Source organism: Platichthys flesus, chromosome 13 (assembly GCF_949316205.1).
Source record: "Platichthys flesus chromosome 13, fPlaFle2.1, whole genome shotgun sequence".
In the NCBI taxonomy this organism is placed as follows: domain Eukaryota; kingdom Metazoa; phylum Chordata; class Actinopteri; order Pleuronectiformes; family Pleuronectidae; genus Platichthys; species Platichthys flesus.
The window spans coordinates 8740747-8984539 of NC_084957.1; the positions used below are offsets into that span (position 1 = coordinate 8740747).

Here is a 243793-nt window from a genome sequence, read left to right on the forward strand (position 1 = left end):
ATTGCAGTAATATATGTGAAGGATGCAAATGAAAGCAAGTCAGAACACACACACACACACACACACACACACACACACAGCCAGAGTAGAATTTTGTATGTATCACTGCCCTAATGCGTTTATTACCCAGTACAAATTTGTTCAGACTTTATGAAGCTGTAAAAGTTGGAATGCATGAGTAAATGTTCACTGACCAAACCGTCTCTTGTGAGGAGGCGTCACATAAGTGGGTTGTAAAGCCTGTTAAGTTGTTGGACCACGACAACCCATTCTTTCTTTTGTTTTAGACGATACTACTCTAATAAAACATCCACTGGGGGAAAAAACTATGCAAGGTTTTCATCAACCTTTACACACTCCATGACCTTGGGATCAAGATGGAGAAAGTACCAAAACCCTGATCGACACCTTTGAGCCACTGACTTTATATATCCTGCATACCCTCCATTATGGAAGTCCAGACCACAACTTATGGCTGGCCTTTTTTAAAAGAACTGCATGCATAGAGTTTGCATAATTTGGCCTTTGCTGGAATGAGCCTGTGGGCTTCACCCACCTTAATCCGATTCCCGTGGCCTATCGATCGTAGGACGGCCACAATTCTACAATAGTTCTGCATGGGGAAGTGTATTGACTGCAGGAGGCTGCTGTGTGTTGCAACATTAGGGAGAAAAGATGAGCGTGTCTGTCCCGTTATGATGGATGGCTGTGGGCTGCAGAGGAGCTAATTGGCTCTTGATGAGGCTGGTGTTGCATAGAGAAAGCATACCAGGGTAGATTAGCACATTAGCAGGGTTAATCAATGAGGAAATTAAGGTGTGCTGTTTCCCTTTTTAGGGTTTCTGTTTGCTGCTCTCCCACTAGTTTGCCTTTCTACAACTCTGCTGTTGTCAAATACACCACGAGATGCTTATGTCTTAAGGTTATTACCCATTAAAATACAAGATACAAATTTTTGCTAAGCGTGTTTCTATCACAAACTAGACTAGTTTTTATGAAGATGTATGCTGTGCTATACAATTCCTAGACAGTTCTTTCGTTCCCTCTGAAACAGCCTCAGTTCTTCATGGCTTGGATTCCCCAAGGTGTCGTGAACCATCCTTTTCTCAGGCTACAAATCTCTGTTCTGCCACATCCCAAAGGTGTTATATTGGATTCACATCTGGCGACTGGGGGGGGGGGGGGGGGGCATTGAAGTACACTGAACTCATCGTCATGTTTGACATTCGCCACACAACTACACCACCAGCAGCTTGGACTGTTGACACAAGGCAGGTTGGGTCCATTGATTTAAGTTGTTAACACCAAATTCTGGCCACAGCAGATTTTCCACCTTTTTCAGACCAGGTTAGATTTATTAGAGAGTCTGATCCCATTGTAGGTCAAATTTCAAATTTCTTATTCTCATCAGACAGGCATTACCAGTTATTGTAGATATGAATTGGTACAGTAACAATAAAACTCGATTCACAAACGGTAACCCCCAACTGACAATCCATACCGGGAAGAAACAAAGCACTTTAGCCTCGGAGGCAGTAAAACCGCTTTCAGAAAAACTCATTTGATGTCTCAAATTACAACCAATAGGCTTCAAAAGAGTGAATAAAAGATGCTTGTCAATATAATCTGATAAAATGGAAGAACTGTATGTGGGAAATGTTTTTCCAAGCAGACATGCAACAAACGTGAAAACTAGGAATAACGATTAAACGATTAAAATATTTTCACAATCCAAAAATAAAAGCGAATTTGAAGTCTGAGACCTTTGGACATCAACCACGATGCAAACCAAATCAGGAGATTAAGAAACAAATAGAGGCAAATTATTCCGAGGTTGACTATTCACTTGAGCACAATGCAATTTAGCAACTCAATTGTGATAATAGTCTTCTATTACTTATATAAAAAAATTATAACCGGGGTACACCCAATAATGAGTTTTAATGCCTGGATCAATAACTGAAGAAACAAGTGTTTCAGGATTTATTTCAGTTTGAAGAACAACATATCTTAACTCAAGTATTTAATCCATTGTGTCATATCATGGCCGGTAAAGATAGATGATAAACTGAGCAATGGCTAAACACAAGTATATCAAACATCGACAAAAAAACTCAATCAGACTGGATAGAGAATGTTTTCCTTCTTATACTACAACTACTGATTTCAAAGTGTGATATCAACAACACTGATTGGTTAGTTGTGTTCATGTTGAGAAGGGAAATCTTGAAAAATAAAAACATTTGTCCAAATAAATAAAAGCAGCTGTGTCGCTCAGGGAAAGGCTGTCACATTGACTGAATACAGATTTAAGAAAATATCAATACCGTGGTGGTTAATTGCGTGAAAATACTACCTCATGTACTTCCTACAAGCTTTCTGTCCGAAATGCTTTCTGACGGCTTCTTCCACTACGAGCAGAGTCGTGCCAAAGAAGAGTCATGCAGCCTGTGATCTAGGTCCTAAAGCCCATTTACGTGCTCACTTCTTATAAATCACTTAAAATAACAGCACTGATTCATAAATGATGTACACATTAATTAAACAAATAATAAATGGCATCATAACAGAATCACTCTCTGGAGGGGACATTTTTTTATTTCAAGTGTCTCAAATATGAATAGTAAGTGTGTGCACTTGCTTTGCATTTCACACCAGCATCTACTGAGCAGAGCAAGAGTGAGATGAGCAGTTCCGCAGTATTCTAATTTCAACTCTGGCTGAACTCTGCATTTGAATTCTTTTGAAATCCTCACACAGCCCAGTCATGCAATTTTAAACACGTCTATACAATAGTTTCCGCCTTTCATGTCTATGAGCGTATCCTCTTTTTCTACCAACTGTAGCACATTTCAAAAATAGATTTTGCTGAAATGTTCATCTGGTCTTGTCCTCCTAATGTTCTTTTTTAAACTTTGGTACCTTTTACATATTCATCCAACACCTTCTTGTGCCTCAATGCCCCCGCACTCTGTCACGCTGGTTCTCTGATTCTAGCACTGCTCTCCTCCTCCCCCACACAGTATGCATCCATCACTTTGTATGTAGCACTTTTTTTTTTTTCTTCAGACTCATAAAATTCTACATCTTGCCAATCAGCTAAATAGATTGGGAAAGCATGTGTGTGTGTAATACACGTGTGATCGACGGGCAGAGTGCCTGCATATGTGTCTTCATGTTTATGTAAATGAACATTTAGCACCATCACACATGTTGTTTTTTGCAAATTTCCACAAAACGCTTCATAGATTGCAGGGTTACACAAGCTTTCTTAAAACTATGAAATGGAGACACTGATGTCTTTTCGAGCCTTAAAGCGAACACTCCAGATGTTGTCTCCTTTAATGAGAGAACAGGCAGCTGTGCTTTAGTTTACAGCCTCAAGTAGACATCACTTTCTAAGTTTGCAAAGAACCATTACTTTGCTGATTCCCACATCTCGGAAACCCCTGCTTTTGTTTAAAAGACAAAGAGGTGCGAGAGCCACCTGTATATTTACAGATTGTCCAGTCTTCCTTTATCCATTTCCAATGAAACACCCCCAGGTGAGCATCCATATGGAACACATATTAAACAGGTTGAAATACACAATAAGAAGAAGGACTAAAGGATAGTGTGATCACAGACTAGAATTACAGGAGGACAAAAACAAAATACAAATCAGATCAGTGATGGATTTTAGAGGTGTGTTCAAGGTGAAAGTCAAGTGGAACAGGTTAGTAAAGCTTTTTCTATTTATGTTAATTGACAATAATCAGGATAAAAGCTGACTATTGATATTTATCATCTGATGACGTTAGGACAGGTATCAATACCAACATCATATACCCTCATTGAAGAGCTGATACAATATACTGTGCTGTGTTTAACAGCACAGTGAGGGGGGGTTACAGCACGGAATAGCCTTGAAAATTAGCATGAACCCAACAGTGCCCGTTAGAGCTGGAGCTCTCGGCTTCACAGGGATGGACTCGCATGCACTTGGACACATTTGCACATGCACTTACATGAACGCGCGCCTAAATGGGCAATCTGAATTCATGTCTATTCACAGCTGCAGATCAATTAAACAGATCAGACGGACCTTCAAGAACCATGGCGGGGCCTCGGGGAGTCAACCGAGAATAAGGGTGGAAGGGCAGACTAGGGCATCCTGAAGGCTCACTCCTGCAGGAGAGACAGTGGAAATCAAAGGTGAACACTACAGAGATGCCTCTCATTTATTTTATATTCCTTCTTGGTTGAAGTTTAAGCCCCTTGAGAGGGAATAGACACGTCACTTGCTACTGGAAACCTGCATATTGTTTGTGTGCAATGAGGTAAAGCTAATGAACAGTGCGTTTGATTGATCAGTTTACAGTCTGATCACATTTATTTGTCTTTAAATGTAAAAGAAAAACTACAAGACAAAATGGATGTATTCCAAAATATGTCATAAATGTGTCATTGGAAGGGAAGAAGAAATCAAACTTTTCAGATTATCGCACGTCTTTCCAAAAACCTTGTCTCTGGTGGACTGGCTGTCTCTGCGCCGACAGCCTGCACCGTCGTGATTGGCTGCTGCTGTACTGGCCTCTTCTCTAGTTGACCCTTGTGGCAACCAGCTGCTTTTCATTTGCATAATACTAAGATGACAGCTCATCAGCACACCAGGTTCACAGGCTCCCTCTTTCCCCCAGCTCACACAACCGGTCCTTTCCTGTGTCCTCCTGCCACTCTCAGTGAAGTGGTCTAATGGCTGGATCGAATGACTTTCCTGCTACTGAAGTAATAGGATTCTGTTGTGGTTTCAGTCTCTTTAATATCTTAGCTGTGCTTTCTAGGGATTTATTAAAATCCCAGGTCATATTTTGGTCATTCGGACACATTAACCATTTGATCCAAACCCTGACTTTACTCCGAGCTCTGCGTCAGAGGACTGTGCCGTGCCTATGGTGGCTAAACTGCAGAGCTTTAAAGTTAGGTCATACCTGACATGTGACATAATTAACAATGTCAGTGCTTAGGGCATCAACTGGGATGTGGAACAGCATCAGTTGTGAGTGGCTGCTTATTTCCCCCTTACTTCCTGATGCTGAGGGAGTTTGGTGATAACAGTTGTCATTATGGGAGGTTCTCAATCGTTGTCTCCTTTCAGTAACGGCAATCTAATAAAGCAATTTCCCTGTAAACCTTCCCCTCACCCCGATCGCTGCTCTGCATGCATATATAAATATAGACACTAGGATAGAGGTGTCTTACGTTCAGGAAACAAAATATTGTTATATGCGTTACCGGGATGTAACTTTGGTTCTATAAATCTGTGGAGCTCCCCGTTGCTCGGTATCACAAGACAGGTGGAGGAACATAAACGTTGTTTGGGACATAAAGTAGTGTACAGCCTGATCATGTACAACACATACATCTAACGTTGCTGTCTGGCTCTCAACTATAAATCAAAAACTACAGCGCATTGGTACCTACACAATTCCTCCAATAACCTCTCCATCAGCTATAAATCCAGCTTTACTGTGTTTAATTTGGTGGAAACTGCAGTGGAGAAAACCAGCAACAGGGAATGTGCTCGGAAACGTACTACACCCTTAACTCGCAACACATGATCAATGCATGTGCTGTGTCCTTGGCTACAGAAAAACGGTTGACCTCTGGTGTTGCAGCAGTTTTATTTTCGATATAAAACTATAAGGTCAGATTGTTTTTTTTGACATAGAGCTCTAACACATTGTCTGACCAGAAGTGTTTCAGTTTTTAGTCATTTACAGTTTAAACTCCATCTGACTTAACATCTTTATACAATGCAGCCTTCTTCACTGTAATGACTTGTGCGTCGCAATTTCTGTTCCTTTTGTTGTTTTTTTCCTCTATTTATACTTTTTTTTTTTTTTTCATCTACGACAATATGCTTCCTTGTTGGTGAAATTTTTTATTTTTCTGATCAATCTAGTCACTGTACAATGCACGTGGTTCAGCAACCCTAACCTGGATAAGTAAAGGTTATAGAATGAGTAATGCAGCCGTAACATAAAGGTTAGAGGCAGCCCTGTGATGGCAAGATCGATCTCCAGATGAGCGCAGAAGTGAACGACTGCTCTGTTGCTGATACATCAGACTTTGGTTGCACTACAGGCAGCTTGTTTGTGTCTCAGTCCATACAGCAGGGGTTTCCAAGTAAAGAGCACTGGGGCTCAAAATGTCCTCCTATACAGCCTGCATGGAGCTTAAAGGTCCAGTGTGTAAGATTTGAAAGGGATCTAATCGCAGGAAGTGAATATAAAATAAACCTAGCAATGTTTTCACCAGTGTGTTTCATCTAAGTTGTGCTAATTGTTGTTTGATTATCCCTAGAATGGACCCTTTGTATTTATAAACTGTATAGGTACATCAGGAGCGGGTCCTCTCCAGAGAGGCTGCCATGTTTTTTACAGTAGTCTACCACAGGTTATCTTTCATGTTTGGAAGGGGACGGTGCGGTGAGGGGATTCAGCTGCAACATGTAACTTCACCACTAGATGTCACTACATTTTTCACACTGAGCCTTTAAACAGTCTCGACATTCACCATCAATATTTATCAAAATATAAAGTATAGAATTAGGTTTCTCTTAGTTTACAAATTATTTTCCTATACTCTGTACCTTCCACTTTTTCTCTCATTCCAGTCTTTTTTTCCTCTTTCCCATTACATCTAATGGGCTTTACAATCTCCCATGACTCATGGCTGATTGACAGGTGGCAATTAGCCATGTGTAAACACCTCGCATCTATTTGCATCCCATCGTCTCTGGCATCGCTGATCTCAAACACCCTCCACCTCCATAGGTCCTTCACACAGGTTCACACGTTGCCTTTTCTGCAAATTCCTGCTGTTTTGTACAGGAGCGAGAGTAAGTGTCCTTCTCTTTTTTTTTACTATAAAAAGAGAGAAGGAAATTGATGGTCTAATGGAAGCCTCTTTGAAAGTCTTTACATAAAACCAAATGTGTATTTTATATACGGAAAATAAAAACAATAATATTGATATTAATGAACAAAAAGTTGAAGAATTGCAGGGATAAAGGTTTACATGCTCACCTTCAGTATTAAGGGTGTTGAACAAATCGTGGTTAGGAGCCCTTGTAAACAGAAGGCGGAACTAAAACAAACAAAACCTAAAAACTGACTTCCGCTAGTTATTATATATATTTCATTGTTAGTATTAACATTTTTTTGGGGGGATATAAATTGTTTGACATTTAATGTGTGGTTGAAATATTGTTTGTCTTTGTGCTTTGTTTGTTGAAGAGAAAATTAGGAGGATAAAACCAAATAAAACCACACAGGGAGAAATCTTTCCTCCACGGAAGTCCATTAAAACATTCATAATGATTTTAGTGTCTTTTGCAGGTAGAAAGGATTCCACATTAACTCCTACTGCAACAGTTCTGCAGGGCTGTTGTGCCCCGAACAGTTGACCAGCCCCTTTTGTTAAATATTGACAAATCACCTACTGACCACATGGGTCCATGATTGAACACTGTCGAAAAAACAGTTTGAGGGCAACGTACAGATCAGTCGTAAACGGAAACCACACATTTCTTAAATATTTCAAGCTCCCTGTCATAGAACCTGCATGTAAACAGTGGCTCCTTTGACACATTTTTGTATTGTAGAGTGTTGCTCTATCCATCTACTTCTACTTTGTCTCTCAACAGGAGATGCAATCATACTGGTTGAATCCATGAAACAGTGTTATCGATCTGCAATCATTTTACACCCCAAGCTCAAAGTTATTGATTAGAGCGCAGAAGGTTGTTCGCACAGCAAGGGGTAACTCTGAATCCTGGGAGCAAAAAAATACAGTAATAAGAAAATATCTGCAAGGTTGGATAAATGCTTTCATTCCCAGTACAGTACCATCAATTTTTTTTCACAAGGGAACAATTCATAGATGAACAACAATCATTACTGACCCATACATGCACACTCATCTCGCTGGTGCATGCTCACGTGCATTAAAAAATAAAGGAGCAGATCACAATTAAATGTCTTTAAACAGATCTTATATTTTTGTATACATGTTTCTTGAATATAATAAGTTTGTGAAATCCTGTCTCTGTGTGTTTTAAGAGGCTGAACTCATGCATGTGATAAGAAGAGGGAGCCCAGGATTTTATAGCCTTCACTCTAATATGAACAAACCATTACTCTCACCAGCCCTGACACTAATGCCCAAATGAGCAATAATTAACTCTGATACTAAACCTGATGCATGAGCAGCTTCACAGAAACACACACGCCGACGCACGCACACACCGACGCACGCACACAAGTATATATTCTTTTAACTAATTAGACTGAAGTTTAATTCCTTTTTGTGCCTGATTTTCGTCAGCTCTTTTCATCAGTGCTCATCCATGCAAAAGGCAGTAAAATGTTATGGAGATGAGTAAGGAATGTGCAGAGATAAATGATATGCACAAATTAGCGCCTTTACTTTAGCTTGGACGAACTTGCACATTGTGTATTTCTCATAAACAAGTGAAAATGAAAATGTCCACTTGAGCGAGTTTTGTGGCCATACAAGCAGTGCGGTCTTGTTTTGTATTGTATTGCATCATGGTGAGGCTGTTCCAGCCTTATCACTGTGCGGTACAGCCTTATGTATAAATCAAACCATGGCACACAAGCTGCGCTCCCAGTCTTTCTCTGATGCACCAGCGTGTGTGCGCTCCCTTGTCGGGAGCCTGTTTCAGCTGCTGGGATCCGTGAGTTTGAGCACGTCCTAATGACTGACAAGCAAGCAGCAGCTCATGCAAATCAGGCAGTGGTACCAGAGTTGAACCCCTGCATCTGTCTTTCTGAATTCACATCTGCACTGCTCACAGTATCAATTATAACTGTGTGTGTGTTTGCGTGTGTGAGTTACATTGTTTTCTGAAGTTTGAGTACATCTGTCCTATTGCCAGTTATTAGCTAAAAACTCAAACTACTTGTGTAATAATATGTTTGTATTGTCAGCTCAAAAAACATCAAAATCAGTATGACATGCGTATTTTAATGAGACAAGAGAGATGTGTCAGAGTATTGTGAAAGTAGTGTGTCTCTGTATGTGCGTGTGTGCGCGTGCGTGAGTGTCATTTCTCTGACAGCGGAGAGGGAGGACTGGAATAAAATAAGTCGAGTTGCAAATTTGAGGACTTTGTGACTTGCTTGAAAAACATGAAGGACTTGCCTTAACTTTGACTTCATTCCTAACTTCCAGAGCAATGTGTGCCTGCTATTAGGAGACAGCAGAAGAAAAGGTCAACGCATGAGGCAGCCATCATGGGGGCTTATGCAAAAATAAAAAAATCTGGATTCAAGGATTATGTGGTCAATGACAGCAGTGAGAAGGAGAGGTCTGAAGCTCCAAACAATTCACATGACTAATACAAGAGTCCACTTTATTCATCAATACAACACCTCCCCCCTCCCCAAAAAATAATAATTATGATGTAATATATTACTTATTGCCATTTAATTAGCAACAATTAATTCAGAAACATATAACAACATAAACCACACCACAGGGTTTCTGCCAAGTTGGCTTTTATTCTTTGATTAAAATGTATAAAGAGGACATGGCATACTTAAGATGCCATTTACTTTTGTTTTGGGCTCATTTCAATTATTAATATTACATTTGTCAACTTGGGCATGTGTGCGCACTTAACCATGCATGGCCTTCCATACATTCCAGAATAAAACACATGCTGGGCACCATCGAGGCTGTACTTATGTGCCACTCGATGAAAATAGCTCTCCGCTCTAACAATGTAAACCCCAGGAAGGCACGACGGCAGCGAGCAAGGCGTCCTCTCGTCTGTCTCGTGTAATCTCAAGGTGCCATCTTATTCTCAACAGATGGCACACAACACCAAGACTGACTGAATACCAATTTAGCTTCCCCATCTGTTTTCTCCTGATTACTTTTGATAACAGACACTTGACAGAGTGTTAGGATGTTCCTTTATCTTCCAGTCCTTTTGTGTTATTTCTAGGCATGTTGAGAGTGATTTCCAAATGTGATTATTTTATCGTGTCAACCTTGTTGTAGTTGTGTTGTGCTTGACTGCGGCCAGATAACTCTACATGCTAAGGCATTCGGTTGCATTTTGTTCATCTTCATATTCTTAAGCCAACATGGGCTTTTGAGTGTATATAATAGCTAGTCATGAATGTACAGTATATGTATGAGTGCCGATAAGTTTCAATAAGGTCAAGAATTTGAGAATATGACCGCAACAAAGAGGGAGGGGTAAACGTTGCCTCTCAACTCCCGCATGTGTCTTCATTCATCCAAACTCTCTCGCCTTTCCTCCCCCATCATTTACCCTCCATTCATCTCATTCCCATTTTACAAATCAGCATTTCATTGCCACCATTTACCCGCTTACATCACTTTTACCTGCATAACAATGACCTAACGCTGTGAAATGGAGAGGCTGTGTCTAAGCAAGGCCTTGGGAGTAATATAGGATGTACTGACTGAATGGGAAGCCGAGAGTTGGGTCAAAGGGGCAAAGACATACTGCTGTGCTGGCCGTTTTAATGGCCAACACACCCCTACACGTACAGTAAACAGAAATATACCTGTACAGACACAAATCAATATCACCATTATTTCAAACTTTTACTTTTTATTCCCTGCCCCCCCCCCTCTCATTAACTCTGGAGAATCAAACAAAGACAAAGTAAACTTCAGTCTTGTACGTGTCCTAATAACTTCTGATGAGTGATGGTGTTTAATGTTAACCCGTAAAGTGAGCGCAGGTCAGCGAGGGACGGAGGAGGGAGGACATCCGGGCCGAACCTAGCGAAAACCCTACAGTTTGTGAATGCACATATCGGGGGAAACTATTAATTTAAAATGGGAAATAACATATTATGTTGAATACATTTCTATACAAAAACATCTTGGTCATATAAATTCAGGAACAGGCGCATGAGCACAAGGGAACCCATTCGAGGAGAGTGTCCCCACTGAGTCTTAATGAGGGGTCATAAACCCGGAAAAGCGTCACCTCCCGGAGTCCAAGGTCAGCGCGGCCATAGTCTTAAACTGCTGAATTAAACATCAGTCTATCTGTCCGGAAGTTATAAATATTTCTCTTCCATTCTGACGGGAGCAGTGTGACACATGGCGAACGAGCGTCCACAGAATCCCCGACACAGTTTGACATGGGGGGTTGAGACGGTGATTCCCGGTGTAATGGGATTCAGGGTGAAGCGTGGTTGTAGAGTAGGTTTCATATTAGGTCCGTGAAATGATGTCTTACTGCAGAGGAGGGATTGGAGAAGGAGGTCTGTGTGTATATGTGTGTGTGTGTGTGTGTGTGTGTGTGTGTGTGTGTGTGTGTGTGTGTGTGTGTGTGTGTGTGAATGTTTGGAGTTTGTTGCTGCTATGAACTGGACTCACGACGGCTTCTCAGCGTGACAGTGTTTAGTTTGGACAGAGATGCAGCATGTTGGCATAGAAGAGACATTGTGGTGCAACTTTACGAACTTTAAAACTCATGGTAGTCTTTTTTCACGTACAAAATTTGCTTTTATGTTTGCTCTCTTCTTCTATTGCACATCACATGTCTGTGTAGTGTGGAATAATCCAAACAATGTTGCGTTACCAGACAGAACAAATCAAAGTGTATTGGGAAATAAAAACGCTTGGATCCAGTGATGCAATGAAGCAATCATAACAGCATGTCTCAACCTCCACGTCTTACTGGGCACAAAGCAAGAGCATTGTGCCATTGTTATTTATTTGAAACATGCAGTAAATGTGCTTGAGAAACCACGTTGCAGAGGGCAGGGTGAATAAGAGTGCAAGTCAGAGAGCATGGAATATTGAACTGGAACCTCCATGGAGTTATAACCTGCAATCAGGTTTATACAGGAAGGCACATGGAACACATGTCAGGACCTTTCTCAAGTTGTTGTATTTGGTCATTTTGTGAGAATAGAGAATGTTTCTTTTAAGGCGACAGCTCCAAGACACCAAACAACTATCAAATACTTAACCATTGTTAAACTGTTTCCAGTAGCAGGTTAATGTTTTTACCTGTATGTACAAAGTAACCTTGAAACCCTTGGATGAATTTTCAACAAACTTGTCGGGAGTATTAGTGGGGAGGGTATCTCCATTGGTCAGTGGGAGCACACACCCAGTACGCTAACTGTTAAGTCAAGATCAAGGATGCTACACTGATGTGCACAGCGAAAGCCATATCTATCTTTACTTTACCTTCTCTTTGTACAGTACATGAAGTAGAAGTAGGGCTGACACATTGCAATAAGAAAAGACAGTTGAGAAAACAACAGCATCCAAGAGGGAGGTGGTAGGCGTACAGTCCCTCATCTCCCAGAAGTGTCCTCACTAATCAAATCTCTTTCCACCCTCCATCCCCATCATTTATCTTCCATATATCTCATTTTACAAATCAGCATTTCATTCCTAGCATTAGCAACATCTCTTTTACCTGCGTACCGATGACTTAATGTTGTTTAATGATGAGCGTTGTGTTGAAGCAGGGTCTAGGGAGTAATATAGGATGTACCGTCTGTACTGGATTCCAACCGCTCGGTCAAAGGGGCAAAGACATACTGCTGTGGTGGCTGTTTCTATGGCCGGCACACCCTTACACAAACAGTCAACAGACAATTACCTGTACAGGCACATGAAACAGCTGGGGAAATAAAAATAACATGTAATATGAAATGAATTTCTCAAACAAATGTGTCATACAAACTCACAAACACATGCAACAAATCGAACAGACTTAAAGGGAAACTCTTTGCAAAGTATTGTTCTGTATTTTGTTGCCATTTTGTTTATTAACTAACAACTCCAGAATATAGCAGGTATCAAAAGTAGCAGGTGACCAATGAGAAAACATCACCTTTTGCACCAGGTTAGAGGAAACATATGTAAATGGAGGACAACCTAAGCAGCTATTGTACGTATGAATGCAGACTGGTTTATGTAGTTTTTATTGAACTATTGGTTGGCTGAGCACAGAGATCTCATAGAGGTGTTGTCTGACCTTTACCACTAAAACCTATTAAAATTGGAATTTAACAAGGGAGAGGCAGCAAGTGTGTAAATTGGCTTAATTTGTTCATTCACCATCTTGTTTAATGTTCTAAAATGTAATGTGTAAAAATCCTTTTAGCACAACATTGTGAATCCAAGCCTAAAGGGTTGACGGTTAATCAAGGGAAATTGTGAGACATTATGATACAAAAAAATGACATATTGTCAGCATAATCAGGTCTAATGCATATTTTAATGAACTAGTGCACGTGCCATTTCAATATATGGCTGTGAGTCAGGGCTGATTACTTGGCCGATGTGAGTCCAGCTCCTGGTGACCATCCTAACACCTTCACACTCAACACTACACTTTCTTGTGGTGTTTTTGAGTTTTACACCTTACTTCTCTATTTGTTTTGGGCGGGATTTATGTGGGCCTTACACATATGTATTGCACTTGGTGATGAGTTTGACCGACACTTGGTGCCGGTGCAATCATCACACAACAACAACAATCACAGTTTGACGCTCAATGTGTTATGCTAGCTGTCAATGCAATGCTTAAAATAAGTGCATGGTAGATAGATAACCAGATGAACACATATCGGGTTCACCAGCTGTCTCTGCCTCATCTTTCCTAGGCTCTTTCTGATGGTTGAAGTCAGAAAAGACCTGTATTTGAATTACCATGAATTATTTGGCCAACGCCTGTACTTGAGTATATAGTATATACGTAAATAGGTGCTGCAGTAGAGAGAACCCTGGCTTGAGCGCACAGTAAATTGTCCGGAAGATGCACTGCCCCTGTTCTGTGGTTCTGACCCTTTATTCAGAAATAAAAGCAATGTTTGAAAGTTTGCTCAGAACTTTGTATTTAAAAAATCCTAAAGTAGACACAGTCTCCACCAAATACACCTGTGTATTTTAAAGTTGATCAGATGAACGACGAGATTCATGTAGATGGGTTGAATATTTTGTCTGACAGCTTCTTCCATCCCCGTTTACCCTCTAAATTAAGCCTACCCATCTCTTCTTGTCTTCAATTTTGAGTTTGTAGTCGTTTGGTTCTTTCCTGAGGCCTGAGCAAGAGAACAAAGGCCTTTGTTTCAAATCATGAGGTCGAATGGAGGTCAAGCCAATAGAGGATCAAAAGCATGTGTTCCGAGGCACTGAGGAGAAACCACTGCCTTTGATCTCCACCTGTCTGTGGACAGGGGAGTGAACTGCTGGTCACAGCTTTTGGTCTGTGTTTACTTTACCTCAAGGGCTCTTTTCTGCAAGAGAATTTTATATAATCTGAGTTAGGAAAGAGAACAAGCACAAGCACAGGGACTTGGTAAAGTACAGACAAAAATTGAATCAGAACAACTTTAATGCTCTGAGATACACTTCAGAATGATAATATTCACCAAGCTTTGAGGAACAGACATTTTAGAGCTGAGTAGCCTCTTCACAATCTGATACAGCCTGTAATAATCGTACTTGGGCCAAGATAATTAATTTGCTGCATATGTAATACTTGAGTTGAAATGTGGTTGATCGGAAGAGTTATAACTATAGCTCTAACTGGTGAATTTAATATATGACTGCTATGGCTGACCAGACACAGTTATTGCAGAAATAGAAAGTGGAACAATACAACAAAGGATGAGAAGGAGGTATAGACTGCCCTGGTTCATCACTCAGACTGTCTGAATATCTACTTCCTCTGTCTGCCTGTATTTCACATTGTGGAGACTGAGGTCAAAGCCTGTGGAGTTCCCAAGTGCCATCTGCCTTTTCTCTTTCGTTTAAAATAACATTACTTAGTAAAGATGATGGTTTCATTTGACCATAGCTCAACAATGGGTGCTGGCAAAATAAAAGTTGGAGTTAAAGCGTGGAAATTGATTTTACATAATCTCCACTGCGAGATATGCAATTTGAAGATATCTGTTGAATTTGCAGCTACTGTAAACAAAACAGCTTTGCTTCTCAAAGCTGACATCAGAACACAATGTCCAGGCTTTCAGAGGTAAATGTTTTTGAGGTGGTACAGGATAAAAACAAATCACGTTGCTTTCCATTCTAGCCCTGACAATATGTTAATTTCAGCACATTTTTATTTTTCATTGGTAAAAACAAATTTAGAGAAAAGCCCTTAGTTGTTACAAAGTCGTATTTATATAATCCTGCTCATGTCAGGATGGCACTTACTTTTGCTTGGTGGCATCGGACAGCGACTGGCTTAGTCCCAGTCTGCACCTGGGCCATTGTGTTCAAGCTCTTCAAATCTAACATTGACTTGCTTCTAGAGATGAATGAACACTGATAGAGGTTATGCCAGATATTAAACAATTTTTGCTGATCTCTGATGAGACGCTTATCAACGTTCTGAAAAACTCCATTGCTAATTTTAAGAATCCAAACTCCCTCCCATGCATCTTTTGAAGCATCCAGCTCTTTGTCTCTTGCGGCTGCTGTAACTTTCTACCTTATGGATCTTGAACCAGGAGATTTGTCTTTTCTCTACCTTTAACAAATGTTTGCAGCATAATGCCATTTACAGAATACTGACTATGTGACAACTTAAATACCTTTTCTTTTTTTTTTTATGTGTAGGGAAAAAGTGGAGCCGGGATTATAAATATTAACCACTGTGTTGTGTGGTTATTAACTCGTATGCACCTCTCTGTGGCTGTAGAGGGATTCTAGTCTGTTCATTTGAGAACCCATTGCAATAATGTCCAGTTGAAGAACAAATTTTAATAACACTTCCATAACTATATCATCATGCTGTGATGCTATCAACACATTACAACAGAGGAGTCCGGAGACAGCAGCAGAGGATGCTCTCTGTCTTAATAGAGCACAGCCTGACCTGAAGACTTCTAACAGTGTGTGATGGTGTGTGTTGCTGAAAAGCTCCTTCCTGCTCCCCCCCCCTCCCCCCCTTGCTCTGGTCGCTACGAGATTCACACCAAATTCATTTAACGTTTGTCTCGCACACTCCAGCAATTTCTGTCACCATCACAAACGGAGACATTTGAGGAGGAGTGAGGCCAGAGCACTCACACCCCCCACCTCCCCCCACCTCCCCTCCCCTCACAAACCAGAGGAAAGAGAGAGCTTGTTAAATCACTTCTGGTCACGCAAGCCTCCACTTTTTTTATTTATTTATGACTTTGTTCCCTAGTCTTTGTCATCGGGTTATTTAATATACAGCTCTGGATCTCACTGCAATCTATGCAGTATTTTGTGAGGATGTATTGACAGCACATGTACGCTCTGCAGCAGCACTATTTATTCATGAGGCGTTGCAAGCTTCGAACAGAAAATAGACAAACTAGAAAATTTGTTTATATGTCAAACTGTGAAAAAAAATTGCTTTACAAAACAAAAATAAAAAATCTATAATTTTGACTCACCAGGGTTTAAAGAATTCCATCAGCCCCAGTGTCCACCGGCTGTATCTGTGCTTTTAATTTGTGAAGACGCTGGAGCATAACACAGCTAAGTGGTCATTGAAATTTGGATTCTGTGTGAGACCCCAGTACTTGCAGATGCTCTGTGATATCCCACTATGCGCTTCTCATACAGTAAAACATTTCAAGCTCTCTATATTATGCCCTATGGTCTTGTAATTCATAATATTACAGTCAAATTCAAATGTGATATCCACATTAAAGTTTCCTTTAAATATAAATTTACAGCTCATGAAACAATCACTATCTGTGTTTTGTTCAATATTTTACATTTGTTCTTTCCTATTATTTTGTATTGCCCTCTAACTGTCTGTAAATCACTGTCAGGCCTTTTTTGCTTTGCCTCGTTGCCTCTTCTTCAGTCACCATCTCTTCTTTCATTGGTTTTTCTCTCTGATTTCAATATTTAATTAATTATTGCATGAGAATACATCCGACATATATGTGATTTTAATGAAATACAATATTTTCAAATAATACTTTACAGTCTCCACTGTAGCGACTAAGATATACTATGACTACGCAATTGAAAGTGGTATTGGGTATCACAATATTTGCTGTAATATGAAAAGACATCTAGAATATTTCACAAAAGGGCAACAGGTATACCCTATTTTTATTTGTTTATTTTATTTATTCTGTTTTGTTAGAGAAAAGGGAATTTTCTTGTTTGAGATTGTAAATTACCTACAGCTCTTATTGTATGACTGTATATGCATGTGCTGTGGTGACAGTGGTAAATAAGCTGTAGAACTAACCACAACTGACAAGTTCAATCTAATCATGAATGACGACCACTAAATGGTGCTGTTGACAGCTCGCTGCTGGGGAAGGTTGAGCTAATTTGAATTTATCAGAATGGGATGAATCAGAATTTCTATAAGCCTTTAAAAGTATTAAATGATATTTATAAACGGAATAATTGGGTATTATTTTAAGCCTGATTGTTTCAGTAGAGAAAAGCTCATCACTGTGCAGATTAATGTTCCTGTAGTCAACATAGAATTAGATTAAAACAATGGGTCAAAATGTACTTTTCATTTAAAAAATATAACAAAATGTTATCGGCACTGAGAGCGAATCTGACTGAATGTTTTTCACTTTCTCGCTCTTTCTGCCCTTCTGCACTCATCTGTCTCTCTGCCTGCATGTGAGACAGGTGCAAATTATCCTCTCAGCATGCCCTTGCCCTTGTAGCCTTGTGTTGATTCCTCTGTCCTCCCACCCCTCTGACTTTCCCTCCCTTCCTTCTCCCTCCCTCTTCCTTCTTTTAATTTCTCACTTCACAGTGTGCTGGACAGGCTCTGTCTTTATCACAGGCATCATTTAATCTGCTTTGGAAAACACATTGTACACAATCGGAGGTCCCTAATTGATTTATACAATGTAATTACTCTGTTCTCGCACGTCTCATAAACGACAAACCTGGTCCCAGAGCCACTAATTAGAAGGGAACAGGATTTGCGGCTAATATAATTCATTATTTCCAAATTAGAGCCAGATAAGTTGTCACAATATAATGATCGTGGAAATGAACGCAGTTGTTTTCTGCTGTTGGGGCTCTTGTTTTTGTTATGAAAAGAATTCAGAGCGCTGGTTGCAGTGTTTACCTCTCACGCTGCGGTAATATCAGGTCCCTGAGGGCCGCACACTCTGGGTTCACTGGCAAGGAACAACAAGGACATGAATCTCTCTTTTTTTTTTGGGACCCCATGTATAATTTCAGGGTGAACTCTTCATCACTTTTTCTTCTGAGTGATTTAAAAGGTTTAGACTCCTTTTTAAAAATGACAAAGTGGGGATAAATAGTGTCTTTTCATTGGATGTGTCACCTATTATTCAGACTTCCACTTTGACTGAAAAATATTGAATCTCACTAAACTGTAATGGCAGTGTTGAGAGTTGGTTCATTGTGTTGTTTCTTTAAATCAGATCCAGAGTTGCTTTTGCAAAACAACATAAAACAATATAGAAAAAAATACCACACAAAATCCTAAATATGTATATAGGACACTGGTCTCCTCTTCCTCCCACGATCCAGAAATGAAGCCAAATTATCCAGGATATGAACGCTGCCATCTTGTAGGGTTTATGACCAACACTGCAGTCAGCCACCAGGGGGAGATCAAGGTGCTTTGCTTTGACTTTTGAAGAGCAGTCATGTTGTCCGTGCTCTTTTACAAGCTAGGGTACCAAACCAGCTGAATGTGCTAATGCAGGAAGCATTTTGGATTAAGCACCAATGGGGGAAACTTTGTGGACATCTGTTTGACGAAATTGGTTCATTCAGGATTTATTGCACTGCAATGGCGGCAGCAAGCAAGGCAAAACTTTATAAAAATACATTCTTAAACTTGAGTATCGGCTTCAGCTTTGCCGAACAGCTAGCGGTACACCTTGAATTTTTTTTTTCTTTTAATGAACCCAAGAATTGTCTCGTAGCCCTGTTCCTAGGCGTCAGCCTGTGAAGGCAGGACAAGCTCAGTGACGCATAAGAAGACCAAAAGCTCTTCTTCCTGTTCAACTGAGGGGGGGGGGGGGGGGTCGAACCAACATCGGCTGCATGGGACGCGTCCTCCGAGGGGAAGCTTTCTCCTGAATTGAGGCCCAGCTTCCAAAAACACAGAGAACTTTCCCAGTTGAATCGTCCTCAAGCAGACGGCTGTGGTTACACTGGGTGAGAGTGACTGTAACTGCGTGAACATAATCCTGTTGCCAAAGAGACGGCATGTTCAGTCAACCCACCCTGGATAAGGAGGAATGCTGGAATTGTGCACATTCATCTATTTGTTGCAATAATTACTGCAGCGTGTCTGCTCGTGTGTGTGTGTGTCTGTGTGTGTTTGTGAGAATGTGTGCGAAAAGAAACACTAATTCATTCAGATTCATTCTGGGCCCGATGTTTAGGCTATTAGAACAAACAGCCATGGGGGTGTGGCTGTCAACACTCATTAGCGCTGCTGTCACCGTCGCCATTCCGATAATTACTGCCACTGTAAACTCACTAGTGTCACCGCGCCCGGCTCACGGCTACCTGCGATGGCGTTGGCCCACTGCAGCCCAGCCTCTCTGGCCCGTCAATTAACATGAGTCACAACAGATCTACTCACACACCCGCAGTGAATGTCCACTTTTAGCGTCCTGCTGAGAGACGGGCTGTTTCACAGAAGCAGGGGGTCTTCAGCGGCCCTGGTAATGATTTTTTTTATTTGCCTGTCGTCTTGAATGAAGGTGCTAATTGGTCGCTATGTATTGTGTTTGCTCAAGATGTTTTTCTATTGACAGAATGGATTTTTAAAGATATGGCAATGACCTAACACTAAGTTAACACAACACATTTATGTGCTGACCCAAAATATTACACTTAAACTTAAACAACATGTATGACACTAAAACAAACAGATAAACAAAAACAGCAACAAGCCAATCAAGGGACAGCTGGATAACTACACTTGATATTAATAATACTTGGTTTATTGGTTGTCCATTTTGTAATTGTATTGATTTTTCCCCAAAATTAATATTGATTGTGACACAAAATATTGTATTAATTAGAATATTATTATTTTATAGATGTATACAATTTTACAAACTTTTGTCTTTTGTTTATCGGGCTTAATTTGATTAATCACAACTTTAAGTAATATTAAGAGTAAATATAAGTAACCAAAGAATGGCATTCCCACTGTTTGTTAAACACTTCTGATTAATCAAGAATGGCCTTAATCATTGATGTGTCATTTTCTCTGTGAACACTTCATTTTACTGGTTTTCCTATAATAAGCTGTCATGTAACTACAGATCTCTTTAAGGATTTACTGAATTTGAATAGGAAGAAAACAGTAACATTTTCTTTTTTCTCTAATTTATTCTATTTACTATCTACTTAAATAGACAAAGGGGATATAGTTGGAAAGACAGCTGAATATATTACCTCTCTGTATGAACCTCTTTGAGTCATATCCTCTACCTCAACAGGTTTCCTGTTCTCCTTCCGTCCTGTTTGCTGCACCAAGACATTGTATTATCTCTTCTCTAAGGTTACTGTGTTTGGTTTGGCTTTGACCATCCTGCATAACACATGATACATACTGTATATATTTATATATGTACATGTATATATATATATGCTTTATGTTTCCTAGTGGGAAACAGCATTTGACTTTGGCAAAGCTGCGTGGTCCTGTTTACCATGTTATTGTTTGCAAGGCGTGCACTTAGCACATTTAGTTTTTGTAATTTGACATTTCTAATATGCATGTTCTCAATTGTTATGGAATAATTGGTTGGCTGTAATGCGCTGGCTGCTCCAACTGCAGCACACCAGGAATACCAATGTGCCAGCATGAGGAGGCTTGCAGACATATTGCTGCTGTGAGGTGCGAAACATGATGTTTTCAGGGGGAAATTCAATAGATTTAGAGGGAGACTGATGAAGTTTTGTTATTAGACAAGTAAGTGCTGCTGGTAGTAACCTGTAATTTAAAATACGATTTGGGCCAGTAAGTGTGACCGCGTGTGGATGCAGCTTGAGCTTATGAAAAAGTAGTGATTAGATGAAATGGGTGACTTCCCTGCATTAGCCAAGAGTCTCTGGAGTAAAAATCACAGCATCACCATCAGGCTACGTGACAGACAGTAAGTGGGATGAGACCAGACGCATGTGTCCTCCTCCCTGGAACGGTGTGTTATTTACCTGACCGCATTAGAACCCTGAATTTACTAAATCGAGGATAAGTGATTTTTATTATACAGTATCTCTTTTTTTTTAAATGTTACATAATGTGGGCTTGCTTTTTAGCCGGCTGGATGTGCAGTGACATTGTTAGTGACTGAGAGAGAGAGAGAGAAGGAGGGAGAAAAAATTGAATGGGAGAGAAAGAGAGTGTAAAAGAGGGAAATGTGGCTGGAAGAGGAGAACCAAGGAGAGGTCGATCCAGGGTCGGTGAAGGCCCGGGGGCCATGGATCCTTCTCTACGAGGACCGGGACTGATAAGGCCCAGGTAGCTCACACAGTGCTGGGGTTTAAGAGGGCACCAAGATAACAGCCGACTCCGCTGGACTGCAGATAAGAGGCAAGGACTTGTTGCCCTCAACAGGAACAACACAACTAATTTTACAGGACTTATATTTCTGCTCTGTGGTGCAATCATCACTGTCTCTAGTGAATCCACTTATGAACAGGAAGACTGGTTTGTAAAAATGCACATAGACTGTAGGTCAGGAAAATGTGGTGCCTGAAACCTGCATACTTTCAAATGACCAGCAGAGGGCAACTCCAGTGGTTGCAAAACTATGTCAGTTTGTTTAGATAATGAATATGTTCAAACTTAATTTATTATGTCAGTAAACATTTACCATAGAGGTTAAGAGTCTCCCTCGGTAGTTTCATGTTTTCTTTAATACAGCACAAGTTTCACTTTGTAAATAATGGTCCTATTTAGAGTCAAGTAGACGATAAAGCTTGGTACACAACTGGGCGAGGTCACTGTGTGATTGGCAGCTACTACTGTCCAATGGGTGCAGGTCACGGGTGTAGGTGGGCGTGCAGTGTCCTTCACCCCCCCCCCCCCCCACTCCTCCATATGTGGTTGACGACAGAAGTTCAGAAAGCAACTGGTGATGTTACGGACGGTTGCCACTCGGTATAAACCTAAAAACTTGACTTCATCTCTTACTTGTTTGCAGTTTTGTCTTAACAGTTAACAAAAAAAAAATATAGTCAGAATTAAAAGGGGACTTATATGGTAATTAATATGTCTACTCTCCTTTTTATTGGCTTAAAATGACTTAGTGAACAAATACTTCAAAACTGGTAAATCAATTACTCGTTCCGCGCAGTCACGAGAGAATCGTTGGGTTGGCAGAATGAACGATTCCGTTTATTTTGGCTCCGTTGTTTGAGAAATATTGGCGCTGGTGTTGGTGTGTTAAAACCCTCAGTGTATCAGTCAAAGCCTCATTTCTGCTGCTCCATTACTGCGTGTATTATTCATGACAGACAGCTGTGTGTGGTGTACACATCTACCCGGCGGCGTGATGAGCCTGAGATGTGCTCTTTTACCTTCCCCTTTTATTGTGCATCAGCTATAACACAGTTGTCAAACCTCCATATGGAGCCCCAAGGACAAACCACATTAGGAAGGAAATGTTTCATTTCGGAAGAAATACTCTCAGACTTTGCTCGTTTCCCATTTAGCATTTGTCTCACTTTGTGCGCTCCTCCCACAAACTCTGCTGCCTTCGTTTGAAGTTGTTATCAAATAGTGTGGATGTGCAATTTCAGAACGATTTGTCATCAGCTTCTGAAACCGGCTTCTCATGGGCTGGAGCTGCAGAGGTTCATGTTTAACTTGATCAATACTCCCTGCAGGTAACTTACACTGTAGGCTCTTTACATTGTGATATCTGTTGGTACACTTTCTTATTCCAGTTTGTGTCAGCTAATTTATAACACAGCAGATTTACACTTAAGATGAAAGGTTGAGATGAATTGTTTCGTAAAGGCACAATTAAACGAGAACAACAACACTTTTAAAGGGCTCAACTCCAACAGTCCCCTTGTGAAACATCCTTTCAATCCACAAAGTCTGGATTCATATTTGAATCTGCAACAAATTGCAGATACACTCCAAATTATCAGTCCCTTGAATATGTCAGATTTGTTTAGACAATATTTATGAGTTATTCTCTAAGATGTCAATGAAAAATGTAAAAATAAAACCTCCTTGGCTGCGGCAACAAACAAACAATTAAAATCAGAAAGACTTTATTCCTTTCAAACAGTCAAACTAGAAGTACTGCTCCTCTTTGGTGGATTAAAAAATAAACATCAATACATTACAAAGAATGCCTGATTAAATATATAAGACACTAAACCTAAATATAATGCGAAATGGGAATAAATGGCATCGATTGTATCACACATCGATTATGCTAGGAATATTCCACACACAAAAAACAATGGTAATTTAAAATTGGTCAGTAAAGGAATCGGATGCTCAAATATCTTCTTGTGGTCATGTATATATATACGTTTATATAGCATAGAGTCTACACACACACACACACACAAACACACACACACACACACAAGAGAAGAGGGATAATTGGTTTGACTAAATCTCCCAGTGAAGCTTCGAACTCCATGACGGTGGAGGTCATCGAGAGCAGTTTGCTTTCTCGAGACAAAGACATTATCACGTGCGTGTGTTCCTGCACACGTCTGTATCGCTGAATCCATTATGTATTTACAAGGGATGAATTATGTAGAATAAAAATTTGTTTTACAGGAATAGTTACATCTGCTTCATAATTTACTGTGGGCAAAGGTGTTCTGGGAAGCCAGTCACGCAATGGGCGGAGTATTCCAACCCAGCACAGTTTCTTTTAGTCAGCCAACATCTGACAGCACCAAAGTTAACTCCCCAACTTGACAATATCATCATCCAGGCTGTTGGGGGGGGAATTATCTGTGTCTTATTAAAGTGTCCGGTGGGGGATGTGCATGAAGTTTTGAGAAAAGTTATTTGTACCCAGTTCACTGTTAAAGATAAGTAATGGTTCTGTTAGGAGTGACTGTGAGGAAACGATGGTGTCCCTGTATAGGAGCCACGCAATTCTATTATGTGTGTGTCCCTTTCCTGAATAAAGTACACTTATATAAGACGCCACACTATCCTCCGAGATTTTGATTCATTGTGTGTTTGCACGTCCGCTGGTTAAACTTCACACATTTCTTTACTTTTCTCTTTTAATTAAATTTTCAGAACTCATCACAGCTTCCACCCGTTCAACCACACATATGTTTTCACACACAAAGGAACAAGTCAGGCATGCAATGCTCCATCTGCCCAGGGGGGTGACAGTGGCTTGTTAATCAATCACGGTGTGTAAAGTAGACAAAGATTTGTCTTAGTGTGTATGAAGTCCGTGCGTTTGCTTGTTGTGTATATTTTATCTGTAATTTTTGCACCTATGTGTATTAACAAAGATAGGTGTGTGTGTGTGTGTGTTTGTGAGTGTGAGATACAAGACTACTCCTTCAGCAATCTCCCTCTGTTCACTCCATGGCTCCTCCCCCGCTGTTTCTGCACCAGGAACAACTGCGGGTTTGGAAGAAAAAGTGATATCACCGCGGGTACGTCCCATACCCTCCATTATTAATAACAGCGTGCGCCAACCTTCCAACAATGTTTTACAGCAAGATGTGCCGGTGTACATTCTGGTGGCAAGAGCTTTTAGTTATATTTGAGAAGTTCACGCAGGTAGGCAGGAACAGTGAGTGTGAGCATGTGTGTTTTTTGTGAGAGTAGATGGTGATACAATCGCTTGAAAGATGCAAAGAAGCACAAAGAGGGACGGTTCTGCAGAAACTGTGTGTAACCATCAAATATCTGGCTCTTTCACTTTTTCTTTTCACAGTTTGATTTAACTTCAATAAATCAATAAGAAACCTCAACAAGCAAATGATGAAAACCGGCTAACTCTAGTGTATAAGTGTCAATTAAGTTCTGGTGGAGAAATGTTTTGAATCTGCCTCCAGCGGTAGAATGTTCCTACAAAAGTAGGTTTACCAAATTGCTGTACTTAAGTTCTCATTTGAGTATTTCTATTTAAAGCCATATTTTACGTGAAATCCACTACAAATATTACTCCACCATTTTTTTTATGTTCGATCTTTAACTACCCAGCAACAATATACAATTCAAATAATTAGTACATCGAAAAAAAGTTAATCTGCAAATATTTGATGATTTTCACAATCTTCAGCTTAAGGTTTTTGTGCTTTAATCATTTTAACTCAATTTATTTTGAAGGTGTTCCTTTGGGATCTAGTAATAAATGATCCAGTCACTTTTTGAGGTTTTCAAGCAATCGATTGATGGATCGACTAAATAACGTGAAATATGCCCTTATTTAAAATAATCAGTTGCAGCCTTATACCAAATTTTTTAAACAACTTCAACCAACTACAACAGTACATTTCTACTTATAAATAAAGTAATACAAATTATATAATATATACATTAAGATAAGTCCGATTTTAGTACTTTTACTGTTTATACTTCAAGTTGCCGACGTCCTCCTGATTTTACTCATGAGTTATGTGATTGAAGGAGCTTTTTTTGCAGATAAGTATTTTTAAAGTATGGTATCAGTAAAGTAAAACATTACTGAAGGATCTAAATACTTGTTGCCCCATGTCCGCCTGTGGTTGACAATATGTGGGATTTCCTTACTGATGTGAAAGTGTGTCACATGTAACGGGAACACAGGCCCAATAAAACAGTGCTTTTCCACGGCTCGGAGCCGTGTTGAAAATGTCTATAGATTACTGTCGGACTCGTGCGCTGTCTTGAAGCAATTAAACTTCACTTAAACATTCTCCTGCTGAGTCGCTGGCGTGCCTCCCTCAGCGTTCTGTCATTTCTCTCCAGTTTGTCTCGACCATTCTTTCTCCTTTTTCTCACATCTTTCACGCCGCACTCTATTTATCCTTTCCCTTCGCCAGCTCTCTCTCACCCTCTGCCTCGTCCTCTCCTGAGTCACCTTCACTCCCCCTCCTCCTCCTCCTCCCCCCCCCTGCTTCTCTCTGCTGTGTTTTATGGCTAAAAGCTGTTATTCCGCTCGGCTGCAGCCCGACTCCTCTCTGTAATATTTCATTCATCAGAACAATTAAAGCGGAACATTGGTTTCCAGGGTGATAATTAGGGCTTGATGAGTGAACCTGAACACCACCAGGACAAGACAGCTTGATTACTCTCATTTGCCGGTGTCTGTGCTATTCCAGGGTTATTATCCATTGTCTTGTCAAGCAAATAGAGGAAGAAAACAGCCATGAAATGGAGAGAGGTGAGACCTAGGGAGATGGAGAGAGAGAGAGTGGCAGAAGTGCGGAGGTAGGTAGAGTCATGGGAGAGTTTGTTGGAGATGAGTGGCTTGTAATAGGAGCAGGTCTTTTGGATAGTGATACACCACATTAACTTCATCTCCCGCTACTTTACAATAAAACACCCGTGGCATCTCTAACCCAGAGCCCTGGAGCAGCAAACTTCCCCCCAACTACAGAGCACTGCTTCAGATTCTATTCTCAGCTTTTTGGAATCCGTTTGCTTTTATTCAGAACTTTTTATTTTTAAAGCCCACATAGGAGTTTTATTCATGAGACGGGTCACCTCCACCTCCAAAGTGATGAGAGGCAAGTGGGCACATGAGAGTTAAGCACCAGGATGAATATTTATATAATATAGTGTTCTTCGTCATTAGAGGAAGAAAACACAACATGTTTAGTTTATAAACCGATAAACAACTATATTAAATACCCAAATTAAATTAAATATTTTATAAAGAGCGTTTCTTGTCATAACAACCACTCACAGCGTTTTATACCACAAATCCCATTCACCCACTCACACACAGTCATACAGAAATAGGTTGTGCTTCTCTCTCACAAATCCTTCTCACAAAGAAAACTCTTACAGTTTAACTGGAGGGGAAGAGGATCGAACCCCGAAGCCCAATAACAGTGTGTGGACTTGAGGAGCTGGGGATCGAACCATCGAGCTTCTGATTAGTGGATGACCTGCTCTAAGCCAAACTCACACACAAACGTATATAATATCAATTTCACTCCTATGTTTACCCGTATACCAATTCAATTATCAAATTAGCACCTACACAAAGAAATTACTTTTATTCGTAAAATCAATATAACATTTTTGTAGCACTCTACATTTATGCTGCTGACAGATTCGGCCCCAAAAGATTCCTTGGTGCAGCAAATACTTTCATTAAGAATCAGACGTGCCTGAATTAACTTGCTTTGGTGTTGTTTGATATGCTGCAACGTGGCTGTGTTGTTCTGCACCACCTCTAAAACATTCGCCTCAATGGCAAACTTGTAAAGGGCACTTTCCCTGTGTGTGTAGGGACACGGGGATACGCAGTGTGCACCAGCGTGTGAACGGGCCCATAAGAATGTTCCACCTCTCTTGAATTCACTGCGTATATTCCTTCAGAAGTACCAACCAGTCAATCAATCTGTCATTACCAATTCAAAGTCGTTCCCCGCATGGATCAACCAGTGAAAGAACCGTTTAATCTTGACCCCCTGAATACCAAGCAGCGCTGTTCAGCTGTCAATAAATCAACACCCAAGCACGACCGCAGGAGTCTGGGGGTTAATGTCCATTGGCAAGAGAAAATAAGGGACGTCCATCTTGATGTTAAGCATTAATTCAAATCTGATGGGATCTTCGTCTTGTTAATTGATGAACTTGTAACTCTAGACTTAATAAAATGGAACAAACAATGACAACATGTTGTAAATTGTAACATCAGGTGTCACATTTTGCACATTTCCTGTTTTAATGTCTAGTAAATAAACCTTTAATTTCAGTTCCTTTCCTCATATTTTCCTGCCTGCATATGAAACTTCCTCTGTGCTAAGCAGTTGTAATGTGGACACTATTAGAAACTTGACATTAAGAAAGGGTTAGAAATGTAACATTTCATCCACCAATTTATTATCTTTATTTTTGTATTACATTTATGAAAATGTCACAACTGGTCAACTCTGAGCTTTCAGTAAATTCAGAGGTCAGGGGTAATAATTAACACAAGAGAGGGACCTGTCTTCTGATGAACATGGAAAACACGACCCGATTTGAAGGCACCGTTACTGATAATTCCACATTTTGCTTTCGTAGTCATCTTGGCTGGACGTCCGCTTCTATGGAGAGTACCTACAAAACTAGTTTTTCTCCATTTACACACAAATTAACATTTCTGGATTTCTCTAGAAATCTCTCTAAATAGTGAGACATGGCTCATGTCAGCAGCTGCTCAACCAACTCTATCTTACTTTCAAATAAGTACAGCTTTACTGGTGTATTTACCGAAGGGTTAACATACTTTTTCCAAAGTATGCTTTGATTCCTTGACATGACAATAACTGCAATATTCAATATGGACAAAAAGTTAAAAAAATATTCCTTGTGCATTATTGGAACTTAGAAGATCTGGCTTAAATTTAAAAAAACTACCTTAAACGTAACTGTAGATCACTTACTTCTTCTTGGCACTTCGAAACTTGTGAAAGGACTTTGCATTAGCTGGACGGTTGTGACAGCTGTCAGCCCCTTGTTTTGTGTGTGTGTGTCTGAATGTAAATGCTGTCGACCTTCTGGTGAAGCAGTTTCTCACAGTGTGCAGCCCCAGAATAATGGCTGTGCCTGTAGCTGGGAGTGACCTCTCCGCCTGCACACAAAACATCTTTCCCAAGTGGAAGTAAATTGCTTCCAGTCCGTCTTCCCTCTTTTTTTTTTCTTAAATTCCAGGGCAACTGAGTGACATTTCATAGGTCCGTGACACTTACATCTCAATAGTAATCACTTCAGACTCGTGACGCGCCATTTACCTAACGATTAAGCACAGAGAGGAGGCTGAAAGAATTTTGCTGCTAATTTGACGCTTTAATGAGCCTGGCAATTAGCGCTAAATGTTAATGAACAGTAGGTACGGCAATTCAGTGGCCGGGCAGGGGTTTCCAGCTCAAACCCAATGAGAGAGGATGTCTCTGAACAGCTATGATGGCTATAAGAGAAACATGATACTCCTCTGCACACATGGCTGAACCAAAAATGACTAGAATATCCAGTTGCACTAATAAAATAGATGACGGGGATGGGGGAGATGCATTTTGGGGATTTTTTTTTTTTAAATGATTTGCTGGAAAGGTTGCAAAGAAAAATGCGATGTGAATATTAGCCTCCACTGTCAGTAAGTGCAGAGCACACTATCCACATTAAAGGGTCACAAATCTGTCTCCGGGGGAAAAGGAAACGGATGGAAGAGTGGGAAAAGTGGCTTAAATAAAGAGATGAGAGGAAAAACTGGGTGGGGGTGGGGGGAGGGATACAAATGCTGATGTGGAGGCGAGGATGCGGCGTCTTCTGTGTGTGTGTGCGAGCGTGAGAGCAGGAGAGCAGGAGAGAGGAAGTGGTGTTCCCCCCCTGCAGCAGTCTGTCTGCTCTGCGTTCACGGTGGCTGAGCAGACTGGAAGGCACAGCCGCCCCGGAGGGAGCACTTGGCACGCCATCAGCTCTGCACCAGGCACGCTCACCGCCCAGCCAGCACAGCCCCAACACACAAGCACTGGCGATCAAAACAACGCCAAACAAACACACACCAAACCCAGGGAGGGATGAAGGGGGGGGGGGGGGGGGGGGGGGGGCTGCGTCTGGCTAGCCGCCCGGGGCCTCATCCTGCTCTGCCATATACATACAGGCTAAAGTGTAAGGGTTGGGTAGCTCTGCTGGTGGAATTAAAATAAAACAAAATAAAAATTCAACCTAAAAATTATTTTTAAAACAAATAAAATCAGTAATGAAGATAAAAGAATGTTTTCACATTTCAGATTACATCCGATAAAACATTTATTAACAGTTTACACATGAACCATTTAGAGCTCTGTATTGATGGGGGATTAGACCTATGGGCATATCAATGGAGATCTGTTGAGTGATATATAGTGTATGTTTAAACACATTTAAACCTCACAACTTAAATGATATTGTATTTTAAATACGTATTTCAAATGTTCTATGTGCTTGTGTGTATTTGCGCAGGAGCATCTGGTCTGAACCCACACCTGACGAGGAGAAGAGGTGACCTCATGTTGGCGGTCTGCTTCTGGAGTTCTATAGTTACTGATCAAAACGGCTCAGTAGATTGACCTGGCAGGAGAGAACAGCAAGTGAGCTTCATATAGGAAAGGTGTGATGACAGTGGCTGTCAACATCTCATCAAAGTATCCCCTGGCCTCCTCCTGGATCCTGGAGGAATGGTCCAGCTCGACTCTGGATGTTGTCGTGAACGGGCCCATTGTTATGAATGTGCCGTTGTCGTGATCAATTTCTCTTATACGTTTTAGCCCCAGCCGCTGATTCAGAGTGCTGGTTGCCTAATAATCAATATCTAGTCTAGATGTGTGTGTGTTCAAATTGCACATAATTCGACACTGCACTTCCGTGGGACCCTAACAATTCACATGCCAGTTGTGCAGGTGATAAGATGGACGGTTCCATCCGAGCCACATCCAGACAGACTGGCAGAACTGGCACTGAAATATTAGATATTGATTGGGATCAGCCCATTATTAACATTATTGATCCTGCGAAACACAGGATTGTGATCAGTGCTCTGTGCTTTTGGTATACCTTGTATTTCAGATTTTTTTTTTTATATGCTCGGCAAACAAAGTGTGGTTGTATCATGGAAAGGCAAAGAAAGTTGCGGCTAGGTTTACATAACTGAACATGATAAGCTTACTGTTCATGCACCTCCACAACCCCCCTTCACTAAATTAGGCATAAACCATAAGAATCATCCACATGTACATGCAGGACATGGAATCATTTAAATATTCATCTGACGCCTCCTATCGGGATAATACATGTTTAAAATAGATACCACCTCCAATTTCATATTTCTGAACACTACATCAGTTTCACATCCTGGGCTGTGGTATCCAGTGTGGAAATCCCCTTCTCCTCCCTGCTCTCCTTGTGAAGGAGCGCCTCGGCTGTGGCCCTCCTTTTACCCAGTGCCAGTTGTCTATGGGCCATTGAAGCAAAATAAAAGGAGACGTGAATGGCAGCACCATCTGGAGTTTGCCCCGCTGAAGAGCGAACAGAGAGGTGGAGGGGGTTGATTTCCAGTTGATTTCAATCAGCTCCTTTACAGCACAGGAGCCACTCTATCAGCAGCCCCCAGGCAGCGGCTCGTGCCTGAATATGCCAACACTAATGCCAATGGGAACCGAGTCCCAGGTTCCGGGTTCCCCTCGGGGCGGGTGATGGACACAACAGGCCTATTTATTGCCCGTGTTGCCGCAGGTTTTCAGAGTGGAAAGAGCAGTTATTTCAAGGCTCAGTTTGCAGCCTGCAGCACGAGACAGAAACACTTCAGCACGGGAGGAGAGGGGCTGATTCAACACAATTAGCACTTTGGGCTTTTAATTAGAAATTTGGAAACACTGAATTCGGACCAAATGGTGATAGTAGCTGTTTTTTCTGACTTAGTAACATGTGCGGTCCTCTAAAGACAACACTCGGCAACACAGAAGAGCTGAGTTTTTGTCTACTCATACACATTCTGTTTTGTAAATCAATTATCTAAGGGTAAAGGTTATGTTTTTTATGTATATTTCTCTCGTGTGCTGTAAATTGAGAGAATTGTTTTATCATTCAACGTTTTTAGAGCCTGATTTTGGCTGAACTTGGGCGCCACAGTGGTAGAGTGGGTCGTCTCTTCACAGCTGTTCCGTTTGTGTTTGTGTAAGATTTTGCTGGTTAGTCCGGTTTCCTACCAAAGTCCAGCCAGGAAGTGAACCTGTGACTTACAGGGAGTATAGATAATGAATGAATGGAGGGATATTGGTGGAGTGGATTATACATTGAACCGAGAGTGCAGAGTTTGTCCCCCACCGTTAAAGAGCCATCACTTCATGGCCAGTACGAAAAGTAGAAATCAATACAGCAATTTATTTTAAGCAAACTAAGTTGTTTCCTGTCAGTATTGTCAAATCTCAATGGGAGTGTCTGTGTTGCCCTATACTTTATCAAAGGTAAATTATCAAAATACCTATAATGTACAAAATACAATTTAGTTATCTGCTATCTTGATATTGTCACATTCTATATTTATTTCACCTGTCAATCCGAAGAATATCGTGAAGCCAGTTGCAGGGATTTTTCGGCATCAAGGAGTAAAAGCATCTCTCAGATCACAGTAGAGCACAAAAGAAAGGTACAAAACTGTCCCCGGATCAGCACCAAAGATCCCATGGGTCTCACTGAACCATACGCTATCCATTCACCGTATGTTGTGAAAATCTGCTCAGTTGTCTTTGTGTGATCTTACTTATAAAAAACAAACAAACGACAGGAGCGAAAAAACATAACCTCTTCTGCGGAGGTAAAAATGTTATTGACCTTGTAAGACTTTCAGTGTTTCTTATTTCCTCATCGCAGCTCGTCAACTCACCCACCAACTCAGGCCATAAAGGAGCCAGTACCAGTCAACCATGATATACTAATTAATTAACAACTTCCTATTTAATCCAATTAAACAGGTTGTCAGCGCAGGAGTCCAGCCCTGAGACTTTCATCACTCACCTTTTCTTGGATCCAACCCCACACAGTTTGACTTGTATATAATTAGACAGGTGTAGCCATTCTGATTGCTTTTTCCTCCCATTAATTAGCTGTGGATAATTAAGTAAGATGAGCACTAATCTGGGTGCTACAGGTCTTTATCCTCCAGAGCCGAGGAAAGTTCAAATGCTTCAGGCATTCTTTTTTAATAGGAGTCAGCAAAACGGCCACCTTGTTTTACGTTATGACTTTAAGTCATTTTCGTCCATTTAAAGTTTGATGATCATTATTATAAGTATCAGCAACATACATATAAAATAGTGGAGATCATAAAATATAGCCTTCAAAACAATTTAATGTCAAAAATGTTCTTCACTGCAAAGGTTCAATATGAATTCTTCTCCCCATCATGCCTCGAGTGTGAAATTGAAAGAATGGGAACATAATGAGGGTTTCCCGCAGGAGATGAGACGTCTCAGGTGGTAATGAATCCACAACAAATCAGATTTCACTTCCATTTTTCAAACCAAGCAATTGATTTTGCAACAGATATTAAAAGTATTCCGTAAAAGACTAAAAGGCACCAGTTGCTTTAGAAGAAGTCAGACAAGAAGCATCGGTTACGATCATGGTCTTCATCAATGTCACACTTCACTGTCATAAATAGATACAATCCTCTTATTCATCTGAAGGAGAACAAATAACCAAAAGGATACTCACCTTTTAGCCACAAGATTCATTTTCTTTTATCACAGGAGCTGAACGTTTCTCCACATAAAACACAACAAGTGATTCTGTGGTGTTTTACGTCCAGACGAATGTTTTGGCTTATCTCTCTGTATCTGTATCTGAATGTAGATGCATTAAAAAGGCTTTAGTTGATGCATTTCAGTGTTCACACAGACTGTTGACCCGCAGCCAACCAAAAGCCTGATCACACATGATTGGTCAAACTAGAAACAAACCAGATGAAAAAGAAAATCTTGTCCCTTGCCTTCAGATTCCTCATAATCACTGTTTATATGGACTGATAACAGGTATGTGTGAAGATTACTGATTCCTACACACTGTTAACATCCACAGGAATTTGTAATAAGCTCATCTGCTCCCATATAAATAGCTGATACTGATGTTACTGTGATTTCTCCACATGCGTTCCTAAATGCAGGTTGAACGTGAGGCATCTTCAGAAGTCACATCCTGCAACTGATCTCTCCAATACAAAATGGCCACTGTATTAGCGCTTATGAATTATATATCACTTTTTGTCTCCGGTGAAGTCTATCGAAGGGGGTGAAGAGAAAATTCTTCTTTCCACCATTAATAAATAACCATCTGAACTAACACACAGAGGGACTGCACAATGGAATGGTGACTGCACAGCACAGTATGTTATCGGTAATACAGTTAACAAATGGCCTATTTCCTAAGCAATTGTTTTACCACTGATAAAATACTGATTGCACAATAGCGAACACACTGCAGCTTTTGTTAATTACTTGTATGACTAATAGCAATCAACACAACCAACTCAAGCAGAGATAATTTAAGAAAGTGTTATTGCCATTAAAGGACATTTTAATATTCTCCAGGCTTTATTTTGATTGTCACATTTATTTAAAATAACAATTATGGTACGTGTGATGCACATATATGTAATACATCTATAATTAGGATGTGATTTAGTACATCACATACAGGCTTTAGATAACAGCATGTCAGTATTTGTCTGAGCCTTCAAACTCTCCATCAGTCAAATGGGCTTTTTTCTAAAAGCCTGGCTGAACATACCAGCACAGGGGAGGTAAGAATTAAATCATTTCATTGCCGCTGTGTGAGGGCACTGCAAATTGGACTGTCATTGGTTACCATTACAACCTCAGCTTAAATGGGCCTTTTCCCACCCAGTAAGACCCAGTCTGTCTCCATGGCACAGAGCCTGCATGGCCACAGTGCTCGTTGTCTACAGTGGAGGTTAAAGAGAAACTTGGCGGGAGGGTGGGGGGAGAATTGTGTTTGTGTGTGTGTGAGTGAGAGGGGGGGTTGTTGGCTGAAGCTACACACATATGTGAGACCTGGCATGCCCCAACTCAGCCTGGCATACTTGCGGCCTCTCTGCTGTGTCAGAATTAGTTAAACGCTCACAGTAGGCTCTGAAAGAAACCCAAATAAAAGTGTGTGCGTGTGTTTATAAGCGTATATGTGTCTGTGGTTTTATTGTATATCACTGAGTCTCCAGATTAATCTACAGATATTTCACAACTCTCCTCCACCTATAAAAATTCCCGATCAAGTCCAAACTGAGTCCACTTCTGAGTGTCTGCGAGGTGGGAGTGTTAAGGGTCCCATCTCCAGGCGTGCTGTCAGTTATTATGTGGCCGGGGCGAGCCATCAGTCAAAATTAACAGCCTCATCGAGCATTCAGGACAGGCATCAATTAAAACCAGTGGAGCTCAATATTGTTTTATGGTATATTTACATTTTAAAGCTTGATTTAATTATCCTTGGAGCAGAGAGCCTCCACAGTGGCCCTCCCACGCTCGACACCCCCACACATGACTTCCTTTCATTAAAATGAGGATGGGACATAAAGGTCAGACTAGTGCAAGTGCTGAGCTGGCCGCATTAACTCTCTGGTACGTGATGGGAGTTGAGGCAAAACTTTACGTTTTAGTGTAAATTGGTTTACTTATCAACACAAAATGGACCCACCACTGTCCAGACTGGTTAGGTTAAGGTTGAGATAAAGATGCAGTGCTCAGAACGAGCACTCTGGGGGACACAGAGTTAGAGTTAGGTCAAAATCCATCACAAAAAACATTGCACACTGTATATTACATTTACATAGAGGATAAACTATATATGAAGGAAATAACCAAAGTTTTGACATATTGTTATATTTTCAAGTTTCTAAGAATTGTGAAAATACATCAGCGTCATATCGATTCGATTTGTGTCATCTAAGGTCATACTATTTTTCTACTCAGGTTTTCACAACCAACTCTTGTAAAAATGCATTTTTTGTTTAGTTATTGTTTTTGTAGGTTGTTAAAATAAGTAATTTGGCCCAAAAACAAATGATAACATGTTTTATATTTGGCTGCGTGTCATTGGGATATCTTCCCATCCACCCATTATCTATACTGCGTGTTTTGAAGACTATAGGGGGTGGGAGCCAATAGTATATGTTATGTATAGGATTAACTGGTATAACATATAAGCAAATGAGCCTGACTCTATTGATTAATTGATATTACTCTGATTATTGCTGGAGAGGCGGCCGCTCCAGTGCCTCTTGTTTTCTGTTCCCTGCTGACGCGGTGGTTTAGTAATAAGCACTGCCACTGGGCAGGAGCTGTCCATGGTGCTGAAACAGCACTGCAGCATGTTTCCTCAGTGCACTGGTTTCGTTCTGTTAGAAAACAGGAGAACCTGTCCGGGTCACTGGTTTTTCCTTTGCCCTCATTTATCGAAATGAACGGTCTTTCCAAGGCGCTCCATGTCAGTGTCGTAGCAGATTAATACTTTTAAAACAGCACAATTAAACCATTATATTCGTACAATTCAAATTCAGTACAACTTGCTCACGTAACATTCCTATTTAAAAAAACTTTATTCTGTCTTTTGCTAACATTCAGGAGGCTTCTTTGTTATTTGGGAAAGAGATGTGGGAGCACCTTTCTAAATCTTTTGTCCTGGTGTCACCTTGACTCAACGGTGAGCAGCGTCTCCCTCTTGACAATCCCTCCTCCTGTCTGAAGGTGGGACACACACTCTGAGCTCTCTTTGATGAAGCCATTAGCGCACAGTGCTTGGTCTTGTCTGCCCAGACTGTAGGAACTCTTTTTCTCTCTTATTGGTGCAGTGTTATAATGTTCAAAAGGGCTTGAGTAAGGCAGACATAGAAGATTCCAAAGTTGGATGGAAGCTCTTGGAAATACTAAAAGTCTTAGTTTCCCTTTTCCAGTTCATTTCTTTTTTTTTTTTTGCAGCAAAAGGATTTTTACATGAAATCTACATAATAACCGTTATACACAGCTGCTAACTGAGGATTACAACAACATTGTACTTTGTAAAAACTACTTTTGTGAGAGCATTGAGCTGCTACATTCACTGTATTAGGTTATATCACATATCACAGCAGGTTGTTTTGAGCCGTTTCTGTTAATTTCATACGTACATTGCACTTATCTGATGATGTGACATAAAATACTTTTCTTCAAAGTTATTTATTTATAACTTTCAGCTCTGTTTTATAATTGCAGCATATTTTATGTAAAGAATAAGGAGTACTGCACGTCAACATGAAAATATCTTACGCTCGAGTGCAGTGGAGTGAGTCTCATAATTAAAGGCTCTTTTTCTGCCCCTGGGCCTGGACAGCTCGCCATCATCAAGGGAAAAATTAATTTCCCTGTTGATCAAGGTATCTCGCAGGATAATGTCACGGTGGCTTTCTGCCAGCTGGAGTTCAGGAAAAGTTGGCTGAGGCAATGACCCTAAGTGTCAAAATAAATCTGCAACAGAGTGTCTTCAAACAACGAAATCTGCCTTGGCCTCGGAGTTGCCCATTGAGAGCAAGTCTGTGAGACAGCTGGTCCAAAGAAGATTGTGCAGGTTTCATCTGCTGCTACCAGAAGGTCTAGTTGTAGGTGTTTTGCTGCCAAAGCATGTAAGATCCAAGGGTTCACATTCTTTTTCCACTAAGATTGAATATTGCATATTGATTTCATAGATCTTCCACTGCTTGTTATTTATCTCTCCATGTTTTTTTTTACTGGTGTGTGTGTGTGTGTGTGTGTGTGTGTGTGTCTGTGTGTGTGTGTGTGTGTGTGTGTGTGTGTGTGTGTGTTAATGTGGGCCATGAAAACTTCCCTCCAATGCAGAGCAATTCAGATGTCTTATGTCTTATAGATGGTAATTAAGACTCAGGGGTGAAAATACTGCTCTGGCAGTGAAACTCACGATGCCAAGACAAAGCAAAGGTCTCTTTCCTCAGACTGGGATTTGATTTTTGTTTTTAGGGCCATTAAATTGTCTCAAGTGGAAAAGGGAGGAGTTGGCACACACAGGCAGGACTGCAGCAGCGACAACAGAGAAGGTGCAGGGAGGGAATGACAAAGGAGGGGGATAATATGAAAGAAGAGGCGCTCGATGTGGAGACGGATGGAGAGCACTAAAAGTGAAAGAATCTGGAGGGGGGGTAGAAATGGCAGAAAATTGAAAACGGGTAGATGGACGAAGTGATGGGAAAGGAGGATTAACAGATGAAAAGCTATAGGACTATTGTGGGTGGTACAGCGCCGGTGAATTGAGGGAACTAACAGATGGATCTACGGGCAGATGTGCACGGAAGTAGATGGAAGTGGTGGAGAAGGAGAGCGAGGGAGAGAGAGAGAGAGGAAGAAAAGAGAGGCCGGTGCTGATGGACGAGGGAGGCAAGCAGAGGTAGAGGGAAAACCATGTATTAAGTCAATGGGATAATGATGTGTCAAAGCGTGACCAGGCTGTGAAAATGGGAAAATGTCTTTCATCATCACTAAAGTGTCCTCTCTCTGACCCCTTCAGGTGAAAATTAAAATGGTGGGGACTTGATGGAAAAACAGTTTCAATTTACTTTTAAGTGGAGTAACATTGATTCTGGGTTGAAAGCAAGGCCTGGAGGCTTTCAGACACAAGAGGCCTCTCTCTCTCTCTCTCTCTCTCTCTCTCTCATTCTCTCTCTCTCTCTCTCTCTCTCTCTCTCTCTCTCTCTCTCTCTCTCACTTTCTCTGTCAGTCTGTCTGTCTCTCTCTCTTTGATAGCTGAATACTGCCAAACAGATTTCCTGATTCATAATCCTCTAACCTCAGCAGCTGCTTTCATAACAAATCCTATACACGTTTATTGTTATATACGTCTGTTAATAATAAATCTCTGGGTTTAGGTATGTACAGAAAAATATCACCTAGGTTTCTGTTATCGAGACAGAATTGGAATCAGCTCCTGCAATTTTTGCAACATGTTAAAATCAGCTGCATTTCGTTTGTCCTGCACAAAGTAGATATACATAATACACAATTAATCAATCAATTGTATTTGTATAGGCCATATTAACATATCACATTTACCCTCATAAGGATTAACAATCTGTACAGGTTGTCACATCCTCTGTCCTCGCCTCGGCGGAAGAAAAACGTCCCCCAATGAAACGGGTGGTTTAGACTTTTAAGAAGAACATCACAAAATACCACTACACACACTTGAGTGCCTCTCCACTCATACCCCTGTGGGGGGTGCAGCTCAGGAACACTGGTGTATACATACCCTCCCAATGTCTGCCTACAATTTATGCTTTTCCTCATTATGGCCCCACTGGCCTGGAAATACACATTTGCTCGTCAGTAATTTGAGGACAAGTATTGCACTTTGCTCATTGGTCTCAGTTTAAAACCCCAAGAAACATCTGTTTGCCGTTCAGGACGAGTAAAATCTCTCCCCGAGGCAAAAGGCCATGCATTTACACATCCATGCATTGTTTAAAGATGTTCACTAATTGGGCTTGACGAATATCTTGCATGCATAATCACTTGTAATTGGATATTTTGCAGACTATGAGCTCTCACGGTATACGCTGGGTTTTAGGGGCTGATGCACAGTGGCCACGAGGCTCCTGGGAGACTCTGTTTGGTCCCAGATCCCCATGGCGTGTTGTGGGTGCTGTAACCCAGCGTGGAGTTTTTAGCCCATAGCGTGACCAAGCAGTGCCCTTAGAGCAAGGGTGAGAAGGGAAGCAAAAAGACAGCCCCGGGGAATTTACACACACACACACACACACACACACACACACACACACACACACACACACACACACACAAACACACACACACACACACACACACACTCTCTCTTCACAGACATGAACAAAATCGCAAGTGAACGCACACACAGTAACACTCACATTCATGTGCTGCCTCCAAAGAGATATTCAAGTAAATCATCAAGCCCTCCAACCAAAAGGAGGGCATCTATCTGCTCTCTGTAATGACCCAAAGCAGAAGAAGATATGTCACCAATGAAAATGTTTACATCTGAAGTCGATTATAAGGTGATGGTGCTGTTGTAAAGGTTTGGTTAGATTTAGATACGAGAACAAAACAGAAAATGATCTTGGAAAGGTGGGGCAACATGGTTAGAGTACCTCAGTATGAATTTAATGGATAAAACAAACTGGTTTTACTCAAGAAACGAACATCAGTCTCCTCTATCCAGGAAACATATTATTCTTTCTCAGTGATCTTTCCTTTAGTGTGTTATAGTTATTATGTAATGTAAAGTTAAATAGTTAAAAAGCCCAAATTACGTATGGTGAAGGAAGCGCCTCACAGAAAACACTGCTTCTGAAGCTCCTGAATCATGTGACATCCCAATGCCTCACATTTACTTAATGCGACTTATTCTAGTTCTTATGTGGCGAGCTAACAGTGCTGAAGTGAGAGTAGAGACAAACACTTGATCAATCCCAACAGAGTCAGCCAATCGGCAAATCGGCCAATCCGGGAAGCGGACCAAGAGTTTCAGAGCAGCACCAATGGTATGAGGCAAAGTGATGGGTTTTCTGAAAACAAGAGAATGGAGCAACCTTTTCAAGTAATAACACACGATCAGATTATGAATCTTAATATGTGCAGAAAGTGTTTCTATCAAAGTCACATGTTTGTCCGCCCATGCGTCCAACGTGACCTCCTGACGCTCTACAACAACGTCACCGGACTTCTGTTCTTGGAATGATTACCACTGGACGTCTCTGTCACAATAAAGTGTTGGATCATTTGGGACATTTGCTGGAAAAGACAAATGCTGTCTCACACAAGCCACAAGAGGTCTCTTACCAATAAAATGTAACTACGGCTCATAATAAGTTGCTGGTAACCACGGGGTCGTATCCATGGGTGGATGGTCTTAGGTAAATTAATGGCAATGGGAGGGAAAATTTAGAAATCCCCAGTCATACATTACAGAGATTTTAACGTGTCCCCGTTCCAGAGGTTCAAGGATACGGGACTAAAGTTTAAAACTGAAACAGGACTGTAAAAAAATTCACGCCAATAAAATATAACCTTTGAGAAAAAGACCAGCAAATTGTCCACATGTTTCATCCGTGTGAGAATGGGTCTAACATTAAAGGCGCTGTGACACATATTGACTCGTGCTGGGCGGGAAACAGAATTGATTTCCCAGTCAGAGCTGCAAAGAGAGAGACATACAGCAGGGGAGAAAGAGGGCATATTCACTCACCAGCTGTGCTGACGGCCACATTACTAACTCACCAAACTACTTTATAAAACAAATACTAAACCTTGTTTCTTTTTGAAATATCGAGGCTTCAAAGATCATAGGAACTATGCCTGCACAGGAAGTTTATTAAAATTCATGCATTTGGGTTGAAAAGGTTTTTATTGTAGCTGTTCTTTACATTTTCAAGCAGGACAAACACCTTTACCTAATTTACTGTATCTCTTGTTTTTGAGCATTCACCTTTATGTCGAGTCTATCGGGACAAACCTGATTTGTGCGCTCGGGCCCATTGATGGCATGTTTGACATAAGTTGTGCGGTGTTCACCTTGGTCAAGCGCAGCGAGGTTAATGGCGGCCACATCAGCAGGTGACTTAAAAAGCATTTAGCGGACATAATTGATGATGCAATTACTGTCGGGATAAAGCTGAAGTCTGTTTCCCCTCCAGCTTTGTGCCCTGAGAGCCGTTCATCTCTCTGCTGCTCGCTCCTCCTCATCCCTCCGCTCTGTCAGCACCTCGGAAATCATTTTATCTCCGGAGAGGTTTGGGTTCAGTTTAAGTTGGTTAATAGATTTGCTCGGCATTGTGTCTCCGTCGGAATCATTACTTTTCCTCTATTCGTCATACTTACTGAATTAGATTTATTTGCATTTCATTTTTTCTCTCTAGTCCTACAAAACAAAGATGGACCATTTTCTCTTTGGTTTCATGTCACCTCACTGAAAACCATGTTAAATTCTCAGTTTCTTACTTTTATGATGTTTTTCAACTTTCAACTGTTTAAAAGGCTAAAAAAAGCAAAAGTGGGTTATAATCTTTATTTTTGGTTTTCACTTTATTTGTTTGTCTGATACTTGGCTGATTTACAAATATAACCTACTGCATGGATTACCACAAAACATGGAGGAAGGATTCAGAATAGTTAAGGAAAGAACTAATTACATTTTAGTGCAGGCCCAAATAAATAGGTTGGTCTGGGATTTTCTTTCTCTGCAGTTTCCCACCCGTCTCATTCAATCTATGGCAGCAGAGGAAGTGAACTTGTAGGAACTTCATTCTTAAGCACAAGAGATTCTGAGTGACAGGCACACAGACGAAAGAGTGAAAGACAAGTTCTCAAACGAGAGAGGGAACTGCCGGATAATTTAAGGATTTAACTTTATGGATAATTGCGCTGTGAGCTTGTGGCAAATAGCCCTGCACAAAGCTGTACACTGAACAAAACACCAAGTTGGTGGAAACATGTGTCCTCAGAGCGCCCTTTATTCTTAGTTCTAAGTTGAAATAGTGAGAACTGAATTATCAATTTAAAGCCTCATCTTCTCACAGACTGCAATGACGAGCCAAACATAGTGACTGTGGGATTAAAATGACTGGAAGGGCCAGAAGGTTCACCGGAAACCTGAATTAAACATGTCACCCTGACAAAATACTCAATACACATCAGAGTTATTATTGACGAGGCCAATGCATGACTTTATTATTCTGGTCACATGAGGGTAATTGCCCCACTGCTCCGGGTTTACCTCCAGGTGAACAAGTCCGATAATGGGTCAAACCAAAACTCAGTCCAGTCACTAGGTGGGTTGATTTGGGTTTGGATAGCCCACCCTTCACCTAATTAGAGCCTTGTGAGACCTCCTGGGGGGGCTGGTGGTGGTAACCTGCAATATAAACACAACCTGTGTGTGTGTGTGTGTGTGTGTGTGTGTGTGTGTGTATGTGTGTGTGTGTGTGTGTGGGGGTGGGTGGGTGTGTGTGTGCTTGAGTGAGTGAGTGAGTGGTGCTGAGTTCATTTCACACAGCAGGGTGGGGGGCTTTTACTGTTATTACCTGAGGGCTATTATGCAGACAGATGCCTTCACAGCAGGAGGCATTCAAGTGAGCAACACACACTTGTGTATGCCAGGGTGCACACCCACAGTCACCTAGCTTCATTTGTATCTACTCACATAAACTGCCAATGTGAGTTTGGTGAACATTTCAAACTCTAAAAAAACAACACAAAGATCTTGAATCTTGACTTGAGGAGCTGAAACTGAGATGGGGGAGTTGAGGACGCATATTATTCACATGGAATTTGAAATTGTTGAACTGGTTCCCACTGTCAGAAGAATCAATCCATATATATTTGTTGCTGATTCCCAAATTCTTGTGTCTTTCAATCTAGCTAAGTGGATAACAGGTGTAAAAAATTGAGTGGTTTGTGTGAGGGTGGCCTAGAGTTGAGTTAAATCCCAAGCCTGAATTAGTTTTCTGGTACGAATTCCCTGTTGTTCAAAACAGTGTTGCTAAATGTGTTTATTCTGTATCAGAAATATATTGAAGCACTGAACTGAATACTATGAGAAAAGTTGGGGAAACAGGTCAATCTACCGCTCAATCGTGTGTTTTAGTAATTAAATTGACCCTTTTTTTATAACAAAAATATTTTGGTAACCACTGGTGGAAAATAACTACACAAGCACTGGATGCAATATGTGTCCACTCAATAAATAACACACTAAATATATAAATAACTCTTAAAGCTGTGCACTCAATCCTTCTATATGTGACTGTCCTATATGGCTGTAGCAATAAAGAAGAGTGTAGCTCAACAGTCTAGTATAATATAACTTAATAAAGTAACATTTAGTTCTTCTTTGTAAGGCAATAACGACACACTTGTCCTCTGGATAACTAATTCATAAAATGTGTGTTTTGAAAAACAAGGAACACCTATTTCCTTTTTAATACCGGTGTCAGTGCACCATATGTTTCATTCTCAGCTTTTAATTGTCTGTTTGTTGAGCTGTGAAGTCGCCCATGGGCTGACGACGATAGTATATGTGTGTTATTGAAATGCCCTCACTTGTTAGATGGTGCCTGTGGATCCGTGTGCAGGTGGTTGGCTTTACGTGGCGCGTATTTGTGATTCTGTGTGTGCACATGCATCAGTGGCTTGGAATGTACGTGCGCTCTGCACGCTGAGTGATGGCCGGATGCATGGGCGCCCATATCTATCTTTTTTAAAGGAAAATATACTGGAAGGGGAATTAAAGTTCTGGGTTGTTAAAAACTTGTTTACTTGAGAAACTGCTGCAAAAGCCCCCAAATCTGTGACACTGCAATTGGTTGTTTTTCTCTGAATATGCCAGTGAGATGTCAAGCCGCTTAATGCATGTAAGTTATTGGTCATTTGAATACTGTAAAAGACACTTTTCTCCATCTGGAGTTGAACTGAGGCCAAACTAAAAGGAGCAAAGCTGTGTTTTAATTTCTCTTCTGCGCTCAGCTCAGGTGCTTCTTGCCCACTGAGCTCTCCTTTACTTGCTCAGTGTGCTCCGAGGGCGGTCGGCCTTTTAGACTCTCACGCATCAGATATCACACCCTCATCGGACAATGCAGCAGCTTCTGATTTGCATCCGGTATCAACATTCATTGTCACTACAAGAAGTTGTGTGCCTTTTTATTTGCAGGACATAAAGTGACTTTACTGCAGGGTACAAAAGTTTGGGTCCTGTCGCAGACCAGAAATTAAAACTGTGTTTTTTATTGACTATTGAAGTTTTATCGACCTCGCGCTGCCTTAACCACAACCTGACCATTGCATACAAAATGAGATTTTACTGAGCTAATGCCCCCGTCAGCAAGTAAACAATGTGTGCCTTCCAAATCTGTAATGAATTATTTGCTTTAAATGAAGTCCTTTGTTAAAGACAAACATTTAAATGCATTTTTCAGCTGCAAACTAAACTCTTCTTTGATTAAATTAGTGAATGCTGGACCCTTCAGGACCAATAGAGTCGACCATTTGTGACATCACTACGTCATGACCTTCCCCTCCTCTAATAAGCGACATTTCCTCTCGTAAGAGGAAACCCGGAAATCTGCTCTCATCATCCCTAAACCACGAGTCTTCTCTCGTTTAGACACGGCCCCGAGGCAGGGGGCCACGTCTCAGCTTGTTTCCCCAGCGCTGAGCTTTAAAGGCTTATTAATATTTTCTTTCCAGAGAGACGCACTTCAGCAAAATCTTCTGGGTGAAGTTTCACTCTAAAGGATTTGTTGACCTCTCCAAAGTGAGATGCCCTATTACGATCTTTACCTCATTTCCTCTTTTACTTGCGTCATACTGAGTTTTGCCACTGGAGGGATTCGTAACGCGTCATTTTCGGGGCACAGTGCAACATTTTCTTGCGCTACACAACCTGACCCTGTAAAGGCGTATCCAGTTCTGACATCCTGGGGGCCGATCATTTTAACTTAGAGAATATGAGGATTCACCTGTCAGTGGCACAACAATGCATCATCCCTCATGTGATGATATGATATACAGAGACAACTCAACGGATAAATTGGAAAGGCATTTGACTTGTATCTAAATATGGCCCTTTGTAACAGATCCAATATCATAACATATCGAGACCCAACAGCTGAATAGAGCCCTCTGGCATCTCCCATAAAGGCCTGAATTCTGTGGCATGAACAATAACGTCCCCTCCTTGTCAGGAGATCAAAACCTGCTGGGAAAATTATGATGGATTCCCGATTCCCACATGGAAACATAATCAAGATAAAGAGACCAATTCTTCATATCAAAATCCCCCCCCCTCCCTCTCCTTCTCTGCAATGCTCTCCTTGTCTCTCTCTCCTCCCATCGCTCTCTCATTACGCACATAATTCTGTTACCTAGCACCAAGATGAGACATCAATTCCTCTGCCACTGATAAGTGCAAATTAGCTTTGAGTTAGCCTTTGAGGAAATGGGAGGAGACAGGAGTGGGAGGCGGAGAAGAGATGAGCTGATGAGCATGTACGAATTAGCGCCGCGCTCGCAGTGGGAGAGAGAAAACAATGTTTGGAAATTTGAGACACATTCGGTGACAACTTGGGGTGTCGTGAGTGACCATTTGCATCACAGCCGCCGCGCTGTGGGAGCTTCTCTTACTGTGGGGCTCCTGGCGAGCAGGTTCCAGAGAGGCAGAAATCAATGTGCCCATGAACTTCAGACTGGCTTCTCAAGGTCAGTTAATGAGCAGAATTATAGACCAACCATTTTGTTAAAGAGAAAAATGGAGGCGTGTTTTGAATGTCTCCAAAGGAAAATCAGACAGACTCATTAAAAATGACACATTTGCACTAAGTCATTTAAATATTAAACATACAAACGTTTTGGCATAAGACGTCTCTCAATCAAAACTAAACCAAACAAAAAATAACAGCCGACTGGCTAAGCAGCTAGCTAACCGGCTGGCTAGCCGCCTAGCCGTGTTGTTATCCTTCAACAAAGGTTATTTGTCTCGGGACTTATAGCAAAGAAGTTCAAAGCCAGGAGAGAGAAACAGATATAATGCAGTTAAAAGACAACCAAAATAAAACTGTGTATTTCTCTGGGTTTGAATATTTTGGACAATATAAGTACTCTTAGAGTCAATTTTCCAAATGTTTTCTTTATTTGGGAAATAAAGAAAAACAATCAAAGCACCGCGCCTGTTTTTGTCAAACATGGCGTCCTCTTGATATTTGGCCATTTTCCTTCATTCTCTCCCACTAAAGCAGAGGCAGGGACAGATTAAATTTCAAGCATAAATAAATATTGTGAAAAGGTCACCTCTCCGTGTGTTATTTGTGCAACCTCTAAAAGTAATTACATCCAGAACGGTGTTCGGCAAAGCTGTTTGTGTGCTTTCGTTTTTTAAACAGCGGAGCTCATTCCATATCCACCAGAGGACTGTGGTGGTAATGGTAAACAGTGCAGTAAACAAGAGCAAATACGCATCCAATGCGATTACCTGCACGGACATGCAGAATCATTTGAAGGTATTAATTATAAATCAGTCTGCTACAGTTTTGCTGACTTTGTGATGAGACACAATGAAAAAGGAAGTAAGTCTTATAGTCACATTTGATCCTTTCTAATTGAGAGACATTTTTTCGTTTTTTTACAGATCCGGCTGTAAAAATCTAGATAGACTACTCTATAAATTTGTGGTGTTTAACACCGTAAAATCAAAACCTGTACTGTTGGAGTCAGACCTCATGAACGCCGAGGCGATACTGCATGCATTATGAATGACATAATAGGCCGAGTCTTCCCCGCAGCGCAGGATCGCGTGCTTGCCTCCTTTTAGAGGAGGCACCAGAAAGAGGTCAAACATGACATCAGGACGAGGCAAGTGATGGCACTGAAGCTCCACGCTGCACTTTGAAGGGAGAGACAACTTTCTCCTGGGACGAATTTTAAAGGCCAGCCGGTTTCTCTTCTGTGTCTATCTTTAGGTTCGGGCTACACTGGCTGGATTGACCGAGCACTTTCGATTTTCTAAAACCGTATTTGGGGATTTTTTTTCTGAATGCAATAGAATGTTATGTCATCAGCAGTGGCTCAGAGATATTTACTTTTGGTTTGATTAAGAAGTCATTAGAGGTTCTGTCTTTTGCACGTCTGTCATATTGGAGACTGAATACTGAGTGGTAGATTTAAACAAGCCCTGAAATAGTTGTTGTGAAGGATTAAGACTTTCTAAGATAAATTGAATCTGTCCTCACCGTAGGAATAAACATTCCCACACCACTCTTTAGCTTTGTCTTATATTTGTTTGAATTACTCCTAATTAAGACATATTTAATTCATTCATTCATTCAAGTTTTTCGTCTGTATTTGTGTACAGGACCCAACGAAGAACCTATTAAAGTTTGGTGCTGATCTGGATCATGAGGCGGATCCAGGAATAATTTTTCTCTTTCTTTAACATTTTTGTAGATTTTTCTGAGAATGATTCACGGATCTTGATGAAAGAAAAATCTGGTTTATTTAGGGAACAGATATTTATGAGTGTGTTAAATTAATTGTAGATCCAGATTTAAATATAGATTTTTTTTAATGTGGTTCATAACTGTGGGGCCTTGGCAGAAGCATCCGCTCTCCTGAGTCCGCTCTTCTATTGTTTTGGGAAAGTCTTGACTGGAAAACCACATTAAACGCTTGGATTATTTCACTTTCCATTAAACACTAAAGTTCCAAGCATGAAGAGCATCTTCTGCATGAGCCATTTTTTATAAATTCAAATTCAAGCCATGATTTTTTACCAAGCACAATTTTCCACAACAAGGCATCATCCACCCTGAGCCCCATTTTCTTAACTGTTCCGATGCCAAATGTGCTTCAGTTGATTGCTGTAGTAGCAATCAACAGGATCATTTGAAAGCTTAACATGACGCCCTGAGTGTGTTCATAGTCAACTATGAATTCACAAATTGAGAAACTGAGAATTGAGTTGCAGGAATGTTGCTTGAATGCGTCATACAAGGCAGGAGGATATTTAGAGATGACATTAAGGCGTCATGGATTGGAAGCAAACCGGGGTGAGCAGATGTAGGTCTGCCCCAGGCCGCACGCACCCGAATGAAATGAAATGATGAAACACGATGGAAATATTTTAACTCCAGCAGTTATGGGCCCGTACACAGTTTTATGGTTTCAATTTCCTTCTTGTAATCAGGAGTACAATGCAACTGCAGGTAAACAAAGTCGGACGATAATTAGCTTCAATAGTTTGTAAACACTGCTGAGGAGCCATGCAAATGTTAAATTACACAAATCACCCGGAAACAAACAGGGCTCGTGACTTTTATTGGTCTCCGATGGTAATCAAGAAATGATAAACTGACAGATTTACTTTTAGAATCCTGTAATTTACGAAAATAATAGCGCCCACATTTCCATAAAATACAAAGTTATGGCAGATTTTGATGTAGAAAACAAGGTGGACAGTGGCAGTTCAAAACACAGGAGACGTTAACAAAGACTTATTGGAAATGGATCACTCCGATAAGGCGACACTGACATTTCCCTGAGGTACACCAAAAGACTTGCTTACTGCTGCCGATGGCCCATAGCTCAGTTCAATCAGGAGAGACTTCTACATGAAGGAATTAAAATAAGTAAATTAGCATGAAATATAATTTATTCTGAACGAGAGGTTTAGACTATGACAAGAAGTCTTCCTCATGACTGAACTTTTCCTTGACTTGATTTCTCTTGTCTGATTCAAAATATGAAAACTGGAGTCATATAAGCTAGTTACCGAATGATGTGTGTCGACCTCCTGCATTGCTGTGTTTAGGCATGAATATATACAAATAAATTTAAATTTGGAAATATATATGTAAAAATGTATACATATATATTTTTTTAATAAATGCTGACTGGGCAGCTTTTATTGTAATGAATAAATACAATTTTGGAGTCTGGTTCCCACCTCTCATACATGGTATTCATCTGTATGCAGATTTATCTTTCACACTTTCCTGTTTGTGTTCTTGCAGCTGCTCCATCCATCCCCTCCATTTTTGTTTTTGTTTAGTTTTTTGGCGTCTTAAAATAAACTCTCTCTTTAATATTGATGTAAATTTCCTGGATTGTACTTTCTTTGTTTTCCTACGTTTTTTGAGTTTCATCTTTACTAAACTATCGGATCTGCGATCGCCTGCCTGTCTGCAGACTCCAACGAATTGAAGATCTTATCGGATTGTTAAAGTGTTTGGTCTAAAGGGTTTTGACACGGCGACAGGAAACTGTGCAGACTGTGTATTAACTGGGGCTGTTAGCATGTTATTTTTCTTGCAGACTAATGCTCTGTTTCTGCTTTTCTTCTTGATTCACTCTGAGATAAACCTGCTGGCGTTGGAGCAATTAAGCCGTAGCAATACTGGGCGGAGATGGAGGAAGCTTCCAGTAATGGATCTGTGGGACTGGGCCAACATTTTCTCAGTGTTGACTCCAATTAGATGAGAATTGTCCATATAGTTCTACATATGCACACAGCAAATGCAAAACAGGTAGAATTGCATTGAAATAATATTGTGCTCAAACGATAGCACCTAACAAACTGGTGTAGCATCTCCGTGAAACACCAAGAAATATAAATATTAGTATTACAACTAACATTTAAAGGACCACACGTCTCACACACTTCCTGGCAACTTTGAAAAGGTGCATCACGTATCCACCGGGGCGCAGTGGTGTTTTGACACTCCAGCATTGCAGTTTTAAAAGGCAGCGCCTGCTGTGCCAAGGTCTTATGTGAAACAGCTTGTCGTAAACTCTTTGTTGGCCTCCCAGCCCGGGAACCATGAGGCTAATAACATCACTGTTTGTTAAAATTTACTGTGTTTCTACTTGGCGGAGTCGTATCCGTCATTGATCAGTGTAAATCAACTCGCACCAAACCATAAAACATCATCTCGGAGTGATGCTGCTAATGATCTGCCCCAGCAGATTACACCCGCTGTCTGAAGGGCTGCTGCTGTATCGAAGCCACGCTGTCTGTCTCCTCTCCCTCCACGGCTTCCTCACACTTCATCTAATAATGGGAATTTACTGCAGGTTTTTTTTTTGTCCTCTCTCTCTCTCTCTCTCTCTCTCTCTCTCTCTCTCTCTCTCTCTCTCTCTCTCTTTGCTTGCTTGGTGAGATAAACAGGCGATTGATGAATCAGGCGTAATGCACAGGCTTACGGGCACAGACAGCACGCGGCCCACAGTAAATATGTGCAGACAGGATCGGATTTCGGCATTAGCACTGAGGAGATGCATTTATTTGCCTCTCACCCAGACTCATAACGGCACTGAGCCTCAATTACCACGTCTGAGAGGTGCAGATAATACATGCAAACGGCACCACTCCCGACCATTACCAGCACGTAAATACAGTTTGCTTTTCACACTGTCTGTCTGGACCTTCTTCATGGAACAACGTTTTGTTCCATTGACGGCAGAGCGATGACGGTCTGAGGGATGTGTGAGTTTGTGGTGTGTTGCATGCGTTTGAACATTTTCTACTTCTATGTGCGACACCACCCAGCAAACACATGGAGGATTAACACAATGTTCTCTGGCCTTTTCTATTCAAAGCCCACATCCTTCAAACAGCTCCACCACAGGCGACACTCCATCTGTAATAAAGTTACACGCTTCAACTTCACTTTTTCAAGTCACGTTTACCTTTTTTTTGTCAATTATAGTAATTTACGACTACTAATAAGCTGCAGGCCAATGTGTCATCTGAACAGCAGAAGAAATAAAAAAAAATGTAAATGTCTTAATTTGGCCTTGGGACTCTTTGTGTGCTGGGTTAACGCAACAAACCTACTCTACCAGTGTAGACTGTGGTCACAAAAGAAAAATGGAAACGTTGTAAAAAGGATAAATCAGGCAAGTTGTGCATGTGAAAGAAACATCAACTTAAACTCTTTAGACAATGTATATTTTTCTCAGCAGTGTTTTCTCTACCATTTCCATGAGGTGGGCAAACCACCTTACCCAATGGGACCTCTGCTCCACAGATAAACTGCAGAAAATAACTTAAATATGTAAAATGTATTTTATTCATGTCATTTACCTAATTTATGTGCACATATTTCATTCCAGCTCAGTGTGAGAATCCCGGCTGTGTTTTGCTGTCATCCCCCCGCAGAGCAGCTCCTTATGTTAAGTGACATAAAATACAAAATCCAATGTTACAAATCTGTCGAAAAAAACAAAGATGGACAGTGATCGACTCTAAACATAAAAATATCGCCCTTTTTTCAATTGCACTCAATCTGCCGACAGTGGTGGGAGAGAAATATCATCTCTGTAGCTAATGGCAGTGAAGCTGTAGTTTTGACCACTTGCAGCTCTCCTGCTGTTAAATCTACTTGGACCTTGCAGGCCACTGCTTACAGAGTCAACCATGTCTCTGCATCATGATATTCATATATATTTAAACAAAATTAAACAATCATTGATCGAAGTGGGGCGCTGGGGTCCTAGACAACTTACATAACTTAACTTAAGCAAGCGAAGTTCTATGATGTATGTGTTTGTGTGTTCAATGTCTGTGTGTGGGAAATATAACTTTGAGAAAATAAAAGTACACACTTAATTAAACACCATAACCCCGATCAAAGTTTCCTGTTTCCCTATAAAACAACAAAAAAATGAATGCTCCCCCACCAACCTGGGATTTTCAAGATTTACCAGCTAGAAATAGAAATAGAGAAACCTTAAAAAGGTTCCTCATCTCCACTGAGTTTGTATTCCTCGGACGCTCACAGTCCCTCCTCGCTGAGCCCTCGGAGAAGGCCCCGCTCAGGCAGCAGCTCAGCCGCAGTGCAGTGCTCGCCGCCTGGGTAAGCCGCCCTCCCCCTCCCCTCCCCTCTGCCCACTGGATGTCAGCCCTGAATTGTGTTTTGATGTTTCTTCAGACCTACAATTGAGCTCCATTCTCAGCAGCCAAAACAGACATTTGTCAATTCATATGCATCAGGGCACTTTTTTTCTTTCACCCCCTCCCACTCATCCGCCGCCACTTTCTCTCTCAGCTGCGCTCACCCCCCTGGTTTTAAGTCTCCCGCTGCACCCGGCAGCATCAATCCAGCGCGAGGATACGAGCCCCCCTGCTGAGAGTGGTGTCACATGTGATTACCATTATTTATAAAGCTCACTCAGGCTCGGTTGCGCAGTCGGCCTCTCCCGGCCCTCGGCCCTGCACACTACAGTCAATATTTGCACGCAATCCTGAACTGTTGAGAGTTTCCATGGTGGTGAGAGCCTCCATTACATGAAATATTCAGGGCGCGCGGAGACTCCCGTGAGGCCCAGCACTGGGTTTTTACTCCGATTTGATTATACGACATGATTTTTTCATGAGCTATGACAGTCCTGTTGAATTAGAGTCAGCCCTGAATCCTTGTGATAGTCACGGAAGCCAGCGAAGGAGGAGGAGCAGGCTGTCCCCTTCCATGACTCTGTCTTTACATCGCTCTGTCGGAATAAGGGGGCGGAGGGATTTTTACCAGATAAACATAGGGCGGCCATATAAAACACACAAGCTATACATCATGTGGACACGTGCAGATTAGTACATAATCATAGTCATCATGTCATAGATAATAGATCGTAATCCTTGTCTTGTCCCATGGCACCTGATAACAAACCCCTTTCGCTCTGTGTCCTTTAAAAGGTAGTTAGGTATGGATGGGTTTTTTTATCTATATTTTAAATAACTCATATTCATGATTTTATGAAGCAATCAACAATATTTTGTGGTAAAGAGTCGGCTCTAAGAGCCCGACCTCTGTTTCTGCTGCACCCCTTCACAATTTTTAATTCAAAATATGCCTCCACACATGGTAATTATCTGCAACTTTCTAATCTATGACTTGCTTTCATGAAGTAGTGAGGCAGTAATTTACTCTAGACCATTAAAGACAACAGTAATTACTAATAAGCTGCGCGGGATATCGAGGACTAAGTGTTTTGCTGGAATGGTCAGCCCAAACACCTCGCCTGCATGAATGCATCAGGCAGTAAGTGTGTATGTGGGTGTGTGTGTCTGTGTGTGTGTGTGTGTGTGTGTGTGTGTGTGTGTGTGTGTGTGTCTGAGTGAGAGAGAGACAGTGAGGGAAGAAGGAGTAATGCATAATGAAGTATTTGACGATAACAGTGGTGCCACAGACAGTTATGGTATTACGAGCGTAAAATGATCATTAGGGGCTTCTAATGGCAAAATCAGTCATGCTACCGCACACAAAAGCAGCCGCTGCTAAGGGAAGTTAACAATATTGTGTTGTGTGCTGTGTGATGATGTTATGCCCCATAAAAATATGATTTATTTGACTGTGATCGTCAAGATCAGGACCAAACCTGAATTAAACATCCTGCTCCGGCTAAATGGAAGAACGACCCTCGACAACAGAAACACACACACACACACACACACACACACACACACACACACATACACACACACACACACACAAATTAATGTAATTAAACTTATTTTTTTGTGAGAGAGGTAAATGTTTATTCACTCATTTACACAAGCTACAAGTCATGCACCATTTGAATGCTTTGATAAACGCAACCAGTTATAGACACAGACACACAGATCACAATGTAATAGAAATTAACAACATGTGATTCAAAAAGACTAAAATGGTTGTAAAGGCTAATTCTACATATTTGATTGTGGATTTTACCCATAAAAATAATATTGTGATCTATGATGTTGAATGACACTGACTGGAAATAAACTTGCAGCAATCCACGGTGCACAAATGGTTAATTTACCAATTTAACAACAACTCCAAACAATTACCAGTTTTTCCAACGTGAACATTTGCTTGTTCTCTCCATTTATACACTGGATATCTTTTGGTGTTGGGCTGTTGCAGATACAATGAAATTCAATATGAAGACGTTACCCTGAGTTACACTCTTACACCTTCAGAGGATTCAATTCAGAATGAGTGAGGAACACGTTGTCTCATCTGCTGGTGTGGAAAATAAATGTGTTTTTAAAGAACACATGGGATCATCTGATGGATGACAAAACTGTTTGTTTTAAAAAAGGCTATACAAATAAATTATTATTTATTATATCGAACTTAATTTATGTATCACTTTATATATTTTCTTATTTTAGATAAACTGAAGGACTAAGTTTTATTTTGTGGTTTAAGGAAATTCCCCGACATAAATTTTGTTAATGTAATTAAAAATAATTGCTATGCTATACAAAATGCCTACAATAACAAGAATGGAATTTTTGTTTTTCATTTTAATACCTTTCCCAAGGAGGGAATGTTTTTTATTCCTGTCCATTTGTTTGTTTGTTTGTTTGTAAGCAAGATCACTCAAAAACTACTGAACTGATTCCCACAAAAGTTGGTGGAAGGATCCGTTACAGGTCAATGAAGAACTCATCAACTTTTGGTGCAGATGCGTATCAAGGGGCAAATCCAGGAATTTTATTAAATATTTTTTAACATGGCATTTTTCAATATTTTCACTGTTTTTCCAGGAGAAAATTCAAGAATCATAATCAAAACATCCGACACATTTAGGGAACTGATCTATATGAGTGTGTGACATGTGGTGCAGCTTGATTTAATGGAAATTGTCTGTCGGGCCTTGGCGGAGGTAGACACTCTTTGTTTTTTTCCTTTTGACACATACTTGTTACTTCAGACTATGTGTGTTGTTTCATGTCTTGTCATCTCTACCTCTGCTGGTGCTCTGAACGAACACATAATTTGGGATGAAAGCAGCTTACCAAGTTCATCCTGGTTGGTGGCCTGTGTAAAGTGGGAGGCCTTGACTCATGTGCCCCAGCTGCTCTACACAAATGCAATGTGGGTAGTGGCTTCCTCAGAGAAGCTCCAGCTGTTCACTCAACTACTCTGGTTTGATTCCAGCTAAAGACATAAAATGTGTCAAAAACTCAAGTCCAATACGTCTCTCCTAACTCCCCCCGTTCTCTAATGCACTGGTATTCAATATTGTGTCTTTGATTCGTGGCATCCGCAGCCGTGAAGGTGATCGTGTTGTGTTGTTAATGTGATTGCAGTGTATCCGATTCATTTCATCATTGAATCAGATCTCTTGAGGTTGTTTTTTCGATTGTGTTGCTCTGTGATGAAGAGGTGCTGTGATATTTCCAGACAGTGTGTGAGTCGGCTGCTTCCCCTCGGACGGTCAAGGTCGTTCTCAACACCTGCCTTTGGTCCACTGCACCAGATGATTGTCAGCTGAGTCCAACATTGTCGATTTGGCCTTTTTGATACGCACGCGCCCACCCGCGAGAACACACACACACACACACACACACACACACACACACGGTGAGAGTGAGAGATTATTGGCTCCTGGCTTTAACAGACTGAATCCTGGTTTTCCCAAACACAGACCTGTTTATGTGTGGCCCAGCTTGCAGCGATTTGATTGGTCAGAGGCCCACCAGTGCACAAGAAATTACAGACACACAGACACACACACACACACACACACACACACACACACATCGGATGGCAGTCTGAGTTGAATACAGATGGCAGGACGTGATCCTTTCATGGCCAGGCTAATTGCTTTCCTTAGCCCGACGCTGTTACAGGAGCTTAGCACAGTTTTCTAATAACAGGATCCATTAATGCAGGAGAAAAACTACATTATGATTTCACACATCTGTAACAGGAAGCCGACTCCACTGTACTGTATTCCAGAATCTGACTGTTAGTAGAGTTGACCTTTGTCATTGCCTTATTTTAAAATGAATCTACAGTTTAAAAACCACATTGTCTTTGTCTCTTGTGTGGATTAGACGTCGGAGTTCCAACTGGGATCCACTCTGCCAGAAGTGGATCACACTCATTGGAAATAATTGTTGTGGAATAAACAGCTTTGTGACTAATCATGTTTATCTTTCCGTCCTGTTGGACTCTAACGTGTGATGAGTGTGGTTGGGCTCAGTTGTTGGACAGGAAAGAAAGACACTCGACAGAAGATCAGCGGTTCGATCCCCCTCAACCCCATTCCGCCTGCCGAAGTGTCCTTGGGCAAGATACTGAACGCCAACTGGCTCCCGACGGCTGGCGGTGTTTGGTTGGTGTGTGATTGGGAAAGTGCTGCACATAGATGCACTGTATGGATGTGTGTGTGAATGGGTGAATGGCAAGAAAAGCACTAAATAAATACAGATCTTTTACATATCAGGGAACAAAGGTCAGAGATAGGTCTGAATTTTTGTAGGATCTTCACCAAATTGTGCACATTCATAAATTTGATTCCCCTAAATATAATAGATTTTTTTTCTGATCAAGATCTTTTATTTATCTCTGAGAAATCAACAAGATGTCGGAAAACCCTAACCCTTTTCACAATTTTTAGAAAAGAGAAAAATTATTCCTAGATCCAGATTTACACTCACATGACTGGGTTCCTACCTCACCCATACAATCCTTCACCAGGTTTTATTGTAATCAGCATTTGCATAATCCAATTTCATGCTTTTTTTTCATTAAATTACTACTTCATTCTTGCAATATCATGACTTTATTCTGAAATGTTGTACTCAATATGGCCCTAATGCGCCATTATACTTATTTCCTGAATAACTGGGAAGAGATTTACATTAGTTTTAAGAAGTTTTCTCTAAGTGTTTAAATTAACACTGCATCTAATTGACAGATTTAAAAATGCGTCATATCAAGCTCCAGTCTCTTGACAGCTGACATATGTTTGACGAGAGTGAAATCGTTTAGTAGTGTCTGTTGCTATAATTTGTATAATTTATAATGTGATTTTTTTTGGCTGTTAAATTGAAAATAATTATACATCTGTATGTAGCTTAAAAACCAAAGAATGATAGAATGAGCTCACTTAAATAAAAACACATTAGACAACATTAGACAACTAAAATAGATGACCCAATATGTAAGATAATAATAATCATAATAACATGATTATTATTTATTCTGCTATTTGAGATTTTTTTTATAAACTGACAGCCGACTGTTGATGGAGAGATGTCTTATCTACAGCAGCAGCAGCAGCTTCCCTTCCGGATCCAGTTGAGCAGCAGAGGCCTCTTTGGATCAACAGACTGGAAAGATGTGGTTTTTCAAACTGCTGTTCTTCATGTATCACTTGTCGAACCAGAGTCAAATACTATTATGCCGTCTCTTCAGGATCACATCCCCACACAGCTTCGGTTTGTCTGTGAGGAAACTGTTTCCATCCAGGCTCCGTCCCCGGCTCAGCAACTTCCTGGGCCTCCAACACCTCCAGATGGAGTTATCTGATAACTGGGATGGGCAACATTTCACACACAAACACATTTAAAACAATTCAACGCATATTTTGTTGCATAAATGCATCATACAAATAATTTGATAACAGTTACAGACATTTTTAATTGATGACAGATTAATACATTTTACCATTAATCTCATTTTACTGACCTTGTCATGCAATTCCAAGGGGGAGCTGCTGATTGACACCTGCCCCGCCCCTTTATGTGACACCACCCCCATGAAGTCATGGGATTTCAGTCACATGATGTCCATGCTACCTTATAGTAAAAGCCCTGTTGACTAGATTTCGTTGGATAATGAAATAAGATAGCCCAAGTCTTTGGAAACCTAATTCGCTCTAGTTGAATTGACAAGTTGCTAAATGCTTAGTGTAGTATAATATATTGGAGTCTTTAGTAATAAGCAGCCTGCCACTGAATCATTTTATCATAATAATTATATTTCAAGCAGTGAAGTGACATGGTGTTAATTCCTTCCATGACCTCTTCATGTTGGTTGCTGTCTGACTTTCATCATTTCCTTCTTGTTATATTTTTTGCCGAATATGTTAATTAAATGTCATGAGACACTTTCATTCGGGACACTGACACATTCAACTTTGAAAGCCTGGCACCGCTTTTCAAACAAAATGCCGGCCATCACAGACCTGTGGTTCTCTTTGGCTGCTGTCGTCGAACTCATCCATGCAGACCTCCAATTAATCAATTTTGTCAGGAGGAAAAGGTCAAGTTTGCATATTTGCTCTTCTTAAGGAGCTACACAGCGTTTTATCCAAACACAGAGCTGAAAACGCAGCTGCTCTGAAACAAATCAAACCCATCAGTCGGGAAGTCGCCGCTCTGCCTGATTCTCTGGTGGAGCGACTGCATATATGGCAGACGGACTCATACAAGTCACGTGGCCTCTATTGCACTTCTGTCCGTCCTGGGAGAGGGATCCCTCACATGTGTCTCTCTCTGGGGTTTCTACCTTCTTCTTGCCCTGTTAAAAGGGTTTTTAGTAGGTTTTCCTTGTTTAGGGTTAAGAGCACCGGATGTCACGCCTTGTTAAAGCCCTATGAGACAAATTGTGATTTGTGAATATGGCCTATACAAATATAGTTTGACTGATTGATTGACAAGGAGTGATTGTCTTTCCTCACTCTGGAGTTACTCTGCATCCTGGTGTGGGGGGAAATGCCACTTTGGCTCCAAATTGATTGTTAAATGTCAATTAACCAACTAATCATTGGAGGCACTGTGCTCGACGCTGTGTTAAAATACCAACATTTATAACATATTGATCCTCGATAAACTCATTGCACACACTTTACAGTTTCCCTCATAAAGCAGCACAGTGTAGTTTGAAAAATCACTGGTCTGACTGAAGTTGTAACAGCGTCATGGCTGCAGCCGTAGGGTGCAGAGTAATGAGGAGTACAGACGGTAGTTATCTATTATGGCGCTAATTATAGGAACACGCCTTCGGCTAAGCAACTGTCCCTGGTACTATGCTATCTGTGATCTATTCCCAAACTTGAGATCTGCTTTACAAGGTTGGAAATTGGGTGAAATGGATGACACGGTGCTTGTAGCTGATGTTGTATTATCTGATGGTGTTATCGCCAAACAAAAGCCACAAAATTGGCTTTCAAATTAGAGAGAAAAGTTTGATTGGGACTATTATTTGGTTGCAAATAGATTTGTTTGTGCTCGTGTCTATGTGTGTGTGTGTGTGTGTGTGTGTGTGTGTGTGTGTGTGTGTGTGTGTCTGTGCGCAGCTGTGTGAGGGTGATTATGGTTTGACAGCTGCTGACAGAGAGCCCAACTTGAGGCGAGTGAAGAGGTCTTAAATACGGCAGTAGCTTTCTGAGTAGCTACACTCTTCTCCGCACACTTTCCCACTCTAAGAAAGGATGCAATTACCATGTCAGCTGCTGTGCTGCTCACATGGAGAAAATAGCTCCGGCTAATTATTCACCCTCTTGTTCAGCCGGTATGAGAACGGTGCAATTGAGAAAAGGAAGCTCAGAAATGGACCAAAGTGTGCTAACGACTGAAGACACATTAAATGCACTGTTTATCCTCTCGTGTTAACTTTCCTTCAGCTTTGTGAAAACACCATTATCCCTTTTGCCTGGTAGAAAGAGAGACACTTTCAGGGTTACTGGCAAGATTTAAAGATAAGAGGAAATGAGACTGCATAGTCATATGTACTCTAACCACCAGGGGGACGCAGTGACGCATATACACTTAAATTCGACTTCTATGTGAAGTTTGCATGTTCCTCCTGTGTCTACAGGCGTGTTCCACGTATGCTCTGACGCTGTTCATCCAGTTGTACAGACCACTGCTCTGTTTCCATGGTTCCGCTGCTGCCTATGCATCACTCACAGAGGCTGATGGGAAATGAAGACCTCATGAGAATAGGTTTAGTTTAGAACTTTAAGACAAAACTTTTTCTTGCTTGGTCTTACATTGTCAAAGATACGAAAGACATACATACACATATTACATGTGGACTCAATTCAATCCTAGTTTTGTTTATACTCTATTGTTGCTATATTAGACGCAATTATTGTAGTTTTCTTTATGATGGTTGCTCCTCCCAATTCTCAACGGCCAAACCGTTAACATAAACATTTTATTTGTCACATGCAGTTTACCACAGCTGGATAGACAACAATTATAAATGTGTATGGTGTTTTTCTTCATCATATTTTCTTTGTTTAGTTTTTTATCTCGCTTAGAGTGATACCTTGTTGCTCTAACATAAACATGTCCCAGTTTGGAGAATCCATTCACCCATTGTTTTGTGTAGGCTATACACTGCTAGGACAACCACAGGACTATATTCATATGGAAATGTCATAGATTTGACTCTTTTTAATAGCTCTATATCTGATATCTTCTTTGGTTTGACTCAACCCGTGAACTCGTGTTTCTTTGACATTGAAAACGTATGTAGCACCGAAATATCTAAAGTTAACTCCCACTGACATGGATGGTGAAGCTGTGGATGTGATATTCATGAGTTGTAGTTGTGTAGTCGCTGTTGTGCATTTTATATAGATGTTTTCCTACTGTGATTATCGTCTCTGATCTCACAACAATCCTCCATTGCGTTATCTCAAATCTTATATTGAATACCATTTCCGATACTTCATTCAGCTCAGCTCTCATATCCTCAACTCACCTCGGAGAACAGTAGTTCTCTTTTTTTTTATTCCTCTACCATGGAAACTCTCATACTTTTTGGAGTGCAATTGTGATGAGATATATGCTAAATTATATTTCATGCTGGTTTCTTTAGTTTGCAGTCCGTTAGAACGTGTTTTTATTTCCTGAATATGTTTCTGAGAAGCCTGTATCTGTGCCCTTTGCAAGTGTTTGAAGTTTAAATAGTCTATGTAGAATAAAAATAATCTGAGGAGTGTGTGCTTCCTACTTTTTTCCCGAGAGTTTTGTGGATGTGACTTCTGAACTTGTTCTTTTATCGTCTCTTCTTTTTTTTTTGCGTTTTTGCAGAAACACTCCGCTAATCAAAAGGTAAGAGCCGTAACTCCGCTGCATGGATTTGTTTTTTCATGTTTTCCGTAATAAATTGAATCAATTGAGTTTTTAAACTTTTCTTTGAGGACAAAACTTCCGAAAGATTTAATAGGTCCAGTAACAACTTCTGATCTAACTCAGTCCCGCAGGTCAGCCACAAGTTCTGCCACTGCTTGCAATAAGCGGTCCTCCTGGTGAGAGGTGTGTTTAAGTGCCTTAAAAGATTTCATGGGGTCTGATGTTGAGCTTCCTCCTCGGTGAAGTTACACCTACAAGTACCTTGTTTACCTCGCGCATGAAACATGAGGCTAATGAGACACCTCTCCAAGTTTGACTGTGTCTGTCAAGCCTGCAAAATAATCCATTTTACACGTCATAAAAAGTGGGTTATACTCTGAGAAATGTCATTCATGATGTTCAAGTTAGTGAATAGTTTAATTTGAATACACATGTTTAATGTAACGATCATGCAATGTCACGATCATGCATTCTCGAATATAATATTTATCAATGGAAATTTAATTGCCTGCACACACATAAATATCATTCATCAAGATTGATGAGTGATCCTCCGAGAAATTAAAGGTTCAGTCAGTGTGTAATATTTAGCAGCTGAATACCCCTCACCTCATCCTCGCCTTCCAAAGAGAACCTTTGGTAGCTTCAGTTGTCATAAAAACCCATAGATCCCTTTCACTTGAATCTCACACATTGATCCACTAAGTAAAATGTTTCAAAATTCACTAAATTGCAATGTTAAAGAAAGTGAAAAAAAAAATGAAAGGCTCCGTACCAAACTTTTAATTTTAGTTCCTCCTTGACCCGTACGACATCCTTCCATCAAATCCTGTGGAAATCCATCCAGTAGCTTTTGCATAATCCTGCAAACTAACAAAGGCAGCTGAGGACAGAACCTCCTCGGCGGACGTAACGAGTGCTTTCCTCAGATCAAGGCTCTGTATATATTACTTCATGTTCATTTCACTTTACATGAGCTTACTTCTGTTTCACTGTGAATGATTGTGTGATGTTTAGATGTGTACCAACCACAGCTCGTATGGTTCCTGCGGGGGGGAGAGGTAAGAAGCAGCAGCAGCAGCAGCACAGACACAGTGTTATCAGGCTGCATTATTTATCAGCCTGCAGCTCTAAAGTATTAGCGAAGTCGTCACACACACACACAAACCATCACACACACACACACACGTATGTTGGCACCACTATGGTCATGGTTGGCCCGTCACACACACATTTGCACCTGTATAGGCTCGACTGGAGATTTCCCTTGTCATTGTTTATCTGCCTGACGCCATTGATTTAATTGAGTTGGATGGGTCCCTCCTAATCCCCCGGGTAATTGGAATTTTGCTAAAGAAAGGAAAGGGAGAGTGTGTGTTTGTGTAGGTGTTTGCGTATGTCTGTGTGTGTGTGTGTGTGGGGAGGTGCTTACTGGAATGGTCAGACATTTTAAAGAGACACAAAACTCCCCAAGAATCCATCAAATCTCAGTGGAAACAGTGCTGACGTGGCAGTATTGAGGTTTTCCCTTTGTCTCTCTGTGTTTAGTAATTGTATCTCACGGACTGAACAGTATTAGGTAAAACAGCAGTGGCAGGTTCCAACAAATACAATAGAAACGCTGTTATAAGGCGTCAACACATTGAACAGGTGACAAGCATTTGCATAACTGAATTTAGCTTTCACTATAATCCGAGGTCATACATACAGTATACAGTGTGGCTAGGAGTTTCTAAAGTAGTACCATGAATCGGAGGTGTGCTAAAGGACTCTTACTCCATTATATTAGTACATGTACTAATATAATGTAATTTATAATGTAAAAAAAGTGCAGATTTTGACAATTTACCATAAATTATTGTTCCATCTCTTTTTTATTTTGGTTTTCCTTTTTGCTTTCAAGTCAGAAAGAACATATTACCAGCCGACACTTAGCCAAAACTGTACTTACTCAGCACTTTCTTGTTGCAGAGTGCTCAGCATCAGAAGAAAATCTAAAATAATATGCACTAGAAGAGGGGGTAGTGGGGATAAGCAGTAAGAACGACTAAAATGTAAAAGCATACTAATAATAAATGCAAATCCAACATTCCCAAAAGCTTTATTTATTGTTCGCCTAGATTGTAAAATATATTTCTCATTTCAGTGTTGTTTATTCCAATTAACTTACAGTTTTAACAGTTGACACATTTAAAAAACACTTTTATAACAAATAAAATAAAGGCAAACACTCCTGTCTCCTGTTACACAGAGGTCAGAGGAACCTGGCTCCAAAAAGGCAGATCTGACAGTGTGGTGCTCTCTCTTATCCCATTTAGCCCCTATGATGGATGGGCCATTTTATACACCATTAATCCATCCATTTGTCAATTACTAATGGGAATTTTGGGGTTGAGGACATGGTTGGGAGCCAGGTCTCAGGGAACTGTCAAGTCGCTGAATGCCACATTACCTCAGTGTTGACTGTAATTACAGAGTCTGTCTGAGACGCAGTAGAATCCCCAGAAAGGTGCAAAGGGTGATAATGAGGTTTATTATGCTTCATGATTGTTATCGACACTATGATTTTCATTTGTAACTCAATGTTTGTTTGAAGTGTGAACGTTCCTGGCTGTTGTGTTGTTTATTAAGCATTCACGGCGAAACAAGTGCCGTCCTGATGACACACACTCTCTGCTGAGTGAGAAAATTATACTCAATCTGTGCTGGAGAACACACCTCATTTAGAGGCAATACAGAGCCGAGATGGATTTGTTCCCAGACACCTTTCACAACTCGATGAAAGTAAATATGCAACTATCCAGAAAAAAGCTCATATATCCCAGGTAAAGATGCTGCCATCTTGGGCATTTGGAGTTTGAATTTGCAGTACTGTCAATACATATATTCCACCAATCGGACGTCTCAGCTGTTAATTGACACTTGTGTGATATGTTATACTTAAGATGAAAGAAATCAACTTTGAAAATGTATTTAACATATATCTTGAGTTTTCAGGTTGGTCCATGTCCCATTGATTAACAAAGTGGAGGCGGGATTGAACAATCGCAAATCTGTATAGCATCGAATAACTAACTAAAATCATACATACTGGAACAGATTGACATTAGAACAGATCTGTGTTATAAGAACTACCTAATATAACAGAAACCATATTAGAGTAAAACGTGTTTGAGTTTTTATTTTGGTCCATGCCCCACTGGCTAACATGGAGGAGGTGGAATTATGCCCTTTACTGCTCGCAGCCCCAGGGGTGTGATCAAGACACTTAAGCTTCTCTTTTGGGGAGCGGGCATGTCGTCCATCTTGTTATACAGTCTATGATTTATCCTGACATGATGTACATATCCCGTTCATGTATGGAGGTTGGCGAGGAAAAAAGGTTAACGAGAAGCTATCTGCTATAAATCGAAGGAAATTACCACTGCAGGTGAGGGCGTCCCGTTTTCTCCCTTCATCTCTGAACGATAGGAGGATGTCTCTTTAACAGCGGGGTTAGGGACACACCAGCTCTCAGGCCTGATGAGCTGCTCCCTCTATTTGCTCTTCTCATTCTCCCGAGCGCCGTGGCCATCCAGATTAGAGCCTATGGCCCATTAGGCAGCCAGGGAGGTGGGCAACCTCAAAAGTGTAGCACAAGTGTGTTATGAGTGTGTGAATGTCCGTGTGTAGCAAGATACACACTACAAGTCAACTGAGTGGGAACAAAAATTGTCTCGGAGAGTTTGCTCTTGAGCTCCTGTTCTTTTTATTCTTTACGAGGGCAGAATGTACTAACAAGGACAGAGCCTTGAAGAAAATATCCTTCACTTAGGCACGTTCAACACTCACAAGGAGAATATTCTCACAGGTACAGGTTAATATTAATATTTATTTAAGATTAGACTAAGTGTCCACGTCAACTAAACGAACAAAATGTAACTTTATTTTATTTAATTTTTTGTTTATTTTTCTGCTTTTAAATTAATTTGAAATGTGTAAACTGTTTTCATTATCTCTCATCCTGACTATGGAGTTCTTGTTCCTTATTCCAAATTAAATGGGATTCTGTTTTGGGAAGCTCACAAACTGGATTGAAATAATAAGGATTTTTCAAAAAGGTTTCAAAAAAATTCAAAATCATTTAATATCTATGTACATAACAATATCCAACATCCTATTTTCATCCCAGTCTCTGTACCGTGCTCCTTTTGAAAATATTTCATATATCCCACTGGAAATGAATTTCAGTTGTAAAAGATCAAATGAAAAAATATCTGAAATGATTTGAGTCAGTATGAAATCATAGCAAGTTGTATAGATTTGGCTCAAGCAATATACAGATAAAAGAATTAGCTTGGAGAGCTCCCAGTATCTTGCTGTAGCACCAGTCTCTGCAAATCATTGGCTTTTGTTTTCCCCAAAATCAGAGACACACTCACGCGGTTGCATATTGATACAAGCTCATAAATCAGCACTGCCTCTCTCGCACAAACACAGTGGTGCGCACAGTGGGAGGACAGGGGGGCAACCATAACAGGTACATTGTAGTGTCTGGCATACTGTGGTGGCACCCAGTAGGAATTTCACATGTTTGCCAGTGTTGACGGCTCCCGACCAGTACTGCCCTTTTGTGGTCTCCACCCCTAACCACTCCTACCAGTCCGGCCCTGCTTGTTTTACTGTCACTATTGTGTCATTTATTGGCTGCAAAAGAAGCTTTGCTCAGCACCAAACAGCAGACAAAGTTAGTGACCGGCTGGTGAACAGGGCTGAGCATCTAGCAGACACGTCAGATAATGCTCAAAGGATTAGGAGGAGACCAAATACAGAGCTAAAATGAGATGAACTATTGGACTTGAATTCACCTGGGGCCACAAACGTGATTCCAAATTAATGATCATTTAAATACATCGCTCCTGGATGATTAAACACAACATTCTTTGCTAATAGGTGTGCTAAAACCTATTGGAAAATAATAATATACCAGTTTTGTGTTTCTGGTATTTCTGGTAACCCCCTTTTGAGCTCTGAGAGGCTGTACTCCAGATGTTAAGCCTTCTATAATCTATTCGGAGGCAACCTGCATTTGGAAATAGGTTAATAATTATGTGATGTAAATTAGGCATTACCAATCCAGCTGAAAGATCTCAAGTTCAGCATCAAACTTCATTTGTCTACTTGCAAACAGCTCACTCCAGCTGTGGGAAGCAAAAGTCATTTTTAACTCCAACACTTTCTTTGCTCGTATCGAAGTTATCATGATAACCAGCTAGCCCTAGGCTGGGCTGGCCCATCTTGTCATTTTCCAACAATGACTGTAGTTCTTGTAAGCGACCATCACCACGACCAATAGTGGGGAGTTCCCACGTAAAGCACCTTTAACATTGTGCCTGGAAGAGGTCCCTGGAGTCAGTGCTCAGTATTGCATGCACCCATGGCTGTACACCCATGTGTAGGCTGATGTTCTGCTCGGTGCTCCACCCTAAGGGGCCTGTGTCTAGAGGCCAGGCAGCTCCATACAAACACGTCATGTATGTCAAAAGCAGAGCTTGAGTTTAAAAACAAATCAGAGGCAGACTGTGAATTGCTTCAGGCAATTTTGATCATGGTTTGTTTTGAGCAACAGTTTTTTTTTTTCCTTATGTTTTACTATTTGAAATTATTCTGTGAAAGCCTCGCCCTGGGCAACAGAATGAAGCTTCTCAGAGAGTGGTCCCTCAGGGCTAATGCACAATGCAATGCAATAATCAAGAATAGGAAAAAATGAGTTTACTGTTACACTGCAAATCCTTTGAGTGACAAAAGTACATTAAGGATAAGGTGCAACGTAAACCCTGCCATGGGAAGGATGTGCTCAAATGTCCTTAAATCACTGCAAAGTGATTTAATCAGCCAAACTGGGTTTGTGTTGTATTGTGTTAGCAGTAGCTGATTAACATAGAGATTTATTGGTTGAAATTTGTCGTGCCAACCCAGAAAACACAATGTTTAACAGTCCTTACACAGCACAGCTTCACAGCCAGTTTATTTACTTCCTTTACTTGGCAGAGCTGGATCAAGTTGGACTGAATTGAGTTAACTATAATACTTATTATTCATCTGTTGTAGAGTTATATTTCTATTCTGGGCATAAATGTATACTATAAATGTATGTATAGTGGCGTGGGCCAAAAGTCCAGTTTGAGCTCCGTGTCAATCCTTCTTACAGAAGTATGAATCGGGCTTAAGGCAACTTAAACAATGATAAAACCGCTCCCCAAATGTGAATAATCTTTATCGCCCCCTGTACTGTATATTTATACTCCATTATAATTTTTATCTCACAGTTATTTTGCTGGATAAGAAAAGAAGTATAATCAGAAAATGGATTTGTTGTAATATTACATGTTAAGATGAGACAAATCCCTGGGGAAATTTACAAGCTAACCTTTACTAGCCCGTATATAATAAAATGACACTCACCTTTACCAGCCGTGATATCGGAGGGATGTAGACATCAATGCACTATAATTATAATCCAGTTATTTAATTTTCTTTTTTCTCAAAGGGACTATTCTGAGTAATGACTACTTTGACTTTTTTTACATTGAGTATTTATGTTTCTACACAGTGTGAATGCCACTTTTACTGACGTGCTTCTTCCACCACGTCCTACAACTTTCTACATAAAGTTTGTCAGAGTAGTTTCTAAATAAAGCCTGACAACCTCTTACTGAAAATGATGCTTGTGTTAATAATGATAACAATGGGACACAACCGCCACAACCAGATAGGATGCCCTGCTTTATGAGAGGTCTCGTTGTTACATCGGCTCATTTAAAGGAATCACAAAAACACACCAGCAAACAACAATGGTAATTATGAATACCAGAATAACACAGTGCTTTGCAGTTGCGGTGTTTAATGGACTTTGGGTGGCGTTTTCCTTTCAGCCCTAAGTTTTTTTTGTTTTGTTTCATCAGTTTGGATTCAGTCCATGAGTGGGGCAGTTCTGTACGGGCTGGCACTTCATTGTGAACAGGACATTAGTGAACCCATTAGCGTTATAAAGTCTCATTGTCTCTGTCAGTTGTGCTGATGCGGTCTCGTTCCGGCTCTTTGCTCGTGATGAGTACAGATGGACGGAGCTTGTTCTCTCTGGACAAGGGGGGGGGGGGGGGGGGGGCGGAACATAGCTAACAGTTAGGCCCCCTATACACTACAGTCACACCTCATTGACCACTATTACAGCAAAGGAAACCAAATCATCGCAGGGGGGGGGGGGGGGGGGGGCAGCAGAGGACCAACTCTCGACAGTTTGCCCTCTTGGATCATCAGTCCAAGTCATCACCAGCATCACTGTCTCTGCACAGGGATGAGAGCTGATTTAAGTCACCTGCAATGTTTTTATCTGTAGTATTAGTAGTAATAGCATAAGCATATAATAGGAAATGCACAGTGAAAACTGCATTTCAGCCAAACGTCTGCTCATATATAGATTGTTTTTAGTTATTACAGCAGTGACTTCAACAATAAATTCGGTGTCCCCATCACTCACAAATCCACAGTCCACACATGTTGTAACCTCCGGTCCAACCCTTCCGAAATCACCTCTTTAACCGAAAGGCACCACAACGTTATCCGACTTTTCATAGTGCATCTGCAATGTGACGTTAAGGACCTGATCCGTTTTCTGTAGAATGTGCGGCCTTCCTCAAGCTCAACCGGCCGCGGCGGTCAATGTATTCTGCGCCCATCCTCCGATATGTTTGCACATTGTGCCGCACAAAGTCAGCAGTCGGGTTGGCAGCCGCTCTGCATTGTTTGGTGATTGGCCGCGAGCTAAGTGGCGGTGACGGATTGTGATGTTGATGTATTTACCTCGTCTGTGCTGACAGGAAGCTGCTCCTCTGTTCTGATTGACTGGGTCTCATCACGGCAGCCGGCGTGGCTTTGTTTAACCCGGTCAGGCTGGGGAGGGTTTGCTTACTCACTCGATGAGACGTCCATGAAGATGAGAGGAAGACCTTCCCTAATCTTGGCTGACATTGGTGGCTTGGCAAGCGGGGGCGGCTCACTTCTAGGGCTGCAAAAGGATGGAAATGAAGCCACACTTCGTCTGGGATAAGGCCTTATGGTCGGCACTGACATGACGAACATAAGGCCGCTATTCCACATCAGTGCTGATGTAATAATAATTTGTATTTGTTCATATATATTTAACTCTATATGTGTAGTTTAAGTTCCCTCAACACCTAAAAGAGGTGAAAACAAAACCACTATAAATTTGATCTAAAGGAGCAAATGAGGTCATCACAGTAATACATGGATTCTTTTTCAGATGCCAAGTTTTTCATTTTTTTTTTTTTTTTTCATTATTGACTTCACATGGAGCGACCCCAGGATTTGTCTGCAGATTGTATCATCACCAGACAGTCTGTCTGCTCCTCAACGCAAGAGGAGCAGACGCACTGGTTAAAACTGCACATGCTGTATTTTTCTACTAACTTCTTTTAAAGGGTCCGAGAACATGATATGACAACATGTCCACATGCTGAAGCAGCTTGTCTTGTCATTGTATTCAACTGTACTTGAAGAGATGGATTGATACTGGGGCAAAATCAAATCTTAAAACAAAAGTGAGATCACATTTGTCATTGTTCAGCTTTCAAATGGATCCCCACATACTTTAGAGTTAAACTCAACAAACCATGTGCAAGACATTTTTCACAAGCTTCATCTTTTACCACCCATTTAACATGACATATACTAAACATTAATGTGGCACAAGTATATTTTACCTTTTTTATTGTGGAAAGAAACTGTGAAACCCTGCACTTGAGCCATGATAACACAGACATAAAGACACACGGCCACACGGCCACACGGCCACACACACACACTTTCTCTCTCTCACACACACACACACCTTTGCCTTGTCAGCTAACCCCCTCTAGTGCCGAGCATCCGGCACAGATGCGCACAGTCTCTCTCCTCAGCCGCCGCTTCATCTGCTCCTCCGCTGCATCCCAATCATTCCTCCGTTCGCCGCGCACACATCTCGCCGCTGCCGCTGCGTACCGCACTGGACGCGGGGAACCGGAGCGGGCAGTCCGCGGCACGACCGGGGATTGCCGAAGTCTGCCTAGAAATCCGTGCGCCACCGCCACGGGGACGCATACGGAGCAATTTAGCGCGTCTTTGAAACAATGCGATAGCGCCGAGTGAAGTCCACGGGAGATCCCCAAAGTTGTTCGGAGCCAAGTGTTTGTCATTGCGCGCAAAAAAAAGAATTGATTTCACTTTAGACAGATTGATTTTCATCAAAATTCTTTGCGCTCCGCGTCGCCGCACCGCAGGGCGAGGGATGGATCTCTTGCCCCGTCTTCCAGCAGCTCTCCCCGGCCAGGACCAAATGTAAGGACCGGCACCGGCGGATCGGTCTCTTGCGGAGGATCAGTTTTACCTGTCGGCCAGAAGAACCCGAGAACAAGGCGCTGATAGATGCCGCAGGAGACATGAGTTGTGGAAAGAGATTCGGGCTTGTTTCTGCCTTTCTGGGAATTGTGCTCGCGCGCCTCAGCCAGTGCAACCAAGGTGAGCAACCACCACGGAGTTAAACGAGCCGCACGCATCCACAGCACTTTGTTTAGATACAGGGACTGTGCTGTTTGCCCCCCTCCCCTGAAACATCGTGAAGGTGGAGGGTGTGTGGGATGTGCACGGTGATGCTTTTACTTTAACAGTTTGGTGATCGCACTAATGACAATCTGACAAGTCACCTCTGAGGAAAGGTCTCAGTTGTGCGAGAGGCGACATGGATTCATTCAATGACAGTGAAATAAAAAATGTGGCACAGATTATGTAGAGAACCTATCCCTTATGTTAAAATACAGTGCAGTGGTTTTTTAATTTAATTCCCATGCCATTACTGTTAATTCTCCTAATAATCTCTGATGTTGCCACATACACGCAGCATGAATTAGAAGTCAGATTAGAAGTTTATTATTTTCTTTGTAGACTTCAAAGTATTGCCTTAGCTCAGTTTTTATTAAAAAAGAAGAAAAAAAAGAGAAAACATGTTTTATGGAAATCAGCTGCGGAAGTGACAACCCTGAGGCTTCTTTAATTACACTTTCTCGCACCCACCCACCCACACACACACACACACACACACACTTACACACACACACACTGTAGAGCAACCGAAGATTGAATCATTTTGAGGGTGACAGTGTGAGATCGAGCAGACTCGCAGATCTGTTTTGTGCCGGAGCTGTTGCAGTGTTTTAGATACAGTACATGTTCCTGAGCTGCCAGTGATGACTTTATTCAATCTCTTTTTCTCTCTGAGTGTGTGTGTGTGTGAGAGAGACAGAGAGAGAGGGAGAGAGATATAGAGAGAGCAGTGAAAATGTACTCGCATCCACTATATGCTTTTGCTTAAGTGCACATTACTGCATGTAGCGTAGTGTGAAACTCTCTGTGTGCATGGATGTGTGTGATTGTGTAGTACACAGGGCAACACTTGAACTGGTGCACAAGCGTATAATCCACCTGCCTATAGGATCTTTGCATGTGTATGTGTGTGTGTGTGTGTGTATGTGAGAACATAGAAGTGTGTGACCACGTTTACACACACACACACAAACCATCAGAGAGGTTTTAAAATAGTCTTATTGATTGTGTGGGGAACCAGCAGGACCCCCCCCCCCCCCCCCCCCCCTCCCCGGTTATATTTTATTGTTCTCTGAGTTCAATAAGAGTGATGCTTCTTGCTGTTCTCCTGGACAGCTGCTACACAACAGCCTCACTCTGTGTTTTTCTCTGCCACGGATTGAATGATTGAGCTGAGTTCTGCTTTCTATTGTGATCCAGTCCCTCATATCGACTGGTCTGGGACCGCGGCAGCACACTCACAGTCGTTGGCTGCGGGAAAAACTGATAATAACTCCGATGTAAGAGAAAAGTCACTGGTTAACGTTTCTCCACCTTGTCACAACACACTGGTCTCTCAATGTGTCGCTTTTCCCGATTGGTCAAACTAATGCCACAGGGTTTGTCTCAGTGGATTCACACTTCACTGCTGGTTTCAGGGTTGGGATGTAACTAAGTACATTCACTTTATCAGAGTACATTTCTCGTTTACCTTTACTTTACTTAAGTAGATTTATTTTCAGGTACTGTTCTCTTGTACCTCACTATAAATATCAGAACATATCAGTTCTTTACTGTACTTATTTTTTAAAGGAACCAATTATATGAGAGGAATCTGTCTACTGATCCAATCAGATCAGGTAGGTAACATTGGACTCCGCCTCCTCCCACAGCACCAGTATCATTTATGTAGTGGAGCGTTACATTAAGGAATACGAGACACTTGATATGTACTTCTCTTGTACATATTGTCTATTTACTGGTACTTTTACTTGAGTAAAATGTTTGAGTATTTCCTCCACCACTGCCTGGGTTTGCATTATTATTGGAACGAGCCTTAAAAAAAATATTTCACTCAGTTTTTATACAAAATTGACATTGATATCCGTCCACCTAACGACTGACAACATGAAACACATGTATTTTGTGTGTTTCCTGCTCAACAACAGTCAACACAGTGTGTGTCGACTGAGGAACACAACTCAACACTGCTCCACAGAGGCGTTTCGGTGTCGACTGATGCTTCTGGACACAGACAAACAGGATTCCAAAGATTGGGGGATTTCACACACAAAATTGGAAGATGTCCTCTATTTGGAAAACAATAAAAAACAATCACTTCTTTTTTTGTGCCTGTCCTCTGTGTGTGCCCTCACACACAAACACACACACACACACATACACACACACATAAACTCAGCTGGGATTGCAGACAAAGCTCCGCTCACTCACTGCCACGTTTGAAGGAGCCTTTTGCTTCCCCCATCACTTCATCTCCTCCCTTAATCTTTGCTGTTATTAATTTCCCCCCCTTTTACCATAAAGAAGTGATATTTATCACAGTGAACATCCGCAGATCTCATTAACTAACCTGAATTCTCGAGCCCTTGTAATTTTCCTCGAGCAGGAGATTGCTCGGACCCAGTGAATCAAGAGATTGTGTCTTTGTTCCTCACTTCTGACGTTTGCCCGGGTCGTTATTTTTCCCTGACTGCACGATTCATGCATGAAAAATCAAGAGAGGAATCAATCCTTGGAAAATGAAGGAGTCACATGAAAGCGCCACGTATGAATGTTTTATTTTATATTGCAGCAAATGCATCTGATTGAGGCTCTGCTGGCTCTTGGCTTGCAGGAAACTGTTCTAGATGAGGAGGAGCTTACGGATGTTCAGTGCAAGACTAAATAAAAGATTCAGCCATAAAAATTATCAGGGAAATTATAATTCAACCTCTTCACACTGATTTGTGTGGACGGCTGATTAAAGCGTGTGATCTCCCCGGCACCACCCACAGAGGCCTGATCGCACCGTCGCTGCTGCAGATGAAGGAGATATTCAGCAGCCGTGTGCTGTCAGGGAAAATCAATCAGGCAGTCAAACCCAGAGCAGCCACAGAAGTGTTAACTCTGCACCTTTGACTCACACCGTGGATGTGTGTGTGTGTTGTGTGCATGTTACACAGGAGCATTATCGCAGTGTCTATTTGCAGTTTTTATGATTCAGTGAATGTTTCTGTGGCAAATTGAAACCACACCACAGGTTTGCACAGCTGTCCTTATTAGGGCTTTGCATCCATTCATTGTGGACTGCCTAACAGTTTTGCATCTTGCATGATACAAAGTGGCTGCTACACATTGTTCCCAAGATGTACAAATCAATAAAAGCCCAAATTCAAGAAGATTTATAGTCGTTCTAAAACATGAGGTACCTGAGAGGGAACTAAACTAATCCCTGACGAAGCAGAAGCAGCAATAAAAATGAAATTAAAACAATAGAATCTCAAACTAGACACGGGATAAAAACAAATGAGTATTGATAAATGTGAGCAGAGATATTCAAGTAGTATTGCCCCATGAAAGAGTGTCTGGTGTGTGGGTGGTATTACTCATGAACGACTCTCAAGTGAGTGGCAGAGTTTGTGAGTCTGACAGTCTGGCAATGTTTGTTGCTATTTACGCTCCAACGGCCGGAAGCTCAATGCGTCAAAACGTGCAGCGTTAGCATCTCGGCTGCCAAAATAAAGCAGTAAAAGAACAAATTAGCAGGTTCACCGAGGTGTCATGTTGCCGTCATTGCCGATTAGATCCCGATTGGATAAAAGCCTGTGTCGGCTGCAGAGTCATTCGACCCGCGAGCGAATGCTGATTACGATCCGTTCCCATTGCAGGTTAAAGCTAGATGTTAGTTTGGGTTCTCTCTTTTTGGACCAGTGGAAAAGAGGCTTGATTCATGTCCAACCCAAATGTTAACACAATCAGAAATCACATCATATCCACAACCTTACCCAGGACATCCGGAATTATGTTTTGCCTCATTAGGACCGGGCTCATTTAAAGTAGTTTTTGTGACACTCACTAGAGATGCATTATGTTCTTCATATACGTCCACAGCTGTACATACACACACAAACACTCAGGTAACAACGTGAGGACTACATGCTGCTACATGTAATGAAAGGTCTTCCCTGTAGGCCCCCTGCAGGGAGAGACGAATATAACTCGGACTGTTCATTTTGTCGAGGCTCGGCTTCCTCAAAGTCTTTCCTCGATTAAGATAATGATTGTTGAGTTGCACTGCGTGAGAAGGTAATGGCGCCCAAGTGAACAAGATTAACAAATGGGATGAGTAAATATGAATGACTGCTGTTTAATTTTCTGTTGTTTGTATGAATAGAGAAGCCACGCTGTCTGCTGCTTTCAGAACAAAGGGTTTCAGACTGCTAAGATGTTCCAGTACTTTGTGAGAGTAAATCTGAAATGTGTATTAGTTCAGTGCATTACTCAAACTTGGTACAACCACACAGGTGTTTTTGCCTAAATTATAATTTTGAAAAATAAGCAGCTTTAAAAAACATTTTTTTTAACATTTTTATAAATGAGATTATGTTTTCAATTAAGTTTTTCTGTAACCTGAAAATGCAAAAACTTCCAAACTTATTTTCTTGATAAATCTTGATAAAAAAAAAGCATATTTAAGGTACTGCTGTCTATGATTGTGTGTCATTTGATGATGCTTTATTGACTTGAAAGGGACTGTTGGGCCTTGTTGGAGGTGGGCCACCATTCACTGCCAGTCTAGTTTACTTAATGCTTTGACAATGGGTTACTAATCCTATGAGTGTTGTTAAATATCTGCAAGATTTAGTAAATGGGGTAAAATTACATGTTCATGGGTCTGTTGCCATGAGAGCTGTAATTGTGTGATTTTCTCCGTATTCCTGCTGTAACGTATAATTAAAAGCGTATAGCTCATAGAGCACTGTTGCACTTTGTGGTTAGGTGTAGCTTCAGTCTCATGAGTAAAGTCTCTTTGCCTCTGAAGCCAAATGAAAGAATAACACCTGTTGTGACAGAAAGGCAACATGTCACACTCAGTGTGCAGCAGCAGCACTTGACCTTGTGCTTTACTGCTAATTCCCTTTTCACAAATCCCTCATATAAAAACCACTTAGGGCTGATATCACATCTAATCATGCACATTCAAAGATTTCCCTTTGCTGTCAGTTAGCACGTTGTCGACATGGCGTGCGGAGATGTGTGGAAAATGCTGTCATGCCTGTCAGGATTGTTTCTGCCACAGATAATGTCACAGCATATTATGCCCTCATCTGCCCGGCACTTTGTTTACACCGTTAAGTGACAATGTGCGCTCATCACTTAAACACTCGCCAAAATCAATGTTCATCAAGTGCTATTGTTGGTGTTTTAACAAGACAGTTTGCCGGACTAGGTGTTTGCTTCAAATTAAAAGGGGTTTGTTTTTGTTGTAACAAAAAAATAATAGAAAAACAGATATTAACGTGTATAAAACCTGAATTATGTATGATCCAGACTGTGATCTCAACTCTTAAAACTTTTTATAGTGCAACAAATCAGAGGATCCAATGATTCAGGACTGATCTCTTTAGACCTCTTACCCTAACCAAACTAAAAAACAGCCCCCTGGTGAGCATACCCTCATGCAAGGTTTACACCCATGTGAGATGACTCCATTAAGACCTTGTCATTTCCAGTCACAAAAATATTTGTTCAGGCTCAGGCAACAAAAGTTACTGGTTTGATCTAAAATTGGCAGGTTTACCCCCACATAGAAAACAGTCATTGAATCCCACTGGAATAGCTCTGTATGGACATCGCAAAGAAGCAATGTTGCTTCCGTCTGAATACTCAAACTGCTCCAGATCAAAACTTACATGAGCCAACAGTGAAGGAGACCAGCTCCGGGTTGTGTTGTGAGCGCGGTAGTTATTTTGGGGTGTTTGCGTGGCCTGCGAGGGCTGTAGGCCAGACAAGAGATGTCTACTTGTGCTCCACATATTTATGAGTTGGTCGCCTCATGTTCTATTTATATCGAACCAGTGGACGTCCCAGAGGACCCTCAGCTCCAGGCAGGGTCTGTGGGTGCCTGGCTGAGAGATGGCTTTATGGAGGGATAGAGAGAGAGCGAGAGAGAGAGAGAGAGAGAAAGAAAGGGAGAGAAGATGGATGGATGTGTATCCTACGCAGGCAGTTTTAGAGTTTATGCGTAGGCAATGCTAAAAGCAAAGCAAAACTCACAGACGTGTAATAAAAGTGTACACACATGAAAACATGTCTTACATGTGCATACAAAGTGTAACATTTGTACTGCCATTTATTTGACCTAATTAATCTTAACCTTGATGTCCTTCACTGACCTCTTTGATTGTTGACCTGTGCTTTTTGGCACATATCCCATGATGTTGTTTGTGTGATCGTGAACGGGCCGAGCTGCAAAACGAATCGCCCTGTTTGGGATCAATAAAGATGCCTGAATCTGGATCTGAAAACACACATGAAGACATGAACAAATGAACGAAAACAAGCCGTTGTGAAATATCACCACACGGAAGCAGGAACCTTGTGGTTGAGGGACGACCTCCTGTGCACCGCTGCAGGTGTCAGGTCACACCCGTAATTTGTGTAATGTCAGTGTCAGGCTGCCGGAGGTGTTTCATTGCAAAGCAGCTGTCATCCTCCACGAGCACAGCCTTCGTGATGTTGGGCATTTTTCTTACAGTATGGTGCAAAGTTTTGAAAAAGGTCGATTCAACATCTGCGTGAAACTTTTCCATCTAGATCAGACTATTTTTCTTAGCTCCTACTAAGTTCTGACCCGCTGCTGTTGTGTCCCCTGCTAGATTGCCTCCTCGCTGCCTACTAATGTACATCAGCTGTTCTTTATTTATGGCAAAGCGAGGTGTGAAACTGCTCGCTGCAGTGAGCAGCACCGCCAACTCTCAGCAATTAGGCCAATCTCCAGGGACCGGGCTGTCTACCTGCCCACAGTAGCCTAAAGGTGTCCATTAACACTGGTGGCAGTGCCAGCACGTCCTCCAGCCTGGCTCTGGCACAGACGAGGCACAGACGAGGCACAGACCCCGGTCACGGGTTGAAAAAAGACACACAGGGCGCTGGAATTGATCCAACATGGAGGAAATATCAGGCCAACCTATAGCCAAGTAGAGAGGACAGGATGAGGAGATAGAAAGATCAGCATGGAGCCTTTTCTTGTGTGTGAGTGAGAGAGAACGGTCAATCGATAGAATAATCTGCTACATTTCCATAAATCAATGTTCATTTTCTGCATCTTTTCTCACATTGATGTAACACAACAGGAGTTATTAGGCGCTGTACATGTTCAAGGCTCAAAGATTTTTGTTAAGTCTTTGCTATGAAATATGATCCGGTGCTCATGATTCTGAGTCCTTGTCAAGATGGGCAGCACTGAAGTAAAAAAGCTTGGAACTTTTTGATATATATATATATATATTTTATATATATATATATATATATATATTTTTTTATATTTGTTTCCGCCCGTCTCTTCCTCTCGCTCCCCCTACAACTGTGTATGCTAATTTTTGCTGAGTCAGATTTGACCTCTCCTCGGCTGTCTGTCATGTGCAGCATACAGATTTTTTTTAAAGATGACATTTCCATAACCCTGAAGTAAAGACTATTTTTCTCATTCATTGAAACCTCACTAATGATCCAGGTTTCAGGTTGTTTTTAAATTTAAACACTGAGACACGAGTTCCACCTTTATGTCTTCCTTTATACGTGAATGGACTTTTGCTCGGTGAGATGATGAGTGCGGGTGTGTTTGTCGTTTCATCATTTGAAGATTCCATTTTTTTTTTTTTTTGCCAACCTAGTCCTCATTAACCATCTTCTAGACTAGACGCTGCAGAGGGATGTCTTACGCAAAAACAAATCTCCTTGTACGCTGTCTGACAAAGTTAGTGAATAGATCCTGAAGAGCATTGAGCAGCTGAAGGGACAGATTTGTCTGTTGGGTGTCAGTGGAAAACAAAAGGCAGAGTGTGAATGCTTCATTCCTTGAAACGAGTGCTCATGTTGCTCTGCACCCTCGTGGAAACAAAGTTAGCTCAGAACCTCCCTGTGTCCGTTTAAAGCAACACCATGTGATCTCTGTCAATATGCAAGTGTTGTGTTTACAGCTTGTTTTGCTGCCCCCAAGTGGTTATGATGGCCAATGCTGCTTTCATTCATTCCTTAATTAATCTCCTCTTCTTTATATATATATATATATTTCGTTAGCAAGAATATAGAGTCAGTAATTCAGAATCAGAATCAGAATCAGAAAGGATTTATTGCCAAGTAGGTTTACTCCTACCTGGAATTTTCTTTGGTAAAAAAGATGCATACATTGAACATAAAACATAAAAACACAATAAGTACTTCAAAAACACAATAAGTACTTCACATAAGAAAGAAATAACTTTATATAAGAGGGTAAGTTGGAGTATCATGTTCTCCGAAGTATACAGTAACTTAATGCTGCCCTAACATAGAGTTTCAATATTTGTAGTTCAGTCTAAAAAGGATGTTTATTTTTATATAAACACTATATTATGACTTTGACTGAGTACTTCTGTTTCCATTGTGTAGATTCAATATACATGTGTCTGCTGTACAACCACACCGACATGATTTTACTTTGCCTGCGTTGTACTTGTTTACTCCGACAACGCTGCGGTTTCATTTTCCTGGATTACTTCCCTTTAACTCTCGGATGTTGTGATACACGTGTCGTTTTTCTGCTTGATCCAAAACGTTGCGGTGTAACATTGTGTCTCTGCAGCGCGTCTTACACTGAGGCCGTTCCCTAGGAGATGAGTCGGGAAGTCGAGGAGCGTTTGTGTTGTTGTGTATTCAGGAATACAATGAGAACCCCAGTGAGCTGTTAGAGCACCATCTCCATCTGACGTGCACCAGGTCATAAACGGAGAAAAGGTGTCCCCTCTTCCTCTCTACTTGTCTTGTTCTCATCAGACCATATTCACAAGAATATAAATATAAATTTTCTTTTTTCTTTGACATTGTATTTTACAAATTGTAATATCACGGAGTTGAATCTCCCTCCTCTGGTGTACATTGGCCTGTGTTAAGAAGCCTTTCCACGGCAATGATGGTAAAGGAGATTTATTCAGGAAAGACTGCCACTGATGGAGATATGTGTAGGTCTAATGAGACCCCCGAGGACCACTTGCAGAGCCCCGGATGGACCTTCACGACCGACCCACACTGAGATCCCTGTCCTTATCTAAGTAGAAAATATGATTTGTGAGAAATCAGAGTTGGTATTAAACACACAAATGTGTGATTTTCAGCGTGAAATACAAGATCAGTCGAGGACGAGTTTAAAGATGAAACAGTTCTGCCTTCTGATGAGCCGATTCTACGTTTCACAGCACGAGAAAGCAAATGATTGGCTTTAAACAAGTCTCCAGAGTCTCTAGTGTTGTTTTTATGTGCCAGCCACCTGAATACCTCTCTGCCTGAATACCAATGGTTCCCTAACACCAGCTCCACCAGGTAGTGCATATACATAGAAGTGGGATGACACTATATCGTTACACACTTTGCTTTTGACACACAGTTGACAAGGTGACTGGATCGGCTCCATGTTATATTTATGGCTTTTTGAAAAATTCAACCTTGGTCTCCTGCATATTCCCTAATCTTGTCACAAGCTCAGGAAAATACATGTTTTCCACCCTAATTTAGAGATGTTATTCTGGAATCAGAGTGGAGGTAAATTCAAGAAGCCATTTCTGCTTCTCTTCACTGTAAATGGCTCAACGCCGGGAGAGACTCTCTCCTCCTGAATTATTAAATCTGCTGTCCTTGAGAGCAAGACAAGATATTGTCAAGGATGGCAGACTCTTCCAGGGTAAAATTACATTGTGTAGTTGTTTGCTTCCTAACACAACCTGCAAGGTTAGAGAGGTCTGACAAAACTATCAGGATATACCAAGATTAAAATCGCTGCACATTAAACTCTGGGGGATTTTAATGCCAAAGCTCTACTTTACATGAATTAATACTTGGCATATTGAAAAGGGTTAATCATCCCTGATTATATCTCATGAGCAGCCTCATTCAGAGGCAGCACAGCAGCATATTGTTACGAGGAAGACTCCAGTGAAACTGTGGCTGGGAGCACAGGATGTCAGGGAGGGGAATGGACTGTTGACAGCAATCTGACTGCAATCCGTCAGCCTCCGAATTCCGCCGCTCGCAGCAAAGAAAAAATGTTGCTCTCTGTGTAAACCCCACCACACTCACTCATACATATTCATCCCACAAACCAATTTCTGCATAGTTGATATAAAAATTGCCCAAATGAACATGTCTATGTCTGATGTTTCAATTTCCAAAGTGAAAATAGACGATTTTGAGTGTGTTGACAGTTTTCTAATGCTCCTTTCTCCCTTCTCTTCCTTTTCCCACCTCAGTTGTGCTGCTGGATACAACGTCTGTGCTCGGAGAGCTGGGATGGAAGACATATCCTATAAACGGGGTAAGAAGGACCATTCTTCACCTGATTGCATTTCTTTTGTCGCACTACTCAGAATGAATGGCATCACGCGGCATCAATGAGATCAATTATATCGATGAGAACAGGTCAGAGTGGGTAGTGATTGAAACTCTCCTGGGAAATACTGTGAGTCAGAGACAGATAATGAGCCTCGGTCTCTAAGGAAGCTCCCATTGTATCACTAACTTTTTTAACTTTAGCCAGAGTTCAGGCCAAACTTACAAAACCAAACACAACGTTGCATGTCAATATTTTGATCAAGTGTCCTGCACATATTTTTCCTTTTATTTATTATGATTCCCATAGGAGGTTGGCTTTAGGTTAGAGGTTAGACCCCAACTGGGCTAGGTCAGATCAGCCAGTGGTGGGCCTGATTGAGCAGAGGGTGTCCTGTGGTGCTGAAACACCTGATACCAGTAAGGAACACAATGGATGATGCATCTGTAACTTCCACTGGTGGTCACTAATATCTGCTGGTTGGCAAATTAACATTAAGCTAGTGTAGAAGACCTTCAAACATACAAGGGATTATCACCATCTATGTTGTAAAAAGACATCAAGGAAAATAGTGTACAACCCAATGTCACTAAGCGAGCAATACCCACCATCATGATCATCATCATAGCCGCAGAGAGAATAGAAGAGGGAGGGCTGCAGGCAGGAACAGCCAGATCTGTCGTATAAAATGTAAATACGAGAAGAGCAGATCATCACAGCTACAAACTGAGGCAAACAAGTTTATTTCTACATTTATAGATGATAATTTAGCTTTAGCGTGGCTTTATAAACAAATAATCCAATGACTGTTTCTCTTTGACTGTAAAGATGTCCATGCAACCAACTGATGGAACAATAATGAGTAAGATACAAGTGGCAAGATCACCATCTTAATAAGTCATGATGACAGTCAATTCCAATCCCTGTCAATCATATGCAATCCCTACTTTTTATTTTTATCCTTAGGAGGGAAAGAGTTAAAAAACTTATAGGGTGCAAAAAACCCAATGTTCCAGTTGCTAGAGAGGCTGCACGGGCTGTACCTTATGTTGCATTTTTGTCAGTCAGCGACCCAAAAGGGGGTATTTTCATTTTGTTGTGGCGGTAAGTGCCTCCAGCTCCAGTTTTCTGTCTGCCTGGAAAATCCGTGAAACAGCAGCGGGTGCCAAAGTCGAATGTATATTGGCGTCATAAAATATAGATGTGCTGACAAGGAGCCGTAACATCCTGGGATCGAAAAAACCTTCATGTTTTGATCTCTGTCCTGTCAGAATCCCTTCAGGACTGATTGAAAATGTCCTCTTGTTGTATGCGGTGAGCCACAAAAAGCTGAGTTGGCTGACTCGGGCTTCTTTGTTCACATGCACTGTTTCCATGCACGTTAAGTACAGCACAGCCCGGTTCAAGATGGAGACTTCGTATGGGGAAGAGGCAGAGAGGCTCCTTCACTCTGCTGACTGTGTTTGCTCCTTGTTTGTTCATAATAAAACGAGATTAAACAACAGTGGGTTCACAAACAACAGTAACCTTCTCTTATGCAGCACCTTTCAAAATGTCAACTCTTAAACGCTTTATTTATTTTAAACGCAAAAGTGTGATCCGTCCCATCGCTCATCAGTTGTGAGCTCTCATGACACAATTCGTTTATTTTGTGTCAGTGGTCCCTGACGTCTGATGAGGAAAAGAAAAATATCCATTTAGAATATGATTATAAATATTTCAAGATTCAATTTAAAGTGATGTAGACGCTTGTCATGAGCATCTCCGTAGTTACAGCGAGGGATTTCTAGAAACTAATGCGACATGACATTCAATGCTGAAGATTCTCCCACATGTGTAATGTAATGTCAATGTCAGATTAATAAATCAGGGTTGGGAAATAGCTACAATCGACTATACCTGAAAATATATAATATATTAATCTAACATGGATCTATGTGCTATAAACCTTTGGGTAAACAGACAAAATGCACTCAATGTATTTAAAATACCCCAAATATGCATAATACCATTAATGACTGTCAGGACGTCTAGGGGATATAACAAGCTTTCAATTAAGGATTTATCCTGAAGTATGATATCATGATGTAATAATTAAACAGTTCTTATGAGAAAGTAAAATGTGATTGACGGAATGGAGAGATAAGAACCAGGAAAAACCGAAGCAACCTGTGGTGTCTGTCTAAAAGTGGCTGCACTTGGACGGAGGCTGTGTTTAATTGAGCCGTGGCAGTAAACTTTTTTTCAGCTCTTCTCCGATGTCCATCCCTGATGTAGGATTTAACTTTAAATGATCCTAGCAGCAGGGTCCCCGAGGTCCACCTCCTCCTCTGTCTCTATCTCTCTCTGCAAGGCCCTTAGTGGCCCATACCAGGGTTATGGAGGTGATTACATCATGTAGGTCGTGGTGACAGCCGCCCACAGCGTTGAGGAAGAGGAGAGAGCGAGAGAGAGAGAGGTGCTGCTGCTGCCCCCATGATTAAGCTGTCATCCCTCTCCCCTCCTCACTCATCCACTATCCTCCGATTTACCATTAATATTTAAGGCATCGGGGTGAGAGAGCCGGAGGGAAGGTGTGAAGATCTGGGGAGGTAAAATAGTTTAAATCCCCCTCGCTACCTGGGAGCCAGCCAGAGGAAGTCAATCCGCACCATATTAGACACAGCCTGGTATCAGGCCGATACAGCAGTGCACCGTGTAGCTGCCTGTCAGAGTTACCCGCTGCAGCGTCCGGCTCTGGACACACTGTACGTCACTGCTTCCCAATGCGCACCTCAAAATAATTTTATGTGCTCCAACTCTATAACTTCCTGATGAAGAGGCTGGAAGCAGTTTGGCTGTTTATATGACATCAAATTGAAGTAACATCGGAAAACGGAGGTTTATGTAGCCGGTAAACATTGCTTGCAACTAGAGGAAGATGAGTGGTTGTGTAGAAGAGGAAGGTTAACCACAAGGAACCCGACATGCTTGTGTCCTGCCAGCGTGACAACACTGTGGCAGGACGCTACACATCCATGGGAAGCAGCACTGAATTTTGAAATGTCTACATGGCGTGTGTGTGTGTGTGTGTGTACAGAATTGTAAACCTTGCATAAGAAGTAAGATTACAATATGTACCTTTAATTTAGAACACCGGCGTGTACCCGTCACGCCCATACAGCGCTCCTGAGGCTCTTTTGTTCTGCACACACACGCACACAACACACCCACACACATACACACAAACACACACAACCTGGCTTACATTCTGCTGCAGTAACCCACACTTGTGAGATATAGTTGTTTTTCCTACAGTAACCAAATTTTGAAGCACAATATAAAATCTCTTGAAAGCCAGTAAAAACATAAAAGTTTACAGGCCTTTGCTTTACAACACTTCTTCGCTGAGCTTTTTTTTTTGGGGGGGGGGGGTTGCTTTCAAAAGGAATGCCTGGCCAAGAAGGTGGTGATAAAGTCTACATCAGCGAGCCATCAAATACCAGAACACAACGCTGTGTAGTCCAGATAATGTTGGGCAGAGCTGAGGCCAGGGAATTTTGGTTTAGTGATGTTAAATCATGCCACTAACTTGTAATTAGACATAGCAGAGTCAAAACCTAGAGATGTTGGTATGGTCCACCTCTGTTGTTGTGTGTACCGTACATGCTCATTACACAAAGCAACAGTAATAAAGCTGCAACATCATTATTTTCCAAACGCTCTGTTTCACATGTACACACAGATAAACAGAAACTTGTCACTGCACTTGCATTTGTACTTTGCAAATTTTTTTTTTACGACTTCAAATGTTGTTGTCGTGGACAAGAGGCTCAAAATATCCAGATGTGTGTGGACAGCTTCTCTTTGCCTTCTTGTTATGGTCAAAGTTACAGGTAAGATTTAGTTGTCAGGCATGATAGGATAATAGTTTATTTAGCAATGCTGACTTGTAAATTTCCCTCAATGGGAACACACTTACGAGTGATTATCACAGTTGCCTTGGCTGGGAATACTTTTAATTACAGTGAAAATTACCGGGAAGGCCTGAGACACTTTAATCAATTAATTAATTGTGCCGGGTCTCCTCCTTCCGTCGAACGTATTTCCCTGTAGGTCCACGTCTATGGCTTCTCCGGCACCGTGGAAAGCTGTAAACAGATGTTTACACACTGTGAACACGATCATGTGTCTTGGTCACGCTCAGTTCTCGCTGCAAGGTGCCCTCTGATTATATTCTACCTGCTCTGATTGGAAATTAAATTGAGCTGTTTCATTGGACCCAGACGGACGGGGAAACAATTCAAGAAGGACTGTTGCTATGTTTCTTAATGACTTTCCTGAATGTGGGAATATCCTCAGAGTCAGAAAACAGACTCACCCCCAGAGGTTTTAATCATTAGACTTATGCATATTGAACAGCAATTGATCTATCCTCTAGTTTATCATTGTGTTTGGGTGTGTGTGTGTGTGTGAATACCAAAGGCAAGCAGATACTTAAAAGAAAGAGGTGTAGAGACCTGGGTTTGAGGGGGGGCATGTATGTCTCAATTCTGTCTTCCCCCTGTTCTGAAATTCAGAATAGCGATCAAGAGCAGAGCGTTAGAGGGGTGAATAAGAGAGAGAGAGAGAGAGAGAGAGAGAGAGAGAGAGAGGGAAAAGAGGGTTGATTTGGCGTCTGCATGCAGCTCCACTCAGAATGGGCAGGCACTCTTCTGAAATATGCATGAGTCATTTCCCCAGTAGTGGGTGGGTGGTGTTGGAGCACTTGGGTGTGTGTGTTTGGAGCGGGTGGGGGGGCTGGTATTTATTGAATTACGTAAAACAGATTTGAGGGATTAAGAAGGCCTAGTGTTGCCTTTCGGGTTCACTCATTGAAGTTATAATGGCAGCCGAGCGTAAAGGCAGGTCTGACGACAAAGAGTGAAAGTTGTCCATCACAGAGGCAGCGAATAATCCTGTTTTGATCTGTTGTCAGAGATCCCAGGCAACAGATGAGTTACATGAGCCGGGGGGCAAACAAACGTAGCGCCAGCACATTGGTTTACTTATTTAACTGCTCAGTTAAACATGACGCTGTTCAACCTCCAAACCTCACGAGTGTTCAGCTCAGAGTGAGGCGTTTCTCTCATTATGTGTGTTGTGTTGCAGGTGAGTGTGATGGCAGATTTTATATTTAGATAACTTTTAATGAAAGAAATGACAAGTATATAATTACGATGGGGTTTCTGTGTTTAAAACTGCGAACATGTGGGGGTCAGCTTAGGAGACTCGGATATTCGTTGGAGTTTCCTCTGTGCCTCTGTTGAGACGAAAGGTTTTCACACCTAGAGTCTTTTATGGGTCAATCCAGCAGAGAAGGGGGTCTAAGAGAAACTTGGAGTCTAAGCAGATGCCTGATGTCATTGCATTGTGATACTTTCAAAGGGGTCCTCATTCAGATTGAAGGTGACCAAATGTAAGCCTGATTACAACAAAGCAGAGATCTGATTGGATGAACATTCGGCATCTCTGTGAGGAGGGGTCTGACTTGTATAAAAACATTTTGAGTTCATTGTTCATGTGCGCTTGCTCAGATCTTTCAGTGGTACAAGCAAGTTGCCCCCAGCCGCAGCTGGGTAACAATTAAACAACCAGAATTGATAATTGTCTGCTGTGAAATGTATTAAATATTCTATTACATGAGTTTGGGATGAGGTGTGTGTTTGTGTGGGAGGCTGAAATCCAAATGTGTAAAAATCTGCAAATAATACCAGCAAATTTATTGTTATCGGTTCTTCCTGTAGTGTCCCACTGTCTTCTATCTTCAAATGCAGACGAACAAAGCAGCAAATAAAGAAATTGTGAAAAAAAAATCAAAAAGTTTGATAGCACTGTCGCCTCACAACAAGAGGGGTCATGGTTTAAATCCCAGTTGGGTCGGGGCCCTTCCTCTGTGGACTGTGGATGTTCGGGTTCCCTGGCTCCCTCCACAGTCCAGAGACACTCAGACTGGAGTTAGATCGATTGGATACTTTTAACTGACCTGTCAAGTACGTACCCTGCCACTCCCCCCAAAGTCAGCTGGGATTCGCTCCAGTCCCCCCCGCTGCCATTATAAGATAAGCTGTACAGATAATGGATGGATGGTCCAGACTTTTAGAGCTCAGAGGTGAAGATCCTTTAATTAGCTTCAATGCTAAAAGTGTCATCCTTTAAAGACCATGTTGTGAGCCAGGCAGCCTCCTTTATTGAATGATGACATGATGCACAACAGTAATACCCATGCAGCATTCCAACCGAAAGTAAAAAAGAAACCAGTGTAAGCTCTGACAGCCGCTAATCGACATTAAGTCCCCAGAACAAATTGGTCTGTCGGTTTTAAGTGAAAAAAGTTTTCAGAGGATTGCCATGAGATTAAGTCTTTGAAGTTGGAGGATGGTCGGGGGGGCAGGAAGAGACAGAGCTGAAATGAGAGAGAAACACAAGAAAACAGACGTAACTAAGAGGCGGCGTCAGGGATTGATTGGACATGAATTGTGAATGTGAAATGAATAAAATGATGAACACACATAAATACAACATTCAAGTGCGCCCGCCCCCCAGGACATCGCCGGCACACCCTCTCAAGCCTCCCTTCTACCGCCGTCACCAATCCGTAATCTTTTTATTGCAATATTTAACCGCAGTAATTGATTGCAACATGACCGGAGGCTTATCTCGCAGCACTTCCTCCAGCCCTTATACTATTAGCCCTGACAGGGGAGACTGAGCAACAGAGAGGAGACCAGAGAGGGAAATCTGCATGTCAAGTGTCCTTCATAGTCCAGATAAACTCCTCTAAGGCGCTCGCTGCTGAGTGATGGCCGGCAGCTCCGCGAGAACAAAAAAGAAAAAAAAAAAAACGGAGGGGAATAATCCAGAATCACTCAACTTCTCCCCGCGGAGGCTCTAATATAAAAAAAAGGTATGATGATTTAGCGCACCAGTGTTCATCTCAGGGACCTCTGCCATAACCGGGCTTAAGCAGTGCCGGGGGATTCCATAATTGGCTTGTTTCTTGTCAGGGACACACCGAGGCTGATATCGAATGCGCTCCCACTCGGCATCTCGCTGACAGCCGCGCACATCCTGACAGCTTTTTTGGGCTAACCCTCGCCGTGTGAGGAATGCAGGGAAAGAAGAGAGAGGAGGAGAGAGGAGCGGGGGGGGGGGGGGGAGAAGCCGACCGGATGGATGTAGAATGGAATGGAGGAAGGGAAGGGGAGAGGAGGTTGTTAGCGGCTGGAGCTGAACACAGGTGCTGAATACATGAATATGGGAACTATTGGCAGCCAAGGAGGGGGAAACAGAATCTGTGGTGGAGGTAATAGCTTAGACGGAGACACATGAGTTCTGTTTCGTGAGTGAAAGGAAATCTTTGTAGAACATGATGTGCCAAATCCAAATAGGTCAATAGTTCAGTCTAAATAAAGAATGGCAGGAGGTAAAGTTTGCAGACAAAGAATATATTGATGAAAGAACACAACTCTGGCGCCATACAACATTCAATCTGTTATTGCGTTTTAATACCTCGTTTTTTATGAATTAAAAGTTGGGTGTGGATATTTCTAAGTGCCTTAATACAATAAAATGGATCGATATTTTTTTCATCATGTTTCTAATTGTGCTATACAATAAAGGAATGGAAGGCAAAATACAATTAAAATTACTGATGCAGAAAATTTGGCAAATCAATTGGGCATGTTCATCCCAGCGTCATGTGTGGCTTTATTGTTCAAGCTGTGTTCTGGTTGTGTTTCTGATGGATGGTCCCACAGCGGGACTCAGTTTACGACTGATAAAACCCCCTAATCATGCAATGAACAAACATTGCACCAAACAAGTAGCAGGTGTTTTGTTTTTTTGCATTCACTCGTCACTGAACGTCACCTCTGCCAACTGAAATGATATAAAGCAGATTATAGCGGGTGTTACTAGAATAAAACAAAGGCAGATGTGAAATGTGGCTCAGTTAGTGACTGTGATCGACTGTGAGCCAGAAGTTTGTCAGAAAGAGAAGCACTGCTCGAGCTTTTCATCAAGACCGACTTGTGAGCTTCTCTGGTGAAATGATCAGCTGATCACTTCAGCACGATTCCAATTAAAGTGAAGATAATGTTTTTCAAAAATCTCTTAATGCATTTGGAAACTCTCTCTCTGGTATATTACATTGTACTCACATTTTAAGCTTCTTGCCTTGTAGATCTAACTCAGGACCTCCAGTGTTTGGAGCAGTACCTATTTTACTTTGCAAATGAGATCATTAAAGTAAAGTCAATTTGCATTTTTATATGTTGCTAAATCATTATAATTTATAATCAGGTTTTGGTTTTGAAATTGTTAACGATCAATTGGTGGACGATCAGAAGTGTTATTATTTTGTTACTGTCCTGTGGAAAAGATAAACATAGCACATCTCAAGTGTCTGTTATTTTATTGACCAAGAAGTAGAAATGGAAAACATGTCTGTCTCCGTCTCTCGCACGATGTATTTCTCTCTCTCTCTCTCTCTCTCTCTCTCTCTCTCTCTCTCTCTCTCTCTCTCTCTCTCCTCTTTTTTTAGCACTTTTCCTCCTCGTGTCTCTCCTCCTCTTCTTTACTCTCCGTCTCCAAATCTGTCCTCACCCTGCCCTTCTCTGTCCACCCATTTCCTCCCCCTCACTCCCTTACCTTCCCTGCATATTGACGTCAAAGCACTGGAAAGGAAAAATCTGTGTGTGGGTAAAAAAGTCCAAATGCATAGCCAAAAGGAGACGGACAGAGAGAAAGAAAGAAAGGCAGAGAGACAGACAGTGATCATGTACGAGTGCAAACACACACACACACACACACACACACACACACACACACACACACACACACACACACAGAGATGCATGCATATTGCACACGTCCTTCATGTGCACACCAGAACAGTGCGCCGACCCAGTTAGAGAAAACCTGCCCAAGGTCACAGTGCTTTATCTCTAGTAGGATGTTTACGGCTGTCTGTTTCACTTGACTTGCATCAGAAAAATATATATGGGTGAAACTGATGCATGTAGTTTGAATCCAAACCTGAGCCCCAACTCTGCACTTTTCCACCAACGGATGTATTGCAGTGGCAGCAGAGGGATCATGGCTCCAAGTTCACATCATGCAGACAAAAGACTTTCCCAGAATCAAGGTAGAAACATGGCAGAGGTAGTCGTGGATGTGTTTATAGTATTGCTTTTAATCGTTTCTGAGAATTTGTCTTCATATCTAGATGCTAGATTATAAAGCAGTCGACGATGTACATTTGCAGAAGCATTCTTTCTGTTCTCCTTTGTGTCCCATTTACATTGCATAAAACCAATCTAAAATCTGTCATTTGTATCCAAAATGTTTGAATGCTGTTAAGCCCAGACAAGCTCTAAGTACATAATCCTGCTATATGCCATGCTACCTTTATTATACTGCTGGCATGTCAGACGTCTGAGTGGAGGAACCGTTTCAAGGTGACGATAAAAGACTCAGTAATCAGTAATATTAGCAGTGCCAGAAATACGTACTAAAACTTGCCCCATGTATCTTCAGACGTTGCCTTGTTTAAGTATTAAGCTTGTGTGATTTGATGTACTCGTTTGAATATAAGACGTTGGCAGTTCAATTCTGGGGAAAGCAGCCAAATTAAGCCATATTTTCTATCTTTAAAAGTCCTCATTTATTGCAAACATATAAACCGTGTATACAGCAAGACTCTTTATTTTATATTCTTTAAAGTCTGGTTGCTACATTAAGATGTACTTAAAGCCAAGGGGCTTTTATTTTGGTGAGTTATGACCCCCAGATAGGTCTAAGAAATCTGAATCCTATTCATAGTCAGTTGAGCCGTGCCCCAGATAACATTTCCAGGTCCTTCTTTATGTAACCAAATCGGATTTCAACTTCCCCAGATACTGATATATTTAAGTTCTGTATAAGAAAATGATCATCCGGCAGGAAGGTGCCACGGCTCTTTCTATCAACAGCAGAACATCTTTCTTTGTCTCCCAGATTATGTGTGGTTGATTGAAACAGGATTTTTCTTTGGAGCTGTCTATATTGTTTTGTAATAGCTTTGTGCCTAGCCGAGCTATCGCAGCGCTCCATCAAGCTCCGACACATCCATTTGTCACACTCTCTGTGGTCAGATAGAAAATCAGGGGAAGATGCACACGCACAGACACACACTCATACACACTCACACACACACACACACACACAAACGCAACTCCAGGAAATGTGTCCCAGTGCATGGTGTTAACATATTTTGATGACAAAACAGAACAAAGTGTGTCTTCACCTGTTTTATTGTTTGAATATGGACGTGTTGGTGATCTGTTGAAACAGCCACAGACGAGAATCCAATCCGACACTTGAAAATGGAAAAGAACACGTTTCCAAACGCAGACTGATCAACGCGAAGTTGGCATTTTGTGCTGCGTCTGATCGATGGACTCGGTGAAGTAGAGTGAAGTAACGAGCTAAAATGGAAAATGCATTATCAGCAGTGGACCCACAGGAGGGTAATGTTGATCAGGTGCCTTGTAAATGTTTGGCACATTGGACTGAAATGTTGCTTTTTGTTTTTGTGTTTTTGTGAACATTTGGTCACATAAGAGTGAAGACCATAGACAAAATTACATTACACAAGAATATATAGAATACAAATTACATTATTGCATATAATTTAACTTAATAAAGGGAAAAAAACAAGACAGTGATGTGGTTTGATTTAAATTTCAGATCTGCATAGGACTGCCTTGACTAATTTCCAGAAGGACTTCCATAAATGCCAAAAGCAGGGGCTGGAAAATGAGTTTATTTTTGCCCAGTTCTAACATCCAGTCCTACGCACTGAAAGCTCACAGACTCCTGCTGATGTCACCTGTGGGGCCAGTGAGTGCAGAGCAGTGGGGCAGCACTGTGTGAAATCACATTTCTGTGCCAGTAAAGGTGATTTTACATGCAAACTGTATGATGGTATGTGAAAGGCAGCAAGCAACAGAAGTTCAACACAAAACATCATTACTGTAACCTGAGCTGTTGGGGCTGTTTGAAAAAATTCAAACTCTCTGTGTTTGCCGGCTGCAGCCGTTGTGGAGTTTATTGTGTTTATACATTTCTGCCACTGCTGCTTTACTGTTAACTCTTTAAGGAGGGGACAGCTATTTGATTAACGCAGCTTAATAGTGCAACGTTAAGTCTATGGACACTGTGAAATGCCCATGGACTTCATGTAGTAATAAAAAGTTGAATGCTGCAAAGTGTCTGACTGGAATTCGTTAGTGGCTCTCGATGCAGTTCTCACCTGGGAATGTCCTTTAATAGTATTTAAATGCACAGTATTGTTTTATTCACTTGTTTTGTCATTTAAAACTAGAAGAGCCTTATCTCCCCAAAGTCTTATCGGACACTTTAATCAGCATATTGTTTATATACATGTATTAAACGATCTCTGCAAGTGGCGACGTGAAACAATGTGCAAAAACCCTCCTTTGTCCGGATCCACAACCAATTGTTAGGTTCTCTTCCCTTCCTCCAAAAGTGCGGTGACTTTTTGTTCAACATTTAAACATTCATTCAAATGTAGGGGGGGGGGGACAAGTGGCCTGTAGAAGTATTTTGTGTTTGTGCGTGTTAGGTCAAATTCCTTTGAACTCGATACTAAGAGAAAGTGACGGCCCTATATCCTCCAAGTTCAAGATAGCAATGTGCTTATTTTGAGCCCAACGTGACCATGGTGGCTGAGATCAGACGATCAGATGAAGTGCTTTTCCTATTTAAGAAACGTAGGTGGGACAGGACAATGACACCGCTGTCCGTCTGAAACCGGCGAGGACACTTCCCTCCCGCCCGGCGCAACTCTGCGCTGGGTCTCAGATGAGGTCCAAAGTATCACTTTCCTCTCTGAGACATAATAGCCTCATAATATGCCAAGCGTGTTGCACCTCCCTCCTCCCGCACTTCTCCATCAGTCGCCATCTCCTCCTCGCCGCTCAGTCTCCTCCTTCATGCCACATCGTTGCATCTCAGCAGGAGTTCACACGATAAAGATGACCACGATCCCTCTCTGTTACACTTCGATTACACCCCTTCACATCCGCTGCCGCTGCCACATCAGCGCAGGGCTGCAGATGGAGAAGGTCACGCATCCTGTCATGTTGAAAATTGAAACGGATCCCTTGCATATTCAAAAAGTCAAATGGTTTCAATGGGTTCAAGTGATTTGCATCCGTATTCCTAGTGTGATGGGAGGGAGACAGAGAGGGATGTGTCCCGCTTCGCAGGGTGGACTCTTGTTGTTGGAGCCTGTTTCTGTTTGCTGCTGGGATTGAGTTTCCTTGTTTCTATGGGAAACTGCTGGTGGCGCAGGCAGAAAACCATCAATTCCAGCTCATTCGATCTGAATACAAGTCGCTTCCAACATCCTCTCCGTCCCAATTCGAACTGAAGGGTGTGAATGGATTACAGTCCTGCTCCTGAAGCAGCACAATGCTCGGCTGAAAGATGAATCGCAGCACTGCAGTGGAAAACCTCCTCCTGCCCCTCTCCCCCCTTCCCCCATTGGTATCACTTTACCAAATCCCCACTGATGGCAGTGTCCCACGTCTAATATCAGTTTCAAAACCCACTCATAACCTTTAGATAAATTATAGAATGAAAGTCTCATGTGGGACAAGCTTTTACTGAATGATGCTCTAATAGTTTTGGGAGGAATTAAAGCTCAGGGAAGGTAGGATGATCCTGGTCATAGTTATGTAAATGTTCAGACCTATTATTCTGACCATTTGTGGTAATAGCCGCCATGTCAGCCTGTATCGTGTGGTCAAATGTTATATCATAATCCGTAGAATATTTCTCATTTGGTAAAGCAGCGTTTAGGTAGAAATCATTCAAAAGTTAGCATTCCCTGTGTGTGGGTTTTTTTCAATTTCCCCCTCCTCCTCAACACAATGGAGTTAGAGCCGTGATAGAAGAGAGACGGGGTCACTTGGCTGAGATTCATCCCCTGAAGCTCCACAGTTTATCCTCCCTGTCTCTTTTACCAGCGGAGACAGAGGGATGGGAGAGACAAACATCTTGTTTTCTTCTCACCTCGCGGGTATAGCTTCGATCTAAATCTCGGATCCTGGTTGAGAAGGTGGATGGGGCCGTCTGAGGTCAGGAGATGGTGCCCACGAGAGGGATACGGTTTCGCCGGAGATGAATGTTTCGTCTGGCAAGCCCTCTAAAATGCACTTAACATTTTATACAAGTTCTGGGCGCTGCTGAAAGCCGGGCCCCACCGCACGATTTCCCTGCCTCTTTGCTGCTTTCCCCCGTCCTAATTGATCGAGCCGGCCGGGCCATCCCGTACTGTCTGCACTCATTTCCAGTCAGGCTTGTTTAAGCATTACAGATTGGAGTCATATGGCTTTGCTAAAGGGGAAGCTGTCTCCTAGTGTTACCGGGGAGACAGGCGGGCAGACAGGCAGACATGGGTGAGAGACAGCAACATGCGGGCCTGAAAACCCAGTCGACAAACCTGGAGGCAGCTCCACAATGTTTGTGCTAATGCTGCATTTCGGGGTTAGGTGTAATGTGAGCCTTCATTAAGAGGTCAAAGAACTGCTGTTTTTCTAATTCTTCTACCAAGATGCATTGTGTGCACTTGCAAGGCTTTATACATATTCTGAATAAATGTTTTCCCTCGTCTCCCTGACCCCCAGTTGTAAGACAGAAGCAGTGCTTGAACAACTCCACAGGAATCCCATATATGGCACACCCTCTTTCTGCTTAACTCTACCAGTGCTATAGATTTCTAAATATCAATACAGGTAATTTTATGCATGACCCACCAATCCAACTATCCTGCAGAAAGCCTACAGCTAGTGACGGGGAGCCGGTAACGACCAGGTCACCTGCAGTAATTTGAGGCTCAATTCTGTAATGCATTTAAAAAGCTGTTTATTTCATTGAACGCGTTCGGTGATCCAATCCTGGTTGGCTATTACTTCATGTAACTTCCATCACATCACTTGCTCTGTCCCTTATTATTAGGGAATGGGCATAGAAAAAACAGCACCACGTTTCCCTCAGATTCATTCCAGTTTTGGTTTAACTGTTTAATTCAATAACAGGTGCAGGGTTCTGGTTTGAGTCTGCTTGGGGTTAGCCTGTTTAAAGTTGTGATCTCAGTGTCAGGTGTCCTGGCCTGTTTTTCAGGGGTTATAGTTCAGATAAATTCCACTGCAGCATAAAGTTATTCTTGATTGAGGATAAAAAGTGAACGTCAAACTCTCACTTAGAAGTCTTCCTCAACTGAGTAACGTCTTTATCTGTGCACTCGTGAGAGAATAGTTCGCCCTCAAGCGTAATGAAGTACTGCAACACACACACACACACACACGCACACGCACACACACACACACACACACACACACACACACACACACACACACACACACACACACACATACTGATGCATTGAGCTCAACAATCACCTCCCTCCCTTTTAACTCTCGTCTGCTCTGTCTTACACTGTCTCGTGCCTCCTTTTGCTGTCCATCCTCCGCCATCCTCTTGATATCTTTCTGTTTCCTCCCTCTCTCCTACCCCCCCCCCCTTTCTCACTGACAACCTCTTCTTAACAGAGAGCAGCAGACTGTGAAAACAGGCGAGAGGCAACGTGTCGGGGCTTGTGTTTGTGTCGTCTCATCCTGTACGTCTGCAGAGGGAGGACAGCATAATTAACTCAATGAAACGTCAGAATGGAAATGATATTAATTGCGTTAGTCGAGATAACACAGCTAGTACTTGTGTTTTATCATTTATCAATTCATCAATCTGGTGTTCCCATAATGCTGCCGGCTTCAGGTGCACTCGTTCAGGAGCTTTTAGTGGGAAATGGAAACCAAATGAGCTTTCAACGTGGCTTAGTTTTTACCTCATAATTGTTTTATTTAATGAAACAAGTGTGTAGAGGTGCTGCAATTACATCTCACAGGCAAACACACATATTAGATTAATTCATTTCTTCCGCCCATCAATTTTCTACAACACTTGTCCATTGGCCGATTTAATGAGTTTATTGCAAAATGTAAAAGGATTTCGAACAGATCAGGAAAAAAATAGAATGACAGACATTGAAGATGTAACGTGACCTTTACTTTGAATTGTTGTTTTGGTTTCCATCCTCTTTGCTTCGAGGATTTAATTGACTTTGTAGGTTCCCTCTCTGTGCCCTCAACAATGCTCGATGGAAACACGGCTTTACTGTACTTCAATCAATGCAATATTGTTTTTCAGGACAGGTTTCCTTGAGTGCCAGTCCAATAACGTGGACTCGGATTTAATTGAAAAGGGAGTGAGAGAAAGAGATAAGAGAGAATGAGATAGTAGTGACCTTTCCTGCAGTTTAAAATGCCACAGTTGTCTTTGTCGTTGACTCCAGTGTCTGGCTAAGTTTGATGGCAGTTAGGCTCCAGCTTTTGGAGAGCTCATCTAGAGATATACCCCTGAAACAATTTTGAAAAGGTCTGCTATGACCACTACCTATTTGTCTTTACCACAAGTATAACCTGGCATTGTCGTTCTGGTCTTGGTAGACTGAATTTGTGTGTTTGAGTGTGTGTGTGTGTAGAGGATGCTTTCTTCCACCTGGGCGACCTGCTCTTATCTAAGCTGTGGCTGCACCCTGCTGCCTTCGCCCACTGGCAAAGTCTGTGTGTGCGTGTGTGCGTTGGCCGTAACACTGTGTGCAGCCGTCACTGTGATCTCACATCACTCAGAGGCTGCTGAGCCATGCATTGACATTCCAGACGGCCTGCCTCTGTGGCAAAAAATAGATATGTAAAACGACAAGCCCCCTTTTTCTCCTCCGTTTTCCCACGCATAGTTTGTCTGAGCTGCTGGGTGAAAAAAAAAGAAAGGTCTCTGGTCTGTGTCAGCTCATATGAGAAGGAGTCAGCATGTGTGTAGGGGAGTGACATTTCACTGCTTAGGCAAATGAGATGGAGGAGAACAAGGTGAAAGGACACAAGGTCCATGCTTTAAACCAGTTTTTATTTCTGCAGGTAGAGGGGTTTTTATTGGTGTGTGTGTTGATTTCAAAACTGCTGATAAATCAGTTTTTTTCTGGCAACATACTGAAGACACTGTATTTTCACTTTAGCTCGAGATGGCACAGTCTGCACGTGCAAAAGTTTTAGTCGTAATTCGCTGTAAGGCAAACACTAGTTCCAGGGAGGGAGTGTAAATGGAAAAGCATTATCATCGGAGCAGTGGAACACTTTTAAGTATTGGAATATTATAATTCTGGTCACAACACTGAAGAAACCAAATTAATAACTTTCGAAACACATTATCATTCCCCACAATCAATTCAGCTTACATTTGTCATTGTTTTATACTGATATATGTCTCTATAGCTCCCCCAGTCGCCCTGTCATTGAGCCAAGTATCAAAGTGATGTATTTTTTTTTTTTTATGTGATGACCGTGATGCATTTATACTATCTTCAAAGTTACAGTTAACTGAAGTGAAATAGAAATTATTACACATATTTTATCTTGCAACGAACAGATGACTTTTCAACCTGATGATACTCCCAATGACAGCTTCAATCTTTATAAACAGCAACAAAAAACAAATCAACCTGCAACTGTGGAACGTGGTAAAGTTTGGGCACTATGCTAAGTTACTAAAGCTCCTAAGTACCATTACAATTCACCCAATAATCGTCAAGACCTTTCATTCAGGAATACAAATGTCAAACTGCTGTTGGTTAAAAAGCAAGAGGAAGATCAGGGTACTCTCCCTAAACCAGTGGCTTTCGGAGAGTTGAAAAATGAACATGAAACAGTCACGTATCTGAACCCATATCTGCAGTGATTGATATGTTTGAACTTGAGCATTCAGCGAATTCAGAGGTACGACTCCAAAGAAATGCAACATCAGCCTGTCTGGTCAAACTCCTCTGTATAGGCCCTGACTACTGAATTGATCCTGTCATGTATGGGATTGTTTTCATTAACACTGCGCTGAGGGGTTAGAGGTCTGGCTCAGCACATCAGCCCCAGAAGTGCTGGGACCCAGTGTCTTGCTCAGCAGGGCTGCGGTGCGGGTACCGGGGCATTTCTTTTCTGTAAGGGCGGCCTCTTTGATTCTCTGACTTGGCTCCTTTAGGCTCGTCAAAGCACAAGTTTGCATTTTCTTTCTCATCCAAATAAAACTGTTATACATCACTGCCAGCCTTGACTGATTGAGCAGAACAGCAGGGGGGAGCGATCTGTGGCTGCTGCACTCGATTGATAGATTGGGACCCTCCGCAGAAGCCATAAAAGTAATGGGCATTATACTGTGCTAAATGACAAATAAAACATTGTTGTAACAGCTGGTGGCAAATTAAATATAATGCACAACCTGGACATGTGGTGGTGACAGAGCCAATCATTGTGGACCTGGCTCTGGCAGTCTCCTGGCCGTATCTCCATATAAGGTGAGGCCGTTATTTTCCCTTAACGCGGTGGCATTTATCACCGGCCACTCCACTGTCTTCTTAAGGAAAACATGTGACTTTAAAAGGCCAATTCATTTTGCATAGATGAGCTGTGTTATGTGAGAATCAATAAAGCCCTTGATGGATGGCCCCGGTCATTGCACAGGGCTGGTGTAGTAGTTGTCACAAAGGAGACATTAATGCCTCGTTCTCTCCTAACCCCCCCCCCCTTCTGTTTCTCTTTTCTCTATTGTCTGCAGCAGCTCTGTAAATTTTAGAAATGAGAAATGGCTTTCTGTTCCTCCTTCTGTACACTCGATGTTTTACCATAACAGGCAGTTCATCTCTAAAAACACGGAGGCCACACAGGCACACTCCGCAAAGATCTGCCAACGTCACAATGGGTGAAAAGTGAAATAACTTAAGCTGCATAAGAAGTGAGTGGTTCTGTTTGCCTGTGTGTGTCTCCTCTCAGATCTGAGCAGTGTAATAGTTTACTCTGTGTCCTGCAGCCTCTCCGTGTTTGCTTCAGGAAGTATCGCTTGACCAAAGATTGTAAAAGTGGAGCTGTGTCAGTTTTTACAAGTTGAAATGTAAAATGTTTTCAAGTGTAGAAGCTAAGGGTTAGCCAATATGTGCCTCGATGGATGCTTTTGATTTAAATGACTTGCTAGTGAGACATCTACTGTATCTCTGATGATCATCGTGCACTACACAAGTTAAGAAAAATCCGGCCTTACCCAATCTCTGAGCGTTTGTTGTCTGATGATGAAAAAACCTCTGGGGACAGTGACCACTTTCTTGGGGCTCTTGCATTAGACAGCACATATCTGCGCCAAGACTGTGTCTTCTGTTTGAATTGCACTCTTTACACTTGGACTAGTTTATTTTTAATCAAATCAGTCAAATATTTTTCTTCACACAAAAAAATACTGCGATACATTAAAACACGACAGCTTGTGAATTTCTGTGAATGTGTTCCTCCAAACCCTAAACCGAAACAAGATGGCTTCCAGCCCCAAAAGCTTGTGCCTTTATATACAATTTATTAGGAGTTCCTTTGCTGACCACATGTTGTTATGAATAGCTGAAATAGTATTTTGCCATATCTGGCTAAAGAATTATTGTAAAGTTTGGGGATTTCACTCAACAGCCTCTTAAGGGTTATTAAACCCTGGCCAGAATATAATTCGGAGAGGAAACGCTCAACCTGTGTTATTTGACTGTATGTTGGTGACTTTTAAAAAGGCTCAGCTAAAAAAGATGCTGAATATTAGCTGCTAACATCAGACGAACGTCAGCTGGCTTCAAAACATCATAAAGCTTGAACACAATATTGGGAGGATGACTGAGGCCATGACCAACAGGGTGTCACTTTGTGAGAGAGCGCCACGGGGATGACGGATGGCTGCTCCGGCTCCACCCTGCTGGCTGCCCATCCATTGTGATAGATGCAGGAATGAGAGGAGCACAGGGTCTTTGGATTTCATTTGCTCAATGCTGTTCACTTGCTTCTATTGATTTTGTGGCAGTAAACTGTGTGTGTCTGTTTGTGTGTGTGGGTGTTGGTGTCTTTAATTGATGAATTGCTCTCAAAAGAACAGTGATAAACAACTACATAGCTGAGAAGATATAAACCCATGCTGAACATGAAAATGAAATATTTGTGATTTGTGAGACAAATCTAATGTTGTCATCATTCAAACAGACGCATTAACATTATTGGCTATACATGATTAATATGTCGACCACCAGGCTGCAAGAAATGGTGCTTTTCTTTCATTTTTCTCTGGTGTCATTATTAAAGATCTTCTGACATGTTCAGTATAATCATGCAGGATTCTGTTCTGTGTCAACGCTCCACATTGGCACACCGCTAGTAATTTAATTGGAAGACCTAAAGTACACCGTGAAAACCAATCTCCATAATTCTACAATCAAAGTATTGATTTTCTATTTGACACTCTGTTAAACACAGTGACTCAGCCAAGGTTGCCAGATATTGACGAAATCCCCTGAGTTAGGCCCCACTCGTCCCTAATGAGCCCTCAATAGACCAACATCTGACACACACACACAAACACACAAACACACACACCACTATTGTGACAAAACACAAATCACAAGGTAATCAATATATTTGAATATAGGTGTATGTTCAAGCACCATATAATGTGATGAGAGATTGTACTTCAGAATAACTAGAAGTTTGTGATCTGAGCTAGAGGAATACATCCTGTTTAGTCACTTTAAAATCATTAGGAATCATATTTTAGTTTTTTCAAATAAAAACAGGGATCAGAGAATTTTAAGTACAGCATATTTGTTTAAAGATCATTTGGATATTGACTTCAGAAATAATGAGGTGCTTTGAATGTAGAAAAATGAATGTATGAGATAAGAAAATATATCTGGAATTGAGATAGCTAGATACTTCATTGATCCACATGGATTTTTAGGAGTATATAGAGTTATAGTCCGTTACTGGCGTCACTGGTTTGTACTCAGGGTGCAGAGGATCGGCCACAATCCTACCTGCATGCTGGTTATTAACATTCAAGATATAGACATTTTGCATTACATGTGTTTTTCTCACATCCTCACACTATGTTTTTTCTTTCTTCTCAGTGTTTGTTCTTTCCTATATAAAGTCAAAGACCTGTCATCAAGTCCCCCAGTGAGCTCTTCATCCATCTCCCTAATACTTATTACTACCCTGTGTGTGTGTGTGTGTGTGTTTGTGTTTGTGTGTGTTGTTGGGAGGTAGCAGTGGCTGTTTTTCATCCATCCCTGACAGAGACTCTTGGATTAAATAAAAATATCTCAATCCCATTGACAGTGGGACAACACACACACACACACACACACACTAACTGACAGGACAGAGATAGAGAGTGCATCAGGTAGACAGATGAGACAAACAGAGGACGGACATGGGAATAGAGAGGAGAAGAGAGAAGAAGAAGAGAGAGAGAGAGAGCGAGAGCGAGAGAGAGAGAGAGAGAGCACAAGAAGAGTCAAGAAGAATCACACAAAGAGAGGATAGTGTTTGGAAACTTTGTGGGGAAATTCACAGTTTGTCTTATTACTCAATTGGCTGAAATGCAGTTCTAGTGCTGAAGAATGGAAACCGACAGGTTCTAAAAATGAAGGGGCCTCCAAAATAAAGACACAGGCATTTTGTCATTTTGAAAGTAGAACAAATTAATTTTTTCTCAAATTGACTGAACATAATTGAGTCAGAACCTTTAAATTAAGTTATCACTTCCTGCCACTCAGGCAGGAACAGCAGGAAGGAGTCAATCTAAATAGTTCTTAGACACAATGCATGTGTTAGCATGGCATAAATCATATATATAATATATTTTAATACGCTTTCTTTACCTAGAAATTGTGTGGTGTGATTAAACATTTGTTTAGTAATCTGATCATCACTTGGTGATGTGTGATGTTGCTAAGCAAAAAGAAATGATTGCACATGAGTGTATCTACCCCTCCACTGAGGGATGGGCTCCTAACTGTGGGCAGCATATCAGTCAATGTCTGTGCTTGTATTTTTTGGAATGGACAAGCAACTGGGTGAGCTCATACATTTCATAAAACATGTTTTGGGTGTTTTTGGTGGCCATTTTTTCCCAGAAAACACACCTGATCCCAAACTTTGCTGTCAAAGTGTGTGTGTGTGTGTGTGTGTGTGTGTTTGTGTGTGTTTGCTGCTGAATCATGTCTTGCCCTCAGTTAAGCGGGTGAAGGTACAGACCACTTTGCACAGTCCTGCAATCCCAGGTCAGGACAAAGGAAAATGATAAATATTCATTCAGATCTAGTCTCCTGTGGTGCAAGGTGCACCTGTGATTTTCAATGTATTCAGCTTTGCCACTAATATTATACAAGAGCATTGTCCTGTTTTTATCCCCAGGAGACATTTGTAATTCCTCCCTAAAACTGCTGTGGGACACTATATTTCACAGCATATTGTGTACCGTGCTTGTTTACTCGCATTAATTATCTCAACACACAATGGGGGACCGAGAAAAGTAAGAATCCTTATGTTTGATAATTTCCATACTTTTGAATACACTGTCAACAAAAAAACTGGTAACTGGTTTTAATGTCGTGGCTGAGCCATGTACTTTTAATCATCAGAAGACGGGATAGTCCAGATTGATTCAGGGTTGTATCAGTATTTGTCAAGGTCATAACAGTTATTGATAAAGCCAGTCACCATTGAGTCATCTGTAAACTTGATCATGGTGTTGTGATTAAGTACCTTTGTTCACTTGTAGGTGAAGAGGGAGTACAGAAGGGGGCTCAGCATACAGCCTTGTGGGATACCAGCGCTCAGGCTTGAGGAGATGTGGTTTTCTAACACACTGTTGTCTGTTGGGTGATAAGTTAGGTGGGGGCGTTGTTGAATGCTGAACTCTTTGTTGCCCGGGTAGTAAGAAGATTTTGATAAAAACCAAGACCAACCTCTCAAAGCACTTCATGATGGTTGAAGTCATGTAGGCACTTGCAGTAGGATATGGAATACTTGCATTACTTCTTCTCTATACAGCAAACCCCTTGATTGGGGAGACTATGTGGTAACAATGAGCCGTGTCCCAATTCAGACCATTTGCATCACGGCTGCACGACAAGGCCATCCCATTTTGAAAATAGACCCACAAAAGTGTCCTTTCATTCCCAAACAACGAAGGATCCAACTGGTGGAGCAAATCCGCCATTTTTCAGACCAGCATAAAGGATAGAACTAGTCCTTCAGAGGATGCAGCGCCTGAATTGCGTCACAGCCTTGGTTAAGGTAATAATCTTCAGGAAATTAATGTATGTCAAATAATAGAGACAGAGTCTGTGTGTGTGTGTGTGTGTTCGGCACAGAGATCACACATCTCCTGCCAGTCTGATAATAAACCACTTAAAGCACGCTCCTTAACCTGCCCAGCTATTTGCTGTCTATAATGTAATTATTAAGTAATTCTTTAATAGCTGGTCGTAACACACTCTCATTCACACAGAGGGACATTTGACTTTTAAATTGTGTTTAATTCTTTGTCTTTACAGCCTCAGACCTAGCCAGGTGCCAGGGCGGTTTTGGCTCACTAAATGTTTAATTTCGATTGAGGACAAGAGGAGCAGGTTATGACACAGTAGTTAAAAGTGCAGTTCTCAATAGGGCTCAAGGTTTCACAGTTTTAATAAAGGGCGCACACCTCTGGGAAAGTGGCCAGTAAAACGACTGGCTCTCTTTCTTGTGAGAGAGAGATGGACTTTAAGGGCCCACTTGGTCTCCGGCTGCAATCAATCAACCACTTTTTCTCAATTATGCGCGTTGAGATAGTGCGGTGGCCAGGTGAGGCTCTGCTTTAAGTTTTCTACTTTAGAAAAAAGAGATAGATTACCAATCAGCGGCTCACACAATACATTGATTACATATTTCATTGCTTGCAAGTCAGTTTGGAGAAAAAAAAAGAATTCCCATATTGTTGCCGAATAAAAAGCAGCAGTGCCGTCACCTGTTTGACTTTATCAGCTAGCAGACAGGATGGGGAACTCCGAAAGGCCTTTAGATCAGCTCTGAGTGGTGTTTAGTTGGGGATTTAAGTAGCAATGTGTTCCTATCACAGTGGAGTGTTTTCCCCCTTTGGGACAAATCACTCCGACACATCTGCCCCTCTCGCTTTGTCTCTAGCCACCCTTTATCTCCAATGGCACTTTAGCTCATTCCACTGCCTCCTAACTTTATTGTGGTTCCATTGTAACTGCTGATGAACACAAACGCTAACGTAAACCTCTCTTCATTCTTGACACCTCCTATTTGCTATCTCCGCTGTGTCAGTCTTTCTTCCTTCCTTGGTCTCGGATTCAATACTGTTCTATTTAAGATTGCAGTCTAATAGGAAGAATGTATTCACTTTTATACTGAGGTATAAGATTGTATCCTCCTCGATGGACTATAAAAATGTCCCGGGCAGAGAAAGACTGAGGGCTATGTCTGACCTTGGTGTGCGTGCAGATGTGTGTGTGTGTGGGGTGTGTGTGTAAAGGACATGTAGTAGTTCTGTTGTCCGTCTGTCTCACAGTAATACAGTCACATACATTCCAACTGTAGTTGTACTTCACCATGACAGCCCTTCTCTACAGATTTGTGATTGACTGGGGTTTCAATGACTTTGCTTCATTTCCCTTCAGTATCTTTAATAGGAGAATAAAGTTTAATTCGGATGCTTAATATCACTAAGTTTTACGACAGTGCAATATGTTGTCCTAAACTATACTGAGAGGAATTGACGGGACTCAAACTATTTCTTGTTGTTTGCTCTGGGAATCCACACAGAATTCACACAATCTGCAGCAATATTTATCACCAGGCTTATCAAACACAATTTGTCTGTATTGTGCTTAGAGCCATCGGTGTGGCTGTGCAATATTTTTCTCAGACAAACCTTATTTTAATCCCCAACCTCTTTTTGTTAGCTTCTTCAACAGAGACACGCTTGTTCTTTTTTTCCATACATTTCCATGTTGACCTTTTTCAAAAACTCTCAGGTCATGTCCCTGATGTGGAAATGTCAAACATCGTCTTTTAAACTTGGACACGGCTTCCTCGTGGAATATCAATTTCTTTAGTAAGTCTCCTAAGCTGTAGAGCTTACCATGCTTAAAAGAAAGTCTTTGAGCCCAAGGGTGCTGATGCATCTTTCCTCCACATACAAACACCCCTGCAGGTCAACAGCTGACTAAGTGGTCAAATCTGATTTGAAAAAGGCCTGAAGGGTGGATTGAATCAGCACATTTGAAATCTGCTGTGAGTTCCATGGCCAGGCCAAGATGAGCATCTGCACAGGGCCTTTTTTTCTTCCATTTACAGTTTGTCTGCCAACTCTATTTTTGTTTATTCATTTGGTTTTTGAATTACCTAATCTGTGCAAAACCCATCAAGTCTCAACTGCCTGTGTTGTGCGACCAGCTGTCCGATATGTAAAAGAATCTGTATTACTATCCCAATAAACTAAGAAACTCAGCAAATCCTCACAGAAGCTGGAAATGGTGATTGCGTGACATTTTTTTGCTGATCATTTGTATGTTGATGAAGTGAGTCATTGAATATTTGGAGCTCTCTACATGTGTCGAGAATAAAAGTGTCAGGAACTAAAAAATATCCTTTTTACATACATATGCTCATATCATAACATGGTGTGTTTATAGAGTACGTGAACGTCTGCGTGAAATGTTAAGTCTTAATACCAGATGGTAGGTTATGATGTTAATGTTTCATTGTGGGGCTGTGCAGATGCCAGACATTAATGTTTAAGGTAGGTGACTGCAGTTCATTTTTCCAAAATAATAATTAAGATACTGCAGTAAGAGATCTATTCTACCATGAATTGTTATTCTGCTGGGATGCTTGAACTAGTCACGTCCCAAATCCTTCAGACATTTCAAGAACAGAGTTGCAGAGTCAGTAAGAGTGAGTTTCTGATTAATGAGTTTCCAAAGCAGTTTAATTGTAAGAGTTTCATAGAAGCAGACTTTAAGAAAATGCCTGATAGAGATGAAGGGGGCAGCAATGGCAATTGAAATGGAGGCGTTATTTCCAGTAATGGCAGAACTTGTGAGGAGGCAGATTGTATATGAAGCAGTCTTGTTATAAACATAGTCCGTGATCAGCTGCCACCACCATCCACCATCACGATCCTCAATCCACCATCACCACAATCCACCATTATGATCCCGATCAGCTCCCACCATGGTCATTATCCATGGTCCACCATCACGATCATGGCTTGTGATCTACTGTCATGATCTATGGTCCAAGATCACAACCTACGATCCACCATCACGATCCACAACGTGGTCGCAGCAGTGATCCTGGTTTCCTGCTTCTTGCATCTTGTTTACTCTAAAGTTTAGACGGACTTTTTTCAGTTTACAGATGGTGTTTTTTTGTTTGTTTATTTTATGCAGTGATGGGCGTGCAGCGGGTGATGGGCAACATCCAAACTAATCAAAATCAATTTGCTCGACTGTAATGCTACAGGTGCACCTCCAGAGACGGGCAGATTAAAGCCTGACGCCTTCGGCTGATTGAATTAGAACATGTTATTAAAAACAGATAATGAGTGTGTGAAAGCAAACACTGGGCTTTGATTACTACTCTCATCAAGAGCTAATGTTTAGCTAAGTGCAAAACCACTTATTAAATGTGCAAGCTTATCAGGTAAATAGTATTGGTAAATGTTTCCAGCTCTAGCACACCTCTTGATAATGTGTTTGCATAGAAAGGAGGTTTTGGGTGATGTTGTCAATTCACATTAAAATACAGAGTGCTGGTCATGTAAATATTAGTTGGTTGTTAGTAGCGTTGCCCCTAACCTCCTACATGTTTGTCTTGCTTCTCCCTGTAGAGTGTAGCGCTTTGTTCACGGTTGGAATCAGTATCGGATTTCAGATATGAGGAAATTTTGGGCTTTTGATGGAGTAAGATGTATGAATAAGTTATAAGGGTGCATGTATCTCACATTTAAATTTCATTCTTTTGAAGTTCAATGAAAATCCATGCAACATTTTTTCATAGAAAGCTGCATACATGAAGTCATAGTACTGGTAGCAGAATGTGTACAATTACACATAGCCCAGCCATTGCTCTGTCACATACAGTTTAAGCAGCAGGGTCTGAAGTCTAAATATAAAAGGACACACACACACAGAAGCAAACTCTGCAGCCTACGGAAGGTCCAGTGCTGCATTCTAAGCGACGTGATTTGAGAGCCCCCCTTTTTCCCAGACAGGTAATTTGATTCTTGGAGGTCGATGTCAGGTGGTTTTGGGGTCGCCTGTGCAGCCAGTCCCCACTCTAATAAAACCAGAGACCAGTGCAGGACCAGGGGGCTAAAACCCCCCATTAACTTCTCTCGCACCAACACGGGGACAGGTAACTCATGACCCCGAAAAGCTGCCACACTCACTGATCATGTGACCCGGGCGCTGATGACAAGGCAGCTGGAGTGACACATTATACAGGGAGTCAGCCCACCAGGAAAGACCTGAACGATAGAATGGAAATAGAGATTGTTAGTTTGTTAAATCATTTTAATTCAACATTATTAGTTGTGCCATATGGGGCAATTCAAGCTTGTTGGTGTATGACAGCACAAATAATCACATTTGTACTTTTATCTACATCTAAATCTATCATCAAGCACAGCTCCCATGTATTTGTATCTCTGGATGATTTCAATGTTTGTGTTTTTCAGATTTAATCTTAGATTTGAGTCTGAAAAAAAAGACAGCACCTGTCGTCTGATTCTTAAGTTATGAGTAATGTGGTGTTCTAAAAACAACAACGCTCTCAGGAAATCTTGCAATATTGTGATAGTTACATGTTTTTTACTACAGCAGTCGTCTGAATACAAGATGGAAGTAATTCAGGTGCTAAAAGCATTTACATGTAGCATACTGTCTGAGTTCTATTTGGAAATGTTGAAGAGGAGAACTCACACACACAGGGAATATTTGACAAATACTGTAACAGATAACACGTTTTAAACACATGTTTGAAGTGCCGATTATTCAGTCACACAAGTGGTCACCCATCTTTAGGTTGGACACACTGGTGTTTACATATTAAATGTGTCATACGTTCCATAGTTTTACTGCTACAGCTTTTAGTTACAATGTCACCTCCATGTGTGGCTTATTAAATCTGAAAACCTAGTTTATTTCTGTTCTGAAATGAGGGATGGCTCAGGAGATGCAACTCCACCGGCACTGCACCCACAGACTGTGTGGGCACCGCACACCAAGCGAGACCTGAACCCGAATATTATTCATAACATTTTGTCTGAACCCGGCCCGGCATGTCCAAGGGGTCCTGTGAGGCTCAGGTCGAGTTCCCACAGATGCTCCAGCTCGCATATTTGTGTCCACTTTCCTTTTCTGGTTCCGTCTTCCCACCTCTCGGTTTGACAAAGAAATATTTGGACTTCAAATCTGAGATCAAATTTTTTTTTCTTCAGTTATGTGACTTTCTCCTGACACAGCTTTTTCTGCATATGTAACTGCATAATGTTTTTTTTTGTATGTGTGCTATTTTTTGACCACTGCTGACACTTCGATAACAGCTTTTATCACGGTTCGATTCCAGGATGGCGCCGTCTTTAAATTTATCTTCAATCATTCCCGACTTCTGAAAGGTTGTTTTCAGGTTCTGTGATTTCTGGGTCTGCACACAGAACTGCAGTCTCATGCCCTTATTTAGGCATTAGCGGCTCTTTAATCTATGCTAAGAAAAACTAGCGGGTGCTTTCAATTTACAAAGACTTGGCATTTCACAATCACAACAATTCTGCAGTTTAAGAACGCGCCATTAATCTGACACACAGTTTTGTTGGGAAACTTCTTACTAACGAATTTAAGAAGATTCTCAAGTAGATATTGGTGAATGAGGCCCAGAGTTCAATATCAATAAAGGTGCATTGTCAACCTCTCACAGACTGACAACCTGGTAAAACACCATCCACTGCTTCAAGTCGCCATTTGAGAAGCGTATGTGCATGTAAAGATATGTTCTCCATCTTGTCCAATATAATTTCAGACTTGTTTAATTTACTGTTGGTGGCACTTCACTACACGTCAACGTCATCCTTACATGCTCCCTCCCGTACCATTACAGCCTGGCACCGCTGTTGATTTATGTACAGGCAGGCACCACCCCCTTTCTGCTTATCAGTGTGTAGCCTTGTCCCTGTCAAGCTGGGTCGTGTTTTCAAGCCTTCAATATACTGTACAGATCCAAGTCTGAACCCCACTGTCAGGCTACGTCTCCATGAGGGCTGCGATACATGTGTTCCTGTGCTCCTGCTACTGGTGCTAGACAAAAACATGGAGTTTGTTCACTTTGTTATTCAATGAACGTACTGATGGTAGAGGTTTCCTTCTCATCCTGTTTTTCTGCCTGCCTGTCTTTCCCCTCGCCCTCTTAGTTTGTTTGTGTTAACCGCACGCTGTGTATTTCCACACGGTATCAATTATGGTGTATTTTACTCTGTATTGATGTGTTCAGTTCCACTATATTGCAAACTAATAAAAAAAAAAAAAAAAAGTCCCAATTTAATATCCCTGACTATGGAGTGGACCATTTTCCCATCCAGACAGTGGGTAAAGTGCAACCATCAGAGCAAGAAGTGGTTTGTCCATTGTGTCTGGTCTTAAACAGAACTATCTAGGTTGTATTATTCTATGCCATTGTGCAGCCATGGAGATAATGTCAATGACTCCATGGTGAATTCTTTACTGTCACAACAGGCTCAAAGTTTACAATTGTAAGCCCCACAAGCAAAATCCTCAGGATGATGTTCATTCTTCTCGTCAATCACTTTTATATTGAATACTGAATACCACCAGCGGGGCTTTAGACACAAGACTTATTGTTTAATTCTGTCTTTTTCCTCTTCTTCCCCACCACCCGACCCACCCTTTTATTTCCTCTTTAGTGGGATGCCATCACAGAGATGGATGAGCACAACCGGCCCATCCACACTTTCCAGGTTTGCAACGTGATGGAGCCCAACCAGAACAACTGGCTTCGCTCCAACTGGATCTCTCGGCAGGCGGCTCAGAAGATCTACGTGGAGCTTCGCTTCACCCTGCGCGACTGCAACTCCATCCCGTGGGTGTCGGGCACCTGCAAAGAGACGTTCAACCTCTTCTACCATGAGACTGACGAAGCTCACACTGTCAAATTCAAGCCTGTGCAGTACACCAAGATTGACACCATTGCTGCTGACGAGAGCTTCACTCAGATGGACCTCGGGGATCGCATCCTCAAGCTGAACACAGAGGTGCGCGAGGTGGGACCCATGACCAGGAAGGGCTTCTATTTGGCGTTCCAGGACATTGGCGCCTGCATCGCCTTGGTCTCAGTGAGGGTTTACTACAAGAAATGTCCGTTCACCCTGAGGAACCTGGCCTCTTTTCCAGACACAGTGCCTCGTGTGGACTCCTCCTCACTGGTGGAGGTGAGGGGAGCGTGTATTGACCATGCGGAAGAAAGAGACACACCCAAACTCTTCTGTGGAGCCGATGGTGATTGGTTGGTTCCATTGGGAAAATGCGTCTGCAGCGTTGGGTATGAGGAGATTGACGGCACATGTTTTGGTGAGTTTCCTAATCTTTACATCATACATTTAGCTCTTCATCAATTACTGTATCACCAAATGCTGCAATGCTGAGAATATAAACCTCTGACTTAAACATGAATTATTCATATCCCCCCCCCCCCCCTCCTCAAACCATCTATGATTCATAGGTTGTAACTTTCCACACAGCATTTAATCATTTCCCTGGAAGTCTTACTTTCTACTCAAATCTTTTCCTCACCTTTTACTCTCTCTCTCTCCTCCTTTTTCACTCTTTAATTTATTCATATAATGGCCTATAAACATAAACATTGGAGATAAAGTAGTATAACATTACAACCCTGCCTGCGAATCAATTTCTTATTGGGTCTATTCAACATAAAAATCGATGCATCAACCAGCCAGAAAGGTAAGAAATATGGATTAAATGAAGTGGGAGATATATTATGTGCAGAACTTTATTTCCATCTACTTCATGTATTTTCACAAAGCTACAAAAAAATTACTTATATGTCGGTGAATGTCCATTTTTGTCTACTCACTTCTCTCATTAATCAAAGATTTATTTATTCTTCACAATTTCGCCTCCCGTCTCCATCCCCTCTTTCCTTTTTACCTCTGCTCATCAAGTGTTATTGCGAGCTGTCTACTCCCTGGAGAATAAGATGGAATAATGTGAAGGGATGACACTGTTTAGGATTATTAGCTTCACAGCAGAGAGGTGTGTGTGTGTGCGTGTTTGTGTGTGTGTTAGTATTCTTTAAACCTAGGTCTGTCAGTTACTGGGCTTAAGCTGTGACAGTCATTTCATTTCTCTTATCCCTTTGTATTTTCTTAGTCTTTTAACGGCTGCAGGAATTCAAAAGAGGATATTTAGCAAATAACAGTACCTGCTAGATTAGTGAAATTAAGATAAAACAACAACATTAGTCCATCTTTAGCATTCGGATTGAGATTCAAACAATCTATGTATGTGATCAGGCATGCTCCATGTTGTATTGCGCACAGAGTAGGTGGTTTACAACCAATGTCCCATGGGTCTACCTGTGTGTGACAGATTACCTCAGATAGGGTTGTAGCAGTTTGATCCTCAACTCTCTGATATAAGCTTAGGGTTATTAATGGCACCTCACTGGGAATGCTGCGGAACAGATGAAGAACTTCCTCTAAAATCATGTTGAGTAATATGTACACGTGACTTTAATCTATAGAAGATTAATTCTACATGGTGTCCATTGTGCTTGGAGAGAAATCATCCACTCAATGTGTAGTATGAAGACAATTTGGTTTTGAAATTATACACTGTTGATTCACTGAGAAGTAATATACCACACGTGGTGCAACACTGGTTTTAAATTCCAATAGCTTATTTGAAACAGCAACAAAGACACTGGCTCGTAGCTGAAGGACGAAACCCCAAACATTCATCTGTGTCCAGCTGACTAGTTTGTAGCATTGCGACCAGTCAAGATAATATCTCTGAAGATTGAGCAAGAAGCGCAGCAGATAGAAGTACTGGCACACAGATTGGATGACAAAGTACTGCTTTTGTCCCTCTTCGAAAATCACCCATGTAGCCAACACCACTGTAAAACTACAGCTAGTGCCCTTTTAAACATTCCTTTCAAGACTGTACTCACTGCTCTCCTCCATTCGTTCACCATCGAGGACCAGATGTCCTCATACAGTTGATTACGATTCATCTTGTGAGTCGGGTCGGCGAAGGTTTCCCAGCTGCAGTCGCAGCTGCATCGCAATCAACAGGCCAGGGGTGAGACTGCAGCTGGGATTATAGCCAGACTATAGCAAAATTGGTTACTTCATTCATGTCTGTTCCTTTATTATCCCCCCACCTTCACTTATACATCCCATAATTGTTGTGTGACAAGCTTAGTTATGGTAGATAAACCTGCTCTTGTGGACGGAGGAAAACAGATGGTAAAGTGGGTTTGTTTTAGAGACTTGAATCCCTGCTGCCATTTTGCACGCATTGCCGGACTCACAAATAAGTGTTCACCGATGTAATGACCCAAAATCCAGGAGTTGTGATAAACACTACAAACAATGTAAGCTATGTACTCTGACAGTATGTGACCGCATGACACATTTAAGTAGTGAGAGCTTTGTGAAGTGTTTACCTGTTTGGCTTAAATCTGTCTTTGTGTTTGCAGTTCATAAAACCCCTTGCTCCGCATCGTGGTTTAAAGAGGCAAAAAGAAGCCGAAGTAGAAAAAGAGTGATTTCTGCTCTTTGCCATTTATAGCAATAAACAACCACAAAGGGGTCACCGATCAGCGTGCCTGTGGCCCAATAAACTAAAGTAATTTGTCTTCTTTCTTCCTTCTCCTTCACCGCTCACTCTCTGAGAAGCAGATTTCACACTTGGGTTAAGTTTAGCCTTTTGGGCAGTGTGATGGCATTTTACTGCAGTGTCAGCCCTGAAATGCAGCCGCTGCTCATTGTTCCGGGGGTTCAAACAAGCGCCGTTATTAAAAGCCTCCGCACTAGGTACCACTGCAGCGCCTTGGGCATTGAAGGAGAAAGAGTGAGGTGGCTGGCTAAGCTAATGCTTCAATCCCTAGTTTACAACCAACTGGTCCTTTAAACGCTACGGCTGAGTGACTAAGCTCGGAGGAAATTAAAAGTTTGAATGATTTGTGATTTGAGTAAAATACCATGATTGAAAAGTGTTGAGGAGCCGAGCGTTGACCTTTGTGTGCCCCCTCATCTCTGCACGCTTGTGTGCCATAAGAGGGAATTAGCCTTTTATGCAGCTCGTGCACTCACAGTCAATCAATGAGCTTAAGCGCCAGTTAAGCCTTATGTTAAATGCATGTTAAGTAAGAGAAAATCCTGTGGTCCATGCGGGAAACACTAAATGGAAGATTTTTTGCTAGTTTAGAGTATTTTTACTCTTAAGATGCAACAGATTTTTGCATGATTGTCTGGTTATGATCAGAGAGATGGAATGAAACTCCTCATGTGACATTATCCCATTCAGATCTCACAGAGAAGGAAGATTAGTTTTACTATGTTAATAATACTCAATCGAACTTACACAGCTTTAGATATGTGACACTTCTCCATTTCTGAAGTAAAAACCTTTGTTTATCGCATTAGAGAGGCTGCCTGAAGTCTGAATATAGGGTTTTAGTTCCAGTTAGATTTTAAAAGATGTGCATGCTTTCCAACCTCCCTTTCTGTCATTCTAACTAAATTTGGTTTCAATAGTACTTTAATCCCCTGTCTGTTCCCTGCATGACGTTTGTAGTGTACGTGTACCTGCACTGAGGCTGATGTTAATCAAATCTGAAAAACTCCTTTTGCCCTTCTTTCAAATGATGTGCTTGTTGTAAATTGGCATATTATTTTAGATCACATTTCCTTGTTTTATCTTTTTTCTCTCATAACTTATGCGCAAAATGTTTCCAGATTTCAAATTCTTATTGAATCTATAAGCAGCTGGTTAGGAGCCTTCATATAAAATATGATCCCGTTCCTCAATTGAAGCCGTAACATTTTTATAGCAAAATTACAGATCAGTTATTTGTTGTGCAAATGAGGACGGTATCCAGTGGATGACCACTAGAAGTGCTGTGGAGCAAAATAACCCTGCTCTTGGTTAGAAGGACAACAATCTATTTATCATTTTCATATATTAAAAACTTAATTTAATTGGCACAAAATGCAGCTTCATTGCAATGCATTAATTTTGAGTGTTCCTTTAATCGTTCCAATAACTTGAATATTGGTATTACTGATTTCATCAGGTTGCCTTAAATATATTTGAGCTCCTTGTTGCAAATTGTGGTTAATGTTGCGCAGCAAAGTAAAATGTAGCCTTACAAATGGAGTTTCCCGGGTGATGCACACTAGCACACACACACACACACACACAAAGACACACACACACACACACACACACATACACATACAGAGCTCATTTATTTCAAAGAGAGGCAGAGAGAAAACGATGAGGGAGGAGAGAAAGTGCCGCTTTGTCGAGGAAAGTGTTCCCGCACCATTTATCTCCATTATGCTTTTTTTTCTCTCAATACGTTTTCTTGTGTGCAGGTAGAGCAATGTGCTTTGAACCGTTAAACTATATTTGGTTTAATATAGTTTGCACTACAACACATTTAATTTGGTTTAACATACATGTGAGAATATGATGATCACTAAACTACCCTTTTTCTATTGTCAGATGAATTGTGTGTTTGGGGGGGGGGGATATCTATGAATGAACATTGATAAGTTGTTGATGTTTGTGTGTACCTGTTTGTATGTGCTACGCGTATGCTCCCAACACAATATTTGAATGCAGGTACGCAGTATCACCATCAAATTTAATGGTATCATTCATGACTTACTTTATGGGTACTTACGTTTTGCTCATAAGGAAGACAGGTCCCGCTAATGTCCAAACAGATATAGGTCCCCACAATGTATTATTCCTCGACCACACACACATACGCACACACTTTAGAAGTAAACATCAATAAGTGCAATCTGTGGTGTTAATGCAAGATGGCACCTTGCTTACCTAAATGACTGACGTACGCTCAGTCGATCTGGCTCTCTTTTATCTAGCTGTCTTTCTCTTATCGCTCCCCCTCTCCATCTTTCAGGGTAAGACAATATAGCCGGTGCTGTTACCGCTCGGTGTTTTACAGCGGGTCTTTGTGTTCATCGGTGTCTGTGTAAGAGCTCTCTGCAGTGCCATGAATAATGCAATCACAGTGCGCTTGGGTGTGTGTGTTTATTTATATGTATGTGCACCTGTAAATTGTGGTGTCGCTGAGTGTGCTGTGTGTTATTTGCCAAACCAAAGTGGTTCTTCACTGTGCTCGGCGTAAGCAAAGTAAGAGCAGTCCATTTGCATTCTAAACTAATGCTGTCCCGCACACACTGAGAATAACTGTACCAATCACATATTAAAGAATAACGGATACTGCTGAGGACTAAACATAACACGACACACTGGGACAATTTGTTATTTGATTGGCACTGTTTTTTTTTTTTTGTACAAACTTAAGTGAAGGAAAATGTAACCTAAAACCAGAACCAAATATTTAGTGCATTGGATTACTGAGGTAAAAGCATAATAGTATTTTTGATTATCCTTTTGTTTTGAGATCAAACTGTTCTCCTACAATGGAAATGTATTTCTAAACGTTAGCACCACAAGTTATTCGGACGGTTTTGTTGAGACTGTTCTTCTGAGATAACATTTAACACAATCCAACACAACAGTGGAACAACGTCAGGTGTCTGGGCTGGACTACACACAGGTAATTGGTCAGGTAACAGGAACGGCTGTGTTAATGTTAATTGGCATACGGGTACACACATCCCCGAGAAAAAGTTTCTCACAGTTTCAAGACATTTTCAATTACAGCATGAAGATAGTCAGACAACAATTATAGTACATATCCCTCAGCCTGTCAGCCCGCTAAATGAGATGTCACACGAGAGAGAGGCAATGCACAGGCAAAAACACACGCTTAATGACTCACACACACACACACACACACAGGACGGAGACACAACAGCATACACCATGCGCCAAATCTCCTGCCGTCACTCACAGACACACAAAAAGCCAAAGATGCACTAAAGCACCAACAACAAGTGCAAAGTGTCAGTGCCAGAGACATTTTGCTCTCACAAAACACGCTCTAACAAAAACACACACACGGGGAGACACACTCGTGGGGGCTCAGGCTGGCATCAGCAACGGAGCAGCTTACAGACGGGCCACACTGCAGGGAGACGCTGTGACATTTCAGAAGAGGATGGTTTTGGTTTAACAAGCATGGCCCTTCAGGCTTAATTGGGAGTTTTCTGGAGAGAGAAAGAGAGAAAGGGAGGGGGGAAGAGAGAGAGCGAGAGATAGAGAGTGTGCTAGAAGTGCATGGTAGATTTTAAAATAACAATCTTCTTCACTTCGTCCGGCATCAACACACGTTCGCGGTTCTGAAGGACTCGTCTCTCTGCCTCTTTGACGTATAACAAAGTGTCTGCGGCCATTTCCTAACATGATGTTTCTCATCAGACATGTAATTGTTTTTGAATTCCCCATCATTGAAGTGCATTAATGAATTCAAATCATACAGTATGGCTGCAGCTTTTTATTTGTTTATGCTGTCGTTCTATTAGCATTTTTTTCCGTTGCAGCTATCGAAAAGAATATCACTGAAAGCTCTTTGAACGCTGACAGTATGCTAATGCATATTTCCCCTGAGTTGCCATTAAGCCCAGTGTACCTCTGAAAGGAGCTTCCCCCGCCAAAGGCTTGATGTGGCTTGAGTTACGCCCGGTGCTTGTACTCTGCTGTCAATGCACTGCTCCGTTCAGTGTCACTACGAGCTGTCAACGAGCCACCGTGAATTATCACTGTAAGCAAAATCATTCATATGACATTGTTACATATTCAATTTAAGAGATGTCCAGAAAGAGGACATTGCCCCGAGCAAATGTATATAATGTCCAACTAAAGTTATGGCTCAGTGAAACATATTTTGAAAAATGTGATGTATCAACATCTCTGTGTAGTTAACCACTGACAGTAAAATAAAATTAAAAAAAATATGATCATATTTATAATTTTTCCCTTTTCTTAAAAATGATCTGGACTTAATTGTCTCAGCCAATTTTCTAACAATTTATCAATTTTAACAAATGAAAAACTTAACTTTCCCCACTTTTCTCTGACTTACTTATCCCCCTCTCTTCTTCCTCCTTCGTCCTTCCCTGGTGTTTGTAACTCACCCGTTTCCGGAATTTGCTTATTGCATTTCCCAGATTAGATTGGCTAAATCTGACATGATTTACAGCTCATGCAATTGTTCTGTGGGTTTCCTGGGCTTCTGAACCAGTGTTAAGAAGTGAAGAAAATCTCTTTCAGTTAGTAAAGAAACCTTCTGTCTGAACGGGATAATTCTCAATGATAAATCAGTTATAGGTTCATGTTAGAGTAAGATGGTGTCTGACCTCTTAGTGACCTCTTCCTCGAGTATGCCCTCTTTTTGAAGAGAAAATGTTGTTGATTATGATGACATGCATTGCGTGAGCATGTCATCATAGACACAACTTGCGATAGCGGAACAGCAAGGCTACATTTTTGGGGAAATCATATTGGACAGAATATTAATATATTTTAATAGCAGGATTTCTCCCTTGCAGATCTGCAATGCTCAGCATGAAGTAAACAAGTCAACAGCTTCTAATATGATGTTCTCTGGCTTGGTTCACGAACATTTATCTTTTGCAAAAGCGAAAAACCTTAGTCTCCCTGTGCTAGTTATGAGACAGGTGGCTTTACGACTCACATGAAACCTAAATGAGAAGTAGTGAAGTTAAGTTTACAATTTGTACCTTAACTAGAAATAGCTTAAACACAATGCGGTCGTCCAGTCTTCCTGACCTTGACTGTGTTCTTGACAGGTGAAACTTTTTTGTCCTGCTGATGGCTGTTGACCGTGCAGCAGAGATCAGCGGCCCCAGTCGTGAGGCCACTGCTAGTGAAAAATGAATGCCATCTGGAGGAGGCCAGGGAGGTCGTCGAGTGGGCATCAGCGAGCGGAGGGTGGCGGGGTCTTATTCATGCAGTCGCTGGCTGCGCTCACGGCTCCACAATAACTGCAAGTGACTCATTCAGTCACACTTAGCTGGTGTAGATGCGGGGAGTCACTGCTCTGTTCTGCAACACTGACAAGGTGCTAACAGGAAGGTTTGTTAATAGCAGAGCACGTGCAAAACCTGTGACTCCAAAACCTGTGACTCTATGTATTATCACTGGTTAATTTCTGTCTACAGTCAGACCGGAGAGATTAACTCCTCATCCTGTGATTTCTCGCAGTTAAACTCTGCATCTTTAATGAGTTCTATTCTTGCCAACATAGCAAGGCTTTGGTAAAGAAAATATTGAATTTGATAGAAGCTGCCATATTTAACTGTCCTCTGGAAGACAATGAAATTCCATCTGTGGATGACTTTCTAATGAAAATATTGCACAAGCCTGTGCTCTGTTCTTTCTGCTGTGTCGCAATGACCTCAAATCTGAGGGTGAAGAGGCTGTTTGAGGTCACATGTATCCGACCCGCTTTTGACAGCACATTGCTCTTGTGGTCAGGCTCATTTTGTGTGTTTTTTATTAAGGTGTCATGTTTAGAGATAATAAATCTTAGCGCACAACTTGGACTGAATTGAGGTTATTAAGTTAGAAATAAGGTCAAGTTTGGCTTTAGTGTTTAAGGTTATAATTTCAGGTCTAAACAGAATGTTAAGTCTATTGGGGATTGTTTGTGTGTGTGTAGAAAGAGTGTTAAAAAACAGCACCTAGCATTAATCCAGAAAAAGACAAGAACAACTCAAAATTAAAGAGATCACAAAAAAATATAACAAACCCAAGGACAAATATCGATAACAATCACAAGGAAGTTCAGTTGCTGTGGTGCAGGAATACATCGTCTTCTTTTAAGAGTCTGAAACGCTTCACAATGACGGAGCAGGAGAGAAGGCATTTTGATAAGAGTGTGCGTTCATATACGTGTCTCTGTTTTTTATCCACTCCCATTGAATTGACACTCTCTTTCCTCAGATCTCTGATGCTTTGCCGACTTCCACCACTGTCTCTCTTTAAATCAGCCATTTGATGAGCATTAGAGGCTCTTGTGTTGTCGCTCTTCAAACTGTAATTGAGAACAAATGTGGAGTGTTTAATTGGCGTTGTCAAGCAGGGGGGCGGGTGCTGTGGGCACCTAGAGATCTCCTCATCTCTCTGCATTTTCACAGTTTAAAGAATAAATTATGCAGATCGCATTTTTTTTTTTTTGCGAGAGCCCTAGTTGAGGCGTGAACTTGCGTTGACTTCTGCTTGGCTTCCCCCCCCCCTGTTCGCAGAGAGTTACTTCAAAGCCAGGGAGTGATCAAAGACAGCGGGGGGAAAAAAATAGATTCCCAAACGTACCGGCACCCTGCATACATACATGCAGCTTCTGCCTGTCTCGACGCCGCACACTCTCTCTCTCTCTCTCGCTCCGAAAAACAAAAGCAAGCGACGTCGTCTGATGTTTTTCTTTCTTCGTTTTTACCTCTTTTCTTTTCTTTTTTTATCGTCTCCGAGAGCAGAGTCCTGTCAGACACTGCAACATTTCAATTGATTCCCCTCTTCCCTCATACGTGTGTGTGTTCTATTTTGGTGCGTAAGCCGAGAGACAGAATTAGTCATTAAAAGGGGGGTATGTATAGCACGACATGGCCCAGATAACACATCACAGGCCTGGATTGAAGAGCGGGCTTGTCACAAATGAAAGTGAGTTTTGGCGGCTGGAGACAGCTCCGCCCCAGTAGGAAAGCATCGGGGTTACTGGGGGTTCAGCGTCAGTAATAACTCTGTTTTGTCTCTGAGGCAGTTTGTTTATCCTGCAGCCATAAAGTAAAAATACTTAACACTTGTGTTCCCAGTAATTTAATCATCCAAATGTTTCATCTGCCATGTAAAAGAGGAATGGTTTATGTGCAGCCCTCATTAGGGAGAGTGGGTGGAGACTGTTTCTTTGAAAGTTGGGCTAATGAAGATATCACCATCACTCTCTGGCTTTCGCTCATGCATACTGATGGACTGTATGCATCAGACAGAACTCCTTGACTCGCAGGCCCATCAACACATCTAATGCACTGAAGCTCTAGCTCAGCACCTGCATGCAGACACCTCTGGCCTGAGTCAGGCCCAGTACCAACCTCACAAATAGGGATTACGTTAGTGAAGCAGAGTAATTTTTACTTATTGCAAGGAACATTTATAAAAAAAATTAAGTGGTTTCTCTTGCATCTGGTTGATCAATATTTATGTCAACCCGAGTCAGTTTTATTTATTTAGCACCAAATCTTAACTTTTTTAGAACTTTTCCTATAGAGCAGGTAAAGATTGGTTTGGAAAAACGTAGAGCAACACCAGGCTCTCCTTTTTCTCAATTTTTCTAGAGGGGGCTGTTTGTAAGAATGTAAATATCCGATTCAGTTGCTTCGGTACAATTTCCTGAACTTATCCTGCCAGCTCTCTAGTTAAATATCCAGAAAATGTCATGAGGTAAAAGATACAAACTGGAAGAAGGTAAATATCTCAGGTTGAAGAGAGGAGCCATACACGTTGAAGATATGAACGAAGATGTCAACTTGGAAAGACAAGGAGGTCTGAGAGCTTTCTGCGATAAGGGCCGGTGCTGCTGTTATTGTACAACAATCAAAAGCCCTGTGCTTCCTGCAGCTGAATTTAAACATCATGGTCTGCCTCCTCTATGCTCCGGATGCCACCTCTCAACTTTGCATGGTGTTGTGACTGTTTCTGGCCTGGACCATCTCCTGCTGCGTACTTTATATGTTAAAATAAAACTTGGGAAACTGTCCAGACACAATTTCCCAAACATTTGCTGGAATTCATGTCAGAAAAGAAAACTATAGAGAGAGAGTGGAAGATAGCCGACAGAGCACAATGCAAGTTTTCGATAATGTGGAGTAATAAGAACAAGTTGGAGAAGACTAGCAATGAGAATTGAAGCAGCAGGTGTAGGAACACGGGGGCAGTAGGTGGCTTGCTATCACATCTCTACATCTCCGGAGGTGTTGTAGCTGCAGAGAGAAATAGGAGAGAAAAGAGATGAGAATATAAGACAAGACAGATAGAGAGAAAGAGGCATACAGCCGGGATACTTTTGCATTTGTGGGGAAAAAAAGAAGAAGCAGTGTTTGGATGATGCAATAGCTTTCACAAAGTTTACAGTAAGCTTGTTGCACCACATGGACTACACTGTATTATGCTGGGTAAAGCTGATTCATTGAGAGCGAGCTCAAACTGCTGGTGGTACAAAGATAACAGGGGCAAAGTCTGGAATAATATAAGAAGAAGGTGCGAACCGAAAAGCTTAAAGCTTGGATTGGACGGCCTCAGAGGAGTCAGACAGTCTGATGTCAGTGGTGAGGTGATTTTAGGAAGGGGTCCAGATTTGAAAAGGCCCTGCCGCCGGCAGACTTCTTTTTACCTGTGGGGACTGAGTAATGAAACAATAATGAATGTTCCACTTGGCTGTTGGTAGATTGTGTCCCAGAAAGCTGTCTTGTCCTTCAACTGTTCTTTTTACACTGGCACATACAGGCGTCAGTGCCAGTTTGGTAATGCTGTTGATTTCTTTGCACCTGCACATCTTTGCTGGCTACATGAAGACGCACACTTGTGCCAAGTGAGTTTGGAGTGGCTCGGATGAAGTTGTGTTATTTTTTTTGTGTTTTTTTACAGAACAGAAGGCACAGTGAAAATTTGGTAGTTATGTTGGCGTGAAGGTGTAAACACCTGCTCAGATAATTCATCTCTTATTATGTGGCTTTGTTGCAACACGGCTCTCAACAATCACAAAGCATTGTTCACGATTGCAATTTGAATCTTCCAACAAGCTGCCCCGGATGTAATGGCAATTAACCAGCTTGGCACCAAACTATTGCATATTGATCCGTACTTCACTCAGTGTTCTGTTAAAGCTGTCAGGATTCATTTCAGTAAAACTATAAACTGAATTTGCTTTAGTACATGTTTCTCTTTTCGGGTAACAACATCTAATCAGGTCTATTGTTGCTGCTTACATGCAGTTTTGTCAGTAATTGCAGTAGATGGCATTATTGTGAATTGCAAGAGCACTGTAACACTTTTACATATTATTTCCATTCACACGTCCTTTGTCTTACAAAATGTTCCCTACCAGAAGAAAAAAAAAGATATATGAAACTTAAACCAGCATCCTGGGCCAGTAGGTGGCGATAAAGTCTACGCATGTGAATGTAGAAAATGTTTTGCAGTGATGCTAAATTTAAAACTTGTAATTAGACTTAGCAGTGCTAACCAGACAGAAAAACCATAATAACAACCATGTTGGTGATATTTCTGAAAAATCTGCAGGAGCTATGACGTCATAGTCTCCCAAAACGTTTCATGTAAAGATGAATACACAGAAACCACAAGAGACATTAGTAAAAATTACCTAAAAGGCTGTTTGCATGTGGATGAGAGGTTCAAACTCAGTAAAATTTGTTTTCTAAAATATCAGCATTAGTGTTTTACAGTGTTTCCTAAACTATACTATATTTTTTCTACATTTCCTATCTGTACGTTTTTTATAAAATACTGTGTGTGTACCTATTTAAACTTTTATAAAAATGTTAGCACACTGACACTCTGTTTCACCTCTTTTGATGCTCCCTCGCCCTATCCCTCTATCATCTCATATATGAGCAGCAGCAGCGCATGAAGTGAGCCCATGACCCCAGGGTACGAAAGGCTTTAACTAGCAGTAGGTGTCTCTCAATCTGCCAGACTGCAACAGCCAAGCTTGTTAGTCACACCAGTGGAATTGGCCGCGCACACATGCACACACACGCACACACACACGCACAAATGTCCCGTGGATAGACTTAATCCAACCATTGAGTGCAGCGAGCAGCGATAGAAAAACTGGGTCAGTTCTAGAGAAGAGCGTGGTGTGAAACCGTCCCCCTCGGGGTGGATTGAGGTCTGAACTTTGGCTGACCCCCCCCCCCCCCAAAAAAAAAAGTTGTACAATGAAAACCTAAGAATTTGCCGGATGGAATCTGTTTGAATTAACGCTGACAACTTCATCGATCAGGCTAAAATGTGGGCTTAAGCCGTTACCAGGAGCATTTTGGACATGGATAAAATGGTTGAGCTGTAATTGGGTTTTCTTCATGCTGAGATTAACCAGACGAGGGAAAGTTGAAAGCTGTGGATCGGGGAATGATGGTGACTCTCTCCTCCCGTGGGTTTGCACTTCACATAGACCTTTAAGGTATTACTCTTCTAGATAGAAACGTTTCGGGTAGATTTAAAAAAAATCAATTGAAAGCCTGTTTCTCTGTGTCTGTCTTTTTTCACTTCTTCTTGAGAGGATCCACTTCAGTTTAGACCCTCTCATGTTTTCTTTAAATATAAAGTCTTCCAATTTAAATCAAATAAATAGTTGTCTGCATTCCCCCAGCAAAATAACAATATAATTTACATAATTCTGTCACTGCTGGAATGGCATTGCTACTGTTACAGTTTGGTTAGAAAAGACATATGGTTAAAGTCACATAAACTCATTGCAACAAATTTGATCATTACAACTTTCAATGATCTATTCAAACATTTTATAGATCATGAATAACAAAATGTTCCTGTAAGACTCGACTATATGCATGTGGAGCATATATGCGATGTCGCTCTGAAGCCACAGATGTATTAAATATAAACACTTGCATCCTTCAGTGAGCCGTGAATGTTGGCAGCCAGCGGTGCAATATTCATAATGTGTGTCTGTTCATCTTGCCAGGTAAGATGAATGATGGCAGAGCTGCCAGTGAGCAGACACAGCTAATCTCACTGGGTTAACCATCTTCCTCGGGGGTGACAATTCAGTCATCACTCTGTGTAACAATATTAATGTGTTAAATCCTGGGCCTGGAATAGTATGGCGACTGCAGAGCTACAGGTAAGATATTAAATTCTGCACCTTCTTGAATGTGCACTCGTCTCTTCTGGCACTTCTTGAACTTTTAACTTTTCTGGGTCTACAGTGTGAGGTTGTATTTTAAGCGGTGGAGCTTGACCACAAATCAGTTGAACGTGGGGATATTGCCTTTTGTGGAGCCATTTCGAACCGTCATTACTCTTTGTAATGGTAACACTGCACCATTAGACTTCAGTAACTAGTCAAATGGATGGCTCATGTGGAATTTGTATAAGCCCCCGAAAAAGGCAAAGTGGCTTTTTATACCGCAGCAAAGGCCAACAGTTACAGAGACAAAAGAGCTCTTTACAGTTGTGTATACATATTATATGACTGCAGGTGTGTGTGTGTGTGTGTATGTATGGTAGTGTCCTTTTGCCTTTTCTTAATTTGTGTAGGTGGATGTCCTTCTGTAGACTGAGTAAGTGTGTAAGCTTGTGCCCTCCATGTGTTCTGCATCGCCTCCCTCATATTGTGCCCTTCGTGCTCATGTGTGTACTTATCTATCAACAGCCGCAGCTATAGGCATCTCGTCCTACTCCTTACATTAAAGCTGATGGATGCTTATTGAGCAGCCAGAGGCTTAGACTGCAGACCTGATTTATAAACCAATACAGCTTGTTTTATGGGGGATTGATCTGCCTGTGTCTCTATCGGTGGAGCGTTCTCCTTGTCTTCATTCAGACTGACAGGGGGGTGATAAAGGGACGACAATGAAAGAGAACTATGAAAACGTTTACAATTATTCTGTTTAGTGTCATCACCCTTTCTGACGTTCATACTTTATTCTGCATTTCCAGACGTGTCAAGACGTTGGAAGCTCTTCCTTGTACCAAGAAAACCGGCATTTTAGGAATACTTGATATTTTTATGATATAATTAGGTATATAATTCCATATTGACAGAGCAAGAAGGTTCTTGGTTTGAATCCCGGTTCGGCCAGGGGTCTTTCTGTATGGAGTTTGCATGTTCTTCTTGTGTCTAAGTGTTTTTTTTCTGGGTACTCCAGCTCGATCCCACAATCCAAAGACATGCAGAGTGAGGTTAGGTAGAGTGATTCTGAATGGACCATAAGCATGAAAGTGAATGGTTGTTTGTTTTCGTATGTTGGCCCTGCAATATGTTGGCTATCTGTCCAGGGTGTACCCCGGCTCTAGCCAAATGTCTGTTGTGATATGCTCCAGCTTACCCTGCGACCATTACAGGAAGCTTGATGAATGGATGGATGGATGATAGCTGTAGTATCACCATGGTGCCGACTATTCTGCTTGTTTTTCTGGAGCCCTTCATCACATCACATGATCTTCATCAGCAGATGTAGTTTACCAAGTTGTCATGGAGTTTAACACTTTTCTTTAAAGACCTTCATTCTTGAACTTAGAAACAAGAGGAAGGTGGAATGGTAAACGTGAACTGATATTGATCTATCTTAATAAAAAACACACATCAGCATGAACAGCAGTGTCCATTATTACCCTTATAAGGTTGTGCAAGAACTTTACAGTCATGTTAATGAATGTGTCTCTGCACTGCTGCCAAATTCCTAAAGTATAATTTAGGTTATATTTGCACATTCATTATTTTCCCAATCATTCACACTCCAGTCTGGAATTGTTTCCTGAGTGTCTGCATGTTAATCCGTCATCACTGGTAACATTCTGATAGCAAGTCACTGTAGCTTCCACTATGCTAGCAATGCTCAAAGGGGACATTATTAACATGTTTGTCTTGTAAACACTGAAGCCCTTGTTAAGGGACCACCGACGCCACTCACATCAGTACTACTAATAAACAGCAGTGGTGGCAGAGAAAAGAGACGTATAGCGCCTTTAACTGACTCATAACAGTTGAGGCGTAGCGCCTGGCTGTAGCACATTATCATTTCACCACTTTCTGTTTCCGCTCCTCACTTCCCGGTGTAGTCTTTTCTGTGCATACACATAATTTATACGTCTGGCCCCGGGACTCATGTCTAACTGTGCGTGACTCCATGACTTTAAATAAGTGTGTTAAAGCAGCTCCTGGCTCCAGAGTGTTAACAGCAGCAGGACCTGATCATGGACAGTGATTAACATTAGATGTGTGGCAGGGCACCAGAAGACCCTAGAGTGTCAGACCCAGACCTCTGAACCTGACTGCCGTCTGCCTGCTGTCTCACACACACACACACACACAGACACACACACACACACACAAACAATGACGAAGCCACTTACTGGCTGCCTTGGTCCCCCTCTCAATGTTTCCCTATCTTTTTCTCCTTTCAGTCAACTGAAGTTAAGAAGAAATAACACTGAAAGTAAAAAAAAATCTTGCAGCTGCTGTGGTGCTCAGAGCATGAGATAAGAGAACAAACACACACACACGCACAGTCTGAGTTGCGGCTGTGGTGCAGAAGTAACTGGGGATCAGTGCCTGTGTGTGGATATGAAAGGGATCATTTTTGTTTCATCCAGGGTGTGTGTTGGTGTGTGTGTGTGTGTGTGTGTCTGCTTTAATCCAACTGATACTGATGTCTTTTTCAGAGACTAGGATGGGCAGTAGGTAGGAGAAGTAATTGAAGTTTCTTGTAAAAAAATGTAATCTTCATTTATCTGCGGGCATCATGTATCCTGATTTCCCTTCAACCAAAGTTTAGTCAAGCTTCATCATGAAGATCGAGAAATTAAAACAAATTTCTCTCATTTTACTTAATTGCCTATAACAAAACAGTTTAGATTCATTCAGTGGTGAAGTCTGTTGATAAAAAGTGAATCTGATTCCAGTCTGAATAACCTGATGGACAGATGGTTAACTCCAGTAATAGATGATAAGAAACACCTGAATATGAGTGGAAGGGTATCATAGTTTATCCTTTACTCATGAATTGCAGCGAAAAGAAGAACCTCTTAACCACTCGTCTTCTTTTTACCTGTTTGTGTCTAATACTGGTCGTATGAAAAGTCCATTGCTTCTGGACAATAGCTCATATTCCATCCCAGCATGCACCACGTAGCCCGATAACACTTTCCTAAAGGTGTGCTGAGTCATTTGAAAGAACATCAAACATTGGTGAGTGTTAGACACCTTTCTTTTTGTTCCTTCTCTAAATAAACCACAGAGACCTTAGTCATGTTGCAATAGAAAGATGATGCAGCCGCTACAACATAACTAAATGTCATCTAATTCACACCAAGAGGAAAGTAAACCATACGCTCTAATTAGTTATTAATGTGTAATGTAATATATCCCAGAGCAACTTACATTACATTGTAAGTTGCACGTTACATTAGCAAACTGCTTTACTGTGTAGATAAATGTTGTCTTTCTGATGGGGGTCGGGATCTGTTCACATTTGAACTGATGCAGTTTCAGTACCTGGGATTTAATACCTTATGTAACCTCTTTTCTTTATTTCTCTGTTGCTGTAACATTTGCATATTAGTTATATTGTTGTTATGCATACTGTCATATTTACCTGTACATATTATGCAAATTACAAACTACAGGTTTCAGACACATTAAAAATCGCATATATAGATTTAGCATAACGCGTTGGCTGATGCTTGAAAAAAATGCAGATGTAAAGACAACTACCTAAGTATGATAATGTGTTTGTGGACTCCTCATTATTGCTGCTGCTGTTCCCCGAACACACTTGACGATGTGAGAGGTATAACATGTATAGCTTTCCATGTGCTGTTCAACCACATTGTTGCACAGATTTAAAAATGGAGAAAGCTCAGAAAGATACCAGAGACAGAGAAATGAAGAGAGTTGGTGTACTTCTCTCATCTGCCGTTTCCTCGGCAGGAAGGAGGAAAGGCTTTCTGTCATAGGTCTGAGGAAACAGGAGGACACTCGGGGTCTGTAGCCTCTCTGTGGGATCCATTATGGCCTCTTTGTGAAATCCAGCAGGAGAAGAGAAGACAAACGAGAGAAGAGCACAATCGCTGCAGATGGTTTATTAGAAGGGGTTCTGCACCTCAGCTTGAAATGGCCTGCAGCTGTTTGAGTGCGAGGGAGGGTCACCTACTGGAAAATATGGGTTTGACGGAGTCACAGATGCCTGTTGTTTTGTACAAAAGCAATTACAGTTTATGGCGTTTCAGATAATGATAAACCACATGAGGTTCTGAAATTAGTGTCGCAAACATCTAAAGTCCGTCTGTGATCCTTTACAAAATGCAATATCGGAATATTTCATCCCATTCCACACAAGCTATCCTTCTAGCCCATATCTTCCGGAGCACTTTCCTCACTCTCCATCTCCATATTGCATTTTTTTTGTATATGATTGGATTGTCCACTTTTGAGCTCTTCTCCAGCAAACCGATAGAAAGAGCGAATTGCAGAACCTCAATCTGCCTTTCTCTTGTGTCTAAGTAATCACACAGATGCCTGGCTGTCCAGAGCCTGCCATGTTGAAGGCTGAGCATCCTCACACACACACACACACACACACACACACACACACACACACACAAAAAAAAACCCGCTCAGCGCTCTGATTTGTCTGTCTGATAGCGCTGTCAGTGAGACTGGATGTCAGAGAGAAGGAATCTATTACAGGATCGATTGGGCCACGCAATTAGGCAGCAATAGGAATTTCTCATTTCGCTTTTTCCCTCTGTACCAGTTGTCTCTCGGGAGCTTTGAAGGAGGGATGAAGTGAGACACTGTGATTGCTGCCAGAGGAACAGAAAAGTGGCAAGATTATGGGAGGAGTGTGTGTGTTGTTTTCCTTTGACAGATGTGGGAGGTGTCTAAGATATATATAGACGGACATGAGGAGATGGCCTTGTGTTTGTGTGTGTGTGTGTGTGTGTATGTGTGTGTGTGTGTGTGCGTGCGTGCGTGTGTGCGATGGCTTACTCCCTTCATAAATTGGCTATTACTCATCCTCCTCTTCAGACTGCTCTTCCTGCATCTCCAGCTCATCCTCGTTGCTCATCTCATTTTCTTAGGGAACCTGCTCACTAATTGGCCGTCATGACAAACTTATCAAGCGCATGAGGAACTTTTCTCTTACGCTCCCTTTTCATTTAGCATCTCTGGGGAATGAATAAATAAAAAGCTTTATGACAGATCCTCAAATTTTGGGACCGGGTTCAACACTTCCGCACGTCCATTTTACATCACAGACATTTTTGCGTGTGTGATGTGTAAATCTGTCTGTGGGTTTGAACTTGAAGGAAAGCCCTCTTATATCATCCGTTACCAATGCTCATTCATTTTAGCGGTATGCTCAAAGTGGCGTTCTTCCTCAGTATTGTTCAAATATAAGGCTCCTACCGTCAACTAATTTTAGAGTTTTGCTTAGAATTGTGGTGGTGAAACTTTTACTTTGAAATATATACACTGATTACTAGTGCTGATATATCAGTCATGGCTGAAATGTTTTCTATAAAACATTTACAAACAGAATGCTGCAGATGATTGCTCCCTGACAAATTTAAGTATCCTCTGTCCTTAACCCTCAACTAGGGTGAGGAAAAACTCTGCAAACAAGGAAACTTTTTGACAGGGAATAAAAGGGAGAAACCTCAGGGAGAGTCCCGAGTGAGGGTTGGAATGGAGAGAAGTGCAGTAGATGTGTAACTGAGCACATTAACGAAAATACAATATTTAATATATGAAAAGAAAAGACTGGGTGACAGATGTACGGCAGTGATGACAATTGTTTTGATAGAAGTATGGTCGGGAATAAAAGTAATATACACATATAAGTATGGAGGCAGGCACATCCAAACAATTGAGTTGTAATCTCTGCCCACACGATGCACCGTGAAGCCCCAGCTGCACTCCTGGATCTGCAAAGTCACACAATTATTAAAAATGTGGAATATAAATGATTTAAAATTCAGTCCCATATGCGATTTTTAAAGTAGCAGATTATATATGTTGAACTTGAAGTAAAGGTCCAGGTCACCAGGTCAGTATCGGTCACATTGACCTATTCATTTACAAGAATGAAAGCTACAGTAGATGCATCACAAAAAAACTAAATAAAACACCTGAAATAAATTCCCTATTTATTAGGTGCCTTATGTTTTAAGTCAAAAAATATCTGACTTATATCTATTTAAATATATTATTATGTTTCAATATATTTTCATATTTAAGCACAGATAAATTTTTTTAATCATATTATGGATGAAAACATGTTGTACAGCATCAGTACTCAATTAGCAGCATTGACAGTCTGATGATTTACATCTCCATATGCCAGCAAAATGGCAAAGCCATCAGCCACGTCAAGCTGAGCGCTAGATTTATCTGACTTCCCCCCGTCACTGTGCAGCGCTACCTGGCTGTGGGAGTTTTGTATCTGAACAGTGCCTGGCAGGACGGTGGAGGCCGGCGGAGAGATTTAATGAAGCTTCCTCTGCTGGCTAATTAAAATCTTCCTCTCTCTCTCACTGTGTCATCAAGCATGTTTTTAAACTAGAAGATTGGAGAGAGAAAGAGAGAGAGAGAGAGAGAGAGAGAAGAAGAAGATGGTCTGGCAGCTTTTTGTTTTGCATCTCACCTACACTATGAAGTGTTTCGTGTTTTGGTGAGGATTAACAGTAAAGTTGTCGGTAAAACGTGTGTCTCTGTTTAAGTATATAGTCTATATTCTCTATGTATAGCTGGTTGGATTTAAATGCCACTACTGGCCACAGGGTTCCTCCAAACTGTTACCTCTACAGGACCTTGCAGCATTAGCACTGACCTTGTCAGGACCAGTTAAAAAAGACACCATTTCTGAGGTCATGGTTAGTTTTCGGGGCAAGATGTAAATTGTGGTGAGGTCATGGTTTCGGTTTAGAATGAATTAGTCAAGGTTAAGGGAGAGGATAAGGTTTTATTGAGTTGTCCACAAGGAATGGAAGTCAATGCAGCGATCTTAGAAGGAATAGTTAGTGTGTGTGTGTGTGTGTGTGTGTGAGACAGCAGGCAGACGGCAGTCAGGTTCAGAGGTCTGGGTCTGACACTCTAGGGTCTTCTGGTGCCCTGCCACACATCTAATGTTAATCACTGTCCATGATCAGGTCCTGCTGCTGTTAACACTCTGGAGCCAGGAGCTGCTTTAACACACTTATTTAAAGTCATGGAGTCACGCACAGTTAGACAAGAGTCCCGGGGCCAGACGTATAAATGATGTGTATGCACAGAAAAGACTACACCGGGAAGTGAGGAGCGGAAACAGAAAGTGGTGATATGATAATGTGATACAGCCAGGCGCTACGCCTCAACTGTTATGAGTCTTATAAAAGTTTGACCTGCTGCTCATGTTGTGCTGTTATTGCTGATGTTTACTCAACTTCTAGGCAAAGACGTGTTTTAAGGTTGGGCTAAGGTTATAGGCAAGTAGTTGTTATGGTTAAGGTTAGAATAAGTCTTCATGAAGTGAATATAAATCAATATAATGTTCCCTGTGTGTGTGTATGTGTGTGTGTGTTTGTGCTTGCAGCCACAGCACTTCTTGAAACAGAGATAGAGTCGAACCAAAAAATGAATCCCTCTCCCCACCTTCTATGTGCCTGTGGATAGGCTAATGGGCTGCAGCATCAGCCTCTGACACGACAGTTTTTGTAATATGTTTGAACCGCTGGAGGACTCCACTGGGGTTTAATTGCAAGGGAAATTCACGGATATGTACTTAATTAAACCCCTTTACTGATGCATGTTGCCTTATATTTGCATTCCATTTAGAGGCGGAGCTACCCCGTTAACTATGTTGTGATTTACTGAAGAGCTTCTCAGTTCTTTGTGGGGAATATTACGTTTCTTTTCCCGCTCTCGCTCTGTATTCTTATGCAGCAGAGACAGGGGCCGGCTCAAGGGAGCCTATGGGCTCAATGAACTTGTGGGAGAGCTGCACATTCAACAACTTTGAAATGATTTCCATATGCTTATTCTTGATATACTGTATGTATGCTCGAGGGAGTACCCATCCCTGGAGGCTTGCTACTGTAATAAACTTTATTATGCAGCCGCTGAGCTGCATCACAGCTGCATTATGGCAAACGCACTAAACTCAGAGTGAATAGAAAGCAGTGCCCTGCAGTGGGAAAATAAAATATCTGGGTAATAAACAGTTTGAAAATGGGGGAATCTCATAGTTGGATCTTCATTTGTGCAGTTTGAAAACACTTCCAGCTGGAGCCTGATTGGAGATATTAACCAAATGCTCACAAAGACCGCAGGGTTACAATGGCCTAACAAGCTGAGGCACAAACCACGTGGCCTCCAACAAACACATGTCATCATATGATCTCCCACTGCTCGGCCAATAGCTTGTTCCTGTTTCCCAGTGTGTTTTCAGTATATTGTTTTCCAACATATAAACTAGAAATGTCAATATCCCAATTTTTCATTCATAGAAATCCCATGTTTTGTTTACCAGGATGATCTGTATATTCCTTCTCTCTGTACCTTCCACGCAGTCTCTGGCTTCTTTTCATTTCAGTGTAGTGTGACAATAATCTCGAAGACTTCCAGTGAATCTGCCTAAATCTGAATATATCAAAGTGGATTTCCTGTCTTCTTTTATTTTTATCAGTCCCACATATATTTTACATGGTGATGCTGTCAGTGAAGCCGGAAGGTCTTTTTTAGCTGGTTTTTGGAAAAGCAGAAAATTGGTTTGGAGCAATAATCCGCATTTCTTATTTCTATGTTTTTTTTTCTGGTCTGTGTGAGGTGATTAAAAGCTTCTGTCCACAATGTGTTGGTTCTGGGTTCTTAATTATATTATATAAACACTTTTTTTTTATTATTAACACAGGTTGCAATTTTCTTTGATTACAATACAGCCAATTAATATATTCATTGACTATGTGGTATTTCTATCCTTCTTTTATAAAAAGTTTAGTAAGCGTATTAATTGATCCTGAGAAAGAGGCGAAACACACTTAACTAACACTAACACAAATATAACCAACCTTCTGTGGTGAAAGTTCACATTAATCCTTTATTTAAAAAAGAAAAGAAATACAATTCCATTCACAAGGCCTTCGTGTGACAACAATACCTGTGTGACAGACCATGATAGGAACAGCCCCTTGTGGTGGATCCATTTAACCATTGGAAGCCTTGTTGATTGGACCAATGGTTTCCAGCGGCGTCGGCGACCGCTTTAATTTGGTAGCTTGCGGTCAACATTATTAGTGAACGGCAGGAGGCTTTAGCGAAGTGGACCGACTGTCTTAGCCACCCACGGTGTGGGAGGAGAGGAGCCTAGAGTAAGCAACCAGAAGATTGAACAGGGAGATTTCCTGAGGCTGGGGGGGGGGGGGGGGGGGGAATCATGTGTGATTCTGCTCTTAATGGGTGTTAACTATAATATTTCAGAAGACCACGAGAGGAAAGGTTCTTCTGTTTTATCTTAACACATTTAAATAGCACATAAACATATTTGACTTATTAAATTGTACAAGATGTAGGACATGTAATATCTCCACATATTGCTCACAGACAGATAAAGAATATTCGACGTGCACAAACAATTTCACACATCTTTTTTACATATGCAAGCGGGCGGCCGAGCTGCTACTTCATTTTCCAGTTGGCAGGGAGTTGATGTGTTCTGATGTGATTTATTGATCCTATTGAGCACATTAGTTTACCCACTGTGTTCAGTTAAAAAGCAATAACACATTTTACACCCTCTGTTCCATATGAATGCAATAACACTAAACTAATTACGCAAACTGTGGACAGCGGCGTGATTTGTAAAAGACGGAGCTGCGCGCCGATTTCGAGGCGGCCTCAGTGACAATATCCGAAGTAATACAGCGAGATTGGATTAATACACACACACACACACACACACACACACACACACACACACACACTCACCATCACACCTTATCTCGCTCCAGTCACTGATTTGTGGAAAAAGAGCTGTAGGGCAGAGACAGTGACTGTGTTTACAAGGCAGCTAATGGCTTTTGTTTCGGCTATTATTCACTTTCCAACGGCCCTGTTACATCCTGTTTGTGTCAATGAAACTTCCCCCTGAAAGTCCTCTTAATCACTTTTAATCATTCAAAATCAAGTTGTTCAGCATAATAAATTTGGGTTTCATCAGCAAACAAAGCATCCGAATTAATTAGTGAGGGTTTCTGGATGCATTGCCCCCGGCATTTTACACCAGTCGCCTCTCTCACTGGGTGAAACCCATAGTGGGTGAAACAGGGACACGCTCAGCACCTCGGCTTGTCTGATTGCAATGCAGCCCCGTGACGTACGGATGTGTAGCGGGTCCCGCCATCTTTTGGTCCACTGAGAATATTTTATTCTTTTCACAGTGTGCAAATGTGAGTGTGTCTGCATATAAAAGCTTTGCCTCCAGAACAGTGACATTGCATGAGGTCTCACAAACTTGAGCTACTATACTCAATGTGTCCCCATCGATACACTTGAAGTAAACAAAGTTGTGGGAGCACACACTGGTGGATGTTTGAGTTTTGTGTTCATTAAACACAGAACAAGAAAAAGGTGAAATCCTATGGCGCAAAGGACAAGAATGAAGATGTCAAGGTTCATCTTGGTTTAACTATAACTATAACATGTTTTTGTTGTTCAATTATCCCTTCAAATTATAATATAAATGAGTTTCCCTCTATCTTCCTCAAAACTGTACGAGTTGGTAGCAAGAGTTTGAGCCAAGAGTAGAAAAGAGGAAACAGTATTCCACCTCCACATTGGCATCATGCACATATTAGAAAATACTTTTCTTCTGTTTGTCACTATTCGCTCTCTCCACGGTGACAGACCTGAGCCACCAAGACCTCTCAGGTCATTTGGCACTGGTCTTTCCGTTGGCTCCAATCGTTTGAAACTTATTTTATACTCTTTCTCCGGTTACTAAAGCTGCTTTCAGACATGCACTAAACTCAGTTTGTTTTTTCTCCAAATGGGACAAAAATGTCCAATTCCGTTTTTGTGGAGATCCCCCCCCCGGTAAAAAACTGTGGTTAATGTCCGACTGAGCCCTTGTGAGAATACAGCAGGATTACACCTGGAGGATTCACCACAAGCGAGTCGGCGCGTTGATAACGTTTAAACACACAGCAGATGCAAAACATAGAAAATACATAGAATACCAATATCTCCGGGTCATAGCTCGGAGGTGCTCTTCATGTAGAAGACGAAAAAGTCAGCTTAGAAAGAAAACAAGATTCTAGAGCTCCCGGTGTTCAGGGTTGAAGCCGGTGTAGATGTCCTGCAAACCAAAACATGTGAATTCTGCAGCGGAACTAATGTCCTGCCTCCTGCCTGCCTACACAGCCACCCAGCATCTCGTCTGATAATTAAATGTAATGGAAATTACTCATAAATAACAAGAAGAGCTGTTCTGTCCACCCATAGGCACATACATGCACACACATTCCCCTGCACACACATTTTGAAGGAGCTGCATTTTTTGCAACTCCTACATCTCTCATTAGTCCAATAATTATTATTTTTTCTCATCATGTGCTGTTATCGCTCTATAATAAAAAAAATACACATATTAAACCAAAGTGAATTGCAAAGGATTCGAGGAAATGTCGCATCCGTCAGCTCCCCCCCCCCCCCCCCCCACCCCCCTTCAATCCCATCAGTGGTAATTGATATTTGAGGCTTCATTTTGCGCCCGGGCCTCCTTTTCTTGAAATGAGCTTTCGGAGCAGAGAGAAAACAGCTGAGGCGGGCGAAATGGAATTGGTTGTGTGTCGGTGCATGAGAGAGTGGGATTATCCCAGCATAATGTCAGCCTTATTAAACACTATTACACTCCACAGATCAGACTGGGATCTGAAGAGGATATGGTGCCCGCTCATCTGCACGTCTGTCTGTGTAAATTGGGATTATATGTTCATAAATGAGAGGGTTTCTTTAAATATCAGCGGCGATCCAGTGAATGTGGTCCACCTCTGACATGATTCAATGGTTTTCAGGATTTATTATGGTTATTATTAGTACTATATTTAATCAGCTACCTGAGTCAATTATTTGCAGCGTGTGGAGAATTCCGGGCGACGCCATTCATGTGAGCGCCCGGCTTTGCAGCGCCGCTTTCATTCAGTCCCTCTAACAAGCAATCATCACACACAAATGGAGAGGTGGGATGTACGGCTATCACAGGGTTACATTAGGGTTTCACTTTGATATTATAATCGAATGTATGGAAATTGCTTAACTGGACCCTGGGAAGCGTTGGTGTGAAAGAAGCGCTGGCTGTTGGGAGGTGGTCGTTGCCAGCCCTGCTCTGTCAAAGGGGGGGGGGGGGGGGGGGGGGTCACTGTGGCTCAGTGGCTAGAGCGGGTCGTTCACTTGCAGAGGGGTTCACTCCTTCGGTTCGCATGAAAGACACCGAACCCCAGTTTCCTGTTTGCAGATGAGTCGTCTGTGAATGGGATGGAATGCATGAAGAAGTGCTGAATGAATGTCAGTGTGAATGGGAGACTGTGAAGTGCTCTGAGTGTTCTTTAAGAAAAGCAATATATATCAAAAATAGGCCTATTACTAGAGTCAATTCATAAACCATGTCTTGTTCATGAAATCACCTTGAACCATATTAAAGTAGCTACATACAGGTATGTTTTTTTTAAAGTGTTCATGTCAGCTATTTATCAAACGTGGTAAAATCAAATAATTAATTAGAAAATGTTGAACGTGTTGAAGTATATTAACAGGCACTTTGGTCGTGGTCGAGCTTTTAATGGAGTTAAAAACAGGGATCATCAGAGATGCATTGCTGAAAAAATACAACTTTTATTGATTTCACAGCCTAATCAATGTTCATTTGAACGCAATTTATTTCTTTGATTTTTAATAAAGCTTTGACTTTCTTTGCAAAAGGGAATGTGGATTAATTTGAGAATGAAAACATTTCAGAGCAGCATCACCAAGTTCTTGACAAGAAACCAAAGTTTCTTTGTTTGTGCTGAACCCTGAAGGAATATCCATGATCTGAATATCAATACAAACAGTCAAGAGTGAGGTAAAGGAGCAACATAAAAGCATCTACAGCAAATAATGAATTCCTAAATCGTCAAGATAACATACATTATTAATACCGCTACAGCTAAAAACAGGATTTCCACTGCCTTTAACTATTTGGTGAATGCTGCTGTTCTGCACTAAAGCTGCAGCAGATGACGTCTGTCTTGAAAAACCTATTTCAGTCCAGTAATAGTCTTTCTACACGGTCTAATTGCTGTGTGCCATCCCATTAGGCTGAGGTGCACAGTAGGTGAATATTAGCCCGACTGTATAACACAAACATCAGCACTCGCGTCTTAGTCATCGCACCATGCATCAAATTGCTCGGGTGAAAATCGAGCTTGTACGGCGTCAGAAAGGCGGCGCAGGGCAGCGGCGTCCCGAGAGTCAAATTGTGTTACACTGCATGTCAAGTTCAAATCAACATTTGGCTTCTAATGCAGCAGAAGCAGGCCGGTGTTGGTTGACGTTGGTTTTCTGGGGATATAAGTGTTTTCTCGGAAGCAGGAAACGCGCACACACACACACACACACACACACAAACGGTCAGATGTACCAAGAGTAATCTGAGGACTCACATTAGTAAATGGTTCGGTTGGAGTCTATAGGACAATATTTGAAAACAACTGCACCTGAAAATCATTTGCAGAGTATAGACACATATTGGAACTGGCCGACTGGTCAGGATGGGTTAGAATCATCCGTCAGCCATTTTATAGATGAAATATTAGATGCAATCGATATTACAAACTAATCACTAAATAAAATTATCAACCCATTTTTATTTCCTAACAACAACAACTCCTAACAAAGTATAGTTGTTGAACTGGGTACGAGCAGGCAGAGCGCCCCCCCTCCCCCCCGGTGGATTTGTGGCAAACACTTCTTCTGTGAGTTAAATTCATGTCGATCAACATAAAGGTAAATGTGCTGCAGCCCACTGTGAAATGCCAGGAAAGATCTTCAGCATAACATGTCAGTGGTAAAAGCCAGAGAGATGGTGTTCAATTGGAGACTATATTTTGATAGATGGTCAGCAATGTGTGTCTGCGCACCTTTTTTTGTTTTGTTTCTAACAAAGATATTTCTTTGTGAGACTTTCAGTTTTAGGTCAATCACGCTTTCTATGTTTATGTGTTTAGTTTGTCCTTGTTTTTATTTTATTTTTAGAAACTAGACTGTAGTTAACAATGATTTACAAATGGGTTGTATGCCAAATAAAGAAATCATCGACTCTGCATTATTAGGTGTTAGATTATGAGCATTTCAGTCCCTTTTACTAGCAGTAAAACTGTTAAAAGGCCTTATGCCAAGAAGTAATGGCAGTTGCAGTCCCATTTCAGTTGTGACTGAAATGTTGTGTGTGCCTCTAAATGAGGTATGGGGACTTCAATATGTTTCAAGAATTGTTTTTCTTAAGATAACTGCTCCTTCCCATATTAAATCCTTTCTCGCTCCTTTTTATTCACAGTTTGCCGAGTGTATCTTGGTTTTCCCGTGGCGTTTGATAACTCTGCTAGTGTGCGTATGCGCGCCGAAACAAGGCGGAGGACACACAAAGTGTTATTATCTTTATGATTATGAGCAGCGTTCACAAACGCTGACTGCCTTTTCGCAGCGCCCGCTCATAAACGCCGGCTGGTGATATTAAAACATCGAACAGCAGGGAAAAGGAGACGAAATGATGAGATCTTTGGCTTTTCATAACACACGCCTATGCACATTACAGTTTTCTCAGCTAAACTAATCCTCCCCTGTGCCGGCTCGAATGGAGAAACTTCCTTCTCGCTCTTCATCAACACTCAGTGGCACTTTTGATTGCCAGCCATCGTGATAAACACACAGTTATGAACCTTTGAATGGTGCAGTGCTGTCACTTCAACAGCAGCAGCTAATTAGGCCGTACAGTCGCAGATGGAGACGTCTTCACCAGATTGAGAACACCACACCTCTTCCCTGTGCTTCCTGTGTTCTCTCGTTCACTGCATAGACAGGCAGCAGGTGAGCAAACAAGCAGAAGGCGTATCATGAACACCGTTAAAAGCCACCGACAGTATTTGATCCTAACTTTGCCGGGTTTTCTGTAGACTCCACACGGTTTGTACTTCATGTAGAGGACAGGGAGACGAATGGACGCTGTGCTGATGCAGGAGCGTTTCCAGGCTCTGCCTCATTGTTTCTTCCTACATGCTTAGGTCTGTCGATCGCTGTGCCGTGCAAAGGGAAGACGACTCAATCTGTTCCACTCATCAGCTGTCACTTCACTAAACTGCTAACACTGCAACGGCAGGAGACAACTTCTATAAGCGAGTTTGAAAGTGTGTGCGTTCTGTGGTTTCACTCAGCGTGCAGGGAGTGTGTGCGCGTGCGTGTGTTGCTCAGATCATTAACAAGAGAAGTCTGTGCTCCGATTGTGCTCATTCTCCCCTAATAAGAGGCAAATGCTTCCCACTGGTCCCATGAAGGCACACTCCATCATCCCAGATGATTCCAGTCCGAGTGCTTTCTGTCCTTAGTGAAGCAACCTCTCCTACGTCTCAAACTCCAACTGGGTCAGACGTGCTCCCAGTGTACAGTAGCACGCCAGCCATAAAGCAAACCAAGTACATTCCCTTTTTCTCAGGCTTCTAATGGCTGCATGTTGTCCGACTACTCGAGAAAGTTTACAACAAAAAGCTGTTTGCTGCTACGTAGCACAACGATCATTTACTTAAGCTTTCTTTACAAAATTATCCTGCCATCACTGAGGTATCATACATCATTGTGTAATAATCAGTAATACTGATATAATGTTAATGAAGGACAATATGCAATCAAGTCAGAATGAAGATAATCATAATTTTTGTAATTATTAAATTGTCTTTTATCGATCATCTAATGTTATTTATTTTCCGTCTTTGATTCTAACTTCAACCACCAATCTGATTCAACCCATTTAGACCACCAGATGCAACATATGCGGGATAGACTGGTTGCAAGTTTTGCCTGCTTCTCCGTTAAGAGCCTGATGACAGATAAATATTTGTGAGAAAGGCTAAATGCATTATGAGAAATATAAGTAGTTTGTTACAGTCCTTACCGCCCTTAAAAAGTATTTACGGTAGTGTTTCAGAGAGCATTGCTTCATTGAAAAAAACAACGATGAAAATGACAATGAAGAAGATCCAGACCCAGATGATGTCCCTGATAGCCTGCTAACCTCGACCCGGTTAGTTCAAACCTGCAGATTCGGATGCATCTGAGTCGATATGCATAACTTTTTTTTTTTTAATCTTGAGGTTCATGGGAAAAGCCATGATTGACAACAAAACCCAAAGGTTCAGGCTGCCGGATGTTTTTATCTCTATCTGCTTCAGAGGCTGAGAAATAAAGGTTTTAGTAAATGTGAGCAATTCTGTCTGCTCCTCAGAAAACCCTCAGGTTTTCGGGGGGTAATTTTCAAACCTTGCTCGGGCATGAGGGAGCAGTTTTATTAGGAGCTGTAGCTCTTAATGGGTTAATGTGTAAAAAGTACTTTGGTATTTTAGAGCGCAGTGAATGTGATCATCTTAAATTCATCTGGGCAGATAAGCCACTCCATTGATTTCCCTCTGTGCACTCTGCACATACCAAGTAGGTTTCTCAACTGATCCCAGAACTGTACCAAAGTTTCATAGGCAGTTTGCTGTGTAACGTCCTGAGTGTATTAATGTATTCTTAAAAAGGAGAAACAATAATTATTGGATATCATTTTCATTATTAGAAATAAAACAAAAGTTCAATACCTATCAATATATTTTTAATGAATTGTGCAAGCACTGTGAAGAGGTATAACACAATTAGTTTTTATGTCCACAACCTTCACTCAAGAGGAAGAAACTTAAAGGAAATAATAATTTGACATTTATCATAATAATAAACAATATATCCTCGAGCTCTAGGATGTCATACACTTTTCTTTTTAGCAGCTTTAGTGTGAATCTGTAAGGAGAAAAAACAAAGTAAAGTACAGTAAAAGTTATCACCATCAGCTATAATAAGACCCAGTGTTCTCACACGTCACAGTGGAAATGAAGAAGCACTCGCTCTTATCAGTTTTTGCAAATTGGTTTCTCAACCCAAACAGTGGGCCAGCAAGATGCTCTCTGCTCTGACAAACATCAACACTCGTGTTTACATCCTCGCAGCTGCTTCTTCGAAAAAAATACTCACAACACTTTTCACTAACACTTTGCTGTTTCTGTTACATTTCCACCATGATCACTGGTGTCTATTGCACCTTTTTTCTTGAGTGTGATCTTATTTGGAATATTGTTTTTGCAGAGTTTACCAGTTTTGGTAGAAAACTGTTTCAAATCCTGGTGTATAGGCTCATTTTATACCTAAAACTTTGTACTTGTTTGTATGTATATGTTTTTCTCTTCAAATATGTAAATCTAAGAGAGTGAGATCTACAAATTGAAAATAAAGAACGAGGAGAGAGAGGGAGCAGCAGCAAAAGGGCATTCAAATTGACGGATCCAGTTTAATTTCACTGCAGTTCCATTATGTTGTAGGATGTTGCTAAATAGCTGCCGTGTCATTATCTCCCTCCCTTGTTTGTGCTGTTTTTGAGAAGCCATTGCCGTTGTTTATTTTTCCTCAAGAAATCCTTTATGCTAATGCGACCTCTGCTAAGAATGATTTGCTGCCGATTTAACAGCGTGTTTAAAAGCTGCAGTCGGCGTCAATCACGCGGAGGGAATTGGGAAGTGAGGGAATAGTTTGGGGCCAAATCATGTTAATCTTATTCTGACCTTATCATGAATTGATTGAGCCTCTATAGACAAGACACATTGACACACACTGTCTCTTCCTCAAGAGGCAAGTCTAAAATGAAATGTAACAGTAAACACGATGGCATGCATCAGGATATAAGGCAAGCAGTGAACGGATGTTTGTTCTATGGAAGTGCACCTTGTTGTAGTTAGTAGGGTTTTGCTAAAACTACCGGAGGTTTACCAGAAAAGTTAAGGGAACCCAGTAAATTGCATTTCATTAAAAACAGGTTTTCACAACCTTTTTGTTGATTCCTCAGATAATAATTCATGGATCTTGATGGAAAGACTGAGACATGAGTATGTGCAGATAGAAATAAGAATCTAGGTCTAGTGAATTTAAATGTGGTTTGGCTTCTACTGAGTAGACTTCTACATATTAGTATCTTTACTGTCCTGTTCATCATTAAAACACACACAATGAGTACTTTTCTACTATTGCGGCTAAATCAAACTTAGTTTTGCTGCCCCTATACAAGATTTTACGTAGCACGATTCTCTGGCTTCTGATGACTAAGACAAAGCTTTTTCCGATGCCTTGACATTAAAGGTATCAGTGGTCTAAGGGAAATTCAGACCTGCAGCAGGAAAAATGTATTTCAAATTTCAACAATATGTTTAGACATGACAGTTGCATAAATCTACTAATGCAGCTTTCAGCAATATGGGGAAGAAGCCTATATCTCAAGGTGTAAAAGTGTTCATTGGTCTGGATCCACAGTTTGACTAGAACAAACAAGTGTTATCACCATCCATAAACTCCAGCGTTTGCAGGGCAACAAGTGTCACATTCCGCCGGTGGTTTACGGGGGTCGTCCCCCTCGCTAAGTGCTATTGAAGATTTACTATGGCGATCATGCATCTGAGATATCCTAATACAGGTCAGCGCTGCCCGGGAGCCAGCCAGGACATTATGTCAGCAGTCCGGCTCACTCTATAAAAACACTGCTTTACTGTCCATCCTAGAGCCTCCACCAGCCACCGGCTCGTCTCCGGAGCGAGATTTAGAGAGGAACTCTGCTCCCGCTCAGGAGTTAACGGATGTCTTTTGAGAGGTTTATAACTCTGTTAGTTCATTTGGCACAAGACTCGTTTCCATGCTGCTATAAACTTTGCCATAAAGGGCTCAGTAAGGCTAACCCCTGCAAAGTCCATAAAAAGATCTTTGTCTCTGATAATGTCAGTGATACGGTATATAAGCGATGGCGGCCGCTGAATGAGCCCCCGCGGCGCTGTCTCCTGTGAGAACCTGCTCTTACTCTCCAGCCTTTTCTGTGTGGTTCTTTATCTTCTTCTCATTGTTTGGTTGTCTCCCTTTGTTCCCGTCGCATCTTCCTTAAAAATATCCAAGTCCAATTTATCAGTAACTTTCACTCAGCGGGATGCCGTTGTTATTTGAGCTTTTAGTAAAACAGAGAAGACTTAGATTTCAGGTGTCTCGGTTCTTTTCTCCTTCAGCGAGAAGATGTCGAAGTTACAAAATTGTGTTGATACCTGCGTGTGAGGATTTCTTTTGCCTTTGCACCGGTGACAGCCAGTGGCCGAAGTCATTCTGTTTTCAGGTTCTCTGGCCTCACTGAACGGATGCCAAATTTCACAGGGACCTCGTATGTAGATTGAAACTGCGGTGATTGGAGGAGGCAGGGCCGCTAATTCTGGTTGAAACATTGATGGACTATTCATCCATCAATGTTTCGGGACTATTCATCCTAAAAATTAGGCTTTTATAAAAATTATAAAAGCTTTGTGAATCATCCACATCAAATTGCGGGAAAAATAAGTCCTCTAGCTGACAAAAAAATATATAACATTCAAAATGCTTGCAAAAAAATCAAATAAAAAATATCAAAGGCTTTGGAAATGTTTAATTAGGACGAAAAATGCTTGTTAGTCCACAGGGAAAGAATCTTTGTGCTTAGGCGAGTATCACGAAAAGTAAACAGAACTTTCCTTTATTGAAAATAATAGCAGCACAAGGCGCCTTTAATGAGAAACGGATTTTTGGTGTGATTTAAAAAGAAAATAATGAATAAACAAGGAACTCGTAGGAACTCTCCCTCTGACGGGCTCTGGGATCGGGCCTCACACAGAAAATGGAAGCCACCCAGGATACACCCTGATTGACAGTGTAACCCCCCCCCCCCCAACTGTGGTCCAAAAAAGCCTCACAGAGAAAACAGAAGTAGGAAGTGAGTTTTGAGTCTTGAGAGGGCAGAAGGGGAATGTGTCACCAAAGTGTTTTTTACACTCCCAGTCTATGTTGTTAATTAGCTCTGATTATCCTGGTTAATAGTATTGTTTTTCCCTCCCTAACAAAAATAGCCTCAGTTAAGGGAGCTTATTGCCTTCATTACATTATCTTCAATAATGAATCTCCGGTCATTCTATCTTATCAAAGCCTAATTCAGTCTAATAAACCCTCATGCTACAAAATACCAGCCTAATTAAACTGAAGAAATCAATGCAACAGATGAAATTCAAACAACCATGGCACAAGGGCAAACCAAGGAGCAAATTAAACAGCAATCGAAACTCAATCAGCGGAGACGCTCTTCTTTCTCTTCATCCCTGCGTCATGTTTGCTGTGTCCAAGTTAGCCTCGGCCTCAGTGCTCCGATCCGGCCGCTCCGCAGAGCCACCAGAACTGATGCCCTCTAAACGCCAGGAAGCAAGTCAAAGCAAGTGCAATTTCATGGAGCCACTGGTTTGGAATTTGTAAACATGCAGGGTGAGGTTATGCCAACACATGCACACGGTGTGAAAGACAAGGTGGACGGGTCATAGGATCAAATACAGGTCATGTCAATTTGAGGGGGAAGTACAGGCTTGACAAACACATCATAGATAATCTATTCTTACAGTGTAAATAAGGTTCCAATAAACGTGCCATGTGTACATTATCACAGTGGGAAATTGAAATATCACACAAGCGCAAATACAATCTAGAAGGTGAAATATTTCTTCTTCTATGTCTTTAACTTAGGGAAACGGTCTGCCACTGCATTAGTAAAATCACAAAATCTTCGCCTGTGGTTTTGTAAAGACTGAACTAGGTTCGGATGATTTGTAAAAAGTTTTTCAGTAAATCAGTCAAACTAATATGTGAACTGTAATAAAGCAAATTCATTTAGCATTTTATTAATATATTTAAAAAAGTAACATTGATGAATAATATAAAATCTAATATAAAATGTTCATTGCAGATAAACCAGGTGGGATGAACACAAACTTCACTCTGCACAATAGACGGATGGAAGAATGGCTTTATGAAAAGCAAAACAATAATAAGTATATTGTAGAACTTCTTGAGGAGGACTCACTTATGACAAGGAGGTATGTACTTTAGCAAAGTGAAAAAAAAAATGCATATATGTGGTTTGAGTACAAAGACTAGAAACTTGACTTTTGACGTTAGCATTAACTGTGATGATGACAATTATTATCCGACAGGGGTAAAGAAAAGAAGGCTCCCATATGTCATAGTTCTTATTATAACTTCCTGAGGCTCCCACGCCGACTGCTCTCCTCGCTAATTGAGCAAACACCGCTCTCAAGGCTACAGCAGACATTTGCTGGAGAGGCCGCACTAATCCTCAAGTGCAAATCAGAGATAGCGCTCGGAGCTTTCAGCTAATGAAGAGAGGAAGGAAGGCCGATGAGTGAGCGACTGAAAGCGAGAAGAGACGGACGGCTCCTCTTTACGAGTGTTTGAAAGTGTTGTTTTTCGATAACGTGATGCTATTTAAATGTCGGCTCCAGAGCAGAGGGCCACTGCTACCACTTTTTTTTTATTTGGCAGCGGATTAAGAGGCGTGAGTTAATCATCTTGAGTGTCAATAAATAATGCATATTGCATTACATTTAGAAGAAGTGCAGGTGTTTGTATGAACAGGGTTCACCAAGAGACATGAGCTAAATGGATATTACCTGTGTCATCTTCAGTGACATTGGAAGGCTCTTCTGTTGTGTTTGGAAGTGAACATGAATATCATGGTGCATAAGCAGAGGGAACAGGGTTATAATTCTCTCCTGGTGGAGTATGATAAAAGTTATTATCTATTCTATGCAGAAAGGAAAGGGGACCCGGCGCTGCTTTCTGCTAATATGCAGGATACGTGTGGACGAGATGGGTTCTGTGTCCCCACAGAGAAGGCAAAAAAAAGCAATAAGGGTTTCCATTTTTATTGTTTTATACTTTTTCATGGATGACAATTGTGTGGAATGGAACCGAACATAGGGCCCATCTTCCCATCTTTTATCATATGCATTAGTTTCAGGCTGCTTCTCGCGTAGAACGCCACCATCTCTGCAACGATCTCTCATCCTTTGCATCGCCTGCTCACCCCGCTGCCTTTGATTTCAAGAGCTGAACTATTCTGCAACATTTGTTGATGTGGTGTTGCAAGTAAATGCTGCAGAATTGTGCTCCTCCTGGAATTGTTCTTCTTCGCTGACAACCGGGAGAGGGACCCGCCATCATCGGCCACGCCACCGCAAAGAGCCAGAGAGATTCCATCGCTCATGCACACGGAACTGCAGACATGAAACAAACATAAGTTAAGAAGGATTTTGACTGATTAGCACAGATACAGTAGGTTCAAACTTCCACTGAGCAGGAATTGACAGAGCCTGACTGCATCATGCTCTCAAGTCATACTGAGTCTAATGAAGTATTCATTTTTGTATACATATGTATTTTGTATGACATGCAACAGATTAATGGGAACCAGGAAGTTGTGGTTGATGGTTGATATCTTCACTCTGTTACCGTCATGGTGCCGTCTTTAAAATGAAGCATGAATTTTTATCTCAACAATAGACTAATGTGATTTTTAGCACAAATATTAACCTATTTCTGTTTGAAAAGCAACTTTAAATAACCATTTCTATCAAGTCAGTGTTGATTGAAAGGGAAATGTATTTCAATGTCTATTGTATAGCCTTGTTAAAATCTCTCCTAAGTTAATATCTTTTATGAAGTTAGCAGTTCATAGGCCTTGCATTTAATTCAAAAAATAAAATATAGACAAATTTGACATTGCACACAATTTTTTTTAATCTTGAGCGTACGTACACACTCACAGACGAGGTTGAACAATTTATGTTTTACCCACAGAGCCGACACACTTCAGAGAAGGCGTCTGATGGGTACAAAGATGACATCAGCTTTACCTTTGTGTGTTTTCTTTGTTGTACAGTGTAGAAAACACTTCCACACGCTGCTTCTCAGATGCTATGGTGTCGTGATCGTCTGCTCAGCTCGGCTTTGCTTGCCATAGTGTCCTCCATGTTCATATCAAAATAACATGACATTACCGACTTACTTCCCTGGTCAACAGGGCATGTAGTAGGTCAAGCTGACAGTGGTCTGATTCACTTCTAGACTATAATTAAAGTTTAAATATGAATTTCGCAGACTGCTCTAGCCTTCCGCTTACCCTTCTTAAAGTCCTCTGAATATCTGCACATGGCAACAACAGGGAATGGGGGATTGTGGATGTGCCACCTAAAGCACATGTACGGTGTGGTTTGGTTTCTGTTCATATATCTTTAAAACAGTTAAAACTTGGGAGGTAGCACCAAACGGACACTTACTCACTTTACCACTATGCTTTTCTAACCAATGACCGACAAAAGTAGAAAAGTTCCAGCAGAGGGTCATAAAGTGAAGTCCTGTCAGTAGAGAGACAGGCAGGCGGACAGGTCTGCCACCCCCACCTAATCTGCCTGCCAGTTGCTCTGCTGCTCAGGTCCAGTGAGTATGAAGTAGCAGGCCTCACCAACCAATCTGCCGTGTCTGGGTCTCAGGGCCCGGCTTCAGGCCTCTGAGCCCCAGGCTGAAGAAGTTCTGGATGACTTCCAGATCTCATTAACCTTGGGCTGAGGGCCTAGAACTATGACCAGAGCCCCAAAGCCCCAAACCCCAACAAGCTCCCATCAAGAGGAATGAAATCCTCACTTCAAAAACTACTTTTTTATTTCTAACTTTGTAAATATATTTTTTTATTTGAGATCTCAAATGGGTAATATGTTAATTAAATCAGTTTACGTTAGTTTTAAGATATTTTTTATATTTTATACATAAAATATGGTAATAAATTTGTTTAATTCTGCCCATTTTGCATCTTAAGAAACTTTGCCGTCAACACTTAAACAACTTTTTTTCTAAAGTTTGCGTACTTTTTCTTTCTATAGTTGTTCCTGCTTCGAATATTTTGTAACAAATTTGTAATCTGTAGAATGCACATATTGTTATTGTACTTATTGTGCCTCCTAAATCGTTGTTCAATGTAACTTTTTGTGTAAGACAAATAAATCTCATACAAAAGGCATTTTGCAACAAGTAGAACATGTGTGTCCTTCACAGAAATCATTCTGATTCAGTGATTAATGGCACGTGTTGTCATTTATGTTGTTGTCTGATATGTCCGCTGACGACCTCTGTGGCTCCACACATTCACTCTAAACGTGTGTTTAGAGCTCTTGTGTCAGGATCGTCAACAACAGTATAAAGGATCATGTCACACTCGTGTCTGACCGACAAACACAGTGCGATATGTTTTATCACAATCAAAATAACACGGGACTTGATGCTGACAGGAGCTCTCAGGTCTTTGTCACACGAGACACCAACTGTTTTCAGATTTTGCCTTTCACATGTGAACAATGCGGCAGGATGTCCCTCGGTCAGAAGCGTTCGCCACAACAGAAAATAGCCGGAGGGTTTAGGGGGGGGGGGGGGGGGGGGACATCTCTCTGCATCGTGAATGTGCTGATGCTTCATGTATGTACACATGGTTCTGATATGGAGGTGACAGGAAACGGTTCACTAACTCTTTGATCATTCTACGTGTGTTTCTATGACCTTTTGACTTCTGCATAACTGTTACCAAAGGGATTAGATGTAGGAACACACTGCCGCTGTTGCCCTGCTGCCTCCTTCCACCGTACTCTTTTGTTTTGGCTGTCATGCTCACTAGTCACCGGACCATCAGCAGCCTCGTGTGCGAATCCACCCAGTGCCAAGTCCATTTCATCTGTACGGATCAGTAATCATGTTCACTGGGGAGCTAATACTGACTGCATAACACCTACAGTACCAGTGCTGGCATGCTTTTCATATGAGGGGGCAAATCGTTGTCCTTGATGGATCAACGCTGGTATTTGATTTGCAGACTTGGCTCGTCTCTGACCTGCTCACATTTCCCCGTCTTCATTCAGATATTGGCACGCTGTCTAGTCCAGTGCAATGTGCTGTTTGTCACCGCTGTTTCCGCGTTGTGTTGCACGCGGTCCGTGTGCAACACAACGCCTGCCTTCTCACCGCCATGTGTGTGTGTGTGTGTGTATGTGTGTGTCCGTTCCTGGATGATGCATGGTCAGCCATCGCACACAGCACCACTGTGGCCTTGGAACAGAGCCTGGTCAGACAGATTGCAGAAGGAGGCTGCAAGGCTTTCGAAAAGGAACATCCCCTCAGTTCAGTGAAGGTCGGACAGAGTCTTAAACGTTGTGTAGTGGTGTGTGTGTGTGTGTGTGTGTGTGTGTGTGTGTGTGCGTGTGTGTGCGTGTGTGCGGGGGGGGGAGTTGACTGACGGTTTTTGACTCAGGGACACGTCGGTATCAGAGGTTAATGACAGAGGCAACCTTGGTACGCTGCAGGGGATGTCACTTATAATGCTGATACAGTGTGTGTGTGTGTGTGTGTGTGTGTATCTGTTGGTGCGCGTGTGTGTGTCAAGTTTTTAGATACAATTTTAGACAATTATTGTCACAGGCTCTGATCCAAAAATACCACATTCAATTTTTTGGTTGGCTGTTTTCAACTGCATTAGTACAATGAACGTGTGATTTATCGAGCTTCAACAATCACTCCTCATCCGGCATCAAAACAAATAGGTTCTCACTGACCTGTTCATTGTGTGTGTGTGTGTGTGTGTCTGTGTCTGTGCGCGTGTGTTAGCCTCTTTGCCGCTGTCCTAATTGTTCCCGTTTGATCGGAGCGCTCGTGGTTTTGGGCACTTCCTTGTCCTCCTTACAGCTCCATTTATCACAGGCAGCAATGGAGACACACAAAGGCAACTCGGTGCTTCAAGGTGAATCCCTTCAAATTGCTCAGCTTGTGTTACCTTGTTAAATCGATGTGCTTGGTGACAACCGGCAGCAGTGGAAATCTCACCAGGCAGGAGAGTTTTGTGACGGGGAGGTGCCTTGGAGGTTAACGAAATATACTGAAAAAATAGTTGCTGTCCATTTTGCTAATAAGCGATGTCGCTTTTACTTGTTGTGTGTACGCCTGTTTGTTTGTGCTGCAGTATTGTTATTAGTCAAATTCTCATTGGAGCAGTAACTTTCTTTCTCTTCACTTTTTCCAAGAATTTTTTTTAGAGTTTGTTATTTGCTTATTATCTCCTTTAGCCTCGGAAAGGAGCCAGATTTGCATTAGGAAGATTCACAATGCCACCTTTTCTACTCAATAGGAACAATTTTAATAGAAGAAACTTTGATGCTAATACATGTGTGACTGTGTGAATGTGGAACCGGCAGAAAACCTCCTCATTACACGCTTTCATACACGGGGGCTTCTGCAGGAAGATAAGCAGTTTTGGCAAAACATTCCTTGCACCAAACTGAGGTGTTTAAATCTTCTCTCTCTGGCATCAAAGAACTCGCAGAGCTGCAGCTCCTTATGAGTTTTGCTGTAGAATGAAACCAATTTAGAATTTTTTTCTAAATTTGTTAGAAAAAAATCTCTTGCTAATTTCCAGCTCTGGCGTGACTGCTGTGCCAAACCACTGCTGCATAATTTTCTCTTTATTCCTGTATGTTAGTTATTATGTCGTGGCTCTAAAACGTGCACCGCAAGTTCATCAAATTTAATTCCGTGTACCAAGCAGTCTCTATAATTAAATTGCCTGGTGCCAAAGGAGGTGCACTTTGAATTTCATTTGAAAAGAAACCATATTGTAATGATGTTTTTTTTCTGTTATCACCACATCTGTGTTACACTTTTCAGTTTTCTGTGATATCATGATGTTTTTTTTATTATGGAAGGCATGAGAACCATAAAATACCTCCACCTATCAAACTGTTATTGATAATAATTTAATCAAATTAACCTTAATTTTGATTTCTATCTTGGACTATTAAAAACTAGCTCAATGTTCAACACCCTGAGACAAACAGTTGATATGTCCTGACGTTGTCTCTCAAAGGGACTCTCAGTCAATGCATTTGTCTCTGTTTTAATTATTCTTTGAGATTTTCACACCCACAATTCAGATGAATATGTCTTTAATACTTTGACAGTATCCTCAGGGTTAACTTGCCTTTTTCATTCAGGAAGCAACCGGAAAAAAATGTTTGTGTGTGTTTCTGCATTGCAAATGTTTGAAAACATATTGAAATGAATAAGGAGAAGAATTAGAATAATTGTCATGTAAAATGAAAATTAGAATTTATAATCCTTAGAGTAAAGGTTCCCGAAACCAACACAGATGGTCTCATTATATTTGAGTGAATCACGCTGCATCAATTTCCATGTTTGAAAAGATAACCTGAATTTCATTAATATGTTGAAATTATAATTTTAAATGATTATTGACAGCCGCACGACAGCTCCAGAGCCGTTTGTCCTTATTGATTCCGTAGCTCTGGCTGTTATGATAATATAATATCGATGGAAATGTAACAAAAATAGAGACATGATTTCTTTCAGCACACAACAGCTTCCCCTTTGGGTCCTTGAATATATGCAATGTGTTCACCCACATGTCCACAACATGGCCTGACTTTTGTGTTTCTGTCCCCCCCCCCTCCCCCAGCTTGCCACCCAGGCTTCTACAAGGCATATGCTGGAAACATCAAGTGTTCAAAGTGCCCTCCGCATAGCTACAGCTATGGAGAAGGGGCGACTATCTGTCGCTGTGAGAAGGGCTTCTTCAGGGCTGAGAAAGATCCCCCAACTATGGCATGCACACGTGAGTATACCACCAGCCAGGGCTTAAGACTGGGGGGGGGGGGGGTTCATACCTTACATGCTTGGTCCGAAATAACAGGGGCAAAACGGACCTCAGACCCAATTTAGTTGATATTCGATCATGTTTCCTGTGGTCATATTATCTTTTGTCACGCTCTCACTCCTGATGTACTGGTGTGCACGGCTGCAGTAACACAAACATTAGCACATGTGCTGCTGCCGGCTGCCACTCCTACGCTTAATGCTGTGTGCGTCAACCTATCCTGACGTGGTTGTAACTCTATTCCAGACACATGATTGGTTCGGCGCGGCGGAAATGAGTTCCTATCGACGTTGTCTTATATTTCTTAATTTCTAAAAGTTGTTTCTTTATCATTTTTTCCCCCAAGCCCTAGTTGGGACCAATTGCACAGACTATTCTGAAAGATAGCTCATGTTTGTTAACTCTTAATCCACCTTTGTGTATCTAAATCCTTGTGTATTATTACTTTGTCTATAGAGCAGGTGGATCCCTCCAGTGGTCTCTCAGAATTTGCTGTGGCCGTAAATCCAGTCTCGTCTCCAGCACTTATCCGGTGTGAAACTGTGCATTAGAGAGCCTCTGGATAAATTACATGGCTTTTGTTCAGCTGCGTCGTCCTCATCGATGATTCACCGACTGTCATAATGACTTTATATTTGCATTAAATTACAGTTTAACAAGACTAATTCTCCTTTAATTAAAAAGCCATTTAGCTGTCACCGAGATAGACGGGGGCCACGTCGGAGCGCTCTCCAGGGCGAAAGACTGTATTTGTCTTTTACTGCAAGACAAAGCCAAGTTATTGTGTGGGTGCTGTGGCTTCACAGTGCCCTGCAAGATGCACTTTCTTCTAAAAGAAGACTCAATTTTCTCTACGGTCTTCATACAGTTTTCATTTCTAAATTTAGACTCACATATCCAGTGACATAATAAGGGAAACTGTTTTCCATACAGTGATATTCATATTTCCGGATTTAACATGTGTTTCCAAGGCCACTTTTGCTCCCAATACAAACAAGAATCTCGTGAATAACGGTTTGCCTTTTAATCAGGAGCTCACTGGCCAGATCATAAACAGTCTGCTTGCCTAATGTCTACGAAAGAAATGAAAACGACCAGAGATTAAAAGCTGACGGCCTGAGAGGAAGACGAAGGTGGATAGCATAAGGGTGGGGGGGGTGTCATGGGAGGTGAGATAAAGGTGGAGAGAAGGAGTGAAGGCTGGATGGAGTAGACAGTGAAGAGAGAGAGAAAGGAAGGAGGGTGGTGATACCAATCTCCCGTGGAGGAGAATGGGAGCTGACTGATGGCAGTGGGGTGGCGCAGCAGGGGGGGAGCTGGGTGGATTCACCCTCGATGGAGAGAATGGAGGAGGTGAGATAATGGCCGATAGAGGCGGAAAGAGATAAAGAAAGAAAGAAAGGACATTCGCTGACAGAAGTGGAGGAGGGGTGGGAGGAGCCCTCCTCTCTGCTGAGGTTTTTGGCCGAGGCAGGGATGGAGGGACGCAGGTGGAAGGAGAGGGAAACATCCCATTGTCTAGGCAGACAGTGTGCTTGGCAGGATGGGAGTGTTCAAATCCCTCAGGCCTTTTAACTCCACCCTGTTGACAGCTGGGCGGCCTGCTGTAGCACAATGCTCATCCTGACACACAAACGCACACATCCCAACAGCACCTAAACACCTCGGCAAAGGGAAATGTGAGGGAGGTGAAGTTACTGAGACTGTTTACTGCACAGGAGTGAAATGTTTTATGTATAGAGTTGTTTTGTACGGCAATAATATGTGACAATGAACCTGAGAAAAAGCATATATTCATAATACTGTAGTGTACCTGTGTGAATTTAATAATACATATAAATATTTGTCTAAACACTTAGAATAATGTGTTAGCAGTGGTGTGCATCAGGGGTACATTTTTGGTCCTGGGCATTTCTCATCATATCTTGTCCCTGGCCACATACTGGGAGTGCCTCTCAACTATATGCAGATGATGTATAATGTTATCTTCCCTTCTGCATGGTAATTTGGGCTATCGATAAACAACCAGGTTTGAATTTTAACAATTGTCTTGGAATCAAGCTCAAAAGAGATTATGTGTTTTCATCTGAGGTCATTTAAATCCCACACTCTTTTATATCAGCAAATTTATATAATTATAAGACTGGAATTCACTTTTAACCAATAGAAACTATTATGTTATTTGCAACCATTTAACCCATGTAGGTGTAGATGCAAAACTTTAGCGAGATTAAAAAGCAGCTGTTAAACTATCGGAATTATGGGAAGACAAGACATGACCCCCACTATATTTCAAATCCATTTCAAGATCGTATTTATTTTATGTATGTAAGATTTACCACTTCCAAGTAATTAGATGGATTTTAACTCATTTGCATATCGGAATCCATCATCTTTTGTCACAAGGACGGCGGTACACCGGTGCGAGGGGGGGTCTGTAGCCCTGTCCCAAATCCATGCAGCCAAGTCAAGCCTCCTCCGGCATTTTAGTTTTTATAATAAATATATGAATAATAAAGAGTACTTTTAAGTTAATGACCATACAGCGACTCGCTTCCAACCTTACCCCAGGCTGCGTGCTCATGCTGAAATTTCACCATATGACACGCATGTGTATGTGGAGGGGGGGGGGGGGGGGGGCGTTGCCTGTGCATATTGGTCCAGCTTGTGATCCACGGACCGTCTTCTGATCAAAAGATAAGTGCAGGTAGAAAATGAAAGTCCAGACTTCATACATCTGTGAAAGGGGGGGGGGGGGGGGGGGGCATTCATTTGATGAAGAATGTCTTGTGTCAAACTATCAAGGAAAATGCAAAGAAAAACAGTAGTCTCAAAAGTTCTGCATATTGATACAACTCAAAGATTAACATGCACACCTTGAAAGGGAAATAAGAAAACGTGCATGCTGCAGTAATATGCTTACTTACAAATACCTTTGTTGATGCTTCCCCAGTCACGTCCATCTGAACCATCTAAAAGAGCCAGTTTGGGAAGGTGCACAGAAAATAGTAACACCATTAGCATAGCGTTGCCATCAGCAGAAGTGGATAGCACTCTGGATATTTTTGATTTACATCTGAGGCTGTGATAGACAGTCATCCAGAAACATGGGAACCAAGGCATCGCAGTGTGTCCTGTATGAAGTCAGCGGTGAAAGTTATTCTTGCTTGCAAAAGAAATATACTAGTGATGATGACGTGCATGTACAGTTGGCTGCACCTTGGATATTCTGGATTTGAGTTCAGATTTTGTGTGGGTTTGTATGGAGAAGAGAACTTCCTCTTAAACTAATTCTGAAAGTTACTGTTTTCTTAGCCCCTGAAGGTCTTTGTCATTGTATCCGTGTATCTTTTCCTAACCTCAGCTAAAGTCTTCTCAAACACCTGATACCTATTTTTTATTTTCTGTTGACAGGTCCTCCGTCTCCTCCCCGTAACCTGCTGTCCAACCTGAACGACACCAGTCTGATGCTGGAGTGGTCACCTCCCAGCGACACTGGGGGCCGCCGGGACCTCACCTACAACGTCCAGTGCAAGCGCTGTGGCCCCGAGCCGGACCAGTGCCAGCTGTGCGAGGAGGTGCTCCGCTTCCTGCCGAGACCACTGGGTCTGGTCAACGCCAGCGTCACTGTCATGGACTTCTCGGCGCACGCCAACTACACCTTTGAGATCGAGTCGCTCAACGGCGTGTCGGACATGAGCTCCTTCCCTCGCCAGGTAGCGATCATCACCGTCAGCACTGATCAGGGAGGTGAGTACTTCCAGCATTATTACAATTTTGCATTTGTACGTGTTACTTTAACACAAAGAACACACAGAGGACTGTGTCAAGTGAGTTTGTGTTGATGGGAACCGACACCACTCTGTGTGATGTCGAGAAAACCGTGATCTCCACAGTGGAGTGAAAATGTTGTTTCCTGCCTCTGTCTGCTGGAAATAATTTTCACACTTTGCAGAGTTATTCTCCAAAGGGTTTTATCACTCTAAGCTAATATGTGTTTATTATGAAACTACATTTATCATTAGCAGTTCTAAGTATTTGCTTTGCACTGCATTATTAAGATTCAGATTAAGATTAAGATCCATTTATTCGTCCCAAACACATGCACAGACATGCAAAGGCACACTCATGCAGGTAGGGAAATGTAATCTCTGCTTTTGACCCATCTGGTGCAGGACACACAGAGCAGTGAGCGACCATGTACGGTGCTCGGGGAGCAGATGTTGGGGGAGTAAGGTGCCTTGCTCAGGGGCACTAGACAGGGTAGGGAGACTCTTGGATTTTTGGACAGATCAATCCACGTTCGTCTTTTGTTGTCTCTCCGTGGAGTCGAACCAGAGACGAACCAGAGACCTTCTCTGCCCATAGTCCAAGTTTCTGCCACTAGACCACCGCCTCTCCTTAATTTAATTTAATAGGTTGACCTTGGTGGAGAGGTTAGAGCGCTGTGTGGTTTTTCAACCTTCATTTTTCACTCTTTGTTAAACACATGCTTTTGACTGTGTTCCTCTGAAACCTGTTGCTGAACTTGGCAGAGAAAGACAAATCTAGATTTAAGTCAGAATGACATTTTGGCTCCTCTAGCATTTACTGTGTTGTGACCTTAACCGCTGCTGTAAATGATGGCAGGCGGCCAAGCAGAGGTTGTTTCTACCTACTTGCTCTAAATAAGGATTTTTATGCTGAAAGGTCCATATTTCCTCTGGGACACGGCTCGCTATGTGGAACGCTTATGCTTTTAATATGTGATTTGCAAACACTGTGTTTTCTATTTTGCTCGCTCCTCCTGCTCCCATCCTCCCTCAACCCTTCTCTCACCTCTTTTTTTTCTACCGGTTGTTTGTCCTCATCTCTCTCTCTCTCTCTCTCTCTCTCCTCTCTCTCCTGTTTCTTGTTACTTTATTCTCTCCTTCCTACTTTCTTTCCTTCCATCCATCCCTCTGTTGCTGTGGGAGTGCGGGAGAAATGCATTTACTCATACAGCCAAAACACATTAAATGCATTATTCTATGTCACTGGGGACAACTCTCGCCTTTATTGCCAACTTAATGTTACACGCAGCCTTTTTTATTTCATTAGGAAGCCCAGTTTAGCACATAGTCATGGCAGGTCCCTGGGCTGTACACAAGACCCATTTCACCGCTAATACACTGACCTACAGTTGTTTAAAATGCTCAAGGGAATAAGCAGATTTCTGGCTCCCAGCCCCTGAAGAACAGACCAATGATTAATTTTGTTAGAGTTTAGTTTCGTGAATCCATGGACAGTAACATTCATATGAAATGTAATTACAATGTTATTGAATTAATAGCTATGTTTTATAGTATAGTGTTGTCTTTAGTGTACCATCCAGCCCATGCATTGGTGATTCTGGTTTGGCCACTGTAACATAGCAACTTTCGCACCTCAACTAGGAGCTAGATTTACAGGTTTTCTCACTGTGGTTGTGTTTAACATAGAAAAGTAGAGGAGTGATTCATGCACACCAACATCACACAGCAGCAACTATACTGCTCTCATAACATTACCTGTAAGGTGCCACTTGATCAAACCATTTCTCTCAAAGGGGCTTAACATGAAAACAAAACATTTTACTATGGAAAATGTATATACATGACTTTAAAATAAATGTATTTTAAAAATCATGAATCTCAACATGCGATTTTACCTCAGCTAAAGCACAGATAACTTAGTCAAAAGAATTCTTAAAAATAGGTATGTGATTGAATTTTTTTTTTACATAGGAAGCAATAAATCTTCTCTTTCTTTGACAGTGTTTTTCCAGCGAGGTAAACTTTTGGCAGGATTTCAGTGGCAGGAGCAAACCACCTAAATTTAACTGACTGTTGTTCAAGCAGATGCCAAAGGACTGAGTGAAAGACTTCAACAATATATTGGCCGGGCCAGCTCTTACAGAAATACAGCTGTCCCTGTCTATTAGCTAAATGGCTTAATTTCCTCTTCTGCACTTCCAGTACTCGACATTACTATTGACTTCCCTCGACAGACGCACTGCACTCAGACACCCAGGGTTATACTTGTCTTACACGTAAATAGATTCACCTTCAGAAATTCATTCAAACATTATTTTGTCAATTTTTCTATAATTTCCAGACCTAAGGCTTATTGATTTTGATGAAGAAATAAAAAACAGTAGCCTCAAAAGTTCAATGTATTGATACAACTCAAAGATTAACAACCACACCTTGAACGGAAATATGAAAACTTGCATGTTGCAGTAGTATGCTTACTTACAAATACCTTTGTTGATGCTTCCCCAGTCACGTCCATCTGAACCATCTAAAAGAGCCAGTTTGGGAAGGTGCACAGAAAATAGTAACACCATTAGCATAGCGTTGCCATCAGCAGAAGTGAGGCAGCCATGTGAAATCCTCTGTGTTGTGAGGAATATCAAGAGTCTCCTGTAATAATGTGCTGTAGCCCAAAATAAATTAAACTTAAGTAATTTGTTGGTGAATGCCTTGTGGCAGTAAAGTTTTGGCATGGCTTGTGTGCCTATGAGGAGCGCGCACAAACACACACGCACATACACACACACGCACACACACACAAGCTGTGTACAAATGCATGAGTAGAAACTATAGGCCTGTGATACTCTCCTGTCATATAGAACCTTTCCACTATTTGGTGATTCAAACAGTGGAGCTCATCTGATGTATGCATCAATATTTAAAACACACGCATGCACTGAGAGAATTGCAAAGCAGGAGGATTAACTGCAGGGGGGGTTGTTGTCTCGGCTTGGAGTAAAACCCCTCATATTTGGAGAAATGAGAATGAGAGTCTGGGGAAATTACAAGTGGATTTGCAGTTCTAGAAGTCAGCACCAGGATCGTGACACTGCTGCGATGTGTCTGACTTTCTAATTTACTGGTTTAGTTTGAATAACGAGGTAAGAAAAGTTCACATGGAACCGAACTTCGCAGAAGAGGAAGAAACGCAGCTACAGATAGACCAGATCGTCCATCTGCGTACCCACCAAACAAGCAGCATCTGCCCACACGCTTCGTTTCACACCTTTATTGTTGTTGCCCACATGTTGTGTGGATGGAAGGAGTCCTGGGTCTTTCCACAGAGTAGGTGACTGGGTCAGGAGGAAGAGAAAAGAGCAATAGGCAGCTGGAGGTCAAGTGACAGCGGAATATGAATGTGGGAGGTGAAGTGAACGGAGGAGAAAGGAAATGAGCGAGAAGGGCTGAGCGGTAAATAGAGAGGAAGAGCGAGTTAGGCAGTGAAAAAAGAAACGTAAGAGAGACAGAGAGGTTATGAATGTGCAGCGCCGCAGCGGAGCGGGACAGAGACAGATGAAGTGACAGAGAAAACGAAGAGGTTGAGAGAAGATAGAAAATGAGTATGAGGAGATGATTGAGTGAGGAGAGGAAGGGTAAAGAACGGGGTGGCAGCATGAAGGAGAGGGTGAATATGCTGACAACAAATGTGGGCAGCGGATAAAGAGACAGAGGGGGAAGGGATCCGTGTGTTTGCATGTTTCCACTGTGATCATGTGATTTTTTTTTTATAGTCAAACCATCCCAATCATCTGAACTCGTTAAAGAAGCATCTACGCATCAGGTAGAAGTTTTGAAATGTGCTCGTTCACTGATTTGCATTTCAGCTCATTACACAGACTTTTCTGCCTGAAGATCATCTCAGTGAACCTATTCAGAAATAGTTATTATCATATCTTTCAAATGGAAAGACTAGCTGCCAGATTTATAATACGGATATAAGATGTCAAATGCACGTCCGTCTCCAAACCAATCAATGTCAAGTTTAGGAAGACACAGCCCAGAGTGGTGAAGACGCCAGGACCTACATCTAAAAATGATTGAGCACACGCCATGATTCAAATATGTGAAACCAAAACCAACCTGATCAATTGTAAATATTATAACAAGCACATTGATCCAAACTTCTAGGTGTACAAACATCCTTCAATTAGTCATTTCGGAAATAAAAAAAACACACAGAGACAAATATCAGATAAACAGTCTCTAAATCTCAACTGCTCCAGTTAGTTGGGCTCGACAGAAGTGTTCGCCAAACCTTTCCCAGTTTTATGAAAAGTTACAACCATTAATTCTGCGTTTGTTGAAGTTGCAGACCCCATCTCAATCGTTGAGAAGTTGAGTTCTGAAAGTTTTGGACTCAAAACAGCAACATTTCTTAAAGTGACATATTTCTTTGCATGTATGTGAATGTGCACCTGCCTGTGTGGTTAGATTGATTATACAAGTAATAGCTGTGTTTCATAATTCAAAACTGTAAAACAAGTGGTGACTGCAGAGAGGAGCTCTGGAAGAGGAGGAGGAGGAGAAGAATGAAATGGCCTAGAAAGGCGAGCGTTGCTTTAATCACAGGAAGCAGCTGAGTAATTGTGTATGTCACTGAGACAGATCGGGCCCTCGGTCGGGGCGATGCATCAGGATGTTCCTACAGCAACTTGAGAGGCTCTAATCAGACGGTCTTTTGTAGATGAAAAGCCGGTGGGTAAAGCTAACTCTCTCGGATGTGCATGATGATATGGAATAACAGGGGAGGAGCTGGCGAGTGGAGCGGCGCTCGTTGACTTGGCATCGACTCCAAGGGGCCGGATCATTTCCATTTGTTTCTCTCCCCCGGAGGCAGATGTAGGAACCGCACAAATCCAAAATGACATTATGCCACCATGCACAAACTCTGAGCTGATCGGGAGTGTGCTTGTCTACGTATCAACACACTGAGGCATGTGTTACTCCAGGGTTAGAACTGCTCAGCTCCTGATGAGTGTGTCATTTCTGCCTCACTCTGATTACTCCGGCTTTAACCATCGCTGCCTGGATCGTCTTAATCTCTCCACCGCCTCCCACTGTAAACAGAGCTAAACCACTCTGATTTGCCGGCGCCATGCACAATCTGAGACTTCATCAAAGTCTGAATTGATTTGAAAATGTGCTTACCTTGCACGCAGTGAGTGTGGAGTTAATGGTGTGCAGAATAGGGTAGAGGACTGAAAGAGGACTTTAGGAGCTGGGGTCTCTTCCTGAGCGATCCCCCATTGTTCAGATGGGATATGTCATCTCACTGGTGAGTTCTACCGGGGTCCACTAGTTAGTTCCACTAGTTAGGCAAGCCTGGCAAGCCTGGTAAACCTCCAATGGCGGGAACTCAGGAGGCTTCCATCCCAAAGGCAGTGATAATATTTATAATTACATATACACAAAAATATACACAAAATGCAAGGAATGGTTGAACATATATAATAAAAAAAAATATAAAATGCAAACAAGGTAAATCCACTGGGATGATATTCCTTTTAACATGCCATTATACCAGGTCTATACTGAAGGGCGTCACTTCATACGGCACTAAGGAGGTTTTGACACCAGAAAGTCTAAACTAAGTATTTGTAACATCAGTTTTGGGTTAGTTTTGGTTTCACATAACAATTTAGGGAGAGCGTCTCTACCTATGTTTGACATTGATTGGTTTGTAGACAGATCTGAGGTCGAACCTGAGCAACCCCCTTTCTGGAGAGACCAGTGAGGCTTCCATACTTTCTCAACTTCCTACAATTGGTCCGAACTATCACAAAAAGGTTTTCTCCCCACAGCAAACACCTTTGCCCGAGGCACCTTTCACACCTGTTATTTTGGTCTAGACTAACCTGAAAGGTCTGAACCAAACAAGGTGAGCGTGAAAGCCCTTAGACTGTAAACTGTAAAGGCCCTTTTGTCCTCTGCTTTAATTGTGGGTCTTTTAACAGCATTGACTTCAGTGACCTGACAAGAGAATCAGAATATATAACAAAGCAAAACCTTGAATTCATAATAACTAGTGGAGCCAATGTAAGGCAGCCCGGACAGGATACATAATATAAGAGTCTGAGGCTCCTTTCACATATTATTGATTTTCTGGATGAATGTCTCATTTCCTAACATCAAAAACCAACTAGGCCAGGGGTGGTGATAAATATGTAGTAATACTGTCACTCTCCCTCCTGTCTGCAGTTTAACACGTCTGATATACAAACTTTTGTTAATGGAGCTGCACATTTTGTGGCAGTGTAGTAAATCCTGTTGTTCTGAGTAATTGTACAATAATTTCCCCTTATTGGATGACGACCGCTGCAGAGGAAAATTAATACAATGATGTTGCTGCATCTGACAATTCCTGCCCAATAAAACTTTTATCGCCGTCCACATTTATTACCATTTGTCATACTTTTGTTTATGAGCACTGGCACCACAAATGTGTTTAAATTAGAGCTTCTATTTTTCTCCATGTACGATAACCCTCAGCCAAAAAGATTAAATCCTCCGTTATATGAGTCATGCTTGTTTTCCTCTTGAGGCTTATTTCTATTTTACTGTGATGTCTGTGGAAAGCGAACGAGCGGAATACTAAAACATATCAGGGTCTGTCTCATCCTCACCCTTTTCCCTTTTGTCTTTTTTTATTCTTTCATGCTGGTGACAGGCCAAAGACAACTTGTATCCGGGTTGTCCACTAAATTCATACGTATGTCCGAACGTCCGTCAAAACATTCCCTACCTCCATCTCTAATGAACAATAAAATAATCCTAGTGTCGTTTTCACCAGTGTTTTTAAATTGTATGAATGTTTTGTTTTTTATTGACCCTAGGATGGCCCCTTTATATTTAAATACCTTATATTGACATTGGGAGCAGGAGGTCACCAAGTTTTTTTCAGGAGCCCAAACTGGACAAATTAAACACCTTGTGAGTTTTTATGACAAATGAAGGCTACAACAGGTTTTCTTTCATGTTTGGAAGGGCGGGGGGGGGGGGGGGGGTATTAAGATACAACATGAAACTTACCAACTAGATGTCACTAAACTCTACACACTGTACCTTTAATAACATCCAAACCCTGTCCCATCTTCTTCTGCAGTAGCCCTCTGCTGGCACCAACTTTAGTATGCAGCGGTGGCAATGGATTTAAATGTGTGTTTTGAGATCGCGGGCTTCTCAGCCACCGTACCCTTCCCAGACAGCCCTCTATCAGCATCTCACCATGGTCTAACTGACGGTGGCAAATTCGCCCCCGCACTTTATTACTCGGCCGGGAAAATCACAACGATCACAATGTTTGTTGGGCACGGCATCATAAAGCCATGCGTCCGTTCCCTGGGACCAAAGTGCTACGCCAAAGAAACTAATAACAACAACAGCCATACAAATTTGCCAAGTAGAATAACGGGGGGGCTCGCAAGGAACCAGCAGGGGTGGGGTAAGGGGGAAGGTGACTTTCCAGGGAATAATCAATAGTGTTCTCCGCCGCACTGTGCTGCTATGCTGAGCAATGGCTGCTATTGTAGATCTGCCTGAGATGACTGTGTAAGTGTGTGTGTGTGTGTCTGTGTGTCAATAGCTTAGATTTAGCTGTGATCCTTACTCCATTATGGGTTAATAGGAAAAAGTAAGTACTAATTAAATGATGCAGAATATATCATATTATAGAACAAGATCCTTTTTTTCCTTGACACGCAGTCATGAGCATGTGTATCTTGGGGGTCTTCTGTCTGATAATGATTAAGGACGTGCGCGTGTGTGTGTGTGTGTGTGTGTGTGTGTGCGTGTGTGTGTGTGTGTGTGTGTGTGTGTGTGTGTGTGTGTGTGAGTGTGCGTGTGAGACACAGCTAGGCCAGTGGCTCTGGCCTTGCGGAGGGAGCGGTCGTAAATAGAGCCTCCATGCTCGCTGGCTTATTAACAGCTGATTTATCTGCCGCTCTGTAAGGAATGCTCGCCCTTGGCACCCGAGCCCAGAGATCGGCCCCGGGGGGCCCCAATTACTCGGTGCCACGTGCGCATGTGACGCTGTGTCAGAGCAATATTTTGTGTCATCGTCTCACGGATGCTGTGTGTGTGTGTGCGCACGTGCCTTATATTGCTGAATACATCAATGCAGCTGTTCAGTACCAGGGTCATCTTCATCATCACTCTCCCTCTCCTTCCCGTACACACACTCTTTATGCCTCCTGTGGAGGGAGATACAGGGCCGAACAATGGGACGGGAGAAATTTATTCGACAGCTCTCTGCCTCTGCAGTGATTTATCAGAGTATTTATCCTGCTGATGAGCCTTTATCTTTCCCTTTTCTCCTCTTTCTCCGTCTCCCCCCTCCCCTCCCTCATTTCTTCTCCCACAATACTTTTAAATTGAGGCCATGTGTATGTTTTGAAGTGTGATTGTTCATCATCTAAAGCACTGACAACACAAGCCATTATGTTTTTACTGTGTCGGGCCAGCTGAGTGACACTGATTTACTGCATTAAGGCTGAAGTTTAAAGGCCTTATCTCATATGTCCATAATGTTTGGCTCTCCCCTTGTGGGCATTTCAAAGATAAGATTTCTTTATAATCCTACTGGTAAAGTGTCATTTTGATCAAATGTGTGTTTTTTCTATTTTTTTTATCTCTCCCTGTCCGATCTCTTTGTCTTATGAGGAGGAGTTCAGCAATATTTCACACATTTTGCACTGAATGTGAGAAATCTGCAGCATCTTTTGTATCATCATCCAGTCGTCAGTTTAACGTCGATACGTTTGACATTATAGATCGTAAGTGTCGTAAAGTCTGAAAAGAAATGAGTTACAGTTCCCGATAAAGCTTTATGTGCAGGAAATAAAGGTGAGAGGTGATAAGGTGGTATTGCCATATTCATGCAGAGCTCTGCAATATTTCAACAGGGTTGTTGAAAGGTTCTGTACATCTGTTCCCAATCATTTGCTGTTGTATATTCTAAGATACTGAACAGTAAAAGTTTTAACTAACTGATAGAATCGGAATGATTTATGTGGCAGAGCTACGAATTGAAAATTGTGTTTTTGCTCTTTAACGTGATTCAGTGGTCGTTTGCCCTTTGAAATGCAATAGAAATGGTTTTCACAGAAATTAACTTGCATCTTCAAATGTTTCATATCTCTTAAAACTTCTATGACCTAAGATTAAGTTTAACTCAATAATTTCATATAACTAACCATATTATTTCTAAACTAAAAATATGTCTGAACACTCCATGAGTTACTTGAACTATGTACATTTTTCAGTTTTGTTTGGACCCGTGAACCCATTTTTCTTTGCTCCTCTCCCACCACTCTCTGAAAACACTGTGACTTATCAGTATGGATTTCAAAAAAATATAATGACGTTTTCACAAGTTCTACAACTGGATGAAGTGGAAGACTGAGGGCCAAGCTTTCTTCTACAAATTGTCAAGCTATTATGGATTTTATTTTAGATTGAATTTTTGACTGGCACCACCAGATTCTGCACCGCCTGTAACATAACGTAATGATATGATCTGGGACAAAGAGATTGAATGTTCTTACTATATTAACATTTATTTTAGATTGGTTGAAAGTGGATCATGCAAACAACAATCATCAGCCAGTTTGGGGCTTTCCAGAGGGTAAACACCGTTTACTGTCTATTTCACAGCAATTATGACTCAGTTGTATCTGAATACTTTAAACTTAAATACAATTTTTTTTAAATAAACCGATCATATGAACCTATTTCAGACTCAGTGTGAGAATCATTCCTTGCACCTGGTTTCCAAACACTGGACTCCATATAGAGTGTGCATTACAGTGCCTGCGATGACTGGTGAAGTGAATTGCAAGATGAAAGACTCACATTACTCCATGAAAGTGTTACCTGAGGGAAAATGAGTTTATCAACACTTTGTAAAAGACCTGGGCAGGTGATTGCCACACTGGAAGAAACTGTTATTTTCTTAAAGTTTTACCCAAAACTTTGTTTTCCTGCGAATCCCATGTGAGGTTTGTTTATCACTACAACATGAAATACATTTTCATAATTGGAGAAAGGAAGATTGATTAAAAGGTAACGTGTGACTTCGTGATGAAAGCCAAATCACGTCACACCAATTATTTTCTACCGTGAATTATCGTTCCAAAGCAGAAACAATTACTTCACATATCACCTTCTCTCTTTCTCTCTCTCAGCACTGCATGTGTTCATCTGCTTGTGATGTTAATTACGACTTTTGGGAAATGTCGAAGGTGGAAATTGAATCTCTTTGCCTCCCTCACTAAATTCTGAACCGGATGATGGAGAACTCTGCTCCGATCACTGCTGGATACACAGTGATTTCATTCGGCGGAATTTAGACATGAAATGCTAATATCAGGATCAGGATCTTAATTAGTGTTTGCTCGGTTAATCCATGGTTATGTTAGCTGAGAGTGACATTTAGAGCATTTCTGTTTTAGCGATTTTAATTTGCAGTTCATAGTAATATTGACAATCAATATGATGCATGTAACTCCCTGCGTGCTGAAGCGTCTACTACTGATTGATATCTGTACCACTGACCTTACAAATATGCACTGTCCTGAACACTGGGACATAAACACGAATCTGACCACTGCCCCTAAAGGCTACTTAAAATGCAGCTCATACGTCACCCCTCAGCTCCGCCTAATAAACAGTAGAGGCTGCCTTTGTTTTCCTCCATAGGAGCTGGATCAATCTTCTCATCACTGTGGTTGCTCTAAGCTGAAAGATTGGCCTGCTGTTGAGGTTGGAGCTGTTCCGTGTAGCCCCACTCCAACACCAGCTCTGTGGTCTTTTCCAGCCCTATCCAACCCAATCTGAGTGACCTCAACTCCCAGGGGTGACACTCGCTCTCTCTCCCCCCCCCCCCCCCCTTCACTGGTGGTGAATACCAAGCACATCTGAGCCGTGGCTGTATCACTGGTGGATGCTGCTGTTGCTTTGTTCTCGTGTTTCGTCCTGCCGTGGAGAACAAAGGGGATTTTGTTTCCATTGTGTTCGACCCTGTTTGTACAGTACGGGCTGCACAGTTGTCTTCTTTTTGAAGTGATGATTAAAAGACTAACCATGCAACAACAGAGGGCTGTGTTGTCAGATGAAAGAGAGAGGGATTTGACTTAAAGGTTCTGTGTGTGCCTGCGTGCGTGCCTGTGCGTTTGTATTGTTGTGTATTTGTGCATGAGCTGTATTCAAGTTTATTTCTACTATCAATAATTTGCTAGTATTATCAACTATGTAGTTTTTCTGACGTATCTATAAGAAATTCCATTTGTTTATATACACCACTGCACATTGTACACAAAATACATTGCCAAAACTCTTCCTTGTTGTTGCATTCCGGTGCTGGGTCTCCACAGGAAGACTGAAACACTGGTATGATGTCAGTGTCTTTATAATCGGCTCCTCTCATCTTCACCGAGCTGATAGATCCGTTTGTTTTTTACACACGACACACTCAAAAGAAAACCAACTTTCAAACTCGCCTATCGCTTTGAGTTCTCTGGGCGGCTTGAGTGGCTTCTTCTCTGCTGGCTGCTTGTGGTGATGAGTGAGTGTGTGTGTTTGTGTGAGACTGTAAGTTCTATTCTGGAACTCGCACTGATGACTTTTAACAGCTTGAAGTCCTCCGTGAGAGAAGACACACACACACACACACACACACAGAGAGACTTTATTCATATCTCTTCAGGGCTCATTATTAATTCACACATGAAAACTGGTGTCTTCATGAACCTGTCAATTTGAGATTCAAAGTTCCTTTGGTTCATTTGTGTGTTTCCTTTTTTTAAACTTAGAGGTACGTATAAATTTGTTGGTTTGTGCATCAGGGTTTTCTGAGTTGCGATGGAGTGTAGAGTGCTGCGCGGTGTCACCTCACAGCATGAAGGTTCTGGGTTCGAATCCCGTTTAAGTTTCAGCCCAAAGTTAAATGGGACTGGCTCCAGCATCAGGCTTCAGAAGGAGCCCTCAAAACAATGACACATATAGATAATTGATGGATGGATGAGGTGAAGACTGCTGATGTAAAATTGCCTCAGTTTTTGGTGTCATTGATTGGCTAGAAAATGTATTTGCCAAACCAAATGTTAAATCTTCTTTCTGTCAGTGACCTGAAAGCAAAAAAATGTGCGCGTCCTAGTGGCACGTTGGCCTTTTACAAAAGCTTAAGGAGGTAAACTCGCAGTTTTGTCGGCGCCACTTGAATAATGCTGTATTCGTGAAAAATTAGCATGATTGAGTGCACTTGTCAGGAGAGAGTGTTCTATGTGTTAGGAGAGGGGAGTGCTGCGTTTGCAATTGTGCAAATATACACCAGACACACAAACACATGCAGACGCACACCTCTAGCGAGCGCACAACGGAACAAGGGGCGGTGTGAAAACCCCGCACCTGAAAATGGAGTGATAAGGCTGAGGTACGACACAGACACACACTTTTCCACGCACACGTACACACACATAATAACACATAATGACTGTAGCTCCATCAAACTGGCTCGGACTGTGGAGTAGTGACCTAAATGGGTTGAGATTGCAGCATCATTGGTAATGATCATTTGAAGCCATGTGATGTATGGCCCCTATAAACAGACTATGGGGGGGCTTTTTTACAGTGACGCACAGAGCTATGCAAACCTCTGCAATCTGAGACAAAGTACTGTGCATTAAATACTGTATTTATCATCATGCCATAGGGAACTAGCGTGACATTTCACAGCTAGGTTCAGTTTTTAGTCCCAGTCCTTAATATAAACAGTTATCTAATATTGTTATCTTAGTCATACATCTGCACACGGCCAAGTTGGCTGTGTGGGTACAATTTCCTGTGAGAACTGCATCACTGACTGACTGACCCTCCGCAGCTTCAATTGCCAGAATCAAGCCCAGCCTGTTCAAGGATACTGCTGAGCTGCAGATCTGTTAGAAAGGCTCAGAAGTCATTGAAGACCTTCTTTAATATTCTGTGAGGAAACTTCAAGATATGAAGAATGCCACAGAGTTTGGTGTGTTTGTGACGGCGGCAGCTCCTCTGCTTCAGGAAGCTGGGGATCCTGGGTAATATCCACCGTTCAGTTGTGTTTCAGTTCAGTAAGTGGGACCGTGAAGTCAGAGCTCCGGTCAAGACAGTCTACACACATTATCACACCTTATCCTCCTCAACTCATCTCAAATCCAGTGTGTTGAAGCGCAGACCCAAATGACATAAAACACATCCCTCTCATAATACTCTTCTTTCTGTGAGCACTGTATCCAGTCTGGAAAAATTGGAAAGCTAAATAGAGTGTGTGGCACAAACAGAACAAAGCCCGGTGATGTTTCAATAAACCTCCCCGTGGCAGATGTTGAACAGTCGGAGATGAAAAGGGGAAAACACAGAACACAGAGCTCAGCTGTCGATCTACCTCAGTTTGGTTTGTGGAGAAAATATATAAGCAGCTCTCCCACACACATTTTTCCCTGTGTGTTTATTTCTATCTTGACACCTTGTGCCTGACTAATTTGAACGTTATTGACGCATTGGAGGCTGCTGATGGCATGATGTCTGAATAAATTTCTCAAGTAGTCGTTGAGAATTCACATCTATTAGTTCTTTTGTGTGTGTGTGCTGACGTTAAATGCCCATCAATTAGGCTCATTCACACCTCTGTTTGTGTGTGTTTGTGTGTGTGTACTGCCACAGATGGATGACACACATAACTCTCACACACACACACTCAGCTGGCAGTAAATCCCCACAGACTGCACAGGTCTGTTACCAGAAGGTTTTCTCTGTCACAGTGTCCTTGAGGAAGACAGTCAAGCTCTCGGCCTGGTCGACCCATCTTATAAGTCCGATAAGAAACTCTGCAAGATGAATACAATATTACGTGAAGAATTATTGTGGCACATACACCCCGTGGAAACAAGGAGGTGTGTGTCAGACTTTTATAAATTAATTTGTACTCCTCCTCGGGTTCCTCTGGGAGACACGGCAGTTTTCTTCATCTGCGTCTTTACCCTGGTCGCACGCTTCGCTTTCAAGCACAAGAGTTTATGATTAGAAAAGCATCACAACCAAAAATTAGTTATCACAGAACACACAGATACACAAAACTGTTGATTTGTGTGCCTGTGACACTCAGACTTAGTAATTATCGAGTATTAACTTCAATCAAAATCTCAGATGAATAACTACGGTTCGATCTTTTGTGTTTATGTCACATCCTGGTACTGTAAGAAGTCAGTGTAACAATCCACCAGAATGCACAGTGACTGATCACTGTAATCACTGTTCACTCCTGTATGTATTTATATGTGTCTTTAGTGTGTTTTTGTCATCGTCTCAAACAATCCCTTGTATTTGTTGTTTTTCCACCGATTGCCAAGAGAGACAGAGGGATGTGCTGAGGGGGCTGATGTTGGTGAGAAGAGAGAGAGGGGGAGTAAATGACAGAGGGCGAGTGACACTCCCTTGAGTGTTAAGAGCCCAGAGAGATATAAAGTAGAAAGACTAGGTGATGGTTCGCCATTGACTTAAAAAATAAATGAATTGTATTGTAGTATTTAATGTTCATTACTGTTATTTTTTTACTATTAAGGACACCCATGTTATTTTTCAAAATCAGCTACATCATCAGCTTATAAAACTCACCAGCCCTCTCATCACCTTTTCATGCTTTATGTCGTGTTAGCACAGATTTAATTGACACATGTTTTAGTGCAAACACAAATTGCAAAATCTATTATTTATCAAAACGACTTTATCAGTGCAGGAAAATTAAGTTAACCCCAGCAGAGTAAGTTATGACAAGTCTCACTCCTGAAAACACACACATACACACAGACCCAAACATTATCAGCATCTTGCATCCTGTTATTGTTATGACTGTATATATTACCACTGCGACAGGCCAGTGTCACCAAGGGAATCATTAAAGTTTCATCTTATGAGAAGCAGATTTCGGAGGAGGTGAGTTGGCTCGGGAGTGATACAATGAGAAAAGAGAGAGAGACAGAGAGAGGGAGGGAGTGTGATTTGGACTCAGTGGTGCGTAGCGGCTACTAGCCCATGTTGTCATTGACAGGAAGTGAAGGGTACATGCCTTCCTCAAACCAGCTTATCCCGCTGACCTCATGGGGGGGGGGGGGGGGGGGGGGGGGGGGAAGTGTGTGGATGGTTATGTGTACGTATATGTGTTGCACACAAAGAGGGAGGGAGGGGGCCCGGCTCCATAGTCTGTCTCTCCCTGCAGGCCCCAAATGAATGATGCTCCCAGTGGCATGGTTTCACCCCAGTGAGCACCCACACGCTGCGCTAAAGGCAAAGCTGTGGGACTGGGTGTGTGCACTGTGTGTGTGTGTGTGTGTGTGTTCTGATTTCCATGTTGTTATTCATGCAATGAAGCTGATTTCTAACACTAATGAGACCTTCCCCACAAACCTTTTGAATATGAATAATTACTGTAGTTTAAAGAAACTCATATGTCAGAATTTGGGTGAAACTTTGCAGAAGGTCACATTTTCATCCGGACTTTGTTTAATCTCCATCAACGATATAAAGTAACAAAACCAACCAGGACTCATCGATGATATCTGAATTGGCAGGAAATGATTGTTCAAGATGAAATATTTAATAAACAAGATAAGAATAACAATGGTAATAGTATTATCTGTCTACAATGTGTTTAACATTTTTCAACACATCAGGTCTTAACCTGCCACGGCTGAAATACTGCAGGTCTATTTAACAGTAGAAAAGCAGCAACAAGCATCACAACAGGCCAAGCAAACAACTCAGTCCAATCAGGCAGTTTCCAAATGCACTCAGCGTACCAATGTGTCAAACTGTATGAAACGAGATGTTACTTCACAAACTTCACAAAAAGAGGCAGGATGCAGGACTTGGATGAAGAACTCTCCAGAGCAGGGTGAGGCAGGAGCAGTATAGGACTCTTTAGCAGAGGTTGTGATGCTTAGGATGCAGGTCACCTGGCCCGGCATTGTAATTGAGTTTCTCACACCACAGTGTCACCTCCTGGAGATTATCTGAAGTAATACTCAATTCCTTTGAGCTCAAGTTGAAGAGGGGTGGAGCAGCCGGAGTTGAGCGCAAACACACTCTGGCGGGGTGCAGCAGCAGAGGTGAGCGGAGTGGGTAACTGGGAGTGTTAATAGAAGACGTGTGTAGTCAGTGGTGGAGCTCAGCGAGCGCACAGAGACAAACATTCTAACGTGAAGCTGCACCTTCACTTTGTCACACAGGATTACAAAGTTAGCTTTTGTTATATTTTAATGGGACAACTGTGGTACTTGCAAATTGGCCTCTAATTTATTTGTGTGTGGTGGTATGTGTTATAACTAGCATCTAGAAATAGCGTATTGTTCCAAATATGGCCAGAGAGGATAATTTGTTGTTGATGCCTTTTGGGCTCAGAGATTGATGTTGTGGTACCAATCCAGGTTCAGGCAAAAAAAAACAACCTTGGTTAGGTTCAGGGTAAAATCATGGTTAAATAAGTACTTCCTTGAGTATAGGGGACCTCTGTCGTCATGGTTGCACTAAGAAATCAGATTTAAGGTTGTAGAAGTTCCAAGGATAAAAGTTTATTGATCTATATTGATGGGAAACAAACACCTGACATTGACTGTCACATGTGCAACCTCTTCACTCCCAGTCATAATCACTTCAGCCTCAAGAGGCTTCCTAGCATTCAAAACACGAGGACAGTTAGGTAATGTGCACATATTACACTGTTCATCTCTCATGAATATGGAACTTTGCATTTCTCTGAACAACCGTCTTGTCTGACTGGATTAAACAGAAAATTCTGAGCGCAAACAAAGAGTCAATACATTGTGTAATTTTCTCATAAAACGTTCATTTCTCTGCAGGCTTCTCGTCTGGTCTGAGGCCTCCATTATTAAACCAAATATTGCAGCAGGCTGTCATTTAGAGATTATTAAACAGTATGAGTTTACTGCCATAGAAACACATGCAATGCAAACATTACGGGTCGAAATCTCATTTGTCCTCTTCCTGTTCCACTGCACAGATGTAGGACAAGGACACAGTCAATAGGACATGCAGTCGGCTACGGGCTGATGTAACGTGCTGAACAATGCAAAAAGGAAGACTCAAAGAATTCAGGATACAAACATTTGCTGCAGGAAACAGGGTGTTAGATGTTGGATTGTGTCAAGTCATAGTGTTTTATATCAACCGACCTTAGCACATTCAATATATATAGATTTGAGTTATTGTATTTTTTTCATGAACGGCACCTGTGTGTATTGACTAATTACATTCTCTCCTCTCATGTGGTCTCCCCGGCTCGAAGGCAAATCAAACCTCTGCTGTTACCTGTGAATATTTGGGGATTTAGCTGCGATACTGTGCCTTGAAGATTATAGCTTTCTTCTCTGGATGTTTAAATATGAGAGTTAAAGCTCAGCTTGTTGATGTGAGAGTGTGTGTGTTTGTGTGTGTGTGTGTGTGTGTGTGTGTGTGTGTGTGTGTGTGCGTGCGTGTGTGTGGCTTCACTTACACTTATATTTCACCTCATCCCATCCCTTTGTGCATCAGCAAGGTGTTGCAGCGCCAGGATGCAGCCTTGCATCATATTCATAAATATATTGATGTACGTGTCATTATTGTACGCTATGTACATACAACAAAACTAAAAGCATAGCACGTACACAGACACACACTTGCCTCTATAGTTGTGAGGACACTCTTTGACATAATGCGTTCCCTAGCCCCTTACCCTATGCCTAACCCTAACCCTTAACTTAACCTCATACAGCCCTTTGTCTAAATGTCCTCACAATGATTGTATTGAAGCAAAATTAGCCCTTATAACTATAGAAAGACATGTGCCCACACACACACACACACACACACACACACACACACTTTGAATGTTGGTTTATTTCAAATGTAGGACTGAGGTGAAAGAATTCATGGAGAACTATTGCAGAGAGAATGAAAGCAATGATGTGGAGTCAAGAAGTGTGATATTGATGCAGACAAAAAGCACCAAAGTATCTATGTGTGTGTGTGTGTGTGTATGTGTGTGTGTGTGTGTGTTGACGTTCACACGTGTGTGTGTGTGTGTGTGTGTGTGCCTCAGTATGACAGCTTTCAGAGCAGCACTTCTTGGCCAGCTGATTCTCTCCCATCTGAAATCCTGAGTGAGGATTATAAAACCAATCAGCAGACGATGATTGCTGCAGCCCGCCTGTGATTGGATCACAACCCAGCTGCTGCCATCAGCTCGACAAAGGGAGAGAGGGAGAGGAGAACAAGACGCGGGGAAAAGAAAGCGATGTGAAAAGAGATATATATGAAGAGAGAGGTCCGAGGGAGACCCGGTGGTGGGTGGAGGAGAGACAGAGAAGAGGAAACAGAGAGAGAACATAAGATCAAGATCTCCAGCCTTTATTCTCCCAGTCATATTTACTCCCAGCAGCAAATAACAGATTTGCTCTAAGTGCTGCCTGTGCTGGTTACCTTTCATGTGGGCCGCTCTCAATCCGCTTGCCCTCCTCTCCAGCTAAAAAATGACCCATGACTCTCCTCTGTTTGTTCTGCTTCACATCCCACAATCATTGTGCCGGATTTCCACAGCATATGTCCTTAATAAGGCAGCATGTGGGGGAAAGAACTCAACTCAAAGGAGAATAAAGCGACACATAAGAGGTCTGAGTCTGACAGCTGCTTCAAGTCACCTTCAGGTTTCCCTGATGAAGTGATGTCTCTTTTTCATTTATTATATCTTGTGTAAGGATGAGTCTGACGCCGGCAGGTTGGTTCAGTGCAGCGGACTGGGGATATTGATTATATGGTGAAATGTTTCAATTTGCGTATTTGTTCTTATCTTAGGTATCTAATTAATTGGTATAATGTAATTAATATCTTTATATGATGTGAGGAATCTCTATGTCTGCATTTGTATGTATTATTAATAGTATAAGTTTGTATCCTGGTGGCCTGAGGAGGTACTGTAGTGAATTGCGTGCATTTATAGAGTTTAATAAATAGGCGAACACCAGTTCCATGGGTGTAAATCCAAGCTGCAGCTAAAAAACACCTTGATATTTTAAAGTGTGGGAGCATATCAGACAGAGATCCGCCGGTGTGCTGCACTGTCAGCTCCACACTCTGGAAACATCTTCATCACAGCAGCACAGCTCCTCTTCACAAGCACTTGACATGAAAGCGCTGGTGTGTTTTGTCAAGTTGTCACAAAGACAACACAGCATCATAAGTGTTGATTCCTTTTTCGATGTGCTGAATGTGTCGCAAAGAAATCAGCAGTAATTATTCTGAGGACCTTGACAATGATCAGTGGGAGTATTTAAGAAAGAGATTCAAGTAAACTTTGCGCAGTGGAAATGTCTCAACAAAACATCATGTGTCAGGGTTTTCAACATGCGAAAACATACTTCTATCAGTTGCAGTCATCTATTACTGAGTTTCTAAATGTTTCCTAATCGACCCATTGAGTATTCCTGAATTTTATATTTCCTTTTTTGTGTAACATGACACTGAGTCACTTTGAACCTGTTAGGGCCATATGCAAAAAAAAATGTCCAATCTCCGACCATCAGCCAAACAACCACCAAATTGCAGCATGCCGCTACCAGCTAATTATTAGAAGAGCTGTGACAGACTTGTGATCGGATCTCACTTCACTGCTCTGGTGCAAATAAACACAGCCACCATTTGTGTTGGATATCAAAATCATATTGTTCTCACTCAGTCTGAGTTTACACATGTACGATGACACAAGTGAGAGAGAGAGGGGAGTGAGCAGAGTCAGCAGGGGCTGAATCAAATAACTAATGCACAGCTGTGAAGAAGGATTTGTGATAATATATGATAAATGCCAGTTTGTAGATTTGTTTATACAGTTGAAATAATTCTTCAGACAGTTTATCCAGGAAAAGTAAACTCAGCCAATCACTGATGAGATATTCATCCAATCACCCGACGCTAGAGCCTCTGCACTGTTAGTGGCTCATTCTCTTCTCTGTTGACATATTTTAACCACTCAGATTTTAAACTATAACTCAGATAATCATGCACATCACTGCCTCCACCAGCATGGATCTGTGCCAGGGAGAGGGAAATGAATGATATGCAAGTTTAACAGACTGGTCACAGTGGGTTTAATGGAGACATTGATGTCCTCCATGATGAATTGTTTGGGATATTTCACTCTGGCTCCGTCCTCATCCACAGTCAGCAGTATTTTCAGCAGAGGTTAAAAACTGTGTGGCTCTCCGGCTCAAATTTGTGTCTGTAAAGGAATCAATATGTCACCTAATGTGTTTATTTTACGATGTTATTGTTTCATATTTACTGAGACAAGGATGAGTCACAATAACATTTAGCATCACTATTATTATTATAATAATCATCCTGAGCCCAAGCAACATTATATGTTGATATATATGTTGTGATTCTACCTTGTGGCTTTGCAGTGCCCAGGGTGGAGCAGCTCCTGTGTTCTAACTACAAATTAGAATAACATAGCTGTTTGAATCTAAACACAAGATTAGTTCATTTACTCAGACATAGAGTTTTAGCAATGCATGTTTAATTTACTGGAGCAGTATTAAAGCCTTTAGTTGCAATGTCATGGGATTACATACTCCTCTGTAGCAGGGAGCAATAATGCTGACCCACAACAATGCCTTTACATGCAGTAATTTAATTAATCAGTTTTGCCTGCGGTGAGAGAGGTAACCTTCTGAATGCAAACAAAACGAGGGGGCTGTTTATATCACTGTCGCATTCCTTCTCGTTCTCCTATATAACAGCTATAACCTGTCTGTTTGGTAACATTAAAATCTGCTGGCAAACGACTACAAAGCTTTTATTACAGTGCGGCAACAAGAGATGTTGATGCATTCTCTCAGATTCACAGCCAACTCACTGCTCTTCCCTTGTTGAATTCAAATGTGGACATGTGGCCCTTTGTGTTCCCTTTTACAGCTTCTGTCTCTACTGTTTCACTAAATGTCGAAATCCCCAACAATCCATCAGGATCATGCCAAAGTTTTAACCATGCTTTTCATCTCGTGTGAAAAAACGACCGGCTCTATTCCCACATCAAGGATTTGTGATCACAGTTGCTCCTGCAGGCACGTTGAGGCAAAACATGATTCTGGTGGATATTTAACAATAGTGAGAATAGTGCCCTGATGTGGAGGGAGACTTTCAAATTTACTATATATTTATGGAGGATCCATTTTTAAGCATGTGTTAGGTTTACTTTGTACATACAAGGTCTGGAAATGTTGAGTATTCAACTTTGTGTCATGCACCTTTCAGTTCACAAGGGGTTAAATTATATTCTGTTATCAAGTGGGAAATGTGCAACATTAAGAAAATATGGAGCTGTAACAAATATAAAACTGAGTAGGATTATGAAATCACTTGAAGTGTTCTTACTTCACTCACTGTGGAATTTGTGTGGATGGTAATCAAAACCCCACAAACTCCAAAAGAATGTCTCTAATTTGTACTAATAGCAACGTGTTATTGTGTATCCTTCACCATAATATTTCAGTGTGAAATCATCTTGTCTTCCAGCATCTATCCTTCATTTATTTTGAAGTAGGGCGCTCCCAGTGAAGCTCTCGTTCTCACGACAGAGAAGAAGTTAATGGACCAAGATTTGTGGATGTTTAACACTTCATATAACAGCAAATACCACTGAAGGAGTCAAAAGTCAGTTAAAGATACATTTCCATTTTCCACATACCATGGTGGGTGACGCCACGCCACGTTCACACGCTGTGACGAAAAATCGATCTTTGATTTAGTTGTATCTCCGTCTTGTTGTGATGACACACATCTCAATTTGAAGCTGATCTGATGTAAGCCCTGGTACAAGAACCTCATAGTAAAAATGTGGAATATGTATAAAAATGGCCACTTAATACTAAGTTGCAGGCTTCATGTTGCGTTTTTCAAATTCCAACTACAGACTTTTTTGTTTGCCTGGTCATGATACACATGTGTATTTTTGTGAAGATCGGTCAATGTGAACACGTTCCGGGGGGGGGGCATTTTGCCACGCCCATTGAAAATTCTTATAGAATACGTAAATGTTCACCCCTTTCTAATTTTCTTTAAATTAAGAATTTGAGCTTGTTAAAGCCCTCAAAATGCCATTTTCATTTTCATGACCCTAACCCTGCCTGTCAGTGCTCGGGCCCTAATTAAAGATTTTTAATTTATTGGTTTATATGATTTGATTTCAATTGTTCTCAGTCTAAATATATAGTCTTTTGCATGGGTGACTGAAGTTCTTCCACCTTTTTAGTAACCGCGTGAGCGAGCAGATGTTTGATTACTGTGTCTGTTGGCATGTTTGTTTTGCTGGCTTCCCTTGGGGCTTCATTTGACCTGGGGCATCTGTTGCCCCCTACCCATTTTCTGCCTTTCAGCATCCTCTTTTATCTATGTCCATGACCTGATGCTACCACACACACACACACACACACACACACACACACACACACACACACACACACACACACACACAGACACACACACACAAACACATACACATACACATACACACACACACAAATATAAAAGCTCAGACTAATTCAGTCTTGAACTGAGAAAAACAACAGATGTGGAGTCTAAAGTTGACTATAGGAGGTGGTTGTCGCATTTTAGTTGCACCATAAATACTTAATGTTTGATCTTTGACATATCTGCATTTGCATTTAGGTAAAAGCGTTACGCGTGTTTTGGGAGTGTGAAGGAAAATGAGGGCAAGAACGGTTGATGGGGTGAGAGGGGGTATTATAGCACAGCTGGGCCCAGCAGGGAAATCTGTACCTACAGTATGTTGTCCTTGTATATGTTTACTTGTATTGAAGTTAGAGCATATACATACATATAATCACCTACTTAATATGGATAACATCAGATCTGTGGGCTGGGGACAAAGTCACGCAGTTAATACAAACTTAAGGATTAATATGAGATCAGTTTTAACCTTCATGTTATTGACCTCAGATGTTTTTTCTTGTCGTCTCTCATGTCCTGACAACAGCAGCAATAGTCATTAATAAAACTCTTCTATTTATTGGGAGTAACCACATTGATCTATTTTCTGTTTACTTTTCCTGAATGCACTGCTTGTCATGTGTTAAAGATACTGAAGGACTGCTAGCATGTTGATGTTTAGCAGGTGTACATTTAGCATGGTTTAGTGTATTAAACTGTGTAAGAATATGGACGACATGACCGTTCCTCAGAAGTGATGCCAAAAAGTCTTTATCCTGTCTCCTCCATGTTAGTGAATGGGACATGGACCAAATAACACAGGCTAAAGTGTAAGTGCAATACATTTTTCTTTTTAATAGTTCTTATTATGCCGATGTTTGTTCAAGTTTTAAATAAGTTTAAAAGATGAAAATGACAAGAGATTGGTCAAACTTGTGTGTTGTCAGGACCTCACTATGGCAGTTCTATCCCCAGATTGCGAACTCTGGCTACAAATCCACAAGATGGCTGTATCAGGATGAGCATTTCTGGATAGAAGGAGGAGGTGGAGAGGAACTGTCGTCCACCTTTATATACTCTCTGGTTAGCATAGACAGCATAGGTGTTAGCGGAGATAATTGGCACTGAACAAAAAGTACAGTTAAAGTTGATGTATGTGTTAATATTTCATACATCAAAAGAGATAAATAAATGTAAAAAACGTTGCCTTTACGGCTCCGTTAAACAACAAGTTTAAATCATCGTGCTAATAAATTCAGCATGCAGACTATAGCCGGACGCTGATAATTGGAAATAGCCTTTCTGAATATTTGAAGGCCATGACTGAGCCGCCCACATGTACAGTGTTGTCTGTGGCCATAAATATCCACAGCCAGCACCTCTGAGTTCTCCAGACGCATGGTAACTCACCTATTCACCGACCAGCATTAAGAATAGCTATTTCCCAGGACTGCTATTCAGCACTGTTCTGAGCAGGGAGGTTTGAAGGAAAAAAGATTAGCTGCTGTATTACTACTGCACAAAATGATTTATGCCCAGACTTTTATCATGAAGATTCCCCCCCCCCCCCCCCCCCCCTGCAAAGATCATTTCCCCCGACTTCACCTCACAACGGGAACTATTTTAAGCGATGGCTCATTAATACGGAGTGATTGGATTCATTGTTCTGCAATCCTGATGGATGTTCTGTGAAGTTTTCTCTCTCAACTCCCACCTCAATCCTCTCTTCAATCTTCAGGGAGAATTTCCTCCCAAGAATGCGGCGCCATTGTCCTCTGAAAGTTAGATAAATCAGTTGCCAGTACCCTTTGTCACTTCAGTTCATTCAAATGACATTGCATTAGCCTCAATCCATCAAACCTTTCATAATGACAGCGGTTCTAACTTAGATCCCTGTAGGCCTTTATACATTTTAACAACCACTGAAGACACACTCAGCTTAAGGTATTACAGTTTGTACTCGATTTGGACATTGTATTCAAATGTATTCAGAGTGAGACATCAAATATACTGACCTGTTTTTCTTTTGTCAAGCTTCCTCTGTCTTTTTTGTGAGAGACACCATGTTCATGACGGTCAGTACTTCATCGTTAGTTAGAAATTCCCTTAGGTGTCATAGGAGTGGTTTTAACTTCGTAATGCTTTGTTTCCACCCAGTTTGTTGATTATTTTAACTATTTTCCTTCTCTTGAAGCAACATTATGCACCTTGTCTTCTTCCAGCTACAAAATCAACAGCTGAAACAGAATTATCAGAATCAGGCACATTAAGTTAAAGTGTAATGCCCAAAACCAGATCGATCAAAAAGGCGTGAACCTCTTAAGAACCAATGTTTGTATCTGAATAAAAATCAAAAGAACTTGTTTCAGGAGGCCATGAAGGATACAGAATGTTTGGCCACATTTCAATTCAATCAGCGGCAAATACGCAGTCACAGTCTCGTCCAACAATTGATGGGCTTTGTTCTATCTACATAAAAACCTCTTGGACTTTGAGCCCAACACAATCATTTTCCACTTGTGGCTGTTGCTTAGCAAAAGTTGCTGGATCTGTGACCTTTTACACATTTGTTGAAGTTGTGACTCATTGGCCCACACATGAACTGTGTTAAACTCCAACATTTACTGTGACCATGTGCATTACAAGTGCTTTTACAGTGCATGCTGTCCTCCCTATTCTTCATTGAAGTCTCCATTCACACAGCATTGTACCTGTTGGTTGGGCTATTTTTACCCCCAGGATGGTTGACTTTGACAGCAAGGCTGAGCTCCATAGGAGTAAGCGTCTTCCCACTCTGTCTGCTTTGTGCTCTGCTGCAGTAAGTCTGTACTGGGTGCTATAGGGGGGTCGACTGCTATTTATACTGTACCTCCACCGTAGAGGCGCTCCATTCCTCTGCCTATGCATGACGGAGGAGAGGAGGCAAGAGGAGATAGTGAAGCCATAGAAATGGTTTTATTCTCTCCAGATATTCAGTTTAAACTATATTTATAACTCAAAATATTTTACTTTTAACCACTAATTAGTTTCCCGGAAGAGTTTAATAATATATAGTGGTAAATGTTTCTGTTGGAACTCAAAACCATTACGGCCACTGTCATCACCATTACTTTTATCAGAAATCTGAAGGAAATGTTTAAGTAGAATCAATTTGATATGATAGGTTTGAAAAGGGGTGCCCAAGTCACACAATTACACAAAGTGAAGGATTTTTCCTATTAAAATGAATTGTTTAACTGCTGGTATTATCATCTGCATCTTCATCCAACTACTCTGAACCTCTTCCTTTATGGATTTAACATGAAACATGTGAAAATATTTTCCGCATCGACGTTTGCGTCTGTCCGTATCTTAGTCACTTTCCATTATGAATGCTTGGTTTCAGCCATAATGAAGCTTTTAAGTATTAGCATGAGAAGTGGACAGGGTGTTAAGGACAGGGACCGACAGGGAAATCAGCTGTCAGCAGCTAGATATTTCCGTTCTTCTCATTAATTACTTTTGGGGAAAGAGAGGTGACGGCCAAATGAGTATTGATTGTGGTGGGCCAGCACAGGGGCCGGTTTCCCTGGCCTTTCCCACACGTCATTGCCTCTCCACATCCCCATTAAGTGGGAACAAGAGGGATCAGCGCAGAGCTGGGGCCCTATTAAAGATGGGACCTAAGAGTGTCAGACAAGCTCCTTAGCACACAACCTTTGACGTGTGACAGTAGACAGTGCTTCTTCTTTTCACTTTGTGTTCATCTTTCTTTTAATCAGTCTTCCACTGCCTTAGAGCGGATTATCAATAAGCAGACAAAGGTTTAAACGTTACAAGCTGTTTGCAAGTCAATGACCATCCAAAGTCAAACTTTGTCTCCCTGGGTTTCTTTGATTTGTCTCTCTTCTCTCGTTACATTCACGACTTCTATTTCCTCAGTCTCCTGTGTACCACCGCAACTAAAAGTCACTGAAATAGCTGCGAAGCTTCAGGAAGATCTCCTCCCTTTTTTCTTCTTCTCACTGCCTCCCCCATTCCCTTGCTTTTGTTCCATGACCGATGATTTTAATTACCTGTTAACTCCCTGTACTCAGCAGATACACATGATAAATTGTCCCTGTAGCTGTTGCAGCCACCATCTGGATGGGGCAAGGGAGTCTAAGGAGCTTTTCTCCGATGTCACGGTAAAGACAGTCACCACAGGAGGGGAGGATTGCAGGTGTACCAAGGGAGAGCAAGGAACCGTCCCAGTTTAGATCCCAGTTGACGGCTATTTAGTGTCACAGGGGTCACATCCATTTTTCCTTTGTGAGACTGCTGGCAGCGACAATATGTGCTTCTCGAAAAAGAAACTCACATCGCCACAGCTGGGAGAGAGATTGTGTGGACAATTTCGCCGGCAAATTGTAGCACTTTATATGAAGATTGTAGTGAAGGAACTGGAAGAAAGAGGGTCAAGCCCCTATGGATGCACCATTCAGATCTCTTTTAATTCAGAGTCTATATGTGTTGGTCAAAACTATAGAAAAGCAGCGCCATCACGATGGAGATGGCAATGATGACTTGACTTCTTGAAGCCAAATTATACTGGGTATGATCACTACCTTGCCAATTTGTAGTCAGAGTCTCTGCAGTTGCAATACGGGAATGGACTCGCACTAGTATTGTCCCGCCCATACACATACTCAGCCAATCGTGAGCCAGTTTCAGCTGTGAACCTTCTTAGGCCTGGTGAACAGGATTTTTAACTCTTCACCTATTTTAAAAGTGTGGGAGACCACAGCAGACACAGTGACAGATTTAATCCGAATTTTTATCTTATAATCGAACTCGAGATCTTGGAGGCTTCTGTCTTAATCGGTAGCATTAGGATTATTTTGTAAACCCCTCACACTTCAGGATTAATTGGGCAGATAATCTGCAGCGACTGACCTCCAGACTGACACCCCTGCGATTGCCGGAAGGGGCAAATCTGGTCTCAAATCAGCCCGATCATCCTCTTGTGTGCAGCAGCCTTGGCTAGTCTTGATGACTAATGATAATAGAGTTTTGCCATTCACTCTCTCTCACACACAGTCATACAGTGCATCTTTATGCAGCACTTTCCCTTTCACAAAGCAATCACACACTGTCGAAAGGGGCATTTGGGATTCAGTATCTTGCCCGACGACACTTTGACACTTCACTGACCCGTAAAGAGAGGGAGTGTGCAGAGGTCCAGACAGACGAGGGTTTAACTGAAACCTTCTCCCAGTAGATCGTTGGATGTAAGGCTCGCTGTAATTCTCAGGTTTATCCGTGACGTGTTTCAAACGACACAGCAGACGGGAGTCTCTGCTGTGACAGTGAGAGGCTGGTGACAGCTGTCTCATCTGAGTGGCTCCAAGGCGAGCTGAGTTAACCCTCATCATACGCAGGTCCGCTGTCAGTTAGAGGTTCCTGATGGTCCTGGTTTTGCTCATTGTTAAAACCCTTTTAGAAATAAGAGCCACTACTACATCAAGTGGCCGCATGATTTGATGAGTCACATTGAAGCTCGGTGTCTTTACCAGAGTTCTGAGATAGACTGGTGACCTGAGTGGGATTACCTGCTGCCCCCATCCCCATCCCCCCCACATCTTAAAGTTGGGGAGGATGGCGAGGAGGGTGCAGCAGGTGGATAACTGAGGTCAGTGCTAATTAATTTCAGTTATATTTAATTGATTGATTTGTGCAGACCAGTCAGTTATTTGAGTCAGGTTCCACACCCACTCTCTTTAATCACACTTGACCCATGAGCTCACTTGACCTCTGTGGTGTTAATGCCGAGAAGACGTCTCGCAGTGTAATGGGAAGGAGCTCCAGCATTATTAAAGGTTAATGATGATAGTCCCCCTTGCAGACCCTATGTCACCTCAGATCTGCGTCGCGGGTCGTAGAAGCAACTCACACAAAACCACATGCACTCACTTGTTCACACACACAGACATTATTGATCCTATAAATGTGACATTGCTCCACCGGATTACTCAAAGTCCCAGTGGGGTAACACTGGAGACAATTTCAATCCATTCTTTCATTTCCTCTTGCTTCCCTGAAGCAACTTTGAAGTGCCTTTGAAGCACGCCACATACTTGACAATGTCAGCCAGTGAATACAGGCAAGGATTCAATGTTTTTGTAGCTGATGTGCGCGTCTGCGACTAAATGCTCAAGGACCAATTTCCAATGGCTTCAAGACAAACAAAAGCACACACCTAGTAAAGAGACAGACGTATCAGTATGACTGTTGTAAACAAGAGCACCTATATGTGTGTGTGTTTCTCCCTGGCTCTATCTCTCTATCAGCAGTGAATCAGCGGAGTGTTAGGACATCGTTTAAGCCCTCACACAGCATCAATACTGGCTCTATTGACTTTTTTAAACAGTTAATGGAAGCCTTTAGGGCAGGAAAGCTAATTAAAATCATATGCAGGTCAAGCTCATTTAAAGACTCCCCATTAGTTTATGTTGAGCTTAACCACGCTTGACTGGAAAATCCATCCATCGGGCATTGTAATTGACTGGTGTTTCTAATGGCTTTCCAATGCTCTTGCATCTCGGAGAAACAGAGTCGGTTCCTCTGGCAGATTTCATGCTGCAGCTCTAAAAACACACATGCGGAATCATTAAAGATGGCGGCCTGTGTACCTTGGTCCTCAAAAGTATCTTGTCTGTGCCCCGAGACACTGTTGGGTTTCGTACTCCTGCCGTGGGAAAAAAATGAACAACATGTGCCCACGCTGCACACAGAAGGAGACATGATTCACCATATTGTCTGGTGTGTTTGGACTTTGAGTTATATTATTGTTACAAACCAGATCGTTCTTTCAAAAAGACAAACCGTGCTTTTTCGTCACGAGTCTTTTGTGATTTTAAGGATTAATAAACTATTAGTGGGCTCTACTTACCTTGCATCTAGATGGCATGGGGTTACATTCACAATCAGAGTAATGAAACCAGCTAGAAGTCCAATTAATTTGATTGTAAATTGCAATTATCGGATATGATCTGATGGGAACCATGACGCTGTGGCGATTAGCACTGTCGACTCACAGCAAGAAGGATCGAATCACGGTTGTGTGGGGGACCATAGGTGTGAAAGCGAGAGGGAGCAGATATTTCCAGCCCACGTCTCATCCAATGTCAGCCGAGATCGGCACCAGCTCCCCCTGCGACCCTCAAAGGATAAGCGCTAGAGATAATGGATAGGTTGATTGATGGATGATCTAGTGACCTTCTTTTCATTGTCTCTCAGTTAAGAGAATAAAATGTATGTTGTTATATTTGATGGCACCATTAGAATAATTGTGGCATTTGTACGATTGCTCTGGAAACTAAATGTGTCTTTTTCCTCGTCTTGTCTTTCCGTGTCTGTTTCTCTCATGAGCGGTTGGAGGCTGATTTGAATCCGTGACTCAGAGGGATATAGTATTCAGCCTGTGTTTATTGCTCTCTATTAGGGGCCAATATGATAAACTTCAGATGCCAACCATCTTGCTGTGTCTTTGCTCAATTCCTTCGCGGCATGACTCTAGCCACAGAGTCACCTGCGGTCTCTACCACCGCTGTTGAACCAAGCTGCCACAAGCAGCGCAGGAGGAACCTCCGAGCTCTGACAGAGTGCTTCATTAGAGGCAAATCAGATAAAATGCCCCTGAGAGGAATTTTCTCTTTCACTGAGGACAGAAGGAGCAGAGGACACGAGCACAGTCTTGAGTAATATGGTCATATGAGGTTATATATATATATATATATTTATATATATATATTTATATGAATAACACTTAATAAGTAGTAAAATAGGTTTTTCTGAAAAACCGAGGCTGTGTTTTCTGCTACAGCTACTTCATACTCTATTTTTATAATAATACATACATGCACTCACATAAACCTCAACGTATGCACACACACACACACACACACACACACACACCAATGCCCTTTGAGCTTGATGAGTATGCTTATGTTTTCACTCACGCATGATATTACGTTGTTCTGGTTTTTCGTTAACATTTCAGTCAATCTACCAAATTTTAAATGGCTATTAAGGTGTCGGTTATTAAGGAGAAGCCAAGCATTGAAATACATTTTATAATGTAAAGGTGATTGTATATTAAATGCTGCCCAGTTTACCCCAGACAACACAATACAATATGATCCAAAAGGTACAATGTCGTATTTAGGCCTTAAGGAAGATGAAAACAATGTGAATAATGTCATAATATAGCAAGAATTAAGTCATAATATAATCAGAATCTAGTCAATATGAAATGAGGGCCAGAAGGTCATAATATTTTGAGAAAAAATAAATCAGAGGAAGGAGAGCTCATGCTTGCTATAGTTCCACTTTCTCAGGATCCAAAATCTTGAACAAATCTCATTGGTTCTTGAAAAACTACAAAACTTTAAATATGATTCAGATGCAATGATGGTCTCAATAAAACATTCTCTATTCTCTTAATATCCTTTTTGAAACAACTACCCAATTCATTTTTCTCACATACTCAACTGTGTTCCCTCTTTATAGTTCAAGTGACAGGTAGTTTGAGAACAATTGTCCTAAACAGAATGAAGACTCAACCTGTAAAAGTGCGTATCTTTTTCTTTTTTCTCTCCGTCCCCGCTCTTCAACCAAGCTTTAATACCAATAGGATTTCCTGCTCTATAATATATTGATACGTAAGTAGCGAATTTGGAGTTGTGCTTAGAACATTTAGGAAACGTGAAAACTTTACAATGTGCATGAGGACACAAACAGGTAAAGCTGACAACAGACCGATTGAATGGTCAGAAAACAGACAGGTGGTGGTGGTGGTGGTGGTGGTGGTGGTGGTGGTGAGGACAACAAACACACACCAGTGGGATGAAGGGACCGGAGATGTTCACTTTCAGCTCCTTCTATTAGATTAGTAGCAGCAGGTCTCTCAGCACCAGACTAATAAGCTCAAACCCCATGCAGCCTGCACTTTCATCTCATCCAACAGCTGACCCCTACCCCGACTCCCCCTAACCCACAAACCCTGAGCCCCCATATCTTATCCCTCATCTTCCCCCTGCTCAGAAAGCCTCTGGCGCTATAATACTCAGCCTCAGCCGAAGTGAGAACTGAAAACAGCTTCCCCGGGCTTCTGTATACCGAGGAATAAACTAGTCAGTGCCATTGTGTCAAACCGAATGCACATGGGAAAAGCAGGCCTACATTTTACAGCCACATAATGAGTCAGCTCTGTAACATTAGATGATATAATATATAATAATGACTCTCATGGCAGTTTCATGTGCTGACATCTCCTGAGAACCCGGTGCAATTATTTACCCGGCAGAAATTCACAAAGCAAATCTAATGCAACTCAGTCCAAGAAAAGATAGCTCCCTCAACTTCTTTTCAATTAAAACTAGAGGGTCCTATGGGGGGGGGGCTGTGTGAATGCTTTTCACTGTGATTGAGTGTGAGCATGGGTGTGGGATAATTATTGCTGACATGGTGGGTAGGTGTGTGTGTGTGTGTGTGTGTGTGTGTACTGACTCACACTCTGTCTATATTGGTTGTATAAAGTTGTATTCAGTCCACATACTCTGGGTCAGCTGGTTCTCCCCAAATCAACAAGGCCGAGACTCAACTGTCAAACCAGCCGCTCGGGTTAAACAGCAGTTTTTGCGTTATTAATTTACAATGGGACCAGTACAGATCTCAAGAGAAACGATCTCTAACTCCTTAACCCTCAGTCATCTTTGTTATACTTGTTTCATAGTCACTGAATCTTCCAGGGTCGTCAGAAACACGCCTGCCATGTTTGAGCATCTATTGAGCAAATCAATCAAGTATCAAACACATTTGTATTCATTGTTTTTCGTTTATAGACTTAAACATCCACTGTGTGGGATTTAGATGCATCTAGTGGTGAGGATGCAGTTTGCAATGAACTGAATTCCCTAGGAGAACCCGCAGTGGCCCAATGTGTTCATACAGTTACATCTTCAATTAAGGTCTGTTGGAAAATTGCTTCTCGTCCATCTAGTGTCAATAAGAATCAATAAGCCATTTTATTATACCACTCACTAAAGATGGCTGGAACAATTGATTCACGTAGGTTGACTCCAGACCCTGAAGCTGACCTCTGCATGTTGTGTTTTCAAACCAGGTCCCACTGTGTTCGGGGCACTGAAGAAGGACTGGGCCTCTCCGAACAGCATCGCTCTCTCCTGGCAGCAACCGGAACAGACGGCCCTTCCCATCCTGGACTACGAGATCAAATATTATGAAAAGGTACAGTGACCCCCTGCGGACAGTACACAGGTGTAGACCCATACTGACCAAAATCAAACTGAAATTATATTTTAAGCCTATTTTTTAAACATATTTGTTAATGAATGTGATGATATACCAACATAAATGTATTGAAATACGGAAGAATCATATTATTTAGCTCATAAAACAGATATAAATGTGCAGTATATCACTTAATGGTGCTTCATTCATCATATCCGAGAATAAATAGTCCTGCAACTTTCTACTGGGTCCTTTTTCAAAATAAAGTAAAGTTAGTAATTAAGTAAGCTTGTGCTTTTGACCTCAGTAACAATGGAGATGTTGCTACTGCCAAATTAAGGACAGTGCTGCAGAGGTCTCCAATTAATAATATGACAGTTCTTCATTTTTTATTGACAGCTTTATTAGTAGATAAATACACGGTGTCAGCACTGATCAGAAACCCAAATGTGGTATTATTGTTTGGAGTTTAATAAATTGTGGATTTGCAGCTGATCTTCAATATTAGCCGACCACTTCCCAGAGTCCCCATGTACTAACACAGACCATAGTGACCGCTTCATAATTATAAAGCACTTTAAATTGGCTTCCCATCACAGATAATAATAATGTTTTTAGACAAGTGATGTTTACACTCTCTCTGCAGACACTGTTCTCTATGCACGACAACTTCAGTCAACTGTTGCTCAATAAAACATCTTTTGCAGAATATAAAAAAAGGCTCACTAAAATGATAAAGTAAAATCTTAGGCTCTCTCGTACATTGTGGCTGGATGACACACCTAATTGTCATTTGTGCCATCAGAAGCTGCCGTGGTGAAATGACAGTGCATATGGGGGGAAAGATGCCGTTGCACCTGTCACATAGTTAAATGTGGTTTGTCCCTGAGCAGGTTACTTCTGGTCAACACCTCTTCTGAATTATAATGGCTCATGTTCCTCGCTCCCCCCACAGGAACACGAGCAGCTGAGCTACTCGTCTACGCGAACCAAGGCTCCCAGTGTGATCATCTCAGGTTTGAAACCAGCGACTTGGTACGTGTTCAGCGTACGCACCCGCACGCCGGCTGGATACAGCTCCTACTCACCTAAATACGAATATGAATCCACAGGAGACTGTGAGTACCAGTGTTACCTCCAGCCTTTGTGTCCCTGTGTTTGTACTTCTGCCGATGTCATGTTTTCAGAGGTGAACACGATATTAACGTGCACCTTTACTGTTTTGCACGTGTCTTTCCTCATCTTTTTAGATAGTAAGTCACAGGAGGAAGATGCCATCGCTGCAAGAAGCAGCTCAGGGTCAGATGAAGTTTAGATCGCCCGGAGCAGCACCAGGGCAGTTTGTATCTGAGGCAGGCACAACAGCAAATAACTAACTGAATATGAAGCCCCATACAGCAGCAAGCACAAATAGGATTCAGACTATAGCGACTGGAAAATGTGTCTACGAAGGGAAATGAGCATAGAGCGGCCTTAAAATCACAAATGCTAACACATCACACCTCTCTACTTTCAATTTAAAGTGAATAGTGTGGTACTCAACTGCACTACAACATGTACAGGAGATGTGGAGGTGGGAAGCCCATTAGTCTTCACCCGTACAACATACTGTACATTATTGCTGATTCTTTTCCAGCCCATATGATTTTACATTTTACACCATGTGTTGTTTTTACACTGCAGAGAAGCACGTGGCTTTAACCTGTGTTTACTGTATAATAAGTGAATCTGGGACCTGGCAGACTTTTACCGTGGACTACTCCAGCATTTCACTTAGACTGAATTTATACAGTATGTGACGGTAAAGCAGCACAAAGCTTTCTCACCAAGGACTTAATATTTGACTGGTAATCAGCCTAAATCTGCTTAAAGTGTACAATCACTAAATGTTCCGATACTACTCTTGTTGGGCTTCTTTTTCCTTTTGTTTGAGTGTCATAGCTTGTGTCTTCATCAATTGGAGTCCCTCTCCATTGGGGCCTGAAATGGCAGCAATGTACAGTATGAGACAAATAATGGATATTTCCATTATTATAGCATGTAAACCTATACTGGAAAATCCTCAAATCATAATTAACAACCTGCTTATGGTCAAAACATGTTCATTTTAACTGAAAGAGCTCATCTTTGGCCAGGATGAATCTGTACAGTGAATTTCATAAGGCTTCCATAAACAAACCCCAAACCCCTCAAGGGAAAACATAACAGTAGCAGTGACAATCGAAATGAAATTAATCAAAAGGCGAGTGGGACTATACAACCTCCATGTTTTTTTACTGTGTTTGTGAGTAGTAGCTTTATTGCAAGTGCAGTCATAAAATACAAAGGTCCAGCTGCCCTTTTTATGTCGGGTCAGGTATTGTTGAGGGGAGATTTTTTGGCTTCACAGTGGCTCTCTCCCTTCCAAAGCTGCAGAGCTTTGCTTTATCCGCGGATCAGACAGTGCTCGGCCAAGCCTTTGTACCGGCCCGGCGCTTTTATCTGAGAGAGAAAGCTGATTTGGCCCCTGTCGCTCGCCCCCCCCATCCGTCAGTCTGTCCGGCCACCTGTCAGTCAGTCAGTCAGTCAGTCTCACGCGTTCCATCCATCCTTCAGTCTGTCACTTCCTCATCCCTCACTTTGCATTCTTCATCCTGTCCGCTGTCACCGTGCTATCTCTGTCCCCACACACACACACACACACACACACACACACAGAGAGACGTGCTCACCACATTACAACAGCTTCAATCCAACACATCTGCTTCATTAGTGATCTGTGTGAGTGTGTGAACTTGATGGCTGGGAGAAATGTCTTGTGTAATCTGGTCACCGCCACTTTCACTCACCCTCCTGCTGAGGGATCTGTAATTACCTTTATCTACCAACACACACACATACACACACACAGACACACACACACACACACACATACACACACACACACACTTTTAACACCACCCGTGCACATATGCTCCTGACTTACCACACACACACACACCCACGTTCCGTGCAGTATAAAAGCACGCAGGCCTCACTCATTGGGCCGGGCGACCACGCGCCCTAATCCTCAATTCATATTCATTAAGCGCACAGTATTATAGAAATACATTTGGTAATGGCAATCATCTTTCAATTATCTGGGATTCGTTAGCCTTGTGACGAGACACAGAAAAAAGGGAAAATCATGAATATCAAATGGGACCAATTTAACCAAATGATCATGGACTAAATCGTAATTTCATGAATGAATAATATTAATTAAACAGAAGCAGGCGTACGAGTCGCTCTGGCATGAAGCTGACGGGGGGGTTCTTAGCATGACAAAGAGCGGATCAAAAACATCTTTCCATCAAGAGAGCGTATATGGTCTGTATGCTGTAATATTCTAGATGTTGAATTCAAAATGTTCCCTTTCTTCTCGGGTTCCCTGTCATTTCCCTCTTTTCTTCCCTCACTGCTTTTATTATCCGTACGTGCTCCTGACGTTCAAGTTCTCCCACTTAATGTAATTTTTACTCTTCTCCCTTTTCACGCCACCCTGCGTCTCCGCCTCCATTCAGCATCAGACATCGCCTCGGATCAAGGCCAGGTGTTGGTCATCGTCACAGCAGCGGTGGGGGGATTCACCCTCCTCGTCATCCTCACCCTCTTCCTCCTCATCACTGGAAGGTAAGACCAAGTATTCAACTGCATGGCTTGGTATGAGTTTGACCTGTGAACCTCCTGATAGTCCAGTTTTGATTGATGTCTATTTCACTCACTCTCTTAGTTTCGTTGCCCATGTTGTGGCAGATGAATTTTTTAGGCCGTAGCAGTTTGAGGAGTTGTGTTAACCTTAAGTCGGGCTCAGACTGGAGGAGTGTGGAACTTCATATCCTGTGTGGGACCTTGGTCTGTGGCGAGGTTCAGCCCAGATCATAATGTGAAGAGTTTGCAGATAAAGTCTCAACCCTCACAAACTGATAGTCCTGAACGTCTTAACAAAATCCTGTAGTGTGTGAGATGTGTTGTTATTTTCAGATCTTGCAGTGTGTGCATGTTTCAGATTATAGGGAAGAACAGAGGGGAGGTGTAGAGCTCTTGCAGGCTTAGCCGGCCTTCATTTCAGTCTGAGCTCAGCCACCTTCAACCAGAGAATCAGCCAGAATGACAATGTCCCTGATATCAGCACTGCCTCTGTCCCGGTGGTTAGTTTCATTATTCATACCAGTGCTTTGCGTCAAACAGTCTAAAAAAGTCTAAATGCCCCCGAGATGTAACTGCAATTCCTGTTTAGTGTGAACAAGACCAACTCCAACTGTAAATAGAGATTTAAGCTGTACAGATGACGAGCATTTCACTTTCTTGTGAAACTCAATTTTAACGTCACAAGCGGATAAGTTCTCCTTCGCTTGTTCCATTTGCAGCAAATGATCTGGCCCCTCTACACCTGTGCTGAACCAATAGAAAACGTCTATCCAGTGAAAAGTGTCTGTTTGTATCGGCCACACTCTCCAACTATCATACTATAATTTCACATTCAATGGTGTGTATGGTTTTAGTTGGTGTGGTTAGTTTTAGGCTCAACGACTCCCTGGTTGGTCATCAGGTGGTGATGGTGGTTCGGGTTCAAATGACTACTTAAGGTCTTGGATTGTCTTGGTTGTCATGGTTACAATAATACAAACGAGGTTGAGGAAAGGTCACGGATTAAATCAATGTTATCTATCGATTTCATGAATGATGCAAGCACAGGTCTCCTGTGTGTCTGCGTTTTGTCGACTCATTCATCCCCCCCCCCCCCAAACATGGACATGGTTATCAGCAAGGCGAGCACCAGAAAAACACAAAGCTATTAAGAATTTCCATGAGACATTAAAGACATAAAATTCACACTCAGAAGATTGTGAATTTAAAAAAACAAAACAATAAATAGTCACAAGATTAACTTAATGAATTAAGAAACAATTGGCCACAATGAGCTGTTTCCACAGAGGACACGTGGGCTCGTATTTTACAAGAGCACAGTGGCATGCACCTAAGACTCTAATTCCTCGGCTGACTGTTGCTGTTCATTATTTTCCCCGGGGCACTCGCACAACATCAGATGCCTGTAGACTCGGGATACCAACAAAAACATAGTCGTTTTCAGACACGTCCTCTTGAGGAACTCCAGAGAATTCGGTCTGGACTTTTTACGGAGACTTTATCCAGCGGCAGGTTCTGTGCTCAGATGTTTTCAGAACAGAAACAAATCCTCCAGAGGATTCAGGTGGGGGGGGTGGCACGGCAAACTGTGGCATTGGTTCGTATCGCCACGATGTCTCATGATATCTCTGTCTGTACGGCGCTCGGCATTTTCATCCTGAGATATTGTGTCAACTCCATTGACACTCTCATCTCCTGCTGTGTTTATAGTAATAATAATATAAACTTTATTTGTATAGCACCTTTCACACATGAATTGCGGCACATGGTGCTTCACAATAAAGATTAAAAAGTACATAAAATAAAAATAAATGTAAAAATAAAACATGATTAACTACTTGGTAATAAAAAGCAGTTTGTTCTTTCTTTCACTTGTTTTCCCTTTGGTTTCCTATCGCAGCTACAACCACTCAAATTCAGCTTTGAATCATCAAATCAGTATGAAATCATGATGTCACATAAGGTGCTGGTTGCATAATGCACTGATTTAATGAACACAAATATGCTTTTTATAAACCTGAACCTCAGTTTACCTGCAGGCAGCATCTGGCATCCTTTGTAAACTGAAGCTTAAAGCTCATCGGAGAAATCCACTGTGCTTGTTTCCATAGAACTTCCACACATGAACGTTGAACTTGGCAGGTATGAGGTCAGTGTTGCATCAGACGAGGTGCACCACTTCCCACTGAAGGCCATATCGCTGGTGTGATTGTTAAAGGCTGCTCTAAGGGATTTAGAGTATATTTCTTATTGTTATGACTCAACCTCAGGATGTGTAGGCGGTCTCTGCTCCTAATGTATTTATAAGATAGAATAAGAGCTGCATCAAGCCGTTTAGGCCCCTTTTAAAAAAAACAAACAGATCCAGTTAAGAGCAGCCAAAGCAGGAATTGAAGTGTTTTTTTACTTTATCACCACCTGTCATATCTGCAATCCCCCTGCCCCGTGTAGGAGGGACTCTCGATGTCCTTCACTTTGAAAAAGCTGCAAAAGTACTTGAGTTGCCTGAAAAAAAGAGAAAAAAGATCAGAAGTCCTCGTCGCAGTGCTCTCACAGATGTAAGGTGGTGCAACATAAGAGGACCTGGCATACGAGGAGCTTTAGCACCTGGCTGCCCTGAAAGCTTTTTTTCTAAATTTACATCTGTTTGCATCCGCCTCTGCTATTTTTGAAAGAGCGGGGGAATTTCGAGGAGAGCAAAGTTGTCACAATTGCACGGATGCGACCTATGGTTGAAGGGTTTTGGAGTGTGTGTGTGTGTGTGTTAGTGTGTGTGTGTGTGTGTTTGTGTATGTGCTGTTTATCCTTGGATTGCCTGTCGAACATTTCGGGTCTTTTCTTTTTTTATCATTTTTTATCACTGCATATTTGCTTAAATCCCGTCTTTCATCTGAACCCTCTGCAGTGTGACGCGGTGAGGTGACTGTGAAGGATGTAAGGGCGAGAGAGGAGTGGTTTGAATTACACTGATGCTTTGATTAGCACTGTGGGCAAGGTTGTTTTACTGAAGTGCGTGTGTGTGTGTGTGTGTGTGTGTGTGTGTGTGTGTGTGTGTGTATGTGTCTGTGTGTGTGTCTGTGTGTGTGTGTGTGAACATGCGCTGAAACAATGCTCAAAAGCCCTGAGAGCAGCGGAAGAAGCCAAGGTCTCTGTGTGTGATAACTGCCTGTGTGTGTGTGCGTGCATGCATGTGTGTGTGAGTGTGTGTTTGTGTGTGTACGTGTGTGTGTGTGTGTGTGTGTGTGTGTGCGCAGCCCCTTTTTGACATGAAAGCCAGCGAGACAGAAGGATCGGCGGATAAAGGGGATCAGAGGATGGGACTGGAGAAGGCTGATAAAGGCCCATGCCACCATTTCTTTAATGAACAGCTTGACCCCATCAGCGGAGGTCAACAGTAGCTTTCTAAATCCCCCCGTCTCGTCCTCTCCTGCCAGTGTCGCTCGCCATGTTATCTGCTCTGTCTGTCAGCGTCCGGGGGATCCCGCAGACTTTGCCTTTAGCCGAGGCCCGATCTGGCAACCTGCGGCTCGTAGCCCTCTGACACCTGCTTTAATCTGGCAACCTGGGTGGTGTTCATTCTTCAAAAACGATGGAGGCTCACATGTTGATCACAGCCACCAACACACAACCATGCAAAGAAGACGTTTACAGACACACTTCCCTGTCCCAACTTATCCGATGGCAGCCTGTATCATCTCGTCATTTAGACACACAATACTTTCTATCAGTTCTTAGTGTGTAATGTAAAAGGTGCTGCTGCTGGTGAACTCACACATCCTGACTCAGCAGTTTTAGGCTCTTTAGAGTCGTGTGTCCATCACGCACACCCAGAGTCATAAAGAACAGCTACAGCAGATGGCGAGGCCCCCATTGAGCACTGATCTCAACATCATGAGTCAGTCTGGGGTTTTATGAAAGACAGACAACACTGAGACGATCACAGATCCACAGAAGAAGAGCGGCAGCAAGTTCCCCAGGTGAATGATAATGTTGCTCTGTGGCTGTGTGATGAGTGATGTGTGCTCGAGCCCATTCATACAGTGAGAGTGGGTCAATGTTGTTCTGAGGAGCTCACCACAAGTATGATATAGGAGAGTCACACACATTATTAAGTTATAAAGCAGATGTTCAGTTACATTTTGAAACTTTGAAAGTTACAATAAAATATAAAGTTATATCTAAAAACACAAACGACAAGTTGCCAACATATTGAATCTTCAGCTTAATGCTCCTATTGGCTTGACGTGTGATTATATATAAATCATAAGCTTTGGCTTTCCATCAGCTTGTACAGTGTAAATTAGAGTTTAACAATAATATTTCTAAACCCGCACAGTGCCTACCCGGCTGTAGATCGGTTACAACACTTGTAGGAATGCACAGAAAAGCATCAACTATCATTTGACACTTTCCAATTGGACGGACTGAGAGGCGGGCAAATATCAAGATCACCTTGAATCCATGGCCCCAACCTGCCAAGTGTCAACAGTCCAGCCCGGCAGTGACGGCTTACGGCCACACTTTACCCGTCTTCTAACAGCAGGACGCTGCTCCGTGTCACACAGCTGAAGTCGTCTCCCACTGGTTTCAGGAACATGACAATGAGTTGAGCATACGTCCGTGTCCTCCCCAGTCACCGGGTAATAGAACACCTTTGGGACGTGGTGGATCGGGGGGCTCCATAGCGCAGATGTGTTCTGAGAGCAGAGTGAGACTATTCCCAGTATTAGTATGGTGTTCCTGTCAAAGTAGTCTGTGAGTGTAATTCCCAGGAGAACTTGAGGTTCGCTGTGGGTTTAGCAGAAGTGTTTTTTGTTGTTTTTTTTGCTAGAAAATGGTGGACAACAGGCATTTAGACTCAGTGATACAGTTCATAATATACAAAAGCCAAAATAGAAACTAGTGTATTTATACTGGAAGTTAACCCTTGTACTCTACCACTAGTGATGTACTATCATAGGTTCATAACAGGACCGATGCTGTTCATTCAAAATTGTCAGATAGAAAATGTGGGATTTTGTTAACTTGTGTTTTTGTTTATCTGCTTTATGATTCAGACAGTTGGTCCTATTGGTTATTCAGATATTTTATGTGAAGAATGCATCATTGAAAGGACCAAGAAAATGTACTTTGTCGTTATAATTGTAATGTAATGCCATTTGTTCAACACACCTCAGTTCAGTGGGGCCTATAGTCTAAGTCTCACCCTAACCCTAATTAAGATACATTCACAGAATATTAATGTTTCTCCTGTAGCCTGTTGATGTGTAAAGGATATTGGGAGTTGGGGGGAAATGCAGAGTGATGCACGAAACAAAAGTTTGCCTTCACTTCACTCTTCACTCTAATCATTTTATTGCAGCTATGATTTATCCTTTCCCTGTCTGTTACTATTATTGTTCCATTTTATTTGTATCCAATTCTTTTGCCTTTTAAAAAAAATAATATTTATTAATATTTTACCTTTTAAAATCTATTCCATGGTTTATTGTCTGCATTTAATTAGTTTTATCTTATTCTTCACTCATCAGTCAATTATGAAGCACTTTGAACTGCACTCACTTATATTAAAGGTATATACAAATAACAACTGATTGATTGATAAAATGGTATAATGATTACAACTTTAAATCCATATTTACAAAAAGTTAAGATATGATATGCTAACCCGGATCCAAACTAGATACATGTCTCTCCATACTGTCTTGTCCTGTGGGAAGTACAGTTGGAGACCTCCGTTCCTCAGCTCCTCAGCTCTCCAGGAGGGTGACAGTATCTAGCATCCAGTCCACAGTGGCGTGAGGGCCCAGGGCTGTGGGGGGGTGGGGGAGGTGGGGTAGGAGAGACGTGCATGTCTGGAGCATTGACAGTGAAGAGAGGATTTTCCTCTGAAGTGACAGTGTGACTACCGGAGATCTCTGTTTCTGTCTCTGCTCTGGCAAGTTGGGGGTTTGGGTCAAGCCTCTGGGCTCTGCTCTTCTACTCGCTGCCACTCCTCACTTTCTCAGACATGCTCTTTATTATGTAGATGTGTCGGAGGTTTAACGTGTCATCTCCTGTTGGAGTAAACGGAAGCTTTGCCCGCCCATAAACGTCAGGACGGCCGGCTGTCAGGGCAGCAGCCAACATTTCACATCGAGCGCAGCTTTATTCTGAACGACAGTGGCACCCAGTTGAGTTCAGACCTCCACCGAGGCCCAACAGTCCCCTTCTGACCATTTGATGCAGGTTCGGAGCAAGTTGCATACACTCTTGAATATCGATCAACAAAATATGCCAGATTTTTTTCATCACAAATTATTCTCTGAGGAATCAACAAAAAAAGGGAAATTTTGTTTCTCACAACGTGAAAGAAATTGAAAAGAAATCCCTGAATCTTCCCTCTGATCCGGAACCACACCACATCCTTCCACCAAGTTTCATGGTGATCTGTTGAGTAGTTTTTGTGTAACCCTGCTAACTAACAGACAAACCAACATACTAACTCTTCTCGGCGGAGGGAATTAAACACTGTGATGTTTGGCTAATAAAACCATGGTTATTTGAAGAGCAATAATTTCTCACTTGATTGTCATTGCTAAAGTAAATGAGCTGCTTTTAAGTTGTTGAGGAAACAAAAAAAGGCGTGTTTACGAACTCAATACAAAACTCACAACCTGAAGTTTTGTCACTTTTAACAGCAGCAGGATATCCTCCACTCGATCTAATAAATGATTTAATATTGGGTGATGTGGGAGTTATCCGTCATAAACGGGATCATTAAATACGAAAAGATACTTTTTTGAATTCACCAGTGATTCCTCCTGTGTACCAGAACTCCTAGCACCTGTTTTTCTTCTTCATTATTCTCCGTCTCAGGGCTCCTCTCTTGCAGCGACACCTCCGCCCCCTCGGGCACCAGGCGACAAATTACTCGGTGAGCGTTGCAGGATTCTTTTTTTTTAAACTTCCACTCTGTGTTTAATTCATATAAAAAGATGGACGACATGACAGCTCCCCAAACGTGAAGCCAGAGCATCTTGATCGCCCATAAAGCAAGATAATAAACACTGCCACCTCCAAGTTAGTGGATGGGACACGGACCAAGCTAAACAGTTAAATTGACGTCAAATATCACACTGAGGTTTGTTAAAGTGTTTCAGTTTGGTTTTAATTACATTTTATGCTATAAAGAGAGCGTAACAGGTCATGGTTGACAGCTGAGACCGTCTCGCCATTGATTGACCATCAGCACATGATGTCAGTGTTCGTATCCAGGCTAATGTGACTTGATTCTTGGACAGTTGGAGGAAGTGGAGACGTGTCGTCCATCTTTATACAGAGTTTATGGTGTAAAATGAGCCACTGCTAAACACGGAGGTAATGGTGAACCACGTCTGAATGACAGAAGGACATTATCTGAACATTAGGCCAGATGTTTGACTTAATGGGCAATTCCAGCTAAACTATTTGAAATATAAATACACTCTCCCTCTAACCATAACTAATATGTGATCATGCAAAATGTTGGTATTTATTTGATTAATTTCCAGATGCTGTGAGGTTTGGAGCCATTGGGCATGTAACACTATAATACATGTGGGTTGCAGCAGAGTTTTTAAAGACAATCACAATGGCAGCTGATTGAGTTATAACCTCATATTAGTCTTTGTCTAACTGTGATGAACCTTAAGGGAAATCTGAGAGAATTAAATCGTTCCAAACTTGTGTTTTCTTTTTTCTTTATGTGCCTTAAAGGCTGTAATTATGTTCTCGTGTCGCCCTGACCTTGGCCTCCACGGTTCTAAATGATAACCTAATCTCCGCAATTCCTGTACTTGCTCGATTCTTTTAATAGTTTGAAACTGAATAGGCTTCTGATGAACCTGTTTATCATCATGGAAGTTTTCTGTGAATTTCAGACAGCTCACTCTAATCAAAATGACTTCAAGCTATTGGAGTAGCAAACTGCTGTTTATTATTACTGCTTCAACGTTACATTGAAGGTGTCTCATTTACATGCTGTGTACAAGTGTCCTTTCAGAGACAGAGGGGGAGGATGTGGAGATATGTTGCTAAATTTTGCATAAAGTTTATGGATCACATGGGTTTTGTATAAGTCATATAAGCCGGTTTTCCGACATTGACCTCCAGAGGATCTGCAGAGAATTTGGTCCGGACCATCTCTAGAGTTTTCCTTTCGCACATGAACAACACAGCGGGAGATTCTTTGCTCACACGTGTTCACAACAGCATCAAATCCCCCAGGGGAGTCGGTTGAGGTGCAGCAGGCAGAGACAGGATGTAATCTAGTAATTCTGCGTTTTATTTGTTTACAACACATCAATATTTTATCACCACAAGCTCTTCTGACATCTGTGTTTTCTAAGTGTGTGACACCTCGGAGATATTTCTCTTATCGTGCGTTAGAAACATAAGAACCCCAACCCCCCCCCCCCTCCCCATCATGTCTTTCTCATTTCTACATTTTGTAAGGTTTTTACCCAATTGATAAAAATGGCTCTGTATTGGAAGATCAGACGGTTCATCATATGTTCCCTTGATCACTAATCCTTATAATATGGTTTATTTATTTCCTTATTGTTAATGCTATTAGCTGTAGTCTTGCCTGCGGTGTTTGATTCTGCTCGGTGCTCAGTGTTAAAGCTTTCATGAACTGCTTATATGGTTAGATGTCATGGATCGTAACTTTTAAGAGACTCATTAGCCACTGAGATATAACTCTACCTCTTTCTCTTTCTCATCACACACTATCGGCTCCATGCCGGATCTCGCTTTTTCTGCCACCTTCTTTGTCGTATTGTTCTTACTAACGCCTGTGGAACATGGGAACCTTTTAAGAACTGTCACACAACACTTCATGGAATCGAACTGTAGGTGCCACTATTCAAATTTCAAATCTTAGCTAGTACTCAGTGTGAGGTTGCGAAAATACCACGTATGAACTGCCAACAAGGGCGCTCGTGAATAAGCGTGAAAAGACACTTGGAAGTTTCTCTAAGTTCCCAAAGAATCTTTTATTTTGAACTCTTCCCTGCAAACACACACAAACACACAAACACACAAACACACACACACACACACACACACACACACACACACACACACTGGTGCCTGTATCCTTTCCTTGTAGAAACCTTATTTACAGACTTCTTCTGCCGTATATGACACACAAAAAACATTTGAGGACGATCCCTTTGACTCATATGTCATCCAACCTGTTTTCCAGGTGCCAGTGGTACTTTAAGGCCAAGATGACCTCGGAGGAGAAGAGGAGGACCAGTTATCAGAATGGACATGGTGAGTCACATTAGTCCTTTTGTATTTGAATGATAGATTGAGGGATGAAGACATTTGAAGAATCAACAAGAATTCTTTATACCACCATTTTCCTTCATTTGTCTTTCTCTCCTTAACTCTAATACTGTTTTGTTTTTATCTATTCTCTTTTATGTTATGGTTTTTAATTATCGGCATTATTATTATTGCCATTCATTTTCACTTGGAATACAAGATGAGTTGATTAAACATCATTGGTCAAAGGTCAAGATCACTCCGCGCTCACAAATTATATTTTTGGCCATAACTCTACAGTCAATGCACTATTTATTTATTTGGGCATTTTATGTCCAAAGTGTCAAACATCAGCTTCCCTTTGACATCATAATGTTCTGCAAACCAAAAGCCGTCATGTACCTCCTCTGTATTTTAACCATTTGTTTTCTCGTGTAGCACATTTAAGCCTATGTGAAAAGTGATCTATGAATAATGTTATTAAAAAGGGAGTTTTAACGACATTTATTTGCCTCTCGGTGGAGGCATTAAAACCCAGATGCAATTATTTATGTATTTATTTATTTAATTTGGTCCTGACCTGTCTGCTACTGGGCTATTATAATTCTCTAGCTGTATTTTCTGTCTTTTGTGTTTTAATGCCGACTCTTTCATCACTGGTGTAAAAAAAAACACTGATTTAAATCGGAGCTCTAAGGTGAAAAAAAAAATAACAAAGAGCACAGAAAACTGAACAATGAGGCGAAAATTGCAAGAGGAGAAACGGAGAGGGCAGAGAAATCAGGGTCGGGGTCGAGCGAGTAGAGGCAGAGGACAGAGAAAGATGAGGAATATTTTAAGGTGACAATTGGATCGAGTCAGAAACAGACAGGGCAAAGGTAAGAGACAATATCAAATTAGGTTTTGAAAGTATCTAACTAGCAGCCACACAGTTCACTGGGATTTAAGAGACAGAAACACACACCTCTTGCTTAAAAAGTATTGGTCTGTCCCCCGTGTCCTGTGTCTGGACTCAGTGGAGTGTTGAGCAGATGCTCTGAGAGGGGAACAGGCTCCTCTGGGTTCTGCTGCTGCTGGTTCAAGCATCAGAGACTGAAACTGATTGTCGTTTTAGGTTTTGATCCCTTAAGGAGAAACAACACAGCTTTTGTCTAATACCGCCCCCAGCGTCCCTTCCCCGTTTTCACTGACTTGCTCATGGACACTTCAGCATTATTGAGGATCTAAACCCTGCTTGGCCCAACACAAAGACAGAGAGGGAACAAGCTGTTCGTGTGTCTGTTCCGGAGCATGACTGATTCTCAGAGAGACATTCAGGTCAACTACACAGAAGATATTGAACTTCAGACGGGCTAACTTGTCTAATTGACTCCAAGCTCATAATCAATAGTGGTGGTGAAATGTGTCTCTACACGTCTATGACCATTTGATCAAATCACTGTTTCTATGTGATGCCCTGTGACACACTGTTCAGAAAAAGTCATTTGGCTGTAATTAATACGGACAATAGAAAGCACTTTTTGTGTTGTTTTTTTTCACATATTTTTTTTGGCAGTAAGGATTTTTAGTGGAGCTGAGTTTATGTCTGATGTTTCCCCACAGACCTATTAAATGAGCTTAAGTAGCCCTTTACTGATGCCACCCATCTTATTCCTAATACCTTCATTTACTTTTATTTTACACAAGATGTTATACAACACTATTAATTATATAGAAAGTTGGAAACTGGCTTTTCTTGCCCTTTCAACACAAGGAAGTCAAAGTTCGGATGTCTTCGTGTCAACGAACCCCAAATCACCCCTGATGTCTGTGCCGTGACGGGGATGTGTGAGTGATGTGGAAGCACTGTATTGATGTGTGTGTGAGTGGCTGAGAGTGAACAGTAGTGTAATGCACTTTGAGTATCTAAAAGCTATATACCCTCACACAGATTTGTAATCCTATGTGCGTCAGTGTTCCACATTCTCTGAGGTAAATGCAGGATTTCATCCTCAGGTGCAAGAGCTGCTGGTTTGGCATTATCCGAGTTTCCTAGGGTCTCAAAAAGTCTGAATTTCAGGACCTAACAAGTCTTGAATATGTTAAAATGTTATACACTATTGACTTGGCTGTGGTTAAAACTATGGATGTGGTCTCTTGAGCGCTAACATATTGTTTCAGTGCTTCTTCTCTACTGTATTATAGTAGCAGTAAAAAAAAGTAGCAGTTGATTAGAAGTAGCACTAAAGAGTTTCATACATGGTTTTAACTTTAATTTCCAAAATTGTGAGACCTTAGAAAATGGTCATCTGAGCTGATTTTCCCTTTTATTGTGCTTATTGTTTATTTAAATGAAACAACACGCTCTCACCCACGGTCTCTGTTACTCTCTTTCTGTATCCCCAGTCCCTGTGCCAGGATTAAAGACCTATGTAGACCCTGATACATACGAGGACCCCACTCAGGCCGTCCATGAGTTCACCAAGGAGATCGACCCGTGCAGGATCCGCATCGAGAGGGTGATCGGAGCCGGTATATACACACACACGCGCACACACACACACACACGCACACAGAGTTTCTTTCTCCTCCATGTGCCTTACAAATTCATGCTGCTCGCCTGTGGGCGGAAAGAGATCAGTTATGTTGGTTAGAGAAAAACAACAACTTTGAATGTGCCAGAAGAGATTTATTTTCATTACACACATGTAATTGCAGCGATCCCCCTCCTGCTCCATTGTACACACTCAAGACGATTCCCTTTTCTCCATTTCCCTCTGTGTCACTGTCATCTACTCTGCACAGACTGCAGGAATATGAAAGCTATAACAGCTTGAGAGAACAAAAGAAAGTGCAAGAATAGATTCAGAGCTTTTTTTAGAAGGCGAAATAGAGAATCTTATGAACCAATCAGGAAAAACAGTGCTGGAGTGGGGATGAGAACTGCAACACTGCCCCCAGGTGGCTAAATGTGCTGCCACATAGTGATGGTGAGAAGTGACAGTCTAATTGTGTGTGTGTGTGTGTGTCCGTGTGTGTGTCCGTGCGTGCACTCCAGGTGAGTTTGGCGAGGTGTGCAGCGGCCGCCTGAGAACGCCGGGGAAGAAGGAGATCGCTGTGGCCATTAAGACGCTGAAGGGAGGCTATGTGGACCGTCAGAGGCGGGACTTCCTGCGCGAGGCATCAATCATGGGCCAGTTCGACCACCCCAACATCATCAGGCTGGAGGGCGTGGTCACCAAAAGTAAGAGGGACTATGTAGATGAGCAAGTACTGTTTATATGTTAATAACAAAGTTCTATCTGTGATGCGTGGGACCTCAATGACCCCAATGTCACAACACATTTTTTGTGTTTCTTTTTCCAAATCTGAGTGTGAAGTTGTTTGTACAACAGGCACCTGCGTTTTCTGTTCCTGTGTCTGTTCATGTCTTGCGTGTGGGACTCCAGTGACTCACAGAGACAAAGGAAACCTCGTTCAATGTAGCACATTTGCAACTGTCCTTTAAAAAGACAGTGCCAAAAAAAATATTACTCACAATTTTGTTCTCTTGTGACATGCAGTGCACTTTTCCTTTCAGACCAAAGGAGAACGGGGGGGACGACTACCAGTAACAGTTGTGTAACCATCATATTTAAGCTCTGTCTGGTCTGACTGGTTACCATAATGAAAATAATAAGAGGGATAGATGTAATGATGTTATTAATGATATCAGCACCAGTTAATAGTAGTAGTGATGATGGTGATTATCTGCAACATTATTTATTAGTTTGGTTTGGATGAAAGTTACAGTTTGAGTTTGGTTAACTCTGAAAGTCAACGCAATGTCCCCAGAAGTAATCTATGGCAACGTGTGTGTGTTTGTGTGTGCGTGTGTGTCTGTGTGTGTGAATTTGTTAACGAGCTCTGTTTCACGGGGCTCACCCGGTGCAACATATGGTTGTTTTTACGGGGGGTGTATAAAGTGAGACATCACTGTGAATACAAATGTGTCCCCTGAAGACTTTCAACACGTCCCTAAATGCAGATAGAGGACACTTCTCCGCTCCCACTCCACTGACAAGGATTCCACCGATAAGGGGGTTTTAAAAGGCGACACCTTCATTATTATTGAAGCTGCTGATTACGGCTGTAACTGCAGCTTAATAGTCTGCAATCTCAATAGCGCTTCAGAAAACAAACAACCTTCCCACAGAAAGCAGACATCCCCCTGGAAAGACGTCTGGTGGTGAAAGAATAAAAAAATTCGACTGAATATCTCCATTGAGACACTGGAAGGACATTTTCTGAATAAGATCAAATCAATAAATCAATAAATCCATCCATTCACCCCTGAGGGCCACAGAGGGGCCGGAGCAGACAGCAGTGGAAAGGGTGGGATACACCCTGCACTGGTCTTTTATCAAATATTAATGATAATAATAATAACCACATTATACATACTTGAAACATTAGCAGGATATGTTAGTTTACTTTTTAACGATGTTCCGTCAAAATACAGTCATACTGTAAGTGCTGTGATTAGTATTAGTTTATCTTATCGTAGATGTATTAGCAGTTCACCAACATTTTAATCCTGAACTTTTTTCACTATTAAATATGACGAGCTTCAATATCATTCAGCAAAATCATTGATTGTAAAAATCGATGAGGATTATCAGGTTTTACTTATCTGTGTTAATAAGAGAGGAAGTTATTAGAACAAACTATTTTGCATGGCTCCGTACACACACACACACACACACACACACACACACACACACATTACAATATATACCCCGAATCCTGTCAGCCTGACAGCGGGTCACCTATAGACCGGCTTTTCTTTCACTGGAGCCGTCTGTTTGTCTTTCTCTCGCTCCCTCCATCTTCCATTTCCCTCCAGCTGTTGTTGTTCTTCAGAGACTAATTATGGGAGGTATTGTGCTGTGACTGACTGCTTTACCTGCACTGAAATAGCAGGTGACACGCTGGAGTCTGGTAAACAGGTGCGTTTGTTTGTGTCGGGGCGCTGCACCGCGCAACTTCAGATAGTATCCGGACCCCCGCTAATTGGCTCGGGAAAGCCAAGCTTGATCACATCACTTCCTGTGCGTCCCTGCTGGATTTGTGTGCAGCGACAGAATCTGTACGTTTAAGGATAAGATGGTAAGAAAAAAAAACCCACAACAAGCAGATTGTGTCACTTTGTTAAGTGATAGAGTTCAGTACAGGCGGAACGCTCTGCTCATCCATCCATCTGTACCTGGACCCTCTGTGTCAACTTCTCTATTTAGACTTTATATCTGAGGACTACTTACTATGTTCTGGAAATTGTTCACCTGTGGAACTTCCCCACCTCGGAGAAAGAGCAGCACACAACCGCTTTTATAAACTTTTTGAATTGAAAGCGAACACGGTGACACATATGAACGTATCACCTTTCTGTTCATGGTGTTGTCATTTAAACTAACGTTATGTTATGGTTGTTGTTTGTGTCTTTTACATCAGTAAACATCCCTTGTGTCTGATTCTCCTTTAATTCAAACCACACAGCCATGTAAATCTATATTTGTATCTAGTTGCTCAAACCCATTAACTTGGAATCAAATTTGTTCTACAAAGGGTCCCAGCGTTCACATATTGTGCTGAGGCTCTGTGAAACAGGAGATACCCTGCATCCATTCAGATGTATGAAAGGAATCTCTTTCACAAATCTCTGTACTGACGTTACAACACAACCTTTCATGTTCCCATTTGAGAGGCGGAGAGGTGGCTTGGTTTGGAATGGTGTGATAGCGCGGCGTGACTGCACCACAGTGACACTTTTATTCCTGTTTCCAGCAGCTCAGAGCAGTTTACAGCCCAGCGGCACACGGGCCTGGACCGCTGCCTCCCAGCTGTAAACCAGTGCTGCACCTGTTTCTAATGAATGTTTTATGTCCTAGATGGATTGAAGGCGGAACGGCTCGCATCTCCAGGTAGAACAAGTCGAGATGGAAGAAAGGGAATTAGGGATTCAGCAGCTCCACTTGATGCATCAATCAGCTGCTCATGCTCTCCCCCCCCCCTCTCTCTCTCTCTCTCTCTATCTCTCTCTCTCTATCTCTCTCTTTTAACAGATAACAGAGTTTTGTTCTTAATATATATATATATTATATATTATCTATTCTTTTATGTAATATTTCATATCATAAAGCATGTTAAAATGAATGCTCTAGAAATTATGTTTTATTGCTCTTTATCATTATCAAGGAGGTTTTATTTTAGAGATTGTATTGACAAGTAGCCATTTGCATTTTAAGGTCAAATTAAAATATTTTTCCCACAAAACCAAGCCTGAGGGCGTCTTTCATCCAAAAGTATCAACCTCTGACACTGACTCTGAAATGTAGAGACCCAGACGCTCTCTTATGAGCTTTTAACTGCACCTCATGCTCTTATCTTTATTAATGCCTGTGAACGAAGAGAGAGCACTTGCTCAGCAGTGGGTCCCTCCGAGGAGCAGACGGACTGGGTTATTTATTTCCTCTGGGTTTTCCTGCTTGATCTCATATTTACAATTGCAAGAAAATAATCTTTGTAGAAATAATAAGTGTGTGTGTGTTTGTGTGTGTTTGTGTGTTTGCAGGCCGACCTGTGATGATTGTGGTGGAGTACGTGGAGAACGGATCACTGGACTCATTTCTGAGGGTGAGTGTTGAAGCGATCAAAGAACTCGACTGTGATTTACGTTTGTCTCTGGCCTCAGGGCTTTTTTTTCTCCTGCAAATAACCACATGACAAAACCACTGATATAAAATGACAAAAGAAAGCAAAACACATCAATGCCTGTGCCTCGGTCTGTAACAGTAACAAACAACAGTATTTCGGGATTTCTGTGTCAGCCAGGTCATTATCAGGCAGCCGGATAACGAGATCTCCCTCAGTCTCTGGCTGAGGTTTAATGACTCTGCATGTAGCCGCAGCCCACAGACTGTAAACAGAGTATTCCACATTGTATTCTGTTTCTACACATATAAAATTTGTTTTATTCCTTTGTTTGAGTCATTTTATCCATCTTTTTCCCTCCCGTTGTTTATACTGTCTCTGCTATTTGCAATGGCTCCCTATCTGTCAGCTCATCCACCTCTGAATCTCTCTCTCTCTCTCTCTCTCTCTCCCCCCTGTCAGCAACATGACGGTCACTTCACTGTCATCCAGTTGGTCGGCATGCTGCGCGGCATCGCCTCGGGTATGAAGTACCTGGCGGACACGGGCTACGTGCACCGAGACCTGGCGGCTCGGAACATCCTGGTCAACAGCAACCTGGTGTGTAAGGTGTCCGACTTCGGCCTGTCCCGGGTGCTGGAGGACGACCCGGAGGCTGCGTACACCACAACGGTACACCCACCTCTCACACCCTCCACAACTCAAATTCTTCAATATTTAAAATGTTGTACTTTGGTGGTACAACAGCAACATCTTGACCCAGTTAAGTTTTGCATTTGAGAGAAAAAGCACAGGAGTTATAAGCACAGACAAGTCAATGGAAGTAAGGCTGCTGAGGGGGCTCTAGCACCCTCTATTGGTGAGGGTCAGCAACTTAAATCTGTTTATTTCTTAAATAGCGTTAGACGTGTAGGAACTGAGAGCATCATGGATATCTGTTGGTATTAGGGGGTAAATTTTATAAACGGGTTGTCCAGTACCTACTGTTCATTTATCGTAGCCTCTCATTTATATTCTCTAAAGCCAGGTTGTAAGCACAAGGGTGTATTCATATTGTGTGTGTCTTTGTTTTAAATTGTGTGTTTGTGTGTGTGTTTGAACAGGGTGGTAAGATTCCAATCCGATGGACGGCACCTGAGGCCATCTCATACAGGAAATTCTCCTCGGCCAGTGACGCGTGGAGTTACGGCATTGTCATGTGGGAGGTGATGTCTTATGGGGAACGGCCATATTGGGAGATGTCCAACCAGGATGTGAGTATTGTGGTCGTTCATAATACAGTTGTGTCATATGAGATACAAGTCATTTAACTTTTGACTCTTTGTATTTGGACCCGATTTTCCTGTTTGCACTTTGAGTCCATGTTTTCCTGTTTTGTTTTGAAGCCATTTTCCGTGTGTCTCTTACTTTTCTTTCTGTCTTTGTCCTGTTTCTTGTCCCTGTGATTATCTGCACCTCCCAGTGTGAGTTCAGTTATCCCTGCAGCCTCCCTGGTGCATTCACTCTCTCCGCTTCCACTCCTCTGTGTCAGTTTGTCTGTTTTCATTCCCCTTGGATTTCTGTTCAGTTCAGTTTGACTTAGCAACCGATCGCTACCTCAGTGTTTCCCTTGTTTCTAGTCCAATCAAATCAGATATACTTTGTGGTCCCCATGGAGACATCTTTCCTAGGGAAAAGTGCTACAGCAACATTAGTACATTGTTTAACAAACAAACAAAAACAGTATCGTGTGAGGCCCAGAATAATAATGCAGAATAAAAGTGAGTTGAATTTTGTACCTTCCCTTTTAAAACACTAAAAAGATATAATGCTTAAAAGATGAAAAACAAAAACCAGAGTGTAAAATGTCCCAGACAAAGTTCAGAGGTTACTGAGATACATGGCTGAATCCACATGTTTCCTTATTGACTAGTGTGATGGATGTTGGGATGAATGAGATCTTGAGGCGTACGGTCTCACATCTGACTCTGGCTCTGTAAAGTCTGCCTGAAGGTAACCGCTCAAATTCAGAGAATAGAATGGGTGACGGGATATTTAGGATCCCGTGTGCGAGTCTGATCACAGAACCTTCGTAGATGGTCTGAAGGGATGAATAGTTCTGGTTCTGTTGCTTGCTGCTCAACCTTTAGTTCTGGATTTTCTGTTTTGGAGTTAATAGACTTGGCTTGTTTGCCTCCCTGCCTTCCAGTGACTGTAAACCTGTTTATTTGATTAAACACTTTTCTCGGCTGGACGTCCTTTAAAGTCCGTCATCTGCATTTGGGTCTTTGCCTATGTCAAACGAAAACAGGATTAATTATTATTCGATAATTAAATATTTCTTCGTCCACTTCCTGTATCAGTAGTTTCAAATTAAAAGCATTCTTCTCAGTCGTACGTTTGCAACTTAATGACATTGCAGCGGTAACGATAAGGTATCTAAGAATAACGCTGTTTAACACAGATAGGACAAACAACAGATAAAAAAGGATCCGAGTTGAATTTCATCAGAATAAAGGTCGACACGATAGCATCAGCAATGTCGTTGTTTATTTTTCCATGCATAAATCCAATTCAATCACTCCAGTCAGTCTATTTAGCGTTTAGTTCATATTTGTATATTTTGGGTTTTCTTCTAATCTCTCAGGTTTGCAATTTCCAGTGGAGGATATTAAATTTGTTTTTGTTTTATCTATGAAGAGTTCACTTTTATATTTAGTCTAAAAATATCACAAGCGACCTTAAAGAAAAGTTCAGTCTGTGTGTAGCTGTAATAATGTTAACGCCTATTGAAGACATGATTTCTCTATAATGCTTGCAAGTTGTACTTAGAACATGATGCTCACTTATAACAGTGCTTATCTAAATTTATTTTGAAAATATATGAAGTAATGAGTATTTACATGACATTGTACATCCAATCATCAGTGAGATACACCTTCTAGCTATTTTTGTTCATCTTGCGTTTTTTCCTCCATCTCCTGTCACTGGTAAAACTAAACAAGGAGCACAGACAAGACATTGAGAAACCTTTTGATCCTGGTTTAGACTTTTAAATGGAAAGGTGGAGTCTGGGGGTGACGGATGCAGCATCTGTGTGAGGCAGCAATGTAGAACAAGGGATCAGTGAGGAGGGCGTCATATTCAAATAGGCCACCTTCACGTGAGGCTGGCTGTGAGTGGTGTGTGACTTATTAGATAACAGCCGGAGTGGATGACTACACGTGTCCTGTTTGAACTCACCCAAGGCTTCATTTTAGTGTCTAAGTTGTTGGGCCCCGACTGTAAATGTTGCCCTCACGCCTTCTCCAACATCAACACTACCACACGCCTAAGGATTGACTTCTCATTTCACGCCCTGCTCCGCCGAGTAAAATCCTTTCCTTTCTTTTTTTTCCTTTAAACATTATATCTGTTAAGATTGTTGCCCTTTGATCTGATCCCCGGCGGCTTTCTCACATCGAAACCCCCCCCCCCCTCCTCCGAGAGAGAGCAGGTTAGGAACAGAGATCCAGCAGAAGGATGAGAAAGATGAGCGAGAGAGGCAAAGGCCAGAGGTTCAGACGACTGCGGTCCAGCAGAGGGGGGAGTTTAAAGCTGAGGATTCAGTGCGGCTGAGCAACCCGCTGATCCGTGAGCTGTGGTCAGGGATTGGAGGGGGGCATGCAGGAATCAGATCCATCCCTCTCTCCGCTGAGTGTGAAAGCTCCACCGTAATCCCCTCACACACAGAATCGTGCACATATACACACACACACACACACACAAGCACACACACATGCATTAAGGTCCCAGGGTTTGGGGAGGATTTGGGAATTGCTTAGATGTTCTTTCCATAGCAAAAGGCCTGCCAAGCTGCAAAACCCACCTAACACTATTTCATCCTGGTCAGCCACTTACACTGCACCCTACAAAGAAACATGGAGCTCTCCTCTCACATGGAACCCCAGGTGGGACTGCATGGGGATGTTCTGTAGGGAGGCTTATACAGATCAGCTCTGATTCATGCTAGTAAACTGATTGATCCAGTCCAGACCATAGACTGTAAAGAAAGATGGACGACCTGTGTCCACTTCCTCCCACGATCCAGAAATGAAGCCAATATATTCTGGATTACAAACTCTGTGCTTGTAGCCATCTCTGCACTGTAGTGATTGGGGAATGGAGCCGAGATAGTGACGTCCCATCCATACACAGAATCAACTAATCTCCAGCCAGACTCAACTGTCAATCCAGACGTTTCACCTTGTTTTTAAGACATCATATAACTAATCAAAACCAAAATAAACACTTAAACAAACATCTCTGCGATGAGAACAACCTAAAATGAAAAAAACTATCTCAGGGAAGATGTATGACCTGTGCTGGAGCCAGCCACTAGATGGGGATCAAGATACTTTGGCTTTTACTTCTTGGGAGCTGTCATGTCGACCATCTTTATAAACGGTCAACGGTGAAGACCAGGTTTGAACAGAAGTTACAGATCAAGTTCAAACATATTTGTTCTAAACTGGACATCGAACATCAAAGGAGAAGTTTGTGGGCAATATAAGTTAATAAAGTTATCATCCATTTATGTAATCATCCGTTACAAAAAGTAAAGATCAAGTAAATATTTATTTTTTTGCTGCAGAATTACAACTGGTCATTAATTAAGGTTGATTAATTAATTAAATATTCCATGATCTTTTAATCATTCTTCGGTTGTTGCCATGGCAGCACTATTTGTCAGCAACACTTAAAACTACATAGGTGAATATGATGAATGGTTTATTGTGTTTATTGAGTGTTTTGTTGTCTTCACAGAGAAACAGCTTCTTAAACTGGCTCTGATCCGAGTGGTTATGACCCTCAGTAGATATCTCAACCATTTCTTAAGGCGTCAAGATTTTTGGACTTCACCGTAACATCAACCTGTTCCTGCAGGTGATCCTGTCCATCGAGGAGGGCTACCGGCTGCCGGCGCCAATGGGCTGCCCTGTGGCGCTGCACCAGCTGATGCTGCACTGCTGGCAGAAGGAGAGGAATCATCGGCCCAAGTTCACCGACGTTGTGTCCTTCTTGGATAAACTGATCCGCAACCCCAGCAGCCTGCTGCCGCTGGTGGAGGACATTCAGAGGTATAGCACTGGGTGTTTCTATCTCTGGGAATGCAGTGGAGGGTCATTTGAGTGGAGGTGACCAGGGAGCATATTGCTTTCAAAGAAACATACTTTACCCCTGAACAGGACAATAAACACTGAGATGTAAAAGGACGTCTCTCCTTAAGGCAAAGATCACATGACTGTTGTTGGTTAAGAGGGTTGATATATGCTTTTACTCCCACGCCTAAAAATGATGTGTCCCTCTGAGAACTTTGTCAGTCACACCACTTATCCAGCTCTGAGATGCTTTGATAACAATAAACCCAATCTGACATTTGTTCTGCATCAGTCTACCAGAGTCTCCGGGGGAGGAAATGGACTACCCCATGTTCATCTCCGTCAGCGACTGGCTGGACTCCATCAAGATGAGCCAGTACAACAGCAGCTTCATGGCGGCAGGCTACAACACGTTGGATTCTGTGGCCAGGATGAGTATTGAGTGAGTCGAGATGTCTACATATAACCCTTATTGGATGGCTTGTTTCAACGTGGGGGTGTAAGCAGAGAGGGAGGGAGGGTGTAATGAAAGAGGCTATGTAAATGAGTTATGGGATTGTTTTTGATCTGAAGTGTGTGATTCAATCACTGAAGCAGCCTTTTAATTATTCAGATGCTTCAGTTATATTTCGTGAAGGTTTAACGGCACTTGATCAGCTCTGCGTGGGTTCCTGCATACAGACAGGGCTTTGTCTCAAATCTGATTTCATTAGATGTAGAACTCTGTGCACACAGCACACTCACATGGTGCATGTTTGAAATCAGACTCAGCTGATGTTCACTAACCTGCAATGAGGATCACTACATTAGGACTGATTGCCGCCTGCTAAAGTATCTGCTTGAGAGGTTTTGGCTGTCATATTGTCCATTTTTAAATACAGCCATGGTTTGAACATATAATTGTGTTCACGATGTTTCAAACTCATCTTTTAGAACTTTTTAAATGCACCACTTAGAGTGCATTGCTTGTTGTCAGTGTGAACGCACATGTGTGAATATGAAAGTATGAGTCACAGCTTTATTCTCTGCGCTAGTGCCTCGTACATCTAGAGTCTATTGTTCCAACCAATCATTAGATTAGATTAGATTAGATTCAACTTTATTGTCATTGCACAGTACAAGTACGTATACAATGAAATGCAGTTTAGCGTCTAACCAGAATTGCAAAAAAAGGAGTTAAAGTGCAGAGTATTGTGCGTATATGAAATGTAAATAAATAAGATATGTACAGTAGCAAATATATATGGAATAATACAGTATTGACAGATATTGTATGATATAAGAACTATGAGCAGTAATAAAGGAAATAGTACAGTATTAACAGCTTTTGTATGATATAAGAACTATGAGCAGTAAGTAATATATCTGAAGTAGTACAGTATTAACAGGTATTGTATGATATTCAAATAGGGGATGCCAAATCTCAGTTTTATGAATAAATACCTGATCAATGAAGACAAAAACACAAGTCCAAAATCTGTAGAATATAAATGAGAGTAAAAACAAATAAAATCTGGATGTAAATCAAATATACTCTGCATGCAAAGTGTTCTTACCATTCTAAAGTATTTGCAGTATGAAAAAGAGAGACGTCTGAAGACAGGGAGATCTTTCTGTTTATCCTCATCACACGCTCTTGTACTATTGATGGTGATGAGTCAAAGTGCATCATCACTCGGTGTAAATAATCTTATCGTAGAGTCCTCACAAGTATAATTAAAGCGTTTTGTGTCCTCCTGTCTTTGTGTTTCCCTCTGGACCTAGAGATGTGAGGTGTATAGGCGTGGACCTGATCGGCCACCAGAGGCGGATCATCAGCAGCTTACAGACGCTTCGCCTTCAGCTGCTGCACGAACAGGAGAAAGGTTTCCATGTATGAGGACGACCATGAACACAAGCTGGGACGGATGGACAGGTGGACCGGACGGAAGCGAAGTCTAGACCGTAGTAGAGACAGTCTCCAGCCTGTGCCTGAGTCTCAGCCCCCCTCGTACCGGAGGTCATTGGACAGACTTAGCACAGCAGACGGCCCCCGTGGGCTCCCTCAAGTCCAGTAGTACCAGACTTTTTTTCTACTACACACCCCTCTCCCAGTAAACCTGGTCCCGGTGTGCCGGACTGGTCCAGCCTGACAGACTCAACAGACTGACCCAGGCCCTCACGTAGGGGAATGTAATGCCTTGTTGCAGCAGCAGTTCTTTGTGTGGAGCAACAATATCTAGAGATGTAGATTTGCAAACGTAATCTACTGAATGTTTTGACTTTTGTTTCCTCTGTTCTCGCTCTGATGACTTTTGTGCTCTTGTAGCTGCTATCAGGTGTGCAATCGAAACGTTCTGTCTTTTGAGAAGAAAAAAAAAATATCCTCAGCATCTTCTATTTTAGAGTTTAAAGATTTATCACAGTTTATTTATTATTCGTTCCCCCGCTCCCCCCCCCCCCCCCCCCAGAGAATACCGTACGCTAATACTTGAAGAAAGAAGCAAGTTATGGAGATGTCTTGAATGTTTTAAAAGTGTATAGACAATTAATCGATAATTATTATCATAACCTAATATCTATATATGTGCAGTCCTGTATGTGAAAGCCCTAGTAAATCTGGATATTATTGAAAAAGATTATTTATTTAAGATTTTTTTTTTAATCCAAGTCAGCAATACAGTGTTATGCAGTCACCTCAGTATCTCAGCGAGAAACAAACAGTGCAATGAGACAACTCTTGTTGACATGTAAACAAACACGAGGCTCCCGCGCCGTCCACCTGTTTTTATCCTCACGCGCTTGTAAGCTCGCAGAACCGGATCCGTTGCCTTCAGATAACTAACTTTTTTAGCAGTTCTCACCGTTGTGTGATCGGCCTGATTATTATTCTTTTCTTTCTCTTTGCCTTGTGAATGTTATACGTTGCCTGAAAGTACACACATCTCCACTGTCTTAACATATGAATGTTCACGGATCCTAGATACTGTACAGGTTAGGAGGCGTCTTCTGGCAAAGTTAAATGTACCTAGATGGTTTTTCAGGATTCCCTTTCGCGCACATTCATCGTTTTCGTGCTTCCGGGACAAAGTTGAACCAATAACGCCCGAGCGGGTTGATCCATCTCAGGTGTGAAAGCTTCCGGGTGGATTCCAGCGAATGTGACCTCCACTCCAGTCCGTGCTAACGTTGTGGTCGTGTTAAAGGTTGTGGCGTTTGTGGCAGTTTGAGGAAAATCTGTGTAGAATAAGCGTAGTCCTAAGTGGAAATCTGCAGTAGATGATGTCAGACGTATTCAGATGTTTCTGTCATTGAAGTCTTTACAATTTTTTTCCTTGTCTAAATCAATGGTGAACAGGAAGCAGAGCGTCAGAAGAAGCTTAAACCCGATTGGTCGAAAGCAGCGAGGGAAGACAGCATCATTTGTGTGATGTGATAAGGAAGGAGATGTCCGGTTAAAGGACTTTCAGGAAGGAGGAGACAGAATAAGCGTCAACAGCAGCATCACAATTCTTCATTTGACATTCTAACATAAACAGTAACACACACACACACACACATTGACATACACATACTGAATGCCTTACAGTTCGCAAGACGGAAATGCTTTAGAGTAGGCCGTAAGTTTCATTGCAGTCAAAGGACCTAGCCATTAGTTTGAGTTGTTATCCATGTTAAAGAGAGCGGCCGCTCGTCTACTGCTGTGGTTTCCAAGACAAACTGGGTGATTCCAGTCAAAGGCAAAGTGGATCCAGAGATCTGAGCCACAGTCCCTCATCCATCCCGGCCGCCAGCAGCAGGAAGGTGCACGCGCACACATCCCAGCACGTGGACATATTTGTACACACCACGCCCACCGTCACCGCCCCCTCTGCAGAATAACGGAGAATATCAGATGCTGTTTGTTTAGCATGTTCTACTGCTGAGCAATGTTAGAACGTTCTTTTGTACAAAGTACAAGTAAACTTACAATTCTTGTATTTTATTTTTCTATGATTTCCAAAGAGATGTTGTAGATCTTGCACACTGTAAGAGGCAGTTACAGCGAATATTTATTTGCAAATAAAGATGAACAGTTCTGGCGGTTGACTGCTCATTTAATTTGGTTTCAATTCTTTCTGTCTTTTCTGTTTTTCAAATCTGGGGCCAAGCAAAGACAATCGAAAGCGACATTGATTCAGTGGAAGAAATACTATCTTCTGTCTCTCAGGCTGTGAAACACTGTTGTTTTAATGCAGGAGAAACTTGAAGAACTTTAACATTTCATCACAGAGACAGAGTCACCGTGCAACCAGGGCTCAACTCCACTCATATTATATATATATATATCATAAATGAAAATGTCTTCATAAAACACATGTTTTTATAATTTCTTTCCAGAGATATGAACAAACTAAATCTAACAATATAATTGTCACGTGTATTTAACTGTGTTTAAAATGAAGCTCAATCAGGAGACTTTCTCGAAGTCTCATTCACTCACAACTCTTCTCCCTTCCTGCCTCGTCTAGCCTGCTGACTCTTGAATGAGGATGGTAATCCAATCAGATTTTTGCCATAATCTTCTTCAGCCAATCATGTCGTTGCTGTGCACTTTAAATCTGTTGTTCTCGCTGCCAGCTGTCATTTCAGTGATTCGCTGTCTCGCTCGTTCTCCTCAGTCGCCTCCAGTCTCCACATCCAGAGTCCATTTGAGTTCACTCCTCTCATTCAGCTCCCAACCACCACCAGTATCTAGACCCCGGCAGGTTTCCCATAGTATTCAGCCTTGCCTCCTTTCAACTTTGATCACATCACAAAGGGTCTACGCACCAGTGACACTCATTTATATCACATCACTCATCGATTCTCACTGTGCACGTGATACATTTAATTAATTCTGTCTTAGGCTTCAACAGGAAATTTACATAAGCACATGTATCTTATTACCAAGAGATGGCGCTGTTGGACCAGTGAGTATCTCCAGAGCTGCCATGAAATGAGTCCTAATTCAATTTGTCTCATTACAATGCAGTTTTAGCTTTAGATATTTAATTCAAAAACAGATTTAATTCAAAAAAAAAATCTGTGATTATTATGCTGTCCTTTGAGTTTATTGTGGCCATGATCCCTTTTTTCTGATTTTGACATTTGGAAATGTATCTTGGAATGTTGCTGCTTATTTGTTGTAATTCAAAACAAAGCTACCATCTGATGTTTTGAGTCTGATAGTAACACAACAGACACACAACAGATTGACACACTGCTACTTTTTTATTTGACTTCAGAAGATGCCAGAGCTGCTGCTGCTTTTTGTTTTATGTCTTCAAGGGGACGGTATAAGATGGTCCCCTCTGACAGAAAATGTGCTTTAAAGTAATAAATCAAATGCATTTGGATTGGGGGGGGGGCTGGGAAGCTCCATTCACCATGATCAGGTTACCGGGTGGTTCACAACAGCTTAATTCGCTCCCTAATAGGATTACCTGTCACCAGCTGGGATGCCCAGGCGGCTTCTCAGCGTGTGACACGACTCTCTGCGAGTGGGGACACGCTATGCCGCGGCTATTCTCGATTTTTTCACTTCTTTGAGATTTTGCAGATGTAGGTCTCATAATTGCCAGTGATTGGACCACCTAGGGGGTTATGTGTTTGAAAGTTTAAATGGTGAAGAGGTAATAACACAGTGTCATGGGGCTGCTGGATAAACTGTCGGGCTGGCTCGGCCTGAAGAAGAAAGAGGTCAACGTTTTGTGTTTGGGGCTGGACAACAGCGGCAAGACCACCATCATCAACCAGCTGAAGCCGGCTAATGTAAGTGCACGACACTGAGGCTACGTTGTGAGTTTAGTGTGAGGCCTTTTTTCATGTAGTCCTGACCTGTGAGCGCACAAAGACTTGTCATACAAACACTAATCTTTTCAACGCAATGAGAAGGCCTTTCAACATCTTCTTCATTTCACTGCAATCATTCACTGATTGCTTGTTTTCAGCGTGCGAATCATGTAGGCCCATTGTCAGAGGAGTGGAAACATGTTAGTCAGGTAAAGCCCCTATCATACTCTCCTCATACCATGTACTTGTTGACGTACTATTGCCATTACTTGTCTGTTTGTGTGTGTGTGTGTGTGTGTGTGTGTGTGTGTGTGTGTGTGTGTGTGTGGCCGCATGCAGACCCAGGCACAAGAAATAGTCCCAACAATTGGCTTCAACATTGAAAAGTTCAAGAGTTCAAGGTAGAATCCCACCGATATTAAAATGTGTTCCAACCGACCTTCAAAAATAATGTATTAAATGACTGAAGCAGCATCATCCTGAGCTGATCTCCCTCCTCTACCTCCTCTCCCTCCTCTCCCTTCTCTCCATCCTCTCCCTCCTCTCCCTCCTCTCCCTCCCTCTGCGAGCAGCCTGTCGTTCACAGTGTTTGATATGTCCGGGCAGAGCAGATACAGAAACCTGTGGGAGCATTACTACAAGTATGAAACACACAATCCGCCCGTCACTCATACTAAATATTAAACACATATTAGCAGGGTTGTGTGTCGGTTGTAACGTCTGTGCTCCTGTGTCCCTCAGAGAGAGTCACGCCATCATCTTTGTCATCGACAGCGGAGACAAACTGAGGATGGTCGTTGCCAAAGAGGAGCTCGATATTTTTCTCAACCACGAGGGTACAAAACACTTCTGACATGTTTACAATGCCTGCAGGATACTGTTTACTAAGATATATTTTGGACTATAGGGATCTGGCATGGTTTAGGCTTTAACTGTGAAAAAATGGAGACCACCCTTATATTATTTATCATCATTTCTTTATGCAAAACAATACATTGATTATTTAGTTTGAGTTCTCTATTGTAAATCTTTACCCAACACACACACACACAAGATACATTCTAAATGTAGCTATCTTGAAACTATCATCCCAAAGTATCAGTCATCATTTCATCTTTTTGATATTTTCTCTTGGCTATGATCTCAATAGCGAACATGTGTTTCTTATCATCCAGATATCCGCAGCAAAAGGATACCGGTATTGTTCTTTGCTAACAAGACGGACCTACGGGACGCCATGTCTTCTGTCAAGGTCTCACAGATGTTGTCGTTGGAGAACATCCGAGACAAACCCTGGCACATCTGGTAACACATCTGTCAAATAGCTCCAATGTTTAGCTCAGATTTCTTGTGTTTTGGGCTTTACAGTACTGTGGTCATGTGGCCACTTTATTCTGATAATATTCACCCTGATGAATCATCTCCTAATGAAGGTATTTGGGTGCATTTAGTTGGTAACTTGGTAACTTCCCATCAAAAACATGTTGTGCTTCCAAAGCTTGAAGTCTTAAACATTTACTCTGGTCTTTTTCTGGTTCTGTTTCCTATTTCTGTCCGCTGCTCACAGGTTAAACATTATTGGGAGCAACACACAAAGAGCAGCTCTAATTCATGTGCATGCGTTTTCCACCCTGTTTACTCATTAGCCAGATGGGAGGCAGATGGATTAAGAGCTAGACAGCTTTACACATCCAGGATCCCAGAAATGTCATGAGAAAGCAAACGTGTACCACGAAGAGATTAACTCCTTGACATCTTTTTTTTTTTTTTCAGTGCCAGCAATGCTATCAAGGGAGAGGGCCTCCAGGAAGGGCTGGACTGGCTGCATGGTAACACAGCTGATAAATCAGACTATCAAGCTTTGGTCTAAAGAGAACATTTCAATATCAATGTTCAAATGCTGCCTGAAGCCTTATTGAGATTGTGTCTTTTCTTCCCACACTTGTAGAGCAAATTGCACAGTAAGTCTCATGGTGCTGTCTAGTGTCAACATGTGAAGTGATTGTGGTGGTAGATTGAATATCATTGTCCTTCTGGATAGGATTTAAAAATGTGTGAGGTCCCAAAAACAATACTGAGCTGAAGAGAAAAAATTCTGTAATTTTTAAATCACTCAACCTCCGCTAGATAAATCCAATCCAAACGAGGTCTGTGTATTGTATATGCTGTGGTAAACGTTTTGACCTTTGTCCAATTTGAAAGTAGATGCACTGATGCTACTTCAAACCTAACACATTCCAATATAGCGCATGGTTAATAAGGCTTATTAAGTAAAGCTTAAATGTAATGTTTTTCATTTCATGTTCAAACTTCAATAAGTTTGACTGTTGCTTTTAATTTTGAACCTGTATCCAAACAGATATGAAGCAATCACCAGGCTCCATAGAGAATTGTTCATTTTTCTATTTTTTTCATAGATCACATCAAAACAATGAACAAATGAACGACTGAAAGTTTTGTGACCGGGGACGAGTCGTGGACGAGTCGTGGACGAGTCGTGGACGAGTCGAGGACGAGTCGTGGACGAGTCGTGGACGAGTCGTGGACGCAGTGATCTCAGTCTCATCCACCTCACGAAGTATTAATCACACTTGATGTTGCAGGCCTTAATCTTCAATGTGAAGTAGCCTAGTACTTCCTGTTCATGCTAAAAGTTTGACACCATGTTTCTTTAAAAAAGTACTATAGTATAATTTGTATGACTACTGTGTTTAAAGTTAAAGCTCTATGTTGTGCTCACATGACAGAGTAAGCAAATGTAAACAGTCTGATTGTATTGCTTTTAAATAAAAACATTGAAAAATGTTATTCATAACATTTCCTGGAACTCCTTTTTTATCCCATGACACAATTGATTAATTTCTTCAACTTATTTATTTTAGATACTAATGTCACCACTGAATATTGTTCTACCTGGTGGATGTAAAAATATGTGCTTGCTGTGTTTCTGTTTTTTCAAATGAAGACAAATTAGAACTGAAAATATATACATTTATTAAACTATACAAAAACAATGTTATAACTGTATCACAACTATATTTACACAGAGAGGAAATGTGAATAAATAGAATCAAATAAATATTGTTACTGTTAATTTATAAATATTAAGAACTGTTTATAAAAATCCAAGATGTTAAAGGCGAACAAGATATTGAATTGAGACAAATGTCACTTGTATAAATAACTTTGTTTGTTTAAATAATTAAGCAAATGCTATCTTGTTTATAGCATTTAGTGAACTGTCAGCAAAATGCATCTTCTGATTTATCTGAACTTTCAAACCAACCATGGCAACACCACCACTGTTCTTAGGACTGTTGTAAACATCTTATCGCTCGCTTTCTCTCTATAGTTACTCTCTTCGTTATTGTCTTTCTCCTCCATCTCTTCTTACTCTGCTCCACATCGTGTCACTTTCAGTCCTATTTCAGCAGCATGTGGAGGAATTTGGTGTGGAAGCGAGCGCTGGACTCCATGAGGATACACAGGGTCTGGAAATTCTCCCTGTCTCCAAGGTGGTTCCCTGGAACACATTGTGTTATGGAAAAGGTCACTCACCTGAAGGTCTGTGAACGACAGGTTTACAGAATATAACTTCAAAGTGGTAGAGAGTTATGTGACTAAATGACAAGCGTAAATAAATGAAATAAACACTTAATCAGGGTTCATACACATTTTGACCAATGGATTTCCATGACTTTTCCATGACTTTTCAATAACTTTAAACCAAATTTTCCTGACCAAGCTTTTTGTGAAATCTTTGCGTATTCATTCATTAAGCATTCACGATATACCTTAAATTACACACATGAATGAGATAATAGCTTGATTGAAGTCCTTGTCTGTTGTAACCCATGGCATGTACTTTCCTTTTGTAGCCGAGCATGGTTAAATCTACACTACCCTGGCTTAGTACATTATCCCACCTACTTCCCACTGAAGTAGTATGAGTGAGTATGCCTGCTTATATTTTGAGCGTATTGCTTTTAAAAGGATATGAATTATTTAAAACTCAGCGTAAATGAACGACTTGAACATATGAATATAACAAATTTCCATGACTTCCCAAAACTTCTGCGACTTAATTTTTTTATTTTTTTTTTTCCAGGCCTGGAAATAAACATTTAACAATTCCATGACTTTTCCAGGTTTTCATGAACGTAAGAGCCCTGCTTAACATAAATACTCCACAGCAGGGCTTAAACAGGTAAGTTTTTTCACATGAGCAAAGAGATCATTTGTTGGTATTATTGGCCACTATCAAAACATAAAGGATGGAAGCAATCAAAGGCAAAAGAGGGTTCTCTCTAAGAGGTCAAATTAAGACAAAAGAGAACATCCACTTGAGCTTGAGCCACTTGAGATTTGTTTTTACAAAAATGAAAAAGGAATAAATGCCTCTGTCTAACTTCATGGAATAAAATATAAACTTTAAAAAGTACAACTGCTTACCTATGACATAAAAATCAAAGAACTCCCTGGTGACCTCTACGAACATGTTCTCCAGTGTTTGGATGAAGTGGAACTTTTCAGGAGTGGTGTTAAAGATGTTACAAAGCTGTCGTACCAACTTCACCGCCCAGCTCATGTGGTAGCCCTCCTTCTCACACACCTGAGGATGAAGCCACGCAAAACAGAAAACTATATGATGAGGTTTATGAAAAATGCTCTGATGGCACGGAGATGTTACGTCTAATATTCAACAACTAATCATGTGTTCTAACTGCATTGTATCAAATCAAAAAAAGGACAATGATGACAGATTGGATTTTCAATTATAGGCCACTAAAAGCCTGATATGGGACAGTATGCAGCTGATGATCTCACCAGGATCATGTAGACGATGAGTCTGGAGATCTCCTGGAGACGTCCGTTCAGGGCCTTGCTGGCCAGGACGGTGTAGCAGAGATTGCTGCCGCACAGAACCAAGAGACGAGCCACGTTCTCCACATGCCACGGCTGGGGAATGACTGCACATGATAAAGATCTAAATATCTGTTTCACAATATATACATTCATCTGTACCATATATATATTGAGAAGTATTAACCCCCTGTTCCGACAGAACATATACAGTCCAGAGTTAACACATTGACATTTCAGCCAATTGCATTTGCAATCTCGTTCTTTCAGTCACTTTCCAGAGCTTCGAACAGTGAGGAACATAGACGAATTGGTAAATACGATGCTCTGCCTTTCAGCTCAGCTCCCTCTTCACCACAACGGTGAAGTACAAAGCCTTCTTTACTACTGACGCCGCACTGACCAGCCTTTCAATATCCAGATCCATCTTCACTTGTGAACAAGACCCCAAGATACTTGAATCCCTTAACTTGGGGCAGCATATATATCTAATTAACACTATACTATGATAAATACCAATTTAAATACTGTGTCATTTTGTGGTCTGTCTATCTGAAGGTCTACAACATGAACACATTTAATAACCACTGAAGTATCATACCGATGAGCTCCTCCAGGATTGCCAGCATGGATTCGTTGCTCCAGCCTTTAACTTCTAGTTTGCCTAACAGCAGGAGGATGGCCTGGGCCAGGTCCCACAGGGTGGTGTGAGGCAGCCCTGTCTCTAACACACCCTGCCAGCCCAGTGTACCTGCATGTAGAGAGAAACTCACACTTAAAACTCTTCTACATAGATATTTGGGGAATTATTAGATAGATTGCAAAGAAAAACTTAGCAAAGAACAACAGTTTGAACAAGTTCTCACGGTGTGAGTATAAACGAATCAAGAAACATCAATCTCAGCCAAACTAACATCTGTCCAAAAATGAGGCCTGTTCTCATTAAGTCAAATAAATTGATCGATTTTACTAGCTGTTATTAAACAGAGAGTGTTAACAGTGATCTTACCCTCAGGCAGCTGTGGTCCGTAGAGGATGAACAGCAAGTGAGCCTGGGTGACCAGGGGCCAAGGCCTCAGAAGTTGTGTGAGCCAGAACTGACATTCTGGCTGGTTCAGCCACGGATCCAACAGAACCTGACGACAGAACAGACGGAACTGCACCTCCTGGTACCTCCTCACCCCTGATGTCAGACATTAAGAAAGTAAGACAACATGTTTTTTGTAACATGCTCCAGAATTTCACAAGCCTCATCAGGAGAAGGCCAAGAGAAGAGAGGAAACACTGCTATTGGCTCATCCTCTTCTCTGTTGTTCAAACAACTCAGACTTTAAACTAACTTCTGCTCAAAACTTCCTTCACCACCCTGGATCTGAGGCAGGGAGACTGAAATGAACGACATGCAAGTATAACAGACTGGACACAGTGGGTTTGATGGAGAGAACCCACTCCAGCCTCTTCAACACTCAGCAGTGTTTTCACACCAAGACACACTTAAAACACACACCTGGTTTTGCAGCGATAACTGCCTCCACTTTTTGCAGCAGGTTTGTGAGCTCACACAGGAAGTTGAACACTCTGTGACACTCCAGCTCATCCCAGCCTGCAATCACTGTCTTTAAAGGGACGGTACACAAAAAGCAAGAAAACCATTAGTCTTGATAAAGTTTATTCATTCTTTTGAGCCTTATGACATTTTATTGTAAAAAACTGACGATTTAGATTCATAATCTCTGCCTGGTGCTGCACTTCGGCATGTCACTTTACTAGGCTCCAACTAGGAGGGTGAATGCAAGAGAGGACGCCTTCGGGTTTGATGGAGTCAGCCTGCGATTATGTTGCCTAGCTGTATCTGAATATTGATTTCCTTTATTTACATGAAGGATCACTTTACTAGACAATTTAAAGTCTTTATATGAGTCTCTCACCTTGAGAAAGACACCACAGCTGGAGAAGCCGATGCAGTTGGGAATTTGACACAGCTCTAACATGAAGCAGGGAATCTGAAATAAATCATTAGGGCATTTCTGGGAGATTAATCTGCCCATTTAATACCATCAACAATAAGTATGGAGGCTTGTGCAATAGTGACATATGTAATAATGCAACTTAAAATCATCACGGTACTCTTTACTAACAATTGTACTGCTTAGTGCTGTTAACAATGAAAACAATTAAACCAGGTGTAAAAACTACAACAGCTGGATACATAGTCTGCCTACAAATCGAATTATGAATCTGACATTTTTAGAGCAAAGTGATTTTTCATCTCTACTAAATGTGTAAAATAAGCTTGCCTTAGCTAGATAGCCGATTTCTATTCTCTTTGGCTTCCATCAAAATAAAAAGAGACTTAACTACTTCACACAATATGCTGTTCTTACATCTAATCACATTTCTTACCTGAGAGAACGTCTTAAAGATAAACTTCAATCTTTCCTTAGTTGGCAGGAGAAGTGTACATCTCTTGAATAATAAACCTGAGACAGTCAAAAAAATGCAATTTATTTAAGTAAAGAAATGTTAAATTCTGGTCTCTCCCGTTGTTTCATTTCACAGCTTCTATCCCTTATATAACTGCTTCATACCCAGATTTCTGTAGTGTCCAATAGTGGATAACTGCTCCTTGCAGGTGGAGTGGTGAAAACTTTGGTTGATCATTTTATTCTTCCAGGCCACAGTGGAGATGTAGTCCAAGATGCATTGGGTGATTTCTTTGGACACCATGCTGAAGACACTGATCTCCAGAACTGACAAGAACAAGCATGTTCATTCACAAACATTTTATGAAACTGGAGCAAACGTGACAGAAACAAATAATGAAAGTGTTTCATTGACAAACATATAATCACTAAACTAAACTTTCTCACCTGACAGCTGATCCAGGATCAGGTTGAACACCTCCGGTGGGAGCGTGTGGAGGGAGCTGCTGCTGCTGACCACCTGGCTGCGGGTCCTGATGGTTCTGGCCGGGGCAACACTCCTCCTGTGCCTGCTGTACATCAGCGTGTACCTGCGGTCATTTCTCAAAGCTTTCTTCACCATGACCATCCTCACTGAGTCCACTGCAGAGTTAAAGAAAACATTAGCTAACTTAACCAAAACTCCTCTGACTACTGCTAGAACCAACTCGGCCAAGTCACAAGCTAACCGAGCTAGCGCTAGCTAAACTGAACTCTTGACAAACTAACGCTGGCTAACTTTATGAACGCTTCAATTTAAGTAGTGGCAGAACAATGTAAACACATCTTACTGATACTTTAAACTTAGAGACGGTTGATGTCAGCTGTAAAAGTAGGTTAGCTCTGTGTTAGCAGCCTGTTAGCTCTCTGCTAGCTTTGTGTTAGATTTGTGTTAGCTCTGTGCTAGCTTTCTGTGATGAGCCGGTCACTGCAGCGCCAAATGATCAAGCGTAGTTCACTCACAGTAGAATAAACTTAAGTCTCTAACTTGTTTCGTCTTCCTGTAAGAAAACAATAACGAGTTCAAGTAGTTTATAAAGTTTTCATGAAGTATTATTCACAAACTTACCTGTTGCATGTTAATGGAACTTATTAAAATGTCACTGAAGTACAACAAAGTACTAGCGCTGCATAAAAGGGGAATGAACGAACAGATTTCCAGAATAAAGTCCCAATGTTACAAGAATAAACTTTGTTATACTATGATAAGGAAGTCTATAAATGATATGGTCGTAACCTTGTAAGTAAAAAGTTTTACTATTACAGGAGTTAAGTTGTAATATTATACAAATAGAGTTTTTGTACTTTGACAATAAAATTGTACTATAACAAGAATAAAGTTGTGATGACGTTATTATGTTACGACAATTATTTCGTATAAGTACAAGAATACATTTGTAATATAATAATGGAGTCTCAATATAACAAGATTAAAGTAACATATCAAGAGCATGAGGTCATAGTATTACATTATCAAAGTCACACTAGCACATGAATAAAGTTGTTATATTACAAGGATTTAAATGTCTTATGAGAAGGATGTCAAAATATCCAATACAAGAATAAAGTCATGTTAAAGTTGTGATATTGGAAGAATAAAGTAGTAATATTACCATATAATTTTAAAAACCCCTGCTTTTCATTATGACCCTTAAACTCTGCACTGTAATAATATCAAAAACAAAGAAAGCATAGTTAGCTAATGTGAGAAACAACATACAAGGCTAGTGTGTGTCTGTGCGTGTGTGTGTGTGGTCTTCAAAGTAGGCCGCTTCTGCCTTGAGTTACTCTTCTGTGTATACACATCATGAAAAGGGTGTGTGTGCGTAGTACAGAGAAGTTTGCAGCTTTCCGAACCTCTACGCACATAAAAGAGTCTTCGAAATAAGAACGGCCTGTGTTACACGGTCGACATGGCCTCCCTGCCCTCCAGCAGTGTGTGCTTCAAAACCAGCTATGCTCAGCTGCTAATCACAGGATTACTCTGCTTAGCTAAGACTATTAAGTGTTCTACATTCAAATGGCGTCTCCCACAGGCGGACCTTGGAGAGGATCATCCCTGCACTACAGGGCTCTGACAGAGAGCTGAACACTACACAGAGGACCCAGGAGAAGGGCAACGAGAAGGCTCCAGTGTCCTGACAGGATGTCACGGTGGGTTGGGACAGAGAGATAACAACCACCAAGCGAGAAGATGGACTTGGAAGATGAACTCAGGATAGAAGTGAAGCCTTGACTGACCTCACCCGGCGGCTTACACAGTGAGTACACCACATTACCACAAAGTCAAATGACTACGTGAATTTGTAGGCTACCTTATGAAATCGGCATTTCATTTATTCTTCCCTTGTATTTTCATTGCTATCCACAGATTCGGGATATTCAGGGAGCTGAGTTACTGGGAGTAAACCAGCCCAACCAGTGAGGACAATATCTCCTCTGTCTGTCTCTGCTCTGCCTCCGACAGTTGACATCCGCCCTGTTTATCTGTCGGGAGCAACATGTCAGCAGCAGTGCTTTCTCTCATGTCATCTCTGACATGATGCTCCCGGCACTGACAGGGATAATGCCAATGATATTATCTCGCCAGTCATTTATTTGACAGGCCAGACACACACACACACACACACACACACACACACGTCAGTTTAAGCAGAGGCAGAGACAGAAGGAGCTGGTCAGTGTGGAATCAATGCCACTGACCTTATTTCTCTGGAACTCCTCTAACTATGTCTCCATCATTTAGGACGAGTGTGCCGTCTGGACACCTGTGACCAAGGCTCTGTAGTCCTCATGTAACCCTGTGGGTGAGTATCCAAAATATGGATGGTATGTTAATTCTACATCATAGAAATGGCAGATGATCCAAATTGGATGTTTCCACAGTGACTTTGGATGCGAACCAAAATGAATCAAGATGCTTGTAACAGCTTTGCTTAGACTTGTTATGTCTCCTGTGTAGTCGATTATTTAGGCAGCACAATGAGGCCTGTATCTGTGATATTTACAGTAAGAGGTCCCAACGGCACCAGGTCTACCACTGAACAACAACCAGGCTTTATAAACAGCCTCTGCTCTCTGAGGAAGTCTAAAAAACAATGGTTTGTTTTTTCTCTGGTTCTTACATTTATAGTGTTTGCAGGCAAAACAGACTCTTTCTAATGTAAGAAGTATTTTTTGCTATGTTACTATTGTATTTTTTAGACTTGAGTTGTCTTTGGTGTAAAATATTTCGCCTGCTCATTATTCAGGATCTTTTCACCAAGAGAACATTTTGTTCAAAACGTTGAGGAGGGACCGGAAAGTAAATGCTTAACTACCTATTTTCTTACTGCGTGGGGGGGCATCATTACTTGAGGCCTGGATCTAGGGGGAAACAGCTGTGGAATATGTGTGACAAAAGTCCCAGATGATGACGGAGAATAATTGGACATAATAGAGTTCGGCCCATTAGAACAACAACAATCTCTTCCTGCCACAGTCTGGAGCCCCGCTCTGTCATCAACTCTCTCATATACCCTGCAGAGCTGTGAAAAATGTTCAAAGTTAGTGGTTTATAACCGCGACTCTCAGCTTGGGCGCTTTCTGTAAATGTTTAATTTCCCCTCTCTCCCTTCCTGAGGGGGGGCGTGCAGAGCTCGACAAATAGCCTGCTGTGGTTTGCCCTCCTGAGGGGCGCGTTGAGCAGGTGAAGCCGAACAACGCTCTCATTAGTTACAGATGCAGTCATCTGCCACTCACCAGAGAATGATGACAGAATACTGAAAGTTTCCACTGCTGTTTCTGCCTGCGCTGCTCCAGAGACACTGACTCTGTGGCTGGATGTCAGCTCAGGGGAATTTGCTCCACTGCTGGGGACCATGCCGATGAAAGGAGGAATCCAGCCACATCTGCAGCCTGGGGGACTGTAGCTTGGTTCCAAAAAGTGCTCAGTTTCATGTGGTGCAGATAATTAAATCATCATTTTCTTGACTTCAGTTTATATTCCTGGTGATTGACATATACAGCTTTTTTTTCCAGATTGTCTCCCCATGTGTGTACATGCTCATCAGCTGTGACTGTCTCTTTGTACTTTGCAGTTTGAGCGTCTGCCCGACTGAAAACAATCATGGCCAGCATGGCGGTTCAGCTCCTCGGCTTCTTCTTGGGCCTGCTGGGGTTTGTGGGAACCGTGGCTGCGACTCTGCTTCCCCACTGGCGCAGCACTGCCTATGTGGGCCCCAACATCATCACAGCCACCGCCTACATGAAAGGCCTGTGGATGGAGTGTGTGTGGCACAGCACTGGCATTTATCAATGTGAGGTGTATAGATCTCTGCTGGCACTGCCACAGGACCTGCAGGTACTGCATATACACCATTTAGTGACAGCATTAAGATCAGGCAACTGAAAGTATCATGTGTGCATGTATCTTAATGTATTTTACCCAAAGAAAAACTGAAATTAATTATAGCTGAATGGTTTCGGTAATTGTTTGAGCAGAAATGTCGTCATGCTTTAGTTATGCTTTCACTGCTTAAGATCATTTTCATTCCAATATTTACTGAATTTCAGAGGCTGGCAGACATCTTAGAAATCATAATGGCTTTGTTTTTTAAACATTTTATTACATTTTACAGACAAAACAGTTTCTCAGATTTATTGGGTAAATATTCAGAAGATTATTCTTACCCATTACCTGTTGAGTTCATGCAATTGTTGAATGATTGCTCAGAATGGTAGATGGAAGTATTTGAGGGAAACCAAGAGAGTTACAATTAAGTTACACCTGTGTGCGATATGTTCAATAAAACGCTGAACAAATTCTTAAAATAAAATTATGTTAATGTCCAAATCCAAATGTGACTTTTCTAGAGAAACTATGTGTTGATGTATTGATTAACCAGTGCTTTGATTGATTGAATACTGAACCTGCCAAAGGACAAAGTGCAGTTAATTGATACAGACTCTCAGAATAAGTTCTGCCCTGTGTTTCATTACTTTACTTACTATCTTATTATTTCTGGTCACAGAGTCTGCACTGCTGTTTGTATAAATACATGAACAGCTATTTTTACTTCATTCACCCTTATTATGTTTAAAGGTCTTTGTGTCGTAAGCTTTTTTTGTCACCAACTGGGCTTATGAGTGACCAAAAATGGAACTGACCTTGCAGCATTGTGGTCATAGGATTTCAGGAAACACTGAATGTTTAACAAAGTTGGCTGTGGCTAAACAAAAACATATTACATTTGTTTGCTTAAGATTTATTCACAGACAAGGAAATACACATCATGTAATCTTCCATTATAATGTCTTGGATCATGGTATTGAAGAAAATTTGAACTCCTTGTCAAACCTCATCTGAACGAACTGTTATAATAATCATGTCTAAGTACTGTACTGTCAGATTTTACAGCTTCAGTGTTTCTCATACTCTGGGTAGTTGGTAGTATTGCTTAATATTTGTGGTAAACATCTAAATTGTGAATTGTCATAGTTTTGAATCTTCACATTTTAAGCAGCTCTCATGGCATTCAGGAATTTCCTATCTAGATGATAAGAAGCTACTTTTTTCCCCCTGCTAAACGGGGCCTGGAATCCTCACTAGTCCAAACATAACAGCAGGTTCAGTCCCAACTCTAAAAGTGATTGTTCTCCTACACATTAGGCTGCCCGGGCCCTCATGGTGCTCTCCTGCATCACCTCAGTCCTGGCATGCCTGGTGTCTGCGATGGGGATGAAGTGTACCCGCTTCGCACGTGGCTCCCTGATTAAGTCTCCGCTGGCCATGAGCGGAGGCATATGCTTCCTCTGTGCAGGTGTCCTCTGTCTAGTCACTGTATGCTGGACCACCAATGATATCATAATGGACTTCTACGACCCCTTCCTCCCCAGCGGGCTGAAGTATGAGATCGGCCTGGCCGTGTACCTCGGATACGCCTCGGCCTGCCTCAGTCTGAGTGGAGGGCTGGTGCTGTGCTGGAGCAGCTGTGGTGACAGGTCACGGAGTCCACCTCGTATTCAGAGGAGTCAACCATCATCGCCTCCTCCTGCCTTCAACCACATATACCCCCCTGCTCCACCATACAAGCCCCCTGAGGCCTTGAAGGACAATCGTACTCCGTCAATTAGCTCCCTTTCCAGCAATGGATACAGGCTCAATAACTATGTTTGAGGCAGGAGGATATACGAGCACAGCCACTGTGGGCATGGGAGCTGTGTCCAGTCTACAACTTGTTTTTTATTCTTTTAAGTTGTTGTAAATCTTTTTCTCCTACCTACCCATAAAAAAGGGGATATGGAAATGGACCTGTCCCTCACTTTTTATATTTGACCAATAAGGAAAACTTGACTAACAAACTTTGCTGTGACCTGGTTTTTAAGTTACGCAAGTGTTGAAGAGAACTGATGACCTAAAACCTGTTGGCCAGCTGTCACACACCCAAAAGACCAGAAGGTGGCAGCATAGTCCTGCAACTAGTCACAAAGATGGACTGTGTCAATTCCCATATTCTAACTTTAACACCCATGATAATAGTTTACCAGTTGTTATGTCTTCTCCTTATTTAAGCCCATTTTTTTGTTTGGGTTAACTCTTTGTAATAGTGAATGCTGTACATCAGTATTTATAAAACAAACACATTGTATTTAATGTTTGCATACGTCGTGTTTTAATAATTGTATGGCCCAAGAAAATTAAGGTAGAATTATTGTTAGATTCTAATAATCTGAGGCATACATAATGGATGGATAGACAGACAGACAGACAGACATACAGACAGAGAGAGAGAGAGTGAGAGAGAGAGAGAGAGAGAGAGAGATCCCTTTCAAATCTATTCTAAAACGGCTGCTAGTGTAAAGAGGCTAAGACCGGGGTATGCTGCTGTTCATTGTTTCTGACTCACTTCGCTGAAATCCCGTATTCTGATTTGCGTACATCTTCTACAGGCCACTAGATGTCGCCAGAGGTCTTCTGATAAGTTATTCATTCAGACTACGTCCTGTGTTTAGATAAAGCTGTTGGTTGATGTTTGGCAGTAACACACAGTCTGAATCTTTAAGCCATGAATGTGAAAGTTATTTATGACTCATCTATACAGCTTTTCCAGACTGTCTGTCTACCTGTAACATCGTGGACGCGTCTCTGTGGCTCATTTGTTAGAAAAGCATCCAATTAGGGGTGTCCTCTGTCTCCCAGCCTGTCAGCCACACAGACACCAAATTAGAGGACGTGTCACAAAACTAGCAAGAAATTTTTCATATTTCCAGCAGTCACACTAGAGCACAGCTTTGTTTATAACAAGGAGCTATAAGACTTATTTTTAAACTTTCAAATTAGACATAAATGGCAGAAAAAAACAAACTCTCCATTTTGTATGTAGACCACAAATTCACTTATTATAGCCTAAATGTTGGAAGTGGGTTTTCTCATTTGTGAAATGTGCACTCCTCTTTTTTCAGCACCATGGAAAGCAGACTGAAGTTAACGCCCATAATTCAGTATTTAAAGTAGCACATACGTAAGAGAAGGGATTGTTGCTGCTTTTCACCTTTTGTGAATAGACTACAAGTGGTAACATCCTACACATTGTACAAATACATAGCAGCTAGATAAAGTGCCCAAATATTATGTCTCATATGTTTAAGATACTAAAAGTAACCACCCTTTGAGCCACCATTGATCCTTCCTTATGACGTGAATCTGTTAATACAGCTAGGTGTAGCAGTTTTTGTGTTTTAACAACTTGGGAGTGGATTGATGTAAAGGCGTCAGAGTCCTATGCCGGGTAATAAACTAAAAAATAATCCCACGAAGGCCTCTCCATCCTCACAATTACTATCGAGCAGCCAGCGTTTGGAGAGTAAGCGCGATGCTTTAATCGCGGAGCAAAGCGCGGTTACCCTGTGCGTAACCATCATCATAAATCAGGCCTGTAAAAAGTAAAGGATCTGTCCATCGCCAATATGATATTATGCTATTGGAAATATTTTTCCCGGGAGAGCGTGTGCGTCACGCCGCTTTCTATTAGGTGCTATTTTCGTCCCGCTCCTGGAAGACATTCATCCACCCTCTATACTCACCGTGACAGCACCCAATAAACCTACCACTCCCCATTCATCTCCACCCACCTCCACCCTCTCTCTCTCTCTGTCCCTCCCTCTCTCTCTCACACACACACACTCCACCTCTTTCTGAAAAGCATTGGTGACTTAAAAAATCAACATAGGAGAATTGGGTTTGCGCGTCCAGGAGGATTTCCTTTTGGCACCTTTAACATTTGACCAACAGAGAAATCTTCTTTGACATCTTGACACTTTTTTTTTCAAAACCTTCTGATTCTAGTGGTCTTTTTCTAACCAGTTTCTCCAAAGGAAAAAGGTAAGATCATGTCAGTTTATGAAAGTGCATCCTTTAACTAATATGTGTTGGCTGGATGTTTAACTGCATTTGACCAAAGTGACAGATGTTGATTTAAAGGGAAATCAATAATGCAATGCCTGCCTCTTGGAACCATGGTGTCAGCGCAACGGGGTAGCTGGAAACATCAGGTGTGGTTGTACTGATGCAGCAGAACGGACATTAAACCCGTACACGTCAGTTCTACACCCCTTTGGTTAATGGTTTACTGGTTATTCTCACCTTTGAAAACATTTGACTTTTACGCACGGATCCTCTAAAGAAGCAAAAGCGCCTGGGTTCAGTTTTTTTAATATCGTATTTGATTACAATGTAGCCTCGTGCATTTTTTAAGGATGAAATGAAAATTAAAAGACATTTTCAGGAGTGGACCAGCAGGATAATTGGAGTAAGTGTGTCTGTAAGTGAGGCGACACAGCGCGCAGAGAAGATGTTCAACTGTCTTTGAAGTTGGACACTTCTATTATTATAACTCAAATAGATTTTCAGCCACCAGTCGGTCGTGTGTCTCATGATTGTGTTAAGTTAGTGTTACAGGCTATGTGTCCAAGTATGTGGATTTGAATGCTGAGACTTAATCACACTTTCTTGACTAAAATGAGGCTGTTTTCTTGACTCAGAACATTTTCTTCCATAATGATTCAACCTTTTATGTTTGAAGCAATGACTTGAGTTTGGCAAGTCTTTAGTTTGAACTATGTTGATATAACTTTGGTGAACAGGGGATTTTAAATCGTCATTTAGGATATTTTAGATAAGCGTGAGGCATTTCTGTGCGTAAAATGTAAAAATCTAATGCGGATTACAACAAGGCATTCTTTGAGTACAACTTTCAGAAGCTTTAACTAGAGTAAAAAGTCAAAGCTGGATCAAAAAAAGTCTCAGAAATGTTTTTAAACCTTTTTTCTCTTTTTTTTTTTACTCCAAAGCTCTCTCAAAGAGATTCCAGTCCTCCGCGCGCACTAGCACTTGATCCCGGCGGGAGGAAGCGGACGCAGGGAAGATGGCCATCCACGCCGAGGGTCTCGTGGCTATCGTAATCTTTTATATGCTGATCCTGGTCGTGGGGATCTGGGCCGCGTGGAAAAACAAGAACTCTGGAGTTGGCGAAGGCGGAGAGCGGAGCGAGAGCATCATGGTCGGGGGAAGGGACATCGGATTGTTCGTCGGTGGATTCACCATGACCGGTGCGTTGGTAAACTCCGGGTAGACTTTTAAAATATGTGTTTGCTGGAGGGAGCTGACAGTGTTCTGTGTGTGCATTATGTCATATTTGGGTGTTATATGAGACAATACATTTCGCCAAGTTCTTCTTTTACGCACGGACAGCACTGGAGCCATAAACACACTATATTACTTAACTCAGCATTGCATTCATTACATTTCAGCGCACCTACAGAATGAATGTAACATGAGATGCACCAACATCTCATTCTTGACCGGATCTTTTATTTTACGTGCTTGTGTTTATATTTTTCTTGTTCGCAGCCACTTGGGTGGGTGGGGGCTACATCAACGGGACAGCGGAGTATGTCTACCTGCCTGATTTCGGCCTGGCCTGGGCACAGGCACCCTTTGGTTATGCTCTCAGCTTGGTAGTGGGTAAGAAACAGTCTCCTTAATTATACTGTATACAGGCAGTGCGTAAAAAGAACCACATGCAATGTAAAAAAGGTAGAGATGCTGCAAATGTGAAGAAACAAGGTTTTTTTATAGAACCATACCAGTACTGGATGAAGCAAAAACGTGGTCCTTCATGAAAATCACTTATTACTCTTATAACTACAAATTCCACAAGGATAGTGTGTCAACCAGAAACAAAAAGATTTGAATTTCTATCGGATACACACTATACTTCAGCGGCAGCACCACATTTATACTTTGTGTCAACCTGTATGGCTTTAGACTTTGCTGAAGATACTTTCTAAAATCATTTATTATGCTTTTTCTCTGCCTCATGTTAACGTCTGACATGAATCAGGTGGCCTTTTCTTTGCCAAACCCATGCGCTCACGTGGCTACGTCACCATGCTGGATCCCTTCCAGCAGATTTATGGAAAGCGCATGGGGGGCCTGCTCTTCATCCCCGCACTGATGGGAGAAATCTTCTGGTCTGCAGCCATTTTATCTGCCCTGGGTAGGTGGTCTCTGGGTGGGATATCTTCAATGGCCTCGAACCCTTAACCCCATGTCCCAACTCTTTGTTTGCACCACCTTTGAGTTTATTGTGTAGTAAATTACTGTGTTAGCTGAACTGAATGTGTTGCCCTGCAGGTGCCACACTGAGCGTGATCGTGGACATCAACATTAATATGTCTGTGGTGATCTCAGCACTGATTGCTATCTTCTACACGCTTGTTGGAGGACTCTACTCTGTCGCGTATACAGATGTGGTCCAGCTCTTCTGTATCTTTTTGGGCTTGGTGAGTTTTAGAATAAGGATAACGTCTCTTTTTTCCGCTTGACTTGTGAAGCTGTACTTGTCCAATTAAAACATTTTATTTGACAATTTCCATGCCAAAACTTCTAAAACATTCAAAATATCTGTCTAATGACATATTAACTAGGAAATTTGAATTAACTGAAGCAAGATTGTCAAGTGTCAGAGTTCCTGGTTGAAATCAAAGTATTTTGCTGAAAACCTAATGGTATTTGTATTCTCATACGCTCCTCTCCACCAGTGGATCAGCGTGCCTTTTGCCCTGTCCAATCCTGCCGTGTCAGACATCACTGTTTCAGCCAAGGAAGCAATCTACCAGTCAGCCTGGCTGGGGAAGATTGATCCCGAGGACAAATGGCTCTGGGCCGACAACTTCTGTTTGCTGGTAAGAAGAAACATGAAAACGCAGTATATCACTGTAGAGGAAGCTGCATACATATTTTGATTTCACCTGAAGAACAACATGGGAGGGGGTTAAATGAAGTATTTAAAGTGGTATTTAATCACAGGCTCCTTCTAAAGATGAATAACAAGCAATCAACAGTATTAACTAGAAAATCTCAAAGCTGTTTCTTAACTAAGACGTTCTGTGTTGCTGGCGTCGTAGCTGACTGATACGCATGTTTGCTGTCTGTATTTACTATGGTGTTTCTGTTTCTAGATGTTGGGGGGGATTCCCTGGCAGGTCTATTTTCAACGGGTTCTTTCTGCCTCTTCAGCTACCTACGCCCAGGTCCTTTCCTTCATCGCCGCCTTCGGCTGCTTGGTCATGGCCGTCCCCTCTGTCCTCATAGGGGCTATAGGGGCCTCCACTGGTAATTACATGAACAAACACACACACACACACACACACACATGCACATGCATCACAAACTACAGTATGTGTATATACCCGCATTGATTAAGCTGTTAATGAAACATCACAAGACAATCAAAACATCCAGGAATCGGATCCTTTACTCAAATCGGAAAGTTTGATCAAAGCAATGCCTCCCTGGGCTGTTTACACGCCGGCAGCTTTTTTTTCAGATGTGTAAATGCAGATGCATACAGTGTGTGGAGGGTAAACAACAGCAGACGGATTCAGTCACGACGGGCAGGGGAGAGAGCCATCAGACCATGCTGATATAGTGAATATTACATCTGAAGAGGCGCTCATTAATCTGGTCCATCTGACGCTGTTTCATGTATAACTGAGACTAATCATGTGCTGCTTGCAAATAGAGGGATCAGGGGAGGGAGGCAAAAAGTCTAGAAATCAAGGATGGAGTGAAGGTTGGAAAAACAGGGCAGAAAGATAGCGGGATGTCAGAGGGTTTAAAGGCAAAAGGGAGGAATGAGAACAAATAAGACATTTATGTCATTATTGAAGTCAGTCTTTATAAACCATTGGTCACTGAAGAGTATTAAAAATATTAACTTTACAATTTAAAAAAAAATGACTTTCCAAATGACAAGTTGGTTTTCTCTGATAGTTCATCCTCATCCTCTCCTTTATTTAATTGTCTATCAAAGTATTTCATTAGAATCAATGACTTGCTGCAGAAATGAATCATCATTAATGAAATGATTATTAATCACATTTACCATTAAAATGCAATCAAACTAATGTCTTCTGCGACACTGTTGCATGTGTTGTGCTTTCAAGGTGCCTGTTGGACCATTGGTAAACTAGTGTATTAGCCAGTTAGTAGTGCATTGAGGTCATGTTTTCAAGGAGTATCTATCATTTCTGACTTTCCATTTATTATCTCGATTTTTCTCTGCCCAGCCTGATGTTATAAGCACTGCTGTAATAAAGCACAGAAACATACGGAAAGCTTGTGTCAACAGACTGTATCGTAATAAGGTCTCAAAACCTAGTCTTTTGTTTGAAAAGCTGTAAGGGATTAGAACAGATTTTTTTTTTCACTAATCAGTCCACTTAAAACTCTGCAAGTTGGCAAAGAATGGTTTTTCATTTTAATTTCACAAACTGCCCTTAAACCTAAAGTATTGTATAATATTGCCTTACACTTGTTGCTGTATTTTGTGATGTGAGGTGTAAATCGTAAAAGGTGCTTACATTTCCAACTTTCACAATATTTCTTCAGATTGGAACCAAACTACTTACGGTTCCCTGGCTCCGAAGGATAAAGACGAATCAGACATGATCCTTCCCATAGTGCTGCAGCACCTGTGCCCATCCTACGTCTCCTTCTTTGGTCTGGGGGCGGTGTCGGCTGCGGTGATGTCGTCAGCGGACTCTTCTATTCTCTCAGCCAGCTCCATGTTTGCCAGGAACATCTATCAGCTCGCTTTCCGGCAGTCGGTAAGAGTGCCAACAAAAAATACCAGCACTCAAATGCGTAGTTTAAACATCAATAAATCAATAATCTTTTCATCCCAAGTGTGTGAGATGTTGAAAGCGAAAATACACAACAGCACAGATTGAATCAACATTGAATTTACCGTCTGTGTCACATATAAAACCAAGCACCAGACTTTTGCAACAAAATTAATTAAACTAAGAGATAACATGTAATTTGTTGTTAGCCACCTTGGTATCATGGTTCTGGGGATGGCAGTGTTGACCAGTTTGTCATAAACATAAAATCTGCCAAACATCAGCACGCTAAGCCAGCAGCTCTCTGAGAGTGTTCTTACGCTAGTTATTACTTTGAGCTAAATTCTTACAGCAGTGTACTTACATTCTGACTGTAAGAATGTAAGTATGCCGATGTTACCTAAGAAGAGCCTGAAGCTGTGTCCACACCAAATGTGAAGCAAATTTTCACGTCGAGTTTAGGCGCAGGATCATTCGTGTGGACTTGCATTGCTTGCTCGAGCACCGCGTAAACACACTGCGGGAATATTAAAGTGCATCACGAACATTTCACATCTATTATGTGTCGGGAATGATGTGAGAATTGCGTCTATTTGTGACTCTTGTCATACCTCCTGGTTGTCAATCTTGTCTTCTCCACATTTCAATCGTCCTTCTTCACTCTGTCGTTCCTTTCTTCTCTCCTACAGGCCTCAGATCGTGAAATTGTTTGGGTCATGCGCTTCACCATCTTTGTATTTGGAGCTCTCGCCACTGCCATGGCATTGCTGACGGGATCGGTGTATGGCTTGTGGTACCTCAGTTCCGACCTGGTCTATGTCATCATCTTTCCCCAACTTCTCAGTGTGTTATTTGTCAAGGGCACTAATACCTATGGCTCTGTGGCCGGCTATGTCTTTGGAATGTTGCTGCGTATTGGCGGAGGGGAGCCCTACCTCAAACTCCCACCCTTCATCTTCTACCCTGGCTGGGTGACCCAGACGAAGGTACATCACCTCACTGGTGACGTTGAGTACTTTGTCCAGCAGAGGTTTCCCTTCAAGACTGTGTCCATGTCCGCATCCTTCTTGGCGAATGTGGGCTTTTCTTACCTGACCAAGTACCTTTTCGAAAGTGGTATTTGGTCACACAAGTACGACTTCCTGGACGCTGTAGTGTCCAAGCACAGCAAGGAGATCATGGACAAGGCTACGCTGGTAAGCAACCATGACAACATCATCCTTTCAGAGATGGCTCCCGTCAAGCAGGCTCTGAGCGCGTCACTCGCTGGAACCTTCATCAACACCGAGGTCCTCAGTGATGACGGGGAATCCAGTCCCGAGGATTTTCACAATGAAAAATAGACAACGAGGGCACAAAGGAAACTAGAACCAAGGATTATGAAGAAGAAGGAATTGACATACTTCAGGAAACCTGCTACTGCCGCACTGGAAGCTGAATCAGCAGAAATCTCTTCTGGCTTTCGAGTGACTCCACAAGTTTGTTTTCTTGCTGATGACGTGGTGCCTCCTTCTTTTTGGGAGATTCCTTGCCCGGAAACGGGGGGTAGACTGTCAATCAGCTGTGTTAAGTGTACCATACTCAGTGTTGTGTTTTATCATGACTGGGTATCCAAAACCACAACAATCATTTTAATTTAAGTGCTGCTACAGTAATCAGAGGAACTTTTACAAGGATCATACAAAGGGCCTATATGAGGAAGTCTACAAAGGTTTGTAGTGGGACATGAGAATTGTGCAATATCTAACCAAGGAATTGTGTCCACGTAGCACTCTGTGTGTGTCGATGTACATGTGAATGTGTTCTTCTGCTTCAAAACTGGCATCAAGTGAATCCTACAGATACTTTCTTTCAGGCTGAGTTGTGAGTTTGCGTAGAGTAAATTTGTTAACAGAGCAATAATATTTTTGGATCTATGTTTTACAGATAGATACGGAATGCTATGTAGATTAACATCATTCTTTTAATTTTTTGGATGAGTAGATTTTGCAGATTCAATGGTGTGTGTTTGTGTGTTCAGATTTCTCTTAAGCCTCCTGATGTATTCGTTAATTCCAGACACATAAGTGTCAAATAAAGAACCCCATGATAATCCCAAATCTTGCATTCCCCAAGCAGAAGGTTGATACTGAGTTGACTTTCTACAAAATCCCAGACTACGGTCAGTTGAAATATTTTTAAACATTCACTACAACTTTTTTTATAAGTAATTATTTTTACACCATCCAACACCGGGGTCCACATAGTGATCACTTTAAGGTTGATGTATAATCAATATTTAGTATATTCTTATCATTAAGGGGCCACTTGGAGGCAGCACAACTAGCTGTAAATTCATCAATGACCTTAATAAGTTTGCATTAGCGAATAAGTAAGACCCGCTGAATATTGATTAGACCGTGATATTGTTAAACATTGTTAAACCCTAAAAAAGTCATCAGTTCCTGGTTTGAGAGATTGGACACAAACCCAACTTTCTGGATTCAAAGTCAAACACATTTGGTCAGAGCCTCTGCTTAATCAAAATAGTGCAATCAATATTTCCAAAATAAATCATGCAATGGTTTTATTGAGTGTTTACCTTCCATTTAGCCATTTTACTTCATTATGTATGCATCCTTAATGAGAATCTCTTTAATATGCATCCTCATTGTCAGAACAGTAACATAACAACAATAGAAGCACATGGTGTTTTAGGTTAATTTTCATATAGAAATGAATGGAACCGAATTGTTGCCTGGACAGTTTAACAAAACAATTGAAAAGTGGATCAGCAGTATACACACATTATTACATGATTATGATTACAATGATTATTTTAAAGGGCCTTTATCTGACACAACCTGTCTTTGTGTGCCTATAACAGTGTGCTTGCTCCTCCTAAATCTTCACTGACTGGGCAGACACAGCAGGTTACTAGAGACAGGAAATGATTTCTCCTCCAGGATGGCATTAGTATCGCCGGTCATTATTGATCCTTTCCTCAATCAATGAGCCTTTGGGACATTTGATTATTTCAGCAAAGAGGTTCGAGACTATGATTTACCAGGGTTTGTTTCACAGTGTGTTATAAACAGTGATAACAAGTTGAAAGGTTATTGATTAATTAACAGCTCACAACCTTGCACTGTCACGGATCTGACTGGTTTAAACACTGAGACGCACTGCTGTCATGGGAAGGAGTTGTTATTTTACATGATATTTTACATGTCATTGTAAATTCTTATAATTTTTTTAGTTGGAAAAGGACTGTTGACACTTGTTGTCATCTTTTTCAAATCTATGGAATCCCTTTCATTTAAAGTTCAGCTGTGTGAAATGAGTAGATAAGCGATCATTTTATTCTAAATCATTTGATCAGTTCAAGGAGAAGGCTCACAATGACGTTTACGGGTCTCATTGGCACAGAGTGAGGTGCGTTAAAAGAATCCCAACCTGATCCTGTCCCCTTCCCTTCCCTTTTAAATACAGTTATGGGATTGATGTTATGGACCTGAAGGGTGTGACTGCTGCTCTGATGCTATGCAAAGGGTCAGGCGACGGCGTTGGACTTCAATGTGAATGTAAACTTTCCTCCCCCTCAGATTGTGAGTGTCGTCGTAGCTTCGGTTCATCCACAGACCTGAACACACGCAGAAAAAGAATCAATGTCAGCTGTTACACTGACACATCTGTGACTCGGTGTCGTAAAATGCAATGATGCTGTATTTTTGTGTGATAAATGTATATACCAAAAAAAAAAAGTACAAATTATACTACTTTTAAATGCAGCGATGAAAATGTTTGTTGACAGTGAAGTTACAGCTATTTATTTCCTTATGCAGTGTCTATAAAAGTATAGTAATGTGAGGTCAGTTGAATAAATTATATTGTTTAGCACAGATATGTTTGCTTTTTTTTTGTCCATATGCATACCTGCTTCATAGCACTAAACAGATTACATCATGTTTCACACCCGTCAACTCACTATTATTATCTTATTCTCAGCAATTTAATATCATATCAATGATGATATGCGTGCGTGTGTGTGCATATATAATGACACTGTTGACCGACCAGCCTGCATCCCTGGCTGCATCAATCAAAACGCCCAC

At 41.7% G+C, this 243793-nt stretch overlaps 5 protein-coding genes across 16 annotated transcripts; 4 read left to right on the forward strand and 1 right to left on the reverse strand.

Moving 5' to 3' along the window:
* Positions 1–110075: 110075 nt before the first annotated feature.
* On the forward strand, positions 110076–215777 carry LOC133967485 (ephrin type-A receptor 6-like). Of its 3 annotated transcripts, none has more exons than XM_062402960.1 (15): positions 110076–110739; positions 151857–152012; positions 155469–155804; positions 188535–188659; positions 189618–189780; positions 192205–192313; positions 201561–201631; positions 204011–204136; positions 204663–204848; positions 208215–208276; positions 208757–208970; positions 209387–209547; positions 213200–213393; positions 213707–213856; positions 215179–215777. In XM_062402960.1, exons 1-15 carry the CDS (start codon positions 110094–110096, stop codon positions 215291–215293), a joined length of 2814 nt encoding a protein of 937 aa, XP_062258944.1. In that variant the 5' UTR covers positions 110076–110093; the 3' UTR covers positions 215294–215777. The 3 variants fall into 3 exon arrangements, with proteins under 3 accessions (XP_062258944.1, XP_062258943.1, XP_062258945.1); XM_062402959.1 differs by having other exon boundaries at positions 208757–208966; positions 209398–209547; XM_062402961.1 differs by having other exon boundaries at positions 192211–192313; positions 208757–208966; positions 209398–209547; positions 213200–213405.
* Positions 215778–218881: 3104 nt separating this feature from the next.
* On the forward strand, positions 218882–222276 carry LOC133967488 (ADP-ribosylation factor-like protein 6). 6 transcript variants are annotated; one of them, XM_062402970.1, is made up of 10 exons: positions 218882–219186; positions 219366–219416; positions 219547–219608; positions 219780–219848; positions 219949–220043; positions 220383–220512; positions 220981–221036; positions 221156–221168; positions 221625–221684; positions 221718–222275. In XM_062402970.1, the coding sequence occupies exons 1-9, from the start codon at positions 219064–219066 to the stop codon at positions 221656–221658; spliced, it is 633 nt and encodes a 210-aa protein (XP_062258954.1). In that variant the 5' UTR covers positions 218882–219063; the 3' UTR covers positions 221659–221684; positions 221718–222275. The 6 variants fall into 6 exon arrangements, with proteins under 6 accessions (XP_062258954.1, XP_062258957.1, XP_062258956.1 ...); XM_062402973.1 differs by having other exon boundaries at positions 219982–220043; positions 221625–222276; XM_062402972.1 differs by lacking the exon at positions 221156–221168.
* A 76-nt stretch (positions 222277–222352) lies between these two features.
* LOC133967486 (F-box only protein 47-like) lies at positions 222353–227759 on the reverse strand. The gene is made up of 10 exons (XM_062402962.1): positions 226941–227759; positions 226659–226820; positions 226474–226550; positions 225999–226073; positions 225578–225686; positions 225080–225253; positions 224672–224821; positions 224035–224177; positions 223660–223819; positions 222353–222730 (listed from the first exon to the last, which is right to left on the reverse strand). The coding sequence occupies exons 1-10, from the start codon at positions 227119–227121 to the stop codon at positions 222630–222632; spliced, it is 1332 nt and encodes a 443-aa protein (XP_062258946.1). The 5' UTR covers positions 227122–227759; the 3' UTR covers positions 222353–222629.
* An 837-nt stretch (positions 227760–228596) lies between these two features.
* Positions 228597–233166, forward strand: LOC133967487 (claudin-14-like). Of its 5 annotated transcripts, XM_062402966.1 has the most exons (5): positions 228597–228793; positions 228904–228953; positions 229279–229339; positions 230612–230874; positions 232183–233166. In XM_062402966.1, the coding sequence occupies exons 4-5, from the start codon at positions 230641–230643 to the stop codon at positions 232687–232689; spliced, it is 741 nt and encodes a 246-aa protein (XP_062258950.1). In that variant the 5' UTR covers positions 228597–228793; positions 228904–228953; positions 229279–229339; positions 230612–230640; the 3' UTR covers positions 232690–233166. The 5 variants fall into 5 exon arrangements, with proteins under 5 accessions (XP_062258950.1, XP_062258951.1, XP_062258948.1 ...); XM_062402967.1 differs by lacking the exon at positions 228904–228953; XM_062402964.1 differs by lacking the exons at positions 228597–228793; positions 228904–228953; positions 229279–229339 and adding an exon at positions 230240–230522.
* A 2423-nt stretch (positions 233167–235589) lies between these two features.
* On the forward strand, positions 235590–243568 carry LOC133966851 (high-affinity choline transporter 1-like). Its single transcript, XM_062401895.1, has 8 exons — positions 235590–236120; positions 236422–236535; positions 236915–237070; positions 237208–237356; positions 237615–237758; positions 238035–238188; positions 239467–239684; positions 240389–243568. Exons 1-8 carry the CDS (start codon positions 235937–235939, stop codon positions 241040–241042), a joined length of 1773 nt encoding a protein of 590 aa, XP_062257879.1. The 5' UTR covers positions 235590–235936; the 3' UTR covers positions 241043–243568.
* The last annotated feature ends 225 nt before the right edge of the window (positions 243569–243793 follow it).

Bases quoted from the DNA above. Each gene is read 5' to 3' on its own strand.
- LOC133967485 (XM_062402960.1), top strand. From the start codon at position 110,094: ATGGATGAGCACAACCGGCCCATCCACACTTTCCAGGTTTGCAACGTG. The intron at 189,781-192,204 runs GTGAGTACCAGT...GCCTCCATTCAG, and splicing joins ATATGAATCCACAGGAGACT to CATCAGACATCGCCTCGGAT. The intron at 192,314-201,560 runs GTAAGACCAAGT...CCTGTTTTCCAG, and splicing joins TTCCTCCTCATCACTGGAAG to GTGCCAGTGGTACTTTAAGG.
- LOC133967488 (XM_062402970.1), top strand. From the start codon at position 219,064: ATGGGGCTGCTGGATAAACTGTCGGGCTGGCTCGGCCTGAAGAAGAAA. The intron at 219,609-219,779 runs GTAGAATCCCAC...CTCTGCGAGCAG, and splicing joins GAAAAGTTCAAGAGTTCAAG to CCTGTCGTTCACAGTGTTTG. The intron at 220,044-220,382 runs GTACAAAACACT...CTTATCATCCAG, and splicing joins TATTTTTCTCAACCACGAGG to ATATCCGCAGCAAAAGGATA.
- LOC133967486 (XM_062402962.1), bottom strand. From the start codon at position 227,121: ATGGTCATGGTGAAGAAAGCTTTGAGAAATGACCGCAGGTACACGCTG. The intron at 226,821-226,940 runs GTGAGAAAGTTT...TGTTCTTGTCAG, and splicing joins GATCCTGGATCAGCTGTCAG to TTCTGGAGATCAGTGTCTTC. The intron at 222,731-223,659 runs GTAAGCAGTTGT...AATGTGTTCCAG, and splicing joins CTTTGATTTTTATGTCATAG to GGAACCACCTTGGAGACAGG.
- LOC133967487 (XM_062402966.1), top strand. From the start codon at position 230,641: ATGGCCAGCATGGCGGTTCAGCTCCTCGGCTTCTTCTTGGGCCTGCTG. The intron at 230,875-232,182 runs GTACTGCATATA...CCTACACATTAG, and splicing joins CACTGCCACAGGACCTGCAG to GCTGCCCGGGCCCTCATGGT.
- LOC133966851 (XM_062401895.1), top strand. From the start codon at position 235,937: ATGGCCATCCACGCCGAGGGTCTCGTGGCTATCGTAATCTTTTATATG. The intron at 236,536-236,914 runs GTAAGAAACAGT...GACATGAATCAG, and splicing joins TGCTCTCAGCTTGGTAGTGG to GTGGCCTTTTCTTTGCCAAA. The intron at 237,071-237,207 runs GTAGGTGGTCTC...GTTGCCCTGCAG, and splicing joins AGCCATTTTATCTGCCCTGG to GTGCCACACTGAGCGTGATC.